A 288,358-nucleotide genomic window follows, 5' to 3' on the forward strand; every position below is an offset into this window, starting at 1 on the left:
CTTTCAGCGCGCAGGTCTGTCTTTATACCTCTCTTTCCCCTTTTGCAACATTAGTATAAGAACATAACAACATCCAGTGTCTCAAAAGCCCTCTACTCAGAGTGAATCTCAAGCAAGGTGATGTGAGGCGGTGCCGCGGAAGCCAATAACCGTTTGCTGTTGTCTCCGAAGGTGAAATGTTACAAGCATCCCGTGAAGTCAGTGCTAAGCAAACAGCCGGTAGGCAAGTGATACAGTCAAGTACAGGGCACACAATATTATCCAGTCTATTCTTTGTATAGGCGGCCCGTTACCTTTCACACGGAGGATGGCACTGGAGGAGACCGTGCCATTAGAATTGTTAGCCCGAACCACATAGAGGCCCGCATCTGTGGCACACACCTTCTGAATGAACAAAGCGTACTCTGAAGCCTTGTGTGAGAGCTTTAAGCGCTCATCTCCGCTCACTTTCTGGCCTTTCTGGTACCTGAAGTAGAGAGTCAGTTTTCAAGTCAGCTTAACACAAAAGGTCGGTGAAGCAAAAAAAAATAAAATAAAATAAGCGGGGATGTCGAACAGCCTTTTAACAGGCCGTGACGGGAAATTAGCAGCGGGGGCCATTGCTAGCGGTGGCTCCTCACCTCCCTGCATTTTAAAAGGTGAAATTGGTTTGCTCACAATTCAGATCGGCTTTTGCCATTAACGAGGAGGGAGCCTTAGCAGCGGGAAAGAGGTGAGCCTGGCAGCATGGGTACCCAAGAGGAGCCCTGGAGTGGCTGCTAACTCCACAATTGGAACCTGGATTTAATTTATACGCACCAATATTCGTTTTAATCAAAGAAGACAGAGAAAGGGAGTCAAGACTTGATTTTTCCCCTTCTGGATCAATTGATGTTAATACTGCTATAAGTAGGGTTGCCAACCTCCAGGTAGTAGCTGGAGATCTCCTGCTATTACAACTGATTTCCAGCCTATAGAGATCAGTTCACCTGGAGAAAATGGCCGCTTTGGCAATTGGACTCTATGGCGTTTAAGTCCTTCCCCTCCCCAAACCCAGCCCTCCTCAAGCTCTGCCCCCAAAACCTCCCGTCGATGGCAAAGAGGGACCTGGTAACCCTAGCTATAAGGGAGAAGAAAACCAGGACTTGTGGCAGAAGCTCATGTGATTTTCATGGGGACTGTATTCCATTATTAAGTCTTCTAATGTTTTGTGCCTGTATTGAGTTCATTGGGGGGCAGGGATAGAAACCCATTTACCTTCTGGAACCTGGCAACCGGGTAGACTACCAATTGACAAGCTGGGGAATGTAAGAGGCAAGCTCTTAGACTGCAAGTGCCAATTCCTTTTGTGGGTTTTTCACCTCTACCTGAACTTCTTATTTACCACCCACAACATGTCGAGCTGCCAAAATGCAGGTGGAAAATGCTGGTCCCAAGGATTTGAGCTAGGGTTGCCAACCTCCAGGTACTCAAAAGTAACAAGCTCATAAATCTTATGCAAAACGTGATCTGTTATTTACAAGTGCAAAGCGCCAAAAATGACATGAGCATATACAAACACTTAACACAATGACAATGTGTAGCTGAGAGCTACCCAAAGAAGACAAATTGTTTGCAAAGGTAAGTACAATGATTTGTTGACAACTTTTTTCTTTTAACAGAAAGCAAAAATGAAGCCTGGAAACGGGGGAGGCATGCCTCCTGCTGGAGCATTTGCCGGATGATTCAAACGCTTTCGCCGTCCGAAGACAGCTTCGTCAGCCGGTGGCCTCAAACTGTTGCTCCTACAAATGTCTTAAGGCTTATACAATCACAATCTTTCTCTTCCATGCGCCCTTTTGGCTGCCTGAGTGAAGCTCATGTCATTTTTGGCGCTTTGCACTTGTAAATAACAGATCAATTGGACTCTATGGCATTGAAGTCCCTCCCCTCCCCAAACCCCACCCTCCTCAGGTTCCACCCCAAAAACCTGCCGCCGGTGGCGAAGAGGGACCTGGCAACCGTAGAGCTGGGGTGAGGGGCAGAGAGCTATCCACCCCCTTTCTACTTCCTGCCACCCAATGTTAAGATATCCTTCCATGGAAAACAAATAAGTGGCATTCCAGATAAGCTAATTTATCTTTCCCCCCCCCTTTAAAAAGAATTCCCAGGATGATTTTCTCTTCATATATCTGAAGTAAGGTTGCCAGCCTCCAGGTGGTGGCTGAAGATCTCCCACTATTACAACTGATCTCCAGGCAACAGAGATCCGTTCACCTGGAAAAAATGGCCACTTTGGAAGGTGGATTCTATAGCATTATGCCCCACTGAAGTCCCTCCCCTCCTCAGGCTCCACCCCCAAAATCTCCAGGTATTTCCCAACCTGGAGATGGCAACCCTAATCTGAAGAAGTGAGCTGTGACTCACAAAAGTTCATATTGAAATATATGCTGTGAGTCTTTTAAGGAGCCACTGGAGTTTTATTATATTTTGCTACACCTGATGGCTACCTTTTGGCGACTTTTGCTACATGCCCTTCTAACTCCTGTTTGTTTACATACTTGGTTAGGTTGCTAGATGTAAGCTTCCTGTTGTTTTTCTGTGTAAGAGTACATTACATTGCCATTGACTTTCCAAACTTAACACTTATTGTGAATATTTCCTCTTAATTTTTGCAGAGCACTGAGAAAGATCATGCCGTTCTAAAAGTTTATTTTGTTTGCAAGTGGAACAAATGTTTTTTTTTTAATCTATACAAAACGGTCTGAGTATTCAAGTCTGCCTAAAGTTGACAGCAACATTGTCCCAGTGGGAAGGGCAAGGAATTAAAAACAAAAAGCTTACAAATTGGTTAGTGACTCAGGCACAACACAGTACTAGGTCTGCTTCATTTGCCTTTCCGTTATATACTGATTATTATATTCTACTTGACATTTGTTAGTTTCCTGGTTCCAAAGTTGTGAGAGAGAACACATATTCTGCAAATATAAACATGTTTCTGTGTACAGTGCCAGGCATTGCAAACAGAGAGAGAGAGAGAGAGAGAGAGAGAGAGAGAGAGAGAGAGAGAGACCCAAAATAGCTACAAAAGAAATCGATGCCAGCTTCAGGAGAACTGGAGGATAATAAGTGATAACATGAGATATCAGCTTCAAAATGATTTGGATTTTATTTAGCTAACTAATAATTGAAAGCCAGCATGGTGTAATGGTTAAGGTGTCAGGCTAGGACCTGGAAAACCCAGGTTCGAATCCCCATTCTTCCATGGAAACTGGGTGACCTTGGGACAGTCACACACTCTCAGCTTCGACCCGGCAAGTATTTGGATGGGAGACCTCCAAGGAATACCAGGGTCGTGACAGGGAGGCAGGCAATGGCAAACCACCTCTGAACGTCTCTTGCCTTGAAAACCTTATGGGGTCACCATACGTTGCCTACGCTTGACGGCACTTTACACACACACAATCATGGATGCTTTCCTTCACTGCAACTTGCAGGAAATCTATGTTGATAGAACCTAGACTTATATATTAAAAGGATATTCACCTTGCCTTCCCTTCCACGAGCCCAGCAGGCTGAATTTCTGGATTAAAACATGTGGGAGTCTCTCTTTCTCTCTCTTATCAAAAGCATTTTCTAACCTTTTCTAGGGTTTTGACAAAAATCTTTTATTATTATATTATAGCAACCTAGAAAAGGGGTCAACAACATTAAAGTTGTTCGCCATATCTAAGTGTCCAAGGTATTTTCCTTCTAAGCTGGCCACTTATGAATTACAATACAACCCTAGTGTTGTGTGTGTGAAATTTGGATCAAAAAAACTTGCTGGCTGGATATAGCCAAACATATGTTTACGTTGCTACCCCCGTGGTCCCAAGGGACAAGTGGAGCCCTCAGCTCTTATTTTTGTATTCAAGGTTCGAATCACAGTTTAGGTGTGGACACTCTAGGTGGTCTTGGTCACAGCAGTAGACTAAATCCAGAGGGCCTCTCTGTTGACATTCAGTGAGGTTGCTGGGCTCCTTTTTAGAATATAGCAAAGAAGATCTGAAACTCAGAGGTCTTAAATACCAAGTGGTAACGGGAGGGTGAGTGATCCATTTTTTATTTATAAAATGTTCATAATTCCAAGTGTGCTTTTAAAATCAGCGTGTTTGGGTGGTAGTTCATCTAAGCCCCAGTTCCTTATCTATTAAATAAAGCCTATAATGACTCCCTGATTAGAGTTATTGTTGGATAATTAAGAGATAATGACAGTAAGAGCATTATGGATGACTGACTTACTTTAAGCAAACCCAAAGATATGCTCAGGAGGGCTTTTAGACTTTCCCCTTGAACTATGGGTATGTACAATATAATGAAAACAACAAACTGCTTTTGAAAGTCTCAAAAGAGGTTTCTCATGAAGTCTGGCAAGCTGATTCCTCTGCAGGGCGTTGAGATAGAACCAAAGCATGTCCAGGAGCAAGGCAAAGCCCAGCAGTTTTAGGACTTTTATGTAGAGACGTTTCCCCGCGGTCACCCCTGCCAACTGCTTCGGGCTTCCTTTTGATTATGCATGCCTTTTCTGCCTGCCAGAGGTCGCCTCGCTCTCCCCACACATTTCCACGTGTTTTGCCCATGTTTTCCAGATGCTGTTTTAGCCAGAATCTGCAAAATGTGACCTCTGATGGTCGGAAAAGGCCCGCACTATCAAAAGGAAGCCCCAAAGCAGTTGAAGGGGGTGACCGCGGGGAAACGTCCCTGCATAAAAGGCCTTAGTGGGTCTGGCAATAGAGCCTATCTGTTTGTTCATTCATTTTGCAGAGTCCAGGGCAAGAGCTGTCTATTCACCTATGTAGCGCACCTTTTTCAAAAAAGGCTGATGGGAGAGAAAATGGCCTTGTGCACCTTGTTTTTCTAGCAGCTGGCTCAAGGCATTAAAGAGAGAGAGAGAGAGAGAGAGAGAGAGAGAGAGAGAGAGAGAGAGAGAGAGAGAGAGAGAGAGAGAGAGAGAGAGAGAGAGAGAGAGAGAGAGAGAGAGAGAGAGAGAGAGAGAGAGAGAGAGAACTAGCCAGCCTGTGTTTGTTTTCTGGTTGGCAGGTAACCCTAGAAGCTGTCATTTAAGAAATACAAGTTCAGAGTCTCTTTGGTCACACAGAACCAGTTGGACGAGGATTTGGGTTGCACGGCTGTTCTTGCTCTGTTTTGTGTGTAAAATGGGGTATATGACATGCAAATGTGGAACCATGCTGATCAGAGAAAAAGGAATCTCACTCCACTGACCACTTTTAATGGTTGGAATGTTTCATTGGAAATTTAAGGTCTTTCATATTTTAAAGGTTACCTAAAATTTTGGACAGCATTTGCTTTAATCACTTTGAAACCTGAGAATTAGGAATGGGGGCATAGTCCAGGTCTACTATCTCAGTTAGGGTTGCCAGGTTGGAAAATTCCTGGAGATTTGGGATGTGGAACCTGAGGAGGTCAAGGTTTGGGGAGGGGAGGGGCCTCAGTCCGGTTTAATGCCATAGAGCCCACCCTCTGAAGCAGGCATTTTTTCTCTATAGCCTGGAGATCAGTTCTCATTCCAAGAGCTCTCCAACCCCCACCTGGAGGCTGGGAACCCTAATCACAGTACGGGTCATGACTCTAGCGTGGAAGCTGGAAGAAGCATCATATGGAAATACAGAATGATATAAAACGGGTTGCTCTAATTTCCAGATCAGGACAGTGTTATATGTGGCTTGGGAGAGGGAGATTTCTCTATTTATATTTAGGTTTTCTCATTGTAAGCTACCCACCAGGTCACTGCAGGCTCTGGGAATCCTGTTACTTCTACTTCCAAAGTCACCGGAGAGCCTTCCATGACAGTTACATTAGACAGAAGCTTGGAGAAGTTAGGCGCCTGTCCAGAGAGGCTGACCATGCTGTTCTTTTCAGATACACTTTTAATCTCTTCTCTGGTGACCATCTGCCTCTGACAGCTTCGGGTGGCATCTGATTGAAACAGGAGACCTGAGAATGCACCCGGTGAAGCATGCAGCCTATCCTGGGTTTTAGTACAGTTATTTATGTCATGCAATTGTCCCTGCGCTCCAGGCATGCTTCTGCGGACCTCGTGGCTTTGCCAACTCGTCTCGCACACTTCACTCCGCATGCAGTAGGCAGGCCCTGTCTTAGGCGTGCAGGGAACAGTGCTGGCGTCAGGCATCTCGGGTGAACCGGGAGTGAAAGGGGATTCCGTTTTGCACTTCGGGTGATGGCTTAGGGTAGAGGAAGAGAACCTTCCTGGCTGATTGGAGGCATGTTCCTTTCTGTGACCAGGCGTGTCAGCGTAAGCGGAAAAGGTTAAGGGATCGGATTCATCTCTCATTCTTTTACTGCCAGCATTTATCGGCATTTGCACGCTATAGGAGCTGACATGCAGAGCAGGAGAGCTGGAGCAGGGAGGTAGCTCTTCCAGCTCTGTTTCAGAATGGAGAAGGTTGGATTCTGGCGTCTCAGAAAGTGGTGGCAAAGAGATATCGTCAGGGGATATACACTCGTATTCGTCTCCAGAGGGTCCATCTTCTGCCAGCAGCTCTGCCTGAAAGCTATCTTCTTTGGAAAGAGACAGCAGGTCGGCATCCCGTGAAACAGGATCCTCGCCAGCAGGAAAGCTCACCGAAGTATCAGCCAGTATCTTCTCTTCCTTAAAAACAGAAAGGGAAAGAGAGAGACTGAACAGTGCCAAGCAATTAGATTATTTTTTTTGCTTTCTCCCCACATGTCATTTTATGTACTTTCACTTCTGAAAGCACAAGAACATATCTGCACGGCTAACGCTTATGATTATTAAGACGTTTCAATTACAAATACAAATCAATTTCTATTGATTCTTTAATTGTGCTGCCTGTCTCGTCCTAAAGAAGGGAAGGGAATAGTTTAGAAAACTGTATGCCAATAAAGGTCTTGAAAAAAAAGTTTAGAAAACAAACCCCCCTTCACACTTTCAAACCAATTTTTCCCAAAATTGATGCTCCCACTCATACTAGGGGGGCAAATAATTCTCCTTACCATTTCCACTTCTCTACCCTCTTTCCTAGGGTTGTTTCAAATCTTTCACAGTCAATCCATTTTTCTAGCTCTTCTATGAAACAATCATTTCCCCCATGGCTGTGACTGAGCCATCTCCCATCATACTGTGTCTTGCTAAAAAAAATAAATCATTTCAGCTCAGAAAGACTGTGATAAAGCAAATATATACTCCAACCATTCTCTAGTGGCTGGAGTGTTATGCAGCTGCTGAGTTTGTTTCAAAATACATGAAGCCAAGCAGGCAAGAGCAATCGGCAACTGAGGGCAAAACTACACAACACATTTTTTAACAAGTCAGGTCCAGGTTTTCCAGAACATTTTTCCAGACACATTTTTTTAAAATCTTGTATAATTTGGCCCTGAGAGACTTGAGTGTGTACATTGTATCCTTTGTTCTTATATTTCTGAACCGAAGACCTTTAGAGCGTTATATCTTGTAGGGTTCCCAAACATCCAGCAATATCCTTAGATATTTTAGAAATGAAACATTACACATAGTTATTTGTGTTTCCTCCAGAGAAATGACAGGGCTTGTATATAAGTGCAGGGTTTCATGCAGAATTCTACACTGATTAGCCCATGTGACAAATACATTTTATGTACAACTAGAATATGGTCTGCTGTCATCAAAGATGAGGGCCAATCAAGATACTCCATGTCTGAGGTATTTGAAAGGCAGATCGCTAAAATAATACAAATATTGGTTGCGTCCAGTGAAGCATTTCTCTAGATCACTGGTTCCCAACCAGGGGTCCGTGGACCCCCAGGGGTCCACGAGAACTAAATTAAGGTCCGCGAAACAAAGTTATAAACCCATAATAAATTAATATTTTCAATTAAAAGTTCTCTATTATAAAATATATATTCAAATATTATTCTAAGTTTAATGTTTAACTAACACTTATGATTAAAGTTTATTTTAAAATTCTCGGAATTTTTATTTTGAACCTTGGGGTCCCTGCACCGAACAAAAAAGTCCTAGGGGTCCCTGGTCAAAAAAAGGTTGGGAACCACTGCTCTAGATGGAAGGAGGGGGGCGATTTTCACCAATTGCCCCTTCCCACTGCAGACTTCCACCTGCCCCCATGCTGTTCCTGGGGGGATCCCGTTTCAGGATGCATTTTGGGCTGCAACAGGAGGGGAGAGGTAAGAGGTACTGTGCCGCTGACAGAGACCCTTTTCATCAGCAGAAATTGGGGTGGGGGGAGGCCACCAGCAGGAGGATGGGGGAGGGGGGAGGGTTGCCAGATTCAGGTTGGGAAAGTCCTGGAGTTTTGGGGATGGAGCCTGGGAAGGAAAGGGACCTCAGTAGGGTACAATGCATTACAGTCCACCCTCCAAAGCAGCCATTTTCTCCAGGGGAACTGACTTCTGTAGTCTGGAGATGAGCAGTAATTCTGGGGGATCCCCAGGTCCCACCTGGAGGCTGGCATCCCTACTCTGTTTGGAAAACTCATTATACCTATTCCCAGCTTGCAGCTGCTGTAATGTACACAAGCAGCCTCTATAAGTAAATTTCTGCTCTGCCCTTTAGTTTTGGCCCTCAGGGGCTCCCGTGAGTAAGCAGCTAAATAAAAAAAAAACCTTCTTAAGCTGAAACAAAGTTGACATGTCCCATTGTTCAGGATACTACAACCATGACGGAACCATTTTTTTTAATCCCATCTGTTTATTGCTAAGAAACATAACTTTTGTCACTTCAGAATAGGGTTGTTTTCTCCAGTTTTTAGAAAATGCTGTGAATCTTCTTGTGGGCCCAAAATTTTCTTTTGGATAAAAGCAAGATGTAGGTCACCAACATTTTGCAAGAAATCTAATTAGGAAAAGCTAATTATACTTCATATTGTTACCTTTATAGTACTGGTAGAGACAGCTGTGTTAGAATTTTCTGTCTTCGTTATAATGGAGCTTTCAGCTAGCAAGTCCATCTAAAAGCACACATAAGCAGAAAGACAATAAATGGAAGATACAAAAGGCATTAAATTGGTCTGCTGAGAAAGCTAATAATTCAATGAATAAGACTAATTCAATGAATAAGACATGCTTTCCAGATGGGGGATTCTTACTGCAAGTGGTTCTCACAACTCGATGCTTGATAGGGTTGCCAGGTCCCTCTTCACCACCACCGGGAGGTTTTTCGGGCAGAGCCTGAGGAGTGCGGGGTTTCAGGAGGGGAGGGACTTCAATGCCATAGAGTCCAATTGCCAAAGCGGCCATTTTCTCCAGGTGAACTGATCTCTATCGGATCGAGATCAGTTGTAATAGCAGGAGATCTCCAGCTAGTACCTGGAGGTTGGCAACCCCTATGTATGTATGTTTGATATGCATGAATTGGATCCCTTACACCAGCTCTCAAGGGCCACCCTGGTCATCCTCCAGAGAGCACAGATTGGTAGGGATGTGATTACTGTTTGCACTGCAATCCAGAAAACCTAGAAAACAACCCTAATTTCTGGAAAGCAACCCTAATCTCATAGTTCAAATTCAGTTTGGAATAACAATTATACGAACGCTCTTTTGGTATCAACCTGTAATGTATAAAAATAAGCTTGGGCATAATCTAGCCTAAGTTTTCTAAATTCTATTGAGAATTAAAAGTATTTGAATAGAATAAGAATTAAAGGCAAACAGATTTGTTCAAAGTGTTGTTTTGTTACATAATATATTATTAAACTTAATCCATTTGAGAGCTTCCTTAACTGTTCAGTGTTGAAAAGTTAGTCTTACTAACAATATATCAGTGTCATCCTAAACAGGGTTACACCCTTTTAAAATCCATTGACGTCAATGGACTTAAGAAAGGTGTAACTCTATTTCGGATGGCACAGTAAATGACTTTTGTCAGTATAATTTATGCAAAATTAAGATGAAAAATGCTTCCAAACCTGTTCTTTTGGTTCATTTTCCTTTTCTTTTATACTATCCTTATCTATCTTCTGTTTCTGCCTCTCTCGTTCTGTTTTTTGTTCTTCATCATAATTTGGAGATTTCTGCTTTTGTTGGTCTTCCTGGTAAAATGAAATGAAGAGCTACATTAGCTAGCCACGGGAATAAAAATGGTGCCTGAACACATATGAACCTCCCTCCTACTGAAGATTTTAGGGCTAGGGCTCAAAGACATTGGTTTGTACATACAAAGTGCTTTCACCTACCCCCAGGGAGGTAGACAGTTTCTTTGTTTCATTGCATCCCATTGTTGAATGGATGGATCATTGACCTTTAGGATTAGCCTTTAAGGGAAGTAAGGGGCTGCAACAGGATGGGTTCTGAAAAGCCACGATGTTAGGGTTGCCAACCTCCAGGTGGTGGCTGGAGATCTCCCGCTATTACAACTGTTCTCCAGGTTACAGAGATCAGTTCCCCTGGATAAAATGGCTGCTTTGGTTATTGGACTCTATGGCATTGAAGTCCCTCCCCTCTCCAAACCACACCCTCCTCAGGCTACACCCCCCAGATCTCCAGGTATTTCCCAACCTGGAGCTGGCAACCCTGCATGATGTGCATATGGACCCTCACATCCTAGCCAAGCAGGCAGTTTACAACCAACCAACACAGGTTTCATGAGGCTAATCAAAATATGCTTCTTATCTGTGGATCTGCTGTACTGTAACTGCAACTTAATCTGAATTATACTATTTCACCAGTTCTGAGGGACGTGCCTGTCATTACAATGGAATGGGTGGATGGAGGGCCTCTATATTGCAACAATTCCTGTCCAGTGCAAAATATCTCTGCACTAAGCACACAGAGACATACTGCAACCTGTAAAGGAAATGAGCATTTCCCCAGAAGCTGGGCTATTCAGTGTCACGGGTGCTGGATATGTTTGTTCCCACTGTTGTCCCTAAGTCCAGCATTTTGACTTTGACTCATAGAATCATAGAGTTGGAAGGGACCACGTGACCAGGGTCATCTAGTCCAACCCCCTGCACAATGCAGGAAATTCACAACTACCTCCCCCCCCACACACCCAGTGCCCAGAAGATGGCCAACATGCCCTCCCTCTCATGAACTGCCTAAGTTCATAGAATCAGCCTTGCTGACAGATGGCCATCTAGCCTCTGCTTAGAAACCTCCAGGGAAGGAGAGTTTACCACCTCCCGAGGAAGCCTCTAAACTTCCTTTCTGCTTGTGTTCCTCTTTGTCCATTGTGGAGGTGGTCTTCTGCAGTGTGGTCCTCTCATGCAAGGCAGTTTTCAGCTAGCATCAAAGGGAACGTGTTCTCTGGAGTGAAGAGCTACCTCCACAACAGACAAAGAGGAGCACAAGTGTAACAAGTGTTTGTGTTTTTCCATAGGTGTGAATGATAGCCAGTCACTTACAAAAACGTAAAGAAGTTTATTCAGGAAAGCTATTAGTGTAGACACACTAAGCTAGTGATTACCCTATATGAAGCAATGTGTAGAGTCATCTCCCAACTGTTTTCCCAGATTGCAACCCATTTACTTGGTCCCCTAGAACTTGGTGGGAACCACAATGAACCCAACTCAGTCACTATATCCTCAATCATTCCACCCCTTAATTTGTACAGTAGCATATGGCGTTTCAATTTTTGGTCCCACTAAATTGTGATAGAATCCAGCAACTGTCATTTATATATGTTTGGGATAAAACGAGTGACTGAAACATCTCTAGTATGGGTTGCTAGTACTCAATCCAGTTGAAGCTTTGTCAGTTAGGGTTGCCAGGTCCCTCTTCGGTACCGGCGGGAGGTTTTTGGAGTGGAGCCTGAGGAGGGTGGAGTTTGGGAAGGGGAGGAACTTCAATGCCATAGAGTCCAAAGCAGCCATTTGCTCCAGGCGAACTGATCTCTATCGGCTGGAGATCAGTTGTAATAGCAGGAGATCTTCAGCTAGTACCTGGAGGTTGGCAACCCTACTGTCAATAGTCTTCTGTCTTTCCACTTAATTCAGCATAACAAAAATATCTTGCACAGCACTACCATGTCACATAGGGCAACAATGGCTTTTCCTGACATATGTTGGTCTTAGTGAGCATCCCCTGCCTGCTAAGACCAACATACATCAGGAAAAGCCATTGTTGCCCTATGTAACATGGTAGTGCTGTGCAAGATATTTTTGTTACGCTGAATTAAGTGGAAAGATAGAAGACTATTGACAGTAGGGTTGCCAACTCAGCTGCATGTATAATATGAGCATCAGAATGACCCCACCCTCCACTGTAAAACGTCAGGAGACTTCAGCAGCAGCTGACATCGCCCACAAAAGCGCTTCATGTGTGTACAGAGGCTTAGGGGCTCGGGCTATAAATAGTCCAGATCATTTGCAGTAGAAAAAAGGGTGAAAAAATTACCCCAAGCCGGTTTTGAAGGTCTTTTAAGGAACTACACAGTTCACTGATAGAATGGAGGACTTCTTTGTGTTTTGTTATTATTTTTTCAATGTACTTCGTTCCATCTTCAAAACCTGGAGTATAAAATAATTGCAAGGGTAAAAGAAGTACACTTCCATCAGAAATAAATAATACATATACTGGGTTAGATCCAGCAGTAATTTTCTGCCAGTGGAAAGAAGCAAGCAGTTTTTGCTGATCCCCCTAGTTGCCCGTCATGTTGTTCTTGAGCATCCCCTGCCCGCTAAGACCAACATTTAGAAAAGCTCAGGAATTGTCTTGCTTTATAAGTGCTGTGGGGGGGGGGGGGTCCAATCCTGCTTTGGACTGTGATATGTGGGGGGAGCTGCTGTCTCTCCCCTACATGGCATTTTCAAGAGCCCAAATGCTCATTTGGGCTCTTGAAAAATGGCATGGGGGGAGAACAGGAGACTGTCCTCCTCTCTGCACCATGGCCCTGAGCAGGATCAGGCCCCCAGGGCATTTTTAAAGCAGAAGAATTCCTGAGATAAAATGGCTGTGGTACCCCTAGGTGGTCCCCGTGGATTCTATATCATCTAGCTGCGCCCTCAGTGAGCTGTAGTGGAAGGGTGGCGGCAGGGAAGTTCCATTCTGCAGACGGAAGTGCCTTCTGTTAGAGGAAAATTACCAGTGGATTCAACCTAGGGTAACCCCCCCTTTTTTTTGCCCTCACATCGCAGCTGACTTATGGTGACCCCGTATGGTTTTGCAGGCAAGAGTTGTTCAGCGGTGGTTTGCCATTGCCTGCCTCTGCACAGCGTCCCTGGTGTCCTTGATGGTCCCCCATCCAAATACTAACCAGGGCCAACTCTGCTTAGCTTCCAAGACCTGACGAGGTCAACCTTTAGATCCAGATTGTATCCAGATTTTGTTTTTCAGACTATAGTCTGAGGCAGGGGTGGGGAACCTTTTTCCTGCCAAGGGCCATTTGCACATTTATGACATCATTCAGGGGCCATACCAGGTGTAGATCTCCCGGTGGGGGGGGGAAGAGGCGAGGGTTGCCAGGTCTCCAGCCACCACCTGGAGGTTGGCAACCCCAGGGGAGGCTACACACAGAAGGCCTGCAGGGTGCCCCCCCTCCCCCCTCCCAGGCGGAAGGGCAGCCAGCAGTGGGCCCGAGCAAACGAGGTGCCAGGGAGGCGCAGCCCACAGTTGATCGGTAAGGGAGGAAGGAAAACAGAAAGAGGAAAAGGGAGGGAGGGAGAAAGGGAGAGAAAGGGAGAAAGAAATGGAGAGAGAGGGAGAAAGAAAGAAAAGGACGGAGGGAGAGAAAGAAAAGGACGGACGGAGACAAAGACAGAGACAGAAAAAGAGGGAGAAAGAGGGAGAGAAAGGAGAAAGAGTGACAGAAAAAGAGGAAGAAAAGAGAGAAAAGCCTTCCCCCCCCACACACACACACACCAGCTGGCCCCACGCGACCGGACCCTAGCCTCCCCTGCACACACACACCCGGTGGTGCACAGAGCCCCGCGCGACCGGGCCCCAGTCACCATGCCCTCTCCTCCCCAGAGTCCACAAAAGGCCCCCCCCCGAAGCCCAATCAGCTCCTGCATGCATGCTCTGCCGCCGGGAGCTGCCAGCCTCTTTCCCCCTCCCTCTTGCTGCTCAACAGCCGACAGTCGGCGAGAGGAGGTCCAAAGGGCGCCGCTGTAAGCCGTGGTGCCAGGAACACCCTCTGGGAGGGCCGGCCTGTGCCCCGCCTCTGCAGCAGGGTCCCAGAGCTCCCGAGGGCCACAAAAAATGTCCTCGGGGGCCACATATGGCCCCCGGGCCTGAGGTTCCCCACCCCTGGTCTGAGGTCTCTATTTAGCAGAATTCTGAGTCCCTGTAGTTAGATGCCAGACTGTTTTGATCTGTTACCCAGGAACTGAGTCATATTTAAACTACAGGAACACAAGAACAAGTAAATTCTTCTGACTCCATAGCATAAGAATCTATAGGATTGGATTCAGTACTATTTGTAATAGGACGTCAAGGGTAGGACCCAAACCAAATTGGCAATTTCCATCGACTCCCCCTTCTAGCTGCAGACCTTCTAATTCCTCAGGGTCCCCCTATCCTCCCAGGAGCAGCATGTCATGGGGATCAATGGACTGCAGTTGCAGTGTGGAGGCAGGAAAGTTCTATTTTGCCCTTGAAAAATTTAGTCTGCAACCTCAAGACAGGCATAATAAGGACCAAAAGTACCTTGTGTTAGAAAGATACTAATCCCAGTAGCAAACAATATCATGTATTCTAGAGATGCTAAACTTCTGCTCGAGGAATTTATGAGACAGAGGGATGCTGTTGGAATGACAGGAATATTGACATCTATTTTAGACCTTTTAAAATCAGTCTGTACAAAACTGATTGTCTCATCAAGGGCACTGAAAAAGAATGACTGGTTTGATGATGAATGTAGAAGATTCATTAGAAAAATTAGAACTAAACTTCTAACTTCTAATAAACACAGCCCGGATAACCTACAAGAACCAATGAACTCTGACCGTGAAAGCCTTCGACAATATTTAGAACTAAACTTAGTTTGTTCAAGCATAGCAATGTACATATATACTTATTAGAAGCTATAGCATTAAAATATGCTTTCAGACGTTTGGTAAAACAGAATGAAGAACGATTATGACAAATTTAGGGAAGAAGTTTGAGAATTCATACTCTACTCATGTTCTATATAACTGCGGTGATTACAGTATTACCCCACTTTACTGACATTTATCTATGTCATGAATTGGCATGGCTGATATAATTGTGGTGATGCTAGTATTATCCCCCTCTATTGACATTTATGTAATGTTCATTACTCCTTCAAACAATTAAAAGTTATTAAGCTCTTACACTTTTTTAAATTATAAATTGTTAAATTCAGATATGAAATGATGGCTTTAAATCCAATGGAATAAAAGTTTGGAATGCAAAACACAGGTGTTAATGGATTTGAAAGATGGAAGCTGTGAAATTTTTCATGGCTTTGCTGTTCAGTGCTGAACCCTTTATAATCGTATTACCCAAGTAAACCTACTTAACAAATACATTTGTTTTGAAGGAAAGTAATCCTGAAATTAATAAAACCCTATTTTCCTTATTTCCCAAAGACATCCCCTTACCATATTGTAATGCCATATAAATGAACCCATACCGAATAAGTCTTTAGCAAGGCTGGTAATCTGCTGAATTCTTTCTTCTTGTTGAGGGACTGTAGGTTCAATGAACTTGCTGAATTGCCTGGAGAGAGTTTCTACTGCTTCTCGCGTCTTACACTCTACGGAATATTTTTCAACTCTAACTACAGTCGCACTTGCATCTTCAGACCAAAACTGACACTATGTTAGGGAAAAGAAACAGGTACTCTCAGAACATTTTTCTGATAGATTACTGATGAATACTACTAGAGTTCAACTTGATTTATGCCTCTGTTAAGCTACGGAACATCCATAATTTTGTGAATATTAACATCTACAGTCATATGCAAATCCCTGATGAATTTTGCATGCCCCAAAACAGATATACACTTGAAAGGAAAACAACTTTGAGTGGAAGATGACACCCTTAAAAATTTTATACGCACAAAATTACTGAACATAACTCTACCTTAACTGCAAATGTAAGATGACCCTCTTTTTTGATGGCTTACCTGCGGAAAAAGAACTAGCCTTGCATTTGAGTAAATATTGTATTATAATACCCACTTTCCCAACATATGCAAGTGAATGCTACTGATGATTGAATAGATGGGACCTATAGTCATCCATCTCCCAAGCTTATTTTACAAAGTTTCAGTAACCATTTAAGCATCCTAAATGATCACATGAAGCTGTCTTATTCCAAATCAGATCATTGGTCCATCACAGTATTTGTCTACTCTGACTGGTAGTGGCTCTCTAGGGTTGCAGGCAGAGGTCTTTTACATCACCTGCTACCTGATCCTTTTAACTGCAGATATCAGGGATTGAACCTGGGGCCTTTTACATGCAAAGCGGATGGTCTACCATGGCTCTTCCACCCAATTAAGGACAATATGCACACCAACTGATACTAAAGGGGAATGCATTGTTTATCCCACATCCCAGAAATGGTCCTTTATCACAACAGCATTTATACCTCTTCCATCATCTGCTGCAGGTGCTCCATCAGATCTAAATTTTGTTTGTAATCTTCCATGATCTTGCCAAATTCCCAGATCTGCTTCTCTAATTCATGGATTGACTCAGAGAGAACGGTGGCTCTGTCTGAAGGCTGAGTTGTTGAACACTCTATGGTTTTCCTCTTTAGATTCCCCACTTTCTTCCTCAGAACCTGTTCCAGAGGACACAGTGGGCATTTTTGAAAAAGAAGTGTGCATGCACAACTCAGAAAGAAATGTATTCTGTGTAACACATTAAACAAATAAAGACGAAATACAACTGCTGCATTGCCATGAGTATTTACAGGTGCCATCAAGCCAAAATCTTTTAATTTCCCCTCTGAAAGTAAAACGAGGCATAGTTTCTCTACATCTTCTGTGTATCTGTTGGGTTTCTAGTGTTTGATGGATCTCTTCCCAGCAGTTTAGGCTTTGTAATATAATATTTGGAAGAAAAGCAGACAAACCAAAAAAGAGTCCATTTTGAACTTACTCTAAGCCAATGATTGAAGGAAAAAGAGTATGTAGCCATTGCAATTCTGTTACATTAACTGCAACAGGGAAAATATCTGATTGTGTCAGTCATCACAATGTACTACTGGGGTAAATCTCAAGCATATAATATCCCAAGTGTTATAATTGTTACCTCCATTTTTTCGGAATACACATCAACTTGCTGAATCTGAATTCTCAGAGCCTTCAGATTTCGAGCTTTCTCTGTTTTCTTGCTATAGTTGAATTTCATGTTGTTGAATTTCTTTTTGAGATCTTTAAACGATTCCCTGAGCTGCAAGGAAATCAGAGCTTCCTGAGGAATTTTGACAGTAATACAAATAGATTAAGAAATGATACATAGTCTGATTTAGCCTCTTAAATGGGCAAAACATAAGATATATCACCTATAGACTGCTTCACACATACCATTTTTCAGCATGGAGACCATCTGTGTTTAGAAAAAAAATTATGACCAATAATTTGTTAAATGCAGTGCAACTATTTATTCTGCTGGAAGTATACCTCTCAAGAAATAAATCAGTTTCATATCTAAAAAGTTACGTGGGGATTGATAATCCATGCTATCATCACTATATGTACCAGCAATCTTGTGCACCGAACCTTTCCACATGATGCTACTAAATGTAGGAGTGAGGAACCAAACCCAGTTCTCCAGATTAGAGTCCACCGCTCCAAACCACCGCTCTTAACCGCGACACCATGTTGGCTCTCAGCACACTGGTACTGTTTTCTTTTTGGCCTTGCCATTTGAGTAGTCATTTCTGAACTTCAACAAGACAGATATTGTTTGTAATCTAGTAAGTAATGAGATTTAACTTGAGATTATCAGAGAATTTGATACTTGTACAGGTTTTCCTAGTGTGCATCTGGAAAGGAACGAACCGAACCGCCTCTTGAACTTTCCTGGCAAATTAGCATTGTGTTGCGAAACCACAGAGATAAATGCCATCTCAAAGATATCATCACAAAATTATATCTGCTTGGCTTATAGGGCAACAGACAAATCCCTGGTTGTTAAGGACTGCCAAAAGAGGAAACAAGATACTCTCTGACAGCTTATTTAATGAATCTGAATCCAAATAGTCACAAGCGTTTTAAATTTCATTGGTTCTAGGTCCCGTAGGAAGTATCCAACCAGGCAGTTCTGAAGACTTCAGGGAGCTTTGGAACATAGAGTGGTGATTTCCACTGATTGCCCCTTCTACTGCAGACCCTCACTGAATTGACCCTGAAGGTCCACTCACTCCCAGGAACAAAAATTGAGGGGTGGGGCTCAGTGTGATGCAGTAGGAGAGGGAAATGGCAAAGTCCTCCTCTATGAGGTCTCCAGATGGTTGGATACATGAGCACGTCTACATACATTATTTATTTAATGTATGCTCTGCCTATGGCTAATGTAACCTCCCAAGGCAACTAATACTATGAGGGCGAAAATGCAAGGTCGCTTTAGCCTCCTTTATTCCCTGTTTCAGCCAGGATTCAGCCAGGATCGAACGTATGCGTTTCGCCGAACGTGCTTTCGATCCTGGTTGAATCCTGGCTGAAACAGGGAATAAAGGAGGCTAAAGCAACCATGCGTTTTCGCCCTTGAAACAACTTCTTGAGGGACTTAATCTGCTTAATTAATATTTGTGGGAGAGAAGTTCCCTCCCTCAAGACAGGGATAGGAACAGGAGGCAGGCATTTGTGCCACTGGCTCGTGGATGCAAACGGGGACGATGGGAAGTGACCTCACTACAAGCGTGATAGGGATGCCTGGGTGCTTTTCAAAGAAGCCAAAGCTACTCCGAAATAAAGAAAGGTACTCCCTCGGGATAACGATTAACAAGGTAAAGAAAACAGAAAGTGGGAATGGCTGAGGAGCTTCCAAAAAAGGATAGAGGAAGGAAGAGAGGAAGTGGGGATCCTGTAGGTTTAGGCTGAACTTAAAGAAGAGTCAGGGAGGATGAAACAATTGGGGGGGGGGGAAATGTTCATTAACCTCCTTCCATATGATGATTATGCCCTGCTGAGGTCCCTCCCCTCCTTAAAACCCGCCCTCCTCAGGCTCCACCCCCAAAATCTCCAGGTATTTCTCAACCCAGAGCTGGAAACCCTAACCATTATGATACTGTTGGCACTCCTTGCAAAGTATGTTGGTTTATTCTTTAAAAAATTGCCTTTCTTGGTTAAAATACTCTCTCAGTGAATGCACTGAATGTTTGGAGGAAGGAGACCCAGGTGCAAATCCTGGCTCAGACTTGAAATTTATAAGGCAACTGTTTCCAATTACGGGACTCACATAGAGCTCTAGGGTACCTATGGAACACCTAAATAAAGTAGGTTTCTCCATTCACTTCAGTTTAAGTGGCAGAGTAATGGTATTGAATCCCAAGAAATCAAATAACTGGGGTAATTGTTTCTCATGCTAGCCTTCCTTAGAGTTAATGTGAAGATAATATTAGGCAAGCATATCCTTTAAATAACCCTTGGGGTTGGATGGGGAAAATACTAATTACATACACGTAAATGCACAATCCCAGAATAAATATGTTTTAAGAGGACCTGTTTGACAACTGTCTTCATTTTAAATTATATGCAACACCTCCTGCTTTAATATATATATTTCTCAGTTTGCACAAAGACTTCTAATTGCCGTTACCACTTTATCACAAACAGCTTCTCCTATGTAAAGCCACTAAGAAACTCATTTCTAGCTAGCCAGAGCTGCCCATTCTTCTTAAAGGTAGGGACTGGGACACAATTTGTACTTAAAATGTGAAACTAATACATTTGAGGGGCAAGAGGAAATCCTGGACCCAGCCATAAGTCAGCAAGACTTTAAAAGCTTCGTCAATACAGTGATTTTAATCCTCCTTTTTTTGGCACAGAGGATGCATGAAATGGATGCATGAAATGGGATCTCCTTGTTTTAGAAGACTCGGTTCATATGTCCAAAGGGCTGCAGCTGCTGTCGCTTTTCTCTTTTACTCTTAGTGGAAAATTCAGATCGGATTTAGACCTGCGTACAGCTCTTGCATTATGCCTACAACTGAGGAATTAACAGCAGAGGTTCCGTGGTGACTAAAGCAGAATTGCTCAGTCAGAGCGCTGAAATAAGTCAGCACTATCCCCTAACCTACCATCTCTTTCCCATAGTCCTGCTGATGTGGGTTTCTGCTGTGACTCTGGGTTTTACTGCCACGTTTCCTAGGAGGGATGTTTTGAAATACATATTAATATGCCTGTGCTGTATCAATACCAAAGACTGGAGCATGGGCAGTGGAGATATGAGAAAAAGGGGTTGTAGAACCATAAAAGATGTGGATGTAGATTGAGATACCGATAGGGCAATCGTAAACAGAATTATACCCTCTAAAGTTAATGGGTTTAGGAGAGTGTAACGGCACCATTAAAAGGCCTGATACAGCTCCCCATCCTTCGACTGAGAAACAAATCTGAAAACTATGCATGCATCTAAAAAGTACTACGTGTCATTACATAGAATTACTTTCCTCCGATTTCAACAGGAACATTTCCCAATGAGCAAGTTAAGGATTACATCCTAAGTGCACCATGCTCAATATAAGGACGCCATGCTTTGAACAAACCGGTGGGCTGAAATCGCTGAATACATGGTGGTTGCACAACATTGGCAGTTGCCAAGTCCCCCACCCCCAGTCAATTAAGATTTTAAAAATACTAATTTTCTTATTGGTTTTCTAGATATCTGTCTATATATTTATAGTTCTTTTTCTTTAATTTTGATCTTAGTGTTGGCCATATGAACAGTATGGCCATTTATGCAGGGTCAGTTTTGATGCTCGCACAAAGTTCTTTTTTTAAATGCGACCTTTAGAATGCCTATTCACAGTCCTGATGCAAAAGGAGAAATTCCACCCCCCACCCGCCTGCTCCCTCGTTCCTGTTTGCATAGCCATTAGCAACTGCCGTGTGCATAGCAAAAGCGCAGCTGTGATTTTTGCATGGTTCCTTGACGGGATTCTTCGGAGCAAGCACAAAAGGTCGCGTTAAAGGGGCGAAGCAGGTGTGCACTGGCTTGGCAGTCATTTCCTGAATGACGGTTCCCTGAAAAACTCAAAAAAAATATGTGGGGCTGGAACGCGCTGCTAATTACCAAGCATAAATGGCCAATGAATTGGCCATAGGAACAATATCATTAAAGAAAGTAAGTATGGTGGTTGCAGAAGGGCATTGGATTAGTTAAGATAAGAATTCCATGAGGACAGCACTGTGTGATGATTCCAGAAGAATCTCAACACGGGGGAGAAAAGTAGGTCCTCTGAACTGATCTTAGTTCCCGTTCTGTCCGTTCACTGAAAAGTGTTAACGCTGGCATGCATTATGATGACTTTAACCAACTTTTGCCCTAGAGGTTTGTCCAGGTCCTTGCAGGCATGCATTTGTACAGCTGTCCTGAACCGTAGCTGTCCTGTCGTAGCTAAAGACTGACAGAAGGGGGATGTTTGATGGCAACTGCTGAGATTTATTACACAAGAAAACAGAGAACAGATAATAAAGAGAGAGCAGGAGAGTTTTAATAATTTGATTGTTCAGGCTCACAAAAAAAAGGGCGGTGGGAGAAAAGAAAACACCTTAAGGGGAAAAAAGAACTTTCCTCCTCTTTCCATTCCTGAGACTTTCAGGAGGATCATTTAACATGGACTTTTCTCCTTCCGCATGCAGATGTCTTAAGGGCAGGCTTAAAACAAGCTAAAGAAACGTGCTAATGGAAAACAACTTTTCTATCACAGATGACGCTAGAGAGAACAGAAACAGGATTAGACTGTGTCTGTGTGTCAACAAAACATCCGGGGGAAGGATCTGGCAGAAGTGGAGTAAGGGAACCTGCAAACATCAGAACCAGCCCTGGCTGCTGTGTGGAACTGATGTATGTCAGGTGCCACCCCACAGTGGAACTCTTATTGGCTGGATGCACACCATAACACATCCAAAACGGCACTGACATGCCCTGTGAGCCTGGTATTCATTTTTAAATGTTGATGCTATTTATGGCAGCTTGCTTGAAGGATGGGTATGCTATAGTGAGCACTTTGCTTTTGAAGTACTCTCTCTCATTAGAGGCCTATAAAGACTAAACTCTTCCTTCAAACTTCGTGTTGTTTTCCGGAGCCATTTGTGTAGGAATGTAGAGCAAATTGCTTTTAAAAGGAAAATTAATCCTTTGCTCGCTATTCTCTGTCATTTGTAATTCAGGTGTCGCTATAATTCAGGAGTCACTTGCATTTTGCAAGTCTTTTCATGTTGCGTTTTAGACACATAAATAGTACGTTAACTATGTGCGATGCGGGAGATCTGTGATTCAGTCTCTGGATATGCTTTCTCTTCCTGAAAGGGAGTCATATGGAGCTCCCAATTTGCTGTTTCTCCCAATTAGAGAAACAGGTCTTTCTTGCCGTGTCCAAGTCTTTCCCCCAGGGTGCTGAAGTAGGGTTGCCAACATCCAGGTGGTGGCTGGAGATCTCCTGCTATTACAGCTGATCTCCAGGCAACAGAGATCAGTTCCCCTGGCCACTTGGGCAATTGGACTCTATAGCACTGAAGTCCCTCCCCTCTCCAAACCCTGCCCTCCTCAGGCTGCACCCCCCCCCCCAAATCTCCAGGTATTTCCCAACATGGAGCTGGCAAGCCTATGCTGCAGGCACTTTTGAGACAAAGGGCAGTGTCTACAGTTCTGACCGCCAGATATGCAACACTTAATATTTGGCCCTAAAACATTCCCTAGACAATGAAACCGTTTTCAAACCCAGTGCCGTCAACTGGAGATGTGCAAATAATTTAGCTTGCTGATGACCACCTGGCCTGTTAGATCTAAACAACTTTTCCCTGCTAACAACAGCAAAATGTTTCTTTGCTTCTATCAGGTGGACAGTTTCTTTCTGAAAGGTTATTTGCAAGGATATAACCCAGGGGTCCCCAACCTTTCTGAGGCTGCATTTGCGCTGTTTCTGCCATTGGGAGATGTCAATTTAAAACAACAACAACAGTATTCTGGGTTCAAGCAAGTAAATTTATCAATTACATGATAGGTGCATTGGCATTTCTGCATTGTCTTAGGACTAGATAATGAAACTATAAAAAAGGCAGTATAACTGAAGCAATTCCATGCTGTCTTTTATTATGATAGAGGTGGCGGTGAAGGGCATTTGCAAACTCCCTTAAGGAGAAAAAAGCCTCTTGGTCATGAGATGAAATTAATAAGACAGTACAACAGTCGCTTTCACACCCCCTTTGAACGAAAAGCCAGCTAACTCTGACCTATCAGATTCCCTTGGTTCAAACTAGGCAAGATGTCAGGAGCTTCAGGAATGGTTTTCCCATGTGTGTGTTTTTTAAGAGTAAACAGCAGTCACAGGAAGGCCTGATTCAGGGTTGGAGAAAAGGAAACTTTAACCCTGAAGAGATGTAATTCCAGGAGATTCGCAGGTCCCACCTGGAGGCTGGAATCCCTATGCCCCCCCATAGGGTTGCCAGGTCCCTTGTCGCCACCGGCAGGAGGTTTCTGGGTCAGAGCCTGAGGAAGGCGGGGCTTAGGGAGGTAAGGGACCTCAATGCCATAGAGACCAATTGCAAAAGCAGCCATTTTTCTCCATGTGAACTGATCTCTACTGACTGGAGATCAGTTGTAATAGCAGGAGATCTCCAGCTAGTACCTGGAGGTTGGCAACCCTAGCCCCTCCCAGCTGTTTTCCTCAGCTCAATGGACCCCACTTCTCTGACCTGCTATTATCCCCAGAGGAGAAAACAGAGCACCAGCATGGTTGTGGTGGCTAAACTCCTGGACCTGGGAAGCCCAGCTTCAAGTCCTCCTTACTCTGCCATGAAGTTCACTGGGTAACCTTTGGCCAGTCATGGTTTCTCAGCCTAAATTACGTTTATAGAGTTGCTGTGAGGATAAAATGTGGGAGAAAACTGCATGTGCTGCCCTGAGCTCCTGATAGGAAGGGCTGGATTAAAAAAAAAAAGTAACAGAGATGCAGGCACCCACCAATCTAAACCCCCCCTCACTCTCCCTGTGCAGCTGCTATTTACTCTCTTAAAACATATAGGAGACCTGTTCATCACCATACATAGTTTTGACTCACGAGGGACATAGAATTCACAAGCAGGTGAGACAGCTGGTCTAATTCAGGCTCCTACTGAGGGTAAGAGGCCAGCTGTCAGCTAGCAGACTGATCAGCACAGGTGAAATAGCAAAATGTCCACGTGGAACCTGGAGGTTTACACAGGCAAGATGGGCAGAACTGTACTGATTCAGGAAAAAACAACAACATTAGGTTGAGGACATGTGGAACATTCCCTTAGGATCTGGTTATAAGACATGCAGACTTCCCCTGTATAACACAGAGGTTTCTAATGAGTGGAAAGCTAAACATAAATGAAGGAATAAATATACCTGAGTACCTACCTGTGTTTTAAATATTGTCTGGGATCCACAAAAAAGGTACCGTATTTTTCACTCCATAAGACGCACCTTTTTCCTCCTCAAAAGTGAGGGGAAAGTCTGTGCGTCTTATGGAGTGAATGCCGGCTGGGCATGTGCGCATCGGGACGGCGCAAACCGGTGTTCCCCACCCCGACAGCCAGCTGGGAGGCGTGCGGGGCACACAGAGCCAGCTGGGCACATGCGCATCAGGACGGCGTGAGCCGGCGTTCCCTGCCCCGATGGCCAGCTGGGAGGCGGGCGGGGCGCACAGAGCCGGATGGGCGTGTGTGCATCCGGACTACGCGAGCCAGCGTTCCCCGCCCTGACGGGCTGGCGTGCACGCGCCCAGCTGGCTCTGTGCGGCCCCGCCCGCCTCCCAGCTGGCCGTTGGGGCAGGGAACGCCGGCTTGCGCCGTCCCGACGCGCATGCGCCCAGCCGCCATTCATTCCATAAGACAAGTTTTTAGAGGAGGAAAACAAGATTTTTTCTTGTTTTCCTCCTCTAAAAACTAGGTGCGTCTTATGGTCAGGTGCGTCCTATGGAGCGAAAAATACGGTACCTCTAGCTCTTTGCACGTAAGGAGGTTTTTGGTCTGTGTTTCCTGAACAGCAATCCTTCATGGCAAACCCCTTTTGAAACAGAGGGAATTTTCAAAGTGATTTGTGTTACAATAAGGGGAAATTTTGTCATCCAAACCCCCCCAAAAGGGGACAAAAAATTCCATTCGGCATGTATAAACTACGGTTTATTTTTTTGTGGATTCCAGCCATTATTTATATATTGTAATCAGAAAGTAAAGGCACATTTAGTGCACTTCATGTAACATCTACGCTTTAAATTATACCGCAAAAAGTGACAGCTACAGTTATCATCATACATAAAATATCATTTGCAGTGCAAATATCTGTGTCAAATTGTGGATTCTCCCCCCATGTAAAAAGCTCTCACTGAATATACCAAGCTATCACATCAGGAACAAGATGTTTAGAGTAGCCCGTACCCTGGTGTACCCAGTTAACTACATGTAGAGAGTTGTGATGGTCTGAAATGTTATAGTTCAGATCTCTACCACCTCATTCTGTGTAAAGTGTAGACAGGCTTTGTGTAGAAGTGACCATTTCCTATCTTCTTTATGAAGAACATAAATGTCAGTAAAACTGCTGATAGAGAGCCCCGTGGCGCAGAGTGTTAAGCTGCAGTACTGCAGTCAAAAGCTCTGCTCACAACCTGAGTTCGATCCCGACAGAAGTCGGTTTCAGGTAGCCGGCTCAAGGTTGACTCCGCCTTCCATCCTTCCAAGGTCGGTAAAATGAGTACCCAGCTTGCTGGGGGTAAAGGGAAGATGACTGGGGAAGGCACTGGCAAACCACCCCGCAAACAAAGTCTGCCTTGGAAACGTCGGGATGTGACATCACCCCATGGGTCAGGAATGACCCGGTGCTTGAACAGGGGACCTTTACCTTTAAAACTGCTGACTGTTGAATTATAGAGGCACACAGACCATCTTTTACCCGGGTAGCGAACCCAGGAGCCTAACTGAAAATGAACCTACGAGGACTACTGAACAGCAAGAAAGTCAAAGGACGCAACAGCTTTTAATCATTTAATGTGTTTCTTTTTCACCAGACCTCATGAATCTCGTCTCTCGTGGTGCAGAAATGGAGAACGTTTGATAGCTCTTCCTCGTACTTATCCGCTTTTAAACCCCAGTTAACACTGCCAGACTCAAGTGCCTCCAGCTGCTGCTGCAGATTCTTTACAGAAACGTTAAAGGGATTCTGGAATGAAATGCAGAAATCAAGATGAGACAATGGTCTTTTATGCATGGGAATTTTACTTTGGGTTTGACGCTCCCTTGACCCCACTTTTCTCATCTGAATTCTCAAAATCCTATGCATGGTGCTTGTTTGCCCCGAAGAAAGTCCTGGAGTATCAAGAATAAGTTTTTGTAATACAGAATCACTAGCACAAATCTGGTGCGCCTGAGTCCCTGCCCCTTGAAAACTATGCTTTGTAATTGGCTGTAGTCTGCAAAGGGATGTACTAAAAGGAATGACAGGATTGCCTATCAGAAACAATGGAAGAGGGTGGAAGGACCACTGAAGATTATGGGAGCCAGGATTGCTAACTGACTTGCATGGGCTCCATTGAAATACAGTACAGCACAAAAAAGGTTGCAAAGAAAATGTGGAATGGGACTTCCATTAAGATACCATGATAGATCTCTGCTGATGAAAGAGATTTCTATCAGTGGAGCAGGACTTCTTTGTCTCCACCCCCCAAAAAAAATATTTCTCCTGGGGGACAGAGGATCCCTAGGAACAACATGAGAAGGGAGTTGGGGGCTTGCAGTGGGAGGGGGGAAATGGCTAAAATCCTTCCCTTTTGTTAGCAGAAATTGTCCATGGGCTCCAACTCAGCAGTAATACAATTAAGGATGTTGCTTTCAATCGCAGCATAGTTGCAGCCCAGTATACACCCCACGATACAAAAAAATAATAATCATAAATGATCCAGGGTCCATTTTAATTGTAAATATCCCAGTTTAGGTCTAATACAAGAAAGGCAAAGTCATGCCCTTCATGCTTCTCACTTTGTTCCACTCCTTGGCAGGCTATGATATTGACTTACCGGATGTTGCACTGTCGAAATTATATCCATTCCAAGCGTGAGTGCCAGTTTGTACAGCTGCCTGATTTGTGCATGTTTCTCCTGAGCATTGTTCAGATGGGTCTTGACATGGGACGTGTCACTGGGCACCTCTTTAATTTCTAGGACCTCCAATCCTCCAGATTTTATGAGACTTTCAAGCTGGGAAAATCACATCAAAAATTAACACGCTTTTACTCATGCATTTTACATTCACAAATCATCTGGTATAGGGTCAGGACTCATACACCTCGGGTTTTTAATCCAGATTTAAACCATATCTGGTTTGTAATCAAGATTTAGAGCAAACTATATCAAAGCACAATTACTACAGAGACAGGGTTACTTTTTAAAATACTGTATTCTGTTTATAAGTATGGCAAACTAATAGTCATTCCCTTAGTTGAGAGCCCAAGTGGTGTAGTGGTTAAGAGCAGTGGTTTGGAGCATTGGACTCTGATCTGGAGAACTGGGTTTGATTCCCCACTCCTCCACATGAGCAACGGAGCCTAATCTGGTGAACTGGATTTATTTCCCCACTCCTACACACAAAGCCAGCTGGGTGACCTTGGGCAAGTTACAGCTCTGTTAGAGCTCTCTCAGCCCCATCTATCTCACAGGGTGTCTGTTGTGGGGAGGGGAAGGGAAGGTGATTGTAAGCCGGTTTGATTCTTCCTTAAGTGGCAGATAAAGTTGGCATATAAAAACCAACTCGTCTTCTTTTTAAAATACTGTGTTCTGTTTATAAGTATGGCAAACTAATACTGATAGACTACACAGACAGATACATAGGCGTAGCTGCAGTGACAGAAGGTGTTTCCATGAAGCTAAATATAATTATACTCACTTGCTCTTTCGCATAATGGAACTTCACTGTCATGTTGAAAATTTCATCGTATGTTTCAATCCTTTCCTTTATCTCCTTATGGAGATGAATGAGCTCACTTACTTTCTCAGACTTTTCCATGTCAGGGACTCCTTTCGAACTCAGCTGTTCTGATAACTTTAATGTATACTCCACTTCAGCGTTAAGTTGCTAACAAATCAGACACAAGAAAATTATCCAGACTAGAAATGGCAAATAGATCGTCAGTGCAAACAAAACACGGCCCGCTTTGCTTTTGCTTCCTTCTCTAAACCATGAGTGCACAGTAGCCTGTGAAGCTCAGCCACTGAGAAAATACACCATTACAATTTTGCCAGCTTGGTATTACTGTTTATTCATTCCTTGTGCCCCGCCCACCCCCCCATCTCTAGAGCTCGGCTCCCTGAAGCTATTTATGGAGACCTGTTTTCTTGTGATTCTTCCTCATCTGTCGCCTTCATCTTAGACAAATAGCTGCCCACCTGCCTTCTATCCCAAAGAAATAACAGATGGGTACGGCTAAAACTACAGGTAGGTATGGCAGTCTCCAGGTGAGACCTGGGGATCCTCCAGAATTAGTTTCCCTGGGGGAAAAAATGGATGTTTTGGAGGGTGGGGTCTATGGCATTGTACCCCACTGAGGTCCCTGTCCTCCCAAGGCTCCATCCCCAAATCTCCAGGAGTTTCCCAACCTGGATATGGCAACACTACCCACGAGCCCCGGCCAGTGGCCAGGGGAAACCTGGCAACCTTAACCACAGCTTAGAATCACCAGTTTATGGGAGGAATCAAATTACAGTTTTCCCCTATTTTCTCAGGCATCTGTATTTGAATGTTACATGAAGCTGCCTTATACTGAATAAGACTATTGGTCTATCAAGTTTAGCATCAGACTGGCAGCGGCTCTCCAGGGTCTCAGGCAGAGGTCTTTCACATCACCTTCTACCTGATCCTTTTAACAGGAGATGCCACAGATCTCTGTGGACTGTTCATCATCTCCTGTCACGAACCTGGGGCCTTCTGCATGCCAAGCAGATCCACTAAGCCATGGCGCCTCCCATGTCATGCCAAAATGAAGCTTGACTGAAAGCTCCGAAATGAAGAAGCCTTTCGGCAGCACTCCACCAAAAAAGGAAAGAAGGAAGGAGGACACGAGCATAGCAGCAAGTCATGCTCATACCTGTCAGAGGTGGTTCTGAAAGTAGCCATATACTCAGGCACCCATCTACAGTGCCCTCCCCTCCAAATTCAGGCACCCATCCACAGTATCCCCCCTCCATACTCAAGCACGCATCCACAGTACCCCCTCCATATTCAGGCATCCATCCACAGTACCCCCTCCATTCTCAGGCACCCATCCACAGTTAAAAAAAGAAGTAAAGGTCCCTTGTGCAAGCACCGGGTCATTCCTGGCCCATGGGGTGACATCACATCCCAACGTTTACTAGGCAGACTTTGTTTATGGGGTGGTTTGCCAGTGCCTTCCCAGTCATCTTCCCTTTACTCCCAGCAAGCTGGGTGCTCATTTTACTGACCTCGGAAGGATGGAAGGCTGAGCCAGCCTTGAGCCGGCTACCTGAAACCGACTTCCACCAGGATCAAACTCAGGTTGTGAGCAGAGCTTGGACTGCATTACTGCAGCTTACTACTCTGCACCACAGGGCTCCATCCACAGTACTCCCCTCCAATATGCAAAATCTACTCTGGCGCAGAAATTATTTACAACTGCCTGCATAAAATTCCACTGACTTTAACACATATATGCAAGAACAAGTCCGCAGAAAAGAAATCTTTGCATGTCTAGCTTCTATTCTCACCTGAAACTGTGGTTTCATTTGGTTAAATTTATTTTGCAGCTCTATGAGCACAGAAAGGTTGCTTCCAAGATCAAGTGCCGCAGTGGACCGGAGTGACTCTTGGAGAGCATTTAAGCTTTGTGTGGTCTACAGCAGGAAAAACAATATGCAAAAATATACGGTTTTGTGTGCAGCCTTTTTTCAAGTGTGGAAACCTAAATATTTATTCATACATATTCATACACATCCAATTTTTGAAGGCTAGTTCTCACCAGAAGGTTAAGCTGCAATTTCAGTGCTAAAACTAAGTGCAAACTTTTTCAATGCCATAGTGGCCAGAAAGACAATTATAGAATTGAAATGAACTGAAGAAATAATAAGTATAGCCCCTCTGGTTATAGATGCATGCTTAAATATGTAATATTATCACCCCAAACTCAAAATACAATTGGGTTTAATGGCCGGTGTGCCCTTGATGTCTGATGCCAATCTAAGACGTATGAATCTACTTTTCACGGAGGTATGTTTGATAAGACTGTTAACTCCTTTGGTTGCAAATCTTCTGACAAACAGAAGAAGGATGCCCAAAAATATGATGTAACCAGAAGAATCCAAAAGCAACAGGGTAAACGGGGTGTCAGTTAGCAGCCTTTACTAAACGGACAAGTCTAATATTTTTTCTGTGACTTCTCAGGGACCCAAAAGGGTTAAATACTGCCCTGGAGATTACTGATAGACCAAAAGACACATAACAGTACACAGACACCACTCTTAAAAGCCACTGTGCCCCGGGCAGCGCATTCCTAAAGGAAGGGGGATTTCCATGGCAGCCGGGAGTGGCACCGCCACGATGCTTCCTAAGAGGCTTCCTGGCCACCACGGAGGGAAAGAAAAGTCCCCATAGGGGAAAGCAGGGCTAAAAAAAAAAAAAAGGTAAAGGTCCCCTGTGCAAGCACCGGGTCATTCCTGACCCATGGGGTGACGTCACATCCCGACGTTTACTAGGCAGACTTTGTTTACGGGGTGGTTTGCCAGTGCCTTCCCCAGTCATCTTCCCTTTACCCCCTGCAAGCTGGGTACTCATTTTCCCGACCTCAGAAGGATAGAAGGCTGAGTCAACCTTGAGCCGGCTACCTGAAACCAACTTCCGTCGGGATCGAACTCAGGTTGTGAGCAGAGCTTTTGACTGCAGTACTGCAGCTTACCACTCTGCGCCACGGGGCTCTTCTACAGCAGGGCTACACCACCTAAAAAGGTGGTGTGGCCACGCCACTATGGGAGGGGGCATTCCTGGGGTGAAAGGGGCTAGGAAGCTGCCTAAAGGGATGGGTTGCAGAGGCGGGGACTTGTGCTGGGTGGCGCTGGCGGGAAGCTTGGATAGAATGTACGCCACAGATTAGGAAGGTACCATCAGTTTCAAAAGCGGGAAAATATGCTTAATGAGCAGGGTCAAGGAATCTATAAAAGGCAAGACGGCTTCCTTTAACAAGGGGGTCGCTCAGAATTGCAATAATCATTAACCATTTCAGCCAATAGCCACACACACACACAAGTTGCCTCTCTATGTTCTGACTATTTCAGAGCAAAGAGTAACCTGTGACAAATTGTGTGTGTTACAATGCTTATCTGTCTCTGTGTGTACAATCACATACAGGGAAGTAAGAGATTTAAGGCAGTTATGAGAAATGTTCCATCATTACTATGTTTTTGAAAAGTTCAGCCACTGTAATTTTTTCCTTTTGAATAGATATTCTTGCATCTCTCTTCTAGAGAAAGGGATTAGTTTTGATCTAGGTGTTTTCTCTGAAATCTCCTGGCAAAAATCAGGACAATTAACGACTCCATAGCAAGAAAATCACAAATGAAACATTGCTTCAGTGATACAGGATTAATCAAAGCACTCTCCTTTAGCGAGATTTCACTTACGGTTTTAAATTGCTCATTAAATTTCCCACACTGTTCTTTGATGGATTTCACTTGACTCGTGTTAAGTTTCCATGATGTCCAAAGGCATGTCAACTCGTCCTTTTCTTTGTTCAGAACAGCAATAGCTTGTTCTGTTACTTGTACAACATTTTCCACATTTAGTATTAGATTCTCATTTACCTGTTAAGTGAAGAATTAACAAACCTCATTTATCTGAAGGAAGAAAATATGCCCTTTTTTGTTGTTGTTGATAGCTTGATACCTAAATGCTGGCAACTCTAGTCTCTGCACTGAAGCCAGCCAGCAATGTGTTGCCTCGCCCCTGCTCCTACAGGCCTGCAAACAGGGCCCCGGGTAAGTTCAGGGCCCTGCCTTCACACGCCCCTTCCATTTTTATTATTTTTAACTTTAAAAGTCCTTTTTTTTTGCATACCCAAGAAGTCCATGTCCTGACTTGGATGGCTAGGGTTGCCAGCTCTGGGTTGGGAAATACCTGAAGATTTTGGGGATGCAGCCTGAGGAAGGCAGGGTTTGGGAAGGGAAGGGACTTCAATGGGGCGTAATGCCACTAAGTCCACCTTCCAAAGTGGCCGTTTTCTCCAGGTGAACTGATCTCTGTCGCCTGGAGATCAGTTGTAATAGTGGGAGATCTGCAGCCACCACCTGGAGATTGGCTATCCTATGGATGGCCCAGGCTAGCCTTATCTTGTCAGATCTCAGAAGATAAGCAGGGTTGGCCCTGGTTAATACCTGGATGGGAGACCACCAAGGAATACCAGGGCGGTTATGCAGAGGAAGGCACTGGCAAACCACCTCTGTTAGTCTCTTGCCTTGAAAACCCTACTGGGTTGCCATAAGTCGGCTGTGACTTGATGGCATTTTACACACACACACACACACACACACGGAGTCCCTAGCACACAGAAACCCCGACCTTCCCTATTGGTGGCCCAGTTTTGCTGCCCTACTGACAAGCACAGTCATCAAGACTGCTATGATTAGAAGCAATGATCTGTGTGTTCGTTCTTCCAGTCCCAATCTCTTTTCTAAATCTCCCTTCTTGGATTTCTCAACCATGGCCCTTTTTGTTAACTGCTGGCATTCACGTGCTCCTGATAGCCTCATGTCTTCGTTGCCTGGTTTGGTCTTTTAAGAAACTGAACACATGAACACATGAAGCTGCCTTATACTGAATCAGACCCTTGGTCCATCAAAGTCAGTATTGTCTACTCAGCCTGGCAGCGGCTCTCCAGGGTCTCAGGCAGAGGTCTTTCACATCACCTACTTGCCTAGTCCCTTGAACTGAAGATGAACCTGGGACTTTCTGCATGTCAAGTAGATGCTCTACCACTGAGCCATGGCCCCTCCCCTGAAGACTTCTCTGTTGCTCCAACTGTTCTTTCTATTAAGTAACAACGATTTTAATGCATTTTGCATACTGTGATTTGCAAACATTTTGAAAAGGATAACACCAAGATTTTTATTTTCATAGGTAGTCATGGATGCTAGAGTCAGCAGTGCCTCAGTGACAGCCTCACCATGTTTACTAAATTTAAAAAGTCGTGTCCTATATCTTCAGTGGAAAGAATCTTCTTTAAAACCATCTGCCATTGCATTTCAGCTGACTGCATCAATGTCTCATTTTTAGCCTCAATGTCTTCTTGCACAGGCTCGGATGTATAGAATTCTTTCAGCTTCAGAGCATCGCCACCAATCTAAAGGGGTAGAATATAAAAAGACACTTATGTTGGGAGTCCTAGTCTGTATAATGCTTGGGCTTTTCCGCATGCCCGACTTACACCTGATTTTCTTGGGAGTCTATCTACAACCACTGGAATTGGGTTGGGCACGGCTGTTCCACACATCTGCCTTCCCTGTGCATTTTTACAGTTGTGGAGTCAGTTTATTTTCTTCTGCACATGCCTTCAATAATGAGGATTTTCGAGGGAGAGTGCTGTCATCATCGGTGGTGTCATTGGTAGTGTTACAGCACCCCCCTCGTTTTTTAAAGGCACTAAAATATCGATCGGGGAAGGCACTGGCAAACCACCCCGTAAACATAGTCTGCCTAGTAAATGTCGGGATGTGACGTCACCCCATGGGTCAGTAATGACCTGGTGCTTGCACAGGGGACTACCTTTACCTTTTAAAAATATCAATATATCCCTGGAGCATTGTAATGATAGGTTAGGCAGGTTCTCTGAATTCCAGCTTTCCTTTTTTTAAAAAAAAGTAAGTCTCTACCCTCTTCCTTTGAGGAAATATGAAAACGTGGGCAAAACATGGGGAAATGCAGCGGGAGAGCGAGATTACCCCTGACGGCTAGAAACGGCATGCACAATCAACACAAAGACCCAAAGTAGTTGGAGGGGTGACCGCGAGAGAAACAGCCATGTTGAAGCTGGAGAGTGACAGATTCAAAACAGATAAAATGAAGTATTTTTTTCACACAACGCATAATTAAATTGTGGAACTCCCTGCCCCAAGATGTGGTGATGGATGCCAACTTGGAAGGCTTTAAGAGGGGAGTGGACATATTCATGGAGGAGAGGGGTATTCGTGGCTATTAGTTAAAATGGATACTAGTCATGCTGCATACCTATTCTCTCTAGTATCAGAGGAGCATGCCTATTATTTTGGGTGCGGTGGAACACAGGCAGGATGGTGCTGCTGCAGCCGTCTTGTTTGTGGGCTTCCTAGAGGCACCTGGTTGGCCACTGTGTGAACAGACTGCTGGACTTGATGGGCCTTGGTCTGATCCAGTAGGGCCTTTCTTATGTTCTTATGAGGATCCCACCATACGCAGGCACCGGTGAGATAAAGGGAAGGACAGTGTACATCCCTTCTTTTAAAAGTATATAAATACCTCATTTGATGACTTTAAAAATGTCACATAAGGCTTCAGGATTTCCAGTTTCAAATTAATATTTTTGTTAAGAGTTGCCAGTTCTTCATTCAGAAGCTTTGTTTTGCTAGAAAAAGCTTCCGCTTCGGTAGTTTCAAATTCTTCCATCTCCTTAACAATTCTCACAGCTAATTCCAGCTCATGTGCCATCTCCTATAATAGCATAAACAGAAAAAAACAATATGTAACGTCCACATTTATAGTGAACTGCTGAACCCTAGACAATTCATTTACACTCTACTAACATAACCCTGCCCTGACCTGAATGGCCCAGGCTAGCCTGATCTCATCAGATCTCAGAAGCTAAGCAGGGCCAGCCCTGGTTAGTATTCGGATGGGAGACCACCAAGGAATACCAGGGTTGCTGTGCAGAGGAAAGCACTGGCAAACCACCTCTGTTAGTCTCTTGCCATGAAAACTCCAAAAGGGGTCGCCATAAGTTGGTTGTGACTTGATGGCACTTTACACACACACACACACACACACAACATAACCCTACCAAAACAAAAAAACATCTAGTACAACTAGGAAAAATTTCTCACCTGATTTCTAGATACTGTGAATAAGAAGAACTGGCTCGTTTTTAATAACTATGTTTTAATTGATTTATATATATGATACAACGTTATGAGTAAATGATTCACAAAAATTAACAGGACAGCAATAAAAGCAACCCATTACATTGTTTTGAATCAGTGTTTCTCAACCTTTTGTATCTTGCACCCCACCAAGCAGTCTATCAAAGAATCTGGATTTCACTACAATAGAAACAAAAAGCCTACTTTTTCCAAGAGGAACATTTATATGGTTACTGGACTTCTGTTACTACTAAAAGCATGCCGAAAGGTCAGTCTAAGAATCCATAGCAGGGAGGGTCAGCAGGTGATGGCATGCCACACTTATAGGGCGACATTGGCCTTTTATGCAGGTACGTTTCCCCATGGTCACCCTCGCCAACTGCTTCGGGGCTTCTTTTTGATTACGCACGCCTTATCCGCTCGTCAGGGGTCACCTCGCTCTCCACGCGCATTTTGCCTGCATTTTCCAGATTTTGGCTAAAACAGCATCTAGAAAACACAGGCAAAACATGCGGGGAGACTGAGGTGACCTCTGATGGGCGGATAAGGCATGCATAATCAAAAGGAAGCCCCAAAGCAGTCAGCGGGGGTGACCACAGGGAAACGTCCTTGCATAAAAGGCCATTGGGATTGATGGAGAGCAAATTCTTAGTAGTTATTATGAAAACTCTGTGTCCTATTGGCAGTTAATATATGACAGGATGAGTACCACTGTTTTCAATGTATAGGAAAGTAACTTAATCTTAATTTTTCATGCACTGTCTTTCTGCAATCCATTTAGAATCAACCCAGAGGAAATAAGCATTTTCTTACCCTGAATTTTAACAAAATTAGTCACACAACACAGCCTAGTTCAGATTCTGAATTTCTCTTTGCAGCCAGGTGAAGTTGAAAGGAGTTTATAAGAAAAGGCATTTTACCTTAGTTTGATTTGCCAGTTCTAAATACTGGTTCATAACTTTCTCTGATTCAGGTGCAGATGATCCAGGATTCACGCCAACTGAGAGTATTGGACTAATGTTTTTGATCTTCACAGAGGCCTCATATTTTAAACAAATAAGGAATGTTAGTTGAAAACATTAAAAATACTTATTTGCAGACAACCAACTGAGCTTTGTTTTTGACAGTGGCATGAACTGTTGTCTCCTATGCATCAAATTTTACTTTAGAACCTCTTTGACACAGGAATTTGTCTTCTCGTTAAATTTAAAACGCTAGCCGGTGTGATGTAATGGTCAGAGTGTTAGATTAGGACCTGGGATCTAAAAATCTCCACTCTGCCATAGAAGCTTGCTGGGTGACCTTGGGCCAGTCATACAGTCTAACTGACCTCACAGGATAAAATGAAGGAAAGGAGAAAGAGGTAAGAGTTAATAATTTTTTTTAAAAAGAAACAATGTGTTATGGATAATTCATTCTACAAAATGCCTTCACGGGAAAACTGTCTTGAGCTTTACATCACATACATTACAAATTCCACATAATTACGTGTTGTGAAAATACTTGTGGAAGTGTACACAATTTATATTCATGACAGTGGAATGAAACAGAAAAGTCATGAACTATCTAGCTTTGGATATCATGTTACATGGTGGCTTGGATACCACGGTAAATCTCCATTCACTTACTGAAGGGATTTTCTGTTAGCCGGACTTCCTTGCCCTTCTTTTCTACTGAAATCCCAAATGATCGCCAAAATGCTGCTCCTGGGAGCAGAGGACCCCCCATGATCAGCATGGGGTCAGTGTTCCACAGAAAGAGGGTGGAATCCGCAAGAACAACTACCCCTTTCTATTGGCAGAAGCTTACTGCAGGACCCAACCCAGACTAAGCCCTATGAGGAAAGGCTGAGGGATTTGGGAATGTTTGGTCTGGAGAAGAGGAGTTTGAAGGGGGACATAATTGCTCTCTTAAGTATTTGAAGGGCTGTCACTTAGAGGAGGGCAGGGAGCTTTCCGGTTGGCAGCAGAGGATAGGACTCGCAATAATGGGTTTAAATTATGAGCAGAAAGGTACTGTCTGGATACTTGGAAAAAATGTTCACAGTGAGAGTAGTTTAACAGTGGAACCGGCTGCTTAGGGAGGTGGTGAGCTCCTCCTCACTGGCAGTCTTCAAGCAGCGGCTGGACAAACACTTGTCAGGGGTGCTCTAGACCAGTGGTTCTCAACCTGGAGCCATATGGCCCCCCCGGGGGCCCCCCAGGATATTCCAAGGGGGGCACAGGTGAAAATTGTGTAAATGGGGGGCCACGGCATGAGACTTGGGGGCCACAGAGGGAAGTGAGAAGTGAAGAAAACAGAAATACATGAAAACCTAACACATTACTTTCTTCATTGCACTTCTATGCATTGTTTGCAACTGTGGATTTTTGTATCGCTGTAATCTTGTGCAACGGTGGTCGAGGCTTTGTTCTCCCTTGTATGTGAAAATTGTTGTTTATTAGCATGTTGTGTTCCCTTTTTGTGGGGTATTTTTTTGTAAATTTCAGTTTCCCAATAAGAACTGCACGTGTGCATTTTGTGTGGCTGTTTATGGCTTCTTTGTTCCTTGGCTATTTACAAACAAAACATTTAAATAGCGACCTTTCCACCAGTAGAACAGGGGGGCCACAGGAAGGAAACAAGGTCGGAAGGGGGCCACGGTCAGAAAAAGGTTGAGAACCACTGCTCTAGACTGATTCTGCATTGAGCAGGCGGTTGGGCTAGATGGCCTGTATGGACGCTTCCATGTTCCTATATTTAGACATTATAAGGAATATGAATTCATTCCTACAGCACATTTTAGATGCATCTAAATTAGTAAGCTGCATCTTCTAAATGCCAGAGACAATTTTAGCACTAAATAGATTGTACAGATGTATAATGCTTGCAGGGAGCTGTGGTAGGAAATATTTATTTTGGGGAAAAGGGATAGCAATCTCTTAAAAGGCATTTATAGCTCTCATTCCAAAACCCACTACATTACACTGGCTTTCCCTCACCATTTAATTCCTCAGCTACCCTCCCCCCCATGACTTCCCTTCAGCACAGGCCTTGCAATTTCAAAACTCCATAAAGTTTCTCGGAGCCCATTTATGCATGGGAGGTTTTGCCTCGGATTTGCTGCTCTCTAGATGCACCATTTCCCCCATCCGAATTCTCAAAACTCTGCCTGGGGGCTTATTTTTGAGTTCTGAGAATTTGGATGGGGAAAATGTGCACCTAGAGAGCGGCAAATCCGAGGCAAAACCTCCCATGCATAAATGGCCAGTTAAAAACAACGGACTTTTAAAACAAGCCTTTCCCACATTCCAACACCATCCACATATCTCTACATGGGCCAAACAAGGAATTCCACATGAGGCAGGAAACAGAAGATGAAGTGAGAGGGGACACAGAGAGACAGAGAAACAATGAAGCAGTGACACTTTAGAATGCCAGCGTGGGCAGCTGCAAAGGTATAGTAATGAAAATGTATGTTATCACATACCTTCTGAAGGTAATCTTCTAAGCTGGTGGTTAACTGCTGCTTTTTTGAGGCAAGTTCTTTGTTAACAGGGCACTGTCTGCTCAAGTGATCTATTCTTTTCTGGATGCAGTCTACCGTTTCCTGAATTCGAGTAAACCAAGAACTGTAGTTGGAAACAAATAAGTGGTAAGCATTTTACCCACTGCAGTGGGCTTATTGTAAATAGTTCAACAAAGTTCTAGTGTTTAAATACAATGTTAAACATTACTGGCCTCTTAAAACAAGCTAAGAACGAATACTAGCAAAGCAGACTCTAGACCAGGGGTGTCAAATTTAAGGCCCACGGGCCAGATCTGCCCCCTTGAGAGCTCTTATCCAGCCCGCGAGACAGCCCCCCCACCACTCTTGATCTGGGCTGGGGAGGCATGGCCCAACCCGACAAAGAGACATTTATGTCATATCTAGCTTCCATAACAATTGAGTTCGACACCCCTGCTCTAGACTGTGTAGCAGATTGTGTGTGTGTAAAGTGCCGTCAAGTCGCAGCTGACTTATGGCGACCCCTTTGGGGGTTTTCATGGCAAGAGGCTAACAGAGGTGGTTTGCCAGTGCCTTCCTCTGCCCAGCAACTTTGGTATTCCTTGGTGGTCTCCCATCCAAATACTAACCAGGGCTGACCCTGTTTAGCTTCTGAGATCTGACGAGATCAGGCTAGCCTGGGCCATCCAGGTAGGGGTGTGTAGCAGATTAGGTCCTCACATTTTGAATTCTCCAAAGTGATAACAGACATCATCATTAGTAATCCCTAATAGTAAGGATTGGGCTGCACAAGATGGTGGGAGATCTGTGACTGGATCTCTTGCGTGTTTTTAAAAATTAAAAGCAGTCAGGGGAGAGGTGATTCAGATTGGTAGCACTGTGACTGGTGGGGGGGGGGTTTCCTCTTGTCATTTTCCCAGTCTCTCTTCACACTCACACCCATGTGGCATTTGCTCCATGTGGGCAAAACCAACAGGCACCACTATTTTCCCCTTTCAAGGTCAACAGAAAAATTCGGGGGCACATTGAAAGTGGGGCAATTGTGGGAAGAAAGGTGCAATTTTCCACCATCCCGTCATGTGTTGGAATAGGCAAAGACTGGCGTACAAAGAAGAGAGAACACCCTGCTGGGGGCAGCAAGAGAACAGTTAGGAGAGTGAGGTAAGCACCTTCTCTCCTGTTAAGTATCATTCCTCGTCTATCTCCAGATTGCTACTCTTAGGGCAATATCCTCCTTCTTGGAAGTTCTACTCTCACTTCTGTTCTCTCTCTCTCAGCTAGTCATGCAGTTAGGACCCTATTTCTCTCTCTCTCCTCTTCACTATCAAGTATGTTAGTTCCTGAATAAACCTTTATCTGCACTTTAATCATGTTGTGCATCTTTGTCATGTTAATTACTGCCAACATCATGACCCTGATCTAAAACAGGAAACATTCATGTTTTTTTCACTTAAGAAAAAAAGGGAGATACAGTCATGGATTTCTTGCTTTTTTGGGCCTAGTTTGGCCCTGAATGAGGAAACAAATAACGAAAAACGTCTATGACAGCAAATATATCAAAATCTAATTTTGACTTATACCATAGCTGAAAAAAGGATAAAATACAAAATAACTCATATTTCTTACTGTATTTTTTTCCTTGGAAGGGTTTACATTCTTCTAAACAAATAATTCATTTACAATTAATATTCCCTGTGAGTTTGAAAGACAATGTTTTAAAATGTTGTTTTAAATAGAAATGAGGAGTAAATCTATTGCCAAAGAACTGATAGTCATTCTCAACATATTAACTCCAGGGTTATAGCAATACGAATGCCCAAGGCGGTCCTCTTTGAATCATTTATCACATAAAATTAGGATTGGGAAATTGCATACGAAAAGAAAATTAACTCGCATGCTCAATTAATTTACAATGGAACTTTTCTCTAGCAAACCATTATGAAATTCAATGGTAATACAAATTCCATTGAAATATGAATATATGGACATGATCCAGACAGAAGAACTGGAGCTTTATGTGTTAAAACGTTTCGTATGGCAGTTCTCACTGGTGAAGGAACAAGCCTCTGTCCAGGTTTGAAAGTGACTTGTCTCCTTTGCAGTGGAAAAAGCTATGCAAAAAAAAGGGGGGGAAGGCCACGAAGACTGGATCAGATGTTCTGAGAGTAATGCTGGACAGGCCTTTCCTTTTTCTGATGCAGAATGGGGCTGTCCAAATGAAATGTGGATTTATTTGATGAGATGTTATTTCCAGGATGTGATGCTATTTCCAGGTGATGCTCTAGGTATTTCTCCTTATCTCTATGGTAAAGACCATAGAAACTAGTGAAAATTCCTAAAGCATCACCACAGAAGCCATATTTTCTCCTGCTCCTCAATTTCTCAAGGGGTGGAGATTGGGTGTTGGAATACCCCACCAGGCCTGGTCAATTGGGAACCCTAGGTCCAACTCCTTTATTTTCAATGCTCCATCCAACCACTTCCTGAAACTTTTCACTCAGAACATCGCTATGGATGAATATGAAGGAAATGACAGCTGTCTCAGGGCAACCACTTTGAGAGGCACCACTTCACATGTACAAGGCAGGTACACAAAATACAAGTAAGGTTCTTAATTTACATACTTAACTTACCTGTGGGCATTGCCTTTACTAAGCAAGGCATGTCCTTTCTGCAAGGTATCTTCTGATCCATCTTTAATTTCTTTCTGCAATTCCTCATACTTTTGTGCCAAGATAGGCAAATTTAAACTTTCAGAGTTCAAAAGTTTTAGGGAAGCCTCAACATTTCCAAGAACATTATCAGTCTGTAGAAAAAAACAATTTGCATGCTGTTAATTATTTAGGAAAACCACTGAAAAGGCAATTTTCCTTTGACTCATATCAGCTGATGTAATACCATATGATTTGAAATTTACAAGTTCGGGATTAACCATTTGTCTTTATTTGGCAAAGGTAATGTTGGTGTGGAAACAAGCTTCCAACTGGACCTGCACTCCTGCATGCCAAAGCATGCTCAGTGAAGGATTTCCCATGCTTGGTTCAATACATCTGGTGCCTTCATCTATACACACTGTTCTCCTTAATGGATTGGGATCAGAGGAGTCAAACCTTAATGGCACAGCACCTGCTTTGCATGCATAAGTTCCCAGAATCAGTCTTCAATATTTCCAGCTAAAGGATCTTAGTTATCAGGGTTGTGAAAGGCCTCTTGCTGATTCAGGAAGGAATTTTCCTCCAGGCCAGATTGGCCAGGGATCCTGGAGGATTTTTTTTTCTTTTTTTGCCATTTCTGGGCATGCAGTAGGGGTCACTGGGGGGGAGGGGGGAGGGAGTTGTGAATTTCCTGCATTGTGCAAGGGGTTGGACTAGAAGACCCAGGTGGTCCCTTCCAACTCTATGATTCTATGAGAACTAAATATTCTTAGAACCCAGAATGTCTATGGCACAGAAAAACTGTCAGCAAAGATCCTGTATGGCTCCAATGTGAAGGCAGAATTTACCTGTCCGTAAAGGCATCCACTTGAATAAAGGAGGAAGCTTGTATGCATGCTGTTGTGTTGTGCCCTCTACTGAAGAAAGTGAGGAGACCCACATACCCATTGCATTGCCCATGGAGCTCTGGATCAAAATAGCTCTCTTACAATCAAAATCCTATACATCTGAATTGCAAGACATTTTATTTTTCTTACAAATAAAACACAAGCATTGTATGTTGACCCAGCTGACATTTTCTGTCACAAAATATGCAAGTGTGTTATTTGGATTGCGACACCGTGCACAGATAATCTGCACTGATACCGTAGTTTCCATATTATCAGGTTTTTCTTTATCTCAGGCAGTTTTCTGCTACAGATGTGAGAAGCAAACGAAATATCGTCTTCCAAAAGAACAGCAGATACAGGCAGGGAAATGCTATTTAGGTAAATGTCAGGATCCAAATTATCAGCTTTTTGATTTCACAGTGTAGATATTTTTCTAAGCATTGGAAAAGAATCAAGCCATGAAGGCAGGGGTGCGGGGGAGAGAGAAAAGAAAGCAGCAAAGAAGCTCAGGGTGTATCTCCCACGGTGAAATAAATGTCTGAAAAAAAGTGGCTGTGGAAACAGTATATTTTCTTTCCAGAGCCCTTTATAGGGCAGAAGTTATACAAGTCCAAGACGACTAAAAAGAGGAATGCAATGATGGTTTTTTTCTGCTTCCTTTGAGAGAGAAGACAATTGCTGTGTAGGAAGTGGGTAATAGTAAATCAATGACACTGCACATTTCCGTCATTCCCTCGTCTGCCTTTTCTCCCCTGACTGAAGAACTGTAGGTTAAAATTACCAATAAGGGTATTATATGGATTGGAGTTAGAAGCCAGCTATGAATGGTTGTCTCAGAACCTTGGATTTTACTGCCAGTGTCTTGGATAATACGAGCTGCTAGAAAAAGGATAGGATAGGGTTGCCAACCTCCAGGTAGTAGCTGGAGATCTCCTGCTATTAGAACTAATCTCCTAAGGAGAGTTACTCCAATCTAAGTCCATTAAAATGAATGGGCTTAGACTGGAGTAACTCTTTTTAGGAATGCACTATGAGCTTTATAGAGAATGGGAGGGATGAAAATCTAAGAAGCGAACACAGCTATTTGGACTAAGGCCAACAGAAAAAGGAAGAAGAGAAGACTTGCTTTTTATATGCCGACTTTCTCTACCACTTAAGGCAGAATCAAACTAGCCTACAATCACCTTCCCTTCCCCTCCGCACAACAGACACCCTGTGAGGTAGGTGGGGCTGAGAGTGTGTGACTAGCCCAAGGTCACCCAGCTGGCTTCGTGTGTAGGAGCGGGGAAACAAATCCAGTTCACCAGATTAGCCTCTGGTGCTCATGTGGAGGAGTGGGGAATCAAACTCGGTTCTCCAGATCAGAGTCCACCGTTCCAAACCACCACTCTTAACCACTACACAATGCTGGCTTTCTGCTTTCAGGAGCTTCTCAAAATCTCTGCTTAAGCCTATTAGATAATATTATTAGCATTTGCAGCGCACGTACTGATTAGATCAATTTCTAGCTGAACTACAAATCCACATATCCCATTTTTTGTTTCCAGCATGAATAATGGGAAGGCCTGGATTACCATGGCTACAATCCTAAACACAAGTATTTGGGATTATGCCACACAGTTTGATTGACTTCCACATTATATATGCATATGATTGGGGTATAAGGCAGAATAGTTGCAATCCATAGTGCTGCAAAACCGCTTTGATTAATTTCAATTGAATTAATACAGAGAAGGAGAAGATTGCTTCTCACTGAGGCGGGTTTTTCCATGACAGCTGCAATGTTTTTCTGGTTGACAAGATGATCCCTTCCTATAATGCTACCGTTTCACAAATGGTGCCATCTCAACATAACACGATACTTACCAACAAGGCCCTATTATCCTGCTATAGGCTTTAAAAATATTAATTCAACATTTTGTTATTGTAATCCATGCATTTGAAAGGTGTTTTTTTTAAAGAATATGATCTTTGTATTTTACATTTAAAAACACCTTAAGTAGCATTTATGTACTCTGATGAATAAAGCAGAGGAATTTAATTCCTGTTATATATAGTGTTAGAACTCAGTCAGCTTCAAGTTAGTTAAAAGGCCTCAGTAGAATAACTTTGAAATAAATATTTAATATAATCTTATATTTCTGGAAATGCGAATAATGCAGACGCTAGCTTTCAAGGAAGGCAGTTTCCTTTTATAGTTTCCACTTACACTGCAGGGGCATAAAACAGAGGCAAGGAAGAAATTACCGATAGACTTCACCAAACATATTTCAAAATATTAATTAAGATTGCCACGTGGACTGTGCAATTTTTCAGTGTTCATCAGACCAGAAAATAAAAAAGGAAACTCATTATCAGTGTTTGTATACTACTATTTAAGGTCAGCATTCTTGTAATGCTAAAGGGATGTCTGGATAAAGAGGTGGAAGGTGCACTAGGGTTGCCAGGTCCCTCTTTGCGAGAGGTATTTAGGGTGGAGCCTGAGGAGGCGGGGTTTGGGGAGGGGAGGGACTTCAATGCCATAGAGTCCAATTACCAAAGCGGCCATTTTCTCCAGGTAAACTGATCTCTATCAGCTGGAGATCAGTTGTAATAGCAGGAGATCTCCAGCTAGTACCTGGAGGTTGGCAACCCTATCCCCAAACACAATTGCTGAATAATATGGGTACTACTCTGAAATGTAATGGAAATGTCCATCTACTGTGGGCATAGTGCTGTTTCCAGGCAGCATTGGTCTCACTCTCAACTGATTTTGTGATGTTGTCACATAGCCAAATGTGTTTGATAACATAGCATCATAATGCTTTCACATTCACTAGGCCAGAGGTGCCCAACATCGTTCCCCCCAGCACCTTTTCTGGTGCCCACCAAGTGTTTTTAGGAAGTGGGCAGGGCCAGGTAGGGCTTTTGCCCAGCAAGGCATCCGATTGACCACTGGAGATTTGACTGGCTGTGCAGATTTTTTAAAATGTTGCTTTGGCAGCAGCTGCCCCCACAGCACAAGGAGCTACACTGTGTTACTGAAGTTAAGCTGTGGAAATCATTTTGTGGCTGGTTCTGCCTCCGGTGGCAGCCATTTTATAGCAGCCATTTTGTTGCTGTGTCCACCATGCTGTCTCGGAATTGCAAATGTGCCCACAGGCTCAAAAAGTTGGGGACCCCTGCACTAGGTCATGATGTCCTCTGGGCCACTATTCTTAGGACGAATGACTAGGGTTGCCAACCTCCACTTACTAGCTGGAGATCTCCTGCTATTACAACTGATCTCCAGCCAATAGAGATCAGTTCCCCTGGAGGAAATGTTATGACTGTGAAATGGTTTGAAGCTCCAATAACCATAACACAGGAAGAGGTTGATAATTTAGAACAGTTTGTTTATTAAGCTTAATAATACATACCGGGTGAGAGCTTTCCAAAAGCGGAGGACAGCTCGCACCCCGAACAAAGGATTGCAACCCCAATTATAACTTCTGGTTAGGGATGTTCCAATTACGTAGACTTACTAGACATTGGTTATCTATCTTACTTTAATTAACATAGTGTATAGAGATTGGTAGAAGCTGTCTTTAAGCAAACACTTGGTCTTGTGATTCACATTCCTAACAGTGAAGGTAAGACACTGTTTGTCTCTACAGGGGAAAGCCTGTACCAGGCAACGTGTTCTATTGGCCTCTTATAGTTATGGATGCCAACGTTCCCAAAGTTTCCATGTGTGCGGTATGAATACACAGTATTCCAAACCTGCTTTTATACTTTAGGCCTAGCTTTTCCAGAAGAGCAATTATGCAAACTGAACACATATGCATACAATAATGATTACAGACATTACAGAAATGGCTGCTTTAGCAATTGGAGTCTAAGGCATTGTAGTCCCTCCCCTTCCCAAACCCCACCTTCCATAGGCTCCATCCCAAAAACCTCCCGCTGGTGGCAGAGAGAGAGACCTGGCAAGCCTACGAATGAGACCCAGATACAATAACAATGGCAATTCAATGAGACCCAGATACAAGTTGGGGAATAAACATGCAGTGAACTAAGGTAAGCAGAAGATTTTAATAATTGTTTACAAATAGGGTTGGCAGCTCCCAGTTGGGAAATAACTGGAGATTTTGGGGGCGGAGCCTGATGAGGGTGAGGTTTGGGGAGAGGAGGGGAGGGACTTCAATGCCACTGAGTCCAATTGCCAAAGTGGGCATTTTCTCCAGGTGAACTGATCTCGATTGGGTGGAGATCACTTGTAATAGCAGGAGATCTCCAGCCACCACCTGGAGGTTGGCCACCCTAGCAATACCCCAAAGGCACCTTTCACCCCAACAACTGAAATGGGCTTACTTCTGACAGAGTCCTAACCCACTGATAAGTGTTCCATGCAGTTACTCCCTCCCCACTGCTAAATTCTGTGCCGTTGCAACTAAAATAAGAAAAAATAGGGTGGAAAAAAACTGTTAAACTTTTTTATACTTTTATATTTTTAGTAATCTTAACTTGGCAAGCCACTTTTGTGTCGTGTACTAATTTTGTATATCTTATTAATACCAGATTTTTTTAAATCAATTTTTGTAATTTGTAACAGTTTTTACAGTTTTACCAAGTTGGACAATATGATAAACTAACTTCTGGCTGGTCAAATAGACCGTATTAATAAACTTGACTTGACTTGATGCAGTTACTCCCTCTTTTCATGACATCCCACATATTAAATACAAAGAAACAAGAGAAAGAAGTATTATGGAAACCTAGCATGTGAAAAGGATTTTGAATTTTCTTTTGTGTTGTCAGTTACATGAAAAAGAGAAAACAGGGTTCTATCCTACTAGCTTCTCCACGGTTAAAATTGGTGGTGGGGGGGGATTTTTGACCACTGAAATGGTATGCTGGAGGTTGTGGGGCCTGTGTGGACAAAAGCCACATGGGGTGGTGGCTACATTGAGGATGAGAATCAGAAGAAACGGGGGTGGGGGGAACTAGCAGGATCCACTCATTATTCATAAAGCTACTGGATAAAGAACCCAAATAGACTTTGTCAAACAGAATTTATGTATGATCTTGAAGACATAGTTCGGATAGAAGAGACGTTTGTACAGATACCTTTAAAACCCACTAAAGTGAATAGCAAGAGGACTTCTAGGAGCTGGGCTGAGAGATGGGTCTATGCATGATCCTCCTAAACTCTCCACTGGGCAGCTTTTGTGTGCAAGGAGAGCATTCAGAAAAAATAGTATTAAAAGATTAATTTCTTGCTTGTTGAGCGCTGGGGGCTACAGAAAACTCAAAGAGATATTCAGTTTTCACAGCAAGAAGCAATATAGTGTTTTTGGGAGATTTTAATTGGACATTCAATGCCCAATTAAGCATTGAGCGATACTGTGCTAATTGCTCCACCTGGTGCTTAGAGTATAAACTACTACAAGCAAAAACCCTGGGACTTTCCCCTCTAGCTTTTGCTGCTGGCATAGAAACGCATGCAAATGAAAACACTGAAACCAAGTCAAGATTAGGGAACAGAGCTATCAGGGTTATGTAAAAATTATTCGGTTCTATTAGTGTAGGCAACTTTATACAGCCAGATCCATATGCCAGCTGTTTGCAGGAGGCAGCTACTAATACGGTTCCAATAAGTGGCTTCCTCCTCCCCCCCTTAACGTGGTCATAGAGAAGCCACTCCTAGACTACAGGTGTCCTACTCCCATAAAGACTACACCAATTATATTTGTAAACTACTTTGCCCATCAGATAGACAGTTTATATAGCCCTGGGTAAGGATCCTACAAGCATTCCCACTCCGTCTTGCCCAATTCCCATCCTCACTGTACACTCGGTCTCCCATGATCTCTAGGATAGTCTTCAGTGGTCTAAACTGGACCCTCCTCCCTTTTCCACCAATTACAAAGCAGGTAGGATCAACCTCCATGGTGATTTTACTTAAAGGGGGATCTTCGAGGGAAGGGAAACCAAAGGTTTCATGAACCCCCTCCCCCCTGACCATGTTGACCTCCACCCCCTGGTGCCATCCCCCCCCCGACATGGTGCCAACACCAGGGCATCGCCCTTACTCTGAATTGGCTTCAGCTTTATAGCAAAATTCCATTGGCTGTGTCACTTTATCAGGAAACCAAATCAGAGTGAGAGTAATGCTTTCTTCCCTTACTGATATTGCAGGGAGAAGGAAATAGTGCCAAGGGTGGGACACAGTCACTAGGGTTGCCAACCTCCAGATGGTGGCTGGAGATCTCCTGCTATTATAACTGATCTCCAGGCAACAGAGATCAATTCACCTGGAGAAAATGGCCGCTTTGGCAATTGGACTCTATGGCATTGAAGTCCCTCCCCTCCTCAAACCCCGCCCTCCTCAGGCTCCACCCCAAAATCCTCCTGCTGGTTGTGAAGAGGGACCTGGCAAGCCTAACAGGCACTGCTGCAGATAAGGAGGGAAAACAGTTCAAGCCTGGCTCCCCACAAAAAAATCCCCGAAGGGGTACCTTTGCAGCCTGCCAGCAGCCTGGCAAACTTGGCAGGGCCACTTTGGCTCAGACCTAGCACAGGTCATCATTACAGAGTTCTCTTCTCACCAACCTTGTTAGCTGCCCTGAAGAAGTCATTGCTTTCCTGTAGCAAGGTTTTCTTTTCCTCCATGTGACGGTTTACCTCCTGTTGCAGCAGATTTATTTTCTGATTCGAAAGCTTGAGATGTTCTTTTTCTGCATATTCCTCTGATAGCAGGATCTTGAGTGCATCGGACTTCAAGTCCTCTACGGTGCAATTCCATTCCTAGAAAGAGAAGTTCTGACTCAATCCTCTGGAGTGTGTGCCGCAATCTAGATTGCATTCTCTCGCCTGAACCCTACAGAGTTCAGTGCAAAACTATAAATTGAACTTGCCAGTCTTTGAGGGGAATCTGGCTGGAGGCTCGATCTAAAGAAATACTTTTTAGTTGCTATAACAGATTGGATACATACAGATTGAAAAAAAGGCATACATTTGTATGCATTACTTCTGTAAATACGTTTTTGGCATAGTTAGTATTGGCAGGTATGCTATGTTATTTGAAGGAAAAACATTAGGTATGCAAATGTTGATTTTTCCGTTGACAGGCCTGTATGGCAGCTCTTTGAAATTGCATTGGGTCTAGGGAATCCCACAATTCCTTAAAAGAAAGTTCCCAGTTACAAAGCATACTATGGCTTACAGAACAGAAATATGGAAAATCACAGCGACCTATAACCAGCAACAAAGAAGTAAAAACCTTCTGCGAAAATTCCTGCTCTCACTGTTTTGTTCACCCCACTTCTCTGAGCACTGAGACGTTTCAGAGGCTAATGCTTACACAGGTTGGTTCCCTTAGAAGGAAAGACTATTGCAAAATTATGTTGCCCTTGTAATATTGGCTTATTTACATTCTAACAGAGCACAAGGGGAGTCACAAAAGCACTCCTACAGGATCTGGTGCCCAACATCACATCCTGGTGGGGAGGGAGAGGAGGAGAGAGAAAAAGATCCCGAATCATCAAAGTCAGGGGTCTGCAACCCAAGGGCCAAACTATGTCAAAATTTGGAGCAAGAGATCAACAAACAAGTAGTATAAGGAAGTTCATTTGCATTTGCGTAACATTACTGATAATTGACATCTTGATTAATAATCCAAAACGTATCTGCAGCCCCAACACTGGTTGTTATGAACTCTTTATAGGAAAGTGGCACCCGTGAGCTCTCACAACGAGTAACAAATATACACAGGAGTAACCAGCAGGATTGTTGTAGTTCACTGGCATAAATCTGTATATGGCCCAAGCTTGGATTACTGGCAACTATTCACCTCCATCATTTTCCTTTCTGTAAAGTGTCTCTAAGAAGCTCTACAGTCACACTAAAATCTTTGCCTACCATTTCCCCAGACATATACTGGTTATTCTAGCATCCCATCTACCCCTTTAATATACCTTAACAGAAAGATGTGGTTTTCTTTTGGAAAGAGTCAATTCTGGTCCCATTCGAAGCCATGAGAGCCAGTGTGGTGTGGTGGTTAAGATGTCGGACTAGGATCTGGGAAACCCAGACTCCAATCTTTACTCTGCCATGGAAACTTGCTGGGTGACCTTGGGCCAGTCACACACTCTCGACCTCGACCCTGGCAAGTATTTGGATGGGAGATCTCCAAGGAATATCAGAGGTGTGACATACAGGCAGGCAACGGCAAACCACCTCTGAACATCTCTTGCCTTGAAAACCTTTCGGGGTCACCATAAGTCATCTATGACTTATTTATTTATTGTTTCAATTTAATACCCCGCTCTCCCCGGCCGAGAGCGGCTTGATGGCAACCGGCTCCCCAAAAAGCCCTAAGCCATAAATTCTAGGTTCTTCAGCCAGCTCCTCCAAGAATAGCTCCTACTTCTCTCTCTCTCTCTCTTGACTGATCCAAATGCTGCATCTTCTTCACCCACAGCCCAGACCATCGTACCTGTGGGGCCGCCTCTCCTGGTATGCCCCCCCAGAGAGCTTTAAGATCTGTGAACAGTAATTTACTAGTGGTCCCTGGCCTGAAGAATGTGCAGCTGTCCTCAACAAGGGCCAGGGCTTTTTTGGCCCTGGCCCCTGCCTGGTGGAATAGCCTTCCTGGTAACATCAGGGTCCTGCAGGACCTTAAGGAGTTCCGCAGGGCCTGTAAAATGGAGCTATTCCGCCAGGCCTACAACTGAGGACAGCCGCAAGAAGATCTATCTTTACTGGCCTCCCCATCCCGCCCCGCACTTTAAAACCTGGGGGGCTGATCTGCTGACATTTATTGCTGTGGTGCCTAGGTATAGTTATGGCCATCTGTTTAGGGTTTTAAATAGTTTTAAATAGTTTTTAAGGATTATGGTTTTAAGGATGTACTTGATCTATATTAGATTTATGTTTTAATTTATTTATGTTTTAATTATTGTTAGCCGCCCTGAGCCTGGTTCTCTGGGGATGAGGGTGGGTTATAAATTCGAAAATAAAAATAAATAAATAATACCTGTCTCCCTCCTTCAGTCAAGAAAGAGTCATCCCCTCAAGTTATGGTAGCCAGCAGACCCTGAGAAAAATGCCCTGTCTCTTTAACAGACACTTAAAGTGAGGAAATGGGCAGCTGAAGTGTTTCAGGGACCCTTCTATTAAAGGGTCAGGACATTTCTTTTCTCCAAGCCTGTTGGCAACCCTACCTCTAGTCCTAATGGCTACATGATCAGAGACATTTGATGGGAGAATTTTCCCTGCTTCTCCCTTTTCTCGGTTCTTTTTATAAGTGGAATTTCTCTGCCTGCTTTACTCACTAAAAGCGAGGACCAGAGAATGTGATAGGAAAGACAGACCTTTCACACACACTTTGCTCAAACATCACATTAAACATGTACCAGTAAAAACATACAGTTTGTTGTACTTACAAGAGAATATAAGGCAAAGAAGAAAACAACACTGGCAACTCCCAAACATTTAGATGTTCTGAATGGCATGTTATTTCCGTTAAATAGATTTAATGCCACTCATGCAATCAATTTTTAACTGTGTTCTTTAGCCAAAGTAGGGATGCCAGCCTCCAGTTGGGATCTGGGAAAGAATTAATTGACTGAAACTATGCTAAAAGTTTGGGGGCATAGCTTCAGTCAATTATTCTTAAGATACTACCCAAGTTTTGTAAAGATGGGTTCAGTGGGGGCAGAAATATCGCCTCCCCCCTTTTCTTTTTCCATGGCTGCAGGGGGCGCATTTTTGGGGGTGCAGATCCCAAACTTTGAGCGGAGTTTCAGACCAGTGTTCTTAAGATACCCCCCAAGTTTTGTGAACATTGGGTCAGGGGGTCCCGAGATATGGGCTTTCCCCTTTCCCCTTTCCCCTTTTCCCTATTGGGATGAATGGATCAGCCGATCCTGTGCATCTCCAGAGCAAAACGTTCCGTGCCTAATTGGAATCATCTTGGATTACAAGTCCTCTTCAGCCCCTCTTGATGGAACAGAAGACAGCCACAGTAAGACCCCTTTGGGGGCTTTAATCTATAATTTTTCTCCTGTGTATGTGTGTGTGTGTGGGGGAAAGCAGAGTCTGTGTGTGTGTGGGGAGGGAGCAGTTTCTGTGGGTGGGGGGGAAGCCAAAGGGGGCTTTCGTCGGTTCTGCCTGGGGTGTGTGTTCCCCCTCGAGTCTCTCGCTCCTTGGTTTGAGGGGGGAGGTTTCAGTTGTGTGTTGCAAAGGTGTTGTTTAACAAGGTTGTGTTGTTTTGCAGTTGTTTTGCAAATTTCTCAGCTGTTGTCGGGGCTGGGAGCTTTGTGCATGGGCTGCAAGCTCTGCTGAGAGATGCACATTAAGGGTGGGGGGGACCCCTTTCAGGGCCCATATCTCAGCCCCCCCTGACCCAATCTTTACAAAACTTGGGGAGTCTTTCAATAAACGTCCTTTGAAGCTCTGCCGAAAGTTTGGGACCTCTAACCCCAAAAATGCCCCCCCAGAGCCGCGGAAAGGCGCGATTGTGTTTTTAATGGCTTTATTCGGCCGAATTTGTTTCCGAACTTTGAATTCCCGCCGAATTGAACGGATCCGAAGTGGGGGAGTTCGGACTTCGGCACGTTCCAAACCCACAAGGGCCAAATTCGGCCGAATCCGAACTGTACCGAATTTTTTTTTCCGACAGCTCTACTTGTTATCACAAACATAGTTTAGGGCATCCGATGTGTTTTGGGTGATTAACTCCAAGTAATGTAATCTCCTATGCCCTTTAGCTCAGGATCCTAATTGGAGCTGGGGTCAGCTAAAAGTCAGGTCTTCATATGGCTTCTAAGATACAGATTAATAAGCTACAGATTAATAAAATTGGTTCTTCTTAAGCCAAACCAATGTTTAATATCAAAATTCTCGCCACACCATTAAGGTAAACAGTGAAAGGGAATACCTCCAGCAAGTATTACCAAGAATAATTATTCCTTCTGTAACACTGAACAGGCCCTGACCTGGATGGCCCAGGCTAGCCTGATCTCGTCAGATCTCAGAAGCTAAGCAGGGTCAGCCCTGGTTAGTATTTGGATGGGAGACCACCAAGGAATACCAGGGTTGCTGTGCAGAAGAAGTCACTGGCAAACCACCACTGTTAGTCTCTTGCCATGAAAACCCCAAAAAGGGGTCACCATAAGTTAGATGTGACTTGACGGTACTTTACACACACACACAACACTGAACAGAGGCTAAGAATAGGGGACAGATCCAGTCATCAATGCCAAGGGTGTAACCTCAGATAATGAGGTGTGTAATGCCCACTCTACTAAATAAGGATCACCAATAACAAATTCAAGGTAGGTAATACTATCGTGAAGCATTCGTGTACTGTAAATAGCCTCTAAAATTGCATCACTTAAGAACAAAATAATGGGCAATCCAACTAAAAATGCAACAGCATGCGGCCTGTTATTTGACAGAAGAATGTAATCACGAAATTGCTACGTTTCACTCTGGTGCCATCCACAAAAAGCTTTGCTGAGCATGCCGAAGTACTGTGGAATTTAAGTGCTTAACAACGTGCTTCAGTCCCATCGACTTCAAATAATGGTCCTCCTGTCTCCTACAAAATGGACAGTATCCAAAACCCTGCTGAAAATGGTAGGGCATTCAAAAAATGGACAACGTCCAAAGCTCTCTGCTCTTTTCTATGAAGGGGAATTATTCATGTGTGTACATTCCAGGGTTCCCCACTGGGCATGCAACAGCTCTATGAACACACAGTACTTGGCACGCACATCAGATCCACTAAGGCAGGGCCACAGTCTGAGCTAATATTGCTAGGGCTCAATCATGCTCTTACAGTTTCTTTGTTTTTAAAGATTTTGTTTCCTCTCCGATTCTCTTGTTTGTATAGGTTTATAGGAAATGATGGTGAAGCAGAAACCCACCGAATGTTGTTATTTATTTATTCAAATTAATAGCCTGCCCTCATTCCCAGCCAAAGCCAGGCTCAGGGCAGGTAACAACCTTTAAAATACATAAAACAATAATTAAAACCTCATATTCAATCTATAAACCAGATGGCCTTAAAACAACTCAGACGCCACAGTGTACTGGGTTTCGGCAGGTCATTTTACTAGTCATTTTAAAGATTGTTAAGGTGGAGGACCATAGCTCAAAGGCAGAGTACATGAAGAAGGTCCTTAGAATTTTTATCCTACCTTTCCTCTATGTGGCATACATGGCTCTCATCTTATCCTCACAGTAACTGTGTGAGGTTGGCTAGGCTGAAGGCATGGGACCCGCGAAGGTCTCCCAATGAATTTCTTGGTGCGAGGGGATTTGAACTCGGACCTCTTCATTCCTAGCATGGTGCTCTAACCATCGCACTATATTTACCACAAATTGGAATATTCCTTCCTTCATTATTTAATTCATTTATACCCTGCCTTTCTCCCCAATGAGGACCCAAGGTGGCTTACATCATTCTCCTCTCCCTCCATTTTATCCTCACAACCCTGTGAGGTAGGTTAGGCTGACAGAGTGCGACTGGCCCAGGGTCACGCAGTAAGTTTCCATGGCACGAGCGGGGATTCAAACTTGGGTACTAGTCCAAACATTCTTAATCACTAGGGTTGCCAGCTCCAGGTTGGGAATAACCTGGAGATTTTTGGGGAGGAGACTGAGGAGGGAGGCGTTTGGAGAGGGCGGGGACTTCAATGCCATAGAGTCCAATTGCCAAAGCGGCCATTTTCTACAGGTGAACTGATCTCTGTCGGCTGGAGATCAGTTGTAATAGCAGGAGATCTCCAGCTTTCACCTGGAGGTTGGTAACCTATTAATCACTATCCCACATTGGCTCTCTAGGCAGCATTATGGCCTCATTCAGTATAACAACACCATATGTTCAAAAGACTTTAAGGAGGTTTGTAGGAAATGTCAGAACGTTATAATATTTTGGTAGAACCTGAACCCACAATAGGACTAGTGGATGTCAAGCATCCCTCCAGGTCTATGCAAAGAACAGAACAACAGGGAAACCAGCCAGACCTACAAGGAAATCTCTTAACAACAGTTGGTCAGAGCAGGTCATGTGATATTCTTGGATCTTTATAAAAGTTTCCAAGGTTGGTTTGATAATGTGCCTCAGCAGCAAAGGGACTCTTCGCCTTCTTCCCTCAAAATACTCTCCTCGGCTTTCTCCAGCCTAGCGTTGCTTTAGCCCCAGCTTGACATGAACTGTGTCCAGTCCAGAAAATCCCCAGGCCGACTCTAAGCGCTCTCTGTGCATGACCACATTTCATTCTCATTTCCGACATTTACTTTTAAAAAGGCAGCATTTACCTTGGCCGATACTTCTAAGTGATCAAAACATGCCTCGAATCACCAACACTTCTGACATTTACTGGTAAATCTCAAAGCCTCCTGGGAAATGATCAGATTTCATCCTCATTTCTACCAAGATATCCTCTGCCCTTTGGTCACCGCTCAATTCAAAATATGGCCCCTCTTAAAAAATTAATTGCTGACCAGGGTCCTGGAGCATCTTCGGTTACTTACAGGGAACAAGGAAGCAATAAAACTGAATCCTCTTATGATGAACCGAGACATACAAACCTTGTTCGCAAACAAAATACGTAGTCTAGATTATTGCAGTGGTATTCAGTATTCTAATTAAAATTCCATTTGTGACAAACATTTGATTAGAGGAAATATGATACCACTCATAGTGAAACGACTTGAAGGGAAATAGCATTCATAAAGTTGTCCCCACTGTAAGTTCTCCCATGCTAACCTTTTAGACAAATTTTAAATAGAAGTTAATATCCTTTAATAACCATATTAGCCTTATGCCCTTGTTATATCTAACATGGTTTACATTTTAACCTTTCAATCAGACTTCCAGTGACAATACGTTACAATGATATAAAGCTTTTCTTTAAAAAAATCCTTATATATTATAACCCTGAACATTTTCTCAGGCCTTTAGTTATATTTAAGGTCTGATTGATATTCTGTCCCTAAACCAGTAATAATGGACTCATTATTCTTTAGAATCTCTGCAGACGGTGTTCCATTCACTTACAAGACATGTTCATTATTCAGCTTTATAGACTTTGCTTTTTACAAGGGAGCACTTTATGGGTTTTAAAATAAAAGCTAAATCTCAGTTATCACAGGGGAAAATAAGCACAGAAGGACATTGGGCTAATCTGTAGGGCCATTCCCTTCTTTCCATGATGTAGGTTTTGCTATCACCGCTAATCCCTTCCTCAAGGACTGAGTGCAATTTACAACCTGAACATAGTGAATGAATGGGTGGAGTGGGATCGTGTGCATTGACTCTACTCCTGCATCTGAACTCTGGTATAACTTGTGAAAAGAGGCTACACATGTATCAGTGAGTATGTGTAGGCTTCGACTGCCCTGTTTAGGTACTATTGCAAATCCAATGGAGAGCAGTCTATGGACAGAATGATTTCTGCTTGCAGAGCAAAACTTTCTTGCTTCCTCCCTCTTATTGCAGTGCAAAACGCCCTCCCAAATGCTGTATCTGGGGGGTCCCCTGACCATGGAAAATATTGACGAATTTGATTAAATAACATAGGGACAGGAGTGTGGCTAGGAGGCGTGATCCTGCTCTCTGAAAGTTGTAACTTGTGAACATTTCTCCTGATCTGTGACTCACTTAATATTCATGTGTGAATTAGGTCCAGCCCCTACTAAAGGTTTTGTGCTGGATGGTTTCCACACGGACGACACCGTTTATTTGTTTGTTTTAAAAGATTTATTAGCTGCATTACTACTAAGATGTACCTCAGCGAGATAAATAAAACAATGAAGAGTTACCACATCCTGTGAGAAAGTGGTCACGTGAAATGAAACCTTTGCCACTTCTAAGAGCTTCCTCTAAAGTAGGGTTGCCAGGTCCCTCTTGGTCACCGGCGGGTGAGCCTGCCGAGGGTGGGGTTTGGGGAGGGGAGGGACTTCAGTGCCATAAAGTCCAATTGCCAAAGGGGCCATTTTCTCCAGGGGAACTGATCTCTATTGGCCGGAGATCAATTGCAGTAGCAGGAGATCTCCAGCTAGTACCTGGAGGCTGGCAATCCTACTCTAAGGGCTGGAGTGAGAGAAAGTTTGAAAGTGTTCCAACTGCCATGTGGATTGCTGAAGGATGTGGCTTATCAAGTGTATGAGGTGTCAGGTTCTTCCTGACACCAGAGCCCCAGACCCCTTTCTATAGATGTGTGTGTGTGTTAAGTGCCGTCAAGTCGCTTCCGACTCATGGCGACCCTATGAATGAAAGTCCTCCAAAATGTCCTATCTTTGACAGCCTTGCTCAGATCTTGCAAATTGAAGGCTGTGGCTTCCTTTATTGAGTCAATCCATCTCTTGTTGGGTCTTCCTCTTTTCCTGCTGCCCTCTACTTTTCCTAACATGACGGTCTTTTCCAGTGACTCTTGTCGTCTCATATCCACCGTGATATTGAGAAAGAGAGATGATCTTCAGGATGAGCCAATTGTGACACGCTTCCTAGAGACAGCCAGCCATCATTTAGAGTGATTTACATTGACTTTTCAGTTTGACTGAGCTCCATGAAAGTCCCTGAAAGCACTATGTAACCTGTGCTCAGTGTCTCTCCAAAGATAGACCGTGCTATTCTACTCTCCCCCCTCACCTTTTGAAATTTTAGCTTTCAGTATTGCATTTGACAAGAAAATTGGGCAACTTGTGGATCTTTTGATTGCTCTGGTGCTTTTAAAGAGATTACTACAATTGGAGAGGAGGGGAAGTGAAATTAAACTTCATTAAACTAAAATATGGACCATATCTTCACAAGAAGCTGTGGGGCATCAAAAAACGTTCAATGGATGAGAGAGAAAAATAACAACCTTTGGTCATAGTGGTACAAAAACTGTGTTGGTACAGCGGTGACACATAATCACCAAAGGGGAGAAAAACTCTCATGTACAGGCACAAAACTCTGTAGGAAGTCAGGAAGCTAGAAATTGATGTGCTAAGCACCAGAGTTCCCCTATTACTAAGATAAATGGAGACCAAGGATGGGAAGTTGAACTTTGATATGGAAGACCAAGGTCGAACTCTGACTCAGCCAAAAATTACATAGGATTAAGTCAGACAAGAGCATTTATTATTTATTTTTATCCCCCTTGCTTCCTTAATAGGGACCCAAAACGACGTATCACATTGTTCACCATTTTACACTTGCTGACATTGAATCTCATTTGCCATTTTAATGCCCATTCCTCCAGTTTGAAGAGATCCTTTTGGAGCTCTTCACAGTCCGATTTTGTTTTAACCACCCTAAATAATTTGGTGTCATCTGCAAACTTTGCCACCACTCTGTTCACCTCCAACAGGTCATTGATGAATAGGTTGAAAAGCACCCAACACAGATCCCTGCTCACATCCCTCCATTGTGAGAACTGACCATTTATTCCTACTCTCTGCTTCCTATTTTTCAGCCAGCGCTCAATCCATATATTATCGCCCAGCATAAGGACAATGATTGTCTGGAGAATACATGGAGTCTTTGGGTTTATCAAGCTGAAAGACAGCCAAAATAACTTCAAGTTGAGAATTATTACTTTGAGAGATTTTGGTTTTATGAGTAAGACCCTCTAGAAAAATATTCCTAGATCAGCAGCCACTCCTCAAGAAGCAATTGGAGGACTCGGTCCTCAGGCTAGGACGGAGTCTGAGAATGATTGTTTCAAATAAGAAGGTCCCTACCTTAACCTGAATTTCCATCTCCTTGTGTTCCTGGAGTAACTCTTCATTTTCTTTTAAATTTGACCCCAAGTTTTCCTTATGTAAATAATCTTTTACATTCTTCTTGTAGCAAAAAGTTACCTGAAAATAGAAATAATACTTAAATGATTCCAGCTACAATCTTATAGACAGTCACATGGGAATAAGTTCCACTGAGATGGACGGGATTTTCTTCTGACTAGGCCTGCCTAGAATCTTTCAGGGTTTACCCTGAGGATCCTGAATTTGATAGAAAGGGGGCGCATACAAATGTTTTCAATAAATAAATAAATGATGGAGGTGTTCTCAATCATGCAGCAACTACCACTGTAGATATGGAAGTGTGATACTAACTGGCCAAGCTAGGAAAACTCTGGAAAGAAAGAGCTTCATATATTTATGGACCTGTGCAATTCTACTGCTGATTTGGCAACTTCAGAAGCTTGTTTAAAGTCTCAACATGTTACATTTGTAATTATTATGTGTCACTCAGATGTGAAATATTTCTTACCTGTGCTATCTGTCTTAGGGGTGTCAAAGCAGAACAGGAGATATCAGTTGGGCCACTTTCTTACCAGTAAGAACTCTTTACTGGACTATACCAGCTTTCCCCACCACCCCTGGAGTCATTCCCCTGATCAGTGAATGCTTCCCTGTTTAACTTATCCTTCTATACCACATGTCTGTAAACCACATGTCAACATGACTGGTAGAACCCAACAGGGCTAGTAACCTCTGGGACATTAACACGAGAGTGACTTCTGCACTTGCCTCCATCCCTGGCTGCAGAGGCATGCTACCAATTTATACTTTGAATACACACCAATGTAACACAGTCTGTGATGCACAAAGACAATGGGCTGACTTGGCTTTATGTGGAGAAGGAATTAGGGAAGCAAGTGACAGCAAGTCTTCCTCTTCTCATCTACCAAGTACATTGGTTCCTCTCTGACATCACAGGCCATCACCTAAGGTTGGTTTAACATCTGAATAAGGCTAGATCCTGCACGTGTAGGATCAGATTGTGTGTCTGATTCCCAGATATCTAGGGTTGCCAGGTCCCTCTTCACTACCAGCGGGAGGTTTTTGGGGTGGAGCCTGAGGAGGGCATGGTTTGGGGAGGGACCTCAATGCCATAGAGTGCAATTGCCAAAGCGGCCATTTTTTCCAGGTGAACTGATCTCTATCGGCTAGAGATCAGTTGTAATAGCAGGAGATCTCCAGCTAGTACCTGGAGGTTGGCAACCCTACAGATATCGTCTGAATCAAATTATATACTATTTAGATTTGAAGTCACTACATGGACTGCAGATGGCACTGGAAGAAGGGCTGCCATGCTTAGTGGGCAGGGAGACAAGGCCTCTCTCCCACCTTTCCCCTCACTACACATAAGCCCAAATGTTATTCAAGCCAGCCCAAAATATATATGAAATTTCATATAACACAAGCCAAAATGTAAGTTTTATTTTTAAAGTGTACTATATATAGCGTTGCCAGGTTCCTCTTTGCAACCGGCGGGAGGTTTTTGGGGTGGAGCCTGAGGAGGGTGGGGTTTGGGGAGGGGAGGGACACATGAACACATGAAGCTGCCTTATACTGAATCAGGCCCTTGGTCCATCAAAGTCAGTATTGTCTACTCAGACTGGCAGCAGCTCTCCAGGGTCTCAGGCAGAGGTCTTTCACATCACCTACTTGCCTAGTCCCTTTAACTGGAGAGGCCAGGGATTGAACCTGGGACCTTCTGCATGCCAAGCAGAGGCTCTACCACTGAGCCACGACCCCTCCCCAATGCCATAGAGTCCCATTGCCAAAGCGGCCATTTTCTCCAGGTGAACTGATCTCTGTCGGCTGGAGATCAGTGGTAATAGTAGGAGATCTCCAGCTAGTACCTGGAGGTTGCCAACCCTAACTGTATAGCTACCCCCACTGATGTGGTGTATGTGAGATCCAGGCTGATATTTTGTTTTTCTCCTGTTGCAAGTACTATAATGCTTGGCCATGGCCAAAGACATGAGGCTTTTGGCATGAGCCAAAGGGCAACAACCAAAGGGCTCTTGTTCCTTGATCCTTAGCCCATGGCTTACCACCTGCAGCCTTGACGGGCTGCTCCAGTGCATATCAGATCAGGAAGTTTAGTGTACTTTTTGATTAGTTAGTTTACATTGTAAGTTGTTTATTTAAATTGTTTAAATGTTTTGGAAGCTGACTTGGGTCCCCAATAGGGAGAAAAGCAGGGTAGCAGATATCCTAAATAAATAAATTTCAGTATGTGATATGAAAATACTGTGATAGAACATAGAACATTTAAACACCGTTTAAGCATATATAGCTGGCATACAGGACTGAAGCCATCATCTATTCTTTTATGTATTAAACTTTAAACTATAAAATATTCCTCTAAGAATAGTCTGAAAATAAATAAACCTGCTTCCAACAAATCTGCAACAACAAACTGAGCAAATTACCTGAGGAGTTCAGCATAGCTAGGGATATAAAGAGAAAATTAATGTAATTAAAATTTAATTTGATGTCATAACCACAAAGCTGCTTTCTAAGTGCTTCCAATTTATTCATTTTGATGTTGTTCCACATTCAAAAACCAGATTTAAAAAAAATCATACAAGAGAGGTGATACATACAACAGTTTTATTTTCAAAAATAACACTCAATACTTATAGAGCTTCCAACCTAAAAACCTTTGCCATGCATTTTCTTTCTTGCCTACAAATCAGGATTCTAAATCAAGACTTAATTGTGGTTAAGAATCACAGGTATTAGGAAAGAAAGGAAGCTCCAGCCTGTTAAAGTGCTCCATTTAGACATCAGAATAAAACTGCAGTAAAACTTCCGAAAATGGGAAGTCTTCTGTCTTGATTCCATATATGAGGGGAGGGGGTAGGATCATACGAACACAAGAACTGGTTGCTTTTGTCATAAATAAACTGGATTTTGTGACCTCTCAATACTGCTTTGGAATGTCCACTCTAGTTCATTAGACTGCATCGCTAGTAAGCAACACAGTGAAATAACCTTCCGAACACTCACAAAAAAATCGACAAACTTTTGAACCAATCATTAAAAAATCACATCTCTTGTTCACAAATAGCAAACTGTGGCTGAAATCTAAAACAGAATCCTTCAGATCATAACAAGATATACTACTAATCTGGTTTATCTATCTGACAATATGGGGAGGGGCTGTGGCTCAGTGGTAGAGCATCTGCTTGGCATGCAGAAGGTTCCAGGTTCAAGCCCCGATATCTCCAGGGAAGCAGGTGATGTGAAAGACCTCAGCCTGAGACCCTGGAGAGGCGCTGCTGGTCTGAGAAGACAATGCTGACCTTGATGGACCAAGGGTCTGATTCAGTATAAGGCAGCTTCATGTGTTCTTCCTGTGATGATAAGCATTGAGTATTTTCAATTCTAGTGTAATCTTACCAATAGAGATAGGGTGGAATCTTGAAGTCCCCCATATCCTTGGGAAAATGGCTCCTGACTTAGTCCCACCTCTCACATGAGTTGTGTAAGAGTTTGTGCAAGAGAACGAGGAGCAATGTCAATGCCTCCTTTTGACTGAAGGCGGCATCCCACACCATTCCCAGTGGTCCTATGACTCTCAGGATTGGCTTTGAGAGAGAGCACAGAGGGAGAGTCCCCCCCCCCAGAAAAAACAACCTGCCAGAAACTTGTTTTGTTTTCCACTTTTTAGGATTCAACATAGCCTTGACATAAGTGTCACCTTATCTACTCGCAGTGCATCGTACTCTGGAAGCAGCGCACCAATTTGTGAGCCAGAATAAAACATTACTTTGCTGCTTAGGAAGCTACACCCAGGTTGAAGTTGACTGTCCTTCACAGGGCCAGAGGATTCAGAACTTGTATGTTGTTTCATATAAATGCATGCATAGAAAAGCTAGAGACATCCATCTGTTTATTCACGCTAACAGGTTAACTGAGATGGTTTTATCTTTATTTATTTTTTTGAACATGTTAGGTTTTCTTCAGGCAAATCCCCAAGATCCATTATTCTGCAATATTAAGCCATTTTCTGTAAATGGGCTTGCTTTCTCATTATATAATTTCACCTCATCTATTGTGAAATAATAAGCCATTTTAGCTGGTGCGAAAGACCTACTAGTTTAAAAACCAAAATCATAATTAAAATTGCATTCGCAAGAGAGGAATGAGAAGATGAATAAAGTGCACAATTCCAGCAGAGCTTGATTGAATTTAGGGCAAAGTAATCACAGAGAAATTTTTCAAACTAGTCAGAAGAGCCTTTTCCATTTATTTGTCTCTCTGCCCCCTGCTAAGAGAGATGCACAACTGCAAAAAAATAATAATTCTTGGGGAATTAGATGCATTTTCTTTTGGACCATCAAAATAATACTGAAGGAAGTGCATGCTAGGAAGGAGAGAGAGATTCCTTATAAATAAAGACCATCTCATTTTCATAGCATAAACGTTGCTTTTGAATTAAAAAAAAAAGCCCAATGCCAGTATTCCTTCTAGGTAGAAACTGACTTAAAAAGAAGGAAAGGGATGACAGATGTTAGCCCTACTTCTGACCTCCACATGTACAAGGAGAGCTGCTACAAGTCTGAGTAGACAGTACTGACTTTGATGAACCAAGAGGCTTAAGGCTGCTCCATGTGTTCATAGCTAGATCAAGACCTTTTCAGATGCTAAGCACAAATTAAAGAATGAGAAATTTCAAAACTATTAACATAAAAGTCCCAGGAACTACAATGTCTGATTTAAGCATCTGGCATCAACAATATTTAAGTCTAATGTAGGAGAGAGAAGTAGTGCCAATGGCTCCATAGAATAATGAAAGATCTTTCTACTGTATAAAAGGTATCACACCTACGTATAGGCTTGGATCCACTGGATCACTTCAACAGACAGAAGGATTTCTGCCTGCAGAGCATGACTTTCTCACCTCCCCGCCTTCACTGCAACCCAAAATTATCCCCAAAATGCTGCTCGTGGAAGACAGGAAACATGAAGGAACATCATTTCTGGCGGCAGTTTGGGCTGCAGTACAAAGGGGTAGGGTTGCCAGGTCCCTTTTCGCCACCGGTGGGAGATTTTGGGGGCAGAGACAGATGAGGGTGGAGTTTGGGGATGGGAGGGACTTCAATGCCATAGAGTCCAATTGCCAAAGCAGCCATTTTCTCCAGGTGAACTGATCTATATCGGCTGGAAATCAGTTCTCCAGCTAGTACGTGGAGGTTGGCAACCCTACAAGTGGGGGAGAGAAGGAAGGGAAGGTGGCAGGGTATCGCCTGATCTTGTCATATCTCGGAAACTAAGCATGGTCAGTACTTGGAAGGGGGACCATCAAGGCAGGCTCTGCAGAGGACGGCAATGGCAAACCACCTCTGCTTCTCGCTTGCCTTGAAAGCCCCTTGGTGGGGTCGCCATAAGTCAGCTGTGACTTGATGGCACTTTACACACACATAAAGAGACGGAGGCAAGAAAGTTGAGCACCATGAGTGGAAAGCCTTCCACCCACAGAAACACTCTGGTGGATCTAAGCCAGCATTTCTAACATATTCACCGCTGACAGTGAAAACAGCCTTCTACACTAGAAAGGGCTGTCACAATCTTGGTAAGGAACAATTTAACCACTTCGGTTTGGAATATTCCTGTTTGGGGATACAGTCTGGGGGAGGAGGCTAAAGCTCCTTGTGTATGGGTATCGTGGTCCGATCCAGAGCGAGAACAGCATGCGTGGGAAGAGAGGAGAACACACGTATCTCTGTGATGAAGTTCACTGGCTGGGTGTGGAAATCAGTACTCTGCCTATGGAGTTCCCTAGCTTGAAAAGCAACTGCAACTGAAAAAACGGAGAAAAAAGTGTGTTTGGATAATAGATTATTAGCCTGATAACTGTAGTTGCAGCCCTCTAGTGTAGGAAGCTGGGCATGGAAAAGATGATAGTAACTTCTGGCAATTTCACATCCTTTCAGATACGTTTCCATGAGGAGCCACTATGCCCTTTTGATCTCATGGCCTTGGTGGCTGTCTCAGATTCACTGCTTTTACAAGCTGGCTCTGCGGTTGGGTGTATTTATTATTTGTGGGCCTAATGGCTAGGGTTGCTAGGTCCCTCTTCGCCACCGGCGGGTTTTGGGGCGGAGCCTAAGGAGGGCGAGGTTTGGGGAGGGGAGGGACTTCAGTGCTATAGAGTCCAATTGCCAGAGCAGCCATTTTCTCCAGGTGAACTGATCTCTATTGGCTGGAGATCAGTTGTAATAGCAGGAGATCTCCAGCTCGTACCTGGAGGTTGGCAACCCTACTAATGGCCCTTCCCATTCTGAAATGTGCTGTTCTATGATCTCAACGATTTAGGCTAATCTGATCATGGCTTTGGATGTCACGGTTGCAGGTGACGATAATTCGATTTCTTTAAAGGGCTCTTCTAGTCTGCCACTCTGTGAAATACTAGGTGGTGCATCTTTATAGTCAGCGATTAAGACGCACTTAGCTATTAACTCTGAGAAGCTGTTATAAAACAGAAGCCAGCCAGCAACTGTGTAAACAATGTTAATTGCTAATTGTGCTCTAAATGTTAACACTACAAGTGATTGTGTTGATATTCAGTAATATTTTATCAGCTACTGGGGACATGACTGAAACTCCACTGCTTGAAGCATACATTGCCAGTGGATATCAGAAAATCAGTGATACTGGAGTTGAATTAAGTGTCACTAAGGCATAGAAGGCTCTGACCTGGATGGCCCAGGCTAGCCTGATCTCGTCAGATCTCAGAAGCTAAGCAGGGTCAGCCCTGGTTAGTATTTGGATGGGAGACCACCAAGGAAGTCCAGGGTTGCTATGCAGAGGAAGGCACTGGCAAACCACCTCTGTTAGTCTCTTGCCTTGAAAACCCCATAAGGGGTCGCCATAAGTCAGCTGCGACTTGACGGCACTTTGCACACACAAGGCATAGAAGGGGATTTGGAGTAGTATGGCAGAAGAAGAAGAGCTGGTTTTTATATGCCGACTTTCTCTACCACTTAAGGCAGAATCAAACCGGCTTACAATTGCCTTCCCTTCCCCTCCCCACAACAGACACCCTGTGAGGTAGGTGGGGCTGAGAGAGCTGTGACTAGCCCAAGGTCACCAAGCTGGCTTCGTGTGTAGGAGTGGGGAATCAAACCTGGTTCTCCAGATCAAACTCCACCGCTGCAAACCACCACTCTTAACCACTACACCACTACACTATAGGCCAATCCTGTCAGATCTCAGAAGCTAAGCAGGATCCGTACTTAGATGGGGGACCACCAAGGAAGACTCTGCAAAGGAAGACAATGGCAAACCACTTCTGGGGATCACCATTAAGTCAGTTGTGACTTGGTGGCACATACATAGATACATACATAAGGCATAGTCGATGTTTCCTACCCACCCCTCTTAGGATGTACAATCTGAAAGTGAATTTAACTAATTTCACAGAACTATTACATGGCCTCAATACCACGTCTAATATGGATTTTTAAAATTATTATTATATTGCTGAGACTATACTACCATCTATGAAAATATGTTCACTGGGAGATAGAAACTAACTTCATCAACTGAGAAAAACTAGAGAGATTGCCAATTATTGATGTTATAAACCATCTTGATAATCTTTGCTGATTACATTTGAATTTTACATAATTACCTTTCGCCATGTGTCTTGTTTATATTTCATGGCACTTTGACTCAGCTATTTATAATTTTTTTCTTCATAACCCCATATATAAATGTTCCCTTACTGTGGACCCATATTTGGCCCTTGTAACAAATGAGTTCGATACCCCTGCTCTAGACAGTTGTGGTTGTGCATGTTACCTCAGAACGAAACTTAGATTTAACCATCTAGCCTAAGACACTTGCCTCTATGGAACAATGAACTATATGAAGCCTAGAAGGAGATTTGTTTCTGTTATCCCTGTCCCACATGAGGCGAAAGTAACCCAACATGGAGTACCAGTACGAAAGTGGCCAAATGGTACTTCCCATTTTCTGCTTCAGCCCCCACCCCCAACCCCCTGGTAAGTACCAGTAAGAAATTTAAGTTACCTTCACCCCTGGTCTCACATAATTTTCAGAGGAAGAGAGACATGAAAGGTCATTTGTTCCAGATACATACTTCATTCACCCTAAGTATTGTTGCATCAGAAACAAAGAAGGTGGTGATGGTGGTGGTAAGTTTTGGATCCAGCACAAGATTTGGATCTCACAGGTTCTAGTAGAGCACCTAAGCCAGCATTCGCTCAAGGACTGATCCATTGGTGCCATCTTCTAGTCTTAGGAACAAATACCAGAAAGTAGCCATTATACAGTGCGTTCCTAAACAGAGTTACATTGGTTTAGAAAGGTATAATTCAGCTTAGTATAAAAGGGCAAGAGTCCAATAGCACCTTAAAGACTAACAAAAATATTTTCTGGTAGGGTATGAGCTCACGAAAGCTCATACCCTACAAGAAAATATTTTTGTTAGTCTTTAAGGTGCTACTGGACTCTTGCCCTTTTATATTACTGCAGACAGACTAACACGGCTACCCACTGTGAATCAGCTTAGTATGGCACTGTTGGTATGTTAGAGCAAATACAGGAGTTACATTATCTTACAGACTAAGACTTGAATCTTATGAATTGTGAAGGGAGCAGAGTTCATGGAAAATATCTTCACCTCCTCTCCCCTTTTCCACTGGAGCCTCTTTACCACCACCCCCAATCACTCCTGAGAATCAAGGGACCCTTGGTATTGGTCAATGACTCAATGATCAGGCTGGAGCTTGAGGAGGAAAATGGACCCCTTGCATGAGCTCTTATTCCACTCAGGCAAGAGCTTGTGCCAGAAAGGGGCAGGATTTTCCCACTGATTCCATCTCCAGTTGCTGTCCTTCTTACCTGCATCCCACACTACTGTCAAAGTTTCCCTGACTCTGAGAAGTAATTTTTGTGGTGGAGCAACAGAGTTCTTAGGAGCAACCTTTAGGTGGGCTCCAGGGAGTCCGATTGTGAGGGGGAGATGGCAAGGATCACATGAACACATGAAGCTTCCTTATACTGAATCAGACCCTTGTTCCATCAAAGTCAGTACTGTCTACTCAGATGGGCAGCGTCTCTCCATGGTCTCAGGCACAGGTCTTTCACCTCACCTACTTGTCAGTCCCTTTAACTGGAGAGGTCGGGATTAAACCTGGGACCTTCTGCATGCCAAGCAGATGCTCTACCACTGAGCTACGCCCCTATCCTATAAATAAATAGTTCACATCACACATGAAGTTAACATATACTGAATCAGACCCTTGGTCCATCAAAGTCAGTATTGTCTACTTAGCAGCTCTCCAGGGTCTCAGATAAAGGCCTTTTACATCATCTACTTGCCTAGTCCCTTTAACTGGAGATGCCGTTAACTGAACCCTTTAACTGAACCTGGGAGCTTCTGCATGCCAAGCAGATGCTCTATCACTGAGGCACAGCCCCTCCCCATAGATCCTTTCTATGAATCTGCTCCATTCATGGTTCATAGGATCCAAATTTATTATGGCATGTGTTTTTTTGTAACAAGACTGAAGAGACTACATCAGGGGTGTCAGACTCAATTGTTACGAGGGATATGACATAAATGTCACTTGGTTGGGTTGGGCCATGCCTCACCAGCCCAGATTGAGAGTGAGGGGCGTGGTTGCCTCAACTGGTTTGCTGGCCAGATAAGAGCCAGATCCGGCCCACAGGCCTTATATGATCAGAAGCATCCAATGACCCAAGCTCCTGCCTACAAGGAGTCAAACCGAAATAAATTTGCTAGTCTTCAGGATGCGACAAGACTTTGTTGTTGTTTTTCCCTCCTGAAGAGGGAAATCTTAGCATATGATTTTGGTTTCTACTTTGGAGCTATAAACTATGAATAAATGAGAATAGGGGCCTGGAAGAGCTGTAATTTGTTTGCTCACCTTGCAAAGACAGGCTTGGGAACCGTTCGTAACAAAAAATACATTAATAATGAATCTGCTTGCCAAGATAATTATGTATAAAATAGCCCAATCTGCCTCTGGTTTTCACTAATGAAAGAGATTTACTGAAAATATTTGTTAGGGAACAGTACGATATGATAATGAAGCTGCTCAAATCAGTGCAATTGCAATCATGAGATACAGAAAAGAAAGGAGTACCCACAAAATCCATTGTCAATAAACTACTTTTAGATGTACTAAAGAATGCTGAGGTTGTTATTCTGTCTCCTAATGCGGCAGCTTGGAAAATGGGGCACAGACATCCATATGAAGCTCCCTTATACTGACACTGATCATTGGTTCATCTAGTTCAGTTACTGTAACTAGTAGTAGGAAGAGCCCCGTGGCACAGAGTGGTAAGCTGCAGTACTGGAGTCCAAGCTCTGCTCACGACCTGAGTTCGATCCCAACGGAAGTTGGTTTCAGCTAGCTGGCTCAAGGTCGACTCAGCCTTCCATCCTTCCGAGGTCGGTAAAATGAGTACCCAGCTTGCTGGCGGTAAAGGGAAGATGACTGGGGAAGGCACTGGCAAACCACCCCGTAAACAAAGTCTGTCTAGAAAACGTTGGGATGTCATGTCACCCCATGGGTCAGAAATGACCTGGTGCTTGCACAGGGGACCTTTACCTTTACCTTTAACTAGTAGTAGATCTCCAGTCTCAGACCTAAAGTTCAATACTTAACACTGAACGATGACCCTCCTACATTTTTCAGTGCTGAAAGGAATTTTTGAATAGATAGGGTTCTCTGTCCAGGCTACCGGACCCCTTGTCTTTCTTCTGTGTAGCACATCCTAAGATGTCTTGAATGTAATTCCTACCCTTTTATCCCAAATCAATACCTTCTTTATAGAAACTTTGATAAAGGAGTGATATAACATCATTGCATAGGATCACAGAGTTGGAAGGGGCCATACAGGCTGTCTAGTTCAACCACCTGCTCAATGCAGGATCAGCCTAGACTATCCCTGACAAGTGTTTGCCAAGCAGCTGCTTGAAGACTGCCAGTGAGGAGCACACCACCTCCCTAGATAGCTGATTCCACTGTCGAACAACTCTTACTGTAAAAAAATAAAAATAAAATCCTAATATCCAGCCGGTACCTTTCCGCCCATAATTGAAACCCATTATTGTGAGTCCTGTCTTCTGCTGTCAACAGGAACAGCTCCCTGCCCTCCTCTAAGTGACAGCCCTTCAAATACTTAAAGAGAGCAATCATGTCCCCCCTCAACTTCCTCTTCTCCAGACTAAACATTCCCAACTCCCTCAGCCTTTTCTCATAGGGGTTGGTCATGCCACCATATTCTATCATGTTAAAGTCAAAGCTGAGCTCCCTAGATTGGGACAGCTAACTTAAGGAGCATTTCACACATTACAGCGGAACAAATGTGGGCTTGCCACTGCGTGTAGAGTCCTGGGAAACTCCCAACTCCCTGACTCATGTGGTTGAATGACACACATGTTTGCAATCCCATATTTGCATTATGTACATTTTATGGGTTGGATCCAGACTAAACTTTCCACCAACAGAAGGGGAGGAGTAATTTCTACCACTTTGTCCTTTCTGCTGCCAAGCCCCAGCTTGCCCCTTATGCCAGGGGTGTTGAACTCATTTGTTACGAGAGCCAAATATGATATAAATGTCACTTGGTCGGCCCGGGCCATGCCTCGCCAGCCCAGATCGGGACTGGGTGTGTGTGGCTGCCTTGGCTGGCTCGCAGGCCAGATAAGAGCTCTCAAGGGGCTGGATCTGGCCCCCGGGCCATATGTTTGATTCCCATGCCTTATGCCATTCCTGACAGACCCCCCAACCCGAACAGCATTTCAGGGAGACCAATGGGTAGGGGGAGAAGTAAGAAAGTTATGTTCTGCTGATGGAAATTTCGCCTTCTGTTAGCAGAAAACTTAGTCTGGATCCAACCCTACATCTTTAGGTGCATAATAAAAAAACTCTTAGGCTAAACATCTAAAAATGTAATCTGTACAGAAGCTCTTACAAGGGCAACAGTTAAAATACTTAGGTTTGGATAGAAGTAAAATAGTCCCACAACTGTTTCTTCAGGTTCGAGCAACAAGGCAATCAAAAAGAGGTTTGAGGTAACAGTATGCAAGTCTACCATAAAAACACATTACATGCCTATCTAGCCAATAAGGGATTCATCCAGTAACTGATACTATTTTGACACAGAAAATAAAATTATTAGGAAGGAGACGGCATTTTTTCTGCTGGAAAGCATGTAGCATATACTAAGATAGCAAATGTTTTCTTGTCAAATTCTTTTCTACAAGATACTTTTCCAACTTACTTGCTAAATTGGGTTTTTCTGTAATGTCAGTCTTAACCACTGAGAATGGATCTCAGGGAATATTAATATTCCAAGATGGATCTTTGGACAGGCATTTCCCAGGTGACATAACAAACTAATAACCAAAATGGTGTCACATTATATCTCATTTGCATGATTTGCATAACAATAACCCTAGCATGTTTTGCAAAATCAGAAGGATTTGTTCTCAGCTACCAGTTAATAGCCAAAGGGTGAAAAGACGACACTTTTGAAGGAACACAAGATTTGTCATTCTGGATACAGATCAATCTAGGAAAGTAGCTGGTAAATCTAGTCCTCCTGTGAGCAATTATTAACATCTGATGGATGCTTCAGAGTCCTCCAGCAAGCCCAGGCAAACGCGTACTCGGGGAATGTTATATGAAAATGCAAAGAACAATTTGTGATTTATAATGTACCCCTAGCGTATTATGAAAAAGGTAATGTGGCACTCTCCAGGGGGCTATCTGAAGAGCTCTGAGACGAATCAACGATAAAGCGCGGCTGCCTTTTGCATATTTATTTTATATGCCAAGGCAGCCAGCTACTTGTGAGAACATAAAACAGTATTTCCTTGCATGTTTGTTAAGATGATTTTCTGCATAACGTTATATGATTTTTCAGTTTAAACTAAAGTTGAATTACAACCTCTTGGGATGCTGCCTAATTATTTTCAAAGGGTCAAAGGAGCTGTCTGGGAAAAGATAAGACTTTTCAAGATCCAGCTTAAGGAGAAAAAGAATGACTGGTTTATTTACTGGTGGGTGATACCAAGCATTGTTCTGGTTACACAGGGCTGTGTCCAAGCAATGTCAGTGGAGTGATGCCAACGGAGCAGGATTTCTCAGCCTTCCCTTCCTTGCTGCAGTCCTCTAAGCTCTCCACAAATCTGCTCTTGGGGGTAAACAGCCCCCCCCCCCCAGAACAGTGCAGGAGACAAAATGGGAATCCGTAATTGGAGAAGGGACTTGGTGGAAATCACCCTCTCGTCTGAGCCAAAGGAAGTGCTGTTTCGCTAGCATAACTACGCCACACTTGAACGTTTGGATCCCACCCACTATCTTTATGGTTCTAGTTCCAAAAGGGCAGCCGTGTTTATCCATTGCAGCAGAAATAAATAGATGAACAACATTCTATTCCAGCAGACATTTTTATGGACAAGTGCCCACTTATTCAGGGGTATATATGTGTGTGTGTGTATGAGTATTCAGTTATCTTTTTCTGGACACAGTTAGAACCCAAGCCGGGTAACAATAACAGATAATGTTTAAAGTAACCCTCTATTAAAATCATTAAAACACATCATTATACAAATAATCCACACCTATAACTCTCAAGCTGTCCCGCTAGCTTTCATAATTTTATAGGCTTGCTGGAAGGTCCCAACGGTAACCACTGGCCTTGGCCCTTCCAGGAGGATGTTCCACAGAAGTGGGGCAGCAGCAAAAACAGTCTGGTCTGTAATGGATTGTATTTTCAAGAGTGAGCAGACTGCTAGGGCCATGGTTGTGAGGAATGCAACCGCTTTATGCTTCTATATGGCTTGAATGTGTTAAAACTCTGGAGCTCTACTGTTCAAGGCCGCTGGGTTGAATGAGTAGGGTTGCCAGGTCCCTCGTCGTCACCGGAGGGTTTTGGGGGGGGCGGAGTCTGAGAAGGGCGGTGTTTGGGGAGGGGAGGGACTTCAATGCCATAGAGTCCAATAGCCAAAGCGGCCATTTTCTCCAGGAGAACTGATCTCTATCGGCTGGAGATCAGTTGTAATAGCAGGAGATCTCCAGCTATTTTGGAAGACTTTTTGTATGTGACAGAGTACATCATCCAGAACATTCTGTTATAAGACATGCTTCTGTTGGAATCTGTCTACATTATTTATTTAGAAAGTGTAGAGGCCACCTCTCCAGAGGCTTGCTTGAGACAGCTCAGAAAGTAAAAGCAATTTTAAAAATTACAAACGTACAAATTATCTGTCTAGCCATGGACTGGCTAAACCATATAATGCCTTGATAAATTGGTAATCTGGGAAAAACAGATTCAAGACTCTAAGAGCCCTGGGTTGTTACTCAGGATCCGATGCAACACAACCTTGTATGCTAGAGACCAGTATGTGTACCACAATGTGAGGGAGGTGAGGTGTTATATTTCCCCCTGAACCATTTTCCCAATCTGAAATGACCCCATGGGGTAGGGTGGCCAACCAGGTGAGGCCTAGAGGCCCTAGACCTCTCCTGCAATTACAAATGATCTCCAGATGACAGAGTTCCCCTGGAGAAAATGACTGCTTCAGAGGGCAAGCTATGGTATACCATAGATTCTAGGTGAAATCCCTCCCCAAATTCTCTCCTCCACAGGTAACACCCCCAAATCTCCAGGAATTTCCCAGGCTGGAGTTGGCAACCCTTCCTTGGGGTATTTCTATGTTTGTCCCAATGGGGCAAATGTATATCAGCAGTCATGTATCCAATCTTCAGTCAAGACTCTCTAATTTGGATAATTCTGAAGACAGAATCTATCTCTAAATTTGGGTTAAAAATAAATAGCGGACAGGAGCTCTTCACAGAGCTCCTGACCCGGCGGCCATCTTGGTTATCCATCTTTTTACAGATGGCTTTATTTATTTATTTTACTTCAGAAGGTGGTGGCACCCAAAACAGGGCCTCAGAAGATGACCACAACAGTCATGGCAGTCGTAGCGGTATGAGAATAGGTGGCCCTTAAGATATGCTGGTCCCAAAACATATGGCTTTAAAGCATTGCGAGTGCCCCTAAAAGACATAACATATATTTTAAAAAAAACTTTTTCACTCATTTACTTCATTTATACCCTGCCTTCCTTCCCAATAGAGACCTAGAGTATCTTACATCATTCTTCTCCATTTTACTTTCACATCCACTCCATGAGGAGGGCTGCAAGCTCCAGGTTGGAAAATACCTGAAGATTTTTGGGGTGGAGCCTGAGGAGGGCAGGGTTTGGGGAGGGGAGGGACTTCAATGCCATAGAGTCCAATTGCCAAAGCGGCCTTTTTCTCCAGGGGAACTGATCTCTATCGGCTAGAAATCAGTTGTAATAGGAGGTCTCCAGCTAGTACCTGGAGGTTGGCAACGCTACCTATGAGGTAGCTTAGGCTGAGACTGTGTGACTGGCCCAAGGTCACCCAGCAAGCTTCCATGGCGGAATGGGGATTCGAACCAGGGTCTGACACTACACCACACTAGCTCTCAAAGACTTTCTCAAAGACTGTACCTGATTTTCCCTCTGGTGCCACTGACAGATTTGCCAAACTTGCTCCAGTCCTTGGCGCTGCAACTTCAAGAATTTATCCAGTTGCCTTCTCCTGTCTTGTAGAACTTCAAGGAGATTATCAATTTTCAGGCAGCTGCTGCGGGCCCCCTGAATAAATTCTGGGTTTACGTTTGGCCCATCAGCCTTGAATTCCTCTATGAATTCGGTAAGGTCGTGGCTCTTGTTTAAGAGGAGCAGTGATTTCTCTAACAGCTCTGTCAAAACAGAATTGGGGGGGGGGAATACGTATTTTAAAATTGCTGGTGGATAAGTAAATTCATCATACACAGTGCAATCTCATTGGCTTGAACATATGCAAACAATCTCTTAATGTAAATCTACTGTGGCTTCTTTCCTAACACGTATATTTAAGATTGCCTCTTTGCAAATAATCTTTAGCGGATGCATGCATTTCAGGAGAACGTGATAGTCTGGTAACAGGTAGAGGTTAGAAAAATAGAGACATCCCAGAAATAAACAGGTATCTTGTGGCACCTTAAAGAAGAGGAGGAGGAGAAGGAGGAGGAAGAAGAGTTAGTTTTTATATGTCGACTTTCTCTACCTTTTAAGGAGAATCAAACCATCTTACAATCTCCTTCCTTTCCTTTCCCCACAACAGGCACCTTGTGAGGTAGGTGGGGCTGAGAGGGTTCGGAGAGAACTGTGACTAGTCCAAGGTCACCCAGCCGGCTTCATGTGTAGGAGTGGGAAAACCAACCCGGTTCACAAGATTAGAGTCCACCGCTCTGAACCACTATACCACACTGGCTCTCTAAAGGCCAACAAGAATTTTCTCAATCTATGCTTTCACGGACTAGAGTCCACTTCATCAGATCTGTGCAGTAGATCCTCACTGTGCAGAGTCCATGAACAAAAATTAAACCTGAGGATCAAGATGTCATGGAATGCAGAAAGTACGAGTTGAAATGTAATCTTGTCAAATTCAAATCTAATCTGAGAAAACACAGAGACTGTTCACAATATCAGAAACTGACCATTACTCAAGTAATTTCTACACAAGGATGATTTCCACCTGGTTGTTTGTGCATGCTTAAATTAACACCACACACCCCTAATCACTTTTCAAGGCTCTGAATCTGGAAACACATTTCAGCTTCCTAGCTGAGCGACAAATACAAGTGGCATTTCACTGTCCTGCTGTCATGATCTGTCTAATAACAATGCTATATATCTGGGCTTCCAAACAAAACTTGCATTGCGGGAATGTTAGCATTATAAAAATGTACTTTATGAGCTGGCCTTTGGCGGGGGTGGGGGGTGAAGGGTGGGAACCCACATGAAATATTGGAATTCAAAGAAGTTTGACTGTTCTTTCCAGCAGGGGGCAGCGGTGGCATTCAGAACAGACAGGCCATTTATTACCAGATGACACTCTACGCAGGCAGCAATTCAAACCTCTTCCTATTGTTGGGCAGGATTGACACCTCTTGAGGTCCAAACTGTAGAGCATGTAATTTGCATATTATGTCAGTGGTATTTACATACATTTGCACATCATCTCTGTTCAAACTGCCTTTCATTTTTTAAAAAATCACTCCAGGATAATGGTTGGTATCACAATGTGGTAATAGGCAGTCTAAAACCACTGCACAGACTGCGGTCTTCTTGAAACAGACGAAAAAGGTAAGAGTTTGAAATTTAAGTGCAATATTTTGCCCCTAAAGTTTGCTGCCAATGCCCAATTTGCTCAAGTAATTCCATGTGTTGCATTTCATCAGCTGACAGCAAATTGACAAACACTGATTACTGTGGTAGTTGAAACGTTGCTGTTAAGAGTTGCCAGCTCCAGGTTGGGAAATACCTGGAGATTTTTGGGGTGGAGCCTGAGAAGGGTGGGGTTTGGGGAGGGGAGAGACTTCAATGCCGTAGAGTCCAATAGCCAAAGTGGCCATTTTCTCCAGGGGAGAAATAGTTGTATTACATTCATCTCTGTTGCCTGGAGATCAGTTGTAATAGTGGGAGATCTCCAGCCACCACCTGGAGGTTGGCAACCCTAGTGATAGTAGTGTCCTCTTATAATCATTGGGGGGCCCTGCCTTCTTGAATTAGAATTCTACCTCTGCGGGAAAATGTGGTAGATAGACAAGAAAACAGACAATACTGGAAACTTGATGATGACGCTTTCCCTACCTGCATCTTTTTCCTTCGTTCCTGTTTTCCCTTTCTCCTGGTTACTTTGTTGGTGATTGTTTTAAAACTTTTTATTTTGTTTTTAACTAGGGTTGCAAACAACTAGGGCTGCCAAGCCTCCCACTATGGCAGGAGGTCTACTTAAGGTTGCCAGCTCCGGGTTGGGAAATACCTAGAGTTTCTTGGGGTGGAGCCTGAGGAGGGTGGGGTTTGGGGAGGGGAGGGACTTCAATGCCATAGAGTCCAATTGCCCAAGTGGCCATTTTCTCCAGGTGAACTGAACTCTATCAGCTGGAGATCAGTTGTAATAGCTGGAGATCTCCAGCCACCACCTGGACGTTGGCAACCCTAGGTCTCCTGTTGGCAGCTCTCTTTGCCTGCTAGGAGAAAATTAAAAACGACAACAACAACAGTGAGGCTGCTACATCACTTCAAGGGAAAACCTGGAGGTGACATAGGGTAGCTCTAGGAATTACTGAGTTTCCAGTGATTCCTAGAGCTACCCTCCATCACTTCCAGGTTTTTCCTGGAAATCATGTAATGATGTTGGTGGTGTCACAGAGATTGCACCCCCACCCCCCCATAACCACTTCTTGGCAACTCTGTTTTTAACAGATATTTAGTTGTATTACATTCATACAGAAACTTGTCCCTCCCCACTTTAAAAGAAAAAGAGATTGGGAATAGAAATTGAAAACTCAGGGGTAAAGTTGCCAACTTCCAGATGGGGCCTGGAGAACCCCTGGAATTTCAGCTGATCTCCAGACTACAGAGACCAGTTTCCCTGGCAAAAATGGCTACTTTGGAGGGTGGATTCTACGGCATTATATCCACTAAGGTCCAAAGCCCACCCTCCTCAAGCTGCACTCCCAAATCTCCAGGAATTCCCCAAGCCAGAGTTGGCAACCCTACTCAAGGGAAGACTAAAGAAGAAGAAAAGGATCTCTCCCAGGAACTGATAGGCAAAAGAACAGAAAGGCAAAGGAGTCCGTTGGGTTGTTTGGAGAAGAAATTGTCAGCTGGCTTGACCCAGCTTCCTTTTTTACGGGTAGCCAGAAGGCTGGGGCCAATTAGGTCAAGAGAACCAAATTAGGTACCCCTCATTTGCATATCAACAGAGCTGGGCTGAGCATTGAAAAATGCTATCAGTCATTTTGGAAAAAAGAAGCAGAAGTTACCTCAAGATCGTGGCGGTGCCCATACTTAGGTATTCCCCCCCTCTCCATCAACCGATATAATCTGATTTGACTGCCACACGGTGAACAATACAAAAAAAACAATCTTAATTACACACATGACTACCCATTTCTGACTTCTTGTCTTTGAAAAGACGCAAAACAAAGAAGGAAGGTATCAGAGATCAACTCCTGTCCCTTTGGGAAACAGCTATATTCTTCAAGAAGATTTTCCCTGTGACAAACTGTTTCATTTGATTGTTTTCAGTGATGGACCTTTTCTTAGCAATGGCAATCAATCACTATCAGGAGTTACAAGGCCAAATTTGTCTGTGATGAGTGCTTCAGACCAATGAAGATTGAATTGAGACCACCAAACTCATATTAAAGTGTCCGGGCTTCAATTCACTGTCCTGACTTTTGAACAGAATTACATACGATTCAAACCATTGGCTTCTAAACTAGTTAGCCTTTTTATTTTAGCATTAAAAATATGGACATTGTAAGTACTGTGTTAAACAATTAACATCCATTCCATTTATGCAAAATGTAATGTTTGATTAAAATTACATGATTAAAGCTAGGAGCTATTAGGCTAGGATCAAACTCATGGGAGATTAGAAAAGCCTTTAAAATGGATTTCAGTTGTCCTTGTTTCCAGCAAGCTATTGATTTATATATATATATATAATGCAACACTAGTTCCCTATTTTTTGGGGGGAAAGATTCACAGTTTACGTGACAGAAATTGTTGTTTGGAAATAATGTATTTATAAGGATTGATGATCAAGCATGTGAATTTTTAAGGGCCCGATCAAATATCTCTCTCATGGATAGGATTGCCAGCTCCAGGTTGGGAAATACCTGGAGATTTTTGGGGTGGAGCCTGAGAAGGGTTGGGTTTGGGGAGGGGAGAGACTTCAATGCCATCGAGTCCAATTGCCCAAGCGGCCATTTTCTCCAGGTGAACTGATCTCTATTGGCTGGAGATCAGCTGTAAGAGCAGGAGCTCTCCAGCTAGTACCTGGAGGTTGGTAAATCTATTCAAGCCATCAATTGTTCTTACAGTCCCTACGTAACTGTCGCTGTCCTATACCATAAGCCTGGCGGAATGTATCTGTCTTGCAGGCCCTTCGAAACTGTGCTGGATTTTTCAAGGCCCGGGTCTGATGGACACAGTTACCTGTTCACCTCTGACAGCATATATAGATATGGCAAGCATATATAGCTAGACTATTTAGGATGAACCAAAGAAAGTCTCCCGGCAAGGCCTGGAAAGTTCAAAAGGACAAAAGCTGAAATTTTCCAGTTCTGTGAAACTAGAGGGCCCCTTGGAAGTTCTGCTTTTCTCTGCAGTTAAGCTAAGGGTTTCCTGTTCTGAGCTCATCTAAAATAGCAAGGAGGAGGGGGAAGAATAATGTTTTGATTTAGTCTGCTTTAAAAGTATATTCAAAGCTAATAGGAATGTTTCACATATATATATATAGATTACGGTTAATATAGGAAGAGCATAAAACATAATGCAGACAAGGTTCTCCTCTTCCCATGGCTGAAAACTAAGCAGGCTCCTGTTAAAGGGTTGATGGATTAACTTGCGAGGCATGAGAGTCTCACTGGGTTAGAGGGCCAAAAGTGGAGACAACAGAGAAGGGAGGAGTAACCTGGTTCAATTAATGGATGAGGGCATATCATCCCAGAATATCTCTGTTCACTGGTCTGGTCTCTGGACTTTCAGTGAGACTATGCAGAATCCCACCAACCCAGACAACGGGTGCAAAAGGTCAAGAAGCACACACAGAGCCCAACAAAAGGCATATGGGGAAAAGAGGAATTGAACCTAACAGCTCACTGAGATATAAGCTTGACAATTGTTAAGGGTGATATAAAATTATGCTTAGAGGAATATATATAGTGAATGCAGGCTTGAACGTAATAGTTAATAGAAACAGTATATTAAAGCCATATATTAAACTATAAGAAAACCAAGTCAGCAACCTAAAGACTGAGAAAGGCAGTTGCTGGGAAGAATTAAGAGACTCCCGTTTTTCTGCCCAGACCTTACTTCACAGACTTGCAACTAAAATTAGACATGCAGCCTGGGCAGAAGTGAAATGATTTTTGGAAGGAGCTTTTAATTGCTAGTTTAAGATGCACAATCTAAGGATACTGGAAAGGGAAAGACACTGAGAAATCACCAAATATGCAGAGTTACACAGTCTCTTTCTGAAGACAGTATACAAAACAGTAAGAACTATTGAAAGCAAACAGACTGCAGCAACACACTGTTTAATGAAGAATGTTTGTGCAAAGTCCTTAAGTCTAATGGTTTGGAATATTGAGGAAGAAGTTTTACACACAGGCTGGCTGCTTCATGGCTTAGGTTAGGAGACAATTCCAAATACCTCCAATTATTGATTTCTGGACTTAGCAATAAGGTACTAAAAGATTTCAGGGTCCCATACAAAATTAAGAAAAAGTTAAAAGTACAGGACTTAAGAAATAGAAGTCAGACTGTGGTCAGAGAAGGGAGGGGGAGTCTGGACTCTACCCAAGGAACCTAACAGATGGTCGCTGGGAAAAGGGGAAGTGAACAGTAATTCCAGACAGTCACAAGGTCATAAAACATCAGAAATAAACTATACTGTCAGTAAGTGTTTTGCAAAGATAAGCACACGTGACCATAAACAAGTCAAGGAGACATGGGAACTGAAAGTGTTCAAATCAACAAAACTAACCATTTTTAGATGGGAGGTGGGTGTTTGAATTATGTCAATGTATGCCATGTATGGATTGTAGGACGGCCGGGAAAAGAAGGCTGTAACTTGGCAAACCAATCAAGGTAAGCCAAGAGGGCTGGCGTTCAGGCATCTGTAGGGGCTGGACATCTGTGATGGCTATAAAAGAGCAAGCACTGGACCATATGCTTTGAGCAGCTAGAAGCACTTGCATGTGCTAAGCTGTCTCCCATTTATTATGGCCAAATAAATGCTTCAACAGATCTCTCTGTGTCTGATCTTCTCTATCCCTAAGTAAGATCGGGTAAGGGGATAAGAGTGTTGATTATTGATTTATTGGTATTACTTCTGACAGGTCTCCTTAGACAGAAAATTCCACCACGTTAGGGCGACAGTCGAAAAGTCTCTGGCCCTAGTTGAGGACAGCCAGATAGACTTTGGGCCAGGGGCCACCAGGAGGTTGTCAAAAGATGAGCATAAAGGTCTCTGGGGGTGTATCTGTAACTCTGGTATTTATTATCTAGGGCCAATCCCATCTCTTGGCTGTTGCTTGGAATCTGGTGGGCTTTATATGTTATCTCTGACTGTAGAGGCCTCAAGATTGAGGGATAACTCAAAAATGGTTGCCATCGTGGCTTCCCGTTCACCCTGGAAAAGTATGCCCTCAATTTTGAGCAACTTACTGAATATAAATGGAGTTATTTCAGAACTCTGCATTTTTGGGATCCAGATTGTCTGATTAGAAATACGCCCATCTTTATTTAAAATATTTAAATACCCGACTTTCTCTTGAGCATCTCAGGACTCAAAAGTGTAAAAACAATTCCATAAAACAAACATTAAAACAACAGACACAAAAACATTAAAAACATGCTTTAATTATACACGTTGCCACTAACGCTGACATGTTTCCTATGCTCCCTCCAGACTTTTAGCTTTACTTTTGCATCATTGCAGTAAAACTGTTGTTTTTTTTGGGGGGGGGGAGGAAGCAATCTTAAAATATTCAGTGACTTCTCCATGAAGTTTTTAATAACCTGGAAATACTATTTTGCAGACTTTCCAAACAGGCACATTTAGTGAGTGGGCAGCATATAAAACAATCATTGCAAAGGGCGGAGCCAGCACTAATGTGTTGCTAGAACATAAATGAGCATGCCTGCTGCATATTTCTCTCCAATCTGCCAGGTGATTCCCTGAAGCTCCTTTTTAGATTGCTAATACAACTTCCCAGCACAGATGGACGACGGCACTCAGCAGACAAACTACAGATCGCACAGATTTGTGCAGTGCCAAAAACTGATCATGCTTTTCAACATCGTAATGACATTACCTGGATGAACAACGAAATGTAGGTATGCATCAGATAAAGCGTTATTCTTAATTGTTCCCAGTGAGTGATTCCTCACCGCTGCTCAGCTGGATGGCAGGGAGGAAATGGCAGGAAATGGGAGGGGGAGTCAGTAGCATCCCAGCACACTAACATCACTCCCTGTGCGCCCGGACATTTTGCCCAGATACTAGAGTAGGGTTGCCAACCTCCAGGTGATCTTGGAGGTGATCTTCAGGTGACAGAAATCAGTTCCCCTGGAGAATATGGTCCCTTTGGCAATTGGACTCTACGGCAATGAAGTCCCTCCCCTCTCCAAACCCTGCCCCCACAGGCTCCACCCTCAAAATCTCCAGGTATTTCCCATCCTGGAGCTGGCAACCCTATACTAGAGAGTCCCTGCATCCTGTGATGACGTGTTGATGTCACTTCTGGGCACACGGGGAGTGACATCAGTATGTCACCAGTGAGGGCCCCCACCACCATAAGTCCCCCCCCCATTGGTTGCCAGGTCCTGCTTGGCAACCCTACAGCCAATGCAGGAGGCCTTGGAAGTGAAAGAACCTTCCTACTTCTCTCTGTTCTTTCAGATCATGACTAGCAGCCAGGATTTCCAGGTCCCTTTTCGCCATCGGCAGGAGGTTTTTGGGGCAGAGCCTTAGGAGGGCGAGGTTTGGGGAGGGGCTTCAATACCATGGAGTCCAATTGCCTAAGCGGCCATTTTCTCCAAGTGAATTGATCTCTATCGGCTGGAGATCAGCTGTAATAGCAGGAGATCTCCAGCTAGTAACTGGAAGTTGGCAACCCAAGGCTGGAGTGACGTACTTTTTTGCCTGTATGATTTTATACCATAAAAATGTAAACAAGTATCAGAGGGATGCAGCACTATCACGTCTGGTTGCTATCCTGACCAGTCAGGTAAGCATTTTGCTCTTTCTTGCAAAAATCCAGCCGTTACCATTGTAGTGTAGCTGATACAGCTAATGTGCTCTTCTATGGCTTTGCACGTAGTCACTTACAAATGTGTGTATCATATGAGTGCTTCCCACATGAGCATCAGTAATCCTGATGGAGAAGAGATGCTTGGGTCGTAAGTATCACAATTATCTTGGCTATCTTCTATCTGTCTGTCTGGTGCATATTTATTCTCATCTTCCTCCCAAGAGCAGAGGACAGCATACATGTTTCTCCCTTCCCCCTTTTTATCCTTAGACAACTCTGTTGCAGTAGCAATGATATCATTTCTTTTTTCTTGCTGAATTTGCAAGTCGAATAACAAATTACACACCTGTTGGTTTGACCGTCCTTTGTCTTGGACAGTTAGTTGGAACAATGACAGAAAAAGGCATGATTGTTTTTTAAGAGTTGTGATTGGCCTTCTTAGCTTGGTATCTCAGATGATCTCAGAAGCACTTGCTGATCGGCTATTTGCACCTGTGTTGCTATCTCTTATTTAGAGTAACCCATCAAATATTTAGAAATAGTCACATGATTGTGGGAACCAAACTAACAGCACATTCCTGAGCCTTTCGGTGGCCGGAGACAGCGTGGCCCAAGTCACTGCCGCAGCGCCTCCAAAGAGGTTCCCCGGCTCCAAAAGGCTTTAAAAAGCCTTTTTGAAGTTAAAATTTAGAAAATTGGCATTTTCCCCCAATGAAAGCAGCGAGGCCGCACCAGGAAAAACCTAGCGCAGCAGTGCTGTTGCTGGAGGGGGCATTCCCAACCTGAAAGGGGTCAGCAAGATGCCTACTGGCAGCTCCGTCCCCCAGAACACTCTGGGAATGCCCCCTGGCACGATGGTGTGGGGACTTGCGCCAGCAGGCCAGCAGCGGGAGGCCGTGCTAGCGTCCCAGGGCTGCGCTGCCATGCCAGCGCAGGAAGGCCAGCATGAGTGCCCAAACGCCAGCGTCCAAGCTACTCTTGGTGGCGCAAGCAGCCTGGGCACTGGTTCAAGCTGCCTGGATGCCTGCACGGCCACTTGTGCACCACCTGAGCTCTTTCGGCCCCAGAGCTTAGGAATGGGCTGCCCAAGAAAGATAAGATTGATAAAGTTCTCTATAAATAAGCACTCCTGTGAGAAGCAAATCAGATTTTTCTGGCTTGAAGTCTCAGAATGCAGAGGCTTAAGAAGAAGTAAGATTTCTTGGTGAGATTTTGGGAACTCTGGATTTTTTTTTTTTATAATCCCTAAAAGCAGAGACTAAAAGCTAAAAACCTGATTTGCTTTAAATAATTTTAATCATTTATATAATGAGTAAATAATGTTAGGAACTCTGATCTTGTTAGCATGCATGTCCACAATTGATTTATGCCTTAATTTTTTACTGTCTTGCTTCTTTGTTTAATAAAAGATAATAGATTCTACGGGTGTTTTGCTTGGTTGCTGGTAGCTCAAAAGAGAAAAACTGGACTCTTGTCCAAAAGGATTCAGAGACTGAAATGCACATTGACGTTACCCTTTCAAAAAGAAACACTAGAACTGAATTCCTGCAAGTGTATAAAGAAATAGGCATGGTATTGAGAACAGGACTGCACATGTATTTAGACCCCCTGAAGTAACGTAAGCCATGAACTATATATCTACATTTCACTTCTCTAGCTTAACAAAAGCTCAAGATTGATCCTTGGGCGGGGGTGTCACTAAAATACCAAACATAATAGGAAACTGCTCAATATCCAATAAAAATGCATTCTTCTAAAATAATTACAGAAGAATGAGATCAATGAGCTGTCAAAGCAGACAGAGAGGTTTTAACAAGCCACACGACAACTGCAACAATCACTACTAATGGGTGCTAGTCCAAACAGCAGAAGCAGATCTACTAGTTTAAGGGAGGTAAAGCAACTGTGGTAGGAGCAACTGCTTATCATGCAGAAGGTCCCAGATTCAATCCCCAGCATTTTCAGTGGAAAGGATCAGAGTTTAAACTAGGAGCTCTGCCTGAGACCCTGGGGAAACCATTGCTGCCAGCCAAGGTAGATAATACGGGCCTTGACAAACCAACGATCTGAATCAGTATCAGGCAGCTTCATGTGTTCAAACAGAGCAAAACCCCAATGATAGTCCATACCACATCCAGATTTAATATTACAGTGGTAAATTGGCCATGGTCTGTTGAATGGACATATCCTTACTCAAACCCAGGTTTGGAAGAACAAAATGAGGACTCTGTAGCAGGAAAATATACACACTAAAAAAGAGAGGGAAAGTATAGATAAGAGGGAAGTTGGGTGTGATTTACAAGAGAAGTAGCTGTACTGGAAGTCACTGTGAAGAATGCAAGAATCCAGGAAGTTGTTCTGGCTTAGGAGCCAGATGATTGACAGCTAAGGAATTCTGGGAGTGGCCAATTAAATGGTAAAATTCAGAACTCAGAGAGAGAGAGAGAGAGAGAGAGAGAGAGAGAGAGAGAGAGAGAGAGAGAGGGTCGGTTCAGCACTGGAGTTCAGTACGGACAGAGCTCTAAGCAGCTAGTGATAGCTGTGGGCTGTCCAAGGAGGATTTGCCCTCAGGAGTTTAAAAATCAAAGGAACATTATTTAAGTTGTTTGACCAAGACAGGGTCAGCAACTGGTTCATAAAGGTGTTAACTCTGAGTATATAGAGTGTGTTTTAGGACTGAAATTGGGAGATAGCTCTGAGAAAAAAGAGAGTTCTTGAAAACCAAGGGGAGGGATGTCAACTCAAATGTATTGAAGGATCCCTAAAGGGTGGAGGAAAATTATTCTCCAGAGTCCAGGGTGAACACGAATCACTCCACCAGTTTAAGGATCTGTGTAGTTCCTTACTCCAGAAAACTAAAGCAACCTTGGGTTCTAAGTAAACTCAAGTGAAATCTGAACAAGTGACTGATAAACTAAAGCAAGTATCTCAGTGAAAACAAGTATCCAGCATTTTGAAGTTAATTTAGTGTTACCATCTGAAAGCAACCAATCCTCTCTTTTACATATATTTAACAGTGAAGTGCCTACTCTTTATTGGTTTTTGACCAACCTATTAATGTCCTGAAACAAAGTTTGACTGTTTAAAATCCTCATCCTACGTTGCAGTTAGTAATAAAATCTGTTGTTTTGAACTTTTGCCTCAGTAAGCCTCTGTGTACCATCAGTTTCTGACAGACATAATTTCATTGAAAGATCATTCTCCCCCTCGATCCGTGACAGTCACACAAAGGCAACTTAAAGGGTAACAAATTTATTTAAGCATAAACTGCAGTTGGCTAAAGCCTACCATGCATCTGCCAAAGTGGACTCTACCCCATGAACACTTAACGCTTCCATACATTTACAGTGGAACCCTTTGTAGAACTGCTGCAGGCTAAGCCTATTGATTTCGCAGGTTTACACTGCTAGCTTACATGTTTGTAGTCCAGAAAATTATTCATCTTCCCCCCTTCGATAAAAAAATAAGCCAAATTGATTACTAAAGACTACATTCTAAAAATGTTAAAGAATAAATCCCCTTTTCTACCTTTGGTATGACGTTCATGCTGGTTCAGAAGTGCTGTCAAAGATTCGGGATTCTCAAACTCTTGGGAATTCTGCAGGAAATCTTCAACTTGGTCGATTTTAATAGCAAACTGTTGAAGAGCAAGATGAAAAAACACATTTCAGAGACGTTTGACAAGCTGCCATTCTGAGGCTCCTCAGCGGGCTTGGACCTCTTATAAAGATGTCAATCATTTCCAGTGATGAGTGAGCGAGCGTATCTCCACGGTACAAATACCTTGAGGGTTATTATACTTCCTCTGCTCTTCTGAGGGACATATTATTACATCATGTGCTTTGCTGAGGAGGGGGGAAAAAGTTGGGGAGAGGGACATCTCCATACGTTTTCATTACTAAGGGCCAAAGACACCTTCGGGCTTTTTAGACAGCAGCTGCAGGGAATGGCTTTGTAAAAATAAGGAAGAGCCCAAATAGGCTCCAAACACCACCATAAGGGAAGAAAGGGCTCCTGCCTCCCACCCCCCAGCCATTTCCCAGGGCCAAAACAATGCTGAGAATGATTTCCCCATTTTTGTTGCTCCTGTTCTCCATGTGAAGCAGCAAAAACAGGGGAATATCTCTTCCTAGCACTTGCTTCAGCATGGGAAAACCACTTGGAGAGGAGGCAGGAGCCCTTCCTCCCCTTATGGTGGGGATCCAATCTCAAACAAGTTACAAGTCCATTCTCGTCAGCTGCTGTGTGGATGCAGGGAACCTGAGTTGGGTCTGGGTTCCCCGGACCTAACTCCCTAAAAAGCCGAAAATGTTGTTTGGCCCTCACATGGACTCCTGAGATTTTTTAGAAACTGTAAACAATTCTACAAGGTTCTAGCCCTGGCCAAGTGATTCCACACAGCAGCAGACTGAGCATAGGCTACATGAGGCGCTCACTGCAGATCCTAGGTGCTATCAGCCAATACAGAAATGAGAACAAAAATGTGACTGGAATTGGAGACTCTCAGGTGTTCAGTGATGATAGCATTAGCCATCTGTATGGTATTCCACTGCTGGTGTAGCCCAGGAATTAAATATGAGGGTTTCCCACACTCAACACCAGGGGTAGATTGGACATTAAGGCTACTGGGAAAGGTCATGGGGTGCCAGTGGTCTGGGGGGTAGGGTTGCCAACCTCCAGTTGTTTACAATCCCGAGGGAGTTCTCCGTGTCGCTGTGCTGACGTCATCCTATACGTCCCATTCATCGGTTTACAGCAGACTGACATGGAGAGCGCGGCTCTTGCCGGTACGGAGCGCATTTTCCCGACTCCACGGAACCAACAGCAGATTCAAGTGCACATCACATTGAGTAAGAGGCTGTGCCTCATTTTTCAGCTCTCGTACCCCATTAGGCTCTTGCCTTTATTTAATAGAAACGGCACGCACGGTGCACACTTAACTGTGAGAAGGAGTCTGTTGCTTTGTAACTGATTAGTATATGCACGCGCTTTAGGGAAGAGGCTGTGCCTTGCTTATGTTAAGGGACATAAAGCTTTGTACATTGCATGCACAACATTACTCTTGGCATCCACTTCATATCTGGATGAGAGACTTTAGTTGTTAGTGTGGGTTGTAGATAACACCATCTCAGTCGTCCATAATAAGTTGTTTGAATGAGTGGCTTAATATAGCAACATTCATTGTATTGGAATATTTATCGTCATATTGAATTTGTTGAAGTGAATGTATTCATGCTTATATTGTTATTTAACAATACATTTGAAATTGGTATAAGTGTTCCATTTTGTTTTGTAGTTTGAATATTGGGGTCTTGTGCTGCTTCTTGGGTTGTAACCTCTAGGTGGTGGCTGGAGATCTCCAGCTATTACAACTGACCTCCAGGTGACAGAAATCAGTTCCCTTGGAGAAAATGGCCACTTTGACAATTGGACTCTATGGCATTGAAGTCCCTCCTCTCTCCAACCCCCTCCCTCCTCAGGCTCCACCCCCAAAATCTCCAGGTATTTCCCAACCTGGAGCTGGCAACAGCACTGGGGGGGCTGCTACCCTGCTGCTGCTATGAGGCAGATGGGAGCCACCTTGGTGAACCAGCAACCCTTGTCATGTGCAAGGTGGGAGCGAGCTGCAGCCACAAGCTGGTAGCCGTGAGCTGGCAGGCCTAGCCCTGTGCTAGGCAGGCAGGAGCTGATGGCGTGAGCTAGCGGCCACTGCTGCTGTGAGCTGGTGACCCTGACCCTGTTTGAGGCAGGTGGAAGCTGGTAACCATCAGCCTGCCAAAGTGGGAAGCCTGTTCTTCCTCCCTCCCTCCTCCTCCATCAGCAAACTGGGCCTTTTTTTTCCAGGGGTGTTTTTGTCTCCCAATCTGCCCTATCGGCACCCTTTTGCATGCAGGCTGCCTAAATTGAAAGGCAATCTACACATGGATCCCCACACTTCTGAAAAGCTCAGTGGAGGACCTTGGGAGTCACTTTATTTAATTTTTTTTTTTTTTTTTGTGATACTGAGATTCTAGAAACAAAAAAAGAGGAGGGAGAGACACAACCTGAAAAACCAAGAGCTGGGTATCCAAGGTTGGGTGAAGAACGATAAAAAAATGTTATATAGAAATATATTTATTTTATGGTGCTTATATCAGGGATAAAAACATTAAAAATGATAAAACAAGGCTCAACAGCAACTAATAATTTGATAAACTACACACCATACACGCTTCGGCCAGCTGGCCTTCATCAGTGATCAGATAAAAACCCATATAATGCACACACAAACAATATACAAATATATCACAATATGTAGACAGAATTATAAAAGCCCAGCTATGTATGTAGGGTATATATCAATTTTCAAATCTGAAAGCCCACCAGGTGGGATACCTGCAAGTTGTTCTACTCTGGGCTATATTAGTCTCCCATACAGAGGGTGCATGCTAGTATCAACTTGATAAAATGATACTGAGACTCTTCCACAGTCCCCAATAGTCCAGTGTTACAGTCTGGTGAGAAGGAGGACAGGAAGGAATTGGTTAATATTTAAATGGGTGTATACTAATTTTTTTTGCTGTTCGATTTATTTGTTTGTTTATTAAAGCTTTTATATCCCACCTTTCCTCTTGGTTCAATAAGGCCTCCTTCTGCCTTTTAAATACAGCAAATATCCAATAAATTTGCCCTTTGTCAACTAAGTAAAACTGCCGAAGTAAAGCAATATAAAACAAACTGGGGAAGTTCAGGACATTGCGAGTTCAGATGAAATTAACAAAGACGATGAAAAATAAGCCTCCTGCTCTGCCTGCCTCTCCTCATGTTCTGCCCCGTTTTTATGATCTTTACGATATAAAACAAATCCATTATGCGTCAACGTTTGGGATTTGACTTCTGATTTTCATTAAAGAATATCCTTGAGATGAGGCTTGCACTTTATCATAATAAAACAAAGATTATCCATAATCACATTCTGTCATTTAAAGCAAAACATTTCGTAGAGAAATTTCCAGTATTTCCATTTTAAGTCAATATGACATTTCCCATTGTCCCTTGCTCAAATTCTTCAGGATGTAATGAGGCCTGATCCTGGGTCTCTCTCTGACAGCAACATTTCATAAATTTTAATTTTTTGGGTAGCTCTCTTTCTCAAAAGAACACCGCGGTAGGGTTGCCAGCTCTATGTTGGGAAATTTCGGCAGATGGAGCCTGGGAAGGGTGGGATTTGGGGAGGACATAGACTTCCCCAGTGTATAATGAGTCCACCTTCCAAAGCAGCCATTTTCTACAGGGGATCTGATCTCTATAGCCTGGAGACCAGTTGTAATGCCTGGCGATCTCTAGGCCCCACCTGGAGGTTGGCAACCCTAATGCCAGACCTGCTGTAAAAGATGTTATAAATGGGACCAGGTCCCTTGTAGAGGAGGAGGAGGAGGAGGAGGAGGAGAAAAAGAGTTTCTCTGCCACTTAAGGAAGACTCAAACCAGCTTACAATCATCTTCCTTTCCCCTCCTTGCACCAGACAGCCTGAGAGAGCTGGGTCTTGCCAAGGTCACCCAGCTGGCACAAACAGAAATACCCTTGTGTGTGTGTAAAGTGCTGTCAAGTCGCAGCCGACTTATGGTGACCCCTTTTGGGGGTGTTCATGGCAAGAGACTAACAGAGGTGGTTTGCCATTGCCTTTATCTGCACAGCAACCCTGGTATTCCTTGATGGTCTCCCATCCAAATACTAACCAGGGCCGACCCTGCTTAGCTTCTGAGATCTGACGAAATCAGGCTCACCTGGGCCATCCAGGTCAGGGCAGAAATACCCTTAGGAGAATATTTTACTCTCTACCTATTCTAATATCATGAATAGAATTTTTATATAACAAATTTGCTTGAGAATTAGGTAGCATTTTGTATACAAACCTCCAGAGCCTTTTCAAAAAAATCGGCAGTAAGTTTCAAAAGTTCCCTGCGCTTCTCTAGAACAATGACAAGGGAATCCCAAGCATCTCCCAGTGTCTCCGCCATGGCATCGTACACCTCTTCTTGATCTTTGTTTTCTTCCGCCGTTTTGTCTGCTTCGCGTAACAGGTCCCGAACTTGGTCTTCCAGAGGCTAAAAAAAGAGAGGAAAGAAACATGAGGACCAGACAAATGTTTGAAATACTGCAGCTAACAGCCATTTAATAATGAATGGCAAATCTTGTCACCAAAACTGCATGAATAAACACAATAGATATAACAGTGAACACGTTTCTTTAAGCAACGCCTCATCTGAGACAAAGTTCAACCAAAATTCATCATGACTTTCTCCCACTGAAGTAAGTGGTACTTAAATTAGTCACCACCAAGTTTTTTTGCATTGTTTTCAAGGGAACTTGGTTAAAAGGGGCTAGCTTTTGCTGGATGATCTTCTGTTTTATACACCAATGACAGTATTTTTAAAGAAAAAAAACAGGACATTTGTAACTCTCATATTTGGGGATGCATTGCAAAACGGGCACTTGATTTCTGATGAGATGTTTAGGAAATGGAACTTGTGTGTGCCACATTATTACCACCTTCGTGGCACGGTGTTGTCTCTCCACAAACATTTGAGAGGAAATGACAAAGATGGATAAAGATGATTAAGAACAAAATATGTCTGTAGCCTTAACAGCTTTGTAGAGGAATTCATTTTAGCAGGTACAGCTTTTCTCACTCCTGTGTGACAAGCTACACCTGATAGAGTCCCATCTTTTATGAGGAGGAGGCCTTGACCTCAATGGTATAACACATGCTTTGTATGAAGAAGGTTGTAGAGTTGCCATCAAATGTTCTTATATGTTGCCCTTCCATCTTAGCTCCATGACCACCTAATCTCTAACTAGCTGAGTCCAGGAAATATGATTATGGTTCATTTACAGTACAAAAGGCTGAGAAGTGGCACAAAGGAGGTAAGATATACACCCACTTTCATCCAATCATCGCTCAATGGAATAAACAAAGAGAACCTCCAAGAGAGTCAGACCTACACCAGCCCCTGGGTGGTTAGACCACGAATCACGACTTCTCTCCAGTTAATCAAGATGATTTTGACACAAAACCATTTACGGTATTAGCATTCCTCGCAAGAACTACAGCTATACATTAGCACCCTCAGACAAAAGGTTTTCTTCACATGACTCAAGATGGGAAGAGGAGAGCTACTTCTGGCACTCCACATTCCTACAGGGAAGCTCCTTTTAGAAAAGAAATGACACCCAGTGGAAGGCAGATCTGTTCCCCAGAGCAGACTTTGGATCAGATTGGAAGGAGGCCTCATTAATACAGACACCAGTATTAGTACATGCTAGGGTTGCCAGCTCCAGGTTGGGAAACACCTGGAGATTTTGAGAGGAGAGCCTGAGGAGGGGTGGGGTTTGGGGAAGGGGGGGATTCAATGCCACAGAGACCAATTGCCAAAGTGGCCATTTTCTCCAGGCGAACTGATCACTATCGGCTGGAGATCAGTTGTAATAGCAGGAGATCTACAGGTACTACCTGGAGGTTGGCAACCCTAGTACATGCATGTCTTCTCAGTCACACACGGTAATGATAGGTTCAATCTGTGTCATATCTAATCATAGATTTTGAAGCAACAAGACCGGGAAAGAACTTTCAGGCCTTTTTAATATTCAGAGTAAATACAGAACTAGAGCGGTGATCAGTTAGTACAAGGCAACTTCGTATGCACACAATTACCAACAAGAAGGAGCTGTCTGTCTTGGCATCCCGTTACCTTAGATTCTGCACAAAGGTAAATGGAATCAGAGAACATGAAAAGTATTGTGGAGCAAGCTCTAATTTATTCAGTGTTCAGACAGGCGTGGTATATGAGTTAGCATGAGAATGAGTCCTGTTTCTGCCCTTTTTACTGTCTTCACTATAAAGAGTAATAAGTGGGGCATTTTCTGTTAATGTTGAAATCTTCGGAGTGCCTCCTAGAGACTTGATTTATGTTTGGCTATTTTCATCTTGAGTCTTTATCATGACGATGAATGAGTGAAATGCCAGTTTCTGCTGTTACGTTTGGTACTATCAGTAGGAAGGTATAATGAAAAGAAAAAACCTGTAATAGGCAAATTAAAGTCTAGGATAACTCATTCTCATGATACAGGTTGTAATAAGAGCTGAAGATAGGAAGATCTGAAATTCTCCTGACAGAGGCTGAACTGAGACCAGGAAATAATAGAACATTACTTCATTATTGTGCTAAACTCAGAATCCTAATCTCCAAATTCTCCCAAGCTCCCACCCACGTATTCTCAGTATGAATGATAGGTTGCCTGTGAATAGGCTGTTAATCTGTCCTTTCTAAAAGAAATGCGCTGAGAAACACTTTTTGGAAATAATGAACTATTATTCTTTAATTTAAAAAGATTAATCATTGTCAGTAAAAGAAAAAAATCTGAAGATAAGGTCACTAATTATTAATTAGCATTTGAAATATGAACTATAGAGACAAAAACACAAATAAAAAGAATTAAGGAATGCTGCTACAAAGATTTCATTCAAACACAATAGCTTTTATTGCACTGAAAGGAATCAGAAACCAGGTGCAAGCTTGTAGCATTAGATAGGGTTGCCAACCTCCAGGTGGGGCCTGGAGCATCCCACTATTGCAGCTGATCTTCAGAAGACAGAGATCGGTTCCCCTGGAGAAAATGGCTGCTTTAGAGGGTGGACTCTATGGCATTTTACCATGCTGAGGTCCCTCCCCTCCCAAAACCCTGCCCCCCAGGCTCCACCCCCAAAGGGGTTCACTGTTGGCGCATGCTCCGAAGTGCATTATCCCTTATTTGGTCTCAAACCTACCCTGTCTTGAAAGTGACTTGTAGTTTTGTAAACAATAATGTAATTTACAGAATACTACAGAATACCTGGACTCTACCCTAGAGACCAAATATCAATACATCACCACTAGGCCATCACATTTATGACCTCCCCAAGGGCAGGGTCAAAATATACATCATGATTAGGGATGCTTGAATACCTTCTGGTTCATGTTACATCCAGTTTGTCAGCTGCAAACAGGGACCTGGTTTTTCCACGAACGGTTCAATGGTTTTATCAGTCTGTTCACCCGTGTTCAACTGGTTGCTCGACTGTATTCCTTCTTCATATTCTTTCCTAACAGTGTAATATCGTGCAATTTGCTTTTGGTGCATGCACATTCTCACACAGCCCAGTTAAGAACATAAGAACACAAGAAAGGCCATGCTGTATCAGACCAAGGTCCATTAAGTCAAGCAGTCTGTTCACACAATGGCCAACCGGATGCCTCTAGGAAGCCCACAAACAATTGATGATTGATTTCTACTACCCCCTCATCTTTGCTGCATAACTGATCTGCTCCACAAGCAGTGGTTTAAATAGACAATTAAAACACTCACAAATCATAGAAATCAGTCAAACATAAATGCTGTGTTTCAATAAAATCCTACCCATTGGTGCTTGTCTGAGTAGTTCTTAGTGACACAAAAGGGCTGCCAAGCAATTTAAATGGGCAAAGTGTTTGCGCGTGCGCAAGGTTTTGTGAGAACCTGATGCAAACCAGTTCTGCATAAACTGAACAGACTGGGTGATCGATCAGCAATTCCAAACAAAATTCATGGTGAAATTTCATAGAATCATGGAATCATAAGAGTTGGAAGGGACCACCAGGGTCATCTGGTCCAACACCCTGAATAATGCAGGAAATTCCAAACTACCTCCCCCACACACACACCCAGTGACCCATACTCCATGCCCAGAAGATGGCCAAGGTGCCCTCCCTCTCATGATCTGCCTAAGGTAATAGAATCAGCATTGCTGACAGATGGCCATCTAGCCTCTGCTTAAAAACCTCCAGGGAAGGAGAGCTTACCACCTCCCAAGGAAGCCTGTTCCACTGAGGAACCGCTCTAACTGTTAGAAAATTCTTCCTAATGTCTACATGAAAACTTCTTTGATTTAATTTCAACTTGTTGTTTCTGGTCCGACCTTCTGGAGCAACAGAAAACAACTTGGAACCCTCCTCTATATGACAGTCCTTCTAGTACCTTCAAATTTGCAGCAACCCTCACCATGATAGAAACGAGAAGCTTACCAAAGCAAATGGAAGAGGAACATCAGACTTCTAGTCTGACAACCCTTTCGAAAAAAACAAGAACACTTTTTTCTCCAGAATGGCTAATAAACCAACACACACAAATGTGCAAAGAACCCAATAATCAAAATCCTGTATGACACTTCAGGCAACAGCCAATGTTAAATGGAGAGGCACATAAGTCAACTGCCTGGGCAATCTGAAGAATCCAAACTTTGTAGTGCTGCCTTTCCCAGCACCCATACTACAATTCTCAAGAGGCAGTGCAAAACTACACATGAACAAACAAACAAAAGTGATAAAAAGCATCTTTTTTAATGTTTAAAAATGTCCGTAAGCTAATTTCTGTTCAAACCATGAGGCTAGAGCAATCAAATATGACTATTATCTGCAGTATTAAAAACTATCGGCTCATAACACACTTTTATTGTTTGTTATTCTAAGGCTATATGATTAAATACAATTTAATGCAGCTGCACCAAACTAATGCTAATGGCTGGTTAATGAGATGGTACTGAAAATTTAAAAAATAAAATTCACCTTGCAAAGCAACACTGGTTTGCATTACGCCTTCCTAGTGACAAATAGTTGGTTGTCTCCTGTTTACCTTACAGTGCATTCCTGAAAGGAATGCCTGCACCAGGCTTAGGAGGCAGCCCAGCTACCTGGCACCAAAAACCCGTGCAACCCTCATAGGCATATCTTTAGCTGGCGTATCTTTAGGGGGAAAAAAGGGGGCGTTCCCAAGCCGTTTTGGCTCGGGAGGCTGACTAATGTTGGCCCCGCCCCCGACCAGCGCCGGAACGCCTTCCGGCTCGCTCCACAGCCTGTGCCAGCAGCCGGAAGCTGGCAGGAGGCTGCGGTGGTGGCCGGGCCCAGTGCTGCAGCTGCTGGGGACCAGTATCCGGGCCAACACACCGGCACTGAGGCCACTCACACTGGCGTGCACTGGGCGTTGGCGGTGTGGGCCCCTGCGCCAGTGGAGGCCTTTGTCGGCCTCCTAGGGGCTTTGGTAAGTGCCGCCGTCAGTCTAGGTCTGGGTACCCAAGGTTGGGTGGGATAAATAAAACATATATATAATTTATATAATTTATTTAAAGCACTATGTCAATATAAAAATTATTTAAAAAACATTAAAACAGCACAATGGCATTTCCTAAGGTTGATATCTATAACCCAATGCCTCCCTCAGTGGTCAATTGAAACCCATGTAAAACACATACATTTATATATATATATATATATATATATATATATATATATATATATATATATACACACACACACACACATATACAGACAATATATGTCAGACCAGGCATGTATATAGGTTGTATAATATATTACCAATTATACAAACATCTGGTAAGATTGTCTCAGGTTGTTATACTGGGCTGTATATGTCTCCCATATAAAATGTGTGCAATTATCAACCTGGTAAATTATCTATATATTTTATTTATCCCACCCAACCTTGGGTACCCAGCTTCTGTTTTCAAGGTTGGGTTTCATTCCCCTCTTTTTTCTTCTACCTTAATCTGGGCTCCAGATTTTTAAAAATAAGGCTTTTGTTTTAATCGCTGTGATTCTCAGATTACTTCCCTGGATATATCAAAATATTTAGGTTTAGGATTTTATCTATTTCTTCCAATCCTACCCCATTCTTCTGCCCATAGATTCCCAATGAAGCCTTCAACAATAATATAGTGCGTTTAAAATTAATACCATCCATTAAAAGTTGGGCTGTGCCAAATGCTTTAGAAGTATGTATGTAATAGAACTCAATTGCTGTGGAAACGCGCCAGGGTGTTTGCACCCGTGATAATTGCTTTACTGTATTTACTTTATTGTGGCCCTCTGGAGTATCCTTTCATTCTTTCTATTGTTCATAAAGAGAACATTCCTCTCTTGCATTGCCAGAAAGACAGATGGCTTTATTAACATTTTGATTGTATCTTTATTATCGTCCTTAGTTCTGGTCTTCATTTTGAACCATACTGTTACATTAACACTGGGTTTTCTTCTTCTTCTTTTTACTTCTCTCTGAGCTTTGGCATTTGTGTGCCTTTATTCCCGCAGCATTAATAAACAACTAATGAAAAGCAGATAGGAGATCCTAGTATCCTCAGCGAATCCCCTCTACCTCCTTGCTATGATTTCACAAAGAAGGAATGAGAAAGGAGCTCCTAATTAGCGCTGGAAAATCTATGATCATTTCATGGGAAATTTTGCTGCAGTCAACAAATAAAAGTGCCCTACTGTGGGGTATACAGCGCATTACACATGTGGCACATTATAACTGATCTGAGGCTGACAGGCAGGCCATGAGGTGCTTGAGATGACCCAGTAAGGAGGGGGGGAATCGATGGACTTCAGGTGTTTGGCTCACTCCCAGTCATAAATGCTGGGAGAGCCAGCATGGTGTGATGGTTAAGAGCGGTGATTTGGAGCAGTGGACTCTGACCTGGAGAACCGGGTTTGATTCCTCACTCCTCCACATGAGCGGCGGACGCTAATCTGGTGAACTGGATTAGTTTACCCTCTCCTACAAATGAGGGCAGCTGGGTGACCTTGGGCTAGTAACTCTTAGAGCTCTCTCAGTCCCACCTACCTCAAAGGGTGTCTGTTGTGGGGAGGGGAAGGGAAGGTGATTGTAAGCTGGTTTGATTCTTCATTAAGTAGTAGGGAAAGCTGGCATATAAAAACCAACTCCTCCTCCTCCTTCTTCTTCCTCTTCTTCCTCCTCCTCTTCAGGAGAGGGGACTGGCATCCCTGCTTGTAGCTGGGCCACCACCAGCTGGGTCCAAGTCAAACATCTGAAGCCAGCCATGACATGGGTTAGGTGGAGATGGGTAACCTATTTAGACAGCCAATGTGGTGCAGTGATGCAAGTGTTGGACTAGAATCTAGGAGGTCCAGGTTGAAGTCCCCACTCTGTCATGGAAGCTTGCTAGGTGGCCTTGGGCCAGTCACACCCTCTCATCCTAAGCTACCTCATAGGGTTGTTGTGAGGATAAAATGGAGGAGTAAGATGTAAGCTGCTTTGGGTCCCCTTTGGAGAGAAAGACAGGAAACAAAAGGAGAAAAAAATAAGGGTGATGGCCTCCCCCTGTTGCTATTCAGAAGTATATTGCCTCTGAACATGGAGGTTCCATTTAGCTATAATGACTACCATTTGGCGGATTATCTTATCATCCATAATTTCCCCTAATTTTTCTTTTGGGTAAAATGGAGGAGGAGGAGGAGGAGGAGGAGGAGAGTTGGTTTTTATATGCCGACTTTCCCTACCACTTAAGGGAGTGGTAGGTGACTCCGAAGAGAGAAAATTCTAGGGTTGACTCACAAAAGCTCATATAGAAATAAATGTTATCAGTCTTTAAGGCAGGGGTCCCTAATGTGGTGCCCATGGGCCTTTTCTGGTGTCCGCCAAGTGTTTTAGAAATTGGGTGGGGCCAGATTGGTCTTTTGCCCAGCAAGGCTTCTCATTGGCCATTGGAGATTTGATTGGCTGTGCAGTTTTTTTTAACGTTGCCACCATTGCACAAAGATCTTCTCTGCGTGACTGAAGGTGAGCCGCAGCAGCCATTTTGAGGCTGGCTCCGCCTCCTGAGGCAGCCATTTTGTTTCAGCCATCATATGGCTGGGCCCACCTCAGTGTGTCAAAACTCCAAAGGTGCCCATAGACTCAAAAAGGCTGGGGACCCCTCCTTTAAAGATCCACTGGAATTTAAGAAAAGTCTACTGTAACAGACTAGCACAGCGACTCCCTTTGCAACTCCGTTAAATAACCACCTGGGAACCTCAATCCCAAATGAGCAGCCATAGTCTACTCTGACTGGGGAATTGCATCACGCTCCACTCAAGTTGCTGAGTAGCCCATGATTATTCAGTTGTTGGCATCTCTCGTTGTACAATTAAAAATTCAGATTAAGCATACTGAAAAAGAAGTTTGCACTAATAATTGCACATTGAGAATCTTTTTATATGATGCTGTTAAGCTCCCAACATTTTATTTCTTTCTGATGTTGCTAATTATGCTAATAAATTTGTTTCTAGGCTTCTGGTGTGCTGAATCTCAATGAGCAATTTATTTTTTAATTGGAAGCTATTTGCCAATAGGTAAATGGGCACGTTTGGCCATTATGCGCTTCTCTTGTTAGGCAGAACAGCCTATGAATTCAATAAATATATTTCGAGTTGGCCAATTTGTTTCCAGTGCCAGCTGTTCTTCTTACCATTCATTACATTTTCACACACAGAACGAAGTCAGAAGTTGACATTTATGTGCTTTCGAAACAGACCCAGGTATTGATTTCCAAAAAAGAAAGGTTCTGGGAACTATAGCTTGCCTGTTCACAAGAGGATTTTAAAGGCCATTCCAGTGAAAGCATAACATTAAGAGATTGAAGTATCTGTTACCATGAAAATACGCTCAAGGGCAGACTCAAGTCATATTTCAGACAAGTACAAATGGAAGAGATGCTGTAAATACTTCTACAGGATGTTGTTTGCTGTTCTCTGTTTTTACAATTTGCTCTCCAGAACAACACACACAAACAAAGCTATGCTTGTAAAATCAGAGTTTCGGTAGTCAAGTTGGCCACAGAGAATGGGGAGGGAGAAGAAACAAGGAAGATCAAGGCTGTTGAGAAGGTGAGGAAGAACTAGGGGGACAAAATTCCTGAGGTGTTGGCAGGGTCAGTTCCAGATTTTGGAGGGCCCTGGGCAGATAGTGCCCACAGTCCTGTTCCTCTCCTCAGCCTGCCACCAAGCCTTCCTCTCATGCCTCCCTTCCCACCCTCTGACCCTGTGCTTTCTTCCCCCGCCCCCTCAAAAGCCGTGTCGCCTAGGGTTGTCAACCTACAGGTACTAGCTGGAGATCTCCTGCTATTCCAACTGATCTCCAGCTGATAGAGATCAGTTCACCTGGGGAAAATGGCCGCTTTGGCAATTGGACTCTATGGCATTGAAGTCCCTCCCCTCTCCAAACCCCGCTCTCCTCAGGCTCCACCGCAAAAACCTCCAGCCGGTGGTGAAGGGGAACCTGGTTACCCTACTCTCACCACTTGCATTCATAGATGCCTGTACCACTAGGGTTGCCAGGGATTTGGGGAGTGGAGAGGGTGGGGTTTGGAGAGGGGTGGGACTTTAGGGGAGAGGGAGAGGAAAGGGACTTAAAGGGCAGGTTTTGGAGAGGGAAGGGACTTCAATGTCATAGAGTCCAATTGCCAAAGCAGCCATTTTTTTCAGGGGAACTGATCTCTATCACCTGGAGATCAGCTGTAATAGCGGGAGATCTCCAGCCACCACCTGGAGGTTGGCAACCCTATGTACCACCCACATGCCCATTCCCTGGTAACATTGGGCGTTACCTACAACTGGGAGTATGGATGGCAGAGTGCTTGCAAGTGGGTGGTGGAAGTGCATGGTCAGTGGCAGCGCCCCACCTCTGGGTATGCTAACGCTGGCCCTGGATCCCGGTCCCTCTGTGGAACCATAGAGCTAAATGATTTGCTTTCCATAAGATTTTTAGGCCAGGTTTTAGTGGTGAGAAGAAACCCCAGAGTGAATCTGTCTGAGGGCCCTTTGGTGGTTCTTGGCATACCTAAGCTGGATAACACCTTTTATTCACTTGGTTAGATTACATAGAGTACACCTTCCAAAGCGGCCATTTTCTCCAGGTGAACTGATCTCTGTCGCCTGGAGATCAGTTGTAATAGTGGGAAATCTCCAGCTACCACCTAGAGGTTGGCACCCTAGTGGATGGTGGTTGGGAAAACGGGAAAGTCAGAGAAGTAAAGCATGTACTGAGGCAGAAGGCAACCTCCTTGATTGATTGATTAAGAACTCTTAATTATTTGATTAATTTATTTCTTGAAATATTCGCAATTCTCTTAGGGCATACTCATGGGACCTAGCACAGGGTTAGTCTTAGGCCAGATTCAGATATGCAGGAGAATGTGGTGGAAGCAAGGTGATAGAACAGGCTATGCTACTCCCAAGTGGGTATGGTTGCCAGGTCCCTCTTTGCCACTGGCGGGAGGTTTTGGGGACGGAGCCTGAGGAGGGCAGGGTTTGGGGAGGTGCGGGCCTTCAATACCATAGAGTCCAGTTGCCAAAGTGGCCATTTATCCCAGGTGAACTGATTTCTGTCAGCTGGAGATCAGTTGTAATATCAGAAGATCTCCGGCTAGTACCTGGAGGTTGGCAACCCTACAAGTGGGTGTTCATTCATATAAAATAGCCTCATACAAACAGAAAAACCAACACAACAAGGGAGAAAGTGTCTACCCCTCTCTTTGCCACCTGTGCTCGTTTCTTATTTTTTAACATAGCGGAGGGTTCCAAATCTTCCACCTGCAGTCTGAAACAGAGTAATTCATTCTATCATCTGAGATCATTTGCCACTTTATTTCCGCTTCATTGTCCTGCATGTGTGAACTGGACATAAAACACACTGATTAAGAAGGAGCCAGATGTCCGAGCTCTGCACAACAGAGCATAGGAAAGAATTGCTAGACCAATGCAAGTTAAACTCCGTTAGACTACTTTTGTGTTAAAACAACCACCCTGCACAATCATACTAAATTTCCCCTTTAATTTAGGGTAATTTAAAACCCAACAATCCCTTCTGCGTAGGCTTTAGGTAATCAGTGGGCATTTCAAAATTTTCTGTCTGGTTGAGATTTTTAGAGTGCAATTTGCTATAGCACAACTAAAATACAGTTCAGAGGAAAGGAACAGCAAACAGTCTATTGTCTAAATATCTCAGTGTAATTTAGGTTATTTAATTCTTTCCTACTTGAGCAAAAACAAATTCAGAATCACAAAATGGTTACAGGGATTTTATTTTTTTTAATGTCGATATTATGCAGTAATGCCTGCAGCTTCTCAGGTAATATCTGTGCTAAAGACCCCATTAGAGCTTCTAAACTATTTGCATAATATCTTTCCTAGCATAAAATTATCTCAATTCAGCTCAATTACATATAAACGGCAGTTAGGATTTTATACCTATCAGTTGTTTGAGGCTAAACAGGAAAATGTTCTAGCGCAAGGTAGGCTGAACAGTGTTAGAGACACCCTTAAATACTGAGGTATCTGCAATATATCTCAATCTTAGTATCAACAGATGGAGCTGTTAGAACTTCATTTGCCTACTATGTGCCTGAATCCCTGACAATTTGCTCATCACAAGACTGACTGGTGAAGATCCAAGACCTCGTAGCCAAATTGCAGCGCTCTTCCCTTCTGAACTAGTTTCATGCATCCAGATCAAAGGCAAAATTGCACAAGGCAGACGTAAAATAAGTCTAAGATTTAGGGAATTTGGGCAATCGAGTTTGCATTCTACAGTCTCCTCACCCTCTCTAGTCATGGAACTGCAATGAGTTACATTTAGGGTCCACACCCATGATCATCTTATGCTGTGGTAAATCACAGTTTTTACTCAGTGTACGCTTACCTTTAGCCATACTGCCAGGGGCTGAGGAAGAAGAGTTGGTTTTTATATGCTAACTTTCTCTATCTTTTGAGGAGAATCAAACCAGTTTACAATCGCCTTCCCTTCCTTTCCCCACAACAGACACCTTGTGAAGTAGGTGGGCTGATAGAGTTCAGAGAGAACTGCGACTAGCCTAAGGTCACCCAGCTGGCTTCATGTCTAGGAGTGGAGAAACCAACCTGCTTCACCAGATTAGAGCCCCCCGCTCATGTGGAGGAGTGGGGAGTCAAACCTGGTCCTCCAGATTAGAGTCCACCGCTCCTAACCACCACACCACACTGTCACCACATAACACTGTGCAAATCTGAGACTTATTCTTATGCTATTATAGCACATTGAGGAGGGCAGGATCATGTGTTCTGTCTGTAGGCTAGGTTCCACATTGACTTCCAGTTCTGAGCAAGGTCAACAAGCATGCAGTTTTATGTTCATATGGGATTTTCTAGGAGACAGGTAATGAGAGCCACCCCATTTTCTAGGTTCTTATTCTTGTGGAAAACATATGCATGCAGACTTTGTACAGACTTTTAAATCAATACCTTCTTCAAATGTTATGCCCATATAAACCGAGAACCCACAAACCATGCACATTGGGAGTGCAGTCACAGTTTTGTGAACTGGCCAATGAATGGATTTCCCTATGCAGTCAATACACTCTATGTCAGGGGTGTCGAACTCCATTGTTACGACGGCAGAATATGACATAAATGTCACTTGGTTGGGCCGGGCCATGCCTCACCATCCCAGATCGAGCGCGGGGGGGGGGGGTTGGCTGCCTCGTAGGCCGGATAACAGCTCTCAAGGGGTTGGATCCGGCCCATGGGCCTTATGTGGATGGAAAATCCATGGGTTGCCCAATTTACATGAAACAGCAACTACGTATATCAGGTGCATCATAGGGACTGTGCACTCCCAATATGCATGGTGGCTGGAGATCTGCTGCTATTACAACTGATCTCCAGCCGATAGAGATCAGCTCACCCAGAGAAAATGGCCGCTTTGGCCATTGGACTCTATGGCATTGATGTTCCTCCCTTCCCCAAACCCTGCCCTCCTCAGGATCTGCCTCAAAAACCTCCCACCGGTGGTGAAGAGGGACCTGACAACCCTAGGTGTCAGGGTTCCCGTTCTCATGGATGTAATGCCTGAAAAGGGTTAATGTGTGAAGGTCAGGAGCAGGGACAGCATATTTATTTTACTTTACAAAATTTATATTCTGCCTTTCTGGCCTCACAAAAGCAATCAAGGCATTAAAATATGCATAATAATATAGCCTTTTAAAACCATTAAAACCAACCAAAAAGAACAACAAATCAGTAACTATTAAAACCAGAATTAAAATAAATACACAGACACTGAAGCAACAATTAAAACGTTGGGCAGGAAGGAGGGATAACTGAGGGAACACCAAACGAAATTTTAAAAAGTCTTCACCCTCTGGTAACAGAAGTCGACAGACAGATCTCCTGGGGGAGAGACTTCCAGAGTTTTGGGGCCATGCCTGAGGAGGCACTCTCTAGGGTTACCAACTCCAGGTTGGGAAATACCTGGAGATTTTGGGGGTGGAGCCTGAGGAGGGCAGGGCTTGGAGAGGGGAGGGACTTCAATGCCATAGAGTCCCATTGCCAAAGTGGCCATTTTCTCCAGGGGAATAATCAAGCTTGATTAAAAAACATATATCTACCACAGTGGGAGGTAGGGTTGCCAGCTCCGGGTTGGGAAATACCTGGAGATTTTGGGGGTGGAGCCTGAGAAGGGCAGGGTTTGGAGAGGGGATGGACTTCAATGCCATAGAATCCAATTGTCAACGCAGCCATTTTCTCCAGGGGAACTCACCTCTGTCGCCTGGAGATCAGTTGTAATAGTGGGAGATTGCCAGCCACCACCGGGAGGTTGGCAACCCTATTGGGAGGTGACTGAGTCAATGTACTAGCTGTCAGAATGGAAAGGTCCCTAACAATTCGGTGAGGGAGGGGAAAAAGGAGCTTCCCAATCTAGCCATACATAGCAGGTCTATTGAGAGTTCCTGCTTTCTATCTCTCCGGTTGTCAATCCCTGTCCCGATCTGGGTTGCACAAGAAGGAATCATTGCTCTTTCCCTTGTGCTACCCCCCTCCCCCTTCATAGCACCTTCCCACAATGGATTTTGCCACACACCCGGCATTGGAAAACATTGCTCTGCCCTAGCACACGTGTGCCAGTTGACCAGCGATAGCGGCTGAACTGCAGTTGCTTAAAATATCTTTACAGTACACAAGGGCCCCAGGGGGTCACATTGTACAGAGATAATGTAAGCTCCATCACAAGGTCACTTGGAAGTTATCCCGAGAGATCATTTACTAACTTCGCTTACTGACATTTCAAGTCATTTTGCAATAGGAAAAGAAAGAAATTGTGTTTTCTGGGGAAGACCAGTCTCTTGGATAATAAAGTATTAAGAGTACGACACAGCAAAGAGCTGAGGTGTTTTCAGCCAATTTATTTCAACAAATCCAACCTTAAGCTAAATTTTCATAAGGTCCAGGTAAAAAGCTTGTCCAGGATTTAGAGAATCTAGTTTCTGTGGGCAATCTAATCTACCTTTTAACCATCTGTTCACTCTCTCTGTTCCATGAATCAAACACACTTACTCCCAGCTATAAATTGGGACGAACCTTTCAGTATTTAAGCACACCTAATTCTGCTGGACTGAGACCAATGTATTTATTTTTATTCTAACCGGCTTAGATTAATTCCAAACTTTCTACCTTTAATTAAACATTTCCACACTGACACCTTTCCACAAATGCCAAGGTATTCCTGATTGTTTACCATGGAATTCTACATGTTGCATAGCATTTTGAGGCATATTTATACGGAGATCTTTGAACTGATGCAGATAAGGCTAGCCCTTTCGATTCTCACTACTCCCCCACTTGGACTGATATTGGGTCCTAGAACATATCCAACCCTTCCTCTGCAGGTTGGTAGCATTGGACCTAGGGCTGCTATTAGGGTTGCCAACCTCCAGGTACTAGCTGGAGATCTCCTGTTATTACAACTGATTTCCAGCCAATAGAGATCAGTTCACCTGGTGAAAATGGCTGCTTTGGCTATTGGGCTCTATGGCATTGAAGTCCCTCCCCTCCCCAAACCCCGCCTTCCTCAGGTTCCACCCCAAAAAACCTCCTGCCAGTGGCGTAGAGGGACCTGGCAACCCTAGCCATCGTCCAAGTGGGGCCTGGAGTTTTCGGTTTATGGGCAGGGGGCGGTATTTTAAGCCAAACCTATATGGGTTGAAAAACTGGAGGGGAAATCTCCCCACAGAACATTTAGGTTCTCATTTCACGAGACGTCTGATGTGAGTCAAGTTCAGGATCATGTGATTATAGGCATGTAGTTCCTAACAGTGGGGCCAACAGGCCTCCCCCGCAGCAGTTTTTGATGAAGCGGGAGAGTCCTTTAAATCTATTAATTTAATTGCCTGATTTCCCCCAGCTCACTGCAACACCTCCTGCCTTGGGGGCATATTATCCACGAGGGTGCTGCGATTCCTGGCACTGGCTCGCCGAGGGAGCTGCTGTCAGAAGAGGAAGGCAAGGGGGATCCACTGGTGTGTGTGATTCATAAGATCTAAGCCAGTATTTTTATCATCGTGTATAAACATGTGAATACTCCCAAATAAGGGTTATTATAGGAGGAAAAAATCTTGTTTTGCAAACTGAACTGTGAAAAGACTTAATTAGTGTGATTTTGCACACTTACGTAATAATAGATTGCTTGTACAATAAATAAAAGGTATATTATTAGCATTCTAGGGTGGGGGAGAGGAAACGAAGCTCTATACAGACAGACTGCTTGAAGTGATGGTCACTCCATATGTCCTTGTTTATTTTCCTGAATCTAATCCTGACTGCAGACTTTTGTGCTGATACATCTGCTTTAAATAAAGGAAAGGATGGAGTGGGGTCAATGTCCATAAGATGCACTACACTTACTTGCATCGTTCATGTTATGCATTTGCGCACATGTTTAGCAGATCATGCTGTGCTGTCAAATAATCCCTGCACTAAATTCCTCTCCTCCCATAGAACTTTGCAACTGTGATGGCCTTTTAGTATTTGCTTTGTATGCTGAAGGCACAGACACAATTTGTCTCTAATGCTGACTTGACCCACAGGGTTGGCCTTGGTATATTCTCCATGCAAGACTGAGCTGAGACTTTAGGTAAGCCACTTTAGGGATGTTCTGACCCTTGTTATTTTAGTAACAACACATTTGTTTTGGAGGGAATTGTCTGTATATATTATCAGGAGGAAGCTTAGCGAAACAGCAATTCCAGATCCACTAGGGATAATGAGGACCCCAAATTTTATAGTTTAAGCATAAGTGATTACTCTTGGGAGTATATCTTGGGAGAGAGTAATGGGGCTAACAGGTGAGTTGGAAGCAGAAGGACAATTCCATTGGCATTCCCTTGGGTGGATGAAGATTGCCTTTATAAACAAGATGCTTATGAAAGTAGAGATACTAGCAGGCTCACAATGTCATTTTAAAAGGTTATTTTTTAACTGCAAAAACCCCACGGAATCTATTTTATAATGGGGAAAGCACAGAACTTTAACCTTACACTGTCACTATGAAACACCTCTATAATTCAATGGAAATAACTTCGTGCAACAAGATTATCAGATAATATAATAAACATCTAACATACTGAAAAGTAAATATGTCCCCAATATTCCTTTGCTTTAAAAGTCAAGGATTAGAAATGCTAAAAAGCAATGTAATATTTTTCTTTTTAAAAAAATGCATTTCCACTACAAATTTGTTCCTCTTGAATATTAGCATATAGATTACCATTCTGCAATGTAGGTTCTGCAAATGGGAAAATGAAAGTAATTAAAAGCAACCAAAAATGTATCCAAAAGAATGTGGTTCAAGTTATTGATGCTGTCTTTTTAAAAAGAAAGTTAGCGCTCTAAAAGTGGATTTTCCAGGTTCTCTATTACGGCTCTCTGTGACCTTTATTGTGACAAAGAACAGGGCTTTGGCAAGCAATCAAGAATTTGCAGATGCATTCACATGAATCTTGTAACCCCTTTGAAAGGAAGTTCCCTATTAATCATAAAGCAGGAAATGTAACAACAGCTTTCGCCAGAATAATTCGGAGATAGTTGCCATAATACTCATATTAAAGAGATCGGGTTTTTGCATGAATGCAGGCATCTTATCATTGCTACAGGTGATAGGACTATTATACAATTGTTAATGTCTACCCATCCCCAAACGTGAAGATTCCACATGCCAAAAGCTAGATCAAACTGGGTTTATAAGTACCTTATTTGTATGCATATTAAACCACCCATCCCTTGGTGTGGATTACCCTATCTATAGGGTATGCCTGTGTCACAGGCAAGCCTATCCTGGCTCCATTTCTGCTGAGCTTAACTTTTCCTGGTTTACATGCCCAATGGTATACCAAGAAGAACTGACTCTCCACTACTATTCCCCCCTATGCTGAACAGTGTTAGTTCAAAATGGTGAAGACTCAGATTTTAGGAGGCCACTTCTCCAACCCCAGTGTGGTGTAGTGGTTAGTGGACTCTATCTGGAGAACCAGGTTTGATTCCCCACTCCTCCACATAAGAGGCAGATTCTAATCTGGAGAACCGGGTTTGATTCCCCACTCCACCACATGAGCGGCAGACTCTAATCTGGAGAACCGGGTTTGATTCCTCACTCCTCCACATGAGCGGTGGACTCTAATCTGGAGAACTGGGTTTGATTCCCCACTCCTGCACATGAAGCCATCTGGGTGAGCTTGGGCTAGTCACAGTTCTCTTAGAGCTGTCTCAACCCCACCTACCTCACAAAAGACACCTTAGAATCATAGAGTTGGAAGGGACCACTAGATGACCCTGGTGGTACCTTCCAACTCTATTATTCTAAGGTGTCTGTTGTGAGGAGAGGAAGGAAAGGTGATTGTAAACCAGTTTGAGACTCCTTAAAGGTAGAGAAAATTGGGGTATAAAAACCACACCACACTCTTCTTCCTCCTCAGTAAACCGTGAGAAGCTGGCTTAGGAAATCACCTCCTATCAAGAGATGCTTGGGCGTGCTTGCAAAATATCCTTACTTTAAGCCCCAAACCTGTACTATGGCAAGACCAGAGGGATTAGAACTGATTATTTTGGTATGAAATGAGTGGCTTGCAACATAATAAAACAACGATCAGTAAAATTGTGTGATTCATCAATCTATTAAAAACACATACACACAACCTGAAATAAACCCAGCTGAGGAAAAACAATGTAAACAGAGGTCAGTGGAACAGTTTTAAATGCAACACACTGACTAGCAGAAAAGTTTTAAATGCTACCCAAGGTCTTGCAAGCATGTAAATGTCATTGTGATTTTTTAATATAAACTGCAACATCTGACCCTGCAAACTTTCCTAAGGAAAGCATTCCAGAGCATTTGTGCGATTACTGAAAAGGATCTGTTACCTATCCCTACCAATCTAACTTCAGCAAAAGATGAGAGTCAGTGCAAGAACACCACTGCAGATCTTAGCATTCACAAAGGTTCATAGTGGAGGAAATACTTTTCCACGTAATTGGAGCCCAGGCATTCAGAGATTCAAAGGTCAAAAGAAACACTTATAATTGTACCTGCAAATGTATTTGAAGACACTGGAATTATTTCACCGTTCCAAAGTACTCTGCCCCCTCCTGATAACAAGCTCACTTCCAGTAGCAATCACTCTGCTGAGTTCTGGACTAAACATAATTTTTGAACAGTCTTCAAAGGCAGATCCATATAGAGCACATTACAGTAGTCCAGCCTTAAAGTTACCAACGTGGTAATAGTAGCCAGGTTTTCTCGAAAAGAACTGCAACTGGTGCACCAGCCTAGGTTGCAAAACACTCTCCTAGCCATGTTCACCAGGATGGGACATCAAAACTAAAGCACCATCAAACTATTTTGCTCCCTTAGACATAGTGACGCCCCATCCAGACAGAACGAGCACCCAGTATTAGCATCTCCATCTTGTCATCTTTTTGACTGTTCACCCTCCTCAAGTACCATCCCTGTCCTTGGGCGCCTAATTCAAGCCTTCCATAATCTCCTTGCTGAAAATGCAAGACAGAGATGGGCATCATCAACAGATAGATGGTACCACACTCTAAGTTTCCTTTCCTTGGGGAAGCAATTGTAATTAATATTAAGCTAATGTTGCCAATCATGTTATCTTGAGTACTCAGTATTATCATCATCAGCTTTGTCATCATTCCTATCATTGCTTAGCATCCAAGGGGAAAAAAGCATTTTGACAGAAAGATACCAAAATAATGGCAAGCTCGAATCCTACACATAAATCTCTGTTGACTGAAGGGATTTCTGGAAGAAGAAGGAGGAGGAGGAGGAGGAAGAAGAAGAATAAAAAGAAGAAGAATTGGTTTTTATATGCCAACTTTCTCTACCACTTAAGGAAGAATCAAAGCGGCTTATAATCACCTTCCCGTCTCCTCCCCACAACAGACACCCTGTGAGGTAGGTGGGGATGAGACAGCTATGACTAGCCCAAGGTCACGCAGCTGGCTTCATGGGTAGGAGTGAGGAAACAAATCCAATTCACCAGATTAGCCTCCGCCGCTCACGTGGAGGAGTGGAGAATCTAACCTGGTTCTCCAGATCAGAGTCCACCGCTCCAAACCACTGCTCTTAACCACTACACCATGCTGGAGTGAGACTTCCACAAACACCCTCCACGCCTCCCTACCAAATGCACTGTTCAGGGTCAGTGAACCCCCCAATTGAGGGAATTCGTCAGGGAACCCCCAGAGTCAGGGAATTCTGGGAGGGAAAGAAATGGAGGCCTACGGTAGGAAAAGGTTGAACATGTATAAATTTATTATACGCTTTTTACACTTCATGTATTTTTATACATTCTAGGCATCTATGTGTCATATGTATATGCTTATGACTTTGTTGTTAATGAGCAAATGGTAGGAAAAGGCAATTGACAAAAATCACCATAAAGCAAATTGTACAGCTACGGAGAGCCAGGGTGGTGTAGTGGTTAAGAGCAGTGGTCTGGAGCAGTGGACGCTGATTTGGAGAATCGGGTTTCATTCCCCACTGCTCCACATGAGAGGTGGAGGCTAATCTGGTGAACTGGATTTGTTTCCCCACTCCTACACATGAAGCCAGCTGGCTGACCTTGGGCTACTCACACTCTCTCAGCATCGCCTACCTCACAGGGTGTCTGTTGTGGGGAGGGGAAGGGAAGGTGATTCTCCCTTAAGTGGCAGAGAAAGTCAGCATATAAAAACCAACTCTTCTTCTTCTTCTTCTTCTTCTTCTATGTGGGGGGGGGGAAGAGGGGAAATCAGACTTGAGCTGCCTATGTCTGTCACAACAGAGATGAGACTTTGCTCTAAGAGAACAGTAACTGACGCTGTTGCTTTGTGCTTTCACAATTTATCTCATAATTAGTCAATTAAGTTCTCCGAGAAAGGATGTGCTTTGTAGTTGTTCCAGGGCTGAGGCTGGGGAGATTAGGTAGGTATTGCATATTAAGGGTCCATGGGGCATGCTAATTAAAGCAAAAGGTGTCCTAGATAGATAGTATGTCCTCATGCAGGTAATTGGGAGTCTGGCCAATTTGTTCCTTGAAACAGGCTAAAAGTCTGAGTCATAATTACCTGGATGCCTGGGGAACAACCGTGTTGCAAATGCTTCCCACACAGGCTGGTGGACAGGCCGGCTGATGTAATTGCCAAGTATTAATCCATTCCACAGATCCATGCCACAAACTTCCAGTTTTCCATGTGCAGGGATTTTTTTGGTCTTAATATGGGGAAGCAGGGGTGTTTTTTTTTTTTTTTTAAATAAAAGGAAAATTTTGATGCTCGTGATAAGTGATCTGGGCATGCAGTACACAGCACTATGACACACCTGTACATTTTTGCATGGTAATTAGCAGCACGTTCCAGGCTGAATTGCCCTGCATATTTTTTTGAATTTTGCATGCTGAACTGTCATTCCAGAAGTGACTGCTAAGCCAGCGCATACCTGCTTTGCATTACTAAAGAGCCCATTTAACTCAATCCTTTGTGTTTGCCAGTGAAGAATCCTCCTCAAGGAACAATGCAAAACAACAGAGGCGAGTTAGCTATGCATATGCTAATGGCTATGCGAACAGGAACAAAGGAGCAGGCAAGTGGGGGGAGTGGAACTTCTCCTTTTGCATCGGGACCGTGAAAAGGCATTTTTAAAGTCGCATTTTTAAAAAACGCCTTGAGCAACCATCAAAATTGACCATGCAAAAATGGCCAAAGAGAAATCACACTGTGTGTATGTTTGTGCGGTCTATGACTCTCAACTGTCATATTGTGTCAAGAGGCAGAAACCATTTTTCCATCTAGAGCGAAGACAGATCTTGGGAAAGGTGGGAACTCACCTTTCTCAAGTGTCACTTTGAGATCAATAACTGGCTAAAGTCCTCTTACAAAGGTAAATCTCGATAGAAAAGTTCTCTCTTCTCAAAGCTCAATATTTTTGTCCCTAAGTATTGTCCTGTTGTATTTGGTAGAATCTTTACATAACTCTGAAGGTTTTTTAAAAAAGGAATTGGGGACCAGACCTCTGTGCTCTCATACTTTCACAAATGTGTCACCTAACTTTACCACAATTAGTTCTCTGTTAAGAATGTCGCACTGGATATTTTCCGGCATCACCATCTTCTTCATAACATTTGCCTATGATCTAGAAGGGTCTCCTTCATCCCTAAACCAAAGGTAAATATTCTGCGGAGAGTTGCAGAAGAGTTTGTAGGGCAGTGTCTTTGGCATAGGGTTCCCAACCTCCAGGTACTAACTGGAGATCTCCTGCTATTACAACTGATCTCCAGTCAATAAAGATCAGTTCACCTGGAGAAAATGGCCGCTTTGGCAACTGGACTCTATGGTATTGAAGTCCCTCCCCAAACCTCGCCCTCCTCAGCCTCCGCCCCAAAAACCTTCCACTGGTGGCAAAGAGGGACCTGGCAACCGTAGCCTAATGCCCACAGATAATAAATACACCCAACTGCAGAGCCAGCTTGTAAAAGCAGTGAATCTGAGACAGCCACCAAGACCATGAGATCAAAAGGGGACAGTGGGCTCTTCATGGAAACGTATCTGAAAGGATGCGAAATTGCCAAAAGTTACTATCATCTTCTCCATGCCTAGCTTTCTATGCTAGAGGGCTGCAACTACAGTTATCAGGCAGACAATCTATTATCCAAACACACTTTTCTCTCAATTTTCCAATTGCAGTTGCTATTCCAGCTAGGGAACTCCACACCCAACCAGTGAACTTCATCACAGACCTGGCCCTGGCAACCCTACTTTGATAGAGGGAACAAAAATAGGTATGTCTGAGTAAGGTCTGTGGGGTTCTAAAAGAGTGTGGATTACTCAAGAGCAGTCCATTGTTGTTGCTGGACACTTTTTACACCCGCTCATGTAATACAACTTTTGCATGACTTGAATTTTTGAACTGCATGCATGTCCGTTTGGAACTGCACACTCTTCCACCCACCACCCACCCCAGAACCACACATTTTGTGTCAGGTTCCACATTTTTGTAAGTCCCATGGGGAACATGTACAGTGCAATTCTAAAGAGGATTGCACGGTTAATCATGCAGTGTGCCGAACCACCAGCATTCTAAAGAGCTTCAGTCTAGGAGGAATTTTACATTGTCATCTACTCTTTTGTGCAGAAGAGGTATAATTCTCACACAACATTTCAAGAATGTGTTTTACAAAGTCACTTTAGAACATAATTCTATGAAACCAGACACCTCACTTCTTTTCAAGTCAAGTCACTTCTTCAAGCCACTTATCAAGTCACTTCGTGTCAAGTCACAGCTGACTTATGGCGACCCCATAGGGTTTTCAAGGCAAGAGATGCAGGTGGTTTGCCATCGCCTGCCTCCGCATCATGACTCTGTTGGTTCCTTGGGGGTTGCCCATCCAAATACTAACCAGGGCCGACCCTGCTTAGCTTCTGAGATCTGACGCGATCAGGCTAGCCTGTGGCTATCCAGGTCAGGTCAGGCCTGTGGCTACCCACACACACTCTCACACACATATATATATACTAATATTATTCCAGTAAAGGGACTGATTGATTGATTGATACTAATACATGTGTTTCTCAGAAGATATACCATTCTTTAGAACTCCCTTGAATTGCCTTCTGCTTCCTACCACTACCTTTAGCTGCATGCGTAAAAAATAATTGTTAACCAGTCCACTTATAAAAGACTGATAGATATCCACTAGCAGTGAAATAGCCCTTCAAACTTTTCAGTACACCAAATGAAACATTTTGGCCTCCAGCAAAGTGTGCAGGCTGCTGCAATTATTTATTTTGTATAAACAACTACCATGGAACCTAGTGGGGGGAAAAAGAAAATGACTGTAACATATAGATGCCAAGAGGGCCCTTATAGCAGGTTGTAACATGCTTCAGAGTGAGCTCTAACAGCTGGTTCATATTCATTTTCTCTTAAGACCAATTTACACAGCCATTGAGCACATAATATTAGCCACGGGAAAGCTCTTGAAAATCCTAGGCAGAGCAGTGCCTGGTGGTAGCCACTCTCAGTTACAAGATTAAGCTTTGTGCCGCTTGCTACTACAACCAGTGGGTTTTCCACCGCTAACATTTGCCAACATGTGCCAAGCATGAACTCCTGCATGTGGAAGCATGTGTGACCACACAGGATTTTAAAATGGCTGCTATGGTTTTGTGGATGGCAGGTGGTAAGGCTCGGATTGTTTACTGCCTTGTTTTGTGAACATCAGTTTAACAAAGTTTGAGAACATTTCCCAAAGCCATGGGGACTATTTTGATGAAACTAACTGACAAATACACAAGGAAGATTAAATAAGGTTGTGATAGGGTTGCCAACTGGCCAGGTGAACCATCTTGAATAGAGGCGGGCAGCCCATTCGTGAAGGAGGGCGGAGCCACATAGGAACCAGAGTGACCCCTACACCGGCGTCCGTGCCACTTGTGTTGTGCAAAGTGGCATGGACGCCAGCACAGGGTGACTTACGCCAGCCCCGGGGCACCCCACAGCAGGTAGGTAGTTCTGAGGTAGGTAGTTCTGAGAGAACTGTGACTGGCCCAACATCACCCAGCAGGCTTCATGTGGAGGAGTGGGAAATCAAACACAGCTCTCCAGATTAGAGTCCATCGTTCTTAACCACTACACCATGCTGGCAACCAGTAGGCAAATGTGCATGGGGGTGGGGACATGAGGGGAGGATTACCATAGAGTTTCTGGCAATTCCTTGAGAGACATGATGTCATTTCAGAGTTTATGCAAATAAAAAGCCATTAGCCCAACTGTCATTAAAAAAAACCTCCCACCCCTTCTTGGAGTGGCAGTGGGAAACGAGAGGCAGAGTTGGGATATACCCCACCCCCACCAAGGAAGTGACAACCCTAGGCATAACCAGGTGGTGAAACTTTGCATACCAGTATTAATGGTAATATCTCCATACATCACAAGGTAATATAGCATACAGTGTCTGTGAATGTGTGAAATGACAACCAGATGGCTTTGAAGAGATAGATTATTTACCACAACAAATGACAGAGAAAGAACGCGGTAAAATGAAATTGCCACGTATTACTGCCAGAAAATTGCATCCACTTTACGACAAGCAGGGCTGCTTATAGAAATTTTTAAAAGGCTATTGAGAGTTGATGGCCCTAAGACTTCTACTTGAAGCCCCAAGGTAAAGGCAAAGGCCCCCTGTGCAAGCATCAGGTCATTCCTGACCCATGGGGTGACGTCACATCCCGACGTTTACTAGGCAGACTTTGTTTACGGGGTGGTTTGCCAGTGCCTTTCCCAGTCATCTTCCCTTTACCCCCAGCAAGCTGGGTACTCATTTTACCGACCTCGGAAGGATGGAAGGCTGAGTCAACCTTGAGCCGGCTACCTGAAACGGACTTCCGTCGGGATTGAATGAAGGTCATGAGAAGAGGTTGGACTGCAGTACTGCAGCTTACCACTCTGCGCCACAGGGCTCCTGAAGCCCCAAGAGTGATCCCCAAAATCTAAGTCCGGTGCTAAAGCTTGATCAAACAACCCTAGGCCTAAGGCCTGTGGTTTAACCATCAATTCTAGTTTTCACATGCAAAGCGTAACACGGCCTGTAGTATTCTAGTTATTAGAATTGCATGGCTTACCTTAAGCTTAGACAAGATGAGTTCATGATCCTGTAATAATTTTTTGGTCTCTTCCTGATTGCCGCCAATTTCTAACAAATTTGGTACCGACTCAGACAACTGGAGCTCTACCCATTTTCCACACTAAAATGCAAATAAAATAAAAATAAAAAGTACTAATGTATGTATGTGTAAATGCTTTATCTAAGACATTTGGGCCCATTAAAATACAAGCTTCTGTTCCATCCAGAAACAATGTGATGCCATGTTAAGTTTTAGTGGATCTGGTTTGAGATGAAGTACTTTCTATTTGTGAATTACTTATGTTGAAAATGAAATCGTATTTCAAAGTAAAGCTAAACCATTCCAGTTAAGACAGTAAAGACTTTTCCCTTTCTAAAACAGAGGTTTGCATCCTAGGAACATTAATTATTTGTTCATGCATTAATGATTCACTACTTGCGCCAAAAAGAATCTAGCACAATGATATACATAAGACAGTAAAGACTTTTCCCTTTCTAAAACAGAGGTTTGCATCCTAGGAACATTAATTATTTGTTCATGCATTAATGATTCACTACTTGCGCCAAAAAGAATCTAGCACAATGATATACATAATCTGTCTACCAATGCTCTTTGTATATTTATGTATAATACCAAAAAACAACAACCCCACCCCACTGTTAAATATTCTTAATTGGCACAGTTACAATAAAATAAAGGTTGAGTTGTATAAGTAAACATGCCCCAATAAGTATTGCTGTGTCACTGCTTTAATGTAAAGTTATATTATTCAAAGAATAAGAACATTTTTATTTGCCCTGGTGTGGCTTGATATCTGCGGTTGACCCTTAATGGTCTTAAATCATTCTATTCCACACGAATTAATGAGAAATTCTCCTACTCAGATTAGGACAACAAAATAACACCTTCCCCAAAGTTTTCCATTCATCTGCTGCAGCAACCGATGTGTGCAGAAATATGAATAGAAATGACCAAACGTCAAGCAAGTTGAGGTTGCAGAGCTGCAGACGCAACTGTTAAGATCCACTGAGCTTACCTTAAGTATAGCTATGACTATTCTGCAATCCCCAGCCTGGACAAAGACGGAACTAACTGTTGTCGTAGAAGGTGGACTGTTGGAACTATTCTTGCTTGACATAGTTGTCGTAGGACCCGGCTTCATGGGAAAAGGCTGCTTTTCTGCAGCTGTGTATGTCTGCCGGTCATTGCAGAAGGCAACATACAGGGTTGCTTGGCTTCAGTCTGTCAAAGAGCTCAGCTAGCACTGATCGCTCTGCCAAAAGGAAAGAACAGACGGTTAAAAATAGACAACACCATTGAGTTTATCATCCTTGAGAGAGATGTGAGTTTGACACACACCCTTAGTCGAGTAGCTTTAAACTGACATTTCTTCTTTGCCTTCTAAAACGCCTTGTATTTGTTAGTCATTCTGAATTTTTAAAAAAGTCAATTTCTTCAAGTCAATTTTTGGACATTTGTCAAATGCTGTTTTGACTGAGCAATGGACCAAACCATTAAAGAAGTGCCAAATCTTGAGAAGACGTGATGGGGCTATCAACGCCGACCCTTACATCATAACTGCAGTGTTGATAATACACAGCTGCTGCAATGGAGTGTTCAAATGGGGAATTCTCTATGTTTTCCTTGGGATCCCCTTGTGTCTGCTGGTCCTGTGTCCCTCCCCACGACTGCTTTTGCTAATAAAAAAAACTAGTAGTGGCTAATACTGTAGCAATATAGTACCTCCCCTTTTTGTTTGCTTTTTAAAACCACACTGGCAGAAGGGGAAGGATGGTGGATGTAATATATTTAGTTGGTGTAAGGCAGTGGTTCTCAACCTTTTTCCGACTGTGGCCCCCTTCCGATCTTGTTTCCTTCCTGTGGTCCCCCTGTCCTACCGGTAGAAAGGTAGCTATTTAAATGTTTTGTTTGTAAATAGCCAAGGAACAAAGAAGCATAAACAGCCACACAAAATGCACACATGCAGTTCTTATTGGGAAACTGAAATTTATAAAAAATACTCCACAAAAAGGGAATACAACGCACTAATAAACAACAATGTTCACATGCAAGGGAACAAGGGAACTTCTTTCTTCACTTCTCACTTCCCTCTGTGGCCCCCTAGTCTCGTGCCATGGCCCCCCATTTATGCAATTTTCAACTGTGGTCCCCTTGGAAAATCCTGCTCCCCCCCGGGGGAGCCATATGGCCCCAGGTTGAGAACCACTGGCATAACGTCTATGCCAAACTATTGAACTGCTGAACTGTTGAACTCAGCTGGGCTGAGCTGTTTTGAGCTTGAGGCCCTGCTCCAGGCTCCGTCATCTGTTTTTTCCTATTGGACTGTGGTCTTTGACCGTCCAACCACGGACTTGGGGATGTGGCTCCGGGTGGTTGGGAATTGTATATAAGTTGGGGTGTTTTGCAGTTAGCCCAGTTCTCTCTCCACTGTCATTTCAATAAAGGGTTGATGTTGGAACTCTGTCTCCGGCTTGTGTATAACCTTTGCATACATAATAGGGGACATATGGTGATACTGAGGAGAAATGGTGTGGATGGGAAGATCAAAAACACCATCCCTTCATATCCACACAGTGAGTGATGAAACCCATTTTGAGTATGATCTTTCTGGAAAGACTAGATTTGGGGGGGAAACTGCAGTGAGGCCCAGGCAAACTTTGAAAGTGGACAAGGTTGTTTGGAAGCTTGTGAGGGGGAATGCTGCAGTTTGAGAAGTAAAGCAGAGCTAAACATCCTTATGGAAGCAACCAAAGTTTAGTGCCTGCACCTCTAACTATGACCAATCCCATGCATTCAGGGCTGGCCCTACCCAGCAGGCAGAGGTCCCAAAATGAAACTTGCACTCAAGGGGGAGGGGTGTTACTTTAATACAGTGGTTCCCAACCTGTGCTTCACGAAGCACTTGGTGCTGCACAAAACATCTCCTAGTGCTCTGTGAAGAGATTGGAAAGCAAAATACTACTGTCATTTGGTTAGTAAATACGTGCTTGATGCAAATCAGTGAATCACTTTTCTCTCCTGAAAAGTGCTCCATGACTCAAAACATTTGGGAACCGCTGCTCTAATATTTTCCAGACTTTGCATCCAAACCCTGTCTCAAATTTCAAAGCCATTTCTCATTGGTGATCTTGATCTACCCACTGGATCAGACACTGTAAGTAGGGCTGTCGATTCGGTTTGTTCCGGACCCAAAACCCGCCAAATTTCTCCCGATTCGGCGGTCTCCGGTTCGGGACGAACCGAATTTAAAAAAGGCGGGAAACAGGGGAGCTGAATTCCCCGACTTCAGGGTGTTCGGCAAATGAATTTGGCAAATTCGGGGTTCGGCTCCCCCCCCCCCCGCGCGTGCCTTCACGGGGCTTCCCTGAAGGCGCGCTGGGGGCCCTTTAAACAGATCTGCGCCTCCCAGCTGGGAGGCGCAGATCTGTTCCACCCCCCTCCCGCGAGCCTTCAGGGAAGCCCCGTGAAGGCCTGCGGGGGGGGGGAATTTTCCCCCGAACTCCGGATCTCGCCCTAATTTTGGGGATCCAAAGCGGGGGAGTTTGGACTTCGGCACGGCCCAAATTTAAAAGAGCCGAATTTTGCCGAAGCCGAACTGTACCGATTTTTTTTTCAACAGCCCTAACTGTAAGGATAAACACATCCTGGAGATTTTGAGCCACAATGCAGCATAACATTTTGTGGAGCACCACCTATTTCAGCAGTTACCCTATGTCCAAGCCCTACATTAAAGTACCATTCCTTAAACAACATTCCCCATATCACAAATATTACAGTGTACAATAACAAAAGTCCTGACCTGGATAGACCAAGCTAGCCCAAACTCATCAGATCTTGGAAGCTAAGCAGGGTCGGCCCTGGTTAGTACTTGGGTGGGAGACTATCAAGGAAGTCCAGGATCGCCACGCAGAAGCATGCAATGCAAAACCACCTCTGTCATATCTTGCCTTGAAAACCCTGCAGGATCACCATAATGCAGCTACATGAACACACAAAGCTGCCTTACACTGAATCAGACCCTTGGTCCATCAAAGTCAGTATTGTCTACTCAGACAAGCAGCGGCTCTCCAGGGTCTCAGGGTGAGGTCTTTCACATCACCTACTTGCCTAGTCCCTTTTACTGGAGATGCCAGGGATTGAACCTGGGACCTTCTGCATGCCAAGCAGATGCTCTACTGCTGAGCCACAGCCCCTGACTTCATAGCACTTTCCACTACCACAGTAACAAAAACCAGGAGTGATGAAGATGTGCTGCGACAGAGATGAGGGAAGAGGAGGAATAATTTTCTAAATGTAGTTGTGTTGAAAGGAATGCAAAAATTCAAAATTCTTGCTATCATTTTGGAGTTATTTTATTAATAAGAGGAAGGCTGAGAGGTAGCCCCCACTTTTGTTTCAAGCCATCTATTATTATTCCTCTGAGGAGTATCTATATCACTGATTATTATGAGGCATAAAATAATAAACACAAGTTCCTGAAAACGCATCTTGTTTCTCACAATCCAATCCAATTAAAACCGATTCTGGAACATTCCTGTGTATCTCCCCATCTATGAGCCCACTGATCACTGAAACCCAAAATGGCACCCTCTTCATTTCATTGTTAGTAATGTTACGTTTTGTTGAACCTCAACGCCCAGGGATCCATCCTAAGGGTTGAGCTGAAAACTAAAAATTCTTATAAAGTAATGTATTTATTAGATGTACACAATAAAATGGATTAAAACACTGGGCCTGGAAATCGGACTACAGGCTACATCTAAAACCACCGTTATAAACAGTTACAAAAATAATCAACACCGTTGATGATATACAGTTATAAATGACCCGAAGACCATATGCCTTTCAGCCTCTTGGGCCTTCCTCAGTGGTCAAATTAAACAAAACATGATTATTAAACAACAAAGCCCTTCACTTCTCCGCAAGTAACCTATGCATACCTATATGATATGCATCAAAAGGGAGCTGTCCTCGCTCCTTTAGAATGAAGTACTGTCTAAGGAAGAGCATTTATTCGGTGCAAGGGAAATCACAGACACTTTTAAACCATGCCACAGGGTCAGTAAATTAAATCTATTGCTAGAAACACAGAGCGTGCCAGAAGCAGCCTGGGGTATTAGGCCGCAGCTGTTTGATTCCCCGCGACAGAACAGCTGAGAAAATGACACTGGCGTTTAGGCCGCAAGCCGCTCCGCAGAAGACACCACGTACGTCACCGAGAACAACACATTCCGAGAAATCACTGGCATCTGGCAACGCATTGTTTCTTTCAAATACGCAAAACATTTGGACTAATTTAAGAGACAAACCGAGAAAGAAAGATAGCTTGCTCGGCCTTTCGAAGCCCATGTTTGAAACTCTGGCTCCAAACAAAACGAATGGGAGTTTCGCCACCAACAATTCAATGAGGTAGGAATTGTAATCTATGAATGTGTCACTGCTATTAATAGCATAAAAAAATCAAACAGGGGAACCATCTCTGATTTTATCACAGAACAGCCCCATAATCATAATAATTCTGCAGCTCTCTGTGGTCCGATTCACACTTGCGTGTGTCACACTTCATTTCTCTATACTTTATTCCTGTACACTTTTTTTTTCTTAGTTGACACTGTAATTTACCTCTTCTTCATTAAAAAAAAAAACCCTCTCCAATAGGGTTGCCAGGTCCCTCTTCGCCACCGGGGAGGGGTTTTTGGGGCGGAGCGTGAGGAGGGTCAGGTTTGGGGAGGGGAGGGACTTCATTGGGGTCCAATGGCCAAAGCGGCCATCTTCTCCAGGTGAACTGATCTCTATCGGCTAGAGATCAGTTGTGATAGCAAGTAATGTCCAGCTAGTACCTGGAGGTTGGCAACCCCATTCGCCAACAATTTCTAATGATTAACGTATAAGCCAGTAAAGCATTCTATAAAAATACACTACAACAAATATTGGGCAAACTCTTCTATATCAACCAAATATCCCAATACCAAGGTGGCTAATAGTTAAAACATTACAAAAACATATTACAACAATTAAAACCAAAACTAAAATACATATTGAAAAAAGGATCATTGGGGAAATGTCAGATGAAACAAAAAGACAGACGGAGATTTTAAAATGACGTCTCCCTGTACAACAACCTGATAAGTAGCAATACAGAGATGGATGAAACATATTACCAAAATGTTGTGATATGCAAAAAGCAGGCTTTTTTTGTGGTGATACTCACTGATACTGAGTACTGAGTATCAGTATCTTTTTGGTACCCTCTCCTGATTCCTGTGGGGGTGGGATTAGTAGTAATTGGTACAACCTTATATATGAATGTCGGCATCTTTTTTTGAACAAAAAGAAAACAAAAAACCACTGTGCAAAAGTAACACACACAAATGAAACAGTAAGCCCATCTTTTAAAACTGGATGTGAAGAAAATAGTAGAATCCCTGTGTCACGTCTCTTGAGTACACTTTGGCCATTCAGTGAAAAACATCAGGAGACGAAGCCTCAATATATATATATATATATATTTAATTGTTCTGTGAAAGAAATATCCAGCCCATGAGTAGAATGAGTAGAACACAAGGCAGCAATTGCTTGATTCAGAGAGCTAATAAAGAAGTGAAACATTACACTGGCACCAAAGGAAGGTTCCCACAGTAAGATAAAGACTGCACTTTCAATACACTTTCAATCCACTTTAATGATCGTTTGCAAGTGGATTTTGCCATTTCACACAGTAACATCCAGCTGCAAAGTACAATGAAAGTGGATTGAAAGTGCACTATTTGGCATGTGTGAAAGCACCCTTAGTTTAAAAAATAATAATAAAAAGGATGCTGATTCTGAAAGTACTAAAAAGTAATGGGGAATAGCATAAAATGGAATCTCCATGCTGCAACCCTATTTGGGAATATCCATTAAAGCATTAAATTTTCATATTTTAAAAGCTAGCCAGCTGCAATTCCCAGAGAAAGCTGTATATAATTATAAAGTTCTTTAGATAGTTCGATTGATGTTTCAGCTAAGTATGCATTTGTTCAATTTAGTAGGAGAGGGCTGGGGGGGGGGGAATCATCTTATTATACTCGGGGAATATCATGCCCTGTGTCTTATAGCTGGGATATTGACAAAGGCCTTTTGTCTAGAGGACAAAAAAGGGTAAACACAATCACCTCAAGGTATATAGATGGTGTATCAGTAGGATTGCCAGGTCCCTCTTCGCCATCGGCGGGAGGTTTGGGGGTGGAGCTTGAGAAAGGGTGTGGTTTGGGGAGGGGAGGGACTTCAATGCTATAGAGTCCAATTGCCAAAGCAGCCATTTTCTCCAGGTAAACTGATCTCTATCAGCTGCAGATCAGTTGTAATAGCAGGAGATCTCCTGCCACCACCTGGAGGTTGGCAACCCTATGTATCAGAAGATACAAGTGATTATCACAGTACCCAAATGATACACAGTTTGAAAGTAGATCAAAATAAGGAAGTGATGTCTTCCCATTATAACAAAATGCACAGGGTAAGTATAATGATAATTTAAACCAATGGGTTGGAGCCTATGGATTTCCCAATAATGGCGGTTCCTTCCGCTGCTACAAGGATCCTTTCCCTGACTCTTGTATCAGAGAAAGATGCCTGCTAGGGCAGAGGTCCTCAATGTGGTTCCCATGGGCGCCATGGCACCCATCAACACCTTTTCTGGGCCCCACCAAGTGTTTTTAGGAAGTGGGCAAGGCCAGATGGGGCCTTTGCCCAGAAAGGCTGTGCAGATTTTTTAAAAAATTTGCTTTAGCAGCAGCTACCACCTCAGCACACAGGTCTTCAATGTGTAACTGAAGGTAAGCTGCAGCCTGTGTCAGCCGTTTTGTGGCTGGCCACACCTCTTTCAGCAGTCATTTTTAGCAACTATTTTGTCACTGCACCCACCACGCCATGTGAGAATCCTGAAGTTGCCCCAAGGCTCAAAAAAGTTGGGGACCTCTGCGATAGAGGAAGGTGCTACTGTAGCATGAACTGATCTGTGGGATTCAACCCAGTGTCTAGAATGTAGCCTGTGAATTTTCAAATTATAGACTTCTTCTCCAGGCCAGGTGTTGAAGAAAAAATAAAATCAAAAGAGATGTTTCTGAATCAGAGCACGGCGCTAAGCTTTTGTCTTTAAAAAATGGTAATGCAAGAATCTCTTACAGACTTAATCTGATAGAATTTTGCCACGTGAAGGTTTAAGGTGACGTTACACAAAGGCTTGGGCACAAAAACCAATTGAGGAGTTCTTTTTGAAACGATCACAGAAATAAGTTATCTCTGGACTGACTGGAACTCACAGATTGCTTGTAAGGAATGGCAAGCCGCAGAAATAAAGAAAATATGGTTGTCTTTTTATCTGCAGAGCTGGGGATTAATTTTAGAAAGATGGATTTTTCCTCCTTTTTCTTTAATAGCTCCCTCCAGCTTTCCCCAAAGGATTAAGGTAAAAGTAGATAGTTCTTTTTTGAAGCCTGTTAAATGTGTGGCTTTTCATCTGAAGTCACTGTAATGCATATTTTCAGAAAGCTTTTCAACCTGTACAAATGTGTTTTTTTATGATAGACATACAGAGAGAATTCCTACAGTTATAGATTATTTCAAAACATTAGAAATATTAACAAAGATGCTGATAAAAAGAAATTCACCTTTCAGTTGGTATTCTGAACTATCAAAAATTGCTTTAATATTGATCTTTCGTTCTTCCTTTGACCATTCCTTTTACCTGGTATGATTACGTTAATGCTTACACTCTGACTCTATTAAAGAATTACTACCAACAGTGGGGACATAAAATCAGCCAAAGGCAACTTTTCTCCCACTTTATTATTCCAAGATTCTTTACTACAAAGGAGAATGGCAGAATCTGAAATGCTTCCCCCTTGGCTGAATATTATACAAGTAATATAACCTGCAAAATTACCTTGTAGTAGCCCATTTAGTGCACTAAAATTCCATGTTCCATGATTTGAGCTAACCTAAGGCCAAAATAATTAAAGATTAATATCTTACAATGTAATACTTACGTAGAACGTTTTGTAGGTTGAATTGCAAAGGGCTTTTTTGTTGTTTTGAAAAATTCTTGTAATATTATGAAAGAGTTGTTTAAAATAGTTGCCTCTATCACCATGGTGCCGGGCGAAATATTTTGAACTGAGATATAAAAGGAAACTCAGAAGTTTTATTTAAAAAATTTAAAAAACCCTTTATGACAAATAGTATATAACATAATGGACGCCTGAATTGCTAAAAATGTGACAGAATTAAACACATCTGAATTGAAAGATGCAGACTCTGTAGGAATTGCTCAGACTTCTGGAAAGTGCGATAGCAAAATTACTGAAGGGAACATGAGGCATTTTACAGCTATTCGGACTTTTAAAAAAAGAGCTAAGGGGGGATTTAAGTACTGAGTCTTGCTGTGGACTTTATTGACCTTAACAGTTGCATTTTCCAATTACTGATGCAGCTGTTACCTCGTGAAAGAACACAGAGAATACCTCATGAACTATTAGCGAACTGTTTGCAAAAGCAATGGGCAAAAACGCACGGTCGCTTTATCCTCCTTTAATCCCTGTTTTAGCCAGGATCGAACGTACATTAGGCGCAACACATGCGTTCGATCCCGGCTGAAACAGGGATTAAAGGAGGATAAAGCGACAGTGCGTTTTCGCCTAATGTCTAAAGGATAAAAGATTTAACTGAGACAGAAGGAAAGAATGATGACGTATCATAACTATTTTATTTGTAAATTTAACTTAGTAGATTTATATCCTGCCTTTCTTCAGTCAAAGAAGCATAGGGGGGGGGGCCTCCATGATCCCTAACTCCCATCTGAGCACTGATCCAACCCAACACTGCTTAGCAACATGGCTCCATTATTTGCCCTTAGAACGTAACTGTGGGTCTGAAAGAATCAACTATTACTAACATCATGGGGGGGGGGTGAAACACAGGATAGGTCTGCTTATAGGCCATCCATGAGTATTCGACTGTCTGCCATGTGAAACAGGATGCTGGGCTATATGTGGGGTAGAATATGGCTGCTCTTATATTTGTATGTTGCTTGGGGAAGAAACATTTGTCTTATCACTTGAGGTATCAAAGAAGTCCTCAGCTTTTCAGCACTCATCAAGGGCCTTCTCACACTGTGCTTGCTACTACATGATAAACCTTGGTTTGTGCTGCATGTGGGCTTGCCAGGTCTATGGTAACTTTGTGTCCATCTCTCCTCCTAGGGGTGCCAGTCTCCAGGTGGGACCTGGGGATCCCCCAGAACCATAGCTCATCTCCAGAGGATAGAAATATGTTCCTCTGGAGAAAATAGATGCTTTGGATGATGGACTTTATGGCATTGTACCCCACTGAGGTCACTGTCCTCCCCAGCATCCATTCCCAAATCTCCAGGAGTTCCCCAACATGGATCTGGCAACTCTACCCCCACAACCCTCGCCAGTGGCCAAGAGGGACCTGGCAACCCTACCTCCCCCGCTACCTTTGTTCTAAATGCAAACATATACCCCCCTCTTGTATTGACAAACTATCCCTCACATTGTTAACTACATCTAAATTTCTAGATGTTGAAAGGACTATAACGTGTTAGTGCTCATGAGGGGACAGGATTGTGCCCTCTGTCTCCCCCTTCAGACCTAATTTTTTTGAAGTTTTTATTTTATTTTTCCAAACACATATTACAAGACATACAAACACAAAAACATATAAACATACACATCAAATTCTTACACTATAAAAGAACCTACTGTATCACGTCTGCTCTAGTATACCTTCTTTGAATGTTATAATTGCATATTCAACGACGTATTTCTTACTTAAATTTTAACATTCTATTATTTTTATCAGGTAATAACTAAATACTCAAGAAATACTTTCCATTTTTCATAAGTCAGAGGTTGATCTATTATTCACTAAAGACGTTAACTTAGCCATAGTTCCATATTCTGCTACTTTATTTGTTCATTCAGTTGTGTGTGTGTGTGTGTGTGTGTTAAGTGCCGTCAAGTCGCTTCTGACTCATGGCGACCCTATGAATGAAAGTCCTCCAAAATGTCCTATCTTTGACAGCCTTGCTCAGATCTTGCAAATTGAAGGCTGTGGCTTCCTTTATTGAGTCAATCCATCTCTTGTTGGGTCTTCCTCTTTTCCTGCTGCCCTCAACTTTTCCTAGCATGACTGTCTTACAACTTTTCCTAGTGTGACTGTGTTACATTCAGTTACATCTGGGTAATCTTCTGCTTTCCACTTTCTTGCATACTTCACTCTTGCCGCTGTCATCATCTATTTAAATAATTCATTATATATATATATTGGCATATTGTCAGACCTAATGTCAACATGTCATTAGGAACTGTACCTTTCCGGGGTTTACAATCATGACCTAATTTCCACCTGTCATTAGGAATTGTACCTTTCTGGGGTTTACAATCATGAGGACAGAGCCGATACAGGAAGGGTATAGTGGGGGAACAAGAGGGAATAATAATGCTTCCCTCATGCACATTACATCATTATGCATAGCTCTAAAGACTGGACACACCTGACAAAGCACACTAAATACCTCTTTCAGATCAATCTCATCAAGGTTCAGAGGGCTGAAGTGACAACTCATATCAACAGAGGAGTCTCAGCTAAGGATTGAGGGTTAATTTACAAGGCCTATTTGCAGCTATATTGCTGCTTCAGTGCTTGGAACGGAGCTATAATTAAATACTGTCTCCATTTCACTTTGGCCAAACCAATCCGTCAGCAAGAATGAAAAAAAAAGGAATACTATTGTGTAGCATCTAAAAAAAACTTACTATTTGCTTACTAAAAAAACCAAAAAAATCAACAGAGCAAATCATGTACCTCTTAACAGAAATTTCGTGACATTAAATAAGATGGACTAAACGAATATAACTCATTCGCTAAATCATAGCGATGATTTATTTTCTTGCAGCAAAGAATAAATTGTTTAAAGTACAGATTTGTGTCTTGCCCACATGAAGTGCACATTAGTACTCTTGGAGACGTTAGACACACTAAGCGAAAAACATCCATTTCTTAATGAACAGAAAGCCACGTCTGTGCATATGATTTTTAGAATCCTGTATTTAAAACCTGATAGACACAGACGCAGTGTCTGCTACAGCAATTTTAACAGGATGTTACTTCATAAACATTAATTTTCACAAGTGAAATTAATTGCAGGGAGAAAATGTCTTGGGCCTTCTTTAAAATGTTCTTAAACACATGCTGTAACATTCTTAAATACCCAGCCTCTGTATGTTTGAAGTTATTTGTGACAGAAATCCCACTTGATGGGTTCTAAACTAACATGACCTAGTCTTTATTTCAAAGTTTATATTAATGTGAGTTTGTCATTGTGAGAAATGATGAATTACAGTACAATCCTGAAGGGGGTGGGGTGAGAGGCCCTGGCAGTAGTGTTCAATGCTGGTGCTTGTGTCAGTACCAAAGGGGGCATTCCCGGGGTGGGACTGACTATAATCAGCTCCCTAAGCCTTTTGCCATCAAGTAACGCCAGCAAAAATGGTGGCGTAGCTTAGGGCTGTCGATTCGATTCATCCCAAACTGAAAAACAGCCAAATTTTCCCCAATTTGGCGGTTTCTAGTTCAAATGGAACCGAATTCAAAAATGACAAGCCAAATTCGGTGAGTTCGGGGCGCCCTGAATAAATTCGGCAAATTCAGGGGCTCAGAATCAGCAGCATAACTGTCAGTTAGTAAGCAGCATTCTCCCACGGCCAATGGTGGCCAAACTGGCCAATTAGTTGTGGTTGAGTGCGTGAGCCCAGCTGCTGCACGGCCCGGGGAGAGAAAAAGCGAGTGTCTGTATGTGTGTGAGAGAGATCCCCGTGGGGGTGTGTGTGCACATTTGTGCCTTTCCACGGCTCCAGGGAGGGGCATTTTTGGAGGTAGAGGTCCCAAAATTTCAGTGTAGCTTCAGGGGACCCTTCTTGCAAGAACTCCCAGGTTTTGTAAAGATTGGGTCAGGGGGTCCCAAGATATGGGGCCCGGAAGGGGTCCCCCCCAAAAAATCACCAATTGGAATAAAGGCATTAAAAACACATTCATGACTTTCCACGGCTCTGGGAAAATTTGGCCCATTTTCAGCCCATTTTGATTCGGGGAATGCCGAGGTCCGAACTCCCCCGATTCGGATCCGTGGAATTCGGCACTAAGTTCAGAGTTCGCGAATAAATTCGGCCATTTAAAGCCATTAAAAACACATTCGCGCCTTTCCGCGGCGGGGGGGCATGTTTGGAGGTAGAGGTCCCAACATTTCAGTGTAGCTTCAGGGGACCCTTCTTGCAAGAACCCCCATGTTTGGTGATGATTGGGTCAGGGGGTCCTGAGTTATGCGGTCCCCTCCATCCACCCAATGGAATGATTGGGAGCAGGTGATCCTCTGCATCTAGAGAATGGCAAATCCAAGCAAAACCTCCTGTGCATAAATGGAATCATATTGGATTACTCCTGAGTCCTGACTCCCAGTCTCTGCTCCTGATGGAAGACATCCACAGTAAGACCCATTTTGGGGCTTTTCTCTATAATTTTTTCCTGTGTGCGTGTATGTGGGGGGGAGGAGGTTCTATGTGTGTGAGAGAGAGAGGGGGGAAGCCAAAGGGGGTGGGTTTACCTGTTCTGCTGGGAGGTGGGCTTGATTGCCTCTGTGGAGTGTGATTTGGGAGGGTTACCTGTCCTGGGGGGGGGGCTTGAATTCTTTGCGAGTGTGATTGTTGCTGTGGAAGATTTGAATCCAGCAGCATTGAAATCTATCAATACTGAAGTTACGCAATTGGCACAGGTCGCACTTACGCTAGTAGCCTTATGAGATGCACTTTGGCTGTGTTGTAATGAAGATACGTTACCCATGCTAGTTACGCTGTTTACTTACGCTTTGAGCATTGTTGGATGCACTTTCGGCGTAGTTACATCGGATGGGGGAGGGCCCAAAAGTCGTTTGCGTAAGGGGGGGTTTCCTCCACCATGACAAAAGGAGCAGGGCAGAAAATACTCTGGGGCCATTTTTGCATAGTCTGTTTTGATGCTCGCTCAAAACTGGTTTTCGAATTGTGGCTTAATGCATTTGCCCGGTCCAGAGACTCCCGACTCCCGAGTCTGATGCAAAAGGGGAAATTCCACCCCCACCTGCTCCTTATGCATAGCTAGCGTGCCTCTGTCCCTTTCCATGGTTTGTATAGTCCCAAGGTCGCGTCACGTGTTGCTTTGCATGATTTTGCAAACTTCGAGTCCAAACGGTCTATTTATTTCTATTCATTCCAATGGGTGGGGGGACCCCTTCCGGGCCCCATAACTTGGGGCCCCCTGCCCCAATAGTCACCAAACTTGGGGGTTCTTGCAAGAAGGGTCCCCTGAAGCTACGCTGAAAGTTTGGGACCTCTACCTCCAAACATGCCCCCCCAGCTGCAGAAAGGCGCAAATGTGTTTTTAATGGCTTTAAATGGCCGAATTTATTTGCGAACTCTGAACTTAGCGCCAAATTCCACAGATCTGAATCGGGGGAGTTCGGACCTCGGCATTCCCCAAATCAAAATGGGCAGAATTTTGCTGAATTCGAATTTTACTGAATTTTTTTCCCAACAGCCCTAGCGTAGCTCTGTGAAATGGCATAGAGCAGTTTCGTTGGGCTTTGGGGGGATTTTCCTGATTGGTTTGCTCGCCACATGTTTCCTTGTCAACAGCACATAGAACATCCAGTTCCAGGCTATATGTGAACTTTTGCCCCTATGTAAATTTTTCTTTGGCTCCTTCAACAGAACTCTTCTAACATATGTTTCCTCAGCTCGCTACTTTCTTGCCTACTGCCTAGGGTTGCCAAACTCCAGGTTGAGCCTGGAGGCCTCCCAGAGTTACTGGTGATCTCCAGTCAGTTCCTCTGGAGAAAATGGCTACTTTGGAAGTTGGAGTCTATGGCATCCCATCCCTGCTGTGCACCCTCCCCTTCAAACTCTGTGCTCCCAGGCTCCACCCCTACAATCTCTAGAAATTTTGCAATCCAGAGTTGGCAACCCCACTACTACTGTAGCCAACTTGACTCTTCTGCATGTTCTCTGGAACTGCCATCTCTCCTGCCACCCTTCTTACATTATTAGTATTCAGCTTCTCTTGTTCCCAAGGTTTTCTCAGTCTCCTTTCTTTAGCATCATGTCCTCTTTATCCTTCTTTTTTTCAAGCCACCTATTCCTCTTCCCTTTCCCCTTACTTCCTGTTCCGCAGTTCACTGCTTACTTTGTTCTTCCTTTCATTACCCTGACTCTGGACTCCCTTCCTTTTTAGTTCTCTAATTTCTGGAAATTACATCTGTCCCTAGGCACATTTTCCTATTGACAGTTTAATTCCCAGAGCACACAGAATGTTTTGAACATTATATAACATCACACTGGCCATAACCTCTATAAAATACAGATAAATATCTCCCAAAGGAACAAATAACAAAGGTTCAAATAGGCCATGAAGACCAAATGCTTCTAAAAATAAATATCTCTATGAAAAGTCACAAAGTTTACATTCCCCAAATCTCTTGGTAGGTTTGGAAACTCCCACTAGACATATTTTGAGTACTCTAGCAAGGAACATTAACCGCACATTAAATTTTACCACCGTGCTTTTCTCAACAATTGGCATCAATAAACCGTACAAATTCTATTGAAACCTACTGTATTGTAATACCTTAATTATTCTGAATAAAATAAGGCAGTTATCATCCTTTTTTGTTTAAGATCCAAGAGTTATATCAGGGTTTTTTTCTAGTTATTAACTTTTTAGCGAAATCTAATCCACAGCACTGAAGAATAAGGGAACAAAGTTTAGCTACTGCTGTTTTTCACAGAAATGTAACATCACAAGCTAGTGTATTAAAGCTTCAAAGATTCTCTTCTCTGGATGACCTCATCAGTCTTTGACATGCAACAGCTCAGAGTATAAGGCAGGGGTGTCAAAATCAATTATTACGAGGGCCGGATAGGACATAAATGTCACTTGGTCAGGCTGGGTCATGCCTTGCCAGTCCAGGTCGAGAGTGTTTGTGTGGAGGGGGGGTGGCTGCCTCGGTTGGCTTGCGGGCTGGATAAGAGTTCTCAAACGGCCGGATCTGGCCTGCGGGCCTTATGCTTGACACCCCTGGTATAAGGTAACATGATTTTTGACCAAGATTCCTGCCCTCTTTTGTTCATGTTTGCCTGGATAAGGGCACAGTGCGTACATGCATAGACCCAAGTGCAGCAAATGTTCACAGGTTAGGGGTCAGTGCCCCGTATATCAATATGTCACGAGTACAGAGTTAGTACTTGACCCATTTTACACAAACGGGCTTTACCCCTACTCACCATTCTTTGCTTCCTAAACATAGTCATGAGTATGATTTCCCAGTGCTGCCATCTCAGTCTGCTGCTCTGCCACCAGTTCCTGTGCGATAATTCAGATTCGACTACCAGAGGGTGTGTTTAATTCTGAAGTATTTCTTTCCTCAGAAGTGGATTCCATACATTCTCCACTACCGCTGCCTTCTAGTACCATACCATATGGGCTCCTCTTCATCCTGGGTGGTTTTCACCCTTGAAATATTTGTTTCCTTATCTCTCCACTTCAGGCTACATATTTGCTTCTGAGTCAGGTCAGAGCTATTTCGGGGTGTGTTTTTTTTTAAACTCCACATCGAAACCACTTGAGTTGGCCAACTATTCTAGCTAGTCTTATTTGGGATTCCTCCAGTCTGGATTTTCTTCTGGGGGAGTTGCCAGAAATGACTGTGAAGTTAGCCAATGATCAAGGAGGGAAGAATCACATTACGTCGTGATGGTTCAAGATGGAGGATTTTGTGAGGAGCAGGTGCAGTCCTTCAAGCTGTTCACACTCACAAGCCATACACAGATTCTTGTGCTCACTGCGGTACATTCCAAATCAGAGACTGTAATACTAAACCTTCATGTTAGCAGATACCTCAGAAGTACTTTCATCCCTAGACTTCTGTTTACAGTCCTGTAATAAATACCTGTGGCTTTTCCAGTCAGAAAATAAAATGCTCATCCATGTGCACGCAAGCTCACTGCCTGTGTATGATGGCTCACAGGATTCGGTTCACAGCTTGCAAAGGGTCAACTCACCTAGCAGAATTCAACAAATGTGATTGCAGCTTCCATCTTCACAATGAAAATGCTGCTTGCTGAATTCTCAATAGTACAAACACCCAAAATCTACATGGAGCCATTATTAGAAATTTAGATATGAGTTAATCTGAGCAGTTCATAACTAACTACCATGCCCCACTGTATGTATGACAGGACTGACACCAAAGCAACCCAAATGAAGGACGCAACGCTTTAACTGCATATGGTTAGACTACGGTTGCCAGGTCCCCCTTCCCCACTGGAAGCCAAAGCGGCCATTTTCTCCAGGTGAATTGATCTCTGTCGCCTGGAGATCAGTTGTAATATTAGGAGATCTCCAGCTAGTACCTGGAGGTTGGCAAACCTAGGTTACTCTTGCTTGACTCTGCTCCTGATCTGGTAGAAGGAGACATCCAAGGTGTTGGCCTGGGATGGCTGGGGCTGCAATGACAAAATAATGAAGCCTGAAGGCTTCATAAAATGTTAATCCATCCTATATTGACTTACTGAGAGCAAGGAATATTTTAGTATACTCATTACTTGGTGGCGGTGTCATCCCTGTAGATTAGTTCTTATTACTGTAGTCATGGGAATTTAGAAATATCCTCCAAGTTCCCCCACAAACTGATCCTGGTTCCTTCAGAAAGAACTCAACATGTCTGATTGACTTATACAACTTGGTTCTAGAGGCCCTAAATGCAACACTCCACAGCCATCTTTGAACATCAACTCCAGGGTCTTCCTCTCAGACTCCACCAGGATGAAGTCTCCAAACATTAACTTCTTATTAACTACCTACTTCCGGATTGGGATAGCTAGGGTTGCCAACCTCCAGGTACTTGTACTCAAGGTATGCCTTATGCTGTAATAAGAGATACTACAAAGAAACAGCACTTGTGGTCTAACCAATAGTAAAATATACCAGTTCTGAAAATTATAGTTAGAATAATTTATCCAACTTGCTTTGCTTCACAAATACAAAGAGATCAGTTCACCTGGAGAAAATGGCCACATTGGCAATTGGACTCTATGGCATTGAAGTCCCTCCCCTCCCCAAACTCCACCCTCCTCAGGCTCCGCCCCCAAAACCTCCTGCCAGTGAGGATGAGGGACCTGGTAACCCTAGGGATAGCCCAGGCTATCCCCAATTAGTACTTTGAAGGGAGACAGGGTTGCCAGCTCCAGGTTGGGAAGTTCTTGGAATTTGGGGGTGGAGCCTGGGGAAGGTTGAGTTTGGTTAAGGGAGGGATATCAACAGGGATGTGATACCACAGATTTCTGAAAATACCAGGCTCTGCAATGAAATTCCTAGGTGCCAGGGATACATGGTGTCTGGGATTTGTTGAGCCCTGGTGCACAGTACTCCATAACAACCTAAGAAAGGCCATGCTGGATCAGACCAAGGTCCATCAAGTCCAGCAGTCTGTTCACACAGTGGCCATCCAGGTGCCTCTAGGAAGCCCACAAACAAGACTGCAGCAGCATTATCTTGCCTGTGTTCCAAAGCACCTAATATAACAAGCATGCTCCTCTGATCCTGGAGATAATAAGTATGCATCATGACTAGTATCCATTTTGACTAGTAGCGATGAATAGCCCTCTCCTCCATGAACATGTCCACTCCCCTCTTAAAGCCTTCCAAGTTGGCAGCCATCACCACATCCTGGGGCAGGGAGTTCCGCAATTTAACAATGCGTTGAAAAATGCTTCCTTTTATCTACTTTGAATCTCTCACCCTCCAGCTTCAGCAGATGACCCTGAATTCTAGTATCATGAGAGAGGGAGAAAAGCTTCTCCCTGTCCACTCTCTCCACACCATGCATAATTTTATACACCTCTATCATGTCTCCCCTTAACCACCTTCTTTCCAACCTAAACAGCCCTAAGCGTTTTAACCACTCCTCATAGGGCAGTTGCTTTAGTCCCCTGATTATTTTGGTTGCTCTTTTCTACACTCCTGACTTGAACTGAAACTTCACACTTTCAAAGTCAGTCATGTAGGCTATTACTGGGCCAAATTAGACATGGCAAATGTGCCCCAATCACATAAGAAGTAGGCAAAGAGGAAAGGTTATGGTTAACAGTAAAAGGGATGCTTTGGTGAGAAGCACAGAAACTTCTTAGGTACAGCATACATTCCCACAGTCTGCATTCCAGATGTTTTTTCCTCAACCAAGCTCTGATCCTGGAAATGGGCTTGTTTTGGTGGAAAAACGAGGATGCTTGGAGCATCCAGCCCAGCATGAAGCCACAACTGTTTTGAGGGTGCTCCTCGTAGGGCAAACAACGCTATCTGGCCCAACCCCCAACCCCCCTGGCTCAATACAGGAGATCTAAAGTTAGAGCATCCCTGACAGATGGAGCTTCAACTTGACTATCTTCAGGAAGGGAGAGCCAATGGGGTGAGTGGTGGGGAGCTCAGACATGAGAGAGAGGAGAGAAATATCCATTCTGTCAGTGGAGGTCTACTTGTGGCTCTTAGGCTCTGCCTCAACTCATGGAATACCTATGGTTTTAAAAACCCGAGAAGCCTCTTGTGGGAGAGACGTGCAAATACACGTTACAAAACTCTCCTAAAAACTCCACTTTTCTCTGGCTTTGAGTAACCCTCAAGGAGGCGTGTGTATTTTTCTTTTTAAAAGAACAAATGTAGTGGGGGGAGGGGAATCCTGACTCCAGTGCAAAATGGCAGATGGTTTTCTGTCTCTATCATAATTAAATTTGTTTCAACTATGAATTTCAAATGCAAGAAATTTCGATACTGCTGCACTCTGTACAGAGGGGAACAGGGATTAATAGCAATCCATGCAGTCCTTGGAAGTCAGCGGTGATACTGGGAATATGTTGTCACTTATCTAGTATTTATAACCCTTGCAGAGAGAGAGAGAGAGAGAGAGAGAGAGAGAGAGAGAGAGAGAGAGAGAGAGAGAGAGAGAGAGAGAGAGAGAGAGAGAGAGAGAGAGAGAGAGAATATCAACAAAGACAGTGTCCATGTATAGGGGCTGCAACTGCCCCATAGAGGGAATAAAAGAACACGAGTTCCCCCCACCCGGGTAGTTTAAAACAAAAGAAAGCATGATGGTCAGAGCACACAAAAAAATCTTACTTCTCATGTCCCAGCAGAATTTCTTTTCCATTGCTTTATTCTAGCTTAATATGCTCTTTAATAAACTGTGCTCAAACTTTTAAGTTGCTTAGCAAAAGTTTCTGGAGGTAGAATGTTTCATGCTTCAACTTTTCTGCCCATAAAATAGCACTTGAGTGAACCTTGTGTTTGATCATTCTGGTAGATGATCTGTTGTGAGATGTTGCAAAAGTCACTCAAGCGTCAACATCCAGAGCGTTTCAGTACAGTTGACTTGACTACTCTTTGAACATCTAAATTGACTAGCTAGATTTGCAAATGCCCAAATTCAGATCTAAGGCCCTCTGGATTGTTCAAGGTTGCCAAAAAAAGCATTAGTGTGCATACCAAAGCAAACAATGAACTATAAAAGTATGTGTCTAAAGGAATAATTGAAACAAGAACAAAACCAGAAAAAAAAACGACCATTAAACTGGTGGCATAGTGGTCAGAGTCTGAGGCCTTTTATGCAGGGACGTTTCCTTACGGTCACCCCCGCTGACTGCTTCGGGGCTTCCTTTTGATTATGCTTGCCTTTTCTGCCCGTCAGAGGTCGTCTCGCTCTCCCTGAGCGTTTTGCCCGCATTTTCCAGATTCTGGCTAACAGCATCTGGAAAACATGGGCAAAACACGTGGGGAGAGCGAGGTCACCTCCGACGGGCAGAAAAGACAAGCATAATCAAAAGGAAGCCCCGAAGCAGTCAGCGGGGGTGACCGTGAGGAAATGCCCCTGCATAAAAGGCCTCAGACTACCAGACCCAAGTTCAAATCCCTAGTCTGCCCTGAAGGTCTCGGACCTTGGGCGGGTCATTCTCAGTTTAACCTACCTCATAGGGTTATTTTTGTGAGGATAAAATGGGATGCAGGCACCCTGGGATCAGGCTGATAAAATTACTGAAGTGTACGGTCACATACATTCTTACTAGTTGGTACTGCCATACAGTCAGGCCATTCGATACAACAGTATATAACTTCTTGGCCTCAAAATGTCATTGCTCACTAGTGAGCTACAGCTCTGCTCCTTTAAGCATCAATAGCTTGGCTCTAGCAGCAGGTTTCCACGGGCAGCTTTCTGCCCAAGGAGTGTGATTTTCTTGACTCCTGCCTCCTAGTGTAGCCCAAAATGCGGTTTCTGGCATTCTAGACTGCAGCGGGAGGCAGGAAGTGAGAAAATAACATCGGCAATTGGAAAGACTCCAGCCCACGGACACGATCTGCTGAATCCAAGCCAATGGATAACAAAGTTACCCCCCATAATGTATATCTCTTATTATATTCCATGAGGAGATCATCTGTTGCAGGTTCCTGTCATATCCAAAAGCTACATGGAATGGGTGGGTACATGGACCTGGCAGTAGTTCGGAAATCCCAAAGCACAACAGACTAATAACGCTGTTGGAAGTTCTCTACATTTCCCTTATTGACGATGAATACTTTTATTAACAGAGCTCCTTCAACCTGAGATCTTGAGCCGTTCAGTAAGATTAAAATTAGTTACGCAGTGTTGTTCAACCATCCTAGAAAATGTATAAAACATAAAGATAAAAATTAAAAACTAGCAGAGTTTCTTAATTCTGAGCAGGAGAACACTTTAAAGATATTACAGCAGACAAAATTTTAGATACTAATCTCATAGTTTCCTGATAGATATCAGCTAACAGAAAGGAGACTGCCTTTGATTCAGGAACAAGTTGATACTTTCTCAGATCAGGGGTAATCCACAATTCTCTAAGTGAGGCCCAATGCAAATAGATAAATAGCACATGGACAGTAATCTCAGTCTTACCAGTAGAACAGCTATGTAGGCCATCAGAGAAAGGAATTCCCCTATAGCGCCCATTCAGTTCTGCTGTAGGAAGACCACTCAATCTACCCTACATGAATTCATCTTGAACACATAAACAAGAACCTTGCTATGATGAAGAGAAGTGGATCAGAATTGCCCAGCTTTTTTCAATCACCGCTGTATCTAACCTCTTTCCTCCCATTATAACGTCAAAGGCTAATATTGATAGTGTGTAAGGGGTACTGGAAATTGGGGCAGAATGGGGGCATCAGTTTTCAGCCCCCTCGCTCACACCCTTTTCTTCAGGCTCTTCCCCAATGTAAGCCCTCAATTATCCATAAATGGAATGAAGTTTGCTGCAGAAAGGACCGGACATAGAGATGCAGAAAATCTGTTCATCTATTTTTAGGTAACTCGGGACTCTGAGTTAACAGCATAGGGCATAACCCAAGCAAATTTAAGGACTTTAACTGCCCCACTGATTTCATGTGAGGGGAAAATGAAACACACTACTTGTTTCTGGGGAGAGATGCTTCCATGTTCTCTCTCAGTACAATGTATTTGAGCACACATGTGTTTTCAACTGTAAAAACACCACCAACAAAAAGGAACAAACTTTTAGGTGACAGAAATGGTTTTAAATCTTATAACATCAGTGTTGCTGCCTAAATCACTGCTTGAGAAAAAGCCAGAGATGACGAGAAATAAAAGGTTCTTACCTGTTAGAAGATTGTATCCCAAACTGTCTGGCAGTTCGGTAGCAAGGAACTGCATATCCAGAAATAGGGAAGGAAGGGATTAAGGTTTCTTGCTTTTATTTTGGTACATTACTTATTTTTACACACATTTCCAGAGACTGCAAGGCTCCACTTCAAGCCACTAAAGCCACTTAGCTCATGGTATTTGATATTTACTCAGTCAGGAGACCGCTCATCACTCCAGAATGAAACGTTGCCTGCCTGAAGAGAACTTCGTGTTTTCACTGATGAGTAAGCTTAAGCGAGTTTACAGAGAAATCCCATTTTATTCAGTAGGGCTTACTCCTAGGAAAGTGTTCTTCGGATTAGTTTATGTATCCTGAGACTTTGCACAGATCTCTAAGTTTTCCTCAGATATACCTGAATTTAGACACATTGACATTTTCTTGTTCGCCATTTGAATTTGTAGAGGATGCTTTGGATACTGTAGCGTAATATGTGGGCAGGGTCTGGTTCCTCTTGTGTGTGTGTGTGTGTGTTATGTGCCATCAAGTTGCTTCCAACTTATGGTGACCCTATGAATTAATGGCCTCCAAAACATCCTACTGTTAACACCTTGTTCAGGTCTTGCAAACTGAAGGTCGTGGCTTCTTTTATTGAGTCAATCCATCACACATTGGGTCTTGCTCTTTTCCTACTGCCTTCAACACTTCCTAGCATTATTCTTTTCCAGTGAGTCTTGTCTTCTCATGATGTGACCAAAGAACGATAACCTCAGTTTAGTCATTTTAGCTTCAAGGGAGAATTCAGGCTTGATTTGATCTAGAACCCACTTATTTGTCTTTTTGTTGGTCCACAGTATCTGTAAATTTCTCCTTCAACTGCACATTTCAAATGAATCAATTTTCTGTCTGCTTTTATCATTGCCCAACTTTCTCTCTCTCTCTCCCTTTCTCTCTCTCTCTCTCTCTCTCTCACACACACACACACATTTTACTGGAGTAAATAAGTATCTAAAAGAAACAGTTTTGGCTGGAACCACACATTGCTACATATCAAGCCTCCTAGTTTTGCAATTGTGGCCTGGACAAACAGGATGTGGTTACTATCCACAATGTATGGATCCAATGTGTGTGACAGACGTGTGCAAGCACACACTCACATAAATGCATTTTCCTGTAAAAAATTATATATTTATGGAGGAGAATCAGGACCACTTGAGGGTACATTTTCCTGGCAAAAGCAGCATGTGGTATACATACAGAACCTTCATGACTGATATTCTATTCATGAAGTTTTTATTCAGTATCACTTCTTGAGTGAAAGGTGGTGACATATTAAGTGACCTATAGTTCGCAGTGATTGCCACCATAGTGCTGGGTGACAAGGGTGATACTTACCAAACTTTTCAAGTCCATCACATGGGCAACCCAGCTGCTAACACCAAATTTAGAAGTGTCAGTAAAGGTGAAACAGACCACAATGAAAATATTCAGGAGAGAAATCACTGCCAAAATTGGGCAAAGCCTACTCAAAATAGCATGCCCATAAGCCATAAGATCCATACACACCTTAGTTGACAAGACTCCAGTATACCAGACAAGATAACCAAACTCACTAGAGCAACCACAACATAATCTACTACCATCACAATCTGTTCCTTATATTGTGCTGGATAATGACTCTTCAGATTACAGCTTCTCGGAATTTTAAAACAATACCAATGGCCAATAAATGAGGTTATTGACTCTGCAGTATGATAGCAGAGTGATCTGAAGGGATTTAATGGAAACTTCCAAGTATCAGCAATGTTGTAGGGCGTAATGAGAAAACACAGTTATTGTGTTTATTTTTGAAAGATCGAGGCTTCTGCACTAAACGCTCTTACTAGGGAGTAAATCCCATTGAACTCAATGAGACTTTTTCTGAGCAAATATGAATAGGATGCCCCGACCAGGATGGCCTAGGCTAGCCAATCTCGTCAGATCTCGGAAGCTTCCCAGAGGCGGCCCTGGTTAGTATTTGGATGGGAGACCACCAAGGAAGTCCTGGCTTGCTATGCAGAGGCAGGCAATGGCAAACCACCTGTTTGTCTCTTGCCTTGTAAACCCTACGGGATCACCATAAGTCAGCTGAGACTTGATAGCACTTTCCACCACCACCGTGCATAGGATCGACAAGAAAGTCTACTCAAATGTTCAGAAACGTGATGTTTACAGGCATGCATACTCACCCTAAGAGATAATTTTCTATGTGGCTTCCTAATTGCTGGGCTACAGTGGACACCTGGATAATTGGCAGCCGAAGGCCAAACTGCTTCTATAGACGGAGTAAAGACTTCCTTAGGAACTAGGAAAAAACCCATAAGACACACTTGTCTATGGGCCGACAATATTTCAGAAGCAAGCTTGAGAGAGCTTTAAGTTCTGCCTGAGAATGTCCTTATGCTCCTTTGTAGGATGCAGTATTTGAGCTCTCTTCATCTATGCTCCAATCTTCTTTGACTCCGAATTTGTGATGTTTAACTGGCATTTCCCTCCAAAGGAAGCAGCCTTTCTTTCAAAAGCTGTAGCAGAAGAAAATGGCAGACTTCTCCTTGTGCCTGGCCTTAACATACCAGTTCTCGGAGTGAAAATCCAGATGGTAGGTATATTGTAACGATAAATGTGCATGGGGTGAGGTTTACATGCGAAGAACAGTGCTGTCAACATTAAATATGAGCATTTGGGCCTGGGGAATTTTGGCTCAGATGGCTTGAATAGGATAATTTATGAGGTCTAGAAATTTTAAGATACTAAAGCAGGAATCAACCTCCACACTTCAGTGCTGCCTTGGACATTTACCTATGAAATTAGACCACTTCATTCACCAGGACACTTTTCTTTTTTGCCTTACTCTGCGCTAAAAAAGAAAGAAAGAAAAAGAACAGTTTGATATCGTTCTTTTCTATGGAATACTGATTCTACCTAAAGGGTTAACTTAATTTTTTTTTTTAGTTCTATTTCAAAATGGCTGCTTTTATCACTAAGAAGAGAGAACATTAATCTTTTGCAATGTACTGTAACTTATTTTCAATTACGGAAATGTACTGTAAAAGTGAGTGAAATGTAGTGGCTTATTACATTAGCATAGTTTAAGCGTAATTATGGCTTTCTTGCCAAAGAACAGATATTATGCCTGCAATGACTGTTACTGGAAATCATTCCATATTTGACAATTTCAATTAGATGTAAGCAGCTTAGTTTAACTTCAGTAATTGAACACAAACTTATAAACAAGTTCCTGACATTTCAGCTTTGAAAGTGAAAACGCTAGGAGACACGTAATTAAGAAGGGTACATTGTTTTTTGCCCTTCGATACTTTTTTTTTTGAACACAGTAAAAGATAGTCAGGGCTGCAAATGCTCAGGGGTTGCACATCTATTTAAAAAGCAAATTTCTAGCAGGGGTAGTTGTATTGATAAGGCCTGGAAGCATGTAGGCTGCAACTATGCATTCTGCTTTGGGCAATGACCTGTGGGAAACAGGAGATTGATGGATTCTCTGGAGCATTATGGTTTATGGAATGCTGAGAATCCCTCAAACTCAATTTCTTCTGTTTCCCACAGTTCATTGCCAATGAACCTCCTTGTCCTCCTTGAATGTCACAAGCAGAATAAAGTATGGAAAACTTTGCTCTGCTCTGGTTAGACCTCACCTAGAGTACTGTGCTCAGTTGGGGGCTCCGCAATTTAAGGAAGATGTAGACAAGCTGGACCATGTCCAGAGGAGGGCAACAACGATGGTGAGGGGTCTGAAGCCCAAGTCCTATGAGGAAAGGTTGAAGGAGCTGGGTACGTTTAGCCTGAAGAGTAGAAGACTGAGAGGGAATAAGATAACCATCTTCAAGTACTTGAAGGGCTGTCACATAGAGGAGGGTGCCGAGTTGTTTTCTGTTGCCCCAGGTCGGACCAGAAGCAACAGGTTGAAATTAAATCAAAAGAGTTTCCGTCTAGACATTAGGAAGAATTTTGTAACAGTTAGAGCAGCTCCTCAGTGGAACATGCTTCCTCGGGAGGTGGTAAACTCTCTTTCCCTGAAGCTTATTAAGAAGAGGTTAGATGGCCATCTGTCAGCGATGCTGATTCTATGACCTTAAGCAGATGATGATAAGGAGGGCATCTTGGCCATCTTCTGGGCATGGAGTACGGGTCACTGGGTGTATGTGGGGGGAGGTACTTGTGAATTTCCTGCATTGTGCAGGGGGTTGGACTAGATGACCCTGGTGATACCTGCCGACTCTATGATTCTAAACAAGCATAACACTGGATGTACAATTTTCTGCTCCTTGCATATGAATTTTGTTTATTATACCTAGTCTGGAGAGATCTTGCAATATAATATTTGTGTATGTATGTTCCTTGTCCTGAGCAGAGAACAAAGTAAAGAAGGTCTACTAATGATTAACAGCCACATTGAAAGGTGTGATAAAGTCCCTTCTCCTGCCCACAAAACTCATACTCTGAAATTCTTGACATAGAAGACCCTCTTTGCCCACCCTATGTGCCCAGTGAGGGCCCCAAAGGAGCCACCGATCATCATTCCCAGGACCATACCAGCTTGGTAGCTCTTTTCAGCATGTTGCAGAAAAGAGTTGGTTTTTATATGCCGACTTTCTCTACCTTTTAAGGAGAATCAAACCAGCTTACAATTTCCTTACCTTCCTCTCCTCACAACAGGCACTTTGTGAGATAGGTGGGGCTGAGAGAGTTCAGAGAGAACTGTGACTGGCCCAAGGTCACCCAGCTGGCTTTATATGGAGGAGCGGGGAATTGAATCCAGTTCACCAAATTAGAGTCCACCGCTCTTAGCCACTACATCACGCTGGCTCTGTATGTGTGTATGGCAAAATTATAGTGTAGTATGCCATCCTGCTGCTGAGTTTCCTCCCTCCCACATACAAGCATTAATTCAATGGGCCTATGAAAGCTTTCCTACCTTTTCAGGAGCCAAGGTGGTAAACGTTTTGAACATATCTACTTAATCGTCAGGTAAAGAACAAAGGGAAACAAAAAAGTGTAGGCCATTGCCTCATAAAACAAAGTGTGTCAAAAAGGAGAATGAAATTGATTCTTAAGTATAAAATGGTCTTTATTTGGCTTTTGCAGATTGGAAGAGTAAATACAGTCTGCACATAATTTTAATATTAATTTAATAAACCTTCGTTACAATACGCAGCATTTATCAAGTCTGCACATCGCATACAGATTACCTATTTAACTTGACTTTACTCAGCCACGAGCAACTAACAGTATACATACCTGCAAAGTAGCAAAGAAAAAGATAAAAAGTGTGTCTACTGGGGAGGGGTTGACCTGCCCCAATAAGCCTTCTCAATCAAAACCTTCAAGCTTTGGATAGCTTCACTACCTCGCCACTACGGTTTTCTTCCTCCCAAATCTCATAAAATCTCCCACACACCCCTGCAGCTAGAGATGCAAGTTGATAGGAACGATGGTTTGCTGTACCTCCCAGGAAAACAAGAGGAAGTTGCCACTCATACCATGAAGATAGGAGGAATCTGAATTCTGCTCAGATAGCTTCTCCCATCCCCTCTTGATATATGTCTTCTCGCCTCACATCTTCTGATTTTAGACAGTAGGAGACATGTTGTGCCTACTCCATGTTGTCTCAGATATGAAGAGGCTCCTCCACACCCAGAATCTCAAGTGTCCGTTCCATATCACAAGAAAGAGGGGAAGAACATTGTGTGCCAAACTGGAAAGCCAGAGAACGTGGTGCCCTCCCCAGTTCTGCCGGAGAACTTCCACGGCACACTAGGAAATACAGGAATACATAAATGTGATCCAGTTTTTAAAAGATGGGTTTTATTAAGCACAAAACAGTTTTCAATACATTATCCATACAAACTGGGAGGGAAAATCCACTTATAATGAATTTGATATTCCGAGATTCGATGGGTGGGATGCATATTGGCACAATTTAAAAAAGAGGACCATTTTAAAAAGTAAGACAAATCAAAATTATAGGGTCACCACTGTCTACACAACAGATAGCTTGCCTATAGCCTACAAACGCTACAATCGTTTGGAGAAGAAAAGAGAATTATTATTCTGTGTGGAACTTGCACTTATTAGCACCATTCAAAATTTGCATCAGCTGCTTAGGGCAAAGAAGAATCTGACGAGTCGAGTAAAGCTTCATCGCAAAGGGTCCAGCACAACTTGTTCAGTTCCTTTTTTTTTTTTTTTTTATAATAGTATTTGAATTCTATGGTTTCGTAGCATGTTAAATAATTATGGCTTGGTAGAAATACACTGTTAAGATGTAGAATAAAAAAAAAGATGGAGAGTTTATAATAGCTGAGGAAATGCATTTTAATGTATTATGCCTGGCGTAAAATGCAGTGACACGCTGGGGTTACAAACGGGCATGTTATGAACTGGCGAGATAAAAAGATCCAGACTATTAGCTCTCTGTGGGACAGACTTCTGGTTGTCTCAGCTGCTGCTTCTTCAGACAAACTAGCTTTATCTTCTCTCTGATGTGTTCGGCTGTAGAAGCCATGTCACTTGGGCTCCCAAAGTACTGTTCAGTACTAAAAGAAACAAGGAAAACACACACACACAAAAAAACTGGTGAATTCTACTGACTGCTAAAGCCACTGGGAAGAAAGGCAGGAGGCTATAAAAGTAAATAAATCATTTCAAAAGGAATGCAGGGCACAATATTTTTATGTTCATGTGTTGAATATTTAGATTTGTTCAGCTTACTGTTACGAAATGAACAACTTTAGAATAACGGCATGGTTCAGAGCAGGCAACATACCCGTCAGGATAAACTACAGGCACTGTTAATCTATCCAAAAGTGATTTCCCAACAGCTTCGATTTCATCAAATTGCTCCATGTCATTAATAGACTCAGGCTGATCTGGGCATTCTTGCAAAACCTGGTATTAAGAATCAATGAAAACCGGGTGAGTTCAAGCTGCCAAAGACCCTTAAAAAGCAGAGCAAATTCCTCAAGTTTTTTACTGATCTTGCTATCATTTTTCTGAAGCTTTTTGGATACAGTGGCTCAGGTTTGTGGCCCAAAACGGAGCATCTTTTGGAAATGCCATAAGACTTAGCTGTGTATGGGCTGAGATTTTGAGGTCTAGGTAAAACCAGCAAAAGATTGAGAGTTGTTTTTTTTAGCTGTTTTATTCCATTTGAATGGAATTAAATATTTTTAAAAATGAAAATAGGACTGAAGACACATGAAGGATGATGAGCCTCTCTTGGCAGTCTGAAGTGGTACAGCCCAATAATTATTCTGCCCAGATGTCAGTTGCTTGCAGACTGGTCCTAACTGACATGAGACGGAATGATGGAATGTCAAAAAAGAAAGCATCTACATGACTGTTTGACACAGCCATAACATTTTGATTATAATCCCAATTCTTTAGAACCAAGTTCCACTGCCATCCATGGGACCTCTTTTCAAATGAATCTGGTTAGTATGACGATTCCACACAGATGGACTGAGAGGTCCATTCCTGAAGGGGGGGCAAAACTCCTTTGGAGCTGGCATGACCCCACGGTGATGTAGGTACCACCTTATCACGGACTAAGGTGGCATCTATTCCAGCGCAGGGGCAAACTCACTGGCCCCTGGGCACCGCTAGCCCACGCCGCCAGCACAGCCATGCCGGCTGGGCTTTCTCTGTGGCAGCCAGAAAACATCTGAGGAAGCAGTGCAGTTGAACATAGGAAGCTGCCTTACACTGAAGCAGACCCTTGGTCCACCAAAGTCAGTATTGTCTACTCAGACTGGCAGTGGCTCTCCAGGGTCTCAGGCTGAGGTCTTTCAGATCACCTACTTGCCTAGTCCCTTTAACTAGAGATGCCAGGGATTGAACCTGGGACCTTATGCATGCCAAGCAGATGCTCTACCACTATGCCACAGCCCCTCCCACTGCTCCCGGCCGCCATGGATTCTACTCCCCCCCTTCAGGATTGCGCTCTTAGTTGTACCACTCAAAACATTATAATCTGTCCATTTTGGAAACATTCAAATAGGATATAAACCCACTGAATCTAACTGTAATGATGAAAAAAGCATACTTTAAAGATTTTGTGTTTGGAGTAACTAACCTTTTCAGTGTTCGAATGGAATGCAAGAGCCATCTCCAGCCTCGTTACTCTCTCCTCTGAAGTTATCGTAAACTGTTTCCACACTCTGTTCAGTTTCGGAAGCGTGTCTCCTGAGGACCTAGAAGTGCATCGCAGAGACTGACACAAAACGACAGTAGCCTGTAGTAACTGTCTACCGTAATCATAAGTACTCTGTATAAAAAGGAAAAACATAGGTAAAACAAAAATATAAGATATTGTCGAAGGGTTTCACGGTCAGAGTTCATCGGTTCTTGTAGGTTATCCGGGCTGTGTGACCGTGGTCTTGGTATTTTCTTTCCTGACGTTTCACCAGCAGCTGTGGCCGGCATCTTCAGAGGAGTAACACTGCCTGCCACAGCTGCTGGCGAAACATCAGGAAAGAAAATACCAAGACCACGGTCACACAGCCCGGATAACCTACAAGAACCGAAAAATATAAGAAATTCAAAACTGGGAACAGATTAGATGGCAACACAGCGACACGCCTGCAAGGTATGAAATATCTAAAAGGCAAATCACAAGGCATTCCTCAGCTTACCTCGTCTATCAGCCTGGTTCTCCAAGCTAGCTAGTGCAGGACAGCAGCAACAGCCTCGCTTGGGAAATCAGAGAAGGGAAGGACACTGAGGGAAACTGGAACATGATCCTCTAGCACATTTGTACTAAAACAACTTTTTGCATGCACACAAATACGCACAGCCAATACTTAGTAACACTGATATCTCTGCCACACAACTCGTGCAAACCGCTCCTAGAAAGAAAAAAAGCCAGAGGGATCTGGCACATAACTGATTCCTCCTATGTCCCTCCTTTTGCTGGAAGCACAACTGATAGCTCTTGAAAAAGCCTGACGTATGGGAGAGAATTCCTCCTCTCTCACAGAGCATTTGTGTGAGGAAAGACTTTTTTCTCTTCCTGCTCGGAATCTGCAGATGACTGCAGCAGCAAGGCAAAAGTCTAGCATGAGGTCAGAGAGAACTGCCTAGTTCTCCTCCAAGTTTTCTGTCACAGGACTTGAAGAAAGGGGTCGGTAAGTTGGCTAGTAAGAACATAAGAAAGGCCATGCTGGATTATATCAAGGTCTATCAAGTCCAGCAGTCTGTTCATACAGTGGCCAATTAGGAGCCTCTAGGACGCCCACAAACAAGACAACTGCAGCAGCATTATCCTGCCTGTGTTCCAAAGCACCTAATATAATAGGCAAGAATTAGCAGATCTTGGTTTAACATGTAGTAGTCCCAATTTGTACAGCATAATTGTCCAAATGTTTCAGTTCCTTTAAAGAAGAAGAGGAGGAGGAGGAGTTGGTTTTTATATGCCAATTTTCTCTACCTTTTAAGAGAATCAATCTGGCCTACAACTGCCTTTCTTTCCTCTCCCCACAACAGACACCTTGTGAGGTAGGTGGAGCTGAGAGAGTTTGGAGAGAGCTGTGTCTAGTCAAAGATCACCCAGCAGGCTTCATGTGGAGGAGTGGGGAAACCAACCCGGTTCATTAGATTAGAGTCCGCCGCTCATGTGGGAGTGGGGAATCAAACCCAGTTCTCCAGGTTAGAGTCCCCCGCTCTTAACCACTACACCACGCTAGCTACATAATCAAGATTCAACTCCTGAAAAACATGAAGTGGTCGCCAAGCACACTGAGTAAACTATTCCACATTTGCTTGTGAGCTCAAAGATGTCAAAGTCAACCCCATATATATCTTCACTCATAAGATTATGGCTGCCCCTAAGGACATGTTCTAATGAAATAATCCTGCCAGATCTAGCAATGACTTTTGGCAAACTAATTTTTTTTTTTTGCACCCATGGAAACTACAGGCCTTACTGGTAAGTTGCCAGTGACCTATCTAACCTGTTAAGGAATGACGTATTTCCAACATATACCTGTGCTACATCAACAAATTTCCGATGTTTTTCCAACAAAATTTTGGTTTCTTGACTGTCATCTCCCAGTCGGATGTGAGTCTTCAGTAGAGCATCTAATAATTCACTTAACCATTCTACCGCCTAAAGAGGGGGAAAGAAGCAGCAGAAGGTGAAGCAGAATATATTTAAACCAGGTTAATTTAACAAAAACTATTTGCCAAAAGGTGAAATGAAAAAGTTGACAAGCTATGTAAACAGCGACCCAGTGAAGAGTTTCAAAAAAATTTGAAATTATATAGTGCATATATTTCTTTAAAATGAAACAAAAAAAGTTTAGCCGCAAGGCTATACTCAATATGTTAAGTAAAATGCCTGTATTGGAATTCAGTTATTATTAATAAGTAATCAATAAGAGATAATAAATGAGACAGTAAACTGAAGTATAATCATTGTGTTAATATAAGGAATATAATCATGGGAGTGAAGGATTTTACAGCACATAGTAAATATTTAATGTGACTAAGCTAGTATAGTCAACGCAGGAAAGATTATAAGATGGAAACAAATTTGGTTATATCCACCCAGATAAAAGTTTGTTATTAAATGTTGTAGATTTCAAGTCTGTAGCATTCACGTATTGTTTGTGGGTCGTAGTTCTGTTTGTATTGCGTGTTTGATTATAAATTAGAAAATAAAAATATTTAAAACAAAAAAAAGGTGAAATGAGAATAAGGTCAATACATAAACTTTGAACTTTCTTCAACGAGTCTGCAATTTATTACAGGGATGGTCAAGTGCCAAAAAACTTTTTCTAGCTTATTCCCAAAATTAATTTGTTTAGTCATTAAAACATCTATGAAACGAAATATATGACGAAGGCTGCAATACATGGGGACAGATCTCACCTGGGAGGCATCTTCTTCACATTTAAATAACTGAACCATCTGAAGCATTTTCAGTCGCCGCACATCCACCATGTCCTCACATCTGTAAAAAACAGAATTATACGCAACAGAATTCAAAAGCGGTTATTATACCTCTGTGTGGACATTGCCTCCTCAGCATATACTATGACAGGGTACACAAACAATGCTGATTCAGGGGACATTTTTCTCTGCTACGGCCAACCCATTCCTGTGTCTTCAGTAGCCGGGCCCAGCATGGCTGAGGCGCCGCCACGGCGTAGCAGGGGCGCCGCCACAGCGTGGCTGAGGCCCTGTTCCCTAACCGCCAAAAGGCTTTAAAAAGCCTTTTAAATGTTTTTGTTTGTTTGAAAATTGGGCATTTTGCCCCATAGAAAAGAGCGAGGCTGCACCAGCAAAAAGCTGGCACGGCAACGTTGTTGTTGTTGACAGCGTACCAGGGGCAAAAGGGGTCAGGAAGCGGCCTACTTGCAGCTCCACCCCCCAGCATGCCCCAGGAACACCCCTAGGACACTGGTGCGAGGCTTTGCAGTGGACGCCGGCGAGGCCAAGTTGGCAGCCATGCCTCTTGTGGCAGCGCAAGTGGCCAGGGCACCGGTGCAAGCAGCCCGGACAACGGCGCGGGCACTTGCGCTCCTCCTGAGCTCTTTCCCGCCAAGAGCTCAGGAATGGGCTGTAAAGGTTATAAAAAAATATTACTATGCAATGAGCTATATGGAAGAGAGTTGCAAAGCAGGAAAAGTGGGGAAGATTTGCAACCCCTGCATGAGTACACCACTGGACCCAACTCAGTAGATCCAAGCATTTCTTCTGATTACCGAACTGCCTTGCAAATTAGGGCAACTGATAGATGCGTGGTTTTTTTTCATGGCATGCAGGCCTTTTTGTTTTAAGTAGCCCTCTTTATTTATTTTACTTACAATCTTTTATACCCACCTTTCTCCCCCACAGGGACCCAAAGCTGCTTACAACATTCTCCACTTGACCATTTTATCCTCACAACAACCCTGCGAGGTAGGCTAGGCTGAGTGTGACTAGCCCAAAATCACTTCCAAGAGCTTCCATGGCAGAGTGGGAATTCGAATCTGGGTCTCCCAGATTCTGACACTCTAACCGCTATATCACACTGGTGTAGTTTTCTTGGTGAGGCTGCTCACACCTCACTCTTGTCTGGAAATTCTTCCTACTCTGGATGATAGCACTGTCTGGGAGTAAGGAATGAGAGAACCCAGTTTGGCAAGTGCTTTGTGAAAGCAGATGCACTTTTCCACCAGAGCTATCCCATCTAAGGGGAGCAACAAATCTTTCCAGAAAAAAAGAGGTATGGCGCTAGCCTAATACATCCTAGATAGCCAGCATGGTGTAGTGGTTAAGAGCAGTGGTTTGGAGCAGTGGACTCTAATCTGGAGAACCAGGTTTGATTCCCCACGCCTCCACATGAGCAGCGGATGCTAATCTGGTGAACCAGGTTGGTTTTCCCACTCCTCCACATGAAGCCAGCTGCGTCACCTTGGGCTAGTCACAACTCTCTTAGAGCTCTCTCAGCCCCACCTACCTTGCAGGGTGTGTCTGTTTAGGGGAGGGTGAGGGAAGGCAATTGTAAGCCGGTTTGATTCTTCCCTAAGTGGTAGAGAAAGCCAGCATATAAAAACCACATGCACACTTCTCTTTTTCTTAGCCTTTGTATCAGGGGACCAAGAAATTTAATCTTTAAAACATTTCAAGATAAATTAATCATCTGATATAAAAAAAATCCTAAGGACTTCCAAGACATTTTATCTGTCTTAACTTCTGAGGGAGACTTTATCTCATCAGTGAATATTAAATTGGGATTCAGAAATAAGAAGGCTGATTTTTTTTTAGGTCGTGATTAATGTATTTTGTCTGAGTCTGAACCTATGGGTCTTGTTCCACACAACAGAATGCTTTAATATCCGCTACAAAAGAATACCACAACATTGGTTCTTGTAGGTTATCCGGGCTGTGTGACCGTGGTCTTGGTATTTTCTTTCCTGACGTTTCGCCAGCAGCTGTGGCAGGCATCTTTAGAGGAGTAACACTGAAGGACAGTGAGACACTGTTCTTCAGTGTTAATCCTCTGAAGATGCCTGCCACAGCTGCTGGCGAAACGTCAGGAAAGAAAATACCAAGACCACGGTCACACAGCCCAGATAACCTACAAGAACCAATGAACTCTGACCGTGAAAGCCTTCGACAATACCACAACAGCTTGCCCTGAGGCATCAAAAGGCATCAAGCGAACAGCAACAACTATAAGTGAGATAGCAAACTAAGAACGCATATGATTCTCCCTCTGTAACATAAACATTAAGTTAAAATGGCCCGAACAGTATCCGGCTTTCCTCAACCAGGGCCAGGGCCTTTTTGGTGGAACGCCATGCCTAGTGAGGGCCCTGTGAAAATTGAAACAGTTCCGCAGGGCCTGTAAGACTGAGCTGTTCCGCCAGGCATATAGTTGAGGACAGTGGCAGTTTCCATCTTGCTGGCCTCCATTCCCCTTCCTTTTCCCTCTATCCTTGTTGATAATTACTCTGTTTGTTGTGTGGTTTCTCCTTATTGTGTGGTTTGAAGGGCTGTCATATAGAGGATGGCGCCGAGTTGTTTTCTGTTGCTCCAGAAGGTCGGACTCAGAACTAATGGGTTGAAATTAAATCAAAAGAGTTTCGGTCTAGACATTAGGAAGAATTCTTTAACAGAGCGGTTCCTCAGTGGAACAGGCTTCCTAGGGGGTTTTGGTAAGCTCTCCTTCCCTGGAGGTTTTTAAGCAGAGGCTAGATGGCCATCTGTCAGCAATGCTGATTCTATGACCTTAATCAGATGATGAGAGGGAGGGCACCTTGGCCATCTTCTGGGCATGTAGTAGGGGGTCACTGGGGGTGTGGGGGGGAGGTAGTTGCGAATTTCCTGCATTTGGACTAGATGACCCTGGTGGTCCCTTCCAACTATGATTCTATAATTCCCTGCCATTGTTTTATGCTGTTTGTAGCTGACGAGTTTAGCTTTAATAGGTAAATTATGGTTTTAAATGGTATTGTAATGGTTGTGAGCCGCTCAGAGCCTGACTTGCTCAGGAATGAGCAGCACAGAAATCTAATCAATTAATCCATAAATTAATGTTTTTAATTTCCCAAGCAACTTCAGATGTTACCTTTGCTTTCTCAGCTGCATATCTTCCATCACTCCCTGGATGTGATCGACATTCTCTTTGTTTTCGGTGGATACATCCTTGCCGTAAGCCCAAGACGCCTGGTTGGATATTTGATCAAGAAGACTTTGACCCTTTTCACGCAAACCCTGCAGACCTAAATCTAAAGGCACAACAAGACAAACACCTTATTTCATAGAACTATTACATTTTCCCCCCCACCGATCCTGTAAATCTCACATTATTGTTCTTCTTTCAAGAACCGTCTGTCCAATTCTCTTTTCACGCACAAGCCAGTGGCGGCAATTTAACTTTCAAGAAATGATATGTCAGTTTGCTTACTGGATTACAAAATGAGAAACTGCTTTAAACTCATCGTACAAGTGTTGACAGTCAATTCTATTTGTGTCAGTATCTAAGGAGGTAATTAGTATCTAAGTGGCTAGGAAGTTACATAGGCACATACAGGATTTCTAAACTATCATTTGTTTCAAGCAGTACTGGCATTTATTACATAAGGCATCACTCAATGGCGCACCTTGAATTTGTAAGATGCCCTGGAGATTTTCTGCCAGTCTGAATAGACAATACTAGAATAGATGAGCCACTGACCTAACTCTATAAAAGGCAGCTTCATGTGTTCCTATTTGTAATTTCTTCTTATGAAGTACCAAATCACATGGTAGTCGTAACCCTGCAGTTTTCATTTTCTCCTTTTTATTTGCACTGTTACGATGAAGGTGAACAAACTGACATTAAATAAAGATAAATGCAGTCTGGATAAGGGATACTCAACCTGTACATATAATATCAAGCAGGAAAAGGCGGGGAGGAAATGGAATATCCCTTTCATCTATTTTTTTCCCCATTCTAATGTAATCATTCACTGTAGCACAAATTTCAGCAAGTCGCCCATCTTAGGCTTACCAACACTTTTTAACTTTTCTTCAAGTAATTTTAAAGTTTGCTGAATTGATGCTCCGTCAGCTGGTGCTACATCTACACACAGCATCCCCAGTAAGCCATCCAGTTGCTGAGACAGCTGGGGGAAAAGGGGGGAGAAGAACACAGACATTAGTTTCTCCCAATCTGAGCGATTTCTAGAGGATGTGCTAAAAGAGTGGCTGATAGATAACGATAGGTAGCCGTATTAGTCTGTCAACAGCAGTAGAAAAGACCAAGGGTCCAGTAGCACCGTAAAGACCAACAGCATTTCTGGCAGGGTATTAGCTTTTGTGAGCCACAGCTCACTTCTTCAGATACAAGTATGTGAGTCCATCTATCCTTAAGTAGAGAAGAGTGAATTAGACACACAATGGCAATGTAAATGTAAAAAGAAAGTAAATGACGTTAGCAGGCGTGATTGGGATTAGGTGTGATATGCAGAGGGCAAGTAGGCGTGGAGAAATCAGCATTGGTAATGAGACAGGAATCCCAGATCTCTATGCAATCCAGGAGAATGCATTGTCTTGAGCTCCATTATTAGTTGTAATTCAGCAGTCTCTCTTTCTAATCTCCCTTTGAAATTCCTTTATAAGAGAACTGCTGCTCTTAAACCAGCAACTGATTTGAGTGGCTGAGTGTTCTCAGGCATAGGACCTGATCAGTGATGTGAGGCCTAGCTACACGCAATGACTGCACAGAATACCATCATTTAATCAGGAGTACTTTCCATCAGTCTTCTGAGATCAAAACTGTGGAGGGTGGTGGTGGTGCAAGATCCTTCAATTACTGGGCATTTGTGTTTTGGCAGACACCAATATAGCGCTGAAGGTCATAGAATCATAGAGCTGGAAGCGGCCATACAGGCCACCTAGTCCAACCCCCTGCTCAATGTAGGATCAGCCTAGAGCATCCCTGACAAGTGCTTGTCCAGCCTCTGCTTAAAGACTGCCAGCGAGGGGGAGCTCAACACCTCCCTGGGTAGCTGATTCCACTGTTGAACAACTCTTACTGTAAAAAAAGTTTCCTAATATCCAGCTGGTACCTTTCTGCCTGCAATTTAAACCCATTATTGCGAGTCCTATCCTCTGCTGCCAACAGGAACAGCTCCCTGTCCTCCTCTAAGTGACAGCCCTTCAAATACTTAAAGAGTGCAATCATGTCCCCCCTCAACCTCCTCTCCTCCAGACTGAACATTCCCAACTCCCTCAACCCTTCCTCGTAGGGCTTGGTCTCCAGGCCTCGATGATGCTGACCCTAAAGGGTCATTTTTGAGAGGGAGCAAACTCTCCCCATTCCTTGGTACTATGTAAGAGGGTCTTATAGACAAAGACAAGGAGAAGAATGCATACTAAAAGTTACTTCCTGAATCTGAGGGATTGGAGTGAGAGGCAATGGTAAAATAGGGTTTTGTTTTTTATTTACTCCATCCTGTTATGGACTGTATCAATAACCCTACGGTATATTAAAACATTTTTGGTTTTCTATATATTAATTCACAAAACCATTTCATAAAGAAACTGCTATCGCTGTTTGGAAAAGTTCTGCTTTAACATTATCCTAAATCTACCACCTTGAATTCCATTGAAGAAATTTGGGATATACATTTTAACAAAATAAACAACACTGAAAATGGATTTCTGGGTAATAACAGGTACATCACACATTATTTTCTTTTTACGGTTTATTTAAAATTAAGAATATTTCCATGTGTTTGAGGGAAGCAGGCCACCCCAAACGAGTTTCTGACAAATAGTGAAAGTTGGGGAAATACAGTCGTATGAATTGATGGTATTAATATCTTTAATGAATTTTAGATGGAAAGTTATTGTTAACTATAGAGGCTTCCTAATATATTTTTTCAGAGGAGTTAAAAAAGAAGACTGCTTTTTATGCTGCCTGTTGTATTTTCCTGAAAGGACAAGTACATCAGAATTTGTCCATGTCAGTGCAGTAAACACTAATAAATCAGAGGGTTATAGTTGGTGCTTCCTCAAACGAAGATAGCTATCTTTAGAATAAACAACTATGAGCCATCTCCATTATTGAAAGAACCCCTCTGAATTGTTGTCCACCAGCAGTTATAACAGCAAAGCAACAGCCTACAACAAATAAGACCATAAATATTGGAAGAAGAGTTGGTTTTTATATGCCGACTTCCTCTACCACTTAAGGAAGAATCAACCGCCTTCCCTTCTCCTCCCCACAACAGAAGCCCTGCGAGGTAGGTGAGGCTGAGAGAGTGTGACTAGCCCAAGGTCACCCAGCTGGCTTCGTGTTTAGGAGTGGGGGGAAAAATCCAGCTCACCAGATTAGCCTCCACAGCTCATGTGGAGGAGTGGGGAATCAAACCCGGTTCTCCAGATCGGACTCCAACGCTCCAAACCACTGCTCTTAACCACTACACCACACTGGCTTTTGGGAATAAACCCACACTTACATCCTGGGCGACCCCGTGGAATTCAAGTGCTGCTTGTAACAGATTCTGCCTAAACTCCAGTTGACTGGCTTGCCGGTAGCAGACATCGCTCAGCTGCTGTTGTAAGGCCTTCAGCTCTACAAGGTCTTCTTCATCCCCGGCATTCAACAGTGCCGCAATCTGCTGATTAAGTTCCACATACACTGCAAACCACTCCTGAAAACCAACATAGCCGAGAGAGAAAGAATACAACCATGTAATTACCACATTTTGAGGCAACATCCGATCTGTTAACAAACGAAGCAAAATTTAGGTTCATTCTAGCACTGTGTGTGTTAGAATAATAGAAACATAGTTGGAAGGAACCACCAGGGTCATCTAGTCCAACCCCCCTGCACAACGCAGGAAATTTACAACTACCTTCCACCACACCCCCAGTGACCCCTACTCCATACCCAGAAGACAGCCAAGATGCCCTCCCTCTCATGATCTGCCTAAGGTCATAGAATCAGCATTGCTGACAGATGGCCATCTAGCCTCTGCTTAAGAACCTCCAGGGAAGGAGAGCCCACCACCTCCCAAGGAAGCCTGTTCCACTGGGGAATCGCTCTAACTGTTGGAAAGTTCTTCCTAATGTCTAGATGGAAACTCTTTTGATTTAATTTCAGCCCATTGGTTCTCCAGATCGGACTCCACCGCCTTAAGTGCCATCAAGTTGACCCTATGGATCAATGTCCTCCAAATTGTCCTATCTTTGGCAGCCTTGTTCAGATCCTGCAAATTGAGGGCTGTGGCTTCCTTTATAGAGTCCATCCATCTTTTGTTGGGTCTTCCTCTTTTCCTGCTGCCCTCAACTTTTCCCAGCATGATTGCCTTTTCCAGTGGCTCTTGTCTTCTCATGTGACCAAAGTACGATAGCCTCAGTATAGTCATTTTAACTTCTAGGGTCAGTTCAGGCTTGATTTGATCGATAACCCACTGATTTGTTTTTTTGGCAGTCCACGGTATCCGTAACACTCGCCTCCAACACCACATTTCAGAGGAATCTACTTTCTTCCTATCAGCTTTCTTCAAAGTCCAGCTTTCACACCCATACATAGTAATAGGGAATACGATGGCATGAATTAACTTAATCTTGGTGGCCAGCGTCACATCCTTACACTTCAGAATCTTTTCTAGCATTACACGTGCTTAAATATAACTTCTGTTTAATAATGCATATGGTCAAGAGTACACAGAAATGCCTGGTTTCTTTAAAACAAGGGAGTCGCACTTAACCTGTAAATGTTGTTAATTGAGTGGTCTTCTGCGCAGGCACACCTGGGAACTGCAGAGAAGCCATGAAGGTGAAAAAATGTTGATGACCCAGCCTTTATTTCAACACAACAAGTTAGTTTTATTATTAATTCAGTCTCCGAAGATGGTGGGACCTTCATTGGAACCTTTCTTGCTCTTCTGAACCAACGTCCAGCTTTTTCTCTATCTGCCTTATGTGGCCCCTTTCACTTCTCTGTATCATAATAGAACATGTTCTCCTGCAATGTCCCTTCTACAACGATATAAGATCGCAGTACATTCTCCCCGTATTGTCATCCTTTCCTGGGAGATCTGAAGAAGCTGAAGTTTCCCTTCTCTTAGCAGACTCCACTCGGGAGATAACCACTCAAGTAGCCAAATTTTGCCTCTGGTCTTGGATTCGTAAACGGCTGATTGAAAACCTTTCCGCAAAGAAGATCTTTCCTCCTCTTCTTCAAATCATCCTTCCCAGAACCATCAACTTTTTATTATTTTAACCTAACTTTGATTTTTATTCAGAGCTGCTATTGTATCGAAATAAAGTTTGTTTGATTGATTGACTGTATCATAATATCAAACCCCTAATTATATCCATTTTACACATTCTAAATTGATAATTTTTGCTTGTTTCGTTGATTGCCTTGCCTTCTCCCAGCATTCTTCTTTCCCATTAAATCAAACACAAAACTTAAAGTATTTCACATCTGCAGCTTCACAAAATTTTTACATCGTTTCTTTTTTAGTGGTGTCGGGATTGCACAACAGTTGCCTTATGCATTTATTATTAACAGAGACATGCTGTAAGGGCAACATGCTGTGAATTCAGCTCAAAAGCAAGCTGGAGATGCAACAGAGATCAAGGGCAGGTTTAGATTGTAAATGATGTGGGAGTCCCGCAACTACTGCTCGATCTATCTATGTGCACAGCAATGTTTGAAAGGAAACTTATTGGCTGGAGGTGGGGGAAGGGGAAAATGCAAAGTCATGTGAACTTTTCGAAGCATGTGCCTTTGCAAGAAATCACCAAGTGCTCATCAAGCAGAAGCGCCTCTGCACAGTGCATCTGAAGCTGCTCTTCTTGCTGAACACACCACTCATAAGAAACATAAGAACATAAGAAAGGCCATGCTGGATCAGACCAAGATCCATCAAGTCCAGCAGTCTGTTCACAGAGTGGCCAACCAGGTGCCTCTAGGAAGCTCACAAACAAGACGAGTGCAGCAGCACCATCCTGCCTGTGTTCCTCAGCACCTAAGATAATAGGCATGCTCCTCTGATCCTGGAGAGAATAGGTATGCATCATGACTAGCATCCATTTTGACTAGTAGCCATGAATAGCCCTCTCCTCCATGAACATGTCTACTCCCTTCTTGAAGCCTTCCAAGTTGGCAGCCATCACCACATCCTGGGGCAGGGAGTTCCACAATTTAACTCTTTTGCCCAAGGTGGAATATCAAGGCCCTACGTGCTCTCAATCCATTAGGTTGCACTAGATCTCAAGACCTCTAGGATTTTTGAGTTGCACTTTAAAGACAGAGCTATGCTGCTAGCCTGAGTGAGAAGGCTCTGTACCTTGATCCTCTTTCAATTGAGCAGTACCATTTTGTCACTTCCTAGGCTCTGTTAGTCCTAGGCTGACTGGGTTGCCTGACATGGTAGGAAACCTCCTGCTCTTGAAAAAGAATCAAAGGGTGTGTACGTGACACTGCTCGTGCAGCAACATCAATTCCGGTCACCATGTCTCATTGATTTAAAAGCTAATTACTTTTAACACTGTTTACTAAAAAAGGATTCTGATCCATGGTGCCCGTGGGCACCTTTCCCGGTGCCCATCGAGTTTTTTAGAAAGTGGGTGGGACCAGGTGTGTGGGGGTGCTTGTCCAGCAGGGCTTCTGATTGGCCTCTGGAGATCTGACTGGCTGGGCAGATTAAAATAAGATTGTTTCAGCGGCAGCTGCCATCACAGAGCCAGCATGGTGTAGTGGTTAGGAGTGGTGGGCTCTAATCTGGTGAACCGGGTTGGTTTTTCCACTCTTACGCATGACGCCATCTGGGTGACCTTGTGCTAGTCACTGTTCTCTTTGAGCTCTCTCAGCCTCACCTACCTCTGTTGTGGGGAGGGGAAGGGAAGGAGATTGTAAGCCGGTTTGATTCTCCCTTAAGTGGTACAGAAAGTCAGCATATAAAAACCAACTCTTCTTCCTCCTCCTCCTCCTCCTCTTTTTCTTCTTTGGCTGACTTCTTCCCCTCTCTGCTCACATTAGGTTAATTTTTCTGCAAACTTGGGAAATCAAACTCAGTTCTCCAGATCAGAGTCCACCACTCTTAACCACTACACCATACTGGATCTGTGTTGGCAGAATCCCCGCTCTAGGGATTTCCCCAGCTTCTATGGTTTTTACAGTCTCCCCATACTCTGCACCCCAAAAGTTCCCAGGAGTTGTCAGCACAGGGCTTGCGCCCCTAATTACTCCTTTTTCAAACTCCTAGGCTCTCCTGCTTGTATTTTTCAGTGGCAAAACCCCGGAGAAAGCTTACACTTAGCACTCCAATCATTGGCTGAAATTCCTAGAGAGTAAATGGCATCAATACCCCCTTTAAAAATGGGGATGCGTGACTCAGGGCTTTTAAAGATGGTAAAAGGCTGGGTGAGAAAGAGAAGGAAATGAGTCAATGCTAAATGAATACCTAAGCTATTTTGCAGAAGCAGTGGAATAAATGACATCTGCAGTACGACTACCGCCTGCAATGAAATCAGAATCGTTTTTAGTAAACACAGTTAAAAGTAATTAGCTTGTAAATCAATGAGACAGCTTATTAAAGAAACACTAGAGTTATTTTTAAAGATTTTTATGTTTATAAGGCAGTAACTTCTAATCGTTGCCTCGCACAACCTTGGTGTCAATTCCTCAAATTCAGTGGCAAGAGACAGACAGACAGACAGTCACATAATGCTTTATTTACCAAAGAAATCTTTTCCAAGTGATTAAAAATTCATGAGGTTCCAGAGTCACCCACGGGTGATTCCCCTTATTTTACTATAAATTCATAATGTGAAAGGTATGACTGGATCTGTTTGTAGCTTTTTTTAAAAAAAATTCCTTCTTCCTTTTAAATATGGGGTTTGATCCTACAGAACAGCGAACAGAGTGAGTTTTGGGGGAAAACCTCTGCCCTTTCCTACTGCGATTCACTGTAGTCCCCCCTTCCCCGCAACTCCTGAGGCTCTGAGGTACCTTGGGAACAATACGAGAGGTGAGCGAAGGGCCTAGCTTGTATGAAGACAGGGAATCACAGGTATAGCCTGCTGTATCTTATTTACTGAAAAACTGGGCAGGGAATCTGGCCAGCAGGAAGAAGGGAAGACGACAACCTGGCCAAGAGTGAGGGAAACCCTATCTAACTCTGAGGCAACAGAGTTCCCCTCAAGCCTCAACCATGGGATGTTTACCCTCAGATCTGACACAATCCCAATTCAAACAGTAAGTGCAAATACCAAGTGCTAAGAAGAAGCATTTGAGAGAAAGCACAGACACCCTGTAAAGGTAAAAGTAGCCCCCTGTGCAAGCACCGGGTCATTCCTGACCCATAGGGTGACATCACATCCCAACATTTACTAGTTAGACTACGTTTACGGGGTGGTTTGCCATTGCCTTCCCCAGTCATCTTTACCCCCAGCAAACTGGGTACTTGTTTTACTGACCTCGAAAGGGTGGAAGGCTGAGTCAACCTTGAGTGGGCTACCTGAAACCAACTCCCGTCGGGATTGAACTCAGGTTGTGAGCAGAGCTTTTGACTGCAGAATCCAAATCCCAGCATTACTCAGCAAAAAGCTGTTGTAAAGAAGTGTGACCTGGCACTCACCGTTTGTAGGATTCAACCCACTGATGGCAGGAACATGCTCTGTCTACACTGCAGTGAAATGTAGTGCCATTTGGTGCATGCGGCCCTCTCAATCTTTCTTCCTTCATAAATTGGAGAATTTTCTTACCGATGAATTCTACTTCTATTCATTTGCCAAACTGGGCAATCTCATCTTCATCAACAATACTCGAAATTTACACAGGAACTTACTTAACCAGGGCATGAAAGTAATTACGGTGCTTTCCACCCCTCAAAAAAGAAATGCTCGCTCTAATTTAGTGCTCTTGTTGCATTTTCAATCTCACCAGAAGCGCAAATCATTACTCGTCCATTTTAAAACATCAGTATACTGCCATGACATTAGATTTTAATTACCTTTCATGGAGATCACCAGCATTTATAGACAGCTATTCTGCTGGGTTGTTACAGAAGAATAAGTGCAGTGTTTTATAAGTCATAAATCACTGTCTAAAATTTCACTAGGAAAAATGTCACTGGAAAATGTTGCACATAATTAATTACATATAAGGACAATCATGCTTCCCTGGGAAAATGAAAACTCACACTGTGTTGACTTTCAATTTCTTCATGCTTCTGCTGCAATGCTTGTGAGGCTCTAATTGAATCCCCGATCCCCCATTGGGTTCTAAGCTGTTCTGAACCAGGTCCCTCAAGCCAGTTCACCACCTGTTAAAAAAGAACATAAGAACATAAGAAAAAGCCACGCTGGATCAGACCAAGGTCCATCAAGTCCAGCAGTCTGTTCACACAGTTGCCAACCAGGTGCCACAAACAAGAAGATTGCAGCAGCATTCTCCTGCCTGTGTTCCACAGCACCTAATATAATAGGCATGCTCATCTGGTCCTGGAGAGAATAGGTATGCATCATGACTAGTATTTATGTTGTCTAATAGGCATAAATAGCCCCTATCCACGAACATGTCCACTCCCCTCTTAAAGCCTTCCAAGTTGGCAGCCATCACCACAACCTGGGGCAGGGAGTTCCACAAATGAACTATGTGATGTGTGAAGAAATACTTCCTTTTATCAGTTTTGAATCTCTCACCCTCCAGTTTCAGCAGATGACCCCCGCGTTCTAGTATTATGAGAGAGGCAGAAAAGCATCTCCCTGTCCACTCTCTCCATACCGTGCATAATTTTAAAGACCAAATCAATCAGTAAACTTTACATCACAGCATATAATCAGTATACAAACACAATTTAGGCAGTTTTTAGAAGAATTGTATTTAAATTTCCACAAATGCCATTTAACTTTATTTTTAAAAGCTCATGACGTACATGTTTAATTAGCAATGCTATCTCTATCTCTATCTACACCAGGGGAAGGGGGGGCAAAATGCATTGGAGTAACAATAAAATAAATCTCAGTTCAAAGACAACCACCAGTCCTGGTTGAACATTTTCAAACGCCTTTCTGAAAAAATGTCTGCTTTGTGCACCCTAATAAGGTGTCATTGCATATTAGAAGCAGAGCATGAAAGGTATTTGGCACGTTCACGTTTGTCAATTCATATCTCTATTAGCAGGTGAGATGAAAAGCTCACTTCAGAAAAGAAGAGGAAAAACAGTTTCTACCGAAAGTGGTATTGTTCCCATTTGCAAAATTCCTGTGCCCAAGTTGGCTTAGGAACAAATCTCAGTGTACGGTACAACCACTTCCTGCTTCCTCGTTATGCATTGGGCTATTTACAGGTTATTTAATGTGTTGAACTGCAGGTGGGAGAACAGAGTGAATCGGGCTAGAGCAACATTTTTCTCGGGGTTGGTTGTGGAGTGGTAAAAAGAACAGCAATACATATCCCATAATGATCAACCAATCTGTGTGATAACAGAAAACAACTTCACACTGAGACGTAACAGGGTATGAATGTGTTTAAGACAAAAACAGACAATGATTAACAAAAAGCAGTATTTTATATGTTTTTTGGGGGGATCAGAGAGGGAAAAGGAACAAAACAGCTATCTACAGGAACCCTTTCCAGCAGCTCCCAACATTGTGTATGTTTGTGTGTCAAGTGCTGTCAAGTTGCTTCCAACTCAAGGCGATCCTATGAATTAATGACCTCCAAAATGTCCTATCGTTAACAGCTTTGCTCAGGTCTTGCAAATTGAGGACTTCCTTGACTGAGTCAATCCATCTCATGTTGGGTCTTCCTCTTTCCCAGCTGCCTTCAACTTTTCCAGTGACTCCTGTCTTCTCATAATTTGACCAAAGTACGATAGCCTTAGTTTGGTAATTTCAGCTTCTTCGGAGAGTTTGAGCTGGATTTGATCTAGAACCCACTCGTTTGTCTTTTTGGCGGTCCATGGCAACTGTAGTATTTCCATGGTATCTCCTCCTACACCACATTTCAAATGAGTCAACCTTCTTCAAGAGAGCTTTTTTCACTGTCCAAATTTCACATCCATACAGAGTAATGGGGAATACTATGTTATGAGTGCTCCCTATAATGCAATCTGAAAAGTTTCAATAACTGGATGGGAAAATGTCCAAACCCCTTGTACTTACATAGAATTAGCTATGCAGAGCTCCACATTTAACTGCTGCCTAGACAGCACACCCTAGGGAGATTGTTTGCAGGTATTTTCAAAGTGTTATCCCTCAGCTAGAGGCTACATACCAAATTCCTCAGTGGTTCTTAAACATTCAAGCCACGTTAAGTCTTGAATCTGATTCACTCTGTGCTTTTTGTAGTCTGTTATGGACAGCTGAATACGAAAAACACACATGCAGCAGCAGGCCGTCAACTATGAATGGCACAAGCATGTTTTAAAATGGTTCGGTTTCTTCACATAATAACATGGGAGTCAGGGGCCTTGGTCCTTTATCAGTAGCCCTTGCTTTATACTGTAGACAAATAGCCCACTGACATGTGCACGCACCATTCAGATTCGAGATGCCGTTTCCAACCTGAACATCCATACCTGCATACAAAAAAAAATTAAGACAACGAATACAGTCAACACAACACAAGCCTTTATTGGCATATAAAAAGGAGGAACATACATATGGATAAAACAGAGTACAATAAATAAAATTGGATGAAACCATCCCAAATCAGCCATTAAGGAAAGCTACAAACCATCTTCAAATACTTGAAGGGCTGTTATATAGAGGAGAGTGCAGAGTTGTTTTCTGTTGCCCCAGAAGGTGAGACCAGAACCAACGGGTTGAAATTAAATCAAAAGAGTTTCGGTCTAGACATTAGGAAGAATTTTGTAACAGTTAGAGCAGTTCCTCAGTGGAACAGGCTTCCTCGGGAGGTGGTAAGCTCTCCTTCCACGGAGATTTTTAAGAACAGGTTAGATGGCCGTCAGCAATGCTGATTCTGTGACCTTAGGCAGATGATGAGACAGAAGGCATCTTGGCCATCTTCTGGTCACTAGGGGTGTGGGGGTGGGTGGGAGGTAGTTGTGAATTTTCTGCATTGTGCAGGGGGTAGGACTACATGATCCTGGTGGTCCCTTCCAATTCTATGATTCACAATACCTGATTACTAACTGTAAGAACCTTGCAACTGATTCAATTATTTTTGGGTTTTGTGTGGTCATAAGACAGGATGTCCTGATTTCATCAGAGAGCTATTCCCTGTTTACAAACAGAGGGTCAATGAATTGGGATTGGCTACAAGCATAAAAGCACCAATTAAAAAGGACACGCACAAGGGATTCAATGTCACCATTCCCGCAAGGGAAACTCTGTCCGCAAATGGACTAATATAGTCCTTATCACATATACACCTGGAAAGAGCTGAGCAATTAGGACTTGGCTGACTGGCATCTGATTTGTGGTAAACGACAAAGCAAAAAGCAGCATGCGCTGGGAGAAAGAAACTCCCACTGCAGTAGTTATGATTTTGTTTCATCCAAATGGGTACAGCAAGTCGTCTCTTGGTATCTACCTACATCACAGGTGCCTTTTGTTCCTTTCCCCCCTTCATCACGCCATTCCTGCTGCATGTGGGCAGCTAGCTTGAAAATATGTTTGTTTTTTTGATCAATCGGGGTCCCCTTGGTCCTTTTTTTTAAAAACTCTAAAAGAAGTCACGGAGGTTTTCTCTCCCGACGGTATTTAGAAATCTTCGGCAGGTACCTTTTAAATTGATTTAAACTAAATAAAAACACAGATGAATGCACAATTTCATCGCTTGCCAAGGTTCAATTCATTTATTATGCAGCATCGGTAACAGAGACAGCACAAATGGACGACAATTTCTAATCAGAATGATGCAAATTGAGGTTGATGCCCCAGTAAACAAGTCTATTTAAATGCATTAATAATGGCAGTCTGCCAAACTAGGTTATAAACTTCATTCCAGTCAGCTCATCTTTGCTTAGATCGTTTGAATACTCAAGTTACCACCAAGGGGGGGGGGTCGATATAGTTTTTGACTGATGCACTTTTTAATTTCTCTTTGTTCTGAGCCAAAATCATCATCTTCTTTTTTGTAACAATGGCCTGATTTTCTTTTTTCCATTTTTTTAATTGCAGGCAGTTATACAGATTTATATTTTCATGGCTAAAAGCAGAAGCAAGAGTTAACCGTTGCATTTAAATACATCTAAAACACTGTGGGGGGGAAATCATTTGAGTTCTTGGTTTGTAATTTCAGGACCTGAAGACCACATATAACAACTCCTTGCTTCCAATCTATCCAGCAAAGCTGCTAATATATACATATATATTATATATATACACACACATCTAATTTCATAAAATAAACCTGGGAAAGAAATGCTGTGATTCTGTTTCTTCTATTATCTCTACTGAGACAATGTCTACAAGAGTGATGAAAGCACCAATTACATGCTGCTTTTCAAAGCATCAATCCCATCTTTTATGACCTTTTAGCACACAATTCATTAAAGGGATTTTTATTCATTCCGGCGAGCACTAGATTTGTACTACTATTGTTGCTACAGATCTTAATAACTGGATATTATAACCTATTTTAAATGTCAGACAGGCACTCACAAGACAAATAATAACTTACCTTCAATATCTTATACAAATCTACCTTTGTTTTAAAATTAAACAGGAGTTCTGTTGGACCACAAAGACTTGTATGTTTTTATTCTACCATAAGCCTTTGTGAACTTGGACCTGCTTCCCTAGATGCATGTAAGAGGTCTTATTAGGCAGACAACGATACAGAGAGACAGGTGAGATTATGAAGGGGGGAAAAAGATGTGAATAGCAGAGTCAAAGGGCCATGAAATACAGGGAGAACAAGGTGAGGTGTAATTACATAAAATTCAAATGTAGTTAAGAATAAAGTACAGAGACAATTTAGAACAGCAGTAACGGGTAGTGCAACAGCTCTTGTTTTGCTAAGCTAGCTAATACCAGTAATGGCCAAGGAATCCCAAGGCACTGGGAGATGGTATCCCACTTCCTTTGATTTACAATCTTGAGGGATTTTGGGTTCATTTTTTAAAAAATTGGTAACTGATTGCAAAATCTAGCAGAAATGGACCAATGCTTTGGGTACAATCAAAGCTCCCCTATGCTAAAGAAGCTTGAAACTGTTCCACGGTTCTCAAACCACATACAGGAAGGGTAATATTGTCTGTTGTTCCCAGCTGCAGATGGTCTGTTTATTCAAACAACAACAGACATCTGGCAGTTCAGGAGACGCAAGAGTATAAATCCTATCCCGTGATTTGGATAATGGAAAAAGTCTCCGTAAAAAAAATATATTAGACCACACACGAGTCGCTAAATACTTTTATTCTACTGAATGGCAATATCCTTATCTGAATTATGACTACATTTTGCTGGATTAAGAAGAGTTGGTTTTTATATGCTGACTTTCTCTACCACTTAAGGGAGACTCCAACCTTCCCTTCCCCTCCCCACAACAGATACCCTGTGAGGTAGATGTGAGATCTGTGACTAGCCCAAGGTCACCCAGCTGACTTTGTGTGTAGAAGTAGGGAAACAAATCCAGTTCACCAGATTAGCGTCCGCCGCTCATGTGGAGGAGCGGGCAATCAAACCCTGTTCTCCAGATCAGAGTCCACGGCTCCAAACCACCACTCTTAACCACTACACCATGCTGGCTGCTTCATACATTGAGCGCTCTTTCTCTCTCTACTTGCTTTGACTCATTGGCTGATATTTATACAAAAGAAGTGCAGAAGGGCAAGAGAGCTGCTTAGACCACCCTTGTCCCATTACAGGTAAGTAAAAGTAACCAAGTGGAGCTTGGCACATACCTGCATTACCTTCTGTTGAATCTCCTCCAGCTGAGTCCGCTTGCTGCGCTGCCTGCACACCTCCTGGTAACGAGTGTATTGTTCTCGGAGAGAATCCAGCAGTTTCATGACTTGAGGCTGAGCAAGCAGCTCATCGTCCATAGGAGACCAGGAAACCCCTCCATCTGAACCGTTAAAGCGGCGCTGTTGCAATTCAGATAACAACTCGTGGCCTGTGATGATATAAAAGAATTGATTTTATTGAAATTAACATCCAAGTGACTCAGACTATTATTACTATTACTAACATTATTATTATTGTTGTAATAATAATAATAATAATAATAAAGCGGTTCCTCACTTTGGAACAGGCTTCCTCAGGAGGTGATAAGTGCTCCTTCCATGGAGGTTTTTAAGAAGAGGTTAGATGGCCACCTGTCAGCAATGCTGATTCTGTGACCTTAGGCAGATGATGAGAGGGAGGGCACCTTGGCTATCTTCTGGTCACTGGGTGTGTGTGTGTGGGGGGGGGGGGAGGTAGTTGTGAATTTCCTGCATTGTGCAGGAGGTTGTACTAGATGACCCTGGTGGTCCCTTCCAACTCTATGATTCTATACTTATAGTCCTCCCTCCCCAGCCAAGGCCAGGCTTCGGAGTGTGTGTGTGTGTATGTAACATCATTTAAAATACATTGATAATAATAAACAACGAACAATAACATTGACAATAAATTCTAAGTTTTAAAACAGTAAAATCCCAGTTAAAATAGCCCTCAACTCAAAACTCAAGATGGAGCCCAATTTCACGCATATTGCCCGAGACAAGTGGCAGGTTGCCCCTCCAGCTGACATACAACATGGCATAGAAAGGAGGGGGGAGTAGAGAGGCCAGCAAAGTTGTTACCCGCAGCTGTGGCACAGCCAAGTTAAAAAATGAGTGACAGGCTGCAAAATCTCGAGACAGGCAATAAAACTGAGGAACACGCTTCACACTGTGTCTTGAGATCAGTCCGTTCCAGTTCCTATGCAAATTTGTGTTGGTGTAATGGTCACAGCATGACATGGAGACAGCTGAATCCATCATCAGTGACGTCACAGACTCTTCCCAATGGGATAGTGAGCAATTTCACTCCATCTCACCCAATGCCTCTCCTTATTACAGTTCCCATCCCACATGTCTTTTCTCCATGCAGGTCCCATGACCTCCAGAACAGATTTCTTGGCAATCAAAGGGGAACTCCATAATCCCATTTCCACCAGTGGAAAAACTGGCTGGATCCAACCCAATACCCTGCGCTACAGCACTCCAAATCTCAATGGGCTGGATCCCAAGCATTATTAATGGGGTGAAGCTGTCAGAGCACGGTTCTGCTGCCTCCCCTCCCTAGATGGAGCTCTCTGAGTCCTTGAGATTTGGCTCCCACTGGTCAAGGGACCTTCAGGAACATCACAGGAGATAAAGTGGAGGTCTGCAGAGAAATATTGCCCCTCCCATCCTTCATCAATGGTAGCACCACCCCACCAGATTAACTGCCACTATGCTGATAGAATGACTGTGTTGGATCCAACCCAATGCATCCAAAAGTTAAGGGGAAAACTATATTTTGCAGAATATATACACTGGGCACCATCTGACAAAACTAAATGCTAGTGATGTCCCATGTGTAGCTTTCCCATTGAAATCCACGTGATCTGAGCATGTTTAATTTGAGCAGGGTTGCACCCATTGTGTTTGGGGAGCTGCGAACATGTGAGGAACTATTTCAGGATACTGAGCAACAAATGAGGGGAAAGCTGACTATTTCTTGAGCTAGAAACCAAATGGGAAGGCCACATTCTACATACTGTTTCAACTTCATAATAAACTCTTTAAGTTAGCATCTTGCCAAGCCTAACACTGTCCATTATCCTTCTTGCTTAAATTCTTAATTGCCTCCTTGGCATTCTCAGGAGGTTGATTAGCAATTCCTGCAGAAAGGGAGATTGATGCTTTATTTCTGTATAGTTGCTATTCCCAGAAATAAGATGAGGCGGCCTGTTCGAATGGCAGTGGATGGGAAATACTATTTTAAGACGACATGAATGAATACCTTCTTAATAGGCATTATTTTGTTGTAAATGAATGGTCGACTGTAAGAATTTTAGTTAGCTCAGAAGCCCAGAAGTCAGACAAACTGCACACATCACCCACTGTCTTATCAAGACATAAATCAATAAAAATGAGAATAATAATGCCACAGCTGTCCTCATTCAGCTTACCATACCTGTCTGTAGAACTGTCTCAGGATCAACAGACGGAAGAAAATTTAAGTCTATAGTCCTTGAAATAAAAAGATAGGTTACTGTTAATTGCCTGCTTAAGAACAAAAACAAAAAGGAAAAACCCCAAAAACTAAAATCACAACAATAGCTAGAAGCTGTTGTAACCATGTACTGGTTACCACCTCCAGTTTTAGTTACAGAACACCCAACGAGTAGAAGCTGCCACCAGCCTCCCATCTCCACCCTTCTAGTCAAGGCCAGGAAGCTACTCCCTGACTTCCTGGGTATTTTACGAACTTTTGCAAGGGTAACCTCAATCAACTTTTACAAGGTTAATCTCAATCAAAATTGAACTGGTGATTAGCAAACTGAAATAAGGTACTTGAATTCAGGCTTGGCGCCTTCACAAGTAAGAGCACCATACACCAAACTGTAGGGATTTCCAAAAGTTTATTTTACAACATAACTAAAAAGTCAAAATTTACTTTGGCACAGTGTAGAGATTTAAAGCAAGAAAGCTAGACATAAGAACTAACCTATACATTTAATTCAGGACACATTGGCAATCGTTAGCGCAGCACAAAAATTAGTTACCAAAGTTCATAGCATCAAGCTGCATAACAGGTTCTGGCTTTTTACGTACTTTTGCATGGCTAGTGTTTTTCCTTTTGAGCTATGAATGCCAAAGATATTTGTGTTGAAACAGGGTACCATCTTTGAAAAGGTTCAAATAAATGTCTGACATTTTCAAAATATCGACAAAATTGTATTAGCAGTTGGAACATCTGACATTTTTTTTGCCTATCTCCTTTTCAGCTATTTATCCAATGAGATAAATAGCTGACCTTGTAAAAAAGATTACATATACCCAATTCGGGGCACATCTGTTTAGTTCAGTTTAGACTGAGTCGGAGCACTGGTCTACCAAGGTCAGTACTGCCCAGCTTTCCAGAGTCTCAAGGAAGGTCTTTCAAATCACCTACTACCTGACGAACAGAGACGCTGGAGATTGAACCTGGGAACTTCTGCATGCAAAGCAAACACTCTACCACTGAGCTATGCCCCATCCTAAATAACTAGTCATATTAAATACTAGAGTTCAGTGTGAAACTGAGCTTTGATCCAGCACTACGATGTACGATCTACACTGATAATACATCGGAACTTTAGTAAGCTTGGAGTCACCCACTGTAGAAACTATGTGTGTTTAAAGTGCCATCAAGTTGCAGCCGACTTATGGCGACCCAGTAGGGTTTTCAAGGCAAGAGACTAACAAGAGGTGGTTTGCCATTGCTTTCCTCAGCATAGTGACTCTGGTATTCCTTGGTGGTCTCCCATCCAAATAAAGGCCAGAACTGACCCTGCTTAGCTTTTGAGATCTGATAAGATCAGGCTAGCCTGGGGCTATCCAGATCAGGGCTGTAGAAGCAATACAGACTATGAAAAGGAGCACGGTTTTCCTGCTTCATCATAACAAAAGGTATTGTGAAAGTAAATGTCCACTTCAACTGACTAAAAATGCAGGGGCTGGGTTCCCCCCTTTCAAAACTGAACAAAATCACTGCCACTTAGAAGATGTAATCTCAACTCAAGTTGTAGTTCAACTTAAGAGACAGCACATTTGTGGTACCCAAGTTATCATACATCCAGAATATTTCACTGCAGCGCTCTTGAAAAAAACACTCGAACCACCCCAACAGGGCCTTCAGCAAAACACTTTTGGATTTAACTAATTACCAATAAAAATAAGAAACAGGATTACCTCTCTTTCTCCTGTTGGTTTCCTTTATCACTTCCACTGTTGATTAAGGCAAGCTCATCCAGTAAGGATGTTGATTCTTTTGTAAACTTTTCAAATGCCTATTATAAAATATTTATAGTGACTACTACTGAGATTGCAAACATTAATCTATAACATTTCGAGTCATCTGAAATTAATAGCATAGCATAATCACACTACCACAGTGATCTAATGCGCTCTAAAATGTGTCGTAGTGGTGTACGGTGTCAAACAGTTCACCAAAGGCATGCAAATTTAACAGCAAACCCCTTACATTTCAGAGAAGTGGCTTTTAAACAACTCCAATGTAAGAAATGACAGCTATTACTGAAATCTGTCTAATCCTCTCATGTCTAAAAACCACCTGCTAAAGATAAAAGAAGGCTGAACATTCATTCATTTGACCATTTGAACAGTACTAACATTTTCTATTTGTTTCTACAGAGGGCTGTAATGTATCCCTCTCAACTGCTGGAAAGAACATATGTTTTTTAGCCAAAGATGTGGAATGGCGGCGACTTAATACATCGCACTACAGCTTGCAAACTTCGCTCTTGTAATTTCTTCCCCTACCAAAACATTTACTATTGATTGATGTTAAGCCCAATACTCAGATTGCCGCAACCTTGCAGAGCCCATCTGAAACAGTTCCATGTAACATGAGTCAGTGGCAAGATTTATTTCAGTCCTTATATCCCTCAAACATTAGATTTTAAATTACGCTGCTCAAGATCAATGAATCAAGGAGTTTCTAAGGGATAAAGGAAAGGTAGCATGAGTCACCATGCGGTATTGCCACATCACATGCAGATGCCAGCAACTGGAACAGGAATGAATCTACCCAATGTGATGCACACGTACAACATGGAGAATGATGTTAGACATTATGGCAGTGACCAGTAATCTCAGGATACTATTTCGAGCAAGGATGTCAAACTCATTTGTTATGAGGGCCAGATATGACATGTCACTTGGTTGGGCCGAGCCATGCCTCACCAGCCCGGATCAAGAGGGGGGGGGGTGGCTGCCTCGGCTGGCAAGCCCGCAGCAGGCTCACCACCCCAGATTGGGAGTGGGAGGGTGGCTGCCTCGCAGGCCAAATAAAAGCTCTCAAAGGCCGGATCCAGCCCATAGGCCGTATGCTTGACATCCCTGTATTAGAGGCTTTAAAGCAGGGGTGTTCCATCTTTTGGCTTCCCTGGGCCACACAGGAAGAAGAATTGTCTTGGGCCACACATATAATGCACTAACACTAACAATGGCTGATTCATAATGTTTTAAGTTTACGATTTTGTGTTGGGCCGCATTCATAGCCATCCTGGGCCGCATGCGACCCTGGGGACGCAGTTTGGACAAGCCTGCTTTAAAGTCTTTGCTTAAGCTGTTAGTAGGAGCAGATTCACTTGTGGTTACAAGTGTCTGATTATGAATGACCAACTAGGCATGCTTTAAGAATCTGCAAGAGAAACCCTAACTAGATCTTTACAATAAAAAATAAGAAGCAGAAATATCAGTTCTTCACTGCAAACCAATATGCACTGTGACATACTTGGCATTCCAATGTGCTAATAATGGTGCTTGCTTAGGTCAATCCAAAAAACACCTGTACATTCATTATGTCCATATTTGATTGACATTCAGTCGGGCACTCACTGCCCCACTTTCTAATGACCATCATCTACTTATTGATATATTCTTTACCTTTTAAATAACATCAGCACTATTGCCAGGACACCTAAGAGGTCTGTTAACCTCCTATGAAAAGCATATGCATTTATTTATTTTATTAAATTTATAATCCGCCCTACCCAGCCTAGACCGGGCTCAGGGCGACATACTGAATCAGGAAGACAGAGGTTCACTACGAAACTAACCAGCCTCTTGTTCAGCCAATCCATGTGATCGTAAGTCAGACTCCCTCCGAAGTCTTCTGTCAGCTGGCATGGTTCTATGTACCGAGTAAGCTTGTTAGCAGATACTAAAATAACCTGTATGAGTATATTAAAAGGGCAAGTTTAGCAATAACTCATGGCTACAAAAGTAAACACTGTAATAAAACTTAGAGCACATTTGACAATTTTTGTCTTGATCAATCCAATGGTTGCCAACTTATGATGTGATAAGCATGTTTAATGAGCAGCAAGGACTGTTGGGTGTGTAACAGGGGCCTTAGGGTGGGACTATACATTTTATGGCCAACAAGCGATTTAATGGACAGGTCAAGTATTATTTTACATGACCAGAGGATGCGGCCATTAAGAACTTTTTAAAGTTGATCTTGCTGTCAAATACACAGTGAGAAACAGGCATTTGAAAAAATCATACACTTTGGTCTGAGTGGCTGATGGTTTGAGAAAGTCTTATCTGCTTTGATCAAAATAAATTCCCATAGTTATTGAAAATCAGTGGTTTTAATTTCATTGGTTTTCTTCTGGAAAAGTGAAATGCTGTTCTACTATATGAGATCCTCTAATAATAAAGTAAGCAAGTTCAGCAAAGCAGCCTGACCAAGCTTGACAAAAGCTACTAATTTATTATTTTATTTTATTTTTTAAGGTTTACACAAAGATAGCAGATCCCATTTTAATTTCTGGGCACAGTATCCTAACTAAATATTGTAGCCAACGTGATGCTAGTAATTAGGATGTTGGACTAGGAACTGGGAAACCCAAGTTCAAATTCCTGCTCTGCAATAAAGCATGCTGGGTGACTTTGGGCTGGTCACTTTCTCTCAATCTAACCTGTTGTGAGGATAAAATGCAGGAAGGAAGAATGATGTATATCACCGAGCTCCTCAGAAGAAGAGTGGGATAAAAGTGTACTAAACAAATATTTTCATATGAAAAACAAAGTAGTAAATACAGCAGATACCTACAACAACAACAATTTTTAAACAGCTCCATTGGCTGCCAGTCTGTTTCCTTAAAACCCCCTTCATGACCTGTGTGTGTGTGTATGTGCTAAGTGCCGTCAAGTCACTTCCGACTCATGGTGACCCTATGAATCAATGTCCTCCAAAACATCCTATCATTAACAACCTTGCTCAGGTCTTGCAAACTGAGGGCCGTGGCTTCTTTGATTGAGTCAATCCATCCAATGTTGGGTCTTCTTTTCCTGCTCCCTTCAACTTTTCCTAGCACGATTGTCTTTTCCAGTGACTCGTGTCTTCTCATAATGTAACCAAAGTACGATAGCCTCAGTTTAGTCATTTTAGCTTCATGACCCACGCATTTTGACGGACCGTCACCTCCTGTATATGTCCCTGTGCACAACTACAGTCAACAGGCAACCATCTATTGGGTGTCCCATCACTTAGGGTGGCCTGTTGGGCTCTTCTCTTTTCCACCAAGGCTCCAGTTCTGTGGAATGGGCTCCCAGAAGAGGTGAGGGGGGCCTTTTTGGAGATCTGCAGTAGGTGCTGCAAGGCCTGTCTGTTTGCCAAGGCTTTTAAGGGTGTCTGAATAGCAGGCATCTTTTGGAGGGATTTGGGAGCTTGTTATTTTATGTTGGTTTAAGCAGGGGATGTTTTAACTATTATTGTAAGCCGCCCTGAACCAAGAGGAAAGGTAGGATATAGATTTTTTCTGTTTTAACAAATGCATAAATAAATGTAAAACTACCCAGCGGTCACATATCTACCGATGCACAAAGATTGGAGAAGGTAAGTTCTCCGGGAGTCCATACATAACTACTTTCCTCTCCCTAAAAAATTTAAGTAATCACTTTAATTATATCACTTTTCTCTGATCTCTTCTATCAAGGTAGGGTAATTCAAAGGGAATGGTCCCCAACATGCCACTTTTTCATCACTCTCACAAACGTAAATATGATTCAACAGCAATATAACAAGAGACAAATCTACACGGCTTCCAGTTTTTGACATTTCACATCAAACTTAACATGCTAAGACCTTCAAAAGGAAAAAAAAACCTGTACCAAAGGTTTACTTGGCAACCACCTCTGCTCTAATAGCAATTTATTGTGCAAAGATTAAACTTCCTTAGAGAATAAGGACAGAACTGGACAGATGGTTGCAGAGACAAAAGTAGCATTCATTATTAATGCCCTAAGGTCTCCAAGTCCCTTCTGTTTACCCACCCCATAGGAGTCTTACTCATGGCTTGGAAGAATGGGGTGTGTGTGATATATTCTAACCCTGTACTAAATCAGTTTCCCCTGTGGGTCTCCGGCTTTTGAAAACATCCTCAAGTTGAATTTTCCCTTGTTTTATTGAAACTCTGCTGGTCGCAAAGCTCTTGAACACGGTAAGGATTTTATGAAACTACTGCAGTCAGCAATTATGCCACTGCTTCAATGTTGTCATAAGATAAGGACTCTGATGAAGAACACACCCATTTAAGCATGTGCTCAACGAGGCATTTAAGCATGCGCTCAACCCGCCCACTTAGGGTGGATCATGCCGAGGTAAAGAGATCAGAAACAGAAGCAGAAGGATTGGGATTTCTACCATTGTAGATAAAGATTTACTAGGGGCTGATTTAAAACAAAAACCATGTCAAGATGCTAGTTACAATTATCCTAGTCTTATTTTCACCCCGTCATCATTCAACATCCTGAATAAGTGTCTCAATAGATTTATTATTTTTCTACCTATAGTCCAATTATATTAAGAAAAATACACACATGCTATCAGACCAGGATTTTCCATACAACATAAAGATATTACAGGCACTTCTTAAATACACAGGAAAGTGAAGTACACAGAAGGTTTATTGATGCCTCACCTGAACTTGCTTGTGGCAGGCCACAACACAAGACCAATAAAACCTTACAATGTTCAAGCCAATAAAAATAGGTCAATTAGAATATTTTTAAATTATGGGGGGGGGGGTCTTGGTGGATTTGAACATGGATTTGCCCATGAATCACCCACAATTCTACAGCAACGCATTGGCTTGACCTTCACTTTGCAGTTTCTTGAAGTTAACAAGAGAAGTCCATGGAACATATGGAAGGTTCATATGCATATAGAGATCTACATGAGAAGCACAAATTAGGATAAAAAGCTCTTGTTCCTAGCTATGGGTTGGATCCAGCCAACATTTCTGGTATCGGAGGGGGTTTCCTGTGACCACCACAAAAGCTATGCTAGGGATCGAGGGGCCTCCATGCACCGAAGCCATAAGTGATAAGGAGAAGAACTGATTGAGATCGAGTGGAAATGGTATCTGGACCCAACCTTATGCCTTTTCACTCACTCACTCCATCCAACCATACCAGCTAGTCTAACCGTGCAATCCTATGTGGTTACTCTAGTCTAAGCCCAGTGATTTCATACAGTAACTCTGCAGGATCGTACTGCAAAGAACTTACACTAAAGTTGACTGGTGTGGGTTGGGAAATTCCTGGAGATTTTGGGGGTGGAGCCTGGGGAGGGACCTAAGCAGGGTATAATGCCATACAGCCCACCCTCCAAAGCAGCCATTTTCTCCAGGGGAACTGATCTTATTCATCTGGAGATTAATTGTAATAGCGGGAAATCTCCAGATGCCACCTGGAAGTTGGTAACCCTAACTTACAATCATTTAGAAATTCAACTTACCAGAAAACAATGAGTACATTTTGACTTTTGTAACACCTAATATACAAAAATATCTCAACAAAAGTATCTCAAAGAAAAATCTTCAGAAAATACATTTTGTGTCCTTGCTCTTGAGCCGTTAAGTTCTCATACTTTTACCCACTAAAATACCCTAATTGTGAACACATCAAAAGACGTCTCCATTTTAAAACCGGAACTATTTTAATCGTTATATCAAAAAGCACATTGATTAGTTATCCAATTTCCTGTAGCATTTTCAGCTGATTACAATGTAACCCAATTACTGAAGCCAAGACCCCCACGTTTCAGTGCAGCAAGTTAGTATAGTTCAAACATGCTGGATTTTACGTTCATAATGGAGGTTCAGTTACAGCAGCAGAAATTATCCACATGGCTACAGCCACACTCTTTAATTAAATGTCTATCTTTACTGAATTTAATTAAATACATTCTTATGATTAAATGACTGATATTGAACCAGCCCTTAAAGTGAAATAATTAAAAAATGCCAACATTTCTGAAAGTACTGGAATCTGGATATTATCCCAGGCTCATTAGTACATCAGATTTTTACTTTAGGCATTCTGCTTGTTTGACTGGAAAAACGTTGCTGCCAAGTCATAGTACGAGCATTTTATCAGACAAGTGGATTTAAAAAAAAAAAAATCAGAAACAAGTTTCAAACAAAGGAAGAGACAAAAATTGTGGGCCAAAACTGCATGGGATAATCCTCTTCAAAATGACTTCAATCGGCCATTCAGAGAAAGCAAGCAATTACGTAAACTTCCAGCACTACCTTGTCGATTAATGGTGGGTAGGGATATCTAAAGCCTCTTTCCCTAAAAAGTGCACACGTTTTCAACTTTTTTCTACTCCCTCTGTACAAACAGCTCCACACACATGGGTGATTATGCTGGACTGGACAACTGATTTGCATGAGAGAACCGCATCATGGGAAATGACCAACTCCAGCTTATTTTTCAGATCCAGTAAGTGAGATTGTGGGGTCTTCCACGGGGGTTCCTCCCCCCCACCATTGGTTCTGGCCCCTTACCACTTCAGTTTATCCTCCATTTCTGCATGCATTTTTGTGCCTTTCGTTTTCGCTTCTTCTTCTTTTTTGTCCCCCAAACCCAGGGTGTTTCCCGTTTCTTTTGCGACCACTTTTACCCTAAGCCTGAGCTAGCTTTTCCCTCTTGCGTCATGTTTCTGTCGGTTTTCTTTGTCCCACATACTCCTGCCAACTGTTGTCATTATCAAACCACTCTCTCTCCTCCCTCCTGCCCTGAAGACGAGTTTTTTTTTTAATGGTGATATATCAGTAATGATAATTTAAGCAGGTTCTCCAAATTCCCGTATTTCATTTAAAAATAAAAGTGTCTAGCCTCTTCCCTAGCAGAGATATGCCTTTTTCCTTGTACCTCTACAGGGAAAGGAGCAAGACACTTACTTGGGGGGGGGGGGGATCAATTTCATCATGTTCTACACATGAGACCACATAATACAAAACACATAATACCCATGAAGTAAGATTTTACAATCTAAACAAGGTCCTTTTTTTAAAACTAATTCTTTAGATTTATTTCTATTCCAAAAAGTAATGGAGAAAGACCAGACTTGTACAAATTTATCTTGTGCATGTCTTTCTCTCTCTCTCTTTCTACTCCTCTGACCTACAGGTCTTGAGCAGCATTAATCAATCCCAACTAGGAATAAAAGGGAGAAAGGAAGAAAGGAAGAATTCAAGCTAGAGAGGACAGACTATACCATATTAGAGAAGATGGCATTCACAAGCTGCCTGAACAAGGAACATCTGTCTCCATCCCATAACTTCCCATATGCAAATATTTTCCTTGTTAACATAGTATACCATACTCTCCTTAGCCATTTCTCAATATCTGGTGCTTTCTCCGGTCTCCATGCTGCAGCTATTAACATTCTGGCTGTGGTGAACAAATTTCCTATTAACCACATCTTCTTTTTTTTAAATGAAAGCTGGAAATTCAGAGAACCTGCTTAAACTACACTGCAACACTATATTGGTGTAGTGCCGTTTTTTTAAAAACTACAGCCATTATATTGATATATTAATATAAGCACATGCAAAAATGAAAGGTTTTTTTTTTTTGCTGTGATGACAAGAGTCTTCCCTTGAAAATCCTCATTATTTGAGGCACGTGCAGAACAAAAACTGACTCTGCAACTGTGAAAATGCAGAGAGGACAGTTTGTGCTCAAACTGATTCCAATGCTTGTGGATTGACTCCCAAGAAAATCAGGAGTAAATTAAAGTGTGTGAAAAAGCTCTGTATTGTACAAGTCTAGAAAAGATGTAATGTGGTTCCACCTGCGTTTGTGGAAGACCATTTTTTCAATAGCAAAAACCTCCCAAATCCTTTTCAGCTATACCTTCTGGATTATACATTTTTGTATTCATAACTTTGCCATATTCCAAGTGAGACCACACTTGGAATACTGTGTACACTTCTGGTCACCACACCTAAAAAAGGATATTACAGAGCTTGAGAAGGTGCAGAAAAGAGCAACCAAAATGATTAGGGGACTAGAGCAACTGTCCTATGGGGAGCGGTTAAGACGCTTAGGGCTGTTTAGCTTGGAAAGAAGGTGGCTGAGGGGAGACATGATAGAAGTCTATAAAATTAAGCATGGTTTGGAGAGAGGGGACAGGGAGAAGTTTTTCTCCCTCTCCCATTATACTAGAACACAGGGTCATCTGCTGAAGCTGGAGGGTGAGAGATTCAAAACCGATAAAAGGAAGTATTTTTTCACACAACGCATAGTTAAATTGTGTAACTCCTGCCCCAAGATGTGGTGATGGATGCCAACTTGGAAAGCTTTAAGAGGGGAGTTGACATATTCATGGAGGAGAGGGGTATTCATGGCTATTAGTTAGAATGGATACTAGTCATGCTGCAAACCTATTCTCTCTAGTATCAGAGGAGCATGCCTATTATTTTGGGTGCGGTGGAACACAGGCAGGATGGTGCTGCTGCACTCGTCTTGTTTGTGGGCATCCTAGAGGCACCTGGTTGGCCACTGTGTGAACAGACTGCTGGACTTGATGGTCCTTGGTCTGATCCAGCAGGGCCGTTCTTATGTTCATATTCAAGCAGGCTACACTGATGCTTTATAAATGATGAATGTGTTATTTTCACTGTCCATAGTTTGGTACAGAACTGGATCCCATAGGTTTTGTTCTTAACTTCAGGAAATTACAGGACAATGGATATTACTAGTACTGACCTTTAAGAGTGTTCACTTCCCCTTGGCTTAGTATCTTTATGCACTGAACTTTGCCGGGGGGAATCTGCAACAGCCTGGTGCTGTCTATCTTAAAATTTGACTAGCCTTCTGCTTGCTTGGTCTTATACTGTTAACAACCTGCACCAAACAGGTCTGTTCCTTTAGTGTTAGAGGATCATTCTTTTATGTTTCAACAGAATCTGTAAAATTTGGTTAAGCCTCATGAAGAGAAGCACGTTAACCAAGGACTTCATGTAATTTTTCTCTAAGCATTCCAAGTGACAGGTGAAGCAGAAAGAACTCTTCACACACACACACACACACACATTTATATATATTTATATTTACAGGCATGCGTAATTATTTAAGGATTCTCAGCTCCTTGAATTCAATTCAAACTGAAAAATTCCAGAATTTAGACTGGTCCAAGACTTATAATTACCAAAAAGAGAATATTCTATATATTTATCTAAAAAAAAAAAAAATACTGTCACGTTAAAGCGGTCTGTTATTTGAATTGGCATAGTCATGAAGAACATTTTATATGAGACAGGAGGGTTGACTGGCAGATTCTATAATTTACAGTATTCATACAATGTGGTGATTCTATAAAAGCTTTGTAGCATGGGTGGGTGTCTGAAGATCAATGGAAGAACTGAGCGAAATGCCTTCCCCCCTGCTCTTGTGCTAGCTTGCAGGCTTCTCCACCAACTCAAGAACGGGGAGGAGGAAGATCTCACCTGTTCCCCCCCACCCACCCACACAACATAGCATTTTGTTAAAGAGGGTTCTCCAATCCTCAGCAGGGGCTTGCTAAGACACACAGGTGACTGCAGAGGAAAATGAACTTCCACTTGCACAAACTCCTTCCCCCAACATATAGTAGGATCCAACCCTATTTATCTTTGTTGCTGAAGGTATTGTCTGTGATTTCATACACATCTTTTTCTTTGAGCCAGTGTAGTGTAGGGGTTAAGAGCAGTGGTTTGGAGCGGTGGACTCTGATCTGGAGAACTGGGCTTGATTCCCCACTTCTCCACATGAGTGGCGGAGACTAATCTGGTGAACTGGGTTGGTTTCCCCACCCCTCCACACGAAGCCAGCTGGGTGACCTTGGGCTAGTCACAGCTCACTTAAGAGCTCTCTCTCAGCCCCACCTACCTCACAGGGTGTCTGTTGTGGGGAGGGGAAGGTGATTGTAAGCCGGTTTGATTCTTCCTTAAGTGAGAGACAAAGTCGGCATATAAAAACCAACTCTTCTTCTTCGCCCTGTTCTCACTGGTATCGCAAGCAGCCCTTGCAGCTGTTTTGTTTTCCTCTCCAGATTCTCTGCACGCAGATTGCTCACATTTCCTTGTGGAGGTAGCCATATGGTACTAGCTGAGGTTCACCCAGCACAAAGCAACTCTTGGCTGAGGGCTAGCTTTTTTATTGCACTGGTATATTACCACTACCAACACTTAGCATTTAAGTTGTCTTAAGTGTTCAAAGCTCTTCACCTTCTTTGTATAAGTTCTTACCACGACAGCGTAAGGGAGGTCAATGTATTACCCTCGGTATTGTAGGACTAGGACTGAGTGAGAATAGCTTGCTCAAGACTACCTTGTGAGTTTCATGGCCATTATGAGATTTGACCTGTAGGCTGCCAAGCTCACACCCGTTCCCGAAGATATTCAGGCAAGCCTGCAGGTGCGTCTTGTGTTTTCTCCTTTAGAAAATGCCATTTCTCTATTATCTAATCTAACAGATTAGTTTTTCTAATAAAATGAAGAACATTCCGAAGTCCAGAGACGGAAAAATAATAATTAGATTATAACGATTACAGCAGGAAAAGAGGAAGATGCAACATGAGATGGACTGACTCAATAAAGGAAGCCACAGTCTTCAGTCTGCAAGACCCGAGCAAGGTTGTTAACGATAGGATGTTTTTTAAGGTCATTAATTGATAGGGTCGCCATAAGTTGGAAGCAACTTGATAGCACGTAACACACACACACAACAATTACATAAGGACTTCATAATATTGACCAGTAAAGTAACAGTTATGAACTATCTTACTGTAATCATTAAATAAAAGTTCCTTTTTAAATAAATATGTTAGGAGCTATCTATTTCTATTAAGTTCACGCAGTTTTAACGTAATTACAGGGCTCACAAAGGTAAACACAGGGATACATACCTCAAACCCAAGCCTATCTTTCTCTTTCCAAAAACAAAAATGCGTAACCTTCTTGTCCCAGAATTCATCGGGTTTTACCACACAGACTAATGAGACCTCGGCTGGAACAACATTCTAGGAAAATGAAAAGTACAAAATTAAAGTTTTCTTTTACGACAGGACATCATGACTTGAATTCTATACTTCCTTCTTCTTGAGCTGCACTGTCCTTCCTTGGGGAGAGCACTCCTCTGGTACTTGGCACTGTGTTCGTGCAAATCCTGCACCAGCAGAAGATGCCTAACGCCAAAGGAACACACAGAACAATGAAGAAATACTAATCCTATGTCTGCTCATACCCTGCCAGAAATTTTGTTAGTCTTTAAGGCGCTACTGGACTCTTGCTCCTTTATAATCCCGTCTAACGCTGAACTTGGCACTGTTTGGATCGAGAGACCTAGAAAAGGGGGCCAGGTTCAGAAAGGGGTTATTCTTCTAAAGATCTGGGAAAATCCTTCCCAAGTTTGCAGAAAAATTAACCTAATGTGAGCAGAGAGGGGAAGAAGTCAGCCAAAGAAGAAAAAGAGGAGGAGGAGGAAGAAGAGTTGGTTTTTATATCCTGACTTTCTGTACCACTTAAGGGAGAATCAAACCAGCTTACAATCACCTTCCCTTCCCCTCCCCACAAGACACCTGTGAGGTAGATGGGGCTGAGTGAGTTCGGAGAGAGCTGTGACTAGCCCAAGGTCACCCAGCTGGATCCACGAGGAGGAGTGGGGAAACTAACCTGGTTCACCAGATTAGCGTCTGCCACTCATGTGGAGGAGTGGGGAATCAAACTCGGTCTACTGCTCCAAACCACAGCTCTTAACCACTACACCACGCTGGCTGGAGCAGCTGGAGAACCCACTGCTGATACCAGCCCTCGCTGCTAACACCTTTCCTCTGCGGGCAGTCAGGTGAGCAGGCGGGCAAGGCAGGAGGGGTGTAAACCACCACTGCCCTCCCCACTACCAGCCCTGACACTGCTGCATCTTTGCAGGCGGGGGAGGAGGAGGGGGAGCCACCCCCCTCCACCACCAAGGCAGCACTGCTGCAGGTGGGTGGGGGAGGAGGAGCAGAAGCCGCCCCTGCTCAACCCCCCCTCAACGTCACCAGCCCTGCTACCTCTCTTCTGCAATAATAATAACGGGGGGAGTCAGGTACTAATTGTGCAAGACAAACAATTTATCAACTGGCACCCAATTTATGGTATGAAATCATATTCAAGACTCACAATGTGTTCATGTATTTGTATGTATGAATTGAACTGAATTTTATTTGCGGTCAAAGACCAATAAATACACTCTATATGTAACAATCTTCCAGCATTTCAAATAAAATAGGACATAAAAACTTATCAAAATTAAAATCAGATTACCGCATAGTAATGTAACAATTATCTCTTTCCTATAAACAAAGCAGCCATCAGGTTTCTCCACTTTTGAAATCCAGTAGTTTAAGTTCAACTTTATCTGCATCTTTACAATTCAGCAGTAACAAAGGTACACATTGCATTTGTAATAACAAGCCTTACAAATTAACACCTTTTAATCCAGACTAGATACAAAATAAATGGAGGCTATATTGCTTTTTCTTTCTTTTATACTTCTCTTCTGCAGGCAGGGGAGGAACAGCTGGAGGCCGCCCCCTCCCCCACATGAGATGGGCGGGGTGGGAGAGGGAGTGGTGGCTGTCCTGCAGGCTGGCGAGTGGCTGGCCTGACGAGTGAAGGGGTGAAGGATTGGACCTCAGTCCCCCGCCCCAATTATCACAGGTCCCTGCTTATGTAAAAATACACACTATATAAAGCACAAAATCTCTTCTTTCATAGTGGAGATCTGGGTCATATTTAAATTTATTTAAATGTAAATGGTTTATTTAAATGCCATCTTGCTGTTTAATTAGTGTGATATTATGTTTTTAGCCAGATATTTTAGGGATTTTATGTGATTTTATAGAGTGTTATCCACCCCGAGCCTAGCTTGGCAGGAAATTGAGGGCAGGCTATAAAATTGAATAAATAATAATAATAGTCATAATAATATATGTATCTTTCACACATTTCAGTGTTTGGATTACTGATGCACTAATAGCAGGGACATCAACAACCAATTTGTTTCTTATTGTCCTGCTTCTCAGAGGTGTTCAGAAATGGTGTGCAATACAGCGGGCTATAAAGACTCCCCTTTCCTTAATGTGTCATTGCCTGTAACTACTAATATATTAGTGCCATATTTAAAATGGAATTTGTAAAAACATGTACAGTATGTTGGCTAGAGAGCCAGTGTGGTGTAGTGGTTAAGAGCAGTGGTTTGGGGCAGTGGACTTGAATCTGGAGAACCGGGTTTGATTCCCCACTCCTCCACATGAGCGGTGGATGTTAATCTGGTGAGCCTGATTGGTTTCCCCACTCCTACTCATAAGGCCGGCTGGGTGACCTTGGGCTAGTCACACCCTCTCAGCCCCACCTACTTCACAGGGTGTCTGTTGTGGGGAGGGGAAGGGAAGGTGATTGTAAGCCGGTTGGATTCTCCCTTAAGTGGTAGAGAAAGCCGGCATATAAAAGCCAACTTTTCTTCTTCTTAAGTTTAGAGTATGCTCACTATCCAAGGATGAGAAATAGCTGCTGTGATAAAGGGCCCAAGGCCTTCAGAAGAGGTAAGGATTCAATTTCATTAAAGTAGAAATTGTAAAATGCAGGCTACCCCATTCCACAGGATAGAATACATTATGAAATAGGCTTCTTTAGCCTGTTTACTTTCTATACTCCCATTCATATAACTTTGATCCATCTAAACCAACAGAACAGCCTTAGTTCACGGCCAAGAACAGTTCAGAATCGCTCATGGTTCACCGTTGTTTCCTCCAAACTGCTTTTGTATTCTGCCTCTCTGTGAACACACGCATAACATATTCAATAGACAGAAACAAAGTGCTTATTATTCAATGACCTTGACAGCGCACATCCTGTAAAAGAGCATTCATAAAGAACTAAAAAAAGGAGCAAAACAATATGCCTTCCCACTTGACAAAAAAATGGTTTGGGGTCCAAATGTAAATAAACCTCATTAAGCCAACATCTGTTAAAGATTTTCCTAAAACCAAAAGGAAAAGGCCCTTCCTACTTAGAACTTTTTGCCAACCACACTTACCTCCCTTGCCCCTGAGTCCGCAATAAGCAATTCTGTTAATCAGCATTACAATCAGACTCACACCTCCTGCTTCTCTGCCCAAATTTAACCCCCCCCCATTTTTAGCTGGGTACTTAAGGTACTATTTATCACCCTGCCTCGATCTTGAAGGACCCTCTTCCCCATCTGTATCAGAAATTATGAAATGACAAGCCCTCCACTAGATAAAGGATAAGTAATTGGATTAAAAAAAAACCATATCCATTTGATTTTATAAAGGCAACACAAACAGTCTTATTCCCACAGTTTGTACAGTGAAATATAATTCTTGAAGATTACTAGAAATTCTATAAAATAGCCTATGTTATCCTTGTGGTAAAATGCATTGAAAATGAGAATCGCTAGAGACCATAAAGGATTGTCATGGCAACTCAGCTTTACAGGAGAATTTGATGTAGGACATATCCTGACATATGGTAAGTTCCCATCAGCATTCTGAAGTTACACAGTCCTGGAGGAGGAGTACTATCCAAGTTCTCAAGATGTAAAGACTTCCCAATTTAAAGCATTTCCCCAGGGCTTATTTTCTATAGACCTCTTTACTGTAAGCAGCAAGCCACAGAAGATGTCCGCTGGGTACCACCTCAGATTTCAAGGCTTGCAAGATATACCTCCAATAGTCTATTCATTATTTTTCCAGCTATCGGCTGAGCAAATTTAAACTGGGTGTGGAATATAAATGCCTTTATCTCTCCCTTATGCACACACACACAAATATACTTTCTATTAAAAATGTATGAAATTCAGCATGGCCTATTTTCCTAATAAGTAAATACTACAATGACCGTAAAACAAACTACTGATTGATCTTCACAGACCGTAATTCTTTTGGATAAACGGGTAAAACTGTCTTACCTGTAGCATTAACACAACAGTCTTGACAACATTCCATTGAGACTTTCTACCATCCACTATAACAGTAAATCCTCTGGCTTTGCACTTATCACTGGAACAAAAACACATAAAGGTATTATGGGGAATGTTCAGATATGACCTTTGGTAGATCAGCTGGCCTCCCTCCCTTCCCTCTCCCACCTTTCCCTCCCCCTCTTCCCGCTCTGTCTCCACCCTTTGAAGGAGCTTGCTCTGAGTGATTGTTGGCCATTATTTACCATCCCTGCAAACCAACTCACCACTAAGATTACCATTATATAGTAGCTATGAAATTTGAATGCCATCTGTTGGAAGTGAAATTAGGATTTGTGGTTTTAAATTGTATGAGATAGACAGACAGACAGACAGATATATATATACGCCCACCATAGCTGGGGGAGGGCGGGGTATACATTGAATAAAAATAAAATAAAATAATGGAGAAGGGAGTCTAATCTAAGTAGAAGATGCAACAACCACTCTGGCAACTCTCACTGGTGGTTTTGTGAAGGGTTCCCTCCTGAAGCCCAGACATAGTTTCGTCTCCACCCTATTCCCACTTGTTTTTACATGTTAAAGAAATGACCATATAGAAATCTGATTAATGGTTCATCACAATACATATGTTTCATTCATCACATTACAAAACAATTTATTTATTAAGGGCTGCATTTGTTTGGAGAACATCCGAAGATCCTGAAGACGGGTGGGCAAGGAGCACAAACCATGGTTTCGAACCCAAATTATATTTAGCATAAACCACAGTTTTCATTGAAACAGGTCAACAATTTTGCATTTCACATCTCTCCATGAGTGTCTGTGTGTGCACATGCCAGTACACAGTGTTCCAGGAATGAATACTATTAATAGTGTACATATTAATTTATTCCAACATAAACGCCAATTTTGTTTTCAAACCACAAGATCAGCGTCCTTGCTGACCTGTTTCTTAAATAAAAGAATTAATTATCTGGTTTTGAAATGTTATCAAGAAACACTTCCGTAGAACTTACTTGTATCCACCCCTCAGTTCTAAGAGATGAAATTAAATGTACAGGCAGTGTCAACTGGAAACTCAAGGACATTATATGGCTTTCATTATTCTTTCCACAAACTTTGTTAACAATTTTAAACAACGTTTAAGCGACACTTCACACACTGTGTTTAGACTCCTATCCATCCACCCCTTCCCTCTCCAGGAAATCTAATGAGATCTCCATCAAAGCAAGGAACATGTTTTGTTCAGACAAACTACAGTGACAAACTACGGTGCTTTAAAAAAGAACACCCTTGGACTCACCTTGGAATGCTTAGCAGGTAGTCTAAGGTGACACTCAACTCATCCATATTTGTTTGTTCAAGGCATAGTGGAATGGTCAGAATGAGGCCGCTTCTTCGGTCCTTCCCACCTGTAAAAGCAAATACGAAGAACTGATCGATCTGGGCACATACACATAAGATTCCCCACTTCCTCATTGATTTTGTTCTAAAACTATTCAAAGTCAAATGGATAACAATATTATTCTTTTGAAAAAATAATGCAATTGAGATTTTGTGAATCAAAGCACCGCTGTCACACTAAAATCAACACAACGGAGGACTAAAGAAGATAGGCCAAGCACCAGTATTATCACAAGTCTCCAAATCAGGCTTAACAATAATGTTGGAATTTCAAACAGAGTTCTGCTTAATTACTCCCCAGTGTAGGGAAGGACATAACCTGAATTAACAAAAGACTGCCCATCACACTTATCACACAAAACATTCTGCTTAGGACATTCTTTTGTGTACTAATGAGCATGAACATTCTGCCCTACTTGCTTCAAAAAGGGAAAAAAAGATAACACTTTCAGGTCATATTACTCCATTTGATAATGTGAATATGAGAAACACCATTCATTCAAATGTGGTTACTAGAACCAGCAACAGCCAAGCATAAATTCAAAGAAAACAGTTTCCAGCCCTTCCGAGTTGGGATCGATACCTTCCACAGCTGGACAGATCAAAAATCAGTAAGAGGTTTAAACTACAGCGCTGAAGCTATATGCAGAAGGCTATTGGGACTCTCCAATTCAAACTGTATCAGCTGCATCTAAAGCTGGCATACAGATGTATGAAGGCAAGCCTGTGTATGAATGTTTTTGAATTTCATAAGAACAGAAGAAAGGCCATGCTGGATCAGACCGAGGCCCATCAAGTCCAGCAGTCTGTTCACACAGTGGCCAACCAGGTGCCTCTAGGAAGCCCACAAACAAGACAACTGCGCAGCATTGTCCTGCCTGTGTCCCAAAGCACCTCATATAAAAGGCACGTCCATCTGATCCTGGAGAGAATAGCTATGCATCATGACTAGCATCCATTTTTACTAGTAGCCATGAATAGCCTTCTCCTCCATGAACATGACCACTCCCCTCTTCAAGCCTTCCAAGTTGGCAGCCATCATTTTGTTGATTAATAAGCATGGCTTCTGCATGCCAGAACTTACTTCCATTCTACTGGCCTCCCTCTTCCTCCCCTTCCTTCTTTGTGATCAGGGGTTGCCTTTGTTTGGTTGAGATCTCCCTCTAGATGGCTGCCCAACACTGCTTCTTACTGCTTATAGTTTGACGGCACCTGTTTTAACTGATGTAAATTAATTTTACATCATTAAGGTCGGGCATCACATTAAGGTTGGACCAGAACCAACGGGTTGAAATTAAATCAAAAGAGTTTCTGGCTAAACATGAGGAAGGGCTTTCTGACAGTTAGAGCGGTTCCTCAGTGGGACAGGCTTCCTTGGGAGGTGGTGGGCTCTCCTTCTTTGGAGGTTTTTAAGCAGAGGCTAGATGGCCATCTGTCAGCAATGCTAATACTGTGAACTTAAGCAGATCATGAGAGGGAGGGCAGGAAGGGTTGCGTCAGGATTTGGCTCTCGTGGCCCTTTCTTACATGCCCAGGGTAATGCTGATTGCTACTTTAGGGTCAGGAAGCAATTTTCCTCCAGGCTAGATTGGCCAGGGATCCTAAAGGGTTGGTTGTCGTTGTTATTTTTTTGCCATCTTCTGGGCATGGGGTAGGGGTCACTGGGGGTGTGGGGGGAGAGGTAGTTGTGAATTTCCTGCATTGTACAGGGGGTTGGACTAGATGATCCTGGAGGCCCCTTCCAACTCTATGATTCTATTATCCTAATTTTAGTTGTATTTTATATGGTGCATTTTTATTGTGAGCCGCTCAAGAGCCTAGTCAGGAATGGGTGGCATACAACTCAAATAAATAAATATAAATAAACACTTCCAGGCTTTCTCTCTTTCTCCCTCCCTCACTTCTGGGGAAAAGTCCTGCTGGGTCAGAGCAGATGTGGGCAGATAAATATTTTCTATTTTCAGCTCATCTGCACTAGGCCTAGGCTCGTTTGGCCCTGACACGGTTACCAAGGACCAGTCTCTCACAGAAATGTATTTAAGTACAGCTTAGTCAATCTGATGACTTTATAATCTCCATTTCTATCCTTCGCAGGATACTTTTTTTTTAGCTGGACCCATCTATGCTAAAGCAGCTTTATGAGTAAGTAGATTTTATAAGGTCACAAGACAAATGATTCCCAGAAACCTACGGCTTCCACAAAGCCCTTATGGCAAGTAATGGTGAATCTGCACAATTTCTACCATTTCTATTTTCCTGACACTTCTGATTTCATCATGGGGTAAATGCAGATGGCTTAACAAACCACTGCAACAACTAGTACAAAGAATAAAATGCATATCCTTTGAAAGAGCTAATTTTGACACAACTGAATCGTATCTATGCAATGTGATTAAGCGGCTTCTGTATTTTAACTATCATAACTATTTTACATGTAAATTAGGAAAAAGGAAACCCTTACTAGACGTTCAAATCGCCTAAGAGAGGAACTTGGGTAAAGATCTGGACATACGTTTATTTTTTAAAATACAAAAACGGACGTTTTAATAACAAAACCCTGTTTGTTTTCAAAGTTTTAAGTGCAACTGATGCCAAACAAAAATAAAAGATGCCTAAAAAGAGCCCTCTGACCTTGAAAACTCCCTCTGAAGTCACCCTCAGACCAAACTATTAAAGTGCTTTGGTTTGGGCCTGGCCATCCTTTTGTGTGCACCATTTCAGACCCTGTTATTTATACTGTATCCCCCCCCATCTCCACTGCAACATCTGGCGATATGCAACACCAGCACTTCAGCTGTAGCTCAGCTGGCTGCATTTTAAATGCTGCTGCACCACTGGGACGGAATTCCAGCTCGTTCAACAGATGGGCTCCGTCAGTAGGAAGACCTGAACCAAAGACTTCTAAGGGGCTAGCTTCCTGGAAATAAAAGATGCAACAACCTGGTTTTCTGGCACTCAGAATTCTTCCATATAGGTTTTAGCCACAACCTTAAACCGGATGGAACCTACAACCTATTATCTCCAGGATCAGAGGAGCATGCCTATTATCTTAGGTGCTGGGGAACACAGGCAGGACAATGCCGCTGCAGTCGTCTTAGTTGTGGGCTTCCCAAGAGGCACCTGGTTGGGCCACTGTGTGAACAGACTGCTGGACTTGGTGGATCTTGGCCTAATCCAGCATGGCCTTTCTTATGTTCTTATGTTTTGTTAACCCAAAGTGATCTGTCCCATATATGCAGCTCAGTTTCAGTTCTACCTGTGGCAAAGGCATTCTTTGATTCCAGTACCTTTGTTCCCTCTTTTGTTTACTTTTTTTTGTGCCGCTCATGACAGATAAATGAAATGAAAGTCTCTCACGCACTATCAATCCACTTTCCAAGGAACAAAATAATGGCCAGTAAAGTACTTAGATTTTCCCCCAGCTCAAACTAACTGTTCTAGCCATCAGAATTCTGAAAAGAGTTGCTTTTACCTCCTTTTCTTCTCCCAGGGAAGAGGATTTCAGCTAATAGTAAATGGATAAAAAGGAAGCAGGTGGAGGAAGAGGAAATAACTCAGCACAGCTGGAAAAACTAAGGTCACGTTCATCCTTTAACTTGAAGCAACTGAGCATATTTAAGGAGAAGGTACTTTCCTTCCTCTTGTACCATTTGCAAACATGACACTTTAAAAAGAGGAAATTATTATTTGCTTAGCCTCTGAGGTAGAAATCAGATTCTCCCCCCCCCCTCACATGGTTTCTTTTGTTTGTTTTTGGGAAGGACAAAAAAGAGATTCATACAAAAGCCACACACACAAAAAAGACACAGATCTTCAAGACCACTTGCTGTATAGCAAGAGGACAAAACAGATTTAAAAAAGATAAACACATGACTCTGCAAGGGAAACCAAAGGATGTTTTAGACCATAAATTCTAGATTGGGAGCATCATGAACTCAAGAATATATGCACCTTTGGAAAGCATCAGAACAGCAGGCTTTAAAAGCATCAATTAAATGTTTTATTTCTAGTTAAGCGCTTAGAACAGGTGAAACGTTTCACAGCTGGAAACGAAAATGATTGCCCAACAGCCATACGTTTAGTGCCTTCCAGGAAAAAGGTGCTATAAAAATTATATGCCAAGAAAAAGAAATGTCCTGCTGGTAATTGTTTTCCTCTGCTCCTCTATTTATGCGCCCCATTTTCCTTAAAAGTTTATTAAAGAAGAGTTATTGTTAAAATATAGTAGGCTAGCTTCTATCACTGTTTATTGGTTAGGTACGTTTTAAAGTAATTGACAATAAAGCATTATGGCTAGCTGGGAAGGGGGAAAGTGATTTTAATCTTCTTAAATGTGTGAAGTGAAATAATGTATTCAAGCAGCATGCCCCATTCCAAGTTTATAAGTAAGGGAATTACAGAGGTCAAAACTGCTTGTCCCAGGTAACCCTCCCACCCCCTGCCAAGCACTACAGGTACCCTGTGGTTGATGTGGCTCAAAGATTAAGTAAGGTCTCATATATGAATATATAGATTCTAGTCCAGTAGAACCTTAGAGACCATCAAGACTTTACGAATATAAGATTTCCTCAACAAAATTTTCCTCAACAAAAATTAGTAGCAGAGCGAATAATATGCAAATGCATGTATGCAGGCTATATAAATTTTGAGCCTGTTACATGAACGATTACATTTTTCATAGTTTAAACAACTGGTTTATTAAATACAATCTACATCTCTGTTGCCCAAGACAAGGGGCAATATGCCCCTCGTGTGCAAAAATGATTGCCAATGTTTGTGAATATTTCTTTGAGCGTACATTGAAAGAACAATTCATGATTAATTCAATATTTGATGCTAAGTTTCAAACTTTGAAATTGATATATATGTTGGGGGACACACATTTGGCATCTACAACATATATCTCATGGGTCTCATAGACCAACACATACCAACATACATTAAAACACAGTACTATATATTTCAAAGTACTGTATGCATACATTAAGGAAGTAACCAAGTCCCTCACCGATATGCAACAACGCAGCCCTGAGCATTTGAGTAGGAAATTAGCAAAGGAAAAAATAAGCTCGTAGAGAAGATGCACATACATTCACATACAAGATACATAAAGAATTAAAAGTTCAGATGTTTCCAGTGCATTGGTGAGTTACTCCAGTCTAAAACCAATGATTTCAACTGGATTAACTCTGCATAGGATTACAGTGCCAATCTTTAAAATAATTTGAAATTTGATAAACCTCAGTAATATGGATGTGTATAATTGAGATCACGAATACTACTCAATATCAAGATGGAAGAGACAGCCAGTGTGATGTTGTGGTTAGAGTGTTGGACTAAGATATAGGAGACCCAGGTTCAAATTCCCACTCTACCATGGGAGCTTGCTGGGTAACCCTGGCCCAGCCATTCTCTCTCAAGTCTGGCCTACCTCATAAGGTGATTGTTGGAAGAATATAATGGAGGAGGGGAGAAGGATGTAAGCCTCTCTGGCTCTCCATTGGGGAGGGAAAGGAGGGGATAAATACCTAAATAAACAATGAGCAGCACATAGAAAGTTATTACTTGTAATTAGATTATAGTATGGACCAGATTCTTTTACCTGTTACATAAAAGTTTCCAAGTTTCCTCGCCCTTATGCTATTTAAAACTTCTACCACTTCCTATACCATACTAATTTTAGGAGTAACAATGACAAACCAATTTGTAATTAGAGATTATAATCACATGAGTTCAAAGCAAACAATCGTATCTTAATTAGAAGAACGGGATGGGAATTCTTGTGTTTGCAACTAATTGTAAGACTCATTAGTCTACATTTAAGTGGTGATTTGTGTTACCAACAGATAACAACTGGCCTACTTTGGATATATTAAGAGGAAGTAAAGAAAATACCAGGTAAGTTAGTAAATAAGGCAATTTCAAAGTGATTTTGCCCTTGCCTTCGTGTTCTATATTGCCCCATTCCATGGTACCTTTCTCATTTGTTTTTATTTGCAATTTTAAGTTAAATGCTGGGGGTATATAAAACAAAACCACCCTCCAAATCACTTTGTTGCTTTGCAGAGGGACAAACAAATGGTTAAATTTCCCCTTTTAAAACAAAATAGAGTGTGTGAAAAATACTGGATGTACCAATTCAGGTAATTAATCAAGCTGGGGAGTGAGAAATGTTAGAAGAATCCATATATCTTAGCTTTCCAGTCAAAAAGAGAACAAGGCCTTAAAAAAATTCTTTTTTGGATTAAAAAGAGCGACAAAGGCAGTTGGAGACAGTCAAACAAAGCGTATACTACACTCTAGGCCACTGATTCTCAAAGTTTAGTAACCCAAGGACCCTTATTTTGATTTTTAAATTTCCATGGTCCATAATTCCCCCCGCCCCCATCACCAGCCCACACCATAAGCAAGAAAGCACATTTTCCAAACATGTGCCCTGGGCTTCCATCCCCTTATATCCCCCAAATAAAGAGGAAGTTAAAAAAAATTATTGCGTGTACATGGCTTACAAGTCTGGTCTCAGCAGGTAGCTGATTCTATAGCTCAAATCTCATCCCTTGACAAAAAGGGAAATGTTGCTATTGGTTAATAGCTTCTAAAGGCCAAGTGAACAGGGGTGGGAAGAAGCCAGTAAAAACTTCCAGAGCTGCTCAAAGAAATATTAGAAGGCCAACGTTACTGGAAATGTTAACTTCCAGTATTCAACGGAACACCTCCATTGTTTAATGATGCAGATCTCTTTCTGTCCGCTAAATTTTTTTTGCCATGGAAAATTCAGTGTTATAGCAGAAGTAACAATGGCAAGTGCATAAGAATATTACCTCTTAGTACCATTTAGCAAATTAAGAGTTTCTAGGGCTGAGCTACTCGATCCTGATATCCAGTTAGCTGGTTTTCTAGCTTGTGCTCTGAGGTGATCTGAAAACTAGGTGATTGCAGGTGATGGTGATTTTATGAGTACCACCTCTCAAAAGAGGTGGATGCCAATTTCATCGCCTTCTCCCAAAATGGAGAATACTTGCTCCACTCCTAGAAACTGGAGAAGGTTTAATGTTAACGTTCAGCAAATGGCATGACAAAGGTTTTACAGGCATCTGGTGTACCCTTGTGGCCCTTCTGGAGTTCCCTGGCCCCTGTTTAAGACACTTCACTGTAGACTTCACATTAACTCAATTTCCATCTTGATTATTAGGAACCAAAATTTTTGTCGTATGCTTTCCCCACCTCCTCCCAATTAACACCACCTCTTTGATCATCATTACTCAGGCCTCTGTACAAAATCATAACACTACCATCCCTATCTCGTGTATACTATTTAAAGTTTTTTTTTTTTTTAAACTACTTTATTTCTGAAATTACCTAAATAAACACTACTTGCAGCCAAGACCATGGCTCTCCCCAGCCCTGAATAAAGAACACTCCATGCTTGGGACCTGTCTCAGATGGCAAACCCATCTTCTGGACATGGAATCCATAACAATGGAAATTGCTTCCAAACAAGTATGCTTAGAAGCGCAATTATAAATGTTAAGGTACTGCTTATTAGACTTTTTTTAATCTAATGAGGAATCAAGGTAGATTTGATTTAAATCACCAGTCAGTAAGACTAGATTTAAATCATGGTTTTCTACACTCTTTTATGGTCTACTGCCATTATAGGTTTTCTCCTCTAGGGCGAGAATGATATGATAAACCTCAGGCTATACACACAACGATCCCAAGACTTGGGGCGTATTCTGCTCAAAAAGATTCACTTTCATTTTACTGCCTGCCCCTCCCTCCTCACACTTAGCTCCTTGTGCAGATCTATTCCACTCCAAACAATCTTCTATTAATTGAACTTCTTGAAACTTAGCACTTAAGGGGTAAGGGATTGCTTTGGTATACATAGAGTTGCAAAGGAACAATGGGATTACGGTCTTTTTCTCAACTTTCTGCTTATTTTGTAACATTTTTGCTGTGCAGAAGAGGCATGTTATCTCTGCAGACACAAATTCAGTTTTGAGAACTGCTAAACCTAGCATCTGTGATAATATCTTCTAGATAGAACAATTGCCCAAAATAATATTACAGAAACCTCGTGAAGAACATGACATTGTAAATGGATTAATGGAATTCATTTACCCCCCCCCCCAAAATTAAACATTGTATGAATACACAGCCTCTTGCTACATAACTAAAAACTAATCCTTATTTCATGATGAATAACCTTTGAGCTATGTCTCTTAAATAGAAAACTATCTTTAGATATATTTTTCCTCAAAAAGCATTTCATTTTAAAAAATCTGATTTAAATAAAAAATCAGATTTTTAAAAAATCATTTATTTTTATCCACCCTGTGAGGAATTAGGAACAGACTTAGGGATTATGTCCACCCTTCTCTTTAGCCATGAGATGGGAGAGAAAGTTCATATCAAAGGAATGGAGCTGGTACTGAGCAAGTACTGCCCACCCCCCAGTCTCATGCCTATCTGAACAGACCCTCTTACTGTAACTATATTCCAAGCTTCCTCCACCCCAAAAACCTGGTGTATAGATATTTGCAGACATCGTTTCCTAGAAAAGGATGCTGTTAAGACGGTTCGCTTCTACAAAGCAACATGGGAAAGCTCTTAGAAGACGATCAAGTCAAAATCTAAATATTTAGTAATTTTTAATCTGGTCATGATCAGTCAAGGAGCTGCTAAAGTGCAGCATTCTCATAGACTTGCATGGGACTACTGAGTATAACTGGTCCCAGAATTATTCTCTCAAATTATTATTTTCTGCTGGTTCTGTATTTGATGGTTAGTTTGTACGTATCCCAAATCTCAAGTTTTATTTCCTATTAACTACAACAAAAATGCCTAATATGAATCAGATTACGTAACAGGTTTAAAGATATATTTAATGCAAAGCTACTTCTCTTATGAGTGTTCAACGGGAATTACTAAAAACACATTTTACATGATTTCTCCATACCACAGACAGTGAGTGATTCAGATAGATGGTCAGTATACGACATCAATTTTAACAGGAACCTACATCAATTTTAACGGAAATGAAATCAAGTGCTAAATTTCCACCACCAACCAGATGTTTGATCATTTCAGTTGGGCAGCCGTGTTAAGTCTGTAGCAGCAAAATAAAACATGACTCCACTGGCACCTTCCAGTCGAACACAATTTATTCCAGAATAAGCTTTCCTGAATCAGAGCTCACTGGAAATTTATACCTTTTAAATATGCTCAAATTAATAATTCATTTCTCACTGCTGTATATGATTTAGAAGTAACAACAACACGAAAGCATCCCAAAAACAAGACACCCAAGAAGTTTAGCAACTTGGTGTACAAGAGATATCTTGTTTTGGTTAAGTACCTGGGTGAAAGGACTGGGAACCCCCTATGTTTTTACAATTAATTATTTCCATGCTAGTTAAACAGATCACTGACCTTATATAAAATTATCATTTTTTAAACAAAGTGAAACACAACCAACCCAAGTGTTAACATGACAAGACAGACAGACAGGCAGAGAGAGAGAGAGAGAGAAGAGAGAGAAAGAAATTGATTTTCCCAAGTAGCCACTATTTGCTTCAATATGAATGGGGTACGGCCAAAGAAGATGGGTTTTCAAACGCCATTGATGAAATTTATTCTTGTCAAACAAACATATAAGGAAATCAGGTAAGCTCTCCAACATTAATTTCTTTTCACACAGAGGAATAGACTCAACTCAACCCAAACAGACTGTACCTGAAAGGAAGGCCAACTTCTTCTTCAGAATAGGCAGTATTACCGTTGCGTCCATCCTACCCTTCAGTTATCTTTCAGAGCTCTGAAACACAAGACATTAATGTTAGAGGGTGTCAGCCAAGGGAAATCAATTACTATGCTCCACTAAAGCCGTTTAAGAGTTGGCTTGCAACAACACAGATTTATTCTTGCTTCCTGAAGAGTGGTTCAGAATGGTCCGTAATAAAAACCAACCAACCCTGTGTTAACACTTATAGCATGCCTACTAAAATAGCCAACAAATCCTTTAACCTAACATTTCCAAGTATTTTCACAATGAAAGTCCAGTTCCGCCCCCCTATTTAATTACTGCCTCCTTTAAATTACTGAATAATTCAACTCAGTTGCATATTTCAATATTCTACTTTTTCTCTAGCCTCTCCAGACTGTAATTTGTTTTATTTTATCCAGGATTAAATACACCCACTTCAAATGAGTGGTTCTCAATTTCCCCTCCTCCCCAGAAAACAGTAATCCAGTTAGGGGCTGTGCCCAGGGAACAACCCTTCTGCTCTCTTCCTATGCGCACTCAGCCTGTCCCAAAGCATATTTATACCAAAACTAGGGTATAAAGTAGATTTCAAACCTGATTGAGGACGAACAATTGTTAACAGTGGCACAGAAATAACCCTAAGCTATAGCTAAAATCACAAGGGAGGGTAGGGAAAGTTCATAACCCTGATGCCAAAGGTAATGGCCACTACTTTGCCTCCAGAGGATGCTGTACCATGGAAACAGGAATGAATTAAAAATTAAAAGTGCTGGCAGGACAGAGAGCAGAACAGAAAAACAGACTCTAAATTATGTTTTCCCTGCTGCCCATTTGGAAGTTCAAGCCACAGTTTTGGTTCTGAACTATGGTTAGGGCAAACCGTCATTTGGCATGACGTCTGAATTGTGCCACGGGGTCCAGGAACGGTGTCTCAAACTTCAATACCGTTAAAATTTACTTTGTCCCCTCTCCATTCCCAACCTTCCTGTTGCTTCACAAATGGCACAGGGTTGTGACCCAACAAATCTCCAGATTCTGCTAGTGCAAGAGAATACTTTACCAAAGACTTCCCCCCACATCACAGCTACCTTATAGCATCCGCCCCCTTAACTATGGCTTCAAGATATTATGCCACTTTAATACAACCTACATAACTTGCCCTGACCTGGATTGCCCAGGGTGCCCAATCTCATTAGATCTCGGAAGCTAAGGATGAGCCCTGGTTAATACTTGGATGGGAAACCACCGAGGAGTCCAGGGCTGCTAGGCAGAGGCAGGCAATGCAAACCAACTCTATTAGTCTCTCACCTTGAAAACCCCACGGGGTCACTTTAAGTCTACTGCGACTTGATGGCACTTTCCACCACCAAGTACATAACTTGCTTGCAAATGGCACGACCCAAACTTGGGGCAGTAAAATGAAATGGAAGGTCTTAGTCTGAAGTCCAACGGCGCTTGTTAACAGTGCACAATATCTCAATTAGAATTAGTGAAGCAAACTGTGCCAATTTACAGCCCAAGTGCTGATAAAGATACTGGCTACTATGATTAGAGTTAAGGGTCTGGAATAAATTGCTCATCACACAATCCCTCCTCTCAGCTCCTCATATGTGAGTTTCTCCTGTCGCATTACCTTAGTCAGCAATCATGTTGGACTATAATTAAGTCAATTGAGTAGGATTACTCCAAAGTTTATCAACATCTATCCAACCATAACTGTGGTTAATACTTGGAATAAGGCAGGAAGACATTAACTCTGCTCACATGTAACGGCAAACCAAAACTTGGTCATTTGTGTCTGAACTTTGTGTTCATGCACCATTCTCTAGGACACCTGCACACAAACTCTTCCTCTTCTTTGGTAATCCACAGTTTGCTGTACATCCAGATGGGGTAAATGATATTCATGCACATTCTAGTTGCATGGTTCAGATGTAATGGCAAACTATAGTTTACAAAGAAAGATAAAGTGCAGGAGAGCATGAAGGAAGCACACCGATCCTCTAAAACATGGTTTGAACCATGTTTGACCGAACTCAATGGTTGAGTTGACATAACTCAATGGTTTAGTGTAGATATCACATCAAATCATAGTTAAGAAAGTTTAACTATGGTTTGTTATTTTATCTGATTTGAGAAATCACAGTTTGTGAGCAGACACAACAATCCAGAATGAATCATGGTTTGGAGTCTGAATCAACAAGTCATAGGTTACAGCCATGACCTTCTCTCCAGAGGATGCTATACCACGGAGACAGGTGTGAAATAAATCTGAATGCTGGCAGGATGGAAAGTGAAGCAGAAAAACAAGTGCATAGTTCATTTACAACATTTGCATGCTGCCTTTCCACCCAACTTAGGGGCTCAAGGTGGTGATAACAACATTAAAACAGCATCTAAAATATAAATATATATACATAAAATATTTAAAACAATGAAGATAAAACACATAAACTCAGAGACACGAAAAGGGAGGAGGGCCAATGAGAGTTAATGAGGGAATGCCAAACGAAACAAAGAACTCTTCACCCACTGGCAGAAGAGAACAATAGAGGGAGACCGACTAATCTCCTTAGGGAGGAAGTTCCAGAGTCTAATAACTGAGAAGGCCCTTTCTCAAGTTGCCAACCACCTAGCTTCAGACAGCAGAGGCACCTGAAGCAGGGCCTCTGAAGATGACCAGAATGGTCAGGGTAAGTTCACATGAGAGTAAGAAGTCCTACACTGGCTCCACTCTGTATAGGGCTTTAAAGGTCAATGCCAGCACCTTGAATTGGGCCCAGCTTCCAACATCTGTCCCAAGTTTCCTTGTTCTGCTTCACAGACGGGAGGGTCCTATACAACTCCAGATTTTGCCAATGCAGCAAGGAGGAGGAGAATGATTTACAGTGCATTCTTGAGCCGCTGGTGGCAGGGGACGGCGTGGCGGAGGTGCCGCCACGCCGCCTCCAAACCTGTTTCCTGGCTGCCAAAGACCTTTAAAAAAGCCTTTTGCTGGCTTTTAAAAGTTTCAATGGGGCGTTTTGCCCCATAGAGAACAGCGAGGCTGCACCTGCTAAAAAGCAGGCGCAGCAATGCCAGTGGAAGGCCCCGTCAGTGTCCCGGGGGGGCGCTGCTACCAGCATCTGGCCCTCCCTGCTGGCGATTGATCACTTACAGCAGCGTAAGTAGCCCAGACGCCGGCATGGAGGGCCCCAATGCTGGCGCAGCCCCTTCCTGGCATCCTGAGGACTTTCGTCCTCAGGAGTCAGGAATGTGCTGTTTGCCGTAAAGACCCCTCCTTATTACACTCGTTAGCATTTGCAAAGGAGGATGCTTGAACCTCAGCAGAGGCTTTTCAGATACATGGGGTTGCTGTGGGAAGAGAAATGAAGGAAGATCTGTTTATGTGAGTGACCTCCCCGCTTGTGCATGGTAAAGACCCAACCCCACCTTGTTCCCTTAGTACAGAAGGGATTGGAGGATGGCGCAAACACATATACAGGTGAAATATTGAGGACAAGGGTGAAAAATTCTTGATTTCAATTCACTATAACTACAAAGCTACAGTATTAATTGGTTTTTCAAGTACCTTAGCAACCACAAAGACCCCTTCATAAAACTGGCGAGTGCCTTCCATAAAAACAGCGGGTTTAAGATCAAATTAAAAATGCCTATTGCTATGCCCTACATGAGACTGTTGAAGACTTTTTGAGCATTATTAATTTTTCATATAATAAAAAATATTTACCATCAGCACCTTTTCTTAACCTTTTTACCACATAAAGGAAATGTGTTAATGCCTCTCCAGAACTATTCAAACAACAAAAGACATTTAGAAACCAAGTTCACTAAACTTTACCCGTTGGTACTTTTACACAAACTTATTTCAACTGAGTTAAAAGTTAAGATTGTAAAGACTTGGATGCATTTTAAATTACTTCACGGTGCAATCCAAAACAGAATTACACCCTTCTGCTTTGGATTGTACTGTTACTGTGAAGATGCCAAATCCTCCAGCACCTTTCTCAAACAGATTGCTCTCTTCATGGCACAGTAATTGGCCCAAACTAACAGTTTTCAACTTTTCAAAGTTGAGGTTTCTTCACACAACACATAAATTGTAGAACTACCTGCCCCAGGATGTGGTGATGGCTGCCAACTTGGAAGGCTTTAAGAGGGGAGTGGAAGAGAGGGTTATCTATGGCTACTAGTTAAAATGGCTACTAGTTACGATGCATACCTACTCTCTCCAGGATCAGAGGAGCATGCCTAATACATTAGGTGCTTTGGAACACAGGCAGGATGGTGCTGCTGCACTCGTCTTGCTTGTGGGCTTCCTAGAGGCACCTGGTTGGCCACTGTGTAAACAGATTGCTGGACCTGATGGGCCTGATCTGATCCAGCATGGCTTTTCTTATGTTCATAGGTTCAAAACAGGTTAAATTACTAATCCATGCAATACTACCATCTCTCCAAAAGATAAAGTCATGTTCAGGTAAGTTATTTAAATACACTGTGCAGGATGTCTAAAGCTGGTGGAATACTTACAATGAAAAATGGGGGGGGTGATATTCATGGTAAAGTAGTCAAGTCCTTGAAAAGGTTGCCTTCAATGTTCTCTTTTCTACCTTACACAGGAATGTAGACTTAAGGCATATGTCACACATATGCTTTGATTGCAGAATGACATACTGGGAGGCATCAAGTTGCTTCTTGGCTAAAATTAGGCCTTTACGTGGAGCTACAATTACAGAACAGGTTCCCCATCACTAGAATACTCCCATTCACTAGATCTACAGAAGACCTGAAGGACTGAGCATACATTCATCGGAATAACTGTCGCAATCGGTAGAAGGTGTGATATGTTTCTTTAAAGCATCTGCATCGCTCGCCTCTCAATGGATAACTCACAAAACGATCATAAAAATAGAGCAAGCACAATAATAAAAGATTACCAATATTAATACAAGGGACATACTGAAAAAGCACAGCATTAATAACTAAGCATGCCTGTTAAATATTAACCTGTCATTACATGGTAAAGTTGAGCTATTGCCTAAATAACTTAAGTTCACCTTTTCCAACAGAAGGGACATCGGAAGGGTTTCCATGTATGGAACAGCTGCAATTCTACATGATAAATAATATTTTGGTTGAATAAAAAAGGCAGAGAAGGAAGGCTTTTAGCCTTCTAAATAAATATCTTCTTAACGCTGAATCTCAAAAAGCAATTTAAAATATCACTTGTTCCCTTTTTCTGCATTTCGTATTCCTTGTCAACTGTTTCTCATATTTGTCATTTACATATGCTATTATATCTCATTTTAAAATGGCTGAGTGGAAAAATTAGGGATGAAATTTTAAAAATAGAGCTTTCATTTAGTGTGTGAAGCACTAAACACTGAAGAGAAATAATTTGCAAGTGCCTTGTATTACAACAACAGAAAAACACAGAAACTGAAGTGCTAAAAAATTATAGTATACTGTAGCTTTGGATAATATCCATACCAGGATATCAAGTATTTTATTCACTAACTTGGTTAGACCAACAATTATTTCTCAAGAATAAGAAAGAAAAAGACCTGGGGAAATATATGAGAGAAAGAAGAGCTTTTAGCTAGTATGTAAAAAGAGCACTATTTGAAGTGTGAAGGCGGTGGGGGGGGGGAATGAAATACGAAATGTAGAATCGTGTAACAAAAAACACTACTTTGAGAAATGCTGCTGAAAGAAGAATGAATTATTATAAAACATTTTAGGATAGTTAATGATGCTTCATACATAGACTAAGATCACAAACCTTCTTTCTTTTGCCATCAAGTCACAGGTGACTTGTGGTGACCCCTCATGGGGTTTTCAAGGCAAGAGACGTTCAGAGGTAGTTTGCCATAGCCTGCCTCTGCATCGTGACCGTAGACTTCCTCGGTGGTCTCCCATCCAAATACTAACCAAGGTCCACCCTGCTGAGCTTCCGAGATCTGGCTAGCATGAGCTATCCAGTCAGGAAGACTTCTTTCTCCTTGTACCCACTTTTGTCCGTTGTTGTGGTAGTCCTTCGCAGTGGATTATGTTCCTCAAGCACAAGAATACATGCCCCCAACCTTGTTGAGCCTGGGGGCGTTTCTGGAATTTTGAGAACAGGTCATGGCACCACAACACCATAGCTACCATGGGGGGGACGGGACGACCGACCTACAACAAAACGTCACTTCCACAAGACGCGAGGCACTTCCAAGCCAAGCGACCTCCTCTGATGAAGATAACTGCTTCCAAATGGATTGCTCTCTACAGACAAAAAGGCGTTGCCCCCATGGGTCTTTTGAAGCATCTCTTTACTCCAGTGAGATGGAGGAAAGCCAGGACTGCTTCTTTGCCTTAGGGGAGAAGCAAGTGGGCACTAGGAAACATTAGAGGGTGCTCTGGTCCCCATGCGCTTGGCCCCTTTCAACTCACTGAAAGATATTAGTCTTGTGTGAGCAGAAATGTATAATGCTGTGGGAATGTGTTCCATGGCACCGGTCTCTTGCATTATTGTAAAGACGGAACTTGAGACCTTATAATTATTTTGTCAGTGGCATGTTGTATTGTCAATGATTACAATAATTGTCTGCAATTACCTTTATAATTTCACTAGTGTTACTAAGCCAGCATTTCCCAAAAGTCAGATACTTGGAGCCCAGGGTCGGTATGCTGGTCATCAGACCAGTCAAATATGGTCAACTGACCAGTCAATTTACTTTCGATTGTCATGGTCGAATGCCATGGTGGTTGTGGCAGTCACTCCCCTTTCTTATTTCATTCTGGTATCAAATGCCCAAGCCTATTAGAACCGGGGGGGGGGGGGGTGTTTCGTCTTAAAATTTAAAGCAAGCATCCTTCTTGTGTTCTTGCGCTGGCACTGGGTGCTTCTTGTGTTCAGAATGATCTGTTTCTTTTCTCAGTGACCTTTCCAAACAATGAGCAGGCTGTGGGGCTATAAGACAGCCCGATTAATTGCCTTCCACAATCTGGCCTATTGCCAACAGGCCTGGAGAAAAAAAAAGATCTGTCCCTTTAATAGAGAGGCATAATGTGTGGAAATGGGCCACTGAAGCTTTTCATGTCATGGAAGTAAACAACATCCTGTTGAGATTTTATCAGGGGGACAGGACAGTTTTTTCTCCAGGCCTGTTGGCAACCCAGCTCAGAAGGATCCTACGATATAATTTTGCAGTTTAATGTGTCATGTTAATATTTATGCTTTGTTCTGGTTTCAGTTTCTAATTTCTGGTTGGTTCCAGAATTCTACTCTCCAAATCCTATTGTACTGTTTATTGCAAGGGTCCCCGTCGTGCAATACGTGCAATACAGAACACCCGCCATCACCTTTCTTGGCACCCGAGTGCTTTTAGTAAGTGGCGGGGCTAGCTGGAGCTTTGTCCCAGCAGGGCTTCCGATTGCCTGTCTGGATTTATAAACATAGAGCTTTTTCCTGAAATCTTGAAGAGTTGTTAGTTATATATAACCTCGTTCTCTAACATTTTGTGGTTAGCTCCGTTTCCTGTGGGGTTTTCAAGGCAAGAGATGAACAGAATTGGGTTGCCGTTTTGTGGCTGCGCCCACTGCCTTGAGTCAGAAGTCCAAAGGTGCCCGCCCGCCGGCTCAAAACACGTTGGGGACCCCTGGTTTATTAGACGTCCCATCCAGTTGCTTGTATTGACTCACTCTGCATAATCCCAGTGAGAAAGGCAGGCTATAAATAACGAAAATGAAATAAATAAAAATTTTTAAAATGAAATATGATAATCAAGGTCGAATATGTATGTAAGTGTGTGTGTTTGTTTCCAAGGAGCTATTTTAGGCATGCCTTGTGTAATTTTTCTTCTCCCCCACCCGCTTTGAGTAGCAGCCTCAAGGCATACCATATCAAAAAACTACTTTTGAAAACCCTTTCCATTTCAAATGTGGCTTGCCACATTTCAAAAAAGCGAAAAGTCCCCCTAGGCATAAGAAACAAGTTTTACAATTCGCTGGATTCTAGTCACATAACATAATTGCTTTCTTTTACACTATGGGCCAGTGTGGTATAGTGGGTAGAATGTGAGTGTAGGACAAATACCTAGACAGTTATGAAGCTCGCTGGGTTAGTTTGGGCCACAAGCTCTCTCTCAGCCTTACCTACCACACTGGGGTGTTGAGAGGACAACGAGGAGAGACCTATATATGTTTCCCTGAGCTCTCTGGAGGAAAGATGGAATAAAAATAGGAAAGACAGATAATTCCTTGTTCATAAAATGGTTCTTCTAACACTAATCAATACAAATGCTCAAAGTAGGAACCAAAAAATTGTTAAAACAACGTTATCGTATGTACTATACAGCTTGTGGGGGGGGGGGATACCAATTAGAAGAAGAAGAGTTGTTTTTTATATGCCAAACTTTCTCTACCACTTAAGGTAGAATCAAATCGGCTTACAATCACCTTCCCTTCCCCTCCCCACAACAGACACCCTGTGAGATAGGTGGGGCTGAGAGAGCTCTAAGAGAGCTGTGACTAGCCCAAGGTCACCCAGATGGCTTCATGTGGAGGAGTGGGGAAACCAAACTGGTTCACGAGATTAGCATACACCACTCATGTGGAGCAGTGGGGGAATCAAACCCGGTTCTCCAGATCAGACTCCATCGCTCCAACTACGGCTCTTAACCACTACACCACGCTGGCTCTCCAGCTACAGTTTGTACAGCAAACTGTATAATCTTCCCAAGCAGACGCAGTGGAAACAGATAGGTACTTGCAGACTGAAGATGCAAAAGAGAAAGGAGATACTGCTAGCTCCAAAATGGCTTTGACAGGCTACATATACCCGACAGATGACCTGGATACACATAGGCTTGCGTCTCATATACAAGCAGCACATGTATGCAGCAAGGGGCCGCAAATATGCATTCTTGGCAACCGTTTCAGCTCAGAATATTCTTCCTCAAAGTTTGCTGCTACTACCTTGCTATTCCAGCCTTCCTCCATAGAGCTTAGATTAAGCCTCAGTCACGACAGCTGGCTCACCAAAGCAACATCTGACTGTCAACTGGTTGCAATGCAGCACCTTTCCACTTGGTCATGCATTAGCAGCCAGGATGGACGAGAAATTATTTTAACGATATAATTTTAAGGATATCTCACGTTTTGAAATGGTTTTACAGAATATTCTCTCACAGTGGACTGTAAGCCTAAAAAGGTAAAAAGTAAAAGTCCCCTGTGCAAGCACCGGGTCATTCCTGACCCATGGGGTGACGTCACATCCCGACGTTTACTAGGCAGACTTTTGTTTTACGGGGTGGTTTGCCAGTGCCTTCCCCAGTCATCTTCCCTTTACCCCCAGCAAGCTGGGTACTCATTTTACCGACCTCGGAAGGATGGAAGGCTGAGTCAACCTTGAGCCGGCTACCTGAAACCGACCTCCATAGGGATCTAACTCAGGTTGTGAGCAGAGCTTGGACTGCTGTACTGCAGTTTACCACTCTGCGCCACGGGGTTTTTATAAGCCTAAATAAAACATTAAAAATCTTTAATCAGACGATTGCCAAAAACAGTTTTAATTGTGGCTTCATCTCATCTCGATTGCTTTGCTCCATCCATAGTTTATTACATAACCTTTCCTCAAGAAAGAACTGGGTAAAATAAGGTAGATGTGGTACTTAAGAATATGTCCTTATTTTACTCAGCTAAGAATGCTGATCCTCCAAGAATTAAGACAAGCTTAGCAATTTCATATGCCTGTTTTTTGAGAAAATGAGCAATGTTCAGTGATTGAAAAGCACCATGTTGCAAATAACTCCATGAAAATCTTTCTCGGGCAGGCCAATCCGGGGTGGAGGGTTTGGTTAGGCAGCGGCCAGAGGTGGCACAGCTGCGCTGCCTCCAAAGCAGGATCCAGCCCACCACCCCCGGCAAAACCAAAAAGCTACCCTTACTTGCAAGACCCATGGAACCGCTCCGTAGAGTACCATGGGCCTACACCACCTAAAAAGGCATAACTCGCAGTAAGGGCAAAGGGGGCACAGCAGCGTGGTGTCCCAGGGCTGGCGTGAATGCCCCCAGTACCAGCGCAAGTACCCCTTATCCCAGGTTAAATGGGCACTTACACTGTGCAGGGTCATGCCGCCTCCTAAGGAGCTTCGTTCCCCCCCCCCAGGATTGCAGTCTTAGCCTACTTAAACACATTAATCGTTTCTAGTGCACTGACAATTTATAAAAGCATTATGTCTTGGTCATCCAAAATTATCTTTACTCATTATTCATGACCAGATGAGAAGAAGCCTGCTAGGAACTGGGACCATGGCTGAATATATCGTATCTGATAAAATCTTAACTTTCTTCTATTTGTGGATGTAAAATATCCCCCCTGAAGATTTATGGTTGATGTGAAAATTAAGTGACAATAGTTCTCCAACTAGACAGTTTCCACATTTGTGTGTTCCCAGGTCCTCTGGATCACAGCCATTTTATGTATATCATCTCTTTCAGAAATTATGAAAGTGAACCAAGGTAACTGGTGAAGAGATGCTCTCTGGTACATCTGAGAAGTTCGTTCACTTTAGCTGAGAAATCATAAACCACTGACAGACCTGTCTCCCCGCCCCCCAATTAACAAAATACTAAGTACTAGATGTAGGCTGGCTATGTTACGAAGAAAGCAATAACATTTCATAGAAATCCATGCTTTGCCTGTATGAACAAGAAGAAAAGTTGGTTTTTATATGCCGACTTTCTCTACCACTTAAGGGAGAATCAAACTGGCTTACAATCACCTTCCCTTCCCCCCAACAGACACCTAGTGAGGTAGGTGAGGCTGAGAGAGTGTGACTTGCCCAAGGTCACCCAGCTGGCTTCATGTGGAGGAGTGGGGAAACAAATCCAGTTCACCAGATTAGACTCCACCACTCCAAACCACCGCTCTTAACTACTACACCACACTGGCTCTCAGCAAGTCGTGCAAGCCAGAATCTATTTTTCATTCTATCATTTAAGCATAACGAGATCATTAGACTCCTGGCTTTTTTAAAAACTGAAGCTGCCTAATAGTTCAAATCTAAAGACCCAGCCTCTGGACCAGCTGTGTAGGGGTAGCAGCCCTCAAGGCCAGCAAAAGAGCTGTACCCCCAGAATGAAAGAACAATCCATAGCACAACTGTGCACTGTACACAGCTTGTGCTAGTGTACCAGCAGCCAAGATGCCTCCCTTCACACAACATTTTTAGGTCACAAAGTTCTCTAAGCGCCACAAACGAGCACAAATATGGGCCAGATACCACAGATAGTAAAGACTGGACATTTGCTGGTAAGTAGGATAGGGCCAGAGAGATCTGCCTTTGACCAGCGTCAAGCCATTTATTTATTTATTTATTTATTTACATTTATAGCCTGCCCTCATTCCCAGTCCGACCACTTATATAGCATACCACTTATATTGAAAGCGGATACATTAGACCTGGATGACTGTAGATATGCTCTCTCATTAAAATTAAATATTTAACTTATTAAATAAACAAGAGCATTATTGTGTGACCTTTTATCAGTATCTCCCTTTATTAGGGGTGGGTGTGTAGTGGGTTAAGAGAAACGGACTCTAATCTGGAGAACTGGGTTTGATTCCCCCCCCCCCACATTAGCAGCAGACTCTAATCTGGTGACCCGAGTTGGTTTCCCCATTCCGCCACATGAAGCCTGCTGCGTGACCTTGGGCTAGACACAGTTCTCTCCGAACTCTCCGCTCTACCTACCTCACTGAGTGTCTGTTGTGGGGAGAGGAAGGGAAGGTGATTGTAAGCCGGTTTGATTCTCCTTAAAAGGTAGAGAAAGTCAGCATATAAAAACCAACTCTTCTCTCTCTCTCTTTATTTAGATAGATACACATACATGCGCCTATATGCACACACATATATACAAACACACATATCTATCTATCTATTTATCTACAGATCTATAGATATATAAAGATATATCTCTCCCCCTCCCCCAGCAACTCTGGTCCTTAATTTTTCCTTACTCATCTACTTGCCATAGATATCTTAGAGAGTCTGAATCACTGGTCAGAAGAAACATGAGTTACGCTCATACGAATCAACACCCTTGTTTCACGGACAAAAAGCCAGAAGCAGAAAAAATAATTGGGATTCTTTGAAGACAGACAGGGTTCACATGTGATAGGCTGAATACTTTCTAGATCACTAAAAGGTTGCCTTTCCCGAAGCTGAAAGAAGCCCATGACTCACTAAATTCGCAACACTGCTAGTATCTATTATCCAAAGATTAAGGATTATGACCAGTTACTCTAATGCACATCATCATGCACATCCTCAACTTTCTTGTTAATTCCCGTATGACTAAGGTAGGTCCGGAAGTTATGACGACAAGATGGGGGCATCAAGGGCAAAATGGAGGGAAAGCAAGAGTTAGTATTTTAAAACAAAGAAATAACGGCTAGAAAAGTAACACAAAAATAATGTTTTGGAGGGCAGCCGTGTTAGTCTGCAAGTAGAACAGCTAGATTCGAGCCCAATAGGACCTTAGAGACAAACAAGATTTGGGGGGCGTAAGCTTTCAAGAGACAAAGCTCCCTATTTTCAATGGTAACAATCACTAGCTGCTGGCTGCACGGAGCTTGCAGGAGCGGCCGTGTCAGTTTCAACGGAGCGCGCAGCGGCCGTCCCGTAGCGTTTGGGGGGGGCCCTCGGCTGGAAAAGTAGTCGTGTGCCTGCATATCGGGTTGCCAGGTCCAGTCCGGGAGTTTTGGCGGCCCGTATGCTTTCAAGGATGGTGAAAGAAAAGACGCCTCTCCAGATTGGCAAAAGGACTGTGTACAAGTCTAGACAACAGTGGATTCTGATACTTATTGCTACATTTCTTCACATGCATAATTTAAGAGACCGTCTTTTACTACCCTGAAGGACCTTCTGTACTTTTTAAGGGTAGCTTGCTTTCCACGCAAGAGACGGAAGCTATGCGCATAAGTCCTTTGTAAACAAGAGGAGGATAAAATGCCATCAATTATAAATGCATAGATCGACCTAGTTAAGTATGGAAGTTTGGCCACTTCAAAATATTCCACAGATGCATTGACATCTTAAATATTTATTTTGCACTAACACCTTATTCATTTCAAACTACTTCCAGTTTATATACGCCTCTGAAGTGGAGTTACTTCTGGGATATTAAACCTTGGTCATTGTTACTTTTTTAAGAAGCGTAATCTACTTAAGTCCAAGTTGTAAACTGCACTCCAAGTATCAGTTATATTTTTTACATATTTTCCAAATCCTTCCCATACCCCTAGACACACATTCAAGAGTAAAAGCAGCAAACTGACTTAGAAGCAGGGTGGATAAAAATCAATAATTTTTTTAAAATACAAAATCTGATTTTATTTAAATCAGATTTTTTTATTTAAATCAGATTTTTTTAAATAAAATGTGTTTTGAGGGAAAATCTATTTAAAGATAGTTTTCTATTTAAGATACATTACAGTCTAAAGGTTATTCATCATGAAATAAGGATTAGCTGTTAATTATGTAGCATTTTGGGAATATTTTAATGAAGTTCCTCTATCTATGAGTAAGGTAGGCATGCATGCAAAATGCAGACACTGCAACAAAGAAAACGCAAGGCCTGGTGGCCCGAATGCAACTGGAAATAGATAATTACAAAATTATTGCAGTGTGAACTATGTATTTCAAATTTAACAGTAAAACTAATCTGAAAAGTTATTATTCTAAAAATGAAACCATCTGGTTGTAAATATTAAGATTATACCAGCAAGAATGTGTCTTTCCCATGTAGAAAACCATGATTTAAATCAAGTCTTACTGACTAAGATTTGAATCGATTTGATTTAAATCAAATCCACCCTGCTAAGCAGGGTTTTTGTTTGTTCTCTGCATTGTCCAACCATCCAAGAACAGAAGATGACAACACTCCCTCACCGGACATACAGGACAAACTGAATCACAAACATGCACTGCACAATAGTTCTTGTAATATAGGTTGATTCACAAGTGATCATCATGTGACAGTTGTAGCATCAACTGATGACTTGTGTATGCGTAAATTTTGTCTGTACTACTTGATGAATCATTCAAAATGAAGTCCTACTTGATGAATCATGCAAAATGAAGTCAGGCACTGCCAGAGGGTGAATGAGTGAGGGGCAGAAAACAAAGAGAGAGCTGGAAGAAGCAGGCACCTTTAAGGGCTTCTGTGAGAACCAAACCCAAGCTTGTATAATCAAGTGACAGGACAGAAACTCATATAGCTCCATGTGCAAACCAATCAGCCCTATGTTCAGACTCCAGAAAATTAAAAAAAACAAACCCTGCAAACTACTGCAGGGTGCAACATGCCAAGATCTCCACTGATTACACTGGTCTCTGATAATTAAAAAAATAAATAACACCATACGGATTTCTGGCCAGTTACCATGGAAAATGCCCCAGACTTTTAGAAAATAATTTAATCCGTAACACAGTAGAAATAATACTAGCAAATCTACCTTTTCCCAAAATGATGTCAGCTCTTCAGCTCAGTAAATATATATGCTGATTTTATATCCTAATACACTGCTCTAACCCATGTTTTTTCTAAGACACCAGGTAAATTACAGCCCAGATATTAAATGAAATTTTAAACTGGCAAAGGAGCTTCATGGGCATAAGGTTCGAAGTTTAGTCCTGGCATCTCTACTTGAAAATGTAGTTGCGTTGGGAAAGGGCTTTGCCCAAAACCTTAGAGCCCTGTCAGTTAGAATATGGGTATTATTGGACTAGCTGGACCAACAGTCTGATTCAGCATAAGGAGACCACAAATGGTCATGTATCATCCTGTCCATATCGTCAGTAAGTTCAGATATTATACAGAATGTGTATGTACATAATTGTTTGTTTCAAACACAATAGTCCCACTACTTCACACTTATCATACCTTCATCTCTTTTTATTTTAATTACTGTAATTTCTCTCTTTGTGGATTTATGTGCAAATATTCCAAACTTCAACTTTTCTGAATCACAGCTGCTCATCTTCTCACCTAAAGACAAAAGACAACATTCCACATTCATCTCTTTACAGATGACATCTTTAAGAGTCCAAAATAACCCAACAACTTTCTTTCTATTCACTGGCATCTGGATCTTAAATATTTCTGTAGCAGCATTATGAATCTGCTACGTTAACACGAATTTGTTCTCTGTGATAATGTGAATGAACAATAGTTGGTAGCGCTCTATTCTAGGTTTCTGAAGTCTTGGGACTAGATCATTAGCAACAGCAACACAAATCCAACATGGCTCCTCTATATCCATGGCAACATCAGTCCTTGTTCTTCCAAAACCCACCCAGGCTAATTTCTAGGACTCCTAAAAATAATACTTTCTCCTGTCATCTAACTATTTGCTGAGGTTCCAACCAATGCTCTGGACATGACTGTTGGGCTGCATCCCCCACCGTCCAACATGAATTGAAAGTACACATTATAACACAATCTCCAGCCACTGCGTATTGACCAGGTGAAAGTAACAGTGGTGGGTGAATAGTCAGAAAACTACTGGGCTAAGGCTGCAATCCTGAGGGGGGGATCTCCTTAGGAGCCAGCATGATCCCGCGCCGGCGTAAACACACTGGCATCTCAGCCGCCAGCGCAGCCAGTCCGGGAACTAAATCTCGGAAGAGAGCGGCCGCACCAGTGTGGGGGAGGCATTCCCAGGGGCGGAGCTGCCTTTGGGCAGCTTCCTAATCATGTTCACCCGGGGAACACCCCCTTGAGCGGTGGCGGGGCTACACCACCTTTTGGGGTGACACAGCCTCACTGTTTTCAATGGGGCATTTCCCCCTATTTTTCCTTTTAAAATGTTTAAATACCCTTTTCTTTTCTCCGCGGCGGCCAGGAAGCCTCCAGAGGTGGCGTGGCTCCACTGCTCCCAGCTGCCGTGGACCTACCCCCCCCTTTAGGAATAGGCTGCCTGCCTTTATACGAAGGTGTACAAAACACAAAGCCCACGAAATAGGACCCATCTACCATGGATTTTTCTCAAACAATGCATCCACAACCACCCACATATTAGTAAAATCCCAGGAGTTGTCTGGAAGCTGCATATGGACCCATGGGCCTTACACACTGTGTATCCCTGTAATAATGCCTCCATATTTCCAATTAAGTGACAAATCATTAATGTGCATAGTCAGAACCACAACTAGCTCCAAGCTCTGGACTTTGTCTCCATATAAAACCATGCAAGAACCTATTAAAATGTCACTGCTTGTCATAATCAAAAAGCTTTCTGCCAAGAGGGAAAGCGCTGTCATTTGAGAACAAATATCACACCACAAATCATTAATACGGCTCTTGTTCTAGCATATAATTGAGTTATGCACAAATTCTCTTTTCTATATGGCTCATGCCAATTCCATACACTGGAAAAATGCCTTGAAATGTAAAGTCTTACTTACTGTGTACACTGCAGTTTCCAGTAACATTGGGAATCCTTGCCAATACAGGCTTGAGATCTGACTCAGCTATTCAAACCCTGTGAATTTAAATTAGAAGGTTACACAGATTATTTTGTATTGTTATTCCTAGCAGCTTAACATACAGAATTGTTAAAAAACTTATACTTCAGTAACACAAAACACTGAAATCACAAGAAGAAGAAGAGCTGGTTTTTATATGCCAACTTTCTCTACCACTTAATGAAGACTCAAACCAGCTTACAATCACCTTCCCTTCCCACAATAGACGCCCTGTGAGGTAGGTGGGACTGAGAGAGTTCAGAAAGAACGGTGACTAGCCCAAGGTCACCCAGCCGGCTTCATGTGTAGGAGTAGGGAAACCAACCTGGTTCACCAGATTAGCGTCCGCCGATCACGTGAAGGAATAAGGAATCAAACCCGGTTGTCCAGATTAGAGTCCACCGCTCCAAACCACCACTCTTAACCACTACACCACAGCTGGCTCTCAAAAAGAAGCATACAGGCATTTGTGGACTCGGGCTATAATAACAAGGACTTGCTTATTTCCACCCTCCCCTCTAGTTTACAAGATACTGGGATGGTTGCAATTTATCACAAGCAAAGTTCACAGAATGGGTGTTTGCTGCTCCTTGCGCCCCATGCGGCTGAGGTTGGGAGCGTGTGGGATGCAGTGGGGAATGACAGAAATCTCACCTAGTCCATTCTTGCATGTATAGAGCAGGAACTTGCCAAGAGCAGAGGGGGGGGTCTTGAAAGTGCTCTGTGCTGCCTGGGATGGCAGCGCGGAGGAGTTTAAAGACCCACCACCACCACCGGGCTTCCAGGGAGTCCCTAGAAGTTGGGCGGGGAGGGGTCTTGAAAGTGCTCTGCGCTGTCTGGGATAGCAGCGTGGAGAACTTTCAAGACCCCCCACCCGGCTTCCAGGGACTCTGCTTTAAAGCCTCCTCTAAAAACTTGTTTTCCTCCTCTAAAAACTAGGTGTGTCTTATGGTCAGGTGCATCTTATGGAGCGAAAAATACGGTATTACTCTTCCTACACACTTGACACTGAGAGACACTGTCTTCAGTGTTACTCCTCTGAAGATGCCTGCCACCGCTGCTGGCGAAACGTCAGGAAAAAAATACCAAGACCACGGTCACACAGCCCAGATAACCTACAAGAACCGACAATACTGTATTGGTTAATCCAGGCAAGTGAATTGGACATCAAAATTCCCTCTTGTCATGCTCAAACACAACAACTGGTCTTAGAGTCATTGAGGGCCACATGAAGATCTTGGGTTTGCATGTGGACTTACAACATCTTTATTAGTCCCCACCCCACCTTACACATTAGAAGCACTGATGCTAGTTTACAGCCAAATTTGTACCTGTTATGTTAAAACTGTTGTGGGGGGCAAGATTCAGATTAAGCAGGAACAATATACAGGAAGAGAACATACTAACGCCATCCTAACACCGTGTATACATTAATATCATGATCACACCGACAAGCAAGCATCTCCATATGTAGGGCAACCAATCACAATGCATACTTGGTGTACAGCATAGTACAATCCCAGGTAACATCAGTAATGTATATGAAACTATTTTCTGACCATAAGCACTATCTAAAGAAGGAAAGAGGAAAGAAGAATCATAGCAATTGTGTAGCACGTAGCGACTGATAGCTTTGTGGTGTACAGGTGTTAGAATAACAGCAAGAATTCCATAAAGGGGATCATATTCCTTTAATGGGAAGTATCAGTTTTCCACAGTGCTATTCATCAGGGAGATATTAAGAATAAATAACGGTAGAAAAAAGTTTATCTCCTAAGTACACAAAATTCTCAGCAATCCCAGTGATGTGGGGTTTTTGGGAAACCCCACTTATACTTAGCAAACAAACAGTACCCCAACAGCACTTGAATTGAAATATGTGATCATGAATTAAATGGGGAGTAATTTAAACATTATACTCAAACAAATCCAAAGCTTTATGTAGAAATTATCTTTATTGGAATAAAGTTTTTAAAAATTTAAAGGCTAAACAGGATGTACTTCCCTTACATTGTTTAAGGGGGAAAAAACCTAGATACTGAAAACTGTTGACATACTAATTTTAGAAGCTCAATGAACTTATGCATGCAGTATCAGGAATGCAGCTGACCACTCCATCTATTTTAGCAGAATTTAACCTTCTCCCACAGAACAAAGTCAATGAGACCGCACTTGGAATACTGTGTACAGTTCTGGTCACCACACCTAAAAAAGGATATTGCAGTGCTTAAGATGCAGAAAAGAGCAACCAAAATGATCAGGGGGCTACAGAAACTGCCCTATGAGGAGCGGTTAAAACGCTTAGGTCTGTTTAGCTTAGAAAGAAGGTGGTTAAGGGGAGACATGATAGAGGTCTATAAAATTATGCATGGTATAGAGAGAGTGGACGGGGAGAAGCTTTTCTCCCTCTCTGATCATATCAGAACTTGGAGGTCATTTGCTCAAGCTGGAGGGTGAGAGATTCAAAACAGATAAAAGGGAGTATTTCTTCACACAACACACGGTTAAATTGTGGGACCCCCTGCCCCAGGATGTGGTAACGGCTGCCAACTTCGAAGGCTTTAAGAGAGGAGTAATGTTCATGGAGGACAGAGCTATCCATGGCTACTAGTCAAAATGAATACTAGTTGTGATGCTTACCTATTCTCTCCAGGATCAGAGGAGCATGCCGAATACATTAGGTGCTATGGAACACAGGCAGGATAATGCTGCTGCAGTCGTCTTGTTTGTGGGCTTCCTAGAGACACCTGGTTGGCCATTGTGTGAACAGACTGCTGGACTTGATGGGCCGTGGTCTGATCCAGCATGGCCTTTTTTATGTTCTTATGGGGCAACTCACTTTCACTGACACACACTGTGACATCACTTTCAGTACTTGTCAATTCCATGTCACATTGGTGATGACCTTGGTGATGACAACATTCATTCTGACATGTGAGTGTAGACATAGTAAATAAGAATTTTACCTTTGGCTTTCATTTGACCTGCACAGCCATTTATGAATTCACAACCTGACTTTTAAAATCTGGAGTAGATGCATTTGTGGTTTTATTCCCTCCCCCTCCGTTCACTAATCAATAAAACATACCTATACTTTCTCAATGTAAGGATGTGTCACTGGCCACCAAGACTAGATTAATTCATGCCATCGTATTCCCTATTACTATGTATGGGTGTGAAAGCTGGACAGTGAAGAAAGCTGATAGGAAGAAAATAGATTCCTTTAAATGGGGTGTTGGAGGAGAGGGTTACGGATTCCATGGACTGCCAAAAAAAACAAATCAGTGGGTTATAGATCAAATCAAGCCTGAACTGACCCTAGAAGCTAAAATGACTACACTGCGGCTATCGTATTTTGGTCACGCCATGAGACGACAAGATTCACTGGAAAAGACAGTCATGCTAGGAAAAGTTGAGAGCAGCAGGAAAAGAGGAAGAACCAACAAGAGATGGATTGACTCAATAAAGGAAGCCACAGCCTTCAATTTGCAAGATCTGAGCAAGGCTGTTAACGATAGGACGTTTTGGAGGACTTTCATTCATAGGTTCGCCATGAGTCGGAAGCGACTTGACGGCACTTAACACACACACTTTCTCACACAATTCATGTGAAAAAAACATGACAACTTTGAAACTGCCAGGCTGGCCTAATGCTGTTCTGGCAATGGCATCCATATATGTTACTCACTTTATGAAACAATGAATCTTTAGAATGAAAAATTTTCCACAGAAAAATAAATCACAGTAAAAGCTCTTCATCTTTAAGCTTATTTTGGGGGGGGGGAGGGTTTGGGCTGCTTGACTTCTTAAGAGAAGTTTTTAATACCGTTTTGTACAATAGCTAAGGCCTCTTATTGCATTAAGGGGAAAAGGCATCTGAATGTTAGCCATCCCATTATATGCTCTCAACATGAGGCACATCTTCCATAGCTAACCAGATACAGCAAATACATTATCTACAAAGTACAATTATTGTAAAGCAGATTTCTTTCTGAGCACAGCCTCTATCAAATTGGCCTGTAACATTCTCTGGCATCTTCCCGCTGAACACCATTAAGACCTTTCAATCCCTGAGTCAAGCCTGAATCATACCCCCCAGACCCACAGGTCTACTGCCTCCTCAAATGGAGAAACCATAACTACTTTTCTTTTCTCCTCTTGATGCTTATGGATTATAAACACTGCTTTATAGTCTGAAGAGAAGCAAATTGAGTCCAGTAAATTGGGTTGTGGTAAGGCCACTCATGGGAAAAAAATTGCTGGGTCCTACTGATCGGTCCAACTCTCGCCCAGTGTCAAATCTTCCACTCCTGGGGAAGGTAGTTGAGAGAGCAGCAGCAGAACAGCTCCAGGTTTTCCTGGAAGACACATTGGCACTGGATCCATCCCAATCCAGTTTCCGACCTGGTCACAGGATAGAGATGGCATTGGTCAGCCTCACGGATGATCTCGGGAGACCCCTGAATCGAAACGGGTAATCGCTGCTGGTACTACTCGATCTAAAGGCAGTGTTTGATGCTGTCTATCACGATCTACTGACCCACCGCCTTGTTGATGTTGGTAAATGTGGAACAGCCTTGAAGTAGCTGATCTCATTTCTCCAAGGCCAGGGACAGAGGGTGGCACAGGGGGAGAGGGTGTCACCATGGTACTCTTCGGTCTGTGGAGTCTCTCAGGGGGCAATCTTCTCCCCAATGTTATTTAATATTGATATGCGTTTCCTCGCCCAACTAGTCCGGAGCGTCAGGCTGGGGTGTCATCAGTATGTGGATGATGCCCAGATACATCTGTTGATGGGGGGGCCATCTGGATGCTGCCCCGAATATATTTGTCAGGTGTTCGGAGGCCATGGTTGGTTGGCTGAAGCAGAGTCGGCTGAAATCAAATCCATCGAAGACAGAAGTTCTTGTGGCTGGGCCGGGGAGATGCGGGGTTGAGATGCCAGCTCCCAGCCCGTGAAAGGGTGCAATTAACACCAGTCGCATCCATCAGGAGCTTGAGGGTTATCCTGGATGCCTCCCTTTCAATGAGGGCACAGGTCCCTAATACAGCCAGGGTGGCATTTTACCATCTTGACCAGGTCAGTCTGCTGGTCTTATCTCTCTCGCCCTGACCTAGCCACAGTGATTCATGCAATGGTACATCCAGGTTAGACTACTGTAACTCGCTCTACGCAGGGCTTCCCTTAAGGCTGATCCGGAAACTTCAACTGGTCCAGAATGAGGTGCCGCGGGTCCTTACAGGGACCCCATGGAGGTCACATGTCCAACCAGTGCTCCAACAGCTGCATTTCAGGTTTAAGGTTCTGGTATTGACCTTTAAAGCCCTAAACCAGGGGTGTCAAACATAAGGCCCGGGGGCCCAGATCCGACCCCTTGAGAGCTCTTATCTGGCCTGCAAGCCAGCTGAGGCAGTCACCCTCCCCACTCTCGATCTGGGCTGGCAAGGCATGGCCCAGCCCAACCAAGTGACAGTAATGTCATATCCGGCCCTCGTAACAATTGAGTTCGACACCCCTGCCCTAAACAGTCTGAGACCACTGTATCTGTGGGACCACCTCTCCCGATACAACCGCCAAAGAGCACTTCGCTCAGCTGGAGACAACCTACTAGTGATCCCTGGTCCAAAAAGCACCTGGCTGACCTCAACCAGGGCCGGGGCCTTTACGGCTCGAGCCCTGGCATGGTGGAGGGCTTCGCCAAGCAAGATCCGGGCCCTGCGGGACCTGAAGCAATTCTGCAGGGCTTGTAAGACTGAGTTGTTCTGCCAGGCATATGGCTAAAGACAGCGACTTTTGTATTACTGAAGTTCTCCTATCTATCTATTGTTTCCCTTTATGTTTTCCTTTGTATGGCTTCCCGCGATGGTTAGATTGTTTCTGTTTTGGTTTAGGGCACCTTGGATTTTTAAGCCGTTTGTGGTTTTGATTGTAAACGGTGACTGGTTTTAAATTGTGTTGTCGCTCTGAGCCTGACCTGGTCAGGAAAGGGTGGCATGAAAGTCTGTTAAATACATAAATCAACAGATAAAATTCCCCCACCTGAATATCCAAATGCAAACGAATTTCCTGAGCTTCTGGAATGCAAACTATTGCAACATGCTACACCTTGCTCAGAAGCACTTCACTTCTTGACTGTGTTAGTAAACCCCAGACCTCCAGACTCTACCACTGCTAGCATGTGACACCTGGAGATGTTTCCTTCTTCCTATCATTTGCCACTCTCTGTTTGTTCATCCTCTCTCTTTTCTGTGGCTGCTCTCCTTTTCCATCCAATTCCTCCACTGAGGAATACCCAGATATGTAAAGAAGAGCAAAAGGGATGCGTACTCTTATTTTAACCTGTAACCTTCTAACCCGCCTCACAAGGTTGTTGTGAGGAGAAAAGGGAGGAAGCTGCCATAAACAAACAATGGTAGAAACTGCTTTGGGTCTCCACGGGGGGGATAAATATTTTGCTTTTGACCACCTGGCAGAGAATAGCTGTCTTGCTGCCGCCAGCGATTTACATTAAAGAAACAAACTGCAAATATCAGTGTCCAAAACCAGCTGATGTCTGCTAGGAGTTTCAGAAGAAGCAGCGATTCTTTTGACAGAACTCTCCACAAAACGTTTCATTGCCCATCTGAACACATAAAGGGGTCACAGTCAGTATTAAGAGTTTCTGTGAGATTTCAATCCAACCTGATGCCAAGGACTACAGTCATAATTCTACAGAAAGCAGTGAATTGCATACACTTTTCTCTGCAGCATTCTGCAAACATAACTTTTGCAATTTTCTCTCCATATATTTATATACATTTCACTCAGCATCCATGCAGATCTCATGGGTGGGAGAGAAAATGACACCCACTTTAATGTGAGGCCTCTGAAACTGTCTTCTCAGTTTTACCTTGCAATCATCTTTTCCCCCTCACAGTGAATTTCCCCCCAGAATAACATTCTGCACAACGTCGGAAACAAATTACCTGGTGCAAAAATTAAATCTTCACCATGGTTACGGTGAAGAACAACAACGCCGGCGCACCTCATGAACGTAACTAAACGGCAAAGGGAAGAAGGAAATCAATGCAGACCTTTACAAAAGGAAGTCCAATGCGAGAAGGTATCTGCAGAGCCACCATTTTTACAAGTGTAAAAATGACTGCAAAGGCCGGCTGCGTGTCCTTTCGTGGAAGCAGTCAGAAAAGGGTGTTTAATTAAAGAACTATTACCGGGTTTAGGTAATTTATCCAGCACTGGCTTCCAGATCCTTAAAAAAAAAAAAAATCACTCCTCCTCTTCTGTTCCCCACACAATACCGTGGAAACGGAAACCCTCTAAAATGGCTTTGATATCACGCCTATTCTCAGCCAGCCACCGTTCAGTAGGTACCAAGATGCAATAGGAGGAGGGAAAGGAAGAGGCAAAACAGTAAGACAAAGGACCTGTCCAAAACTCAACGGATACAGCAACCTCAATTCAGAGGGCTGCTGTGCTGAATCAACCCCCCCCCCCCATGCATTTCCTCTGCAATGCTGAAAGGCTTGCCAAAGCCCTGACACGGCAGTAAATGGCCAAAGAGAAGTACCAATTTTACCAAGAGTAAAAGCAGTCACAGTGAAGCAGGCATAAACTGCACACACACGTCCAAATGATGCTGGCCACTACTGCTTTTTTTTTTTTAACCTCAAAACTACTATGGCCATTTATGCATGGGAGGTTTTGCCTTGGATTTGCCCCTCTATAGATGCACATTTTCCCCATCCGAATTCTCAAAACTCTACACGGGGATTTATTTTTGAGTTTTGAGAATGTGGATGGGGAAAATGTGCATCCAGAGAGCAGCAAATCCAAGGCTAAACCTCCCATGCATAAATGGCCTATGTCTCTGGGGCATTTTATTCTCTCCCTCAATCCGATTTCAAGCTTTCGCAAGTTAAATGAGAAGTGGTTCCACACACAAAAAAAGCCCCAGAAAGGAGTGTCACCGGCTTGTGCTCAAGGCAAGGCTTGGAAAGTGACAGTACAAAAGGGAGCAGGAAAGCCCCCGAGGCAAAGAAAGCACTGCCCAGGCATAAGGCTCTTTCCAAGGCTGGTGAATGCTCTCGATTTGGGTTAAAAAAATAATCCATCAGTGTCCAAGTTCCAAGAAGAAACCTGTTGCTATATTTAAACATACACACACAATGCAAGGAGTGATAATTATCTTTGGTCAACCCGATGCGGAATATTTTTTTTTTTTAAAGCAAAATAAGGAGTTACAAAAAGAAGCAGAAAGAGAAACAGAGGGAGGTTAGGGCCATTTATGCATGGGAGGTTTTCCTTGGATTTGCCGCTTTCTGGATGCACCTTTTTCCCCACTTTAATTTTCAAAACTCTGCATGGGGGGGGGCTTATTTCTGAGTTTCGAGAATTCGGGTGGGGACAACGTGCATCTACGGAGAACAGCAAATCCAAGGCCAAACCCCCCGTGCACAAGGACTCTAGGTCCAATTACGCATGGGAGGTTTTGCCTTGGACTGGCCACTAGATGCACGTTGTCCCCAGCCAAATTATCAAAAATAAATAAATAAACAGGCCCCCCATGCAGAGTTTTAAGAATTCAGATGGGGAAAAACGTGCATCTAGAGAGCAGCAGCAAATCCAAGGCGTAAGTGGCCACAGTTGGGGAGAGGAAGCGCGTTTGTTGCTGGGGGACGCGGCTCCTTCCTTACAACCAGAGCAAACAGAGGCCATTTATGCACGGGAGGTTTTCCCTTGGATTTGCTGCTCTCTAGATGCACATTTCCCCCCATCCAAATCCTCAAAACTCAAACGCAAGCCCCCATGCAGAGTTTTAAGAATTTGGATGGGAAAAAAATTGTGCATCTAGAGAGCGGCAAATCCAAGGCAAAACCTCCCAGGCATAAATGGCCAGAGAGAAAAGGGGGGGGCGTTTGCAAGGAGCCCTTTGCAGGCGTGACTCCTGGGGGGGAGTTGCATTTTGCATTTTGCTCTGGAGGCGCCACGCCTGTGTGGGTGTCCCCCCCCCCTTGCAAAAAAAACAAGGCAGCCGTGCAAACGAGGGAGCCCAGCCTCCCTCCCTCCCTCCCTCCCTCCCTCCCTCCGCAGCCGGCCTCCTTGCAAACAAAAGGCCGCCAGGCCGGGCCTGCTCCTCGCTCCCTCCCCTCCTTGCAGAAAGCCCGGCCGGAGCGGAGACTCACCTGAGCCCGGGGTGGCCGGCCTGGAGCGGAAGGGACGGCGGCGACCAGCTCCTGCCTTCCTCCCTCCCTCCACGGGCCCGCCAGGACCCGGACAAAAGCGGCTGGCTGGGCTGCGGCCGGCCCCCTTCCTCGCGCCCTCCCCCCCTCCCCGCTCCTGACAGCCAGTCAGCCGAGCCGAGCCCGCCCAGGCAGGCTCTGCAAAACCTTGCAGGCAGGGCGTGCAAAACCTCGCGGGCAGCCTCTGCAAAAAACCCCGCCGGGCTGCCGATCCCGGACCCGCCCTGCAGAGGCAACCCTGCGCCAGCCCCGCCGCCCCGCGCTTGGGGAGGACCCGCCACGTGCGGAGCGGAGGCGCGCCTCGGGGGGGGGGGGGTCCCCGGGCCTTGATGCTGCCAAGCGGCAAAAAAAAGACAGAATCCGAGAGTTCTAGGCAGCAGGGTAGACTTCCCCTGACTGTGGAAGATCCACTGGTTTTGCAATTTGCAATAATCTCTTTTCTGTGCCCAGGAGATGGCCACTCTCAGCCCCACCCACCTCCCTGGGTGTCTTTTTTTGGGGGGGGGGGGAAGGGAAGGTGATTGTAAGCCGGTTTGAGTCTCCCGTAAGTGGTGGAGAAAGGGGGTTACCGTACTTGTATTCCCGCCGATGTGTTAAGAGTTTGAAAACGTTATAAAAAATGCTGTTTGCGCTTTCTACGTATTCCCACAGGTGAATTAAGAGTTTGAAAACGTTATAAAAAAAATACTGTTCGCACTTTCTACGTATTCCCAGCGATGTATTAAGAGTTTGAAAATGCTATAAAAAAATACTGTTCGCACTTTCTACGTATTCCCACCGATGTATTAAGAGTTTGAAAATGTTATAAAAAAATACTGTTCGCACTTTCTACGTATTCCCACCGGTGAATTAAGAGTTTGAAAACATTATAAAAAATACTGTTCGCACTTTCTACGTATTCCCACCGATGTATTAAGAGTTTGAAAATGTTATAAAAAAAAAATACTGTTCGCGCTTTCTACGTATTCCCACCGATGTATTAAGAGTTTGAAAATGTTATAAAAAAAAATACTGTTCGCACTTTCTATGTATTCCCACCGATGTATTAAGAGTTTGAAAACGTTATAAAAAATACTGTTCGCACTTTCTACGTATTCCCACCGATGTATTAAGAGTTTGAAAACGTTATAAAAAATACTGTTCGCACTTTCTACGTATTCCCACCGATGTGGTTCTTGCAGGTTATCCGGGCTGTGTAACCGTGGCCTTGGTATATTCTTTCCTGACGTTTCGCCCGCAGCTGTGGCAGGCATCTTCAGAGGAGTAACACTGAAGGACAGGGTCTCTCAGTGTCAAGTGTGTAGGAAGAGTAATATATAGTCAGAAAGGGGTTGGGTTTGAGCTGAATCATTGTCCTGCAAAAAGTATCACAGGTAATGTGCTAACCATTGTCCTGTAAGTATCAAGATAATGTGCTAATGAGGGTGTGGTATGTTAATATGGAACCATTGTATCCTGAAGTGATCTGTTAATGTGTGAAATCCAAAGCTAATCTGCATGGCTATTGTTGACTATAGTCTGTTCGCTCTTTCTATGTATTCCCACCGATGTATTAAGAGTTTAAAAACGTTATAAAAAATACTGTTTGCTCTTTGTTTCGCCCCTTTAGCTGTGAAGACGTCTTCCAACCGTTTATAAGCCGTGGTATCTAAAAACCCTTTTAAAGCGATGTTTTTTATAAAATTTTCAAACCCTTAATACATCGCTGGGAATACAAAGTGCGGTAACAGCCAAAGTCAGCATATAAAAACCAACTAAGTTGGACTAAGTGGTTGGCCTCCCCTCAGGGGCTGAGGCAGGGTGTTTCTGCCCACCCTGTGGGAGGGGGGACTAATGTGCAAGCCGCCTGGGGAGAGAAAAATCGGTATGTTCCTGCCTCCCCATGGTATGGGGAAATTCAAGATGGGCAAATAATATTTTCCCATCTCTTCCCAAATTCTTATGCTCTAAGGCACCCAATATCATTGGCCAGCCCTTCCATAAGGGAATGGGAAATAAATAGCCCAGGTTAGGATGAGCTCATAAAAGCTTGAAAGCTGGGTAGGATTGACCACCATTAGTCCTTGGATGGGAGACCACCAAGGAAGATCCAAGTTGGGAAACTCCTAGAGATTTGGGGATGGAGCTATGTGGAGTTTGGCAATGACAAAACAACCTTTGTTTGTCTTGCCCGGGGTTGCAATGAGTTGGTTGCCACAAAACCACACCTCCTTCTTCTTGCTAGTAAATAAAACCTGGGCTGAGTATCTTTTCCCCTTCCTGTTATAAGTATTTAAGCCTGAGTGAGGCCAGAAGGGCAAGCATTTTGTTATGACCTTGAGTTAAAGGCCTCATGGCCCATAGCTCACAGCTATGGCCTAGAGAAAAAAGAAGAGTTGGTTTTTATATGCCAACTTTCTCTACCACTTAAGGGAGAATCAAAGCGGCTTACAATCACCTTCCCTTCCCCTCCCCACAACAGACACCCTGTGAGGTAGGTGGGGCTGAGAGAGAGTGACTTGCCCTAGGTCACCCAGATGGCTTCATGTGTAGGAGTGGGGAAACAAATCCAGTTCACCAGATTAGCCTCTGCTGCTCATGTGGAGGACTGGGGAATCAAACCTGGTTCTTCAGATCTGAGACCACTTTTCTTAACCACTACAGCATGCTGGCTTGAGTCAGCCAACCTAGGAGTTGAAGCTGTGATGTGCATTTTTATTTATCTAAATTGTATTTCTTTGTAGGTAGCTTTGGGTCCCTAGTGAAGAGAAAAGTGGGATATAATAAATGAATATAGATGCCATGCATCTGTTCACAAAAACATCTTCACAAAGCTACTTTGAGCCCGGCCTTGGCTGGGGAGGACAGGGTAGAAATTTAATAAAATAATAAATAATAATAATCTTGCTGCATGGTCATCAGTCAATTTACAGACTTGATGCAAGGACATCTAAAATTATATTTCTGCCTTTCGCACATCCATCCCAAGAGAAACAGGAGAAAGGCTCTAAAGTGTTTTAACTGTCATGTGTAAAGTCTAAATAAAATTGTCTTGCACGGTTTGGGACATCACATAGCCTGATTCCATAGATCATATTTATAGAAGAAAAATTCTCTTGAAATTAGGATTGCACATAGAGAATTTTATTGGAGGAGCTGGGTTAATCTTTTATAGGAAAACAAAAAGAAGAAGAGCTGGTTTTTACACCCTGATTTTCTCTACCTTTTAAGGTGACTCAAACCAGCTTACAATCACAACCCCTTTCTTTCCCCACAACAGGCACCTTGCGAGGTAGGTGGGGCTGAGAGAGTTCTGAGTGAAGTGTGACTGGCCCAAGGTCACCCAGCTGGCTTCATGTGTAGGAGTGGAGAAACCAACCCGGTTCACCAGATTAGAGTCCGCTGCTCATGTGGAGGAGTGGGGAATCAAACCCCACAATGGGGAACAAAAGCAACTTACATCATTCTCCTCTCCATTTCATCCTAACAGGGTTGCCAACCTCCAGGTGGTGGCTGGAGATTTCCTGCTATTACAACTGATCCTATATATTAAGAGCATCTTACCCCTCTGGGGAAGTATTATGCACTTTATTCTGGAAAAGGTTATTCTTTGAAACCTGATATCATGGATGTTGCTATAGGATTGCATGCATTGCATCTTTTGAAGAACTAATGAAGAACTGAGCCCTTGTGCTCCGAAACGATCGTATTCTCCTTTTCATCTTGTAGCATCTGTTTTGAGAAAAGACTAAGATAATTACTTCAAAGGACTTATTTGATACTTACCAGATGGAATTCAAATGAGCTGTGGAAATTTTGTACATCCACTATTGTACTGAATGTATGTGTTGTTGGTGGTTTCATTACCACATACTGTAAAGTGTATATGTAGCTATAATATATTGGCATTGTTAGCAGCATTGCTCCTGTACTGGTTTTCTCAACCTCCAAGTGGTGGCTGGAGATTTCCAGCTATTACAACTGATCTCCAGGTGACAGAGATCAGTTCCCCTGGAGAAAATGCCTGCTTCAGCAATTGGACTCTATGGCACTGAAGTCCCCGCCCCCCGTCCCCAAACCCTGCCCTCCTCAGGCTCTACCATCCAAATCTCCAGGTATTTCCCAACCCACAGCTGGCAACCCTACCTAACAACTCTGTGAGGTAGACTAGGCTGAGAGTGTGTGACTGACCCAAATTCACCCAGTGAGCTTCCAGTACAGCGTGGGGATTTGAACCTGGGTCCCCCAAATCCTACTTGGACACTCCAATCACTACACCATACTGGCTTTCATGGGGTGCCTGCTGTTATGGATGAGTAATGCAAGTTATGTGGTGTCAAGCTGCCCAGTGGTTGCTGGCAGCCCTGGCTCTGGTGGATCCTGAATTGTAATTCTGAATTTTGGTTAAAATTTAAATTTTGGCTTTATGTTTTTTAACGTTCCGTGTATTTTATTAATATTGTAAGCTGCCTTGAGCGCCGAAGAAAGAAAAGTGCCTAATAAATAATAAATAAAATCCTCCCTCAAAGGCCCAGACAACCCTTTTACTGACAGAAACTAAGGCTTGAAGGCTGGCAATACTCTTGAGGTTGTCTAGCAACGCTCCCTGAGGGCACCTGTTTCTTAAAGCTACAGGTGTTCCTTTTATCACTTTGGAGGTAAACCCCACAATGTGTTTTTTAATTTCAGATTTCTCGGTAAACCTGGGGCTTTTCTCAGGTTTCTAGAAAGACCTGTCTTGTCTGTCCATGGCCCCAATTTAAGTATTGAAAGTTGAAAATTGATTTAAGTTGAAAATTAGATATACTGATGATATAGATTCCCCCCCAGTGTGCCATCCAGATCACTTTTATCCATGTTCCAGAAAGCAATATAACATATATCTCGGTTGGTCTGAAAGAAAATACTAGGAAGGACCTTCAGTTAATTTGATAAAAACTAGATGTCAACCCTGGTTGATAAAAAATACGTTGCCAGTTTAGGCCTCAAAGGCTCTCGAAAGGAAAGGGAAATGTAATAGATGGTACAAAATAAAGTTGTGTAATGTTGGGGGAAAAAATTATGCCAAGAAAGGTTTTTATGCTTTATGCCAAATGAGGTCATCGTTAAAGAGATTACTCAGACAACAATCCACAATGGCTAGAAGCCAGATAAAGTGTAAGTGTGCCAAGTTAAGTAGCCTGCAGATTGCATCTTTAGTGATCTTATCTCTGTAGACATACACCCAAATTTTAACACTTGATTGTCCTGCACAGTGCTCCACTTATTAGGGAAATAAATTAAGGTTGCCAGCCTCCAGGTGGTGGCTGGAGATTTCCCAGCATTACAACTGGTCTCCAGGTAAAAGAGATCAGTTCCCCTGGAGAAAATTTCTACTTTAGAAGGTGAAGTCTATGGCAATATACTCCACAGAGGTTTCTCCCCTCCCCAGGCTCCACCCCCCAAATCTCTAGGAATTTCACACCCCAGAGCTAGCAACCCTAAAAGTAAATTTAAATATTAACTAATTCATAGTTTTGCCAGCTCTGGGTTGGGAAATACCTGGAGATTTTTGGGGCGGAGCCTGAGGAGGGCAGGGTTTGGGGAGGGGAGGGACCTCGTTGGGATATAATGACATAGAGTCCACCTTCCAAAGTGGCTGTTTTCTCCAGGTGAACTGATCCTTGTCGCCTGGAGGTCAGTTGTAATAGGAGATCTCCAGCCACCACCTGGAGGTTGGAAACCCTACAAATTCAAAACAAACTGAAAACCCCTGTTTTGTTAATGTAATTATTGTGATTAATCAAATGAAAAAATACTGGGTTGCTGCAATCTACAAGGTTTCTGCTCATCAATGCAGATCTCCCCCCCCCCCGCAAAGCACTTCACGCCAGTGGTACAGTTGCCAATCTCCAGATGGGGCTGGAGATCTTCGGGAATTATACCTGGTCTCCAGATTATAGAGACCAGTTCCCCAGGAGAAAACGGCAACTTCGGAGGGTGGACTCTATGACCTTATACCCTGCTGAGCTCCCTTCCCAAACCCTGACATTCTCTGGCTCCAGGAATTTCCCAGTCTGGAGTTGGCAACCCTAGACAGTGGGCGTTCTCCAGGATACACCAAGGTACTACAGCAACACTGGCCCCTGCACCAGACAGACCTGCACAGGTAAAGAAGGAAAAAGAGGTAATAGCCAGTAAGTAATGGGGGTAGGGTTTCCAGGTACCTCTTCGGCACCGGTGAGAGGTTTTGGGTGGGAGGTTTTGGGGCGGAGCCTGAGGGGCAGGGTTTGGGGAGGGATTTCAATGCCATAGAGTCCAATTGCCAAAGCGGCCATTTTCTCCAGGTGAACTGATCTCTATCGGCTGGAAATCAGTTGTAATAGCAGGAGAGCTACAGGTAGTACCTGGGGGTTGGCGACCCTAAATGGGGGGGGAAACAGATTCATAACAAAAATGTAACGGGGGTAATAGCAAAAACAATGAAGATAAATGTATTTTTAAACAAAAAATTAAAAAAAATTGTGCGAAGGCCTACCATAAATTAACTTGCAGCCCTCCTTCTGCAAGGCCTGCATAGATGTTTAAAACAGAATGTGTGTGTGTTAAGTGCCGTCAAGTCGCTTCCGACTCCTGGCGACCCTATGAATGAAAGTCCTCCAAAATGTCCTATCTTTGACAGCCCTGCTCAGATCCTGCAAATTGAAGGCTGTGGCTTCCTTTATTGAGTCATTAAAACAGAATAGGCAATGCAAAGCTTACTGACTACATCTGGCTCATCAATGTTTTCTTCCTGGAATGGTTTGTCTTGTTTCCTCATCTAGTAGACAACCGCAGTTGAATCACCACACGGCAGTAGCTCTTTTTTACTTCCACTCTACCTTTGCAAGCATCCTTCAGTGGGAGATTAGTAAGGAAGCCTTCCTTTACTGCCAAGTTTGCAGAAAGGCCTACTAACTCAGAGCAATCTGCTATCTCAGTGCAAAAAAATAAAAATAAAAATGTAATAACCAAGTCTAGCATATCTAGTGTGTGGACGGTTCTCACAAACAGCAGATGAGGTAGCAAGCTTTTGTCAGGATCTCTTGGAGAATGGGCTCCCATGATAGAACGTTCCTTCATTTAAAAAATATATATATTGAACACTGAAAACTGGCATGAGGTTTCTAGACTAGGCTTTTTATCACATGTTCCGTTCTTCCCCCACAACAGAAAACTATATCCTGAGAGCACTGATTGATTTCGCCAAACGTTAAAGGGAAAATAAAAATAAAATAATATCTCAAAAGGGAAAGTAACATAGGTTACATTTGCACCCATCCTCACTATGAAGTGGTACAGCCCCTAGACAGAAGTTTATTATCTCAGATCATTGTGGTAATTTGATTTGCTACCGCAGTTGGATGGTATCCTTCATGAAAGCCCCATTGTACTGCATTCATAAGTTTTTCTTGTTACTAGAATCAAGCCTTACCTGACTTGCAAACTAATGGATGAGGAGTCACACCAACACCCAGTAATCACTGTTAGCTGTAGTATGTCAAGAGAACTACCTCCCTTCAGGACGGTAATGCGTAAAAGAACACGTGAGAGCCAGAGATAAATCATTCTCATTGAGAAGGATTGCTCTCCGGACTAACTTCCAAAGGCGATTAGATTAATCCACAGTTTAATCACGTTTAGGGTATTCTCTAAGACCTTCTTCTATTTCAAAGCTTTTCTGTACCAGATAGATTGATGTTTACAGAAACAGCATGGCAGTAAAATCAAACCCACCATTACTTATTTCCACAAATACAAAAGCGGGCATTTGTTGTTTCATTGTCTGTCTCAAAAGAAAAACAGCAGTCAATCAAGCAGTTGATGAGTGTATGAGTATATAATCATATTCAAATGCCTAGCCATATATTAAAATGCTAGGTTAATGTTCAATAATGTTGTATTCTACAAATCACCATACATAGTTAATGTCCATAATACCAACTTGACACACATAATACACCACAAATGTAATGAAATTGCATGCCTTGTTCAATGGAAGTTAAATCTAAACGAGTTACTATTTGGAGAACCCTTGAGGGCCCTAACTGGGAGGAGAGTTAGGATGCAAATGTTTTAAATAAATGTTTTTTAAAATGAACTTGGAGGACTGTTGTGATTTGCGGCTGAAGATTCAATACTTCTTTGGAAGACAACATATGACTAGAATGAACAGATTAGTGTCAATAGGAATAGCTCTTATGGTTGTTAAGTAGAAGAGTTGGTTTTTATATGCCGACTTTATCACTTAAGGAAGACTCAAACCGGCTTACAATCGCCTTCCCTTCCCCTCCCCACAATAGACACCTTGTGAGGTAGGTGGGGCTGAGAGAGTGTGACTAGCCCAAGGTCACCCAGCTGGCTTCATGAGTAGGAGTGGGGAAACAAATCCAGTTCACCAGATTAGCGTCCACCACTCATGTGGAGGAGTGGGGAATCAAACCCGGTTCTCCAGATCAGACTCCACCACTCCAAACCACTGCTCATAACCACTACGCCACACTGGCTTTAACAAAGTAAAGACCACTCAATAAAGTAGAGACAGAGATTTCCGCCAGTTCCCCACTCCTGTTGCAGACCCCCATTTTGCTGACCCCTGGGGCAATTTCAGGGGGCTTGGTGAACTCCAGTGGGAGGCAGAAGTAGGAAAGTTGTACTCTACGAAGTCCATGGATTGTTGGCTACATCCCACTAACTTGCCCAACAGTTCGTGATTAAGCAGAGATTTGAACATGTGTCTGTCACATTCATGTTGCCCCCAAATGAGAATACATATATTTATTTGGTCTCAAATCAGATGTGGAGTCTTTTTACTCACCTCTAAGTGACAATATGCTTCAGTTTATATAAATAAACCTTCCCCCCCCCCCCCCGTAAAATCATCCATCCAGTGATATTGGCTTGGCACATGGCAACATGCAGGGAAAAGAGAAAGTGCAGATACGTACTTACACTTTTCCTCTCTACCACACACTGTGACATCCAAGAAGAAAGCTTAAGGCATCTCCCTTGTGAAAAGATATCTAAACTCTAAATGCATCTGGAACCCATCCCATACAGTACATTTCCCCCTGGAAGATATATGAGCTTCCTTTTCGAATGTGACAACAACCAGTGGAAAGATGACATGCAGGTGCCATATTTAGATCCTTATAACTGTCTGGTGTAGTAGAGAAACTGAACCCACTGTGAAGCTTTAACAAACGTTTCCTCCACATGAGCGGCAGATGCAAATCTGGTGAACTTGATTCGTTTCCCCACTCCTACGCATGAAGCCAGCTGGGTGAAACTTTAACAAAAGTTTCAGAGGGAGACAGAGAGCATACAAACATGCATGCATTGTTATGTTCAAGCAGTTATGGATATGTAGTCCAGTTGTTATGTTCATTGTATTGATTATTATTATACTGAGCAATGCAATCCTATGCAGAGTTACTCCAGTCTAAACCCACTGAAATCAGTGGAATTAGGCTGAAGTAATTCTGCAGAGGACCGCACAGCCTTGGGTCCCTTAATTATTTAGAATGTTTTTATTTTTTCCAAGCAAATCTTGCCAAGGCAGCAAACGACAAAAAACGAAACAACACAATTGGTTTCAAACAGTGAAAAATGATCAATAAGATCCCAGCTGCATAATTCTCGGTAATAAAACGATAATCAGTAAAATCCGCAGTATAAGAATTTACAGCCTAAAGAAAAGGCAGGCCATAGAAAGAAGGTTGAAATATCAAAAGGGGTTTTACGAATTGTCTAAAAGGACGGGTGAAGAGAAATGTTTCCACTGGCACCTAAAAGCCTGTAAAATTAGGCCCCAGAATAAAATCAAGGGAAAGCATTCCTCAATCCCTCTCTAGAGGGGAGTCAGGAATATTTTCAACAACAAAATTTAGCCCTGAATTGGCTGGCAGATTTACACTGGCTGGTAGTAACCACCCAAAGATTAAACAAACATTGCCTAGATATCAGAAGTGAGCAAGTAATCAGCTGTACAATTAAGGACCGAACTATATTTAGCACTGAGGATCAACATTTGGATCCCCACACATGAAATTTAGCTGAAAATGCAGCTGCAAATGGCCCTGGTACGGAGTGAGATTGTAGCCCATGGAAGGAGGGCTTTAACTCCCCCCCCCCATGCCATTTCCCTAACTGTAAATATTACTACTACTTCTACTGATAGTGATTAATTATTAAGCACCAAGATCAAGCGCAGTACGATTAGTGCAAAGATAGAATAGTCCCACAATTATGATCTAAGAGACAAAACACTGATATGGGTGGTGAAATCGTTAATTTCAAGAAAATATGTACCAAGGAGGGAAAAGGAAGGTAGGTGAGAAAGGGAAAATGCGGGTTAATCTTAAATACACCCCCCACCCCAAAATAACAAGAGAAAGCATGAGTAAAAAGTAATATTTGAGGTTCAAAAGTGAGGAAAGGTTGAGCAAGAAATGGATATTGGATGGTAACAAATCCCAAAGGTATGGTGTGAAAAGGTTCTCCGTACCAGTGGTCGTTTAACAGCATAGATATCTCTCAACATCCTCTCCTTGTGCACGCGTGTAAATAGATTGTATGGAGGCAGCCAGAAGGGAATCAGTTAAAAAACACGCTGCAATTGCATTATCCTTGTCTCCCCACCTCAGATTCTCTTGATCTGCTAAGTATGCTCATTCTCGATCACTATCCTGATGGTGAAACTACTGTGCCACTTTGCTTTGGCACAATCTGGTGCTGAACAAAAGGAATGGTGAATTCAGAAACAGGCTTTTGCCCCAGTGGCTGGATTGTCCTTTGTAGGTTTGAATCTCATATATAATTTGTTGCTAAGCTCTACGTGCCATTGTACCAGAGCCCCTCCTCACATTCTTTCCATTTCCGTGGGTCATGAGCAGTTTGCAGTGCACACTTGGAAAAAGATGTTGTGGACACCAGCAAGGGAAGAGAGGATGGCTTGGCAGTCCATAATAAATTTTACATGGCGGGGCTGGGTTGCTAAAGTTTGAGGACTGCTGGTCTAAGTTAAAGACAAACAGCATTTGCAGCGTCATCCGCAGCAGCCAAATGGGCTATTATAGATAGGAAGGGAAGCAGAGCCAGACATTGATCTACTTTGGCCAGATATCTAAGGCTGCACCTGTCATTTTTGTTATTGACCAAAAAATAGAATCCGCCAGCAGAGATTCAGGTGGCTCTTGTGAGTGCAGCCTGGATGACAACTATGGTGTTTTATGCATGGGAGTTTTACCTGGAGTCTGAGGCTCTCTTGACCCACGCTTTTCTGTTCCGAATCCTAAATATTCTATGCATGTTGTTGTTTGCCCTGGAGAAAGTCCTGGGGCTTCTGGAGTAATGCAGAATCACCAGCAGACACCCAGAAGCATCTGAGTCCCTACCCCTTGAAAACGCTGCTTTGTAACTGGCTGTAGTGCTTAGTGTGAAAAAAATGTCACCCTCCCCAGCTCCCCTCTCCCATGCTTTGGCTTATGCATGGAAATGTGAACAATTTGACCCAGGCTGATCTCAGGGGAAATAGAAGAATCGCTTTACAACAGGATCGGGAAGACCCAGACATTGTGTGGGCTGGGCACGAGGTCATCTGTAAGGGATGGAAAACTCATGCATAACTCCAATGAAAAACTGAGTCCGACCAGCGGAGAAAGTAAGTCAAAGTGCCCCTGCGTAAAAGACCTAGGTATATTTAGTTACAGATATGGTATATCTTGAAAAATAACAGAGGTGATGTCTGTGTGTGTGTGTGGGGGGGATTTGTGAGGATAGTGCCAAGCAAAGGATTAGCAGGGATTGTCATGAACTTCTTAATATTCGGTTTTCTCCTGTCACCTTGAATTTTCCAGAAAACTTGGTTGTGCCTCTTAAATAGATGCTAAATATAGCCTCCCCTTATTTCTGGCTTATATTTTCAATTTTCTATACCATGGCCTGATCTTTGGGTCTTTGCTACCGCTAATCACGCTTGCCTATAGCCTTGCATTGAATATTGAGAAGTTGAGAAATATAAACTATTTTTAGCAATGACAAGCCAAAGCTCATCACTCCCTGTGAAAAGTTGTCTTTTTTAAAAATAAAAAAAAAGAAAGGAAAGGAAAAAAGCAGCAGCTGATCCAGTCAAAACTTGACATTTCAGAAGTTTTTCTCATCTCACTTCCTTTTTGGTCAGAAAGGAGACTAGCAAGAAGGGAAGATCCTTAAATAATCTCTCTCTTTTTTTGAGGAGGGAACTTGCAGTGCAGTTCTATGCAGAGTTACTCTACTTAAATTTATGAGCTTAGAATGGAGTAACTCTGGATAGGATTGCATTGTCTGCTACTCAGCTCACTCTTTAGGACATGTGAAATGTTTAGCATCCAAGAACAAAATGTTTTACTCATTTGTCTGCGAAATGAATTGCATCCTAATTATTACTGAGACTTAAATAAAATGTCTTAAGAAACTCTGAAGGGATACATTTTAAAAATCATTTCAACAATAATTATTGCTAGAGGACGTTCCTACATAATCATATTGAAAGTATTGCACAAGTACTTCTAAAATTACGGGCATACTGATTGAGACAGCGCAGGCTATACTGGGAGAACTATCTTTGTCAAATGATATCCAAGGAAGTTTTGCAATCCTATACAGTAGGGGCAAAAACGCATGGTTGCTTTAGCCTCCTTTATTCCCTGTTTCAGCCAAGATTCAGCCAGGATCGAACACATGCGTTTCACCGAACGTGCGTTCGAATCTGGCTAAATCCTGGCTGAAACAGGGAATAAAGGAGGCTAAAGCTAGTACCTGGAGGTTGGCAACCCTAACCCCACCCTTGACATACAAGGAACACTGTCAGAGCTAAGAGGGACAAACATTTGTTTGTGTTATGTGGTAGAGGAACACTGTTTGGTGCTAGATATAGGCTCTCCCTCCCTGGTACAGCAGCAAACCCCGCCCTCCTCAGGCTCCGCCTCAAAGACCTCCCGCTGGTGGTGAAGAGGGACCTGGCAACCCTAGGTGGGATTGGCATTCATTTCTATAGGGAACTGGCATGATCAGTACTGATCATATGTTCAGGAGACAGAGAAAAGTCAGAGGAAGGAGTCCTCAATAACTATCGCATCTTCTGCAGCTAGAGGTGTCAACTCCAGGTTGGGAAATTCCTGGAGATTTGGGGTGGTTGAGTTTGGGGAGGGGAGGAAGCTCAGCATGGATGTGATGGTACAAACTAGAGTCTACCCTCCAAAGCAGCCATTTTCTCCAAAGGAAATGATCTCTGTAGTGTGGAGATCAGTTCAAATTGTGGGAGAGTTCTCCAGGTTACAACTGGAGGCTGGCAACCCTATCTGCAGCCCTCAAACATTGCTGGAGCAGGGCCTTTAAATATCACCAAATACAACGCCATCTCCGTTTTCAGGACTATCACTGGAGTAGGAGCCACACATGGAACATTCATCGTTTGGTTTCTTCACACTTGATTACACTTAGATCTGATTGATTTTACTTAATACATTTACATTCTGGAACTCTTAATCCATATAGGTTCACAAGTAGGGTTGCCAACCTCCAGCTGGTGACTGAAGATCTCCCGCAATTACAACTGATCTCCAGGTGACACTAATCAGTTCCCCTGGCCACTTTGGCAATTGGACTCTATGGCATTGAAGTCCCTCCCCTCCCCAAGCCCCGCCCTCCTCAGGCTCCATCCCCAAAATCTCCAGGTATTTCCCAACCTGGTGCTGGCAACCCTATTCACAAGGCAGCTTCAAATCGATCATAAAAATCATGCCATACAATAAAACATTTAAAAATTCATAAAAATGATATGCCATAAATAATACAATACACATCAAATATGAAACATCCATAAAACAAATATTATCTTATAAGAGCAGCCTGCCAGACCTGAAAATGAAAACAACAGAACCACCAGTAAATATTTTAACCAGGGAGGGGGGTCTTAAAGGCCTATTCCAAAAAAGAGAATATTTTCACCTAGCACCTAATCCTGGCCAAACTAGCTTCTAGTCAGTTCTACAGATGCGCACTTCCATGCAAAGATCAATAAGTGAGCATGTTGTCACAGGGATGGGCTTACATCCCTATACCTCCTTTCTGGTTGTGCTCCTCTTTGTCCCTTACAGAAGCAGTTCCCTATTGCAGAGTGCGCATTCTTCTAGCACTAGTATTTCTGATCACACAAGACCAGAGACTTTCAAGGAACTGAAAAGTGTACTGCATGAGAGGAATGCCCTGACCTGGACTGTTCAGGCTAGCCCAATCTCATCAATTCTCAGAAACTAAGCAGGGTTGGCCCTGGTTAGAACTTGGATGGGAGACCACCAAGGAAGTCAAGGCTTCTAAGCAGAGGCAGGCAATGGCAAAACCGCCTCTGCTCATCTCTTGCCTTGAAAACCCTATGGGGTTGCCATAAGTCAGCTGCAACTTGACTGCACCATGAGAGGAACGTGCTTCACGGTGATTGTAATGACTCTGCAAGGACTCTGCAATGACTCTGGAATGGACCAAGAGGAGCACAAGCAGAAAGACTATATGGGATCGAAGCCATTGTGTTTGAGGTCAGAAGTGACACAAATGTTTTGGCTGTGGTGTCATATCCTCAACAAGCCTATGCTTACTTGAAAGCCATCTCTCAGGGTTACTGCCACAAAGAGGTCAACAGTACTACAGAACTGCAAGCAACTGTCTTGTGACTGCAATTGGAGTACCACCAAGTTCAGCTCTGGGGAAAGATGATCAAACCCAGATTTTTTAAAAATTTGTTGTCTCTGTTTCTGTTTCCTGCTCCAGATTCCATTCAGATTTTGCAGTGTCTATTTTAGAAGAAAATTACCAGAATCTGGCAGCTTTGGTGATTCAGCTGCCTTCCGTGCCTCTGCAATGCAGAATTTGGACTGTTAATGTTGCTGAAGCTCTATGGAACCACGACAGGACCAGCCAGATTGAACTACATCTGCTGATCCGTTTCACTCATCCCAGTGCCACAATCTGTCTGGAGGAGAAGCCAGCACTTTTTAAATTAAGATTTAAGACTGCAAACCTGTGCAGAGTTCCTCCAGTCTAACCCCATTGATTTCAGCCCATTGAAGAGTTATGGGACAAACCTAAAAACATTCACTCAGAAGAGTTGGTTTTTATATGCTGACTTTCTCTACCACTTAAGGGAGAATCAAACCAGCTTACAATCACCTTCCCTTCCCCTCCCCACAACAGACACCCTGTGAAGTAGGTGGGGCTGAGAGAACTCTAAGAGCGCTGTGACTAGCCCAAGGTTACCCAGCTGGCTTCATGTGTAGGAGTGGGGATTTCATTGAACAGAGCAAATGATATTGAGCCCAATGGAAAATACTCCTTAGTAAGTGGGCCTCTGTTCAATGAAATCAACTCAAGGAGCAGACGTTATTGCACTGGAGCATTCCTACTCCTTCCTCCAGCTGCAGACCACTCAGGTTCCCCCCAAATTTGTTACTTTTTTTTTACATCAAGTCACAGCTGATTTATGGCGACCCCGTAGGGTTTTTGAGGCAAGAGACATTCAGAGGTAGAATCATAGAATCATAGAGTTGGAAGGGACCACCAGGGTCGTCTAGTCCAACCCCCTGCACAATGCAGGAAATTCACAACTACCTCCCCCACCCCACCTCCAGTGACCCCTACTCCATGTGCAGAAGATGGCCAAGATATCCTCCCTCTCATCATCTGCTTAATAGAATCTCATCATCTGTCATAGAATCAGCATTGCTGACAGATGGTTTGCCATTGCCTGCCTCTGCGTCACACCCCTGGTATTCCTTGGAGGTCTCCTATCCAAATACTAGCCAGGGTCAGGGCAGAGAGTGTGTGACTGGACCAAAGTCATCCAGCAAGCTTTCATGGTGTGAGTGGGGATTTGAACCTGGGTTTCCCAGGTCCTAGTCCGACACCTTAACCACTACAACATGCTGGCTGTCAATTTTGTTCCTAGGGATCAGCAAACCCTCCAGAACAGCACAGGGTCAAACTGGAAGAGGAAAATAGACAGAAATCGCTGACCCTCATCTGAAGTGCTAGCCTTTGCCAACATTTAGATGGGGCCTGGAGTTCTCCTGTATTTACAACTGATCGCCAGACCACAGAGATCAGTTCCCTTGGAGGAAATATCAGCTTCAGAGGGGGGAAATCATGGGGTTACATCCCCTCTTTTCCTTTAACTCTGCCCTCCCCAGGCGTCACCCCAAATTTATAGGAATTTCCCAAGCTAGAATTGGCAACCCTGAAGTGCCCATAAGTCTTTCAAACTCGGCAGTAAGATACAAGCCAGTACCTTGGATCCAGCCTAAAATTTCTGTTGAAAGAAGGATTCCCACTTCCAGTTCCTGTGTAATTTGAGGGCCTGTGTGCATTTCCACCTGTGGAGTTGTGACTTCCTCCTCCCCCTCGAGCTCAAAATGCCTCCAGAAATACTGTTTCCTTTTATTTCAAGCTTACCAGGCCAAAGATCTTGAGCGCAACATACAGAAGACAAAAACAAAATTGACAACGTCATAGTGATAGAATGTTATAAACAATATGGCTTTAAAATCTTGGGGTTCGTTCCGTCCTGACTGAGCACAACACATTCCCCTTTCTTGCCCTTATTTATAAACGATGAATATGAAGACAAAGAAATAAGCTCTAGCATAGGAATCCTGTTGTTATTTTATTATGTATATAGATATATTGTATTTTAAATCATGAAGATTGTCCTTTCCCCCCTGCTTCTTTTAGTTGCTGTTATTGTTATTGTTGTTCCCCAATAAAATAAAATAAAAAATCTTGGGATTCATAAATTATTTTAAAATTCTAAATATAAGAATAGATAAATATCTGTATAGGGAGCAATATAGACAGTACATTGATAATATTTCTGTTTAGCACATGATTTAACTTTATCATGACTTTAAAGACAGGACTATTGCCAAATATTTGGCGACACCTCTAGTTATTTCTGGCTCCGTGTCTTTCATCAGTGAAATGCTGTTTCTGAGGGATGGGGGGAATCAGCAAAAGGTGACCGGCCCACACACATAGAGAGAAATTTTAGATGGGATCCAACCTAGTGCATTTATCTCCTTTTAGACAGGTTGTCTAAGCATCTTGAAGCTACTTACCAATATGGTGGGGAATGTATTGACTACTTGGGAGAAAGTGCAGATAGAAGTTTTCTGTGATCAAAGGAAATATACACAACTGAAGGTTTCTTGGGCTAGATGCAGTATAGCATTGCATGCATTCACTATACATGATATTTAAGCATAGGAAGCCCTCAGGTACATGTAGCATTTATGTGTAGGGTTGCCAACCATCAGGTGGTGGCTGAAGATCTCCCGCTGTTACAACTGATCTCCAGGCAACAGAGATCAGTTCCCCTGGAGAAAATAGCCACTTTGGCAATTGGACTCTATGGCATTAAAGTCCCTCCCCTCTCCAAACCCCACCCTCCTCAGGCTCCACCCCCAAAATATCTAGGTATTTTCCATCCCGGAGTGGGCAACCCTATTTAAGTGTCATTTGTGGTTTGTATGCCTTGTATGCCTTGTATGCCTTTGTATCTCCCTGGAATGACAAATGGTAGGCCTTCTCACGTGGTGGTGAGTTGATATGAAATGTTGACCGAAGGAAAATAATGGCGAGAAGGTCTCCTCATGATTACTTTAGCACTTCAAAACTACTATGAGAACCAAACTTTGGTTTGATTTGAATTCACTTCATAATTGCATACTGTGCTTTTGCTGTGCTATAGCAATCATTCACAACTGGATCAGCTTGTGCTGACAAGCCAAACCAGTGGCAAATGATTGGTATAACCCAGTATCAAATGATGTATGGATGCAGCCCTAGACCTTTCACCTATATTTGCATTATGCCTACACTTTCAACTTTTTCTTAGTCCTCTCTGTACTCTTAAAACCTGCCTTTCATATTTGACCTTTTAGATCCCCCCCCAACATATAATCAGAAGTCAGTAATAAATGAATCATTCCTGTTGGGTACTGAATTTATTTTACTACCCTGTAAATTGCTATGAAGATACATTTACACATTTTAGCAAACAGGGGGGGAAATCTCCTTCAAGAAATAACAGACAGATATGTTTAATGCACAGAATATGTTTCTTAGATTTCCTGGATTATATCAAGCTAATTTTAATGCATTAATTTTTCAGTAATGGACCCATACTGTAGTAGATTGTGTACTAAAAATAATTAAGCCATCTCAAACAAAAAGAAACTAGAAAATCTAATAAAACCTGATGATTACTCTTACGTTATTTCTAGGGTAAACAAACTCTGCTTATCAGTAATGGAATAGGATTTTGTGCAATTATTTTCTTAGCAGTTGTTATTTACGAATGACATTTTTAGGGGGTTATTAACATATTCAAAAGATAATAGAAAGTAACATGTCCTTGCTTGCAAAGAAGTTTCTGTCGGCATTGCTGAGGGGAAAAAAAGATTTGCTTAACACTTTTTAAAAATATGTTGGGAGGTTTTACTCTATTGAATCACAGTGATCTTGTTAATTAGCTGTTCCAAAAACATTCCCTCATACTAATGACTTTCAGTTGCTTAAATAAGCAGGAATGTGTCTAAGCTGTCTGAACAAATGGCACTGGTAAAAATAACATCAGCGACAGTGACTGGGCATATAACCACACACTAAGTATTGCCACAACAAAAAAGATTGCATGTGAAATTGCCATCGAGTCACAACCAAAGTAGGGTGACCCCATGGGGTTTTCAAGGCAAGAGATGAACAGAGATGGGTTTGCCATTGCCTGCCTCTGCACAGCAACCCTGGATTTCCTTGGAGGTCTCCCATCCAAGTACTAACCAGGGCTGACTCTGCTTAGCTTCTGAGCTTTACTGACCTGGGCCTTGCAGGTCAGAATGCAAGAAAAGTAGTACTATTTCTTTCTTTAGACCAAAGTACCCTCCCCCCCCCCAAAAAAAAACAACCCAAACAAAATTGACCGGTATCCTAAACACAGAACTGTAAAGATTTAGATTCGAATGGGTAGACTTGCCAGGTACCTGCTTATGGTGGGCAAACCCCTGGCAATTTTGGCTGCTGCTCACCGATGTTCAGCTGGTCAGCAGGTGGAAACAGGCTGGCCAAACTGCGGGGCCGTGATTATCATCCATGTGGGATGATGTCACTTTGAGCATGATCCAGAAGGGCCAGCAGCAATGCTTGCGCTTTTGGGTGGCTCTGGAAGTGATTGCCCCCCCTCTCCCCCCCCGTTTGGGCAGACTCTTTTTGCCCACTGACCACCTGACAGTGGGCAGCAGCCAAAATTACCCGGAATTTCCCTACAATAAGTGGGTATCTGGCAAGTTTCCATAGGGTTTTTGGGCAAATGGTAGAGTGTCACCCTGGTGCGATGCTGGCACTTCTGGGTTCGGCTAGAAGTGATGTCATCATGCATAGGCAATAATTGTGGCCCCCTGTGGTAAGTACCCACCTCCCCCGATCTCCTGCTGGATGCCAAGCCCTACTGGGTAGTGTTGACAAAAAGAATATACTCAATGGACTAGTATAGACTAGTATAGATATAATACTTATAATTCTCATAATCATGGTTAGGGGATCAGGAACTCCTAGTGGGCCTGTACAGTAGGGTTGCCAGCTCCAGGTCGGGAAATACCTGGAGATTTTGGGAGTGGAGCCAGAGGAGGGAAGGCTTTGGGGAGGTGAGGGACTTCAATAGGGTATTAATGCCATAGAGTACACCTTCCAAAGTGGCCATTGGTGAAGTGATCTTTGTTGCCTGGTGATGAGTTGTAATAGAATCATAGAGTTGGAAGGGACCACCAGGGTCATGAAGTCCAACCCCTTGCACAATGCAGGAAATTCACAACTCCCTCCCCTCCCCCACAGCCCTAGTGACCAGAAGATGGCCAAGATGCCCTCCCTCTCATCATCTGCCTAAGGTCACAGAATCAGCATTGCTGACAGATGGCCATCTAACCTCTTCTTAAAAACCTCCAGGGAAGGAGCGCTTACCACCTCCCAAGGAAGCCTGTTCCACTGAGGAACCCCTCGAACTGTTAGAATTTTTTTCCTAATGTCTAGTCGGAAACTCTTTTGATTTAATTAATAGCAGGAGATCTCCTGCTACCACCTGGAGGTTAGTCAACTGTATGCAGTCACTATGGCCTATTAGATAGAATGAAACAACAAACCAACAACACAAAAATATATATGAAAAATGCAATTAATGGGTAATAGTCATTTGTTACTTCACAAAGACCATATGGTTCATTGCAGCTTATACAACAATAACACAACTAATATGAGGACTATAAACACACAAGACAGGGATCCGGTAAGTATCCTGTTTCAAAGTCAATTTCTTCAATTGGTGAGTATAATAGTCCCATAAATCATAATAAACGGGTTTTTTCTGCTCCTCTGAATATCCTTTTCTTTTTCTTTGCAGGTTTCTTGTTTCCACGCTGCACTTTGCTGATGCTTGAATGTTTATGAAAATTCCTGTTCCGTAATTCTTCGACAACTTTCCACTTCTAAACATGCATCCTAGCATATGCTTTATAATCAATGTTTCAGTAACATTATGCTGGAAAAATGTGGCACAATACCGTCTTAAAACAGGAAGTGATGGAGAATACATGGAATTGTTGGTGTGCCCCAAGACTGATCCTAATATTAAAGCTTATATTGCTGAGGTATCTACAGGTTGGGGCCTGTGATGAACTGTGGTGGAGAAGATGATCAGCTGAATAATTCCTCCTTTCATCTACAGCAGTGCAAGACTTCTAAACTCTAGAATGACATTCCTATTGACTGTGATCCAATGACATGTGATGCTAGGGAACTAAGTCTAGATCTCCACGCAGGAAGTTAAGCTACAAAAATAAGCCAATGGCGGCGGTAGGGGGGTATGGATAGGATTGCCAGGTCCCTCTTTGCCACCAGCAGATTTTTGGGGTGGAGCCTGAGGAAGGCGGGGTTTGGGGAGGGAAGGGAGTTCAATGCCATAGAGTCCAATTGCCCAAATCGGCCATTTTCTCCAGGTGAACTGGTCTCTATTGGCTGGAGATCAGTTGTAATAGCAGGAGGTCTCCAGCTAGTACCTGGAGGTTGGCAACCCTAGAAAAGGCGGAGCAGAAGTTAACTGTGATGTTCCCCAGGACTCCCAGCGTTGGTTGGGAAATTCCTGGCGATTTGGGGGATGGAACCTGGGGAGGGCAGGGTTTGGGAAGGGGAGGGACCTCAGCAGGTTATAATGCCATAGAGTCCATGTTCCAAGATAGCCATTTTCTCCAGGGGAACTGACTTTTAAAACATCAGGAAACATCTGTAAGAAACATTATATCTGGCAGAAACATTCAGATGCTTTTGAATTCATAGCACTGACTTTTCCAGACAAAATGCAAGATAAATAGGTCACCTCTCAATCAAAAGCAGTAGGTGCTTTAATGCTAATCGCTCTCCTGCCTCACACTCTGTAATCATTTTATTATTGTTAATTTTTTTGCAATTATCCTGATGAAAGGTTAAAAATGATCACAGAGCCATTTCTTCAGTCACAGAAGGCTTAAAATCATTTTACCTTTGCTGCCTGATAACATGCACTATTTTTAAATTATTCCAAGTAATTTACAGCGCTATCCTAAGCAGAGATACACCCTTCTAAGTCCATTGAAGTCAACTGGCTTAGAAAGGCATAGCTCTACTTAGGACTACACTGTGAGACTATTATTCTGAATTTTTTGGCTCAAAATCAGAAAATGAGCGGACAAGATTCTCCCCTTAAAAAAAAAAGAAAAATTCCTTGAGTTTCCAGATTAGCGAAATATCGTTTTTTTTACTAGTACTGCTAGAATGTTAGAGAAATCTGTAGTGAACAATAAATTCAGAGAATAACACCTTTATCCCATTTCTCAACTTGGTTAAAGGATGAAGTGAGAGAGGTCTCTACCTCCCATCCTTTCCAAAAATACAAGATGGGGTCAAAATAACCCTCAGTTCCCTCCCTGTGACTAGTGTTGCCAATGTCCAGGTGGTTTGGAAATCAGCACAGGAGCGAATCCATATAACAAAGTGCAAATATTAATATAAATTGCTACAACATATAACATAGAGTCACAACTATATACTTATTGAATAAACAACCTAAATTATCTATCCTACTATGTATAATGTATATTACAACAATGAAGTTGGAACAAACCAGACTTGAAAATTCAAAGTATAGGTATAGTCCTTAGGTTATATTCACAAGGAAGTCTTTGGTTCCTCTTCAAGCTTTAAATGGTGTTACTGTCGTTGCCATAAGATGATGCCAAAAATTGAAGAAGGGATCCGGCCGTTTCGAATTCTTTGGCTTTATGTTTCTTCATCAGTCCCTCAAAAATCAGTCATCATGTAATATCTCCAGCTTACATATTGCATGTTTGCTAAAAATTCAAGCAGGATAAATTTTAACCAGTTCCCACGTAGTGTTACACAACTGTGTAGCAGGCTCCACCCCCAAAACCTCCCACCAGTGGCAAAAAGGGACCTGGCAACCTTACCTGTGACCCTTCAGTCTACAAAGGTGTCTGTGTACCTTCTTCTTAGTGAAGGATTTGCCGGAAACAGCTTTTACTGAAAACAAATTAATTTACATAATTATTAGTTTATTATGTTTTATCATTTTAATTGATGGCTTTAACTGTGGGTTCACCCAGTGATGCTGACAGTAGTGATCTGTAGCTGTTATGAAGCTACTTATGAATGTTTAATAGCTATAGTTTGTTCTTAAATTAATTTTGTAAACCACCTTGAGGCTGCTCATAGAGAAATGCTTTAAATAAGTAAATAAAATAATATGAATTGAATGACCAAGTATTTTTACTTTTAAGAGAATCTGCCCACCTTGTTCACAGGTGTGTGTGTGGGGGGTCATCTCTGACCTCCAGGTACTAGCTGGAGATCTCCTGCTATTACAACTGATCTCCAGCCGATAGAGATCAGTTCACCTGGAGAAAATGGCTGCTTTGGCAATCGGAATCTATGGCCTTGAAGTCCCTCCCTTCCCCAAACCCTGCCCTCCTCCGGCTCCACCCCCCAAATCTCCCACTGGTGGTGAAGAGGAACCTGGCAACCCTAGTAATCATCATTTTCCATTACTGAAACTACATTTCCCATTTCTCCAAATTTCATATTAGTAAGGTTATAGCATCTCACAAGTCTTTAAATGGAATGCAAGGCTTCATCTTTCCTCTGTGCTCTTATGCAGGGATAAATATTTGATAAATGACAGAAGCACATTTATGTTGCTAGTCTTTAAGACTTGCCCAGACATCTCTGAAAATCCAACAGCCAGCAACTGATTCACCTGTGCTGTCCCAACAGCAGTAGCCAAGCCAGAAATCTATATGAAGGGAGGGAGCGATACAGAAAAGAGATTTGATCACTGCCTAACATATTTTTGGCAGCAGTACTTTTCATTGTTGTTCTTCTGCCTTGCTTGGACTTTAAACCCTTTAAATTATATATATGCCCATAAAAGGAAGAATGTTTCTCTGTAGCTTACAAACATACCAGCAGGCCGTTGCTCTCCAGTAAAATACATCATAAGTCACATACCTTTTGAGTCCTCCGGGCTTTTGAATTACATAGATCTCTTAGCAAACAGAATCAAGAATTCTCTACCAAACATTTACAGTGCATTGCTAAGGAGAGTTACTCCAGTCTAAGCCCATTGAAGCCCCCTCATTTCAATGGGCTTAGACTGGAGTAAGTCTCCTTAGGAATGCACTGTTAGTGTAGCTTAGATCTTCCACATAGTTAGGGTAACTCTTGTGGGTATATACCATGCTTGCAATGCCCAGTTGTTAATAGCATGGCATGTCACCATGTGGCCCACCCTGACCATGCGGTCAGATGTTGGAGACATTACTGGGAATGACATCGCACACCAAAAACTCCAGCTGCACACAGCGTTCCCTTGACCAACTCTAAATGGCTTCTTTGGATTCCAGCCATTATCTGCAGCTGAGCTATTGCTTCACCAAACAATCTGCAGCTAGATTACACGGGGCGGCTCTGCCAAGAATTTTAGCTGCAGAACTGCGTATCCAGAATGAAACAGATAGGCCTGCCATCTTGTTCTCTGGCAGGATAGCTGTACCTTGAATAGGCAGAAATTCAGCAGGTGACGCTTTAAACTCCTGTGGGGGAAAGCATCATGTGTTGCATTTGTATTTACAATATTAAAGGCACAGAGCAGCAATCTTACACGGTGGATTTGATCCACAACTATTTTCCGGCAATATTTCTGGGTCGAGTATGGGTAGGAGAGGAATCTCAGTTAGGGTTGCCAACCTCCAGGTAGTAGCTGGAGATCTCCTGCTATTACAACTGATCTCTAGGTGATAGAGAGCAGTTCACCTGGAGAAAATGGCCGCTTTGGCAACTGGACTCTATGGCATTGAAGTCCCTCCCCTCCCCAAACCCCGGCCTACTCAGGTTCCACCTCAAAAACCTCCCACCAGTGGCGAAGAGGGACCTGGCAACCCAACTAGGGTCCCAGTCAGAGGAGGTCATTCCCAAGAGAGAAAGATATCCCAAGAACCATGTGACTATAGTTCCATCTGCAAAGCCTATGCTGTAGCCTACTGTACCACAGACATCTGACAATCCATTTCTCCTATGCTCCAGGATTTGGGGTAAGGGTCACCATCCTCGGTCCTGTTTCTTGGTAGTCAGAGCCATCAAATGCCCCAAAGTAGGGATCACGCAAAATTCATTAAGTAGGCCTTCTCGAGTGGCTGTGTGGTGTGCATCCAGAGTTGTAACGTGCATGTTAAAGAGCTCATTACCAATGCCCCGTGCATCCGTTCCCTCTGTTAAGTGCTTACGTTAAACTTTAAAGAAGGAATCTTATATTCTTGAAAGATGAATTTATTAAATCAAGTTCTGACCTTTTGGAGCTTACGCAGGCAGAGAATTACATTTTGAGCACACAAAGACAAAGTTCTCCATATATAGCTCCTAGGCTCCTTCCAGCAAGCTCCACAATCAAATTATATCTCTTATTTTTAAAGGCACAGCTCTCTTTGAGGGAAAACAGCAGCAGTGCAGCATAATAATTCAGCTGTAAAGTCTATGGGTTGGATTCAGTCAGGGTTGGGTTTTTTTTTAAGAGTGTGTGTGTACAATTTTACCCAATTCTCCTTGTTGCTGCAGCCCCCAACCCACATGGCTTTTCTTTATCCAGGTCTCATGATCCCCAGCAAAGCCTTGTTTGGTGGTCAAAAGGGACTCCCTTTTCCCTTTTACACAAGTCGAACAGCTGGTTGGATCCAACCCAATGTTTTCCTATACAAAGGCTTCTATTTCTATTTGCTTTAACATTTTCTACTCTCTCTTTTGGCTAGATTTTTCAGAGTTCCTCATATAACTTCAGTACCCGTGAATCTTGGAATTAAAGCTTTACCTTGTTAAACTAGTTTATGGCAGGTTTTTCTCTAAGATGTGTTCCAAGCCTGAAATGCAATGTTGTAAGCAAGCATATAAAATGAGAAATCAATCCAATCAAACCCAAAGGGAGTTCTCTTTGTGGTACAGAGCTTTCCCTCTCTTCTTCTCTTTCTGCAGCCTGCTGAATCCCGGCCCCCCCTTCAAATGTTGCTATCGGTGTTCAGGGAACCCTAAGGAGCAGCATCAGCCATGATATGGGGATCTGCTTTAGGAGAGAGGAAATTGCTGCCCGTCTGTTAGTGGTGGGAGTATCCTTCAACCAGCTGGAAACCACCATTGGATGCAACCCAACATCTATAAACCAATTCCAAAAGAACCTGTTGTTCTGAGTCACATGGGCCTCACTTTGGACAATGGGTATTCAAAGATGGAAGATGCTACTTTTTCTAAGCAGAACTCTTTCCCCTTAAACTGCTTCAATGATAGTGTATCTTTATGTTGGGAAAACCTGTACAAGTTGAATCTCTGTCTATCAAACAGTCATCAAAGGCTCAGGGGTCCCGCCACGAAAAAAGGAGCAACCCTAGTCTCAAAACTATTGCATATATTTGTCTGTCACATTTTCACTGAGAGATTCTTTGGTGAGAAGATGTTTGAAATCAAGTCAGCTTGTACACTATAAAAGTAACCTCGGAGTTCAGATCTGCCATCTTGCACTGATGGGTTAATTTCAGAGAATTTTATTCTGGAAATGCTTTTTATTAAAAAAAAAAAAAAAACTTCAGCCATGGCAATAATGACAACCAGATATACTCATTTGCACATGTAACAATACTTCTGCAGTTACTTAGCAACCAGAAGCGATTTTTTTTTTTAGAGAGTGAGAAAAAAAGGGGAGAGCCAAAAAGAATATTTTAGAGGGGAGTAAACATTGGATTAAATGTAAGGCCAAGAAAGCTTTTAATGGCTAGGATCCAGAACAACATTTTTGCAGGTGAAAGGATTTCCGCTGACGGAGTGTGACTTTCTCACCTCCCCAACGTACCCCAGGAATAGGGTTTGGGGGAAAATTTCAGGCTGCCACAGGAAGGGGGCAGTGAAAGAATCATGTTCCACAATCGGAAATCCACGCACTCATGGCAATTCTGTTCTGGATCCAAACTAATAGCCCAAATGAAACTACCACCATCAGTAGGGTTGCCAATCTCCAGGTCGCAGCTGGAGATCTCCCGCTATTACAACTGATCTCTAGCTGATAGAGATCAGTTCACCTGGAGAAAATGGTGGCTTTGGCAATTGGAGTCTATGGTATTGGTCCCTCCCTTCTCCAAACCCCGCCCTCCTCAGGCCCCGCCCCAAAATCTCCAGCTAAAAGATGAGAGCGTTCACACGAGATATTAAAGGACTTTAAAAAAAAAGTAAGTTACATTAATAAGTTGCCTGTCATCTATCCTTGTGTGTGTGTTAAGTGCCGTCAAGTCGCTTCCCACTCATGGCGACCCTATGAATCAATGTCCTCCAAAGTATCCTATCCTTAACAGCCTTGCTCAGGTCTTGCAAACTGAGGGCTGTGGCTTCCTTTATTGAGTCCATCCATCTCTTGTTGGGTCTTCCTCTTTTCCTGCAGCCCTCAACTTTTCCTAGCATGACTGTCTTTTCCAGTGACTCTTGTCGTCTCATCTATCCTTAGCTATAGGAAAACATACACGAGGACTAGAAAGTTATTTCCACATTAAATGTGTGAATACATATTTTCAAACTTTTGAAATGAAAAAAAAAATGTTGACAGATGACATGGTGGCCATTTTAAATTGCGTTTAAGTATTATTCCGTGCTACATTTTATAAAAGCCAGACGTCCCTGGAGAAAATGCAGTTTCACTTCGGTGTGGGCGTCTGTTTATTTAAGCCAATCCTCTCTGCTTTGTTGTTTTCATATTTCTAAAGGCTGAGATATTGTATTTGTTCATGTTTGATATGATTATTATTTCTGCTGCAGCTGACCTTTCTCAAGGGACTCTTCTTCTTTGTATAAATTAACGGTAATAGAAATAACATGATGTTGGCTTAGAATCCTATATACTAGAAAATATAGACAATTTCCGCAATATATGAAAGCAAGCGAGAGAAAGAGGGAGCTGAGTAAGGAGATACTGTCCTGTTTGGGTGAAAAGACTGAAGAATTGCCTAAAGATTTCTTCAGCTGTCAAGGGACTGAAGTTTTAGAATAATTTTTGGTTGTTGCCCAGACACAGGCAAACAATACATTAAATGTCCAACATCACAAGCAGGTCATGAGCCAAACCAGCATGAAACACAGGATCCTTAAACTGCCATTTGGGCTTAACGGCAAACTATAGTTTGCAGTAAATCCAGAATCCTGCCGTTCCTGAACCGTGTGCCGAGGAGAATAGGGAGCCTCAAACCAAACCCGTTCACTTTTTAATCGGCTTCATAGATTATGGAAGCCTGGCAAGATTTCCTTCAGATATGTACTCATATGAAAACTCTGTAGACAGAGCTAGTTTCATTCATATTGATTAAACAAAAAGAAAGAACAGGGCAGACAGCTTCAACCTGTAGTGTGAATAACTGTAATAAGATGTTTTAATAATTCAAAACATCTAATTGTAAAATGTTGACATTGTAATATGCAATAAGTTCTACTATAATTGCCAGCAGAGCTTCTTATTATAATTTTAGGAAAGACGTGTGAGGGTTTGTAATTCATCCTCCAAAAAGCTCTTAATAATAATGAATGACAACAGCATCTAGATCAGGGGTGTTGAACTCATTTGTTATGAGGGCCAGATATGTAGGGTTGCCAATTTCCAGGTACTAGCTGGAGATCTCTTGCTATTACAACTAATCTCCAGGCATTAGAGATCACCTGGAGAAAATGACCGCTTTGGCAATTGGACTCTATGGCATTGAAGTCCCTCCCCTCCCCAAACTCCACCCTTCTCAGGCTCTGCCCCCCAAAACTCCCACCAGTGGCAAAGAGGGACCTGGCAACCCTACGTCACTCATATGGCTACACATATGTTTCACACTGGCTTTCCAGGGTTTTAGGCGAAGGTCTTTCACATCACCTCCTGCCTGGTCCTTTTAACTAGAGATGCCAGGGATTGAACCTGGGACCTTCTGCATGCCAAGCAGATGCTCTACCAATGAGCTACGTGTAGATGGAGCCTGAGAGGAAAGAAAAAAAGCAGAAAGGTTATGCTAGCCTGGGGTCGGTGGGTGGGAGGAACTGTTAGCATACCACTTTAATGCAGTGTCCAATTTCTTCACACAGTCGGGCTTTTCTCTTGGCCCGCCTGAATGCCTTTCCTTCTATGGTTATGTTGGGTAGGTTTAATGGGATACCCTATTCAGATCGTCTCTGCCCATGCAATATGGGTGAAATTGAAACCTTGGACCATTTGATGCTCCGTTGTCCTCGCTGGTCTCAGGACAGAGAGGCCTTTATTGCTCCAATTCTTACCAACTTGAACCTTCCTTCACATTCCTGGGTGTTGTCATTTTTGCTTGGCGATTCAAACAATGGTTTGGTAACATCGAATGTGGCACGCTTTCTGGCCAAGGTTGCTGCTTTTAAGAAGAAAGAATTCTCGACGCCTACCTTTGGTAACCTCTAGTCAGTTTGCTCTGCCCCTAGTCTAGCTGACGCCTGGTTTTTAGCATTGTTAATCTAGTATTGTTTTTATGCCTTTTATGTTCCTCTATGTCTTTTATCCCTTTCCTGTTTCCCCATCCCTCCCTCCTTTCTTGGTCCAAGACTGCGGTCATAGACCTAATAATAAATTGAATTGAATGAATGCAGTGTAGGGAAAGAATTTTTCTCCCCCTCCTCCCCAGACAAACATTGCCTCCTCAAAGCAGATTGTAGGCAAAAGTAATTGCCACTGAGAGACAGACAGGTGCATCGAAAGTTGCATGCGCACCTATCTCCCCGTTCACGCTGGCAGCTTGTCAACCTCTTTTAAGTGACCTCGTTCCCACACAGACAAGTTATGGGGCCGGGGGCCCTGTCACTTTTCATATGGAAGCTGTTATAAACTATCTGTGTCTTTTTTTTAAAAGCTACATTAAAATAGAAGCATACTTATATGGGTTTCTCAGCAAGTCCCTGCAAAAGTATTCCCTCCCCCCAAAAAAACCTCTTTCCAGGCTAACTCTCATTTACATGAAAAGCGGAACTCACCAACATTATCTGGTTTTGGTTATAGGTTTCTGGCGTCTGTCCCGGTGTGCTTCCTGCTCCTTGGCAAAGGACATTCGAACAGGCCCTGCACGTTTGCACTTTAAATAGAAAACCCTTTCTCCAGAAAGCTATTCTGGGGGAAGAGAGAGAAAGGAATGGGGAAATTTGAAAGGGGACAATAAAACGGGGCATTCTATGCAGAGGCTGAACAGGAATAATAGAACGGAAAGGCCAAAAGGTACCTAAAAACCATCTGGTAATCCCATAGCCGGTCCTAAGCAATGATCCTTAATCTTTAGGGGTAAAATTCCCACTTGAATGTTACTACTAGAAGGTCTTTATACAATTATTTATATAAAATAAGCCATGGTCATGATCCACACAATGTCCCACTGTCAGCTTTGGAATGCAAATTTCTACTAGCATACTCCAGAGTAGAGACAGCTTCTAATGTGCTCATGGAATTTGATTCTGGTGGCCAATAGAATTCAGGTGCCACAACAACCTGGTTAAACAGAGGGCTGTGCGCACATGCTCCTCTGCCTCCTCCCACCTCCATCTTCCTCCTGCAGAGCGTGATCAGACTCTTCCTGGTTTAATCAAACCCCAGTTTCCTGTGATGTCCAAATCCAGGACATAGGGTTGCCAGGGTTTATGGGGCAGAGGTCCCACCTTGGCTCCAGCCGGAGGTTTATGGGGCAGAGCTGAGGCAGGGATCACGAGTGCGTGGCTGCGCCAACGCGATCGCATCACTTCCAGTTTACATTTGGAAGCGCCGCAACAGGCCTTTTACCACTCAAACTGGGAATTTGACTGGTAAAAGGCCCTTTGCGATGCGGCGCTTCTGGGTGTAAACAGGAAGTGACATGATGCGTTGGCATGGCCATACGCACACGCAATACCCGCTTCCAAGCCGGGCACTGGATTGGCGGGCAATTGCCCACCAAACTAAATGTCCTGGCAACCCTACCTTTACAGCATTTTTAAAAACCCTGTATGCCTCTTGATCATTATTATGATAAGTCTTGCATTTTAAAAAAATCCAAATTAATGATAATAGTCCACAAAAACTCATGACCTCTGTCCAATGATGAGTGAGACTGGAGTGGTGTTGTTGCCTGCAATTGCTAGAATAAACAACTTAAAACATTGGTCTTTTACGCAGGGGCACTTTGACTTACTTTCTCTGCTGATCCGACTCAGTTTTTCGTTGGGGTTATTCATGAATTTTCCATCCATTCAAGATGTCCTCGCACCCAGCCCGTACAATGCCCGGGTCTTCCTGATCCTGTTGTAAAGCAATTCTTTGATCTCCCCTGAGATCAGCCCAGATCAAATTGTCCCCATTTCCATGCATAAGCCAAAGCGTGGGAGAGAGGAGCTGGGGGTGGGGGGGACATTTTTCTCACAATAAGCACTACACCCAATTACAAAGCAGCATTTTCAAGGGCCGGTTCCCCACCCCCCCGATTTCTGCTGGTGATTCTGCAGTACTCCAGAAACCCCAGGACTTTTTTCAGGGGAAACAACAACATGCATAGCATTTTTAGGATTCGGAACAGAAAAGTGTGGGTCAAAAGAGCCTCGAACCCCAGGTAAAACTCCCATGCATAATAGACCATTGTTAACTGAGTAGCTTTGTCAGCATTAGGATTAAGCAACTGCATGAAACTGGGGATAAGACTCTCACCTTTTTACAAGCCATAGTTTTATCTAACTAGCGCAGATGATGTGTTTATGAATTACACTCAACATACAAGAATGGGTAAACAATTCAAGCATCAGCATATGAATGGCATTTTCTCAAAGCACATACCGAATCCAAAGCATGGTCCCGCCAGGAAATTAAACAGTTAGGATTAGCTATCAGCAATATTTTCTGTTTAACAATATGAAACATTTCTCATCGCCTCGTGCTCCCATTCTTATTGACAAAGCGTGGCTGCTTTTAAACAAGAAAAAAATTGTGACTAACTGCTGCCCAGGAAACGAGCATTATACAGCAACAGTTGCTCCTCCTCCTTTGGGAGGCGGGGCAAGGGCCACTAGTAAACCAATCCCTGTTCTCCTCTGCAACTTGTATTGGATGTCAATGGAAAGAACTCCACTCCCACAGGATACCGGACAAGTCAGTTCGGGGTGACCCAAATAACCCATTTCCACAATTTGGAAGGTAACATGTTAACTCAGGCTTCCACTGGCCTAGCTGATATCACCTTTTTCTGTTCTGTCATTCCCAAAGGTGTTGTGCACAATTGTGTATTCCATGCAGAGCTGATTTTTTAAATTTAAATTTTGTTTTGTTTTTAAATTTAACTTCTAACTGTGCTCAAAGTGGCTTGCAACAGTCAATGTAAACACTACAATAGGATACATGAAAACAACAGCAACTAAATCAATTCACATGAACACAGGAAGCTTCCTTATACTCTATGAGACCATTGGTCTATCAAGGTCAGTAGCGTCTACTCTAACTGGCGGTGGCTCTCCAGGGTGTCAAGCAAAGCTCCTTCAGATCATTTACTACCTTCAGCCTTTTAACTGGAGCTGTCAAGGAGAGAACCTGGGACCTTCTGCATGCCAAGCAGATGCTCTTCCATAGAACCATGCCCCCCTCCCCACAGAATTGCCCCAGTCTGGTTTCCAGCCGTATGCTTCTGAAGCGCAAGTGAGGTTAAAATGAAGATGCCCCTATTTCAAACATTACAGTTTTAGAAGAAGAAGAGTTGGTTTTTACATGATGATTTTCTCTACTTTTTTAAAAAAAAGAGAATCAAACCGACTTACAATCTCCTTCCCTTCCTCTCCCCATAACAGGCACCTTGTGAGGCAGGTGGGACTGAGAGAGTTCAGAGAGAGCTGTGACTAGCCCAAGGTCACCCAGCTGCCTTCATGTGTAGGAGTGGGGAAACCAACCTGATTCACCAGTTTAGAGTCTGTCGCTCATGTGGAAGAGTGGGGAATAAAATTGGTTCACCAGATTAGAGTCCGTCGCTCATGTGGTGGAGTAGGAAATCAAACCCGGTTCTCCAGATTAGACTCCATTGCTCTTAACCACTACACTACGCTAGCTGGTTTAGAGCATGCATCCATTACATTTTTAGCTTGAGAAGGTGGCTTAATTGGCGTGTTGGGGATGTTGGCGGATTGCATTCCCGTGGAGCTTAAGTGCAAAAGAAACAATCATACACAGTCCAGAAACAACAACCAGGTTGCCTAGCTGATCATCTTTGGCACACCACAGCGGCCTCGACAACCCTTGAATCAGATCATTCATACAATTACTTGTAACTTAGGCAAACACAGTTTTTAACGAACACATGCCAGTTTCCCTGACCCTTGATACTCTGCACCGAGTATGCCATCACCAATGGATATGCCATCACCAATGGTCATACTTTGCAGATTCAATTGCATCCAATTGAAAAAGTGCAGTTGCAAATGACAAGAGCTGAGCTGAGTTCAGCTTAGCACATGGTAGATGGCAGGCACTTGACAGGCTTAACCTATGTGCCGGTCAGCATGAGCTATTTAATAAACTGTGACAACCATAGATTCAAATAGGTGAATAAGACCAGCCATATTCAAGTGCTAACAACACTAGTCAGTCCTGAACTTCAGAGGAGCAAGGTGGAATAAATATGTAAATTATTACATTAAAAAACTCCAAAAACAGTTAATCTCAACTGTCTGTATTGAGCCTGGCTCCCAAAGCCTTGGGACCAGGAAATAACAGGGTAACTATCCTTGAGTAGGGTTGCCAGCCTCCAGGTGGTGGCTGGAGATCTCCTGCTATTAAAACTGATCTCCAGGGAATAGAAATCAGGTCCCCGTGGTTTGGGGAAGGGAGGGACTTCGAGGCCATAGAGTCCAATTGCCAAAGCGGCCATTTTCTCTAGGTGAACTGATCTCTATCGGCTGGAGATCACTTGTAATAAGGGGAGATCTCCTCCTAGTACCTGGAGGTTGGCAACCCTATTGCCCACCATGGTTCTGAGTGGTGGTGGAAGAAAAATACCCCCCCCCCCGTACATTGCCTGTAGCATAGGGTTGCCAACCTCCAGGTGCTCAACCCTAAAAAAAGCACTCTTGCTGTTACTATTATAACATATACTATTATAATATGGCTATTATAAAAAAATCAACTTAGACCCTACAAGATGCTTTAAATGTAATAAAGTTCACAAATCATAAAGTTTATACAATTTGTAGAAAGAAACAAATACAGTTAGGAATGTTCGCTTCACATATCCATAACGACAATGAGTCCCAAATGGGTGTTAAAGTTCACTGTTCCGAAATAATGTAATATTGTTATATTGATATATCGGACGTTACCAGTCCATATTCCATAAAGTATACTTCAGAAACAAGTTGGACTCCAACGGGAGTCTTAAACCAGAATCCCTCTTGCAAAGTAAATATTCCAAGCGGTTTTGTCAAATTGATTCCATTCTCAGAGAGATATGTTGTCTTGACCTTTTCACAAAGGAATCCAAATGTAACTGAATATTACAAGAACAAGCTTTCCGGATAAAACGGGTTTCAATCAGCTTTCATCAGCTTGTAACCCGGTAGCATTCACTGACAATGTTAGAAGATATCCGCTTCTCTTATATCCACTGATTTAGACCACCGAGGGTTCCAAAATGGTCTCTCATCGGCCGATAGAAATTCCATTTCCCTGGCATAAGTGAAATTACAATGGTGAAACTGCGTCTTTGGATTCAATTCACCATCTGTGGGGAGTTTCTGAGATGGAAAGCTCTACATAACACTGGGTGCTTTGTTAGTTGTGTGTACTGTTGCCAGGCTGTAGTCAACGTCCCCTGGGTGGGGACTGCTGTGCCGGCATCACTATGGTGTTCTGATGTCACTTCTGGTGCTGTCATGGGATGAGTCGCAAATCCTAGAGTGTCGCATGACATCATTTCTGATTTTAACCAGATTTTAAGTGACATCAGTGTACACCCATTTTCCCCCTATTTCTTCCCATTAGCACTTCAGGCACTGGTGGGCAATAAACCAGGTTGCTGGGAGGTGTCTTAGGGAGGCGATGTCGGGAAGAGGAAGAGATGATGAAAACCTCAAGCTCGAGTAGAGAAGGTGTGATATAACACAACTGTCTATGAAAACAGAAGAAAACAGTTAATTCTGTCAATGTAGAAAAACAGATAAGTAAGCAGAAGAGTGAGACATGTTATAGGTACAAGTATTTCTGCATTACAGGCAATCAGCCTTCCCACGGCGCCTGTAGTGCTTCAATTCTATTGCTGTTTCAATGTCCTCAACAGTCCGTTTGGTGCTCATTGCAAAGGAAATAATTCCAAAGACTGTATCATCAATTATTACTCCCCTGAAACCAAAACCGTTTCTTGGAAGGACAAATTATTTTGTACTTTATTAATGTTATAATATTTCCATGGATTTCTGTATTATTCAGTGTTCCTGATAGACATCAAGGCAGCAGGAGTCCATTCTGGCTAATTATTCATTTCCCTATTACCATAATGAAAGATATCTACGCAGCTGTGAGCAACCACTATAGAAACTATGTTCTGTTGTAATCTGTAACAGTCTGTAGAGACTGTGACCTAAGGTTGCCAGGTTCCCCCCCTCTCGATCGGTGGGAGGTTTTAAAGGGCGGGCCTGGGGCAGCTACACACACACACGATCGCTGCTCCGGAGCAGCTGGGTGGATCGGCGGGCAATTGCCCGCCGAAACCACCCACCTTGCAACCCTACTGTGACCCCCTCGTGGAAAGTTCTGCTTAAGAGCAGATTGGCCTTCAACCGAGAGACAACAGACAGTCACTGGTGAAGTTAAGGCCAGACAGAGGCTCTTGGAAGTTACTTAATATCGTTAGTAAATCATGTTTTACAAATGAGCAAATTTAGTAGTTTAAAAACAATGTATTATTGTTTAGATGGGGTGAAGTATTCACAGCTGGAAGGCTACACTGCATTCATAACATTGTATTTACTTGTAGTTTATGTATGTTGTACTTTTGAGCTGGATTGTCTCCCAAAGCAGTTTAGTATCCAAATTCCTACCAACATTGTCTTCCCATAATGGCACCAAATGTGTGTTGAAGCACCTCACTGAGCTGTGCCTGACTGATGGAACAGTTAAACTTTTGGAGAGACTAGAACCTTTGTTTATTCACGAGAGATTATGTACTTTGTGCTTGAAATGTGAAACACCTGGTTAAAGAATGATATTTTTGACCTTGTTTCAAAAGAGTTAAATTCTAGTCCTCTCCCTCAAGCCTATTGCTCACTAGGTTGCTGCAGCTATCTAGCTATTTATTTGTTTTATCCCATCTTTCCGCTAAAAAGCTCAGAGTTACATACACGGTCCTCCCTTTTGTCTTCACAACAACTAGGCTTTCAGAGGATCCAACGTCACTCAGTGAGCATTATGGCTAAGTGGGGATGTGAACCAGCATCTCCTGGGTCTTAATCCAATAATTTCCTCCACTTTGGCTCCTCCTAATATTTCCTTTCTCAATGGCAGCCCTGAAGAAAATAGTTGCTCCTAGGCACTGTTGACCATTAGGATCTAGGTTGGGGGGCAGGGCTTCTTCAGATTTTTCCTCAACGGGTAGGGTTGCCAGCTCTGGGTTGGGAATTACCTGGAGATTTTGGGGGTGGAGCTTGAGAAGGATGGGATGGGAAGGGACTTCAATGCCATAGAGTCCAATTGCCAAAGCGGCCATTTTCTCCTGGAGAACTGATCTCTCTCGCCTGGAGGTCAGTTGTAATACTGGGAGATCTCCAGCCACCACCTGGAGGTTGGGGACCCTAGCAACCGGTCAAGGTGTTGCCTGGTAACTTCAGCTCTCCTCTCCAGCCCTCCTTCCTGGCAGCAGCAAGAAAGCTTGTGGGGGAGGGACAACATTGAGTAAAGTGGTCTCCCAGTCCCCGAGTCTCTGGTTGACCTGTCTGCTTCTGCCAATAGTGCTGTTGTTTACAGTGAGACTGTGCTTATACACCCCCATCAGTATTGGAATCTCCACTCTGCTATGAATGCTTGCTGGGTGTCTTGGGCTTGCCACACACTCTCCCCCTTGGGTTGTTGTGAGGATAAAATGAAGGCGACAAGAATGACAGAAGCCACTTTGGGGCCCCAGAAAGGTGGGGTCTAAATAAATTAAATCAATTATAATCTGAGGAATCAAGAGAGCAAGTCTATGCAGATCTTAGAAACATAGAGCTGGAAGGAACCTCAAGGGTCATCTAGTCCAACCCCTTGCACAATGCAGGAAATTCATAACTGCCTCCCCCTCACTCCCCCAGTGACCCCTGCTCTATGCCCAGAGAGAGGCAAAAAAACCCTTCATTATTCCTGACTAATCAGGCCTGGAGGAAAATTCCTTCCTGACCCTGAGGGATAAGGAAATGGCATACTTCCCGCCCCCCCAAGCAAGCCACTCTCTGGGTCAACTCTACAGTGATCAGGTTTTAGAAAATGAGAGACTGAAATAAACATGAGCATGTTTATTTCAGTCTCTCATTTTCTAAAACCTGAGTGACTAACTGAATGAATGACCTGAGGGTTTTGATTTATTATTTTATGTTTTACCCTACCTTTCACCCAAAGGATTCAGAATTGCATCCATGACCTTCTTCAGTCTTCCATCCAGGTACTGCCAAGGCCCATAAAAGGAGCTTCAGAAACAGAAATCTCAGTCAAGCCTTTTTAATTTATTCTTTAAAAGGCAAAACGTGCGGCATGAATGATCTTCCATTTACACCAGAGTAGCCAAATGAGTTGGCACTGAAATCGGTGGAACCACTTTGGAGTCATTGGTTTGAGGCTCATAGTCTAAGTTTTATTTGGAGTGGAAATATTTGCTCATCACTGATTGCTTCAGAGCGCTGACCACGGGCATCTTGCAATGGTTAATCATCACTGGGCAATGCTAACGGGTTTATGTACCATGCACTCTCTCCATTATTGGTAGGACTTAATAGCAATGTAGGTATGCAAGCTGAGAAGGCAAAGGGGAGGAAGACGGAACAATTTTGAGTTCTGGGATGAGCTTCTTTTTTCCCTTAGTAGCAGGTATTTAGCCTGGACATGGCCAGAGGTGTCAGCCTTCAGTACAGGCCAAAGAGCTTTCGGTCTTGGTTCTTGGCTCATAGCTTACAGCCTGTAGCCCTGAGCAAGTGGAGTAGAGGAACTAGGATTGACCCAGGAGTGGGAGTTGTGCTGTATATATTTTTGTGTTCATCTAAATCACGGGCCCCCAATGTATCGCCCATAAGCACCATGGTGCCTGGTGACTAGGGTTGCCAGATCCCTCTTCGTCACCAGTGGGAGGTTTTTGAGAGCGGAGCCTGAGGAAGGCGGGGTTTGGGGATGCGAGGGACTTCAATGCCATAGTGTCCAATTGCCAAAGCAGCCATTTTCTCCAGGTGAACTGATCTCTATTGGATGGAGATCAGTTGTAATAGCAGGAGATTGCCAGCTAGTACCTGGAGGTTGGCAACGCCAATGGTAACACCTTTCCTGGTGCCAAGTGATTTTAGAAACTGGACAGGGATTTTGCCAAGCAGGCTATGCAGATTTTGCATAAGCTGCTTTAGTAGCAGCTGCTACCTCAATACGATCATCACTATGTGACTGAAAGTAATCTGTGTACATGCAAGAAAATATTTTAAACAATGTGTTCATCTTAAAAGTCTTTCTGTAAAACAGAGCTTCTTCCTGAAAGAAGAACATAAACACCTCATCTAATAACCATCAATTCCAGCTACAGTTCATTGAGGCTTATCCTCAGAACGCCATCCTCTGAGCTCTGACCGCTGCACATTGAATTTGAATGCAAAGTAAGAAGGCAGTGCTTCTAAGTTTTGGGTTGAATCAGCTTCTTAGGATCAGAACTGGAGGAAGCTAATATACTATCTGTTATAACACCCTGATACAAGATATAGCCCTATACACCCAGCAACCATAGTGAATCAAGCCAAGCATGCACTACAATCCACAACTACAACACATATCATTTTATATTACCCTATGCTTCTAAGGAGCTCAGAATGACATATCTGTGGTTCCCAGAAGGCCAAGGGTACAGCCTGGCACCAGCACCATTTAACATCTTCCTACCTTCTCAGCATGGTGTAGAGGTTAAGAGTGACGGACTCTAATCTGGAGAACTGGGTTCGATTCTCCACTCCTCCACATGAGTGGTGGACTCTAATCTGGTGAACCATGTTGGTTTTCCCCACTCCTACACACGAAGCCATCTGGGTGACCTTCAGCTAGTCACAGTTCTCTCAGCACTCTCTCAACCTCACCTACCTCACAAGGTGTCTGTTGTGGGGAGGGGAAGGGAAGGTGATGGTAAACTGCTCTGAGAATCCTTTTGGTAGAGAAAAAAAAACGGTAAAGGTCCCCTGTGCAAGCACAGGGTCATTCCTGACCCATGGAGTGACGTCACATCCCGACGTTTACTAGGCAGACTTTGTTTACGGGGTAGTTTGCCAGTGCCTTCCCCAGTCATCTTCCCTTTACCCCCAGCAAGCTGGGTACTCATTTTACCAACCTCGGAAGGATGGAAGGCTGAGTCAACCTTGAGCCAGCTACCTGAAACCAACTTCCTTTTTTTTTTTTTTTTAAATAGATTTTATTGGATTTTATACTAAAAATTTTCCATTGCATTAAACAACATCTATGACAATATAAAATTTCAATTCTAACCTAAAGTTGTTATAGTTCCATAACATATAATAAAGAAGAAAAAAAAAGAAATGAAAAATTTTGACTTCCCCTTCACCTCTATCTTCCTCTTAATAAAAAGTTCATCTCGTCGTAGTTAATCTAATCTTAATAAACTATCAATATCCTGTATAAAAAAAAACCATAATCTGTTAGTAAATATAATTATGCTTATTCATTATAAAAAAAACCAAAAATAATCCTCTGGATCAGATTAGAAAATATTCTTCCATTCTTCCCTATTTTAACTCATATTCACAATACTGCATCCACGCCTCCCATTCCCCCAGAAACCGAACGTCATTTTCTTCATTTAGAATAGCTATGAGTTTTGCCATTTCTGCCACTTCAAACATTTTAACAATCCAGTCTTTTTTCTCAAGAATTTCTAGCCCTTTATTCCCAAAATGATGTCTTAATCTTAATTCCACTACATCATTAATAGCCATGCCACCCGTCCACACTATCAAAGCCTTTGGATCCAGCAATCATGTTTAAATCAATCCTTTAACCATGGTCTAATACTTCCTTCTGTAACTGAAATAGACCAGTCAGGTATGGGAACAGGATTTCTTTGTTCTCTCTCATTTCCTCAGACAGGATACGTATCCAAAAATAACTCTTTCTGGGCTTCATCTCCATCGTGGCTTCAATCTGTATTCCTAGACCTGCTCTCTTCTTCCTTATATCCACACGTCGTTCCATGACTTTTTTAAATGAAAAGTCTATTTCTTGTAGGTCTGATCTTTTTATCGCCGGCTGGTTGCTTTCTTGAACATCTGTCGTCTTCTTTGTATCCTTATATTCTTCCATGACTTTTTGGGCAGAAGAGTCCATTGCTTGTATGTCTGTATTTGTGGTCATCGTTTGAATTTTCAAGACTTTTATGTCTTCTATAACCAGATCCAACTTCTGATTGCCTACCTGTGATGATTGGTCAAGAGTCGTCATCATTGAAATCAGTTGAGCCATCTGTGTTGAAATCTGTTTTAATTGTTTAATTGTCGCCTCAGAATGTTTAGCAAGCATGTCCTGTATTTTTTTTTCCATGTTTGAATTCTGTAAAATTCCCTTTGATTTCATAGGGGCAGGGCTATGTATTAAGCCAAAAGAAGCTGGTAAAATACATGTCCACAGACAGGGCCTTTAAAGTTCTAATTAAAAGATAATAATTCAAACATCAGCCTTATAATTTTTTCGGGTTGAAAAGAGTCGAAATTGGCTCTAGAATTGCATTTTAAAGTTTTGAAATACCAGTGAGTTTTTTTCGGTCGCTCTAGGTCGGGCTGATCAGGAAGTATACAGGAAGTTGCTAGTGCTGTGGACCTTCTACCGCCTCTTCTCGATGGTCGTTCCTTCAGGAATGATTTCCAAGTAACTCGAGTGCGACGCGTAATCGGTCCTACAACTACTTCCTGTTATTTTAGTTCCGATGATAGATAGGTTGTTATAGAGGGTCTTCCGTTCCAGGCGCTCCCTTACTGCAAACGTGGCAGGATATTCTTCGCCGGAAAATCAGGAAGAAAAATCACCCTCCCCTTCCCTTGGACCCATTGGTGATAGTTCTTGTCAATCAAAAAGTATCCTTCCGACTCTTTATTATGGTTTAGGCTGATCGGATTGATAAGGCTCCTGTCGCTAATCCCGATGGCTAACTCAGATCAAACTTTTTCAGTTCAGATTAAGGAGGAATGGGGGTCCCAGAAATATTCTTATCAGCCCCCCATCTGTTCAAGTTTCCAGTAAGTAGACGAAGAGTTCTTTTGTACTCACTTGGGTGTCAAGAGGTGAGGTTCTTTTCTTTATGTAGTCCTTATGTTGGTATTAAGGTGGTGGAGGGTAGAGCTTGATGCCTAAGTTGCGTTTTGGCGATGTCTTTCCCTAATGCCCTCGCAGGACCGGCGTCCAGGACTCCGAGGGGCTTAAAAAGCCCCCTCAGAGTACCTAGGAGGTCAAACTGCGTTTGCGGGCTGCAGGGAATTCCTGCTTTCCAACCCACTTGCAAGGGTCGGATTGGGGTATCTATGTACCCCAGAAATAACGCAAACTTGGATTTCTCCCAGGACAGCCTGGGGAAATGGAGTGCTCTCCCCAGCAGCACCACCGGAAGTCCTACCTGAAACCAACTTCCATTGGGATTGAACTCGGGTCGTAAGCAGAGCTTGGACTGCAGTACCCTGCACCACGGGGCTCAGTAGAGAAAAGCCGTGTATAAAAAACAACTCTTCTTCTGAATGCTTACAAGATAAATCCTGAGACATCTTCTACTGGCAATCCCTGAGGTAGATAATCCCTAGCTTTTGAACCTTCTTCGATGGTATCTGACATATTCTCCATTACACAAACATAAATGACCTTTGGTAACTTGTCAGCAAAAAACCTAAACGAAAACCAGAAATCTGAAAGATGCCCGATCCAGTGTTTTATTTCCCAAATGTCACCCATCTGAAGATTCGTTGAAGGAGTCCAAAACATAATTAATAATCTGACTGCATCCTCCCTAACCTTAGACCACACCATTTGGTGCTTTACAGGAGAATACATAAACATAAATCCCCTTTTCTTTCCAAACTTGACATTTATGAATGCTTTGTGTTATAGTCCAAAAACATTTCATTTGGAAGTCTGATAATTTGCAGTAGGAGAGCTCATAAATGTTGCACGGCACCAGAATGTCTATGTTAATATTGTGATAGATATTGATATTGTGATCTGTTAAGGGGAAAAAGAAAAAGAATTGCCTTGTTCGCATGTTCAATGAATGCACGGAAGGGAAGAAATCAGGACTGCAGCTGCTGTTATCCTCTGCATGTTCAGTTGAAGGTCTGAACAGAGCCTACATTCATACATTTGTAAATTCTGTACACATATACATTTTGAACTCATGAAGCTGCCTAACACTGAAGCAGATCTTTGGTCCACCAAAATCAGTATTGTCTACTCAGACCAGCAGCGGCTCTCCAGGGTCTCAGGCAGGGGTCTTTCACATCACCTACTTTCCTAGTCCCTTTAACTGGAGATGCCAGGGGTTGAACCTGGGACCTTCTGCATGTCATGCAGATGCTCTACCACTGAGCCACAGCCCCTCCCTTTCATGTCTGGGACCTGAATGTTTCCATTGCCCACCTTGCCTACCTGTTGGCCTGGGAGAATACCTCAAGCGATGGAATAAAGAGAAGGGGGGGAAGGTTCCACTCCCCTCCAGTGGTGTAAGACACAAAATTTCCACCTTCTGCTTTATATGTGATCAGGGCAAATGTGGGAATTAAGAACAGTAACTGTTCTCATCATATGTAATTCGACTCTCTGCAGTTGATAATCTTGGCTACTATATTACAGATGAAGTATCCCTGCAGATGTATTTCTCTGTTGAGGATAATTCACAGAAAGCTCATACCCTGCCAGAAAATATTTTTGTTAGTCTTTAAGGTGCTACTGGACTCTTGCTCTTTTCTACTTCTGTTGAGGATATCCTTGAATTTATAACTGTGAAATTCTTTAAACAACGGTTCTGTTTTAAAGATCGACTCTTACAGGTTTCCTTTTCTTTCCTGTCCACAACTTGACGAGAAGAAAGAATACCTTTCTTTAAAATTCCCATTCAGATCCTCATACAAAACATTTAATTCAATTATGGTGTGATGTAGGGGTGGATGAATATATATACTTTTGATTGAAGCTGATTTAAGTTTGGAAAGCCCAAATTTTCCTGTCCTAAGTTCTTTTTTTTTAAAATGTTCTGAATTCAACTGATTCTTTTATTGCTGTCTATTTTATTTGTAGTGTTTTGGCACTTCTCCAGTCAACTACAATGTGGCCTTATATGTAAATTGCACCAGCTGTTGCATAACAATTAATTGAAAATCCTTTGAAAAAATGTATATGTGGACACTTTTCTGATCTTAGGAGGGAGGGTAAGTTACCTAGGCAGTGACCACAGCAGCACGCAAAGCAATGCCCCGTCAATCTGCCAGTAAACCTGAGCACTAACTGAGGAAAGGCCATCAACCAGTTTAGACACCAACAGAACAAAAGAATGGTGAGCCAGTAATATTGCAGCACTGGGGGGGAAACCCAGTGACTTTTAACTACAAAACCCTGAACAACACAAGTCAATATCTGCACGCTTGCTAACTGAACAGAACATCTGAAGAATTCTAAAAAGAATAGTGAGGCTAAAATTTCCACCTATCAAAAGCACCTTAAAAAAAATCTAACAATTGAGAGATAAAGACGATAAGACCACTAACCGAGTTTGATCCAGCCAGCTTTTTTTACTGCCCTCTTGAGGCACCAATTTTCCATGAAGAAATGTTTTTCTTTTCTTTTTAAAGATATTTTATTAACATTTTCAAGAAAAAACAAACAAATTATATACACATACATTCACACAGTTTACACTCCTTCGGGGAGTCTATTTCAGCTTACATTTCAAACATCTTATACATTGTTATTATATTCTACATTTTAGATAAGAAATTCCTTCTATACTATATAGTAAATTTTATAAGCTGATCCTTATATCTAACAATCTATCCTTTCCATTTAACATAATCAAAATAACATTCCCATTTCTTTTGGGATTCTTCAGTCGTCTTCCCTTTCATGAAGCTGGTCGGTCTGGCCATCACCGCAAATTCGTCCATCTTTTGTTGCCACTTTTCCAAATCTGGAATTTTTTTGGGGAAAAAATGTTTTTCAAAGCATAAACTGCTACCTTTATATTTAATTAATGATACTTTCCCGCCTCTCCTTAGTGGTTCCCCTAAGAATCTTTATAACCCCCCCCCCATTTTTTCATTTCAAATTACATTTCTCAAATATTTATATAGCCTTTACTTTTATTATTGTTATGGTCTTTGACCAGTAAGTATTCATTTACCCACTTTTGGCTCTGGGATGCCTAGGAGGAATGCGGGTATATATATATATATTAAATAAAATTAATCTACAAAGAACCACTGACAGGAAACCGAACAGTGTAACACTCATACAAAGAGATGTGTCAATTATATGTCAGAAGGGTCACTGCTGGTTGATCAGCTTCTGTTGAATCTTTTTTTTTGAGAGAGAGAGAGAGATAAGTATTTATGGACATTATATCCATACATATGTGGCAAAATGGTGAAACAACATAGTTCCATGTTGAAACAGATTTTAGGAAACTTGAGGGAACTGTAGAAAAACTGCTTGAGAAAAGCATACATGATTCCTTCAGAAAAGTAGTTATACTAGGTTGGTGCTAAACTGAGAAGCTGTACAATCTAGAACAGCTGCCATACAATCCTTGATTTCAATGGGCTTATGGCCAAACTACACATTATGGTGGCCATGGGTCCAACCCCAGGCTGCTGACGCCATTTTAGAGGGCAACACCAGTTGATCCCACCCCGAATCTTTTCAAACAGTATTCCAGCACGGTAGAACAAGATTGCTTGGTACCAAAAGGAGGGGAAGGAGGGGGCTCCTGCCTCCCCCCCCCAGGGTTTTCCTCAGCATAAATGGCCGCTGTGCACAGTCATTTGCATGGCTTTGGAGCGCCACGTGGAATAGTCCAAGCATACATAGCTCCAAATTTATACAAATAACTCCACACTGGGGCTTTTTGGTTCAGGGGAAAGTTGTGGGGGGAGGCAGGAGTCCTGTCCCCCCAACCCAAACACAATGTTGTCCTGATTGAAATGGGTTCCTGCAGGCTTTAAGGTGATGTTTCCTGCAGCAGCTGTGTGACTGAAGTGAAAGCTATTTGGGTCAGGGGCACCCAAATCTAACTATTTAAAAATATATATTGTGCAGTTTGGCCTTAAACCGGACAGTCTAACTCTATCCAGTGGTTTGGAGGTGGGCTTTGGGAGATCGGTGAAAAGGGGGTCATAAAAATTTAGAAAGATGCCTAGCACCCTGTTTCCCCAGATAGTTTCTTTCATTTCTGTGTTCCTGCTTCTATTGACCTTCCTTTAGAGCAGGTGTGTCAAACATAAGGCCCGGGGCCCGAATCCGGCTCCCTGGGAGCTCTTATCTAGCCCGCGAGGCAGCTGAGGCAGCCAACCTCACCCCCCACCCTCGATCTGGGCTGGCGAGGCATAGCCCGACCCGACCAAGTGACATTTATGTCATATCTGGCCCTCATAACAATTGAGTTAGACACCCCTGCTTTAGACTATGAAAAGGGGATAGTCAGGAGCCACCAAATTTAAGAAGTCCCATCTCACATGCAAGACTACAGTATAAGGTTTGCTGTGTGGATGGCGGAAAGTGTTGGGGTCTTTGGTGATCATTTGCCAGTGGACTGTCCCATTTCACACAGTAACATCTAGTTGCAAAGTGTATTCGAAGTGGGTCATTCATCATCACGGATGAAAGCACTGCATTGATACATGTAGTGAGAGGTGTCTCAGTATACATGTTTGAGAAGAGGCAGATGTGGTCATTTGTACAGATGACATATGGTTTTGTGGATGATTACATGAGTAGGGTGAGAAATGTACAGACATACATATCAGTATGGTCAATGGCATTTGAAGGGGTTGGTGGAAAGGAGCGAAGGGGTGCACATGCAAAGGCTGGATGAGAACAAAGCTACCATCAATATTTCTATATCACGGCAGGTTAACCATTAGCGTTTACATAATAGGCTGTTTCCAGTCCCATCATAGATAGATCCATGTAAACAATCCTCATTCCGATCTATCCAACATTGACAAAATTTGCTTTTGCACCTAGTCTGTAACAGAAAACATTACCTGATCACATTTTTAATATAAACAAACAACCATCCTGTGTAAATCTTTGAACATCTTCCCTGCTAAATTTCAGCCACTAGGTGGCATCTATAATCACTTTTGGATAATTTAGGATTCTAGACATGAAAGAGTTCTCAGGTTGTCTCTTAGTTAAATTAGTACCTATGATCTGGGGCCTAGTATGGATTGTCACAATGCCATCTTAAGCAGGTCTACTCAGAATCCTACTGAAGTCTACTCAATGGGGATAACCTCTAGGAAAGTGTCCTTAAGATTGCACTGTCCATCTCGTTCCCATCTTTAATTCAGAGCCCCAAGTTAATTAGCATATGTGTTTCTGTGTATGTTGAACCTCTGTTGGGTGCTTAAAAACCTTCAGACTCAGTTCCATCTATCACTACTTCTGTAACACTCAAATCATCAATTGATCATTTAGAGCTAATACCAATGTTCTGTTCAAAATTGGCATCCTAAGCAGCAAAGCACCCAAGAAATGGAAACATTTTATTTTCATGGCTCAAAAATCACCACCTTTCCTCAAAAATGAGAATAGATAGCAAATCCTGTTCTCCCCATTCTGCCTTCCTGACCACAAATGAGGCAGCATTGGTGAAATATAGATTGCATGGGTAATGGATGTGGAACGCCATCAAAGTGCAGCCAGCCAAATTGAAAATATAATTCAATTTCCTCCTCCTCATTAGCTCATGCATTTCCCTTTTTACAACCTAGCATTGATTATTCACAGAAGAGAAACACGCACATGGGCAGCAGCTGTATGGCTCAGCCTTGCCACTGTTTTGCTAACATATAAATGTTTGCTATTAAACCGACACAGGTATATCAGTTAATATACATTAAAATATATATCGACAAGTGAGGTTCTGTGAATTTATAGCCAGTCTGTTCAATACATACTAATGTCAAATTATCCTTTTTTACCCCTTCATCTTACTCACTTACCTTCTCTGGTCTGTTCTCAAAAAGCAATATAGTTTATACGGGAAGATCAGGACTAAATAATTAGAAGAATAATACACAAGAGTATGTGAAGGAAACAGGAGAAGATTAAAAAATCTCTCCAACACTGGAGTGAGGGGCTACCAAACCCATGCTCTTGGGTTCCAAAAGGATTCCATTAAAACAGGAGCAAATTTGTTCATACAAAACATTTTTTTCTTATCTGAGGGAAAGTCATTTACAGCAACCACTGAGCTTTCCACTTAGTAAGTACCTAAAAATATTGTTTATTCACAATGGCATTCAGGAATACTTTTTTTTTTTTTTTAAGGATAACCTTTTACAGTGTCATCTTCTGTTTTCCACCAAGAAGACCTGAGCAGAAAATGTTTTTATTGCTTGTTTTAGGTGCTTGGTTAGGCCATTCCAGCTAGGGGTCTTGTTAAGCAAGCCATCGTTCCAATTATATTTGTCACTGAGACAAAGCTAAACCTGCCTTAGTGCCCAAGGTTAACTCTCCCCTGAGTCTGCATAATCTGTGCTCCAGGCTACAACTTTTAACTTGAGCTGCAGATACCCTGCATTTTAAAGTAACTTGTGAGATCAGGCTATGAATAACTTGATGGACCTGTAAATGTAAACAGTGAAGCAAAACAGTTATTTCTAGTTTAACGTTGGAGATTTAGATGTTATGTGTATGGGTTTGGGATGCTGGGCATCTGGCAGCAATTAAAAAGCTCAAAAGATGAGGTGAAGATCACCATCTCGTTTCATAGATCAACTGAAAATTGCAGCCTCAATTTGTCTCGTGGTTGTGCAGGGGAGAGGGGATTTAACCTTTCAACCTCCACTGAGTTTCACTAATTGAAACATGGCTCCCTGCTTGTTAGCATTTTAAAGGACAAAAGGCCCTGGGTGGCTGCACCTCTTGGCACTTCTTGTGGTGCCATTTCATTGGCACCCCGCTTCCCTGATACTGTTGAGCTGGCCCCTGCTCAAAGCTGGGACCAAATGGGCTTGGATTCTGATGGAAATTTCCACTGATAGAATTATTTCTGTCAGTGGAACAGGATTCCTCGGGAGGTGGTAAGCTCTCCTTCCCTGGAGGTTTTTAAGAAGAGGTTAGATGGCCATCTGCCAGCAATGCTGATTCTATGACCTTAAGCAGATCATGAGAGGGAGGGCATCTTGGCCATCTTCTGGGCATGGAATAGGGGTCACTGGGGGTGTGGGAGTAAGGTAGTTGTGAATTTCCTGCATTGTGCAGGTGGTTGGACTAGATGACCCTGGTGGTCCCTTCCAACTCTATGATTCTATGGCTTCCTTTGGCTTCCGCCTCCTGCTGCAGCTTAAAATCAACTAGAAATCATATAGATCAGTCATACACAAATGCTGTGTTAAAAAAAATCCCACCATTTGGTTTTCATCAGTTTTTAGCTACATTAAGGACTGCTGATCTGTTTGGATCATCAGTATTTTTGCTCATGCACAGTTTTGAGAAACCAAATGTAAACCTGACTGGCAAAATTTCAAGTCATTCAGTACCACACCAAACAGATCCAGTGATAGCCTCACATCTGATCATCACAGTTGGACAAGGTAACTATTGAACACATTCAGTGTGAAATTCGTGGCAGCCCAAAGTACACAGCTGTGACCTGGATAGCTCAGCCCAATTTTGACAGACCTTGGAAGCTCAGCAGGGTCTGCCCTGGTTGGATAGGAGACTACCAAGGAAGTCCAGGATTGCTATCCAGAGACAAGCAATGGCAAACCACCTCTGTTCATATCTTTCCATGAAAACCCTATGGGTTTGCCATAAGTCAGCTACAACTTGATGGCGCTTTTCACCACCACCTAGTTACAAAGTGGAGCGCCCATCTTAAAGCAAGGGGCCTTCTCGATCTTCGAGCCAACTCTGAGGAAAGTCCTTGTTCCACCACGTGACCAGGTTGGTTCCACTGGTGCTCCAAGAGCAGATGGAGTTGCAGAGCAGATTTGATGATGCCTGGACTTTGCTCGTACTGTGTGTGTTTCTTTTCAGCTACTTGTAGCCTTGCTGCTTGACTCTGTTGTTTTAGCAACCCTAATAGAGGAAGTGTCGTTACTGTGCCAGACAGTGGCCACGTACCTTGTGTACACATATCTGATGAACATGTAAAAACATATGTGATCGGCATATAAGAAATTAAGTCCTAGGAAGATTGGTCCTATTAAAATCAAGCAAACCATCCTGTACTATAGAATAGAACCAAGATGGCGCCCATGAGACATTCCAGGATAGGGAATGTTCTGGAAATCTGTGCAATCACCAAGACCTCCCCCTTCCAGGAGTCTATAAACTTTCAGGGACTTGAGCAGATGCATTTCCCCCTCCTACCACCTTCTCCCTGCCTATCACCATTACACACCTCCTGGAGCATATTCAGTCCTCATCAAGCCAATTGATTTTGATCGTTTTCTTTTGGTTCATTTACAAAATAATATTTTTTCTTCCTACCTGGGAAATGAATGGAGTCTGTCAGTAGAAACTGCAGTTTTTACTATTTGCATGTGCCAGCCTAGTTAATAGTCAATGATGATATTGAATTGAAAGTCACGGTGGTGTATTTATTACATTCTTCCATTTCTCCAAAGAACTCAGAATGGCATACAGCGGGGGTAGGTTTGTTGTTATCCCAACAAACTTGTGAGGTATGTTAAACTGAGAGATGGTAAGAGACCCGAAGTCCCCTTTGTTTGTACTCCAGTTGCTCTACCACCTGGTTCAAATACTCCATCAAAGTGAAACTAGAAAATGTAAGGCCCACAACTTCTAATTAAAGGGTTTGTATAAAATTACAGACTGCACATCTACAATTTTTTTTAAAGTGAGCAGCAATGATTACTTCTTACAAAAGTGTATTTACTTTCAAAAGAGTTTATTTGAGATGTTATCTGTAAAATTCAGTTATTTGGCTCTGTCTAACGTGGAATTCAGTTACTCTAACTCAGTTAGAGTTGACTGAAAATACTGACTCTTCTGTCTGGTATGAACATTCTTTAGAAACTTTGGCAAGAGCTTTTGATTCCTGACTAGCTCTTCAGATAACACATATTTAACCTTTTGCGTGAAAACCAGCAATTTGAAAAATGGTTATATGGCCATAGGGCAGGGACTTTTTCATTCTTTTAAAAGTGTTTTTCAGCATTTAATTTCAGAGGGTAGCTGTGTTCGGCTGCAGTAAAAGAGCCAACCAACAAGATTTTTGGAGTATGAGCTTTTGAGAGTCAAAAGGAGAGTAAAAGGACTCTTGAAAGCTTATAACCCAAAAGTCTTGTTGGTCTCTAAGATGCTCCTGGACTTGAATCTAGCATTTCAGCATTTTCAAGACAGAAATCTATTTGGATCAATTTCCCATTCCAAACATTAAACGAATAGTTTTGAAATAGGACCAGTGTGGTGTAGTGGTTAAGAGTGGCGGACTCTAATCTGGAGAACTGGGTTTGATTCCCCACTCCTCCACATGAAGCCTGCTAGTGGCCTTGGGCCAGACACGGTTCTCTCCGAACTCTCTCATAAGAACATAAACATAAGAACATAAGAAAGGCCCTGCTGGATCAGACCAAGGCCCATCAAGTCCAGCAGTCTGTTCACACAGTGGCCAACCAGGTGCCTCTAGGAAGCCCACAAACAAGACAACTGCAGCAGCATCACCATCCTGCCTGTGTTCCACTGCACCCAAAATAATAGGCATGCTCCTCTGATACTAGAGAGAATAGGCATGCAGAATGACTAGTATCCATTCTAACTAATAGCCATGAATACCCCTTTCCTCCATGAATATGTCCACTCCCTTCTTAAAGCCCTCCAAGCTGGCAGCCATCACCACATCCTGGGGCAGGGAGTTCCACAATTTAACTATGCGTTGTGTGAAAAAATACTTCCTTTTATCTGTTTTGAATCTCTCACCCTCCAGCTTCAGCAGATGACCCCTTGTACTAGTATTATGGGAGAGGGAGAAAAACGTCTCCCTGTCCACTCTCTCCAAACCATGCATAATTTTATAGACCTCTGTCATGTCTCCCCTCAGCCGCCTTCTTTCCAAGCTAAACAGCCCTAAGCGTTTTAACCGCTCCCCACCGCTCTCAGCCCCACCTATCTCACAGGGTGTCTTGTTGTGGGGGGTGGGGGAAAGGGAAGGAGATTGTAAGTTGCTTTGAGATTCCTTAAAGGTAACGCGAGGTATAAAAACCCATTCTTCTTATTTTAGTGACAGAAATGTTTACTGGTCAAAGACCGCAACTGTCATAAAAGTTGAAAAAGTGACAGAAATTTACTTCACAAGCTAAAGCCCTGAAAATACAGCATTAATGACCATCAAAAGTATGACATGTCAGACTTCCGGTGGTGCCGCTGGAGAGAGCACTCCATTTCCCCAGGCTGTCCTGGGAGAAATCCAAGTTTGCGTTATTTCTGGGGTACATAGATACCCCAATCCGACCCTTGCAAGTGGGTTGGAAAGCAGGAACTCCCTGCAGCCCGCAAACGCGGTTTGACCTCCTAGGTACTCTGAGGGGGCTTTTTTAAGCCCCTCGGAGTCCTGGACGCCGGTCCTGCGAGGGCACTAGGGAAGGACATCGCCAAAACGCAACTCTGGCCTCAAGCTCTACCCTCCACCACCTTATTACCAGCATAAGGACTACATAAAGAAAAGAACCTCACCTCTTGACACCCAAGTGAGTACAAAGAACTCTGCGTCTACTTACTGGAATATTTGAACAGACGGGGGGCTGATAAGAACATTTCTGAGACCCCCATTCCTCCTTAATTCGAACTGAAAAAGTTTGATCTGAGTTAGTCATCGGGATTAGCGACAGGACCTTTATCAAATTGATCAGCCTAAACCATAACAAAGAGTCGGAAGGATACCTTTTAGATTGACAAGAACTATCACCAATGAGAAGGTCCGAGGGAAGGGGAGGGTGATCTTTCTTCCTGATTTTCCGGCGAAAAGAATTTCCTGCCACGTTTGTAGTAAGGGAGCGCCTGGAACGGAAGACTTTCTATAACACCCTCTCCATCATCGGAACTAAAACAACAGGAAGTAGCTGTGGGACTGAATATGCGTCGCACTCGAGTTACTTTGAAATCATTCCTGAAGGAATAACCATCGAGAAGAGGCGGTAGAAGGTCCGCAGCACTTGCAACTTCCTGATTAACCCGATCTAGAGCGACCGAAAAAACTCACTGGTATTTTAAAACTTTAAAATGCAATTTTAAAGCCAATTTCGACTCTTTTCAACCCGAAAAAATTATTAGGCTGATGTTTGAATTATCATCTTTTAATCAGCACCTTAAAGGCCCTCTCTGTGGATATGTATTTTACCAGCTTTTTTTGAATGTAAATGTCTCGACCCCGCTCTGGCTCACTACACAGCCCTGCCTATACTAAACTAAGGGACTCCTTACAAACCTCGACCATGGAAAAAAAGTTACAGGATATGCTAACTAAACAAACTGAGGCAACAAATAAACAGTTTGAACAGATGTCTACACAGATGGCACAGTTGACTTCTATGATGACAAATCTTGGTCAAGCATCCCAAGCTATTAATCAGAAGTTGGATGTGGTCACTGGAGACTTGAAAGAAGTAAAAACTCAAATGACTGTTATGAAGACAGATATGCAAGCGATGGATGTATCAATTAAGAAAGTGATGGATGAGCATAAGGACACAAAGAAAAAATTAACAAGCCAAGAAAAACAGATTGAAACAATACAAACTGATCAGATGGCGGCAAAAAATCAAATGGCAATGATGGAGATGAGAGTGAGAGAGACCAATCTTCGTATACGCAACTTTCCAGATATGATGGGAGACAATAAAGAAACTGCAATACCAAACTTGGCCTACTTATTTCAGATAGATGAACAAGAATTAAAACAAGCCATTAATAGAATATATAGGATACCACTACCTGCCAGAATGAGAAGATCTAAGCCAAGAGATTTGATGATAGTGTTCTATGACACCAGAGTTAAAGATAAGATTATGAAGATTCATTATGAAAATCCAGTGTCAGCAGGAGACTCCTCTCTTATACTACTGAAGGATATTCCAAGGCATCTACTCTCACAGAGGAATAACTACAAAGACTTTGTGTCTACACTGAAAGCTAATGGTATCAAATACCGTTGGATTATGCCACAAGGTTTGGCTTTCACCTACAAGGAAGTGAAAACGACAATTCTATCTCAAGCAGATGTGGGGAAATTTCTGAGAAAATATAAGATGGACCTTAAAGAATTACCTGGAGAGAAGGAGGAAGAAGAAGAGGAAGAAGAAGAGGTACAGGGTGCAGAAGGAGGTACCAAATTATAGACTTTTTATTTTTTGCTAAAAAATACTACATTATGGCAAAAGCAATTTCTTGGAATGTAAATGGACTGAATGAGAAAACTAAAAGGGCTAGAATCTTCAAATACCTACAGAAATATAAATACTCCCTAATTTGTCTACAAGAGACCCATATAGCTTCAAAGCATAAAAAATACTTGGAGAAACAGGTGCTGGGACAAGCATTTATTGCTTCAGCCAAAACTAAAACAAAGGGAGTGGTAATCTATGCCCACCCCAATCTTTGTCCAGAATTAGTATATAAAGACAATGAAGGAAGAATTGTAATTATCAGAACTAAAATATTGGGACAAAGGACAATAGTGGTTGGAATTTATGCACCCAATGAAGGGAAAAAATCCTTCTACGAAAAATTACACGATTTGATAGCCCAGCATGCAAAAGATCAAATTTTATTGATGGGCGACTTCAATGGAATTATTCTCCCATCTCTGGATAAAAAATCAAAAGCAAAAGACATCAATGATGGATGCTTGCCTAAAACTTTCTTTACCATGGCTTCAGAATTAGAATTACAAGACATTTGGAGAACAATGAATACAACAGCTAAAGAATACACCTTTTATTCAGCAAGACATGATTCACACTCCAGAATCGATATGATATGGGCCAGTAAATCAATCTTCACGCAACTACGTAAAATTCATATCTTACCTAGAACTTTTTCTGATCACAATCCTGTTACTTTTGATTGGAACAATAAACAAGCATTTAGATGGCGAATGAATGATAAACTTTTAAAAGACAACAAGATACAAAAGGAATTACAGGCTTTAATGAAAGACTTTTTTGAAATTAACCTTAATGGGGAAACTTCTTTGAATACAGTTTGGGATGCATTCAAAGCTGTTCTGAGAGGTTTTATGATACAGAAACATTCGGCCTGGAAGAAGACTCAATTGCAATTTACAAACAATATACTTTGGAACTTACAAAATTTGGAGCAGAAATTGGTAACGGTAACACAGGAAGAGGAGAAAAGAGAAATTCAAATAAAGATTTCTGCATCTAAACACCAATTAAATTTGGTAATAATGGAGGAAATGAATAAAAATCTGAAACTTGCTAAACAAAAGTATTTTGAATATGCAAATAAACCAGGAAAATTTTTAGCAACACAACTGAAGGACTCATTTCAAAAGAAGATTATAACAAAAATCCAAACTGTTAAAGGACCAGTTTATTCAACCTCAGAAATTCAGAAATAATTTGTTTCATTCTACTCTAAGTTATATCAGAAAGAAAATACTCCAAAACAGAAAATAGACAAATTTCTAAACTCAATACAGATGAAAGCTTTGTCAATGACCCAGAGAGAATGTATTGAAGCTCCAGTAACAAGGGAAGAAATACAAGAAGCAATACTGAGACAAAAAACGGATAAAACACCTGGACCAGATGGAATTACTGCACTATTTTATAGAACATTTAGTGACAATTTAGTTGGATTTTTTGGCTCACTTTACAATGCAATTTTGGACGAGGGAACATCCCCGGAGACTTGGTCACATGCATTTATATCATTGATATCCAAAGAAGGAAGAGATCCAGAAAAAACATCTAATTACAGACCTATATCGCTGTTAAATGTGGACTACAAAATTTTTGCTTCGGTTTTGGCATGTAGGATAAAACAATTTATTAAGGATCTTATACACGAGGACCAAGCAGGTTTTATACCAGGAAGGCAAATAAAAGACAATGTAAGAATTTTATTAGACTCACTGGAATATTATGACCAGAATATTCAACAAACTGCGGCTTTTGTATTTTTGGATGCAGAAAAAGCCTTTGATATGGTCTCTTGGAACTTTTTGAAACGGATTCTGGATAAATTGAATTTTGGAGATCGTTTTCAGAAAGGTATATCGGCTATTTATACCTCCCAACAAGCTAAAATTTTGGTTAATGAATCAATGTCAGATAATTGCCAAATCACGAAAGGGACTAGACAGGGATGTCCCTTGTCTCCACTTTTATTTTTGTTGGTGTTGGAACCGCTATGTGTGAAACTAAGAAGTATGGAGGACATCCGCGGGTTAAGAATTAAAAAACATGAATTTAAGTTGAGAGCATTCGCGGATGACCTACTGCTAATTTTGGAAAATCCAACACAGTCAATGAATATACTTCAGGAGACTTTGGACGATTTTGGAAAAGTATCAGGCTTTAAAGTGAATCAAGAAAAAACAAAGATAATATTTAAAAATTTATCGGAAACACAGCAACAGGAATTTATATCATATACTGGCTGGGAGAAAGCTAACAAAGTTAAATACCTGGGAATTTGGATTACTGCAAAGAATAAAGATCTGATAACCAACAATTACCTCAAGTTATGGGGTAAGATTAAAACTGATATGATTATATGGTCAAACAAAAAATTGTCACTAATGGGACGTATTTCAACGATCCAAATGAATGTCTTACCGAGGATGCTCTTCTTATTCCAAAATTTACCAATAATATCACAAACTAAATATTTTGAAACTTGGAGGAAAGACATTTCAAACTTCATCTGGCAAGGGAAAAAACCAAGGACTGCTTATAAATACTTGGTGGATCTAAAAACTAGAGGAGGTTTAGCACTGCCTAATTTTCAACTTTATGCTGAAGCGGTAGCTTTAGTATGGCTAAAAGACTGGATGAACTTGTCAAATATACGTTTGTTAGACTTGGAAGGTTATAATAACTTAAGTGGATGGCATGGTTATTTGTGGTATGATAAAATTAAATTACAAGCAACATTTCGTAATCATATAATCAGGTCCTCTTTACTTCGTATCTGGATGAGATATAAACATATTTTGGAACCAGAAACACCGATGTGGATATCGCCTCAAGAAATGCTAACTTTGCGCCCACTTAGACCAGACAAATTTATTACTTATCAAGATCTAATTAATTGGGAAGGAAAGAAATGCTCACTAAAAGACTTTCAACTTCTTAAGGATGATTTACAATGGCTCCAATACTACCAAATCAAATCAGTTTTTGTACAAGATGCTAAAAAAGGTTTCTCTAAAGAAAAATCTTCTTTTCAAAGGATTTTACTAGATAATAATACAAAACTGATTTCCAAAATGTATAATCTCCTTTTAACAATATATTGTGAGCAGGATACGATTAAACCAACTATGATCGATTGGGCTCAAAATGTGGGACGTGATATTGTTTTAAATAAATGGGAAAGATTATGGTCCAAAGATCTAAAAGGAATAAAAGCACAGTTAGTGCGAGAAAACATTTATAAAATGATGTATAGATGGTATTTAACACCCAAGAAAATTGCAAAGATTTATAAAACGATGTCCCCTACTTGTTGGAAATGTAACAAAGAAATTGGTTCCTTTTATCACATGTGGTGGACCTGTGACAAAGCCAAAGACTTCTGGGACATGATCTATAATGAATTGAGATTAATACTACAAAAGAATATACCCAAAACACCAGAAATGATGCTACTGAGTATGATTCCAGACGACTTAGCAATACAAAGAACTTTTTTGATTTATGCCACAACAGCTGCGAGACTGCTTTATGCAGCGAAATGGAAAGGGCCAGAAACTCCTGAGAAAAAAGACTGGATTGTTAAAATGTTTGAAGTGGCAGAAATGGCAAAACTCACAGCTATTCTAAATGAAGAAAATGACGTTCGGGAATGGGGGGCGTAGATGCATTATTGTGAATATGAGTTAAAAATGGGAAGAATGGAAGAATACTTTCTAATCTGATCCAGAGGATTATTTCTGATCTTTTTTATAATGATTAAGTATAAGTATATTTACTAACAGACTATGGTTTTTTTTTTTCCTCTATATATGGTATTGATAGTTTATTAAGATTAGATTACCTACGACGGGATGAACTTTTTATTAAGAGGCAGATAGAGGTGAAGGGGAAGTCAAAAAACTTTTCCATTTTTCTTTTTTCTTTTTTTATTATATGATATGGAACTATAACAACTTTAAGTTAGAATTGAAATTTGATATTGTTATAGATGTTGTTCAATGTAATGGAAAACTTTTAGTATAAAACCTAATAAAATTTATATTAAAAAAAAAAAAAGTATGACATGTCAAAGTAGAACGAAGGGCGGCAAGAGGCACTTCAACTGCTGCCTGAAGCGTCTACTTCACTTTGCCTTTGTATTATATTGTGTTTTTCTCACTTAAAGACCATGCTTGCAAGATGAGAATGGGAAATATTCCCTTAGTTGGAGAATGACAGATCAAGAACAAGATCACAAGTTGGAGGAGGAAGACTGGAGCGCTGGATGTGATCTTTTTGTTTGTAAATAAAGAGGGAAAGCATAAAATAGTCTATCATAAAGCCAACCTTGAATGCCTGTCACCCACTACAAAGGCCTTGGCGTCCAGCAAAGCTGTAGATTAGACATCACCAGCCTTGTGGATATGGCTGCAAACCTCCAGGTGGTGGCTGGAGCTCTCCCACTATTACAATTGATCCCCAGGAGACAGAGGTCAGTTCTGCTGGAGAAAATGGCCACTTTGAAAGGTGGACTCTATAGTATTATATCCCACTGAAGTCCCCCCTCCCCAAACCCTGCCCTCCTCAGGCTCCACCCCCAAAACCTCCAGGTATTTCCCGACTCGTAGCTGGCAACCCTCTTTGTGGAGCCTTAGGCGCTTTTGAGATGTAGAGAGAGGGGCAGTGGGGATCATCACAAAATGGCTGCCATAGGGCCTACCCTATGGCAACTGTACCTTCAGGAGGAGGTGCCTTCAGGAGAAGGGTCAACTGTACCTTCAGGAGGAGGACACACAATTGTTACATGCCTACTGGGATGAGCTGAGCTATTTATTAGGGAGTGAACTGAAGCTCCCTATATTGATTGGTTTTATTCAATCCCTTTGGATTGTATCCTCAAAACCCAAGAAGCAAGCAATGTCAGGAAATATTTGGGCAGGCACTACGTTGAGGATTGGTGGTGTAGACCACTGAGCCTGTATTACATCTTTGTTTATGCAAAACCTCTAAGAGGGACTTCCGTTGTAATTCAACCACTGGGGCCCCTCTTGACTTTCCAAGCTGGCCCATCTGTGTGAATAAAAATATTTGTTGTTTTTCCCCTTTGATGAGAAGTATATAAATGAGAGCAATAGGACCAGTAGGTTCTAAGTAAGGAACATCAGAGACAGGAAGTAGTTAAATACCCTAGTACAAATAATAAAAAGCAAATGAGACCCTTGAAAATTTTAAAGCTAGCATAATGTTCCTCAATTATAGATTTTTAGAGGAATTGCATATTTAGAGTATATTGATTAAGGAGAATGAGAACAGAGATTAGCTCATCACCCAGCTAATTGCCCAATTTCACTATTAGCCTTTTATTAAAACTAAAGAGGTGAGTTTCCCTAGTGATGGGCATCAAGCAAAATGAGGATAGAGCCTGATTGTCTTCTATGACCACATCTCTTCCAAGAGGAGGTTTAACAGATGTCAAGAGCGGGATGTGCAAGTGGTGAAAAATTGAAATTTCTAATTTACCACGATGCTATTGCTTGAACATGCAAAGAAGTTTTCACCAAGTCTATCACCGGTGCACCCAGCACAGTGTTATGTGCTCTAACCACCAGCCTCTCCCCAAGGTCTAGAATGGTTCTTTCCTAGCTTTGCTACATGAAATCCTTTTAGTTAGAGATACTTAGGATTGGACCCAGGACTTCCTGCATGTATAGTGTCTGGTCCATCACTGAATTATGGCCCCTCCATACAGTGTTCAATATTTAGCATATTGAAACAACACTGGGAATTTTCACACTACAGATTCTAACTGGTTTTAGACTCAGTCCCACCACAGTGTAGTGATTGGGGCAATGCAGTGTAGTGATTAGGATCTGAACACCGTGGTTTGAATCCTGTGGTTTGAATGTCCACCCAGTGACCTTGGACTAGACACACACTCAGCATAAACTATCTCACACGGGTTGTCATGATGATAAAATGGGGAAGAGAGAACCATGTATGAGAGGAGAACCTGAGCTCCTTGGAGGAAAAGAGAGATAAAAGTGACCTTGGCAAATCAGGCCCAACAATACTTGTTATTGGTATTTGTCATTTCCTCCAGGTTTGAATAAGTTTAAAGTGGTTATTTTCACCACTCCTTGCTGTAAAGAACTACTTCAATTTTCTTCTAGAAAGGACTGAAAACGCTCATCCACTGAGAGCAGATACAATATTGACGTTTGTAGTATGGTATCGTTCATCCAAGAGCGTCATCTATGGTATGCCAGTGTTTCCTGGATACTTTCAAAGATAAACTTATAGGTCAAATCCTATTAAGTGCTGGTGCTAGAAGCTTGTGGAGGTGGAACTGTCCCCACCGTCTCCCTGCAACCCTTGAAAATCTGATGCTGAGGGTTGGGAGGATCCCCGGGACAAAATGCATAAGAACAGGGAATTGGGTGGAACTGCCACTCATCTCTTCCATGAATTGACAGCTCGCTCTGCAGACTTTTGTTCCACACGGCATTGTCCCTCAGTGGTCCCAGCCCTTAGCAGCAGCTTTCTAGAAGCTCCAGATGTCTTCTAGGGAAACAGCTACCTTCCCAACTGCCTTGCACTGGTGGTTCATAGCTTACTGAATATTTCCAACCAGAACATTTAGGTTTCAGTGGCAATACACACTGTAGCAGAATGACATTTTAAGCTGCCAGTTATGTCAACGGCAAAAGTAAAACTGCCAAGAAGTTTAGATGTGGACCCTTTCAAGGAAAATGGGTCCAACTGAGCTGTGGTGGTGGGGCATCCATCAAGCGCAGGTGCCTTATGGCAACCCTGTAGGGTTTTCAAGGCAAGAGACGTTTAGAGGTGGTTTGCCATTGCCTGCTTGGTGTAGCAACCCTGGGCTTCCCTGGTGGTTTCTCATCCAAGTACTAACCAGGGTTGACACTGCTTAGCTTCTGAGATCTAATGATCTTGGTCTAGCCTGGGCCATCCAGGTCAGGCCAACTCAGCTGTAGCCGTATATAACTACTGACAGTCTCAGATGTGGTTATGCATCTTGGTTTTCATTCGAAGACACATCCATCCAGTTCAGTAAAGCTGAGGTGAGCATCATGATGTGGACAGTGGTATGTATAGATAACTTGCTTGACTTCAGCAATTGATTCTTTCATCTTTGGCTCCTTTAGAAGAAGATAGCTCTCCTGAGCTCCCTGAACATTGCCTATTATTTCCCCGTTTGAGAGGGTATATGGTAACAAAGTCAGGAACCTGTCTCTGATTGTGTGCAAAGGTAATCAGAATCCAAAATATCTCTTCAAATAATGGAACAGAAATTTAGCAGGTGAAAGGCATATCAGCATGAACAGCAGCTGAAAATGAAATATGCAGACAAGCTCAGGGAAATGAGGGGAATAATCACATACTATCTGCGTTAGAAATATGGAGCAGAAAATGGCTGATAATTTTAATCTTACTTTGTTGCGATAAGAGGAGGCAGTACAATCTTCTCCTTGCGTGAGTGGCACTTTCTTCATTTTTATATTTTGCATTTTTTCCAAGTATTAGCTTCTATTGCAGCTTCTACTGACTTCCCCTTAAGGGTTTCTTTCTTTAAAAAAAAGAAGGTATGTGCACATTTTGAAAGGCTCTGGTAATTTACAAAATGTTTGACAGGAGATAAACCATCACTATAGGATGCAATAAAAGACATCTGTTCATGTTGATAAAAGTCTTGAGAGGACTCTTCTATCACATTCTGATGTTTATGAAAGCATGTTGCTGTTTCATGGAGATACCACATTGTCCTGGTGTTAGATTTTGCTAACCACCATAGGGGTGGCACTGCAAGTCTTGTTGTCCCTATCCTCTAAACTAGCAGTTCCCATATTTTTTGAGCCATGGAGCAAGAGAGAAATTCATCACAGAGCACTAATTTTCACCTAGCACCTATGTGTGTGTGTGTTAAGTGCCGTCAAGTCGCTTCTGACTCATGGCGACCCTATGAATGAAAGTCCTCCAAAATGTCCTATCTTTGACAGCCTTGCTCAGATCTTGCAAACTGAAGGCTGTGGCTTCCTTTATTGAGTCCATCCATCTCTTGTTGGGTCTTCCTTTTTTCCTGCTGCCCTCAACTTTTCCTAGCATGACTGTCTTTTCCAGTGACTCTTGTCGTCTCATGGCGTGACCAAAATACGATAGCCGCAGTGTAGTCATTTTAGCTCCTAGGGTCAGTTCAGGAAATTTCAATTTCCTCATTGTCAGACTTAAAGTTGTGTAATTCTCCTGTAGTCATTACTTTTGTTTTCTTGATGTTCAGCTGTAGTCCTATACATAGGTTTAGCACCTATGTACTAAACCGAATGACAGTAGTATTTTTCTTTCCAGTCTCCTCACCGAGCACTAGGAGATATTTTACTGAGCACCAAGTGCTCTGTGAAACACAGTTTGGGAACCACTGCTCTAAACCATACACCAAGGATGACTTACCTGTATATGACCAAAACCAAGCTATGTGCCTTTATTTTACACTCACCAAAGATAAAATAACAGAGACCACAGCTGCCTTTCCTCATCATTTTCCTCAGGATGAAGAGTGTCCCTAACAGTCATTTTTAATTTTTTCAGGAACCCTAAAGGACCACCTAGGGTTGTATGAAGTGCCTATGATGCATTTGCAGAAAGGTGACCTGGACGACTTCCACAAGCTAAGGGCAATTCCACATGGGCAATTAATAGTTTTAAAAAGCAGCCCACAAAAAGCCCTGCCATGGCATGGGGGGGGGGGGAAATGGCACCTACAAGGGACTGAAGGTAGAATCATAGAATCATAGAGTTGGAAGGGACCACCAGGGTCATCTACTCCAACCCCTGGCACAATGCAGGAAATTCCAAACTACCCCCCACACCCCCAGTGACCCATTCTCCATGCCCAGAAGATGGCCAAGGTGCCCTCCCTCTCATGATCTGACTAAGGTCATAGAATCAGCATTGCTGACAGATGGCCATCTAGCCTCTGCTTAAAAACCTCCAGGGAAGGACAGCTTGCCACCTCCCAAGGTAGGTAATGGGCAAGATCCTTGGAGTAGGAAAATGTGCACCGTTCTTTCCACCTGATGTGCCAATGTGGTTGCACTGTGTTCTTTTTTTAAAAAAATTATCAGAGTATATCAGGCTTGGGAAAGAGTGTATAAAAGACAAAGGAAACTTGAAACTGGGCAAATATAGCATGGTGTTGAGTGGATGCTCCAAAAAAAAAAAAAAAAAAGCCCTCCAGTTTGGAAGCCAAGACAGAGAAACACCTCCGTGTGGAACCTCAAAATCACCTAGCAATGCATGTTCTGCCAACACGTGGGTAACACCAGTGATGTATTCACTCACTAGTTTTAAGTCACAGTGTTCCATAAAAATATCCTGATCTTCTTCAGCATTGAAAAAGGTCCTTTTGATGACCACTGGATTCGTGGCAGGTTGCCACAACGCAAAGCAGCCTGCCTATGTTATCTGGAATGTCATCTTGGATACTTCTGGAACTAACGGAACCGAAGAGCTCCTTTAGCAACAGAAGATTATTCCTTTGAATGAAAGCATCCTAAATTTCTGTCCCCTCCATTTTTTTCAAAGTTTGCTCAAGAAACCATATTAAGTGTGGAAAGAATATTTTATTGGCCCAGATATTCCTACACCCTCATGGGCCACTTGGCATGAAGTATGTTTCGAGCAAACAGCAAGCTTGTGAATCTGAGAAAATTCAATGAGTATGGAAATGCTCAAGGGATATCCTCATGTTTTCTTCATGCTTGTAATGAAAATCATAGTGTTTCATAAACAGTTAAGTTGTTTGTAGGAATGACCACATGATATGGAAGAGATACAAGAGGAGATTACCAGTTGAGGGTCGTTCAGAAATATTAATTGAATCAGAACAGGATCCCAAACAATCTGTCTTCCTTAAACATTTCTAAAGATTCCTCTTGTTCTTTCATGATGCTGTCGGTCATGAAAGTTCCAGTTTACTGCACATATAGTTCAATATTTTTATATATAATACTTAGGAGAAAATGTCAGCAAAGCAATAGAGGGAGGAAGGATAACCCCCCTCCTTGAAGTTCTGGCAAAAGTAGTTGTACCGCTCCAACATTCCCTTTTACTTTCTTCTCTGCTGAGGATGGTGGGAAGGACAAAAATATTGTTTATTACTTTGCCATCCTTGAAGTATCTCTGAGCCAGGAGTTGACTCAGGAAGTACTCAATGAAAGCCAAATTTGGGGATGACTAGTCACCAATCCCTACTATAATTTTTTTTACACTAGAATTATTTCAGGCCACTTACTATTTGGAGTTCCTTTTAAGGCATAGTTCATACATACTCATAGGCCAGACAAGGTAGAAAAGCCATTCCTGGAGTGTACCAGTTCATACTGCAGGAAGGGGATGTGTGCGAGTTCAATAACTGAAGGTTCTTTTATATAAAGGATTTCCTACACACAGAAAAGTGAATATGAGAGGAGAAAGTTATATCTTAGTCTTCCACTGTATGTGTGAAGGGATCATTTTTCAGAAACATTCAACCATGTGATTTCACACCTGCAGTCTGAAGCGGTAGAGGTGCAAAATCCCAATTTTTTTAATGACCTTCTCTGCTGTTTATTTGAACTTGGCTTAATTGAAGCACACCACGAGTTATACTACAGAGAAAAGAGGGTTATCAAAATCATCTTCGGTTATCCCACTGGAAGATTTAATTTATCATCAGGGTTTTTTTTGCACTGAAGTTTACACATTTTGCCTCTACACTCTTTAGTGAGCTAAAACACATGCACAATCCTAAGCATCATTAATCAGATTTTGTCCAGGTTGCATTCAATCATTTACAGGAAGCAATTGCTGAAGTTGATGTATGATTCCTGTGCTGGAGTTGGCAGCATGGAAGCTCCAGCTTGAAAGAACAATACAATGTTCGGGGGCAGGGGATTTCCCCAAGACCATGTTTTGCCTTTCTCCGTAAAGCAAAAATGAGCAGTCGGAAGAGCAGCACGATGCCAATGCTAAAAAGTTCAGGCAAAGAGATATGCAGACTGTTGACTGCCATAGGTGAAGCGAGCTAACTAATGAAGTCTGAACTCTTGTCGCAGAGATTGGTGTTCCTCGCCTCTGGTCTTCTTTCTCCCTGTGAATAATTCATTTGCAACAACGTTTCACCTTTGAAAGTCACAGGTACATTTTATGTAAATTTGTGTGGTTTGTTTGCTTTAAATGAATGGTAATTACTAATTACTAATGACTTCTTAAAATAGAGAAGCAATGACCCCCCTCCCCAATGACTGGTTCTTTTTTTTTTTCCAGATTGGGTTGAACGTTCCAAAATCCTTAAATAAAAGTGCCTTGCGGGGGGAAGGAGTTAATTATTAAACTGCAGGAAAAAATGCCCTTGACCAGATAATAAAAACAAACTCTATCAT

At 42.7% G+C, this 288,358-nt stretch overlaps 2 protein-coding genes across 3 annotated transcripts; both read right to left on the reverse strand.

Moving 5' to 3' along the window:
• Positions 1 to 204: 204 nt before the first annotated feature.
• Positions 205 to 116,980, reverse strand: CCDC141 (coiled-coil domain containing 141). The gene is made up of 25 exons (XM_056861530.1): positions 116,772 to 116,980; positions 115,733 to 115,855; positions 90,803 to 90,994; positions 86,436 to 86,544; positions 74,536 to 74,789; positions 58,929 to 59,048; positions 48,801 to 48,995; positions 41,317 to 41,489; positions 38,666 to 38,807; positions 36,117 to 36,236; positions 34,580 to 34,771; positions 33,252 to 33,428; positions 31,714 to 31,893; positions 29,809 to 29,934; positions 27,974 to 28,162; positions 27,109 to 27,288; positions 26,106 to 26,255; positions 17,160 to 17,300; positions 16,492 to 16,686; positions 15,530 to 15,713; positions 12,331 to 12,443; positions 9,903 to 10,025; positions 8,868 to 8,945; positions 5,742 to 6,631; positions 205 to 466 (listed from the first exon to the last, which is right to left on the reverse strand). The coding sequence occupies exons 1-25, from the start codon at positions 116,895 to 116,897 to the stop codon at positions 205 to 207; spliced, it is 4,734 nt and encodes a 1,577-aa protein (XP_056717508.1). The 5' UTR covers positions 116,898 to 116,980.
• Positions 116,981 to 144,766: 27,786 nt separating this feature from the next.
• Positions 144,767 to 214,210, reverse strand: SESTD1 (SEC14 and spectrin domain containing 1). Of its 2 annotated transcripts, none has more exons than XM_056861381.1 (19): positions 214,128 to 214,210; positions 212,605 to 212,709; positions 197,640 to 197,721; positions 187,801 to 187,909; positions 186,483 to 186,573; positions 182,416 to 182,529; positions 173,285 to 173,398; positions 171,393 to 171,490; positions 169,633 to 169,688; positions 167,400 to 167,602; positions 161,715 to 161,837; positions 156,012 to 156,206; positions 153,557 to 153,671; positions 152,633 to 152,792; positions 149,446 to 149,527; positions 148,559 to 148,681; positions 146,651 to 146,842; positions 145,343 to 145,464; positions 144,767 to 145,112 (listed from the first exon to the last, which is right to left on the reverse strand). In XM_056861381.1, the coding sequence occupies exons 3-19, from the start codon at positions 197,692 to 197,694 to the stop codon at positions 144,983 to 144,985; spliced, it is 2,082 nt and encodes a 693-aa protein (XP_056717359.1). In that variant the 5' UTR covers positions 197,695 to 197,721; positions 212,605 to 212,709; positions 214,128 to 214,210; the 3' UTR covers positions 144,767 to 144,982. The 2 variants fall into 2 exon arrangements, with proteins under 2 accessions (XP_056717359.1, XP_056717358.1); XM_056861380.1 differs by having other exon boundaries at positions 167,391 to 167,602.
• Between the last annotated feature and the right edge of the window lie 74,148 nt (positions 214,211 to 288,358).

Source organism: Euleptes europaea, chromosome 15, assembly GCF_029931775.1.
Source record: "Euleptes europaea isolate rEulEur1 chromosome 15, rEulEur1.hap1, whole genome shotgun sequence".
Classification (NCBI taxonomy): Eukaryota; Metazoa; Chordata; class Lepidosauria; order Squamata; family Sphaerodactylidae; genus Euleptes; species Euleptes europaea.

Coding starts and splice junctions, on each gene's coding strand:
- CCDC141 (XM_056861530.1), bottom strand. CDS start 116,897: ATGAAGCCGGGTCCTACGACAACTATGTCAAGCAAGAATAGTTCCAAC. Junction 34,772..36,116: donor AACTGGCAAATCAAACTAAG/GTAAAATGCCTT, acceptor ATGCTATTATAG/GAGATGGCACATGAGCTGGA. Junction 6,632..8,867: donor TCTCTACCAGTACTATAAAG/GTAACAATATGA, acceptor TCTGTTTTTAAG/GAAGAGAAGATACTGGCTGA.
- SESTD1 (XM_056861380.1), bottom strand. CDS start 197,694: ATGGACGCAACGGTAATACTGCCTATTCTGAAGAAGAAGTTGGCCTTC. Junction 173,399..182,415: donor AAGATAGGCTTGGGTTTGAG/GTATGTATCCCT, acceptor ATACTCATACAG/GTTATTTTAGTATCTGCTAA. Junction 146,843..148,558: donor AATTTGTTGATGTAGCACAG/GTATATGTTGGA, acceptor CTTTTTATACAG/AGTACTTATGATTACGGTAG.